The sequence below is a fragment of the Tenrec ecaudatus genome, chromosome 7 (genome assembly GCF_050624435.1).
Source record: "Tenrec ecaudatus isolate mTenEca1 chromosome 7, mTenEca1.hap1, whole genome shotgun sequence".
Lineage (NCBI taxonomy): Eukaryota > Metazoa > Chordata > Mammalia > Afrosoricida > Tenrecidae > Tenrec > Tenrec ecaudatus.
Window position 1 is genome coordinate 102,967,633 of NC_134536.1, and position 288,358 is coordinate 103,255,990.

Genomic DNA, 288,358 nt, shown 5'->3' on the forward strand with positions numbered 1-288,358 from the left:
AAAAAAACTCAAAGTAAAGAAGACCAAAAATCCTCACAACTGGACCAATACATAACTTCATGATAAATGGAGAAAAGGTTGAATTTGTCAATGATTTTGTCTTGCTTGGATCTGCAATCAATGTTCTTGGAAGCAGCAGTCAAGAGATCAAAGGATACATTGCATTAGGTAAATTTGCTGTGCAGGATCTCATTAGAATATTGAAAAGCCCCAAGGATCTACATGTGACCTCCTCCCTGGGGCACGGACAACAGAAAAGGGGGTGAAGGGAGACGCCGGATAGGGCAAGATATGACAAAATAATAATTTATAAATTATCAAGGGCTCATGAGGGAGGGGGGAGTGGGGAGGGAGGGGGAAAAAGGGGACCTGATGCAAAGGGCTTAAGTGGAGAGCAAATGCTTTGAAAATGATTAGGGCAAAGAAGGTACAGATATGCTTTATACAATTGATGTATGTATATGTATGGATTGTGATAAGAGTTGTATGAGCCCCTAATTTAAAAAAGAAAGAAAGAAAACCAAAAAAAAAGAATATTGAAAAGCAAAAATGTAGCTTTGAGGACTAAGTTGTACCTGACCCAACCCATGGTATTGTCCATTGCCACATAAGCATATGAAAGTTGGACATTGAATACGGAAGACTAAAGAAGAATTGATGTGTTTGAATGGTGGTGCTGGTGAAGGATATTGAAAGCACCATGATCTGCTAAAAGGACAAATCCACCTGTCTTGGAAGAAGTATAGTCAGAGTGCTTCTTAGAGGCAAGAATGGCAAGATTTCATCTTACATACTTCAGACATATTGTTAGGAGAGAGAGTCCCTGGAGAAGGACATGATGCTTGGTAAAGTGGAGGGGCAGGAAGAAAGAGGAAGGCCCTCGATGAGGTGTAAGGACACAGTGGCTGCCACTATGGGCGCAAGCATAGGACCAGGTGTGAGGATGGAGCAGAACAGGGCAGCAGTACATTATGTTGTGCGTAGGGTCACCATGGGTTGGAACCAACTCTGTGGCAGCAACAACTAGTTAAATAGCCTCACAAGGCTTCAAGTGTTCTCATCTGTAAAATGAGGATCCCACCTGGTAGTGTTGTGAGAATTCCATGAACTACTATACGAGGGGTACACACCACACACACACACAAATGGAAACAAGCTCCACTGGGCAGACCGTTCATAGTACAAACTTTTCCAGCTAGGCGGGTGTTGAGCAACTCACTCTCAGTTAGTGTCCCCAGTGGCATCGCCTGGGAAAGTTCTCTGATCACAGTGAGTTTCTTCATAAAAGCAGTTTTCGCTCAAACCTCGTTTTTTTAATGGCCAATTTAGGAAAATGTGTGTAGCTATGAAAGTTTGTTTCCTGCTTGGGGAAAATGCCACAGAAATTGTTGTGATGTTGAACAGCTTACAAGGACAGCACAGTGGGAAAAACTAAAGTATATGAGTGGCTTTCTCATTTCTAAAAAGGTGACAAACCTCATTCTGGGCATCCTTCAGCTTCCCAAACAGAGGAACAGGTCAACAAAATTCATGCACGTATGCTCAAAGACCAACGATGGATCATTGAAGAGATGGAGAAGTTATCTGGACTATCTTGGAGCTTTGTTCAGTGAATTTTAATGGAAGATTTGGGAATGAGAAGGATCATTTCGAAATGTGTGCCTCGGGTTCTGACTGACCTGGAAAAAGAATGTCAAGTGGGAACATGCAATGCTTCAAAAGAACAGCTCCAACGTGATCAAGGCTATTTCCCAAGGTCATTACTGGTGAGGAGACATGGTGCTCTGTTTATTGTCCTGAAAGCAAACATCAATCAAGTCAATGGAAGATGCCATCTTCACCTCACCCAAAAGAAGTTCGTCACGTGAAATCAAAGATCAAGAGGATGCTCATTTGTTTTTTTGATGTGAGGGGGATAGTGCATTTGGAGGTCATTCCATCAGGTCAGGCTGTTCATCAAACTTTCTATTTAGAGGTTCTGAAAAGATTGTATAACAGAGTGTGACAAAAAGGCTTGATTTGTGGCAGATGGGACTGGTTTTGACACCACCACAAAGCACCTACTCATGCAGACATCTCAGTGTGCCCATTTTTGACAAAAAATAGCATGCCTCTCTTGCCCACACACCTGACTCACCTGACCTCACTCTGTGCAACTCTTTTTTTTCCCCACTCAATTGCAGAGGGACATGGAAGGACAGAAATTTGACGGCATAGAAGAGGTGAAGGAAAAAAGCTAGGGAGGGGCTGTCAGCCATCCAAACAGATGAATTTGAAAAATGTTTCCAAGAATGGAATCTCAGACTTGACAAATGTATTAAGTGTAATGAAGAGTACTCTGAAAGTAATGTTTTTTATTTTAAAAGATTTAAAATACATATCTTTGGGGGGAAAATTCTGGTTTGGGGGTACCCCCTCATATGTCCAGAGTGTTTAGCATGGTGGCTGATGTAGAGTAACTACTGAATAGATATTAGGTAGGCCTGGTAGAACAAGTTAGCACTGAGCTGCTAACCAAAAGGTTTGTAGTTCATATTCACTCAGCAGCTCTGCGTAAGAAAGGCCTGGCACTCTGCTCCCATCCCATCCTCAACGAGATGACAGGACAGAAACCCTATGGGCAGTTCTACTCACTAGGTGTTGAAATCAATACTGCAGTGCTCCGCAATAAAGTATTGCTAGAAATAGGGGAGAAGGGGGTTAAAATAGTATGCCTGTATCACTAAAACAGTCGTCAATTCTGATTTCTACAACAGACTATCTCTAATGAAACAGGTTAAAAATAAGCAGGGGGAGGGGAATAGGGAAGACATTAAGATGAACAGAGTGAGAAAAAAAGTTTTTAACCCAGCTCCGACAAGCAAGCAAAATGGGACCCTAATACAGTAAGTCCCGAGTTACGGCAAACTACCAACTCAGGGACGACTAGTGCTACAGCGTGCCTTTCACTGTTGGTGAGATGGCTCGCATACTGAAACAGTCGAACCGACCCCTACTCCCAACCCGTTCATCATAATCGCCTGCACTTGGCGCACGTGCGGCGTTGAAAGCATGCGAAACGCTTCTGGCAGTCAAGGACGGCGGCAGCAATAGTTGATGCACCTGCGCCAATTGAACTTAGAGCCACGCGTCAGGACAGGTCTTTCTCGTAGCCTGGGGACTGCCGCTAGTCGGCTGGGGTGTTGGCTCTGTCCCGGCTCACTGCCACCGTCCGCAGCCCCCTTTCTGGCACCCCTTCGGGAGACTGCTAGTATCTCGTTCCGGTGTGCTGTGCTGCATCCCACCGCACGGAAACGTTCGCCGTGGCCTCCACCTGGGGCTCTCTGGTCTCCTTCCGAACTCGAGAGCAGCTGCCGCTCTGATGGACCCATCAGCAGCACAGCTGGGACTGCACGTGACGAGGCTCAGGCAGTCTCCGCCCTTCTCCCTCTGCGTGCTGCCTCCTGCCCCCAGAGAGGCGAACCCTGCCTGGCCTGGTGGGAGCAAGCCCTCTCCTCCTCTCGCGGCCTGGTCCACACTGGTCCTTGGAAGACAGTCTTCTTGCCTGGCCTCTGCCCAGGCGACGTGCTGCGCACAAGGTCAGTAGATGGGCACGGGCGGGGGTGGGTCTCTTGGACGCTGCATTTCGAACTCAGCTCTGGGGTTTGGAACCACCAGTCCCTCCAGGGTGAAAGACGGGCTTTCTTTAAATCCCTTACAGATGTATAGTCGTGCAAACCCACGGGGCAGTTCTACTCTGATCTACAGGGTCGCTGGGAGTCGGAACTGACTCAGTGACAAAGAGAGAGACAGACAGACAGACAAACAGCCGGTCATTCTCCTGATGGGCAGTTGGTGGGTTCAAACAATTAACCCTTTTTTGTTAACAGCCAGACGCTCTTGGGTGTTGATGCAGAAGGTCTTTAATTCTGCAGTGATTTCTCCTATGTGTCATTCGCTTGGGAATCCCAAAGGCAGACCAGAGTCAGGCTTTTCTGGGTTCTCGGCCTTCAAGCAAGGAGACCATTTCAGTTCAGTTTGGATGGTGCTGTCGAATGGCTAGGGAGCCCTAGTGGCCTAATGGTTACACTGCGAGTCTCAGAGACAACCGTTTAAAAAGGACCACTCTGCGAGAGAAAGGCTGGGCTTTCTCCTCCTGTACGGTTAGTCTCAGGAGCTCACGGGAGCCATGCTGCCCTGTCCTATGGAGCGGCTAAGAGTTGGCATCTACCGATGGCAGTGAGTTTGTTTGTTTGTAGAAGCTAACTTCAAGGACCGAGGTCCAAGCCCACCAGCTGCTCAACCAGAGAAAGAGGAGACTGTGCTCCCATAAAGATGTAGACCCTCGAATCCGATGGAAGGCAGTGGATCGTTTTGGGGGGGAAGGGTGGGGTTAAAATTTGACCTCAATATGGATAAACTTTCATCATTCAGTCTCAACAGCAGATTGGCCCTTTGGGGGGGCGGGGGGGGAGGAGGTAGAGCGTTGTAAGGAAAGACAGATTGGTTGACAGATCTCTACTTTTGTGAAGTGTTGACAGCCCAGAGATCAAAGCAGCAAGGTTGGTCAGCCGCAGGTGTGCCTGGGAATTTCATTCACCCACGAAGGCTTGGGCTCCAGACTTCTAGTTTCTTATTGTAAATATGCAACATAAATTTACCAGTTCAACTCTTCCACGTGTACCAATTTAGTGATTGATGTTACAGCAATCATGCTGTGTAACCATTAGCGCTAATTGTTACCAAATGTCTATCACCTGAAGCAAAGCCACTGCTACCTAAGCTATGGGTCTGCCTTCCCCCGTCCTGTCCCTGGCAGTCACTAGCAAACTTTTGCTTGCTAGACCTTTATTTATGCTAGATATTTCCACTAAGCGAGATCAAACAGTATCTGTCCATTGGTGATTGGCATTTTCATTTTGTATAATGTTTCTTCGAGCTTCATCCATGTTATAGCATGCATGAGGATTTTATTTCTCTCTGTCTCAGGATTCCATTGTATGTACGTACCGTATTTTATTCATTCATTTGTTGTTGGGCATGTAGGTTTTCACTTGCATTGGTGTATATGTGTCTGTTTGCCTTTGAGTCCTTCGGGCGTCTATCTCGGAGTGGAATTGCTGGGTCATATGGTGGTTCCATGTTTAACTTTTTGAGGAGCCACCGAACAGTTTCCCATAGTAATGGACCATTTGGAAGTCCCACTGGGAATGTCTCCTCTTCATCCTTTCCTCGATCTTAGCCAGCCTGGTGGGAATTGGGTTGTATCGCACTGCATTTTGATTTGTATCATCCTACTCGCTAATAACCCCGGTGGCTCTGTGGGTTATGTGTTGGCCTGCTAACTGCAAGGTCAATAGTTTGAAACCGCCATCAGTTTCTACGCCCAGAAAGCAGAAATCCACAGGGACAGTTCTAGTGTCCTATGAAGTCAGCGTCAAATTGAAGAGAGTTTTTGTTTTTCCTTGTGAATGAGTCAGATTCTCCTTGATGTGTTTGCTTTTGGTTTTAAAGACTAGTGAAGGAGCCCTTGGGCCCAATAGTTAAGTGTCTGGCTTCTAACTGAAAGGTAAGAGGTTCAAACACGCCAGTCATGGTGCTGGAGACAAGACCTAGTGGTCGCCTGGCCTGTAAAGATGACAGCCTGGCTACTGGAGTTACTAGGAAAATGTCAAATTAAGGGAGATGGTTTCTTACCTTTGAACTTTAAAGAAAACATTTGTAAGCTGCAAAAATAATAATAATAAAATAAAATAAGATGACAGCCTATGAAACCCACTTATGTGGCAGTTCTTCCCTGTACCGATTTCAAGGATCTACATGTGACCTTCTCCCTGGGGGGGGGGACAGACAACAGAAAAGTGGGGGGAGGGAGACGTGGGACAGAGAAAGATATGACAAAATAATAATTTATAAATTATCAAGGGTTCATGAGGGAGGGGGGAATGGGGAGGGAGGGGTAAAAATGAGGACCTGATGCCAGGGGCTTGGGTGGAGAGCAAATGTTTGAGAATGATGAAGGCAATGAATGTACAAATGTGCTTTACACAATTGATGTATGTATGGATTGTGATAGGAGTTGTATGAGCCCCTAATAAAATGATTTTTTAAAGGAATTGTGGGGGTAGCAAGCCCCTCACAACTAATCACTGGTTCAGTAATTGCAATTGTACGGTTTTGATATGTAAAGATTATAGTAAAGTCATAGAAAAATAGAGATAGAGTAAAATGGAGTTAGACTCATTTTGTGGAAGCATGCTCACCTCCTGGATGGCAGTGATCTCACCACCCAGGTCCACACACAGTGCAGGCAGAGAGAGCAAGAGGAGTCTGCTCTGGCAAAGCCCATATCTACTTAGGGGAGCGTGATTACAGGTAACCACACATGTCACAGGAAGGGGCTGTACAGTAGGCATAAGCATGACAGCAAGGGGTGTGCACAAAGTAGGAAGTGGAGGGACTGGGGGTTTACATGTGACAAGATGGGTAGACCTCAGATTCATGATGGCGTCCTAAGCTTGGTCACCCTTGAGTAGGTCTGATCTCCCTGGGCTCTCCTTCAGGGGAACAATCTACTTATGAGAAGGTAGTGGGTCCTACTTAGGGTGGGACAGACTATACAGTCGATTGCTCTAGGTGACTGAAAACATTTAGGGAGAATAACCTCTGACCTACTTTCGTTGACCTCCAAGTGTATAGTAATTTACCATGTGTAGCAAGCAGCTAAGTTGGGTATATATATGGGGGAGACACTTGGGAGAAAGTTTTCTGTATCCCACAATTCCCCCTTTAGTTTTATGTATTAAATCCAATAGAGCAACAGGGGTGATGTGGTTATTTTCTATACATTGAAAGCTGTCGGCAAATGTAAAGACAATATTAAGTAACCAAGCCAGAAATTCAGTTATGGCAAGCATTTTGAATCCAAGGTCGGTGGATAAAGCCCCCTTTGCCCATCTACTATTGGGGGATGGTATGAGAGGGGTTGGATGCTTCGGCGCGAAGAAACAGAGCAAATAGGAAAGTTTGCTTGTATAGTTAAAGTTGCCAGCCACAGAGCAATCAGCTTTGTGCTTGTAGGAGATGACTTCAAGTCAGCACCATATAGGAGGGTAAAGTGGGGAACAATATCATGAGAAAGTGATTGGGATTTACCTCCAACTCACCAGGCTGAAGGCCTCCTCCACCCCCAGAAACCCAGCCTGCCAGGTTCCTTAGCATGAGAATAAAGGACTCATCCTTATACACTCTTCCTGTTCTCTGCTCCCCACAACATTTGCTTTATGCATAAAATTCAAAAGAGCCGTGGAGGCCATATGATTTTCCTACAGATGCCTCAGCTTTCTATAGAAGCAAAATGTGATACCAAGGACAAAAATTATGAGTATGAGCAGCGCTGTTAGGTTGGAACCCAGACTATGAGAAATACTTTGAACCCAAGCTCATTGGTCCAATCCTTCCATGCCATTCACCAAATGTTTAATCACATCAAAGCCAGGGTATGCCTCGAGTCTGTCTTTGAATGTATAGAAAATATCCTTTTTTAGTTGATCAACATCTAACAAAATGTTTCTCTTAAACCCTTGCAAATGTTTTCTAATCAAATCCCAATTATGTAAGGTTACATTATATAGGTAAGGGGTTACACAGAAATCAGTTACATTTCAATCACATTTTAGCATTAACTGACAAGTCCAAAATCTTAATCTTTTAGCAAAGCACAAACTGTTATAATAGTCCAGTCACTATTGTATAAAATGTTCAGTTATGGTAGCGTCAGCAATGGAGGAAATGACTGAGTATCAGAACAGCAACAATTGCAGCAAGGTATTCTTGAGGTTTTGGGTAACTTCACTAACACGACACAGGGATCTCTGGGTGGGCTGTTCTCTAAATTCTCAGACCACAGCATCAGCTTCCTTCCTTTGGGGCCTTGCTGACTAAAGAGAAATCCACCTATCTCCTTTGCCTATGAAAACATAAACAAATAGCCCCTCTCTTTGGGGTGTCAGCAACCTTGGAAACAGAGTCATGGTTAAGACTGGGTGGTCTCTCCATCTCTTCAATACCCTTAATCTTTCTCCACGTGGTTGCGTCCTTCTAAGAGGAGTACACCAGCTTTGTTCTGCAAAAACATATATAGTCCTTTCTCCAGGTGATAACTGAACGTTCCCAAACACAATTCCCATCTTTCTGGGACTTCTTAGGATCACCTTCTTTGTAGAAGTGAAAATGTGTTTACCTGTCCAAATTTTGTTGCAAGCTTTTAGTAAGAAAGTTTTTTTAGTCAAAATGACAAAAGGAAGTTTGTCACACATAGGATTACTCTTCTCCCCCTTCTGTTTTAACAATGGAGACTTTGAAGCATAGCTAGCAATCTGTTACTTGCTTGGGTTGGGACCAGTATAACTAGTTAGAGTTCATTGTCATGTAAATTTCAGCTCTTCCACTCTCAGAGTATCCAGAGAGCTGACTAATTGTGAGAACTTCTTACCGCCACACTCAGGATGATTTAAAAGACTGAAAAAATTCTTAATAAATTTGTCCCGCTGTTTTGAACTAACCTACCAAACAGGCATTTTTTTCTCTAAATTTACCAATAAGGTTACCGGCTCACTTAAGCTGCATTGCCCATCAGGCTTTTCACATTGTAGGATTTTACAATCTTACAACATTCGGTCTTGGTTAACTTCTCTCATTCCTTCCATGCTAGATTTAGAGGTAATTAATGGGCGGGTCTTAGGCCCTCCTGAATGCCCTAAAGAAATGACCCCATATACAGATTTGAAAAACCTTTATTCCCCAATTTCTAATTCCATGCGGGGGCACTGTTGCTTCCCCACTACAGCACTCCAAAAGACCCCTTGATTTAAAGTGTGGTCAGATTTCTGAAGTACTCTATCCTGATAGGTATAAACTTTAACTCTAGAAATTCAAGGATGCAAAAATTGACTTAAGCGATCTTCCTTCTTTGTAAACCATGGCATATCAGATTTTATCACTGCCTTAGTTGCTTCTTTATAATCCTGATCAGTACCTCCAGCAACAATCTGAACACTTTGAGAATTTTAGGTTGGACTTTCCTAATAGATGTCTGTATTAGTCTGGGTACTTTAGAGAAACAAAGCCACAGAAACTCATGTATAAGAGAGAGTTTTATATAAAGTTTAAGTGAGCACCAAGAAAACATCCCAACCCAGTGCTGCCCAAGCCCACAAGTCCAACATTGACCCATATGTCCAACACCAATCCACAAAGTCCTCCTCCATCTCACAAAGCAGACGCAATGAGGCCAACTGCAGGAGGAAAGCCGAGTCAGTGAATGTGTAATCATCTCAGGGCTGGCAGGGTCTCCACACGGGTGCTCCAGCATCCAGGGCTGCATTGGGGCAGGTCCATGTGGTTACTCCTTGGGGGTGTCTTGCAGGAAATCAGCCTTGCCAGCTGAAGCTGGGAACTGCTAAGGCAGCTGCACCCTGGTGCAACCATCACAAAGCAAGAGACCTGAGAACTAGAAAGGTGAGGCTCACCAAGCCATTTATCCCTCTGCCCTTCAATTAACCCCACATGTGTTTACCGGCCAGGTTGGCACAATAAACTAATTCAATGTCCTATGTTTCTTTTAGGTAATAGACCCCAAGTACATACTTAATAATTTCTGATTTAATTACAATTTTTGGCTTTTCTTCATACCTCTGAATAACTCCAGTATCCATTTGAATTCCTTGAGTACTTAGGTTAAATCTTCCTGATAAAAACTGTGTTACTCTTTCAATAAGAGGCTCCCACCTTTTGACAAACCTTCTGCAGCATGAACAGAGGCTGGGCTTTTGCAAGTTTGATTAGGTCTGGTCTCCTGCTGCGAGGGAGGCTGGGGGATACCTATGATTGCCGCCATTCAAAGATTCTTTTGCTGGGTTACTCAGTGGCCTTGCCTTCTGTGCTGTTGGATGGGGCTTGAATCAAGCTCCACATTAGCATTTGCTGAAGGAAAACCCTCATTGCTGAGTCTTGAGCGACATCGACTCGTCCAATGAGTTCCCTTCCTACAGCCAGGAGCAATGTCTGGGTCCTTTTAAACCCAAGCTCAGTGGTCCTGGCCCAGGCTCTGGCTCAGACCTCAGCTTGCTCTTTGCAGCCTGTGTGTCTACCCTCTCTTTGAAGATGATCTATCGCCCCATAACTAAAGCATTTTCCTTTAGCTCTGGTATAATTTGCCAAGGCAGCTAGTAAGTTCGCTGCGTACTCATCTGTTCCTACATACCTGCATCTTCTGAGATAATCTAACAGTGTGCCCTGTTCCCTGTAGAGACGCAAGGCATTGTTACAGTGTTTACTACAGAAATCATATGATAGTGTTAGATCTCTGGTGGGAGAGATATACCTCATTGCGTGAATTGAATTCAGCTGGCCCAGATGAGCCAATACAGGTACAACGCCCACCTAGGTGTACCACCCCTTCCTGGCCAGAAGCTCAAACCCCTGAGCATGTGTAATGGACACTCCAGACCCTATGCTAAGCTACTTAACATTTCCCCTCCTGAAGAGATATGAACCTAAATCTTTGGGGGGGACAGGGCAACAACATCTCTAGCTACTTCTTGCTAACAAAAGGGGCAAAGTGGGGGCTTTGGGTCCACACCTTTCCTACTCTGTTGGAAGGGGTTGTCCATTCAGGGCCCAGGAAAGATAAAGTTGAGGTGGTTCAAGAGCTGGCACATTAATTCAGAGACCTTGGTAACCTGAGAACTTCTGGAAAAACAAAAAAACAGGTGAACAATTTAAGTGAAACAAGGGTAAGATTGTGAGGTGCCAGTGCCTTTGGAGTTAGGTTAGTGTCACAGGAAATAAATAAAAATCTTAAAAATAACAGGCATGAGTGTTTGTTCACTGTAAACACAGGAACGGAGTAAAAGCATTCACTGGTCTACCAGCTGTGAGGGCTCTGAGGTAGAATCGTCTGTGTAGCTCTCATCTGTCCTAGGGTGGTGATGAAATGCCATCCTAAGATGGTTCAGTAGTTCACAGGACTACTTATCTGTGATCTCTGCCTCAGAGGGGCCTGGTTGTGACAATTTCCAGGGTTTCACCCGTGAATGGTAGAGCCAAGCTCTCCGCCCAGGAACGTTGACAGCAGTGGGGGGTAGACAAATAGGTCGTCAGTAATTGACTGTAAGCAATCATTGTGAGATCTCACTACCTTCAGACCAGCTGATAAGACCCATCTTTCTTTTTAACTGGTAATATTGGGGTGTTCCAGGGGGAGTTAACGGGGACCAAAAGTCCATGTTGGAGGAACTTGCTAATAAGGGGTTGTAATCCTTTGACGGCTTCAGGTTTCAAAGAATACTGTCACTGATGGGGAAGCTGGGTAGAATCTTTTAGGAAAACCGTTACCGGAGTAGCATACTTAGCTTTGCCGGGGACTCTTGTGTCCCAAACTTTAGAGGTTATGCTTGTTCCCATGGCTCCTGTGGGGGAATCTGTGGCTTCTCCACTGTGAGGAACAATTGGGAAATTGTAGGGGGGATCAAGGCTGAGACCCAATGACTATGCAGGTCTGTAGCTTAGACAGTATATCCCGGTCTAGGAGAGGAGCTGGACATTCAGGGAGTACTAGGAAGCTGTGAGAAAAATAGATTTCCCATAGGCACCTGAGAGGTTTGGTAAAATGTTTAAGTATAGGTTTTCCTGACACGCCCAGGATGGAGCAGGTGCTAGGTTCCAGGAGTCCTGGAACGGAGGTAAGGACAGAATAGATGGCCCCAGTATCTAAAAGGAAATTTACTGACCTACCTGCCATGTCGATACTCACCCTAGGCTCCAGACCAGTAACAATTATCTCCTGTTGCTGTGCCACCCAGACTGGGAGCCTACAATCCTCCACTAGCAGCTGCACATTGGCCTGTGAGCACCCCTCCTCCAGGTTTTTGGCCTTAGGACAGAGGCCTACCCAGTGGCCCATCTGCTTGCAATGGAAGCATGGTTCTCAAGGAGGATTGTTCTGGTTAGGACAGTTCCAATGACACAGCTGCCGGAAAATGGAGCATTTGGTTCCTGGTTCAAAGGTCTGAGAAACCTGGGAGGCATTCCTTTTGAGGAGCAGTAGAGACCTTTGTTCCTAGTGTACCCAGGACCCCCTATGGGACTCACAGAGATTCACCTGTAGGCATTTTGGAGCAGCTAAAGGAAGCCCTGAGGAATTATACTGCTATAGATATAGAATCCTATGAGGGACAAATGTTACACAGGCACAATTTTCTCATGCTCTCCACTTAAGGCCCTGGCATCAGCTCCTCATTTTTCCCCTCCCTCCTTGCTCCCCCCTCCCTCATGAATGCTTGCTAATTTATAAATTATCATATCTTTTCTCATCTCTTGCCCAGTCCGACGTCTCCCTTCACCCACTTTTATGTTGTCCGTCACCCAGGGAGGAGGTCACATGCAGATCTTTATAATCGGTTCCACCTTTCCAACCCAACCTCCGTCTACCCTCCCAGTATCGCCACTCACACCACTGGTCCTGAAAAGATCATCCGTCCTGAATTCCCTGTGTTTCCAGTTCCTATCTGTACCAGTGTACACCCTCTGGTCTAACCAGACTTGAAATGTAGAATTGGGTTCATGATAGTGGGGAGCGGGGGGAAGCATTTAGGAAGTAGAGAAAAATTGTATTTTTCATCATTGCTACATTGGACACTGACTGGCTCGTCTCCTCCCCGACACCCTTCTGTAAGGGGATATTCCTTGGCTTTGGTTCTCCACTCTACACTCCCCACCTCATTCACTATGATAAGATTTTCTGTTCTTTGATTCCTGATACCTGATCCTGTTGATGCCTCGTGATCACACAGGCTGGTGTGCTTCTTCCATGTGGGCTTTTTTGCTTCTGAGTTAAGTGACCGCTTGTTTACCTTCAAGCCCTTAAGACCCCAGACGCTATATCTTTTGAAAGCTGGGCACCATCAGCTTTCTTTGCCACATTTGGTCATGCACCCACCTGTCTTCAGGTATCATATCATGGAGGTGAGCACACAGCGATATGATTTTTTTGTTCTTTGATACCTGATAACTGATCCCTTCGGCACCTCATGATTTCACAGGCTGGTGTGCTTCTTCTATGTGGGCTTTATTGCTTCTGAGCTAGATGGTCGCTTGTTTACCTTCAAGCCTTTAAGACCCCAGATGCTATATCTTTGATAGCCGGGTACCATCAGTTTCCTTCACCACATTTGCTTATTCACTCGCTTTGTCTTCAGCGGTTGTGTCAGGAAGGTGAGCATGATAGAATGCCAATTTTTTCCCAGATGCCTTGCTCTTCATATATTCTAGTTTCCTGAATTATGTGTTCAGCATAAAGATTGAATGAGTATAATGAAAGTTAATGTCTTGCTGCAACCATTGTTGAATGGTCTTCAGCAAAATTTTACTTGCATGTGTGTGGTAGTTACAGTCTGGTGTCAATTTTGGACTTGAGAGGTGGGGTCTCATCTGTCAATTGGAACATAGCCAATGAGGCCTCTGTGTGGGCATGGCCTTCTGAGAATTCTGGAAACACCTGTATTTTCCTCCTTGGAGATGGGAGGCACTCTCTCTCAGCTTACTCCCTGGGAGATGGTCTACTGACAAGACACACGGAACTACACTGATAGACCCTGTGCCCTGGTAACTGGAGAAGCCACGTGGAGACCCCTCCCAGCTCTGAAATGCTTACAATGTCACTGGATCCAAAGACTTTCTACCCACTGGCCACTGACTTGTGATTGTCTTGCATTCAGCATCATTGCATGTGTTTTGTGAGTCTGAAGAGGACTTTATATATTGATATCAGACATATGGACTAATATCAGATTTATGGACTTAAACTGGACTGGGTTGGGATGCTTACTTTTTTAAAATTATTTTATTAGGGGCTCATACCACTCTTATCACAATCCATAGATTAATCAATTGTGTAAAGCACATTTGTACATTCATTGCCCTCATCATTCTCAAAACATTGGCTCTCCACTTAAGTCCTTAGCATCAGTTCTTCATTTTTTTTCCCTTCTCTCCCTGCTCCCTCCTCCCTCAGGAACCCTTGATAATTTATAAATTATTATTTTGTCATATCTTGCCCTGTCAAGCCCACTTTTCTGTTGTCCATCCCCCAGGGAGGAGGTCACATGTAGATCCTTGTAATCAGGTCCCCCTTTCCAACACACTCTCCCTCCACCCTCCCAGTATTCCTGTGTTTCTGGTTCCTATCTGTACCAGTGTCCATCCTCTGGTCTAGATTCCTTGTGTTTCTGGTTCCTATCTGTACCAGTGTCCATCCTCTGGTCTAGTCAGACTTGCAAAGTATAATTGGGATCATGATAGTGTGTGTGGGGCGGTGGGGGGGGGGAGAGAAGCATTTAGGAACTAGAGGAAAGTTGTATTTTTCATCATTGCTACATCGCACCCTGTCTGGCTTGTCTCCTCCCCAAGACCCCTCTGCAAGGGGATTTCAATTAGCCTACAAATGGGCTTTGGGTCTCCACTCTGCACTCCCCCCTCATTCATTATGGTAAGATTTTTGTTCTGATGATGCCTGATACCTTCAACACCTCGTGATCACACAGGCTGGTGTGCTTCTATGTGGGCTTTGTTGCTTCTGAGCTAGATGGCTGCTTGTTTAACTTCAAACCTTTAAGACCCCAGACGCTATATCTTTTGATAGCCGGGTACCATCACCTTTCTTCGCCATATTGCTTATGCACCCATTTGTCTTCAGCGATCGTATTATTGAGGTGAGCACACAATGATGTGATTTTTGTTCTTTGATGCCTGATAATTGATCCCTTAGGCACCTCGTGGTCACACAGGCTGGTGTGCTTCTTCCATATGGACTTTGTTGCTTCTCAGCTAGATGGCTGCTTGTTTATCTTCAAGCCTGTAAGATCGCAGGCGCTATATGTTTTGATAGCCAGGCACCATCAGCTTTCATCACCACACTTACTTATACACCTACTTTGTTTTCAGTGATCCTGTTGGAAAGGTGAGCGTCACGGAATTCCAGGTCATTAGAACAAAGTGTTCTTGTGTTGAGGGAGTACTTGAGTAGAGGCCCAATGTCTGTCTGCTCCCTTAATACTAAACCTATAAATAGATGTATATAGATCTAGTTCCCTATTGTTATATATAAATATATTTACATATGTACATTCCTGTATGTAGACCTCTATAAATGCCCTTTCCCTCCCAGCTCTTTCCTCTATTTCCTTTGACTTTCCTCCTGTCCCACTATCATGCTCAGTCCCCACCAGGGTTTCAGCAATTCCTCTTGGTTACATTACCCTTGATCATGCCCTACCAGGCCTCCCACACCCTCCTCACCACCAATTTGAATCACTTGTTATTCCCTTGTCCCTGGGTTTGTTAACACCACTTCCTTTCCCCCCACCTCCCCCTCTCCCATGTCCCCCTGGAACTGTTGTTCCCATTGTTTTTTACCTCCAGACTGTTAATCCAGCCTATCTTATTCAGACAGACCAGCAGAGATAATAACATGCACAAAAACAAGACAGAGCAAAACCAAGCAACAATATACAACAAAACAACAACAAACTAATGACAAAAACAAAACACAACAAGAAATAAAAGCTTGTAGTTAGTTCAAGGATTGTTTGTTGGCCTTTAGGAGTGTTTTCTAGTCCAGTCTGTTGGGGCACCATGCCCTGGCCCCAAAGTCCACCTTCAGCATTCCCTGGGGACCTCAACACTTCATTCCCTTGCTGTTCTATTACACCCCCTTAGTGTTTTGCCTTGGTGTGGTAGGATCAGATCAAGTGTAATTCTCACAGTGTGTCTCTGGTGTTGTCCCCTGTAGGGCTATAGGTCAGTGGGTGGCGTCATGTCTCATAGTGGGGCTGGCCATGTGGTCCTCTCTGTGGACTGGCTTCTCTAATTGGGAACATCGTCCTCATAGCCTAGTGGGCAAGGATGTGCTCCACTCTCTCCTCCTCCCCCTTCATCTCCTCCCACGTGCTCTGATCAGAATTGTCACTCTCCTGGAGCTTCAGATTCAATGCAGTCCTTTGAAATAAATTCTTCTGGGCGGGGCGTGGGGGGTGGGGGGAGGCAGCTGTCCACATATTTGGGAATTGAGCCGGCCCCCCAGACATCTCCACTGGTTCCCTACTCCATGCTGGCATGTTGCATTCACATCTTGGATCACTGTGTTTAAGTCTGGTCCCTCTTTCCCTGTGGAGATATAAACAATACCCTCCCCTTGGGCGTGTTAGTGCCCTGTGCCCCTGTTACCCATTTCTTTATTATTATTTTTTTCCCTTTCCTCACCCCCTTCTTAGTTGTCTACCATGATTATCCCTTTGTTTGGTCTGGTCCTTGCCATATTACCTGGTCCTGACCCCAGGAATGTTTGTATACCGTAGCTTTTTCCCTATGCCCCTTTTGCATTTTTATTTTATAAAGCTTAACTCAGCAGATTCATGTTGTACTTGTCCTTTTGTGCTTGGCTTACTTCACTTAGCATGAGTTCCTCCAGTTCTTCCCATGCCACTATGTGCTTCATACATTCATCACTACTTTTAGTGATGTGTAGTACTCCATTGTACGTATGTACCACAGTTTTTTAATCCAATCATCAGTTGACGGAAATTTGGGTTGTTTCCAACTCCTTGAAATTGTGAACTGTTCCGCAATAAACATTGGAGCACAGATGTCTGGTCTTGGTTTGTTTCTTGCCTCTTCTGGGTTTATGCCCAGTAGGTGGATTGCTGGGTCGTATGGTAACTTGATTTCCATCTGTTTTAGATATCTCCAGATAGATTTCCATAGTGGTCCTACATACTTACATGTCCACCAGCAGTGGATGAGAGTTCCTGTCTCCCCACAGCCCCTCCAACACTTGTTGATTTTTGATTTTTTGAATTGGGTTACCTTTGAGGGTATTGGATGGTACCTCATTATTGTTTTAATTTGCATTTCTCTTTTTTTAATGTATTCAGCAAACATTTATTGAACACCTATTCTGTGGCAGGCCCTTCATAGTGAAATTAATCCCGTACATAGTTGAGAGCAAAGCCTATCAACTGGAATAGCAGTATTGTGCTTGGATTGCAACTATTTGGGGAAGGTAATTTTTTTTTTACATTTTATTAGGGGCTGATACAACTCTTACCACAATCCATACATATACATACATCAATTGTGTAAAGCACATCTGTACATTCTTTGCCCTAATCATTTTCAAAACATTTGCTCTCCACTTAAGCCCTTTGCTTCAGGTCCTCTTTTTTTCCCCCCTCCCTCCCCGCTCACCCCTCCCTCACGAGCCCTTGATAATTTATAGATTGTTATTTTGTCATATTTTGCCTATCCGGAGTCTCCCTTCCCCACCTTCTCTGCTGTCCATCTCCCAGGGAGGAGTTTACATGTGGATCCTTGTAATCAGTTCTCCCTTTCCAACCCACTCACCCTCCATTCTCCCAGCATTGTCCCTCACACCCCTGGTCCTGAAGGTATCATCCACCCTGGATTCCCTGTGCCTCCAGCTCCCATATACACCAGTGTACAACCTCTGCCTTTTCCAGTCCTGCAAGGTAGAATTCGGATCATGGTAGTTGGGGGGAGGAAGCATCCAGGATCTGGGGGAAAGCTGTGTTCTTCATCGGTACTACCTCGCACCCTGACTGACTCATCTCCTCTCCTAAACCCCTCTATGAGGGGATCTCCCTTGGCCGACAAATGGGCCTTGGGTCTCCACTTTGCACTTCCCCCTTCATTCACTATGGTGTGTGTGTATATATATATTTTGCATGATGCATTATACCTGGTCCCTTTGGCACCTCGTGATAGCACAGGCTGGTGTGCTTCTTCCATGTGGGCTTTTTTGCTTCTGGGCTAGATGGCCACTTGTTCACCTTCAAGCCTTTAAGACCCCAGACACTATCTCTTTCGATAGCCGGGCACCATCAGCTTTCTTCGCCACATTTACTTATGCACCCATTTGTCTTCGGCGATCATATCATGGAGGTGTGCAGCCAATGATATGATTTTTTGTTCTTTGATGCCTGATAACTGATCCCTTCGGGACCACGCAATCACACAGGCTTGTGTGTTCTTCCATGTGGGCTTTGTTGCTTCTGAGCTAGATGGCCGCTTGTTTATCTTCAAGCCTTTAAGACCCCAGTCACTATCTCTTTTGACAGCCAGGCACCATCAGCTTTCTTCACCACATTTACTTGTCCACCCACTTTGGCTTCAGCAATTGTGTCGGGAGTGTGGTGAGCATCGTAGGGTGGCAATTTAATAAAAGAAAGTATTCATGCATTCAGGGAGTGCTTGAGTAGAGACCCAAGGTCCTTCCGCCACCTTAATACTAAACCTATAAATATAGACACACAGATCTATTTCCCAATCCTCATATATTTGCATGTACATGTCTTTGTCTAGACCTCCATAAATGCCCCTTGACTCCTAACTCTCTCCTCCATCTCCCTTGACTTTCCTCCTGCCCTACTACCATGCTCCGTCCCCACCTGGGCTACAGCTATACCTCTTCTCCACGCAACCTTACCCTTGATCATTCCCCACCAGACTTGCCACTCCCCACTCATTACCATTTTGGGTCCCACGTTGTTCCCTTGTCCCTGTGTTTGTTAACAGCACTAACTTACCCTCCCCACCTCCCCCCACCCCAAGTCCCCCCGGAACTGTCGGTCCCATTGTTTTTCCTCCTGATAGTTCATCAGCCTGTCCTATTCAGACAGACCTGTGGAGACAATAACATGCATGAAAACAAGACAGAGGAAAACAAAGCAACAGTATACAACCAGACAACAAAACAACAAAAACAAACCACTGACAAAGAGCAAAATAAAATACATCACAAAAGAAAAGCTTGTAGTTAGTTCAAGGATCGTTTTTTGGCCCTTAGGAGTGTTTTCCAGTCCAGTCTGTTGGGGCACCACGCCCTGGCCCCAAAGTGCACTTTCAGCATTCCCTGGGGACCTTGCCACTCCATTCCCTTGCTGTTCCACTGCACTCCCCCAGTGCTTTGCCTCGGTGTGGTGGGATCAGGTCAGGTGCGATTCCCACACTGTGTCTCCGGTGCTGTCCCCTGTATCGTCCTTGGTCACTGATTGGCATCATGTCTCATAGTGGGGCCAGCCATGTTGTTCTCTCTGTGGACTGGCTGCTATACTCAGGAACATCATCCTTACGGCCTGGTGGGCCAGGCTGTGTTCCACTCTCTCCTCCTCCCCCTTCATCTGCTCCTGTGTGCTCTGATCAGATATGTCCATCTCCTGGAGCTGCAGAATCAATGTCGTCCTTTGAAACAAATTCTTTTCGGGGGAGGGGCAGGAATCCACTTAATTTTTGGTGCTGGGGCCAGCCTCCCAGACCTCTCTACTGGTTCTCTCCTCCACGCCGGGATATTGCATTCACACCTTGCGACACTGGGTTGAAGTCTGGTCCCACTTTCCCTGTGGAGATATAAACAATACCCTCCCCTTGGGTGGGTTAGTGTCCCATGCCCCCACTTCCCTTTTCTTCCTTATATTTATCCTTTTATTTTCCTTTCTCCACCTCCTCCACCATTGTCTACCATGTGTATCCCTGGTTTTCGTCTGGTCTCTGCCATACTACACAGTCTTCACCCCAAAAATGTTTGTATACAGTAGCTTTTTCTCCTATGTCACTTTTGCTTTTTTTTTTTTTTAATACTTACCTCAGCGGGCTCATGTTGTACTTGTCCTTTTGTTCCTGACTTACTTCACTTATAGCATGATTTCCTCCAGTTCTTCCCATGCCGCTATGTGCCTCATACGTTCATCACTGCTTTTTAGTGATGCGTAATAATCCATTGTATGTATATACCACAGTTTTTTAATCCACTCGCCAGTTGATGGAAATTTGGGTTGCTTCCAGCTCCTTGCGATTGTGAACTGTGCCGCAATGAACATTGGAGCACAGATGTCTGGTCTTGGTTTGTTTCTTGCCTCTTCTGGGTATATGCCCAGTAGAGGGATTCCTGGGTCATATGATAACTCAATTTCCATCTGTTTGAGAAATCGCCAAATCGATTTTCATAGTGGCTGTACATACCTACATGTCCACCAGCAGTGGATGAGAGTTCTTATCTCACCACAGCCCCTCCAACACTTGTTGCTTTCTGATTTTTTGAATTGGGCTATCTTTGAGGGTGTTAGGTGATATCTCATAGTTGTTTTAATTTGCATTTCTCTTATGGCTACCAAACGGGAACATTTTCTCATATGTTTATTGACCTTTCGGATTTCAGACTCTGAAACTTCTGATCAGGTCCTTTGCCCACCTCCTCAGTGGGCAATTAGTTTTTCTCTTATTGAAGGTTTGCAAAGTATTGTAGATTTTAGTAATAAGACCTTTGTCTGAGGTGTCATTGCTAAAGGTGTTTTCCCAGTTGGTGGACTCTCTTATTATTCTCTTGGTGAATTCTTTCAATGTACACAGGTGTCTTATCTTCAGTATGTCCCACTTGTCTGTTTGTGACTCCTCTGTATTTTTATCCTTCCCCATTTCTTGTAGCCTATGTAATCCCTGTGCCAAGGTTCTCAGATTTGTCCCAATTCCCTCATTGATGGCCCTAATTGTTTGGGGTTTTATCTCAAGGTCTGTGATCCACCTTGAGTTCATTGTTGTGTAAGGAGCGAGATAAGGGTCTTGCTTCATTTTTCTGCAGGTAAATAATCAATTTTTCTTGCAACACTTGTTAAAGAGGCATTTGCTTCCCATTGGATATTTTTTGGGCCCTTATCAAAAGACCAGTTGTCTGTATGCTGATGATTTTATTTCTGGGTTTTCAGTTCTATTCCATTGGTCTACTCAGACCAATGTCATTGTACTAATACCATGTGGTTTTGACAACTGTGGTTGTATAGTATGTGCTAAAGTCAGTTAAAGCAAGCCCTCCCACTGTGTCCTTCTTGAGTTCTCTGCTAATTCTGGGCTTCTTCCCTCTCCATGTGAAGTTGGTAATCAGTTTTTCCATTTCTTTGAACAAGATGTGGGTAATTGTATTGGGATTGCATTAAACTTATAAAGTGCCTTTGGCAGAACTGACATCTTGACTATATTGAGTCTTCCAATCCACGAGCATGGGATATACTTCTATGTGTTGAGGTCACTCTATAGTTTCTTGTAATAATGTTCTGTTGTTTTCCCCATATAGATCTTTTGTTCTTTTAGTAGGTATATCCCTGGATACTTCAATTTGTGTCTGGCTATTGTGAAAGGTACCACCTTTTTTATCTCCTCTTCTGTGGTCTTAGTCAATGTGTATAACAGTCCAACGGACTTCTGTTTGTTGATCTTGTATCCTGCCACTCTGCCAAACTCCTCTATTGCTTCCAGTACTCCCCTTGTGGAACTTTTGGGATTTTCCATATATAAAATCGTATCATCTGCAAATAATGACGGTTTCACCTCTTCCTTCCCCAGACGAATGCATTTGATGTCTTTTCTTTGACTTATGCTGTTAACTAAAACCTCCAGCACAATATTAAATAAGAGTGAGGACAAGGGGCATCCTTGTTTGGTCCCTCTTTTCAGTGGGATTATGTTAGTCTTTTCTCCATTGATTACCAGGTTGGCTGTTGGTTTTTCATATATAGCTTATATTGTCTTGTGGAATTTTCCTCCCATTCCTATCTTCTCAGGTGTCTTAAACAGAAATTGGTGTTAGATATTGTCAAATGCTTTTTCTGCATCTATTGATATTATCATGTGGTTCTTATAGTTTTTCATGTAAATGGATGAGTAATACTAATGGTCTTTCGTATGTTGGACCATCCCTGGATCCCTGGTATGAATCCCACTTGGTCATGGTGAATTATTTGTTTTATATACTTTTGTATTCTGTTGGCTAGTATTTTGTTAAGGAATTTGGCATCAATGTTCATTAGGGGTATTGCTCTGTAGTTCTTGATTTCTGGTGGGATCCTTGCCTGGTTTTGTTATCAGAGTTATACTAGTTCATAGAAGGAGTTTGGGAGTTTGCTGTCTTTTTCTATGATCTTATTAGGATTGGTGTTAGTTCTTCCCTAAATGCTTGGTAGAATTCTACAGTGAAGCCATCTGGTCCAGGGTTTTTTTGTTGGTGGTGGTAATCCCTTGCTAACCTTGTCTATTTCTTCTATTGCTATAGGTCTGTTGATATTCTTGACGTCCATTGAGGATAGTCTAGGGAGTAATTGTTTTTCCAAGAATTTGTCCATGTCTTCCAAATTTTTGAATTTATTAGAGTACTATCCTTCATAGTACTGTGTAATTATCCTTTTGATTTCACTAGGGTAATGTCTTAGTGTTGTAATGTCACCTCTTTCATCCCTTATTCTTGCTATTGAAATCTGTTCCCTTCTTTCTTTGGTTAGATTTGCCAGCGGTCTGTCAATTCTGTTTATCCTGTCAAAGAACCAACTTTTAGCAGCATTAATTTTTTCCATAATTTTCTTATTTTCCCTCTCCTGAATCTCAGCCTTGACTTGTCTAATTACTTTTCTTTTACTATTTGTAGTATTTTCTGCTGACTCTGCTCTAGTTTTTGTAAATTTTGTGCCAGCATATCAATCATGAGTCTCTCTTCCTTTCTCAGATGTGCATGTATAGTTATGAAACTTCCGCTGATAACTGCCTTTGCTGTGTCCCATAAAGTTTTGGTACGTCGTGTGCTCATTGTTGGTTTCTAGAAATTTCCCAATTTCATCTCCGATCTGTGCCAGTACACACATCTTTTGCAGTAGAGAGTTATTCATCCTCCAATTATTTGCTCTTTTCTTCATCTTCCTTTTGTTAACTTCCAGCTTATGGCCAGTGGTCAGAGAGAGAGGTCTGTATGGTATCAATGTGCTTAAATTTATGTAGATTTGCCTTATGCCCCAGAATGTGGTCTATCTTCGAATATGTGCCATGTGGGCTTGAGAAGAATGTGAATTTTTAAAATTTGGATGAAAAGCTCTGTAAATATCAGGTCAAATTGTCTAATTGTAGTGTTTAGATTGCTAGCCTTGTTGAGTTTCTTTTCCTGTGATCAGTCTTTCTCAGAACGTGGTGTATTGAAGTCACCCACGATAATTGTTGAGGCTTTGGTTTCTTTTTTCATTTTTGAAGTGTTTGGTTGATGTATTCAGTGGGTCTCTTATTCGGGGAATATATGTTTATAATGTGTAGCGGTTCTTCGTCTACCATTCCCTTGAGCATTATATAGTGTCCCTCCTTATCTCTTTTTATGGTTTGCACTTTGAGATCAGTTTTAGCCAAGATTAGGATTGCAACTCCTTCTTTTTTTGAGTTGTTGTTTGATTGGTATGACTTTCTCCAGCCTTTGATTTTCTGCCTATTTTTGTCTGTAGCCTTGAGATGTGTCTCCTGTAGGCAACAGATTGATGGGTTGTGTTTTCTAATCCAGACTGCTAGTCTCATTCTCTTAATGCCTGAGTTCAGGCCGTTGATATTCAGGGTTATTATCTCCATCTACAGACTCTAATGTCATCTTATACCTTTTGTGTTGGGTGTTTTCCTGTTTTCCTTTCTCATTAGTGTGTGTGTGTGTGTGTGTGTGTGTGTGTGTGTGTGAGAGAGAGAGAGAGAGAGAGAGAGAGAGAGAGAGAGAGAGAGAGAGAGATTCTTGACTTATTTCCATTCTTAAGCCAATGCTATCTTGGGGTCTGTTTTCTCTTTGTTGCCCTCTGAGTGAGGTTATTCTATGTGGTGGTCTCTTGTATTTCCCTTTGGTCTATGGCCTTTATCTCCTCTATCATTTCATCTTTCTTCTGTATTGTTTCCCCCCATATCCTGTTATGACTCCAAGCAACATTCTGAAAATTTCTTTCTGTGGAAGCTCAATGTCTTCTTCTTCTATGCATGTCGTTATGTTTGGGACATCTTCTGCCATTGCCTTTTGTTTCTCCTGTTTTTTCATTGAGGTTGTTGGGGCTGATGGCTGTTTGCGTTACTCCATTTTCCAGGGAGTCGAAGAGCACTGGCTCTCTCTGGGAGACTTGTCGGAATGCTTCTTAGAACTGCCTACAGCTAATTTCTCTATGGAATTAACCTACCACTTTATCCTCCGATGGCTTCCCTCTAAGGGGAGTGTCCCAGAAGGTTGGTGGGTTGCCTGCTTTGGTGTTGTGGAGGTTGGGCACAGGTTCCTACAGCAGCTTGGAATGTTGAAGAGTGTTGGCCGAGCTACCTTAGCCCCCGCAGGCACACAGGTAGGAATTCCCTGGTAAGAAGTGGCTCAGACTATCCCCTGGTGGAGGTCAGCAGGGCTTTCCCTAACCTTTGGTTATCTACATAGGGTTAAGCTCACCTAGCTGGGTGTGGCACAGGCATAAATGCCCTAGGCTAAAGGGAGTGGTCTGGAGGTCAGCAGTGGGGTGTGAGAGAACAGGAAAGAGACAAAGAGGAGAAATAATATTAAAAAGTAAGCCTACTGGGACTGTGCTGGGATATAGTGAAGAGAGGGAAACAAAAGTAACAATGTAGCTGAGTCCTGATCCCTGCATGTGGAGCTGCAAGAGTTTAGTCCCTGCCCTGAGGCCACGGTGGCAGACTGTGGCTGTGTTGAGAAAAAGTCCCTGCACAGCCCTCCAAGACTGGGGGGGTGGGGGGGATGGGGATAGAGAGAAGAGATGGAAACAAAAGCAGCAATGGAACTGACCCCCAAACCCTTCCCATGGAACGGCAAGGGTTTAGACCCCACCCGAGGAGGTGGTGGCAGCAAGCTGTGGCTGTGTTGAGAAAAAGCCCCTGTGCAGCCCTCCAGGATTTCCCACAGAAATGTTATAACTGAATCGGGGTTGTAGAGGAAAGTGTACCATTCTCTGGCCACGATTCTCCTTTTTCTAAAAAAATATTGAGGCCAAATACAGTTGCAAAATGAAATCAACTTCTGTTTGTCCAGTATCTCTGGATTAAATATATCCCAATTATACAGGATACATCTGAGGGGCAATTCCTGGGTATCAAGCTGGTAAGTCCCATCTAGAAAACACAAAACAAGGAGGTTATTGAGAGCTTGAGGTCTCAAGGTCAATAACCACAGCTTCAGTGCACACCTCTAGGGTTCTATGAATCTGAGGCCTCAGTCATGCATGAGGGAGGAGTCAAAGACAAGTCACTTCAGTCAACATATTTCTGACCATTTTCTAGAGCACAAGCTAGGAGGGCCACTGTTTGGTGCTGCCCTATGACCTTTCAAGATGCCTGCTGACAGGAGCAGACTCTTAGATCTCTGATGGGGTGGGACATCTGTCCAGCAGTTCAGGGACCCTTTAGGGAAGTTGGAATTTCTGGCTGAAACATCGTTGCGGTGGAGCTGTAGTGAGAGCTGTCCCAAAAAATGTTGTCAGCAGTATCGCTGAGAGGTGAAAGTTCATAGTCACTTGGGATAGGCTTCTGAATGCCTTTGGCGTAGGCCTGGGCAATGGAAAACTAACTGGTAGGAAAAGAACTAACCCACACTGGCAGAACACTAAAGCAGCTTGCTTGTAGAACCAGGAGAAAGCTAGAGGGAATGGAGGGAAAGGGACACATTAAGCTCCCAGGACTGAGCGGGCGGCTAACTCCCGGGCCCAAGCAACCAGCTACCTAGGCGCCGCCCTCCCCATGTGTCTGGAATGGCAGGTGCCATCTTGGCCTGGGTCGTGCATTCCGCTGTCCCACAGCCAAAATGGCAGACACCAGGTAGCGCCATCTTGCCAGAGATCGGAGAGTCACGTGGTTGGGTAAATGGCAGCTGCAACTTGTGGCCTAGCCGAAAGTCAGCAGGGGGCCAGCCACCAGAGCCAGAGTCCAGTAGAAACCAACTGGGTTTACACAGGCACACCCAGCCATCTAACTGGCTGGAACACAAAGCATACCACTGAGACACAAAAAAAGCTTTGGGAATCAGAATTCTCCAACCCTGCAGGCAATAGTCCCAATCCCATCCTAAAAATCAAGACTGGTGAAGGCGTGCAAGTTCCTGAGATGGCAAACACAGAAAGGCAGATGTAAAGTCCCGTATACTAGTAAGAATAAATGAAATGACAGACACACAAGAATGGGGCTACAGCAATACATTATGATGTCCCTGTTCTGGGGACCATCTGTCTCTGTGGCATTTGGGCTGGAGGAGTTCAGCCCAGCTTCCTTTCCAGCTGTGTGCCCTGTTCCAAGGGTGGTGAGGTGAAAGAGACCAGAAAATGCCCAAAAACCCATGAGACCAGGATGTGAGGGCCCGCTCCAGGAAAATATGTGGAGACGGCTTACCTTATATCTCCAAGTCAAGGCAGCAATTTGTTAGATCTCTGGTGGGAAAGATATACTTCAGTTCTTGGCTCTGCACAAGAAAGAATTCACTCTGAAGCCTTTTCAGTTCTTCCATGGGGAGGGATTGCTTTATGACCCCGCTAGACCCTATTAGCTGAATTGAATTCACCTGGCCCAGATGTGCAAATCCAGGTACAATACCCACCTAGGTATACCACCCCTTCCTGGCCGGAAGCTCCAACCTCTAAGCATGCGCAATGGACGCCCAGGTCGCTAAGCTACCTACAAATAGCTTCTGAACTAGGTCTCTCAATGCCTGCACATTTATTACACATTTGCTCACAGAATTCTCTAATCAGAACACAAAGTCAACGTAGGATTCATCATTCCGCTGTGTTATGGCTGTGTAACTAGTCCTTCTCTCTCCGGATGGTTTTATCTTTTCTTAGGTCCTTAGTCAAACCTTGTGTATCTTTGCTATTGCCTGTTCAGTAAACCGTAGTTGTGACTCAACTGTGATCTACTTCTCATCCCTAGCAACTAATGAATTGCTGTATCTATCCCATTCTCAGTATTTTTACGAGCTTGTCCATGTGCTCTTTCATCCCACCATATCTGATATAATAATTCTGAAGCTTTCAATAATTTTTTTGCCAAAATTTTCCAGTCAGCCGGGATCCAGCTCTCGGATTCATGTTAATTACAAAATGAGAGTCTGGGCCCTAGTCAGTGATCACCTGCTGGAGCCCTTTTAGCACCTCAAAGGGGAAGGCACTTTAAATTCCGTGTGGGTGTTTCCTGGGCTGTCTGCTAATAACTCGGACAGGATAAGATATTCTAATGTCTAAGTCTCCTTCTGCAATCCCTCTTTCTACCTTGAAAGTAAAGATGTTTTTCTATACTTTGCCTTTTTGCTTCTATTTTCTGTGCTGGTCTTTTCAATTGGTCTATCTTAAAACTCCACTTCCCAAACTTCATCTTCTGTGTTAACCCTTTGAGTTTGCATTTCTTTGGAGCTAATCTTCATTTCTACCTCCGGCACTGGCTTGCTTGATTGTTTTACAATTTTTTTTTCTACACTAAATTCCAGCAGGGTAGCAGATGCTTTTAATATCATTTCCCCTTCTGGTTCAGACTTCGTTTTCTCCGTTCTGCTTAAAATCTTCTAATCTGTCTGATATCCATTCTGCCTGCCTCTCACCAGATTTAAGTTTGGGTGTCTCAGAGGCTTCTCACTACTCTGCTGATTTTGTTTCTTTGCTTTCCCTACCTTTGAAAGCAAGGGAGTTTCTTGACATTGTTTAATAGCCTTACTTTGTGTCTTGGAATTGGCTTCCTCTAGTGCTTTATAACCTTTAGCTCTTTGGAGGCTGCAGTCTCCCGAGGGCGTAGAAGCTTTGGCCATGAGGTTTCATTGAGAATCAGAGGCTTTAGGAAACAAATAAGGCCCTGCTTCTTCAGTTCTTTCTAAAGCTTCATCACCTAATTCATGCTCATTCAAAGGGATTTTAGCTTGATTGTCTAGATTTGGATAGCTCCAAGACTTCTCACTAGATTGATAATCTCATTTTCTTCCTCCTGCAACGTTCTAAAACCATCTTAACTTGAGCCCATGGCTCCACGGGGATTTTCTCCCAATCTTTCTATCTTTTCTTTAAGTTTACAGTGGCTTCCTCCGAGGTCTCGAGATCGAAAGTTCCTTCCTCTGGGAACCGTGGATTATACCTTTTTACTACTTTTAGAAAACTTTGCGTTTCTTCTTTGTTACTTTTACACCTTGTCTTTTCAGTAAGTGATGAGCATAGTACCATAAGTTTTAGGTTTACTCCTTACTTTGCCCCATTGTCCTATCTCACATGCTGATTCACTATTTCCACTGCTTATCTGCTAATCCCCCAACCGGATCCTCACTTCAAACAATTTCCCAATTCACTCTACACTCCAGTGAGGCCGTACACCTCTAACACAGGGTATAACTCAAAAGCGTTCTTTTCCTACTGCCATGCGATGGGCACCATTTGTGGGGGAAGCCAGCCCTCACACTGTCACGGGTTCAGTAAGTGCAATTGTATGGCTAAATATATATAAAGATTATAATGACATCATAGAGAAATAGAGACAGTAAAACGAAGAAGTCAGACACATTTCATGGTAGCATGCTCACCTCCTGGATGGCCATGATCTCAACAGCCAGGTACATGCACAGTGTAGGCTGAGAGGGCAGGAGGGGTCTCTATTTCTGGCCAAGCCCCATGTATACTTAGGGGGGGCATGATTACAGGTAACCATACACGTCACAGGAAGGGGTTGCCCAGTAGGCATACACATCACAGGAAGGGGATGTACAATAGGTGTAAGCATGACAGGAAGGGGATCATCTAGGGGTGTACACACAGTAGGAAGGGGAAGGACTAGGGGTTTACATGTGACAAGATGGGCGGACCCTAGATTCTTGATGGTGGCCTAACCTTGGTCACCCTTAAGTGGGTCTGTCCTCCCTGGGCTCTCCTTCAGGGGAACAATCTACTATTATCCTTATCAGAAGGGAGTGGGCCCAACTGAGGGTGGGACAGATTATACAGATGGATTGCTCTTGATCAGGGGTGTCAAACTGGCAGCCCATGGGCCGCAGAGGTAATTTTTTGTGGCTACGATGCTCTGAAACAAAATAAAAATAGAAAAAATTGTTATGAAGAAAATAGTGCTTAAGGGAGATCAAGGCAATACCATGCACACAATTCCTTCATTAATCCTTTATCTATTGAAGACAAGTAAAATTACAAAATCAAAGTTGCTCATTTTAATTGAGTTTGATATTCCTGCTCTAGATGACTTATAACCCTTAGGGAGAATAACCTCTGACCTACATCTGTTGACCTCCAAGTGTATATTCATTTACCATCTGTAGCAAGCAGCTAGGTTTGGCATGTATTTGGGGGAGGCAACTTGGGAGAAATCTTTCTGTATCCCACAATAAATCTTTTAAAAATTTATTTTCCTTTTTTTAATTAAAAGACCATTTTATTGGAGGCTCTTATAGTAATCCATACATCAATTGTATCAAGTATATTTGTACATATGTTGCCATCATTATTTCTAAACGCATACTTTCTAATGAGCCCTTAGTATCAGTTCCTCTTTTGTCCCCTCCCTCCCCCCACCCTCTCGACCCCTTAATAAATTATAAATTATTATTGTTATATCTTACACCGACCACTGTCTCCCTTCCACTGTGGTTTCTGTGTTTGGTGGGGGTTGGGGGGGATGGTTATGTGTCAATCATTGTGACCAGTTCCCTCTTCCTCCCCTTCTCTTCCTCCCCTCCCTCTCCCCTTCTCGTATCACTACTCCCATTCCTGTTCCTGGATTCCGGGTGTCATGATATCGTATCTCTTATCTGTACTTGTGTGCATGCTCCAGTCTAGCTTGAAGTGAAAGGCAGGACTGGGGTCCTGATCGTAGGAGTTGAGGAAGCAGAGGAGTATTGTGTGTTTCACCAGTGTATTACTGTGCCTTGATTGACTCATCCCTTCCTTGTGACCCTTCTGTGAGGGATGTCCCATTGGCTACAGATGAGTTTGGGGTCTCTATTCCACCCCACCCCTCATTCGCATTGATACGATTTTTTTTGTTCTGGTTCTTGCTCATGATCACATAGGTACCGAAACCTCATGATCACATAGACTGGTGCAGCACCCTTTATTTAAAAGACTATTCTTTGCCATCCTTGTCAATATGCAACTGTCACATGGACTCAGCCCTATACATTTGAGGACTGGTTTTTCCATTTTTGCAAAGAAGGCTTTTGAAATTTTGATCTGAGTTGTGTTGAAGGTGTATAGCATTTCAGATAATATTGACAACTTAACGATGTTTAGTCTCCCTGTTGGCTCTTATTTGTAACACTTACAGGCTATATCTATGCAGCAATTAGGAGTTAATTATTGAAATGTTTCCAAGAAAGTCAATTCAGAAGACACGGATGGAGTCCTTGGGTGGTGCAAACAGTTAGCACCTTGGCTGGTAACTGAAAGGTTACAGACTAGAGTCCGCCCAGAGATGCCATGGAAGAAAGGCCTGACAAACTACATCAGAAAACCCAGCCATTGACAAGGCTTGGAGCAGATCTGCTCAGGCACAAATGATTGGCCGTGCCTCGGGATCAACTCAAGGGCAGTTAGTATCTAGAGGCGCATAGTGTGCACCAACATGGTATCCTGATGCTGGTGTTAGGGGCAAACCGGGATAGAGGACCTTTACCTCAAAATGTCTATTTTGTGTAGATACAGCTTACTTTACGATGGCCTTCTCGATCGAGGGGGGCGGGCTGTGAGGCTCATGCAGAGTTTTGTTCTGTTTTGCGGAGCGTCGCTATGGGCCAGGACTGGCTTGAGAGCACCTAACAAACAATCAATACATCAAGTCTAAAATAGGAACCAGGAAGTTGTGCCTTATGAGTCAGCTGTGACTAACTTCTCGGTTCATGTTGCCCTGCTCCTGGCCGACGGGGCAAACAGGGTGGCGCTGTACTCGTTTGTTGGGTACTGCCAAGTCCGCTCTGATTCAGGGTGACCCGGCGTACCACAGAATGAAACACTGCCCAGTCCTTGGCCATCTTCAAAACCGTCGTCTCGTTAGAGCCCCCTGCTACAGCCGCTGTTAGTCCATCTTGATCGAGTCTTCTTTATTCACAGACCCTTGCCTCTTCCGAGCATGGCAGTGTTCCTATGGAGGCCTGCAGTGTCGGTCTACAAAGAAGCACCGCCACAAAGCCCCCCGCCCCTGTCTGGGTCAGTGTCCTGTGACTCTACTTAGATGCATAACGTGTTGACACTGCTCTTTCTCCCCTAGGCCTTTACTGTCCCCTCCTGCTTCCCCTCCGTCTTCTACCCCAGTGCTGTCCAATAAAAAGTTTGCATGGGCCACATATGACCTTTACATTTTCTGGTAGCTCTATTAAGGAAGTGGAAAAGAAATCCATAAACCCAGTTTTAATGCTACATTAAACCCAATCCCTCCAAAGTATTATTTGTTCAACATGTCAGAAATATAAAAACAATAAGATGTGTATATATATCTAACCAATGCCTTACAATTCCCTGTATTTTACACTTATAGTTCAACTTAGTAATTCCAGGTAGCCCCATCTCAAGTACTCAGCAGCAAAATATGACTGTTGGGTCCCACTTTGGGTGCATAGAAAGGAGCCCTGCTCTCATTGGTTTGCCCTTTCCCTCCACCTCCATCTGCCTCTCGACTCTTCCACATCCTTCTGTATAACTTACATATCTCTGTTCCTAACTGTTCAAAACATAGAAAAAGGGATCATTTTAATATTGTCTCAGAAATGTGCCATTGTATGTGACCCCACTACCATGTGGATAGTGTGTGTGGCAACAAGCATGACCCTCATCACCACCCTCTGCGGCAGGCAGGACTGCATGGGAGCAGTTGCGTTTCCTGGTCAATTTTTATAAGCATGGGAATCGCAGCAACAATAATAATAGCCGCTGGCACAGATAGCACTTACCAAGTATGAGCAGTCTGAAGAGCCTCACATATGTTAATAAGCAATACACTAAATGCAATTATTACTGAACATTAGATTCACCCTTCTCTCCCAGTAGTCAATGCCCTTGTTAAAAAGGAAGGGCACAGAAAGATCATTCCTTTGGACCCACTGTTTGTATGCTATATCACGTCAGTTACAGACCAGCCAGCAAATACTCCTTTCTCGCTCAAATTACCCTGGGTTTGAAGCTGGCAACAACAAAGAGGAAACACAGCCTATCAATAAATCTCTAGGCCCAAACAAGATTACCTTCTCTAAATGTTGACTAGCAATACTTATAGTGCTGTGCCAATTACAAACAGAATTCCACACACGCTGTTGGAGTTTGTCCTCATTAAAGTCCCGAGGTAGGTCAGAATGTTATAGGTGACAAAATGGCAGGGGCCAGAACTGGGGTCCTGATCTTCTGGTCCCAAATCCAGACTTTTTTCTACCACCAATTTTAGCTTTCTCATGACAATCACAATTTGATTACTCATCTTTACAGGTGCTATCAATCAGTTTTATTCTAATTATCATTGATTCCCTGCATATTCAGAAGCCCAATGTGCAATGACAATATTACCAATACACATAATAGCAGCAGCCAGCGCTTACTGAACAGGTCCTGTGCTATTGTTCCAATCACTTGATATGCACCAACCAATTAATTTGATCCTAAGGACTTAAAGTGCTGAAAAGAACTTACATTTACAGAATTCCAATCACTCACTCTAGTAAAATATTTGCTTTTGAATAAAGAAGAGTTGTATTCAGGCCCCCATACTCATTGGCTATGCGAACTTGGAAACGTTTCTTACACTCTACGTCTACAAGATTACTCTACAGGGTGTTGTCATTAGGTGCCACCAAGTCAGCTCTGACTCAGAGTTACCCTATGTGCCATAGAGAGAGACTCTGCCTGGTCCTGCACTGCCCTTGCAATGATTATGTTTGAGTCCATTGCTACATCCGCTCTGTCAATCCATCTCCTTGAGGGGCATCTTCTTTTTCTCTGACCCTCCACCTTACCAAGCATGATATTCTCCTCCAGGGACCGGTGGCTCCTGATCACATGTCCAAAGTACATGAGATGAGGTCTCGCCATCCTCACTTCTGAATTCTGTTCTGGCTATACTTCTTCCAAGACAGATTTGGTTGTTCCTCTGGCAGCCTACCGTACTTTCAATATTCTTGACTGTGTTAGGGTGGGTAGAGTAGAGAAGCAAATTCATAGAGACTCATGTGAATAAGAAAGAGCTTTACATACAAGAGTAATTGATTATTAAGAAAACATCCCAGCTCAGTGCCGATCAAATCCATAAGTCTGATAATAGCCTCCATGTCTGATACCAATCTATAAATTCCTCTTCGGACTCACAAAACACATGCAAGTAATGTAGGAAGATCGCAGGCCAGTGGGTTGGAGGGCTTCTGGATCCAGTGGCGTTGTAAGCATCTCAGTGCTGGCAGGGGTCTCTGTGGCTTCTCCTGCTCCAGAGGTCTGGTTGCATCTGGGTAGGTCCATGTAGTTTCTCCAGCTCCCAGGCTTGGCGCTAATGTGCCTTTCCAGTAGAGAATCTCTCAGGGAGTAAGTCTTGTCAATAGAGAGCCTTGAGAGAGTCTCCCACCTCCAAGGAGGAAATGCAGGAATTCCCAGAATCCTCAGGGGAAGGCCATGCCCACACAGATGCTTCATTGGCTATGACAGACTAGACTCTACCCCTTCACTCTTAATCCTCTCAAGTCCCAAACTGACACCAGATGATGTCATTACTACATTCACCAACACTGTAATTCAAATGCAGCGACTCTTCTTCAGTTTTCCTTATCCGTTGTTTTTATCTGTTGTATGAAAATGGACGCTCATAATTTTAAGAGCAGTGAAGGGGGTGATATAGTTAACATTTATTGTACCAACATGGCTGAGGTAGTTAGTTTATTGTGCAAACCTGACCAATAAACACATGTGGGGTTAATTGACGGTCAGAGAGATAAATGGCTCCGTGAGCCTCGCCTTTCTAGTTCTCAGGTCTCTTGCTTTCTGATCATTGGACCAGGGTGCAGCTGCCTTAGGCAGTTCCCGGCTTCAGCTGGCAAGGCTCATTTCCTGCAAGACATCCCCAAGGAGAAGCCACATGGACCTACCTCGATGCAGTCCTAGGTGCTGGAGAGCACCCGTGTGGAGACCCCTGCCAGCACTGAGATGCTTACACGGTTCACTGATTTGGCTTTCCTCCTGCAGTTGGTATCAGTGTGTGTTTTATGAGATGGAGGAGGACTTTATGGATTGGTGTCAGACATATGCGTTAATGTTGGACTTGTGGGCTTAGGCAGCACTGGGTTGGGATGTTTTCTTGATGTGCACTTAACCTTTATATAAAACTCTCTATACATGAGTTTCTGTGGACTTATTTCTCTAAAGTACCAAGACTAATACAATGGCCAATGAATACATGTGGAATTAATTGAAGGGCAGAGAGATAAATGGCTCAGCGAGCCTCATCTCTCTTGTCTTTTGTTCTTTGATCATCAGACCAGTGTGCAGCTGCCTTGCTTGTTCTTTGCCTCAATTTGCAAGCTACACTACCTGTGGGAACACCTAACCCGTGGACTGTGTCGCTGTAATTTGAGGTCCCTTCAAGACCTGCTTCGCCACAGTATTGGAGTTTACATTTCTTGAGCTGGGGCCCGTTGGACCATGTCACATGGCTGACTGTTGGTGACCTGCCTTGCTGTTTGCTGCCTGTGCCGGGATAGCCTAAATTGCTCTACAGAGGACTACCTGGCAGCCCGCAAGACTTGAAGGACTGCCAGTGTCTCACAACTGTCTCACAGGAGTGAGTTGCAGTATTTGTAGTGCTTTATACTTTAATTTGATTAACCATTTATTTTTATGTTACATATCTACCTACCTGTATAAATATATATAAAATTATTAGCGTTCTGGTTTTGTTTCTCTAGAGAACCCTGTCTAACACAGGGGGCAACTAATATCAAATTGATCCAATAAGGGAGGAGACAATTTCAGATAGGTGACCAGTGAGTGAATATGAAGAAAATATACTCAGGTTTCTTTATTTCAAAGCCATTTTCCATCTCTGGGTGCCATATTGCCCTCTTTTTACAAGGTTGACCTAAGTCTGGGGTGACTTCTGAGCACTGCAGTTACTGTACTAGACGTGCAGTGCACATACACCTGGGTTTCTGTGTCTCACTGCTCCCAATACTGTTGCCTTCAAATGGATTCTGACTCAGAAGACCTCAAGTGTGTCTGAATAGAATTATGTTCCATAGTATTTTCAAAAGTTTTTTTCAGAAATGGGTCACTTCCTGGGGGATGAGCTTCTAGGTGAACTGAATTTTAGTTAATAGCCAAGCTTCTCAGTTAAGTTTGCACTATCCAAGGTTCCCCATTTATTACTGCCACCTTCCACGTCACAAAATGCTTCTACCCTGGTGGAGAGACAGTAGCTTGACGATGACACTACAGCCTCTATTAGTACATGAGTTTTATATGAAATTTTCGGGCTTTCCTGTTGGGTTAAAGTCTGACTCTTAATAATTATAGTACCACTTGGGATTAGTTTGGTTGATTTAATTGAATTCTACTTAAATAGAATTTCAAGCATTTCCCTTAAAAAATAATGGCTTGTTTTTGTAGGCCTGATATGAGGTTTAGGAAGCCCTGGTAATTCAATGGTTAAGCATTCAACTGCCAACTGCAAGACAAACACTTTGAACATAGCAGCTTCATGGGAGAGAGTTGTGGCAGTTGGCTTATGTAAAGATGACAGGAAAACGTGGGAGGTAGTTCTACAAATTTTGTCCTATAGGGTCATCCTGTGCGTTGGAATTGACTCAGCAGCAATGCATTTGGTGGGCTTGGTTGATGTGACCTTTCATTCCTATGTTTATTTCAGAAACCAGCCCTCCTAAAGAGCTCTTTTTCTGGATCAACCTGTGACTAAACTCTTAGGTTGAAGCTATAGAGAGCTGATGGGAGACACATGAAGAAACAAACCTCTTAGTCACTTGTTCTGTGGCATTTCTGTTTCACTTAGGACACTGAAGACTCACCCAAGGCGAGTCACACTCCATTCAGCCCCAGACCGAGTCAGGGGATTGCTGCTAGATTGCATCACACGCAGACACAGGGTTATCTCAAACAGCAGGTGTTTGGCCGCATCTCTGCCATCAGTGGGTGGCTGCAGGCAAGGTCAAGTAGTACACTGGTCCTGGTCTTGTTAGGATGTCTTCCCAAACTAAAAGGTCCAATCCAAACAAGGTTATGGTGACTGTTTTAGGGAGACTTCAAAGGGATTTTCTTGATGGACGCAGTATAATCATGAGGGCTTATTATGAAGATATTTCAGGAAAATCGAAAACTGCGTTGGTGAAAAAGGACCAGGAAAGTTATATAGGCACTTTGGTTGCCCAGCTGCAGGCTTGTGCGTTGAACTGTTATGAACGTACTAAAACCGAATTCAAGCCAATGATGTTGCTGACTCAGTTCCAACTCCTGTGCCGCACAACAATCCCCTGTCCTGTGTGCCGCACTCTCAGTCAGTCCCAGCGTGAGCCCTTTGTTGCGGCCACAAAGTGGATCCCTCTGACTGCCTCTTTCACAATGACCTTTACTTTACCAAGCATGGTCATTGTGCAAGGATTGGTCTCTCCTGATAATGTGTCCAAAGCACGTCGGACAGAGCCTTGCCCTCCTTGCTTCTAAGGAGCGTTCTGGCTGTACTTCCTCCAAGACCGATATGCCGGTTCATCTCACAGGCTATGGTATTTTCAACACCCTTCTCCAACGCTAGTGTTCTGCCACGTCTATTCTTCCTCAGTCTCCCTTTATCATTGTGCAGCTTTCCCAAGCATATGAAGTGACTTAAATGCCGTGGCTTGACTCAGCTGCCTCTTCATGCTGAAGGGGACATCTTTGCTCTTTGGCATTGCAAAAAGATCTCGTGCAATGAATTCGTCCAATGCAATCAGTCGTTTGATTGCTTGACGGCTGCATTTATGGGCATTGATTGTGGATCTAAGTAAAATGCAATCTTTGACGACTTCAGTCTTTTCTCCGCGTATCATAATGTTGGTTATTGGTTCCGTATGGGGATTTTAATTTTCTTTCTGTTGAGGTGTAGTCCATAATAGCAGCTGTACACTTTGATCTTTATCAGTACTATTTCGAGTCTTCTTTGTTTTCAGCAAGCAAAGTTGTGTCATCTGCAGATTGCAGGTTGTTCATGAATGTTCCTCTACTCCCGATACTGCTTTCTTCTTCTTCTAGTCCAGCTTCTCAAGATTAGTTTTCAACACACACATTGATTATGTATGGCGAACGGCTGCAACCCTGATGCAGACCTTTCCTGATTTGAAAAACAGGTCATTTCCCGTCTGTTTTCAAAGGACTGGTCCGTGTATAGGCTCCACATGAGCAATAGTAAGTGTTCTGGGATTGCCATTCTTAGCAATGTCTTCCATAGTTTGTGTGATCTACCCAGATGAATGCCTTTGCAGAGCCACCGAAACACAGGTGAACATCTTTTTGGCATTCTCTGTTTTCAGTCGAGATACCGTCTGATTTCAGAGACAGCCCTGTTCACATCCTTTTCTGAATCTGGCTGGAAGTTCTTTTTTTGTTTTCCTCCCCCATTAAGGAATTTTTTTTTATCATTTTAGTGAGGGCTCGTGCAGCTCTTATCACAATCCACACATCCATCCATGTGTCGAGCACATTTGTACATTTGTTCCATCATCATTCTCAAGGCATTTGCTTTCTTTCTACTTGAGCCCTTGGTATCAGCTCCTCCTTTTTCCCCTCCCTTTCCCACCCTCCCTCCCTCATGAACCCTCTCTAATTTGTAAATTGTTATTATGTTTTCATGTCTTACACTGACCAATGTCTCCCTTCACCCACTTTTCTGTTGTCTGTCCCCCAGGGAGGGGATTATATGTAGATCATTGTGATCGGTTCCCCACCACCACCCACACTCCCCTCACCTTCCCCTTCCCCTCCTGGTGTGGCTACTCTCAATATTGGGCCTGAGGGATTTATCTGTCCTGGATTCCCTGTGTTTCCAGCTCTTATATGTACCCGTGTACATGCTCTGGTCCAGCCAGATTTATAAGGTAAAATTGAAGTCGTGATAGAGAGGGGGAGGAAGCACTAAATAGAGGAAAGTTGTATGTTTCAACAGTGTCATACTGCACCCTGACTGGCTCATCTCTTCCTTGTGATCCTTCTGTAAGGGGATGTCCAATTGTCTACAGATGGGCTTTTGGTCTCCATGATGCACTTCCCCTCATTCACAATATGATTTTTTGTTCTGGGTCTTTGATGTTTGATACCTGATCTCACAAACACTTCATGATCACACAAGCTGGAGTGCTTTTCCCATGTGGACTTTCTTGCTTCTCAGCTAGATGGCCGGTTGTTTATCTTCAAGCCTTAAGACCACAGATGCTATATCGTTTGATAGCCGGGTACCATCATTTGCTGTGCATCCATTTTGTCTTCAGCAATCATGTCTGGAAGGTGGTCTGGCTTGAATTTCTGACAGCTCTTTTGTTCATGTGCTTCTGCAATTGTTTTGAATTATCAGCAAAATTTAACTTGAGTGTGAAATGATTTATACTGTCTGATAGTGTCTGCATCCTAGTGAATCACTTTTTTTGGGAATGATTATAAATATGGGTCTCTTCCAGAGAGTTGATCAGGTAGCTGTCTTTCAAATCTCTTGGTACAGATGAGTGAGCACCTCCTGTGTCGCATGTATTGTGGATACATTTCAAAAATTGGTATTCTGTCAGTTCCCGGAGCATCTGCTTGCCATAAATTACCTGTGGTGATGCTTGGACTTTTTTCTTTAATGCCATTGGTTCTTGATCACATACTACCTGTTGAAGTGGTTAAGCTTTAATGAATTCTTTTTGCTCCAATTGTTCTACCTTCCATCATCTTTCTATTGTAATAATTTGTCTTCTCATGCTGCCCTTTGAAATCTTTTGTTCAGCTCATTTATTTCACCATTTTTTCTTTTACTTTTGCAATTCTAAGTTCAATAACGTGTTTCAGAGTCTTTTCTGATATCTATTTTGATCTTTCCTCTCTTTTTGATGATCCTTAGATTTTTCATGCTAATATATTTAGTATCATCCCACCACTTAGCTGGTCATTAGTGTTCCGTGTGTCAGATCTATTCCAAATTTAATTCAAGTCAATAGTACAACCGTGTTTAGAAGAATTTATACTTAAAGCACTGATTGGAAATGTTGTATTTTAATTCTTTTACTTAGAGGTAGAGAGTCCAAAATCAAACTCACTGCCATCAAGTGAATTCTGATTCGTATCAAGCAAAGGGTGGAGTCGAACTGTTGCTGTGAATTTCCAGGACTGTCGGTCCTTCCCGAAAGGGGACGCCTCATCTCCTCCCACAGAGCGCAGATGGTTTCAAATGGCTGAAAGGGTAGTTTCAGTCCAACACGTAACCCCTGTCTCACCAGGACTCCCTGTGGAGAGGTCTATTTAGTGTTACATTTTTTCCCAAAGTATTTTTTTAACAATTCATTAGGGGCTCATACAACTCTTATCACAGTCCATACATATACATACATCAATTGTATAAAGCACATTTGTACATTCTTTGCCCTAATCATATTTTTCTCCTCTTTTCTTTTTTTTACATTTTATTAGGGACTCATACAACTCTTATCACAATCCATACATATACATACATCAATTGTATAAAGCACATCCATACATTCCCTGCCCCAACCATTCTCAAAGCATTTGCTCTCCACTTAAGCCCTTTGCATCAGGTCCTCTTTTTTTTTCCCCTCCCTCCCCGCTTCCCCCTCCCTCATGTGCCCTTGGTAATTTATACATCGTTATTTTGTCATATCTTGCCCTATCCGGAGTCTCCCCTCCCCCTCTTCTCTGCTGTCCCTCTCCCAGGGAGGAGGTCACATGAGGATCCTTGTAATCAGTTCCCCCTTTCCAACCCACTCACCCTCCACTCTCCCAGCATCGCCCCTCACACCCTTGGTCCTGAAGGTATCATCCACCCTGGATTCCCTGTGCCTCCAGCCCTCATATGTACCAGTGTACAGCCTCTGCCCTATCCAGCCCTGCAAGGTAGACTTCGGATCATGGTAGTTGGGGGGAGGAAGCATCCAGGATCTGAGGGAAAGCTGTGTTCTTCATCGGTACTACCTCGCACCCTAATCCATCTCCTCTCCTAAACACCTCTATGAGGAGATCTCCATTAGCCGACACTTGGGCCTTGGGTCTCCACTCTGCACTTCCCCCTTCATTTAATATGGTATATATATATATATATATATACACACATATAAACATGCATACACACACATATATCTTTTTTTTTTTTGCATGATGCCTTATACCTGGTCCCTTGGCACCTCGTGATCGCACTGGCTGGTGTGCTTCTTCCATGTGGGCTTTTTTGCTTCTGAGCTAGATGGCCGCTTGTTCACCTTCAAGCCTTTAAGACCCCAGACACTATCTCTTTTGATAGCCGGGCACCATCAGCTTTCTTCACCACATTTGCTTATGCACCCATTTGTCTTCAGCGATCCTATCATGGAGGTGTGCAGTCAATGATATGATTTTTTGTTCTTTGATGCCTGGTAACTGATCCCTTCGGGACCACTCGATCACACAGGCTGGTGTGTTCTTCCATGTGGACTTTGTTGCTTCTGAGCTAGATGGCCGCTTGTTTATCTTCAAGCCTTTAAGACCCCAGTCACTATCTCTTTTGATAGCCGGCCACCATCAGCTTTCTTCACCACATTTACTTGTTCACCCCCTTTGGCTCCAGCGGTTGTGTCGGGAGAGTGAGCATCATAGAGTTCCAATTTAATAAAAGAAAGTATTCATGCATTGAGGGAGTGTTTGAGTAGAGGCCCAAGGTCCTTCCGCCACCTAAATACTTAACCTATAAATATAGACACATAGATCTATTTCCCCATCCTCATATATATATTTGCATGTGCATGTCTTTGTCTAGACCTCCATAAATGCCCTTTGACTCCTAGCTCTTTCCTCCATCTCCCTTGACTTTCCTCCTGCCCTATTACCATGCTTCGTCGCCACCTGGGCTAGAGTATACCTCTTCTCTAAGCAACCTTACCCTTGATCATTCCCCACCAGGCCTGCCACTCCCCCCTCTCTACCATTTTGGGTCCCATGTTTTACCCTTGTCCCTGTGTTTGTTAACACCACTTCCTTACCCCCCTACCCCCCCAACCCCAAGTCCCCCTAGAACTGTCGGTCCCGTTGTTTTTCCTCCATATAGTTCATCCAGCCTGTCCTATTCAGACAGACCTGTGGAGACACTAACATGCACAAAAACAAGACAGAGGAAAACAAAGCAACAGTATACAACCAGACAACAAAACAACAAAAACAAACCACTGACAAAGAACAGAACAAAACAGTTCACAAGAAAAAAGCTTGTAGTTAGTTCAGGGATCGTTTGCTGGCCCTTAGGAGCGTTTTCCAGCCCAGTCTGTTGGGGCACCACGCCCTGGCCCCAAAGTCCTCTTTCAGCATTCCCTGGGGACCTTGCCACTCCATTCCCTTGCTGTTCCGCTGCACTCCCCCAGTGATTTGCCTAGGTGTGGTGGGATCAGGTCAGGTGCATTTCCCAAAGTATTTTTAAAACCACTTTGTATATGCACTTCTCTGTAATTGAATTGGGAAGGCAATGTATTAATACTTCAGTGAAAATCCACCAATAGAACTGAAAAACTATTGAAAGTTCATTTGCTCTGAAGTGTTGAGAGCGATTATCTAAGTGCATTCCCAGAGACACATGAGGAGACTTGTCCCTCAGCTAGTCAGTGGCTGGATCTTCTTCTGGCATTTTTTAAGAACCTAGTCTCCAAAGTGACAGTTTTGAGTCCTAAATTTTGTCCTCAAATCAAAGTATCTAAGAAAGGTGTCCTACAAATAAATAGCCAACTGTTTATTTAAATAGTTTAGAAGTAGCTCTTGTTTTTGCTAAAATTTATTTTTAGAATTTTTCTCTCTCCCTACCACCCCCTTAAAAAATTGTCATATAGACATAGAGTTCACATTAGAACTTGCATTCTTGAGCAAAGGAGCCTGGCGACACAGTGGGTAAAGCCCTAAGCTGCTAACCAATGCCACCATCCCCCACCCCACCCCCAACTCCCCCACTCCTCTGTGGGGGGCCGGTGTGGCTATCTGCTTTGGCAAAGCGCCATGGTCTCCGGACAGCTCTGGCAAAGTCCCACACGGCCCTCTTCTGTCGCTAGGAGTCAGTCAAACACAACTTGGGTTTATCGAGTTTTGGTTTTCATCCAGACGTGTGTATAACTGATCTATAGAAAGATGTGATGGAAGAATACATGGGTTTAAACTTCTCAGAGACGGTAAAATGTCCTCATGATCAAGTGACCATGAACGCACTCTAACGTCATTTTGGTGGGAAAGGCACCATGACAATAGCGTTTGATCCAGTTGCAGTGATGTCTGACCGCCACAGCCACCTGGAAGCCACACTTTGGCCAGCACTGATATTCCTATTGGGCATCTGAGCCTATTGGACAATGGGACCACATTGGCTTTGGCAGACACGTGATACATTTGAGGAGTGCAAAAAAAGCCGGCATGAAGCACGGCCGTCCTGACCTCCTGTGGCTTCTTTCTTGCCTTAAAGCAGAGGTCAGCGTGCCTTACACTCCATCCTGTTTTCCCTGTTCTGAGACCAACCATTCCTCCCATGCCACTCTACATCTGTGCTGACTTCAGAACTCATTGCAAGGACCACACAGAACCCACTGACCACATGCTCCTAATTGAGGGGGAATTATTAGTGCAGCTGACAGGTTACCACAAATCAGGATCAATTACAGTTTCGATACAGTCATTGTTCCAAGGTCATATTTCTCCTTGGCCAGTGGCCAAGTCTCTCTCTGGTCCTCACCCTCTCAGTCACATGGACCCTTCCTCTGCCCCGTGGACCAGGGAGGCTGCCTGCTCCTCTGTTCTGTTTCGTGATTTCCTTGTCTCTGCCTCTGATCTTGACCTGAGTCCTTTGCTCTGCGGCATAGCCTCTGCACCACAGTCTCTGGTGCCTCTAGTCTTGGCCTCCATCACTTCATACAGAGACCTTGGACTGAGCTTCCTCTGATGGTCCTGGCACTTCACTTTGTGTCTGAGATGGCTCTTAGACACAGACAAATGGTTTAAATGGAGTGTGTGTGTGTGTGTGTGTGTAGACCATATACCAGAAGGAAACACAGGGTAAGACTTAGTTCACAAGCTCTACTACCATCAAGACTTAGCCTCATCTTAATCCTATCCATGGGCATAGTAGAGAACGCCCTCCAAATGGGATCGAGGCCATAGATAGCATCCAGGCTGATAATAGCCACATAGGGAATTATGGCCAGCAGGGCCTTGGTAATTGATGACATCTCAGCGAGCACTTAGGGACGACTTACTGAGGCACAGAAGGCTGTCTCAGTTATGGAAGATAATCTCTTACCAACCCAGTCCTACTCAGTCAGGCTTTTGCCTCAGCTATGCTTATCATCAATCACACCATAAGGCCTTGATTTTAAATCTGTGTCCATCAATGTTTGACTTTGCTGACCTGTGGAAGGTGATAAATTTTGTACTCCAGGCTCTTGACCTCTTTATTCTCTCTCTCTCTCTCTCTCTCTCTCTCTCTCTCTCTCTCTCTCTCTCTCTCTCACACACACACACACACACACACCACAAGTATACCTGTTTGTTTTTATTTCATTATGCACAAAGCTTGTCAGATTGTCATTTCACTATTAAATTCTAGCATAATGCTTTGCATAAGTGAGACATTTGCTACAAGTACATAATAATGTATTTTATGTATTTTTACTTTTATTATGACAATTTTGAAATGATGCAAAAATAGGCTCAATATTTAAGCAGCCTGTTTACTTTCATCTCTCAGCTCTTCCAATTATCAACTCATGGCTGTCTTGTTTCAACACCCTCCTCCCTTTTACGTGTGTAAGCCACTTTATAGTATTTACAATACTCTCATTTACATGATCTCAAGTCTCATAACTGTGAAAGGTAGGTTGTGCAGTTTTACAGTAAAATCGCATTTCTAACAAATTACTATTTTAATGTAAATGCCAATTTTCAAGATTGGAAAAAAGAAGCTTTTATGTGTTTTTATGTATCCAAATTCCTTAAAAGAAAAGAAGGAGTACTGGCATGCTTTATTCTCAACTATTACTCAAAGTGAAAGAAGTTATTTTTCAATAAAATTGTTAGGGTAGATTGCCAATTTCTCTTTTTCTCAAAAACCATTTGTATTGAGTAACCTTAGTCTCAACCAACCCATTCTTTTAAAAATGATTGTTTACTGAACAAATGAAAAAAGCTCTAGGCTCCAATGTTGTACTTAATAGCTGAAATGTCTACAATAATGAAGCATTATCATTTAAAACAATTTTGGAACAAAAGTGGTATATGTATCCAGATTCATGAAAATAAAACAAATGAGCCATTTCATATGTGGTTCAGATGTCCTTGTTCTGACAGATAAACTGCCGTGTATCCCTAGAATTCGGGATTATTAAAATTATTCCCTCTGACATCATTCTATCACAACAGTGTCTGATACTCTAACAGGAGTCATCGGTGTTTTCCTCCATTTGTATCGTCTGATTGCCAATCTAGAGTGAAATCGTGTCATTGGTATTGGCACTTTCCCATGACAGCACGATCCACTTCGGAGTCTCTGTAAGCCTAATTTGCATGTTGTGTTCGTCTGGGTTGACTAGGGACACTCATATGAGTGTACCAGAGAAATGTATATCAAAGAGCATTAAAAAAAAACACCCCAGCTCAGTGCAGACCAAGTCTGAGTTAACCCCATATGTCGATACTAGTCCGTAAGTCCCTCTTCAGACTCACACAGCCATGCAATGATGCCGAACACAGGAATCTCACAGGCCAGTGGGTGGAGAGTCTTGTGGATCCAGTGGTGGTGAAACCATCTTAGCGCTGGCGTGGGTCTCCATGTGGCTCCTCCAGTTCCAGGGCTTTGGCTGCATCAATGTAGATGTCAACAGGAGTGCCTCACAGGGAGAGAGAGTGTATCTGGCCTCCAGTGAGCTATTTCCATTGCGCCTCCAAATGAGCACATGAATCTGTGACCTGATTGATAGGCTAGACACCACCCCTTCACGAGTTGACAGAAGATTATGTAACTGCCACACATACCTACAATATTCTTTAATACTTGATATTTGCTAATACTTCATATTGTGCATAGATTTTTATCTTGATCACTTTCTTATTTGACTAAGAACATCAAGGCTGGTCCCGAGTGCTCCCTTGAAGGTTGACTGGGTCACAGGAGTAGAACCCCAGGCTCAAGGGTCAAGTGAGATCCGATTTACCCAATGCACTATGCAGACTGCAATCTTCTTGCTGCAGAAATGGGTCTAACATTACTCAGCAAATCAAAACGTAACTGTTTAGTGATTATACGGTATGTGTTTATCAACTCCCCAGATGGGATTTTTTTTACCTTTGTTTATTTGAGAACAACAACGGGATGCTGAAGTGGAATGGCTGATGCCAGCAATCCAAGGCTTTAATAGCACAGATGAAGCAGTGCTCACTTTGTTACGCAAATAATTAGAGAGATTAAATGAAAATAAACAGAGGATGTGCAGAAGCTCTGAAGTTAGGTAATTATTTTAATTACTCCAGTGACTTCAAACAACCTTCATTATCAGCCACAGATAAAGTTTAAATTGTTTTATGGAGGAATATCATAAACTATATGGAAAAATACTATAGCAGAATGGTGATTATGCTGTACAAAAATTACATTTGCTTCAAGTTCCCATTTAAAGGCCTGGTTTCCATTTCAGTGCCTGACAAACTCTCTAAATATTTGAAAAGCATGATGAATTTTTTGCATGATAAAGTTCTGCCCGGATTGTGGGCTTCAAATCAACATCCTTGATGATTTTGTAGCTTCATCTTTTACTCAGACTTAATCATAAAAGATGTGGGTCCACATTATTGAGTCACTGAGCATGAAACAATATGGCATATCCAGTCATTTGAGATAAATGTCACTTGTAATCATGTCATCCTTATTGCAGGATTAGCTGCACCCTGAATTTGAGGTGAATGGAGTTCCTTACATTCCCAGCCTAGCACAATTTGGAGTCACCTTCTCTACAAGTGGTGGAGGTTGGGGGTCGGGGGAAGCGCTATTTAAAGAGTTCCTTATTCCTGTTCCGAATGGATTTTATTTTGTATATCTGGGCACTAACGATGCTCCTGGGTTCAGCTATCCCTTGAGGAAATAATGTCTGTGTTTTAAGACCAAGAAAACATATTTGCCTGCCTGGTTAATGCAAGGTGCTGTGAAAACAGGTGACCGGCCTAATTGGCCTAATTTAATCATTATAAACTCTCCAGGGAGTATAGATTACGAACCCCATTTTCCAGCTGAGGAAAGCTGGGGTGTTAACAGGCTCATTGACTCTCTGAGTTTGCCAAACAGAAGCAGCTCCCCTGGGATTCAAACTCAGGTCTGCCTGACTCCAGGAATCCCATGGTGCCCAACAGAGCTGAAGGAGGTTCAGATCTGGATGCAGGTGCTGGTGCAGAAAAACATCCAGCGACCGTCCTGGGGGTTCTAGGTGTTGCAAGTCGTGGCGGGTTGAGTTCCAGCTAAAGCCGGAAATTCCCAGTTTGATTGGTTTCACGAGTATTTCATCTCTGAAAAGTCCTGGTGAGGGGAGAAGGAGCGATTAAAATAGGCTGCATGGTCTAGTGAGGCTAACACATTACCAACCAAGAGTTGAGTGAGGCTTTTAATACAATTAGTACCCATTTGAGCTTTACTCTAGCTTTCAGTTATGCAGGCATTCTCCTCCGAATTAAAAAAGTCCAACATGATAGAGCCCTCCCTGAGCTTTGGGGAGCCGGCAGCTGGAGGGAGAAGGTGGGGAAGGAGTGAAGTAGGGGGGTGGGGGGACCTGCTGCTCTGACCATTTAAGAAGAGCCTTACGATTTCCTTCCTCCCCACGCCCACCCTTTCTGTTTTTGATCTCCAGGGGCTGGTGCACCAGGAGGCCTGGCCAGAACCCATTTCTGCTGGGTTGCGTTAGCCTCTTGAAGCCAACCAAGCCTTCAAGGAGGGGAACCAAGTCTTAACAGATTCGTCCTCTTGTATAATCTGGGAGCACTAATAAGCGAGGCTTAGAGCGTTGGTTGTGGGCAATTGAGGGAAACCCAGAGAGAAGGCTAGTTCCTGAGAGTGCTGCTGCCCGGGGTATTGAATCTGCACGTTTCACTCTCCCAGGTTCCAGACCCGGAGCTGGAGGTTAGAGCAATCCACAGGCGCGCCCTGGTGCTGGATTCTAGGCGGGAGCTGCAAGGGGCGGGTTAATAGAAAAGCAAGCATTAGGGAGGCTGCCGTGAGCATCCTCTCCAAGCTCTGGGTCCGCCCGCAGAACGCCAGTCCTAGGTATTTATTTGAGAACCAGCCTGGGGCCGGCCGCCAACCGAGGGAAGACGGATTCCGAAATTATTTATAATGCACTGGGGATGCGTCTGCAACGCATGGTCCCTCTTCTTTCTTCAGCTCGTTAGACCACGGAGGACTGGGTGACCAGTCCTCTTGGAAAGCAGGCAAATCCAGGTCCAGGGTTTCCGCTGAGACTTGCAGGCGCGCTTTAGTTCAGCCTGACATCGCACAGTGTGGCTGGGACGGAACCCCTGCCGGGCCGGCTGTGTCCAGAGTGATCTCGGCAGGCCTCCAGGGGAGCAGCCCGCCGGCTGGCCACTGACCTCCGGGGAATCGCCTTAAACTGGGAGCCTCAGCTTCATGACCAGAAAATGAAGGTGGTTCTACGCCTCAGGCCGCCATGGAAGGGTCGTTGTGAGGTCCCACGGAACAATTCCAGGAACCGCCAACAGCAAGGGGCCTGTGCCCCCAATCACTGCAGGCAAACAAGTAAAACATCGCAGAAGGAGAGTTTTCGGCATTTCCCCCTGGACGATCCAACTACAGCCAGACAGCCACCAATCGGATTTGCATCTTTCTCGTGGGTCGCCCCACCTGGGTGGCACCTTGCGGGCTCCGAGGGCTATTGATTTACGCCCGCGCCGACCCCCCCCCGGAAGTCGCGGTTTGCTGCTGCTCTTCGCTGCACCCCCCGCACCCCAGCCCCGCAGCCAGGAGCCCGGGAGCGATCCCTCCGCCCCCTGCCCCCTCCCGCCGCCCCCTCCCTCTCCGCCGGGGGCCACGGAGTCGCCCGCACGGGAACCGGCCTGGCTGGCAGGCGCCCAAAGACCTTGCGGGCTTTCGCCAAGCGGAGAGAGCGCGGGAGCCCAGCGAACGCGCGTCCACCCCCTCCGGGGGCGTGCAGCCGGGAGACCCTCCTCCCGCGGTGCGGCCGCCGCCTCCCCAGCGAGCTGGCGGGCCGTCCGCGCCACCCGAGCCGGCGGAGGGCTGGTCCCCTTCCCCGCCAGTAGCAGCGCTGCTGTCTCCCCGCGGGAGGACGCTGGAGGCTGCGGCGCCCCCGCCCCCTCGCTTTCTCTCCCTCTCTCTTTCTCTCTTTCCTTGCTCTGGGATCTTGCCGCCAGAGCCGGGAGAGGTGCTGAGCAGAGCCAAGACCCAGGGACCGGGGCGCAGGCTTCCGAGGCGGCGCGCAGACACAACTGTAGGGGCACACCACCCCCGGGGTCCCCTCGGGGGTGCTCCCCGGCCGGCACGTAAGGAAGGAGAGCCCTCACTCAGCGCCTGCAGAGCCCGAAACCCGCCTTCGAAGGTGCCCCCGAGAGCGCACTGGGGGTCCCCGCTGCTGGAGCGTCGGTCCCCCGCAGCGCCTCTAGACAGAGCGGCCAAGCGCTCGGGGTGCGGACTCCCTTCGGAACCTTCAGCGCCGTGGGGACCACCGCCCTCCCGGGGCTCCGCACAACTCCGGGGCTAGCAGTGCGCGGCTGCCCGCCCGCCCGCAGTAGGGCGCAGCCTCTGCCCACCTGCGCCCCGGGGCGCCCTAGCTTCTCTGGCACCTGCTCGAGCTGCCCCCAATCCCGGCCCGAGGCTCCGGGCTCCAAGTGCCCCGCTCCCGCCTCTTCACGCAGCTTGCCAGGCCCGATGGAGAGCGCGCCGACCGCGACTCCGTGAGTGTGGGTGCCGCAGCCGTCCAAGCTGCGCGCTGGGGTACACCGGTTCGCCCCCGCCCTCCCTACGCCAGGAGCCGAAGGGGCGTCGGGCTGTCCGAGAGGCCGGGGAAGGTCCGCCATGAAGTCCGTGCTCTTCAGCCGCTTCTTCATCCTCCTGCCCTGGATCCTCATCGTCATCCTCATGCTCGACGTGGACACGCGCAGGCCCGCGGCCCCGCTCACCCCGCGCCCCTACTCTCGCTACGCGGCCCGCGGAGGCACCCGACTCCCGCTCCGCCGGGGAGGCCCCGAGAGCGGCCCGGGGCGCGGCGCCGAGAAGCGCAACCAGTCTGGGCCGCAGCCGCAGCCGAAGCCGCAGCCGCAGCCTGAGCCGCCGCTGCCCACCATCTATGCCATCACGCCCACCTACAGCCGCCCGGTGCAGAAAGCCGAGCTGACCCGCCTGGCCAACACGTTCCGCCAGGTGGCGCAGCTGCACTGGATCCTGGTGGAGGACGCGGCGGCGCGCAGCGAGCTGGTGAGCCGCTTCCTGGCGCGGGCCGGGCTGCCCAGCACACACCTGCACGTGCCCACGCCGCGCCGTTACAAGCGCCCGGGGCTGCCGCGCGCCACCGAGCAGCGCAACGCCGGCCTCGCCTGGCTGCGCCAGAGGCACCAGCACCAGCGCGCGCAACCCGGCGTGCTCTTCTTCGCCGACGACGACAACACCTACAGCCTGGAGCTCTTCGAGGAGGTAGCGGTCGGGCCGCCGCCGCCCCGGGCGCGGGGCCCGGGAGCGGGAAGGGGCCTCCAGGTCCCGCCGGGCAGGCGCGGCTCCGCCGTCTCGCGCTCCGGCTGCACTTTGGACTTCTTAGTTGGCCGGGCGCGCGTTGGGGACTGGTGGCGGAGCCGCACCTTGTCGACCCAGGCGTGTGCGCGCTGGCGGGCGGATGGAGGGTGAGGAGAGGAGCGCTGTAGCAAAGGCAAAGTCTGTCTGGGGCTTTGCCACACACCTGGCCTCGAGATTGGCCGAGGGAGGAAGTAGCACAGGTGAGACGGGATCTCCCAGAACTGGGCTCTGGTTCCGAGGATGTAGCCCAGTACTGGGAGACCGGCCCGGGGAAGCGCAGCGTCCTGCAGCTAGGGAGAGACCCAGAGTGGGGTGACTGCCCTGCGATGGCCTTTACAGCGCATCCAGGTGTGATTCTGAGTCTGCACCAGGATACTGAGGAAGATGGAGAAGGGGACCGAAAATCAGGCTAGTCAGATGGCACAAAAAACGGTGAAAGACATTTCTCCGTCGGGGTGAAGGTGGGGCGGGGGGGGGGAGGGGTGTCTCCCTCCATTCCTTTCTTGTGTTTTACCAAGGCCGTTTCTGACCCTGACCTTAAGGGAACAGTTTAGCCGCTGGTCCCGTCGCCGACCTTTGTCTGCAGCCCCCCTTAGGCTCGGTGTTCAGGTGGCTCTGGCTACTGGGCTTTAGCAGAGAGCACTGGGCTGTGCAGCCCAAGCCCTGCTGCTCAGGGCTGTCTTGAGGAGTGCGCTGAACCGGCGGACACAGGGGTAGCGCAGGTGTTATTTCTTATGGCTAGCATTTTCCCGTAGGGGTATGCGTGTGTTCTGCAGTGGAAACTGAGTTGCGTGGTGTTTTTGTCCGTTTTCTCTACCCCCTTGCAAAATTATTGCTGAAAGAACTCTTTTTTTGAGCCATTTGATATTCTGCCAGCCAGCTGCCTTCCTTCACCCCCAATTGACATTCTGCTTCCATGGAATCCACACACCCCTCTCCACAACCTGACCTAGAGCCCATAACTGCTCCCCACTCCCCTGCCAACTTACCTTCTACTCTTAGTTTTGCTTCTTAGCCTCCAGTTTAGCGACTCTGCTCCCTTCCGGTTTAATTTTTCTGCTGATGTGGCTTTCCAATTCCATTTCTTAGAGCCTTCATTTTTATGCATCTTTTTTCCATGATGAATAAAAAGCAGTAATTGTTCTTCCTCTTTTATTCCCAACCTTTCACTATGGGGCTTTCCATGTTTCTACAGAGAAATAACTGAGCTTGGCATTCTGTATTATAACCTCTAATAACAATACCATCTGGGTTTAAGTGGGCTCATGTAAATCCTGCTTGGGTGCTACCCCTTTCCCCCCACCAAATAAGTGAATTGCATGCGAAGCAAAGAACTTTATATCTTCATGCAGAAAAATTTTACCCTAAAGTGTTTTTCTTCCCCTTCCACAACTTGAAAGCTGCCTTACCTGTGAAGGTGGGGGTCCTTTGTACATAAGTGAAGCAGTGCATGGAACTGTCCGTGAGCCTCTTGGGGGCCTGGGTTGTAAAGAGGGAATGATTCGGGGTTTCTTCTCACCCTTTGGTGAGAGGCCAGCTGAGTGGAAGAGCTGCCCCACACAGGCAGTGGACCAAGTCAGAACACTATCTTCCTTTGATGCCTCCCACACTCAAAGGAGGGCTTGGTGGTGGTGGGTTTTAAGCAACTGAAGAATCCAGTGGGTTTTTCTTTGGCTCATAAAGGAGGGGGCATTTTACAAGAAGATAAAAGGAAGTGTATAGAGGGAAAAAAAATCACATTGGCAACGAAGAAAACTTTCAAGACACTAAAATGTGCTCAGTGGGAAGTAATGAAAACATGCACAGCTCTTATTTTTTAGGGGAACCAAGTATACAAAATACAAAGTGAGCGTTTTTAAAGAGTAATATTCATGACCCACTTCAAATTTATATTTCTATAGTTCCTGGAGATCACTCCTAGACAGGAAGTTTCGAAATAGTCCTCCTCCTGCTGCCTCTCTCCTGGCTACAGTGTTTGGAACAGAGCAAGCCGCTGTTAACCATGTATATTAGTGGGTACCTAAGGGGCTCTGGTGGTGTAGTGGGCTATCTGTTGGACTGTGAACCACCAGGTTGGAGGACCAAACCCAGGAGCTGTTCTGAGGGAGAAAAAAGAGGCTTTCTCCTCCTGTGCAGATTTACAACCTTAGGCTCTGCTAGGGGCCATGTTACCGCGCCCTGGAGCATCGCGAACCATCCAAAGCACTCTGGCAGCAAGTTGGGCTGCTTTGTTTCTAAGTTGATACACTCCGTTTTCCTTTTCACAATAGATTCCTTTTCCTTGTAAGGCAAGCAATATCGAGCCATGGAAAAAAACTAGTGGATGTTACACCTCCTTTGTCTAGTGCATTTTCCAGGATTTGATGCTTACTTTCCTTTAAGCCTTGGGTTTATTAATGGCATGGTCTCTACCTTACATTCCTTGTAGCAGGCGTCCTCAAGCTACGGCCACATGCGGCCCGCCGGGTGTTTTTGCCCCGTGTGTTTTTTTACTTCAAAATAAGATATGTGCAGTGTGCATAGGAATTTGTTCATAGTTGGTTTTTTTTTTAAAACTATAGTCTGGCCCTCCAACGGGTCTGGGGGACAGTGAACTGGCCCCCTGTTTAAAAAGTTTGAGGACCCCTGCCTTGTAGAATAAGTGATTCTCAGCAAGGGGGCGTGGCTCTCTTGGAGAAAAACATAGGACCAGATAAACATGCAAGTGCTACGGGTCCTTGGGGGAAGGGAAGATGCCGTCAGGGATTCTGTAGGGCTGTGGTGTGCATAGTGCGCGCGCGCACACACGCACGCGCGCGCGCGCACACACACACTTCACAGTACTTAAGGAAAGAATGTCCCAAGCCACACTTCATCTTTTATTCGTCGTGCCACTAATTGCCACGGCTAAAGTTAAAGGAGATAAGATAAAAGGAAGAAAATGAACCAGGTACAAATGAGCCTACCAAGTATTTGGCTGCAAATGAAGGAAAGTGAAGGATGAAAGGTCTCCAAATCAAATTAAAGGCGCAACAGGCGATCTGTGTTCAATCATTCCTCCCTGATAACTGGGAGGGCGCTTTCTTCTCTACGCACAGCTAACTAATTTTCAGCCTCGTCTTTCAACTGAGCTGTGGGAAAGAAATATTTGCATTGAGAGCCTGCGCTAGCAGCCAAATCCACTTGCAAATAAAGCTCAGTGTGAGTCATCACTAGAGAACCAGATTGTCCACTGGAGACGGAGGTGGGCGGTAAGGAGCTGTCCAGCTTCAAGGGTCTCAACGTGCTGACTGCCAGCTCTTCCTCTGGTGTTGATGATGGCAGGTAATCCTGCCTGCCTGGGCACCCTATCGATCCAGCTCTGGGGCAAAGCTTATTTGCAAAGGATTTAAGCTGCTTTGATACAAGCCACAACTACTGATAAATGTGTCTTTATACCTCGTTATATTTTCGATAGCACTATTGACCAGATTTCTGTTCTTTGCTAGAAAACCTTCAAAGCTTTTTCCTTCATTTAAAGCTGATGCTTCTCAGGTGAAGCTGGTTTCACCTTGGGAAATCTATGGAAAGGTTAAAAAACAACATTTTCCAGGCCAGACATTGGTATCATCTTAACTTTGATGCGCTAAGACGGTAGACAGACGGCGTCTGAGACACTCTGGGAACCCCGTGAGGCTGCATCTTGAAAACAATCCTGAAGAGGGCACAAAGGAAGTCCCTTGTTGGGTGTTAAGGTATCTGGGTCCTGGGCAGAGGAAGGAGTAGAGGCTTCATTGTGTCCACCTGGCCAAGAGCAGTGATACTGGGGGCTTCATTTGGTGCTGCCAACATATCTGTGGGGGAGAAATGGAATTACAGAGAAGGAAATGTACACAGCAACATCTGGAGGTTCCCCTGTCCTGATACATGGTGAGCTACACATTGAGCTGCTGACCGGAAAGTCAGTAGTTCAAACCCACCAGTTGCTCCACGGGAGAAAGAGGAGGCTGTCACTTCTGTACAGATTTAACAGCCCCAGAAATCCAAGGGGGCAGTTCTGCTCTGTCCTAGGGTCCACGTGAGTCAGAAGCAACTCGATGGCAGTGCGTTGAGTTTCGGAATGCATTTCCCCTCATGGGTGCAGCTTGGTATTAGAACTGCCACCCAAAGGAGACCTGTGTTTACAGGTGTGTGCTTTTCCCTAATTAGTAATGTTTCTGTTTTCCCGAAAAACGGCATGAAAACTACCAATATGACATAGCTGTCCTTGCTCAGTGAACAAACCTAGAAGCTTCATTTTTGTTGTAGGAAAGAGTTGTTTAGTTTTGTTTTACTTGATATGATATGCGAACCTTTTTGTTCAATTTCTTTCTGTCTGGGAGGAATGTTAATAATCGTGTCATAGACCGAATAAAATGTGAGCATTTTATTAAAATGTTCGTACAAAACTACAGCCAGTTTGCTTAGGCTAAAACCCCCAATAAACACTCAATGTCACCCGTGTAGGACAAGGCAGAACTGCCGCATATTGCCCATCTTTTTGGCAAGTACTTCAGGCCCCAGGGTGCCGCCAGCACTCCTTTGCTTAAACAACCCCCACCCCCTTCAACACACACACCACCACCACCACCCCGACTTCCCTCACTTTCCCCGAATGACAGGACTTGAATTAGGGCTCATAGCTGACAGCATTTTCTTTGGAGAACAACAGTTTTCATTTGGATTCCCATATTTTAATGGACCGGAAATAACAATTTGGGTGCACAGTATTTTTTTCCCTCCCGCCCCTTCTGTTACCTTTCCCATCATTCTTCATCCCCGCCAAATTTCTTCTCGCTGATTCCCACTTCTCATGAATAGACATGAAGACAGTCCAGATTCTTGTTTGGTGAGGTGACTGCTGTGTCTTTTAGACTTTTAGGCTGTTGGCTGCTGCTTCTTGAAACCTGAGTGTGCGACTCCGTTTTCTTCTGCCTGCTTCACTTGCCTCTAAATTACAAGCTAGTAGACTTTCTCTTGTGTGAAAAGTAATGGAATAGTAATTGCTCTTACGCCTTGCTAAAAAAGCAACACAGAAGAAGCAAAGTCAAAAGTCTTGTTTATTAACAAATCCAGGTGTATTCCAGTCATGTCTTTCTTTTGTACAGGTTTCAACGCTGCCCAGGTATGTCTATTCAAACCTTTCAGATTTTGCTAGCATGTCTATGTGTTCTGTATACGTATATTATACACATTAATGTATATTTGATTTGCATTGCTATTGAAGCATGAAACACATTACCATGAAGCATAAATTTTATATGATTCTCAGATTCTTTCTTATAGAATGCAAAATTGTTATTCTTATCCATGTTAGACTCACTGTCATTGAGTCAATTTCAACTCATCGCAACCCTATAGGGCAGGGTAGAACCGTGGACTCGAACTGCCCTGTGGTGTTCCCTGAGTACAGGGGTTTAAACCAGTGCCACCTGTGTGATTGACTTAAATCCGTAGACTCAAAATCCCCATTTTACCAGGGAGCAGAAGCGCTGGGATGTAACTTGCAACGGGCATGTGGCTGCTGTGTGGCAAAGATGGGGTTCTGAACCCAAGTTCCCAGTCAATCCAAATGATCCATACACGCAATTGCTAACCAAGGGTTGGCTGTCCTAACCTGCCCAGAAGCACTCGGCTCCCTGGAAAACTCTGGGAAGAGCAGATCTACACCATCCCTTGAGGTCGCCACCGTGGGTTGCAATTGACTTAAAAGCAGTGGTTTGGTTTGGAGCGTAGTGCCTGCGATCGATCGTTACTATTCTAAAGCACACCTCATTTAACATACGCAGTCAAGCGGAAACAACCAAGACGGAAACGAAACCTCCAGCTACTGAGTCCGTTCCAACTCAGTAGGACCCTACACAGACAGGGTGTCCCAAACATCCATCTTCAACCCTGCTGGCTTCCTCTCACTCCTGCCGGCAGCTGGCAGGTTAGTCAGGAGCCCAGCACCTGCGCCACAGTGCCACCTGGCCTCCTTCCTGAGAAGACATCATTCTCGTCTGCCCACCGCGTGATCCCTAGCCATGGCCCGATACCATTGGTAGTTGTGTCACGCTGGGCCAAGGTCATTCTTCTTGGCTCTATCCCCTCCTAAGCTTTTCTCTGACCTTCTTTTCTCTCATGGCATTTCATCTTAAGAGCATTTTATCTCCTTTCTCAATATCTCTTTTAGACCATTTAATCATTATGTTTGGTCAAGCAAAAATAGCTCCAAGCTTCCTGTATGCAAGCTGTTCTCTTGGTCTCGTTTAGGCTGTATTCTCATAAGAATGGCTCATTTCTGTAAGGAGGGAAAACATTTAAAATGTACTTTTTCTTCGATTGATATGTGCGCATCAGCAACCGTTCCTGTAGCAGCCGGGTCTCTGTTGTGTCAGGGCGTGCAGATGAATGAAGTCATGATTGCCAGAAAGAGTGGGGGAGGGGAACGGGGCTGCTGATTCCTTCCACGTGGGTTGCCGCGGGAAGGAGGGGCTTGGGGGGGCTGTTGGTGAGCCAGTTTAAGCTGATGCTAATCGGAATGGTAGGCAATAACCGCCTGCTGGCCGTTCCATTGCATGGAGGCTGAAGCAGCAGCACCTGAGCCGCACCCGGGCGGGGCCTACTCCCAGGGACCGCCCTGCTAGGGGCACCTCACTGCTCACCTGTTGGTAGGGGTATGTTGGTGTCCTAATGGGATTGTTGCAGAATTCAGGCTTCCCTTGGATTAAAGGCCGAATGGAGAGAGTCTTGGTCGACTCTCCCTGTGTTCCAGGAGAACTCTCCAGACCCTGGTTTACTGAGAAGGGTGATCACGTCCTCTGTCGTAAGTCAGCTGAGTTAGTCATCTTCAGATAACTGAAAACTCAGTAGCAGGCTTTAAAATCAATTTTCTGGATCAATGGAAAGAGGAATTGAAACAGGATTTATTTTACATGCTGAATCTAAGACTCTTCCTCCATCCTGAACATGAAGGTATTTCTAAGTTGTACTTGAATATACTGAATGTAACCATTACCCTTTAACGGATATTTTTAATGTTCTAAGATAGTTATGTGTTAGTAATACTAGTGTGTCACTTTGCAAGATTACGTCTACCATCTGAATTCCAAAATTGTACTCAAATATTTACTAAGTAGGGTAATCAGTGTGTCTTCTCCACTTAGCAAACACTGGCATCAGTGTGCCAGGCATAGTACTTAATTAAGGCAGAAGTGTCATCGCTATTGGCCAGTTATCTGTCAGTTTGCCATTCTGTGGTGGCTTTTGTGTTCCTGTCATTGATAAGCTGCCTCACCAGTACTTTGATGCCATTGGGTCACCCATAGTAGACAGAGCTCAGTGGAGCTTCCAGACTAAAACAGATGAGGACAGAAGTCTTGGCAATCGTTTCCCAAAAGTTAGCCAATGAAAAGCGTTTTGGATACCAAAAGGGCATCATGTTCGATGGAGCAGCCAGGAAATGAAGGAGCCCTGGATGACAATGATTGACACAAGCGCCACAACAATAAACTCAAAACTCGCCTCTGAGCCAGTACTGACTCAGCGACACCCTGCGGGTTTCCCAGAGCAGAAAGCCCCAACTTTCTCCCTCCGAGCACCTGGTGGTTTCAAACTGCCTACCTTGCAGATAGCAGCCCTACATGCAGCCACTATTCCTTGCACATGTCAGTGGTCATGAAGATGACCAGGTCCTACATAGCAGCCACTGACAGCACTACATCTGTGGACAGAGCATCACAGCCCTCACAGACTGAGAGTCTTGACTAGATGCCTGTGTTAGGCAGGGATCTCTAGAGGTACAAAACCAGGACACTTATGATTATATACACATACACACACATATATTTACATAGCGAGAAGGAATGTAATGCTAATTAGCCCTCAGATCAATATTTAATGAACTGAAAGAGGCCCTTCATGGCAGCCGGCTGTGAGGAACAGAAGTTGAATGGGTGCCCCTCCGTCCCCTGCATACCAACATGCGCATCTTTGCTCTAGAAGAGAAATTAGCAACTGCTCTGTCCCTCCCCAGAAACATTCCATTTCTTTGATTTGGAAGTGGTCTTTAAGTCATGCCTGGTAGCATTTCTTTGGGAAGATTTGCACACCCTTAGCAAATCTTCAGGTCTGGAGAGGGTGGGTGTTGGGTGGGTGGGTGGGGGTTTCAAAAGCTCCTGGGAAAACTCCATTATCTTTCCGTTCCATTTTCCCAGGGTTTGTCTGATGAGCCTCTCCAGTGTGTGTCAGCAAGAGCGATATGTGAGCATTGGTTTCCTGCTGGTCTATGCAAATTTTTGACCTTTAACTTTTGAATTACACACTGGGTGAGCTGGCTCTTAGATGGATAGAGAAATGATAGTTTGTTGCTAAGTGCCACAGAGTTGGTTTTGACGCTTAGTGCCCTGCCCACCCCACTATCTCTAGTGTTTCTTTTAGTCCGATGTACCCAAGGAGTGGCAGTGTGGGTTCCTTAGAGCACCTACATCGCATTATGTTAGAGTGTATCTATTTCACTTGTCTGAACACAAACGCCACAAGAACGTTTGACCACTATTGTGTCTCTGGTCCCCAGGGCAGTGGCTGGCATGTCCTGGGTATTGCTAAGCACTTGTTCAGTGACTGCGGATTAGGGGACACTGGAAAGCAGAGGGACCCTATCACAGGGACCAGCTGGTCCCAGAAAGGACTCCTGCACTGGGACTATCCAGCAAGTAACAGTTTAGAAGCTTGTGCTATGTGTAAAGGATTCTAGAAGTTGACCTAAAGAGAAGCTTATTGGCCCTGTGGTGGCTCCAGCAGCTTTCAGGCTAAACAGATGACAGAAAACACACGAGGTCGTAATATATTAGCAAAGCATCACCCTTAATAGAGGGATATGTCAAGGCACTTGTGAGTGAGTGGAGTGTGAGGCCACTTCCCACCTGTGGAAAACTGGCAGCTGGTGGGCTGCTCCTCTACAGGACCTTAAGAGTTAAAAAGAACAAAGCCAACCACCCCGTGTTCAAACCCAGGTTCATCACTTAATGAACACATGACACCTCCCAAGGGCTGCTTGCCTCATGATAGCTACAAGTATTAAGCTATAAGCACACTATAAATCAGTCTTCAACCTGTGGGTGTCGGCCCCTTTTGGGATCGAATGACCCTTTCACAGGGGTCACCTAAGACCATCAGAAAACACATTTTTCTGATCGTCTTAGGAACTGAGACACCGCTCCTCTGTTTGTCTCTAGGCGGGTCCACACACATGTAGATACACCCACCTCCGAGTACCCGGTGTGAAGACTGTTACCCATGCTACACCAAGCTTCCAGACAAAATTTCATTTATTTGTAATTAGAAATAGATATTTCACAATATAGCATTACATATTGGTTTGTGGTTCATCACTATGCTTTAATTATGCTCAATTTGTCACAATGAAAATACATCCTGCATATCAGGTATTTACATGACGATTCATAACAGTAGCAAAATGACAGTTATGAAGTACAACGAAAATAATGTTATGGTTGGGGGTCCCCACAGCATGAGGACCCGTCTTAAAGGGCTGCAGCGTGAGGAAGGTGGAGAACCACTGCTGTAAATGTTAGTGCTTTCGGCCTGCGGGGGACTGCCCGATGGAGGAGTACCCCGGGAAGTTGCATTGCCTTGGTCGGTTTGCTGCTTCTAAGTACTCTACAACTGACATCTGGACTGGGTTTCCCGGGGCCTGAAGGGAAGAGGAGGAGGAGGAGGAGGTGCCCGACTTTCCCAGATTAGTCTGTATCCAAGTGGAACTACATAAATCGAGTATTTTAATTACACCACTGGGTGTTACGACAGTGACTGGAGGGACGGGAGTTAAATAGGGCTTGTCTAGAAAGAGTCTCAGGAGGAGATGAGACCGAGCAAAGAGCATCTAAAGGCTGTTTCAGGTTGACAGGAGGGTTAGGCGGTCGGAAGCGGATTCATGAGCGTGTGGAAGTGGGAAATTGGCTTGCATAAAGCTCGGAGCAGGATGCTAAACTTCCTGAAGGCAAGTCCTGGATGTGATGTTTAGTGACTCGTTACTAGCTCTGGTACTTAATGGGCCTCTGGTGTCGCTCAGGATCATTGGGTGAATTCTGGCATGGGTGATTGAATCAAACAGATAGTAGCTTCAAAACTCAGGCAGTGTGATGGGAATTAATTGACGTGGCTCTTGAAGTGCACGATTAAGAGCAATAGCTTCGTGTGCTTTTCTTGTGAACACGGGAAGGTTCACAGAGCAGGTCGTCTGTTTCACCGTCAACCGTTGATGCGCATTTTGTTTCCACCTGTCCACTGCCGTGCCCTCGGGGTGCCATCGGGCCTCCCCGTGCTGAGGGTTTCCTTCCTGCCTCTGCCTGGTCCCTGTGAGTGCTGTCCAGCATCAATGCTGCCCTTGTGATCTTCAGTGGTTGCCTGTTCTACCACAGGGGTGCGTTCAGTTCCAGACTTGAACAGGAACGAAGGACCCTAGTTTGGGGTCCTATTTGCCCCCATCGAGCAGCAAGCCCTGTCTCTTTTTCATGATTGAGTTTTGTTCCCTCGTTTTCCCCCACTCAATCCACGTCCTACTGTGGTCCTTCTCAGAGCAGGTGGTACAGGTAGCCAGGCACCCTTGAGTTCTTCATGTCTCTACCATGGGGCGAGAGGAGCAGGGTGACTGCAGGTGGGAAAGGCAGATGGAGGTTGCTGGTCAGCTGGGAGTTGATTTCCGTAAAGCTGCCTGTGTCCATGTCCACGTATTCGCCGGAGGGTCTTTTTGTGCATTCAGGGGCCAACTGGGCACTGTCTAGAAATTTTGATGAAAGCAAACCAAACCCAAACTCACTGTGGTCGAGGCGATGCTGACTCATAGCAACTATAGAACAGAGTAGAACTGGCCCTATGCGTTTCCACGACGGTAACTGTTTGCAGGATGAGAAAGCCCTGTCTTTCTCCTGCGGAGCGGGAGGTTTCAAACCACTGACCTGGCAGGTAGCAGCCCAACGCATAACCTGCCATTCCACCAGGGCTGCCTGCCTGGAAGATAAGGCTGTTTATCTGAGCCTGGCTGAGCCAGGCCACCTCCGTAGTCACAGGGAAACCAAGGAATACGTATTAATTTCTGTGTGCCAGTCTCAGCGCAGGCATTTAGATGTATAAAACCCCAAACCAAACCTGTTGCCGTTACGTGGATTCTAACCAAGGGCAGAGGAGAACTGCCCCACAGAGTTTCCCAGACTGTAAAAATTTATGGAAGCCTCCGCTTTATCTTTCTCCCCCACAGCGGGGAGGGCAGGTTCAAACCACTGACCTTGCCGTCACCAGCCAAGTGCTCTAACCACCAGAGCGCCTTTTAGAGAGATCCTGCTAGCTAATGTTCCACTCCTTGAAAGGAAGGCAAGCCTTCCATATTCAGCTTTCCCAAAGGGCCTCATACAAAGGTCTTGGGTGGCTGAAGGATTAAAACTGGGTGGTGAGTTTGTTTGAAGTGGCCATGGAGTTGACTCCACTTCGTGGTCACCTCTGTGCGTTGTCAGAGCAGCACTGGGATCCGTTGGGTTTTCAATGGCTGATTTTTCAGAAACAGATCTCTAGGGCTATGACCTCAACATAATCTACTGTCAACTTGAGTAAAGGGGTGGAGTTTAGCCTGTCAATCAGGTCACAGCCAATGAGGCCTCTGTGGGTATCGACTTCCCCTGAGGATTCTGGGAACTCCTCTCTTCCTCCCTGGAGGTGGGACACACACTGTCTCTGCTTCACATTCTGTTGACAAGCCACATGGAGCCATGCTGATGGCAGCCAGAGCCCTGGAGCTGGAGGAGCCACGTGGAGAGCCATGCCAGCACTGAGATGCTTCCACAAGACTTTTCACCCACTGGCCTGTGATCTTCCTGTATTTGGCATCATTGCATATGTTGCGTGAGTTTGAAGGGGGAATTTATAGACTGGTATCAGACATATGGGCTAATATCAGACTTATGGATTTGAGCTGGACTGGGATTGGCTGTTTTCTTAATGCATAATTACTCATACACACATGAGTGTCTCTGGATTTGTTTCTCTAGTCAACCTGGTCTAACACAGGGCCTTTCTTCCCAGGCGCCTATGTAGCTTGACTCTCCAGCCGTCCGCTGAACCGTGAAGCATGTTAACCATCTCACCCACCTGGGGACTCCCTGGTGCATAGGTACAGGAACTTCTCACTATGGGGCTCGGCCCCACCAGGGATCCTGATGCATGTGCAATATCGGCCCCACCGGGGATCCTGATCATGCGCAATATCTGCCTCAGGGATCCTGATACATGTGCAATATCGGCCCCACCGGGGATCCTGATCATGCGCAATATCGGCCTCAGGGATTCGAGTGCTGTGACCACGGTGCCACGGTGGGTGGCTTTAACACAGAGAAGCTGAATCTCCTAACCGGGGAGAGATGAAGTCCGAATTCAAAGCCCAAGCCCACGGGAAGGCTTTTTCTCTGTGTCAGCTCTGCAGGAAGGTCCCTGTCTCCTTTCAGCAGCTGTTGGTCCAGTGTTTCCGGGAATTCTCCATGTTCTCTGACATCCGTCTTCCCCTGGGACTAGGATGTTCCCAATGCAGGGCCGCTGGTCCAAGATGCGCTCCACTCCCAGCCCTTCTTTCTTAATTGTAGCAGGTCCTGCTACAATTTATATCTCTTTATATCTCAAGAGAGCTTGCCTCAAAATTCAGCTTCATCCTATAGATTGTACCCTGCTTTCTCCATAGAACTGTCACTTCCTGCCTCGATGGTATCAGAGCAGAGATATACAGCATGTAGGATAATTACATCGGATCACAAAATGGAGGCTTGTTGCCTCATACTGAGAATCATAACCTGCCAAGGGGACACCCGCCGTTCGATCCATCTTCATGGGTAAATAGGTTAACTCCTCATCCAAGCGTCTGCTTCTCTCAGAAGTCAGTCGTGGGGTCACGAATGGGGAGCTGTGGAGAGGTGCCAGAAGCAAAATGACAGAGAACTGTAGTCACACCAACCCTGACAGCGTTAGAGGGCCCGAGACAATAGTCTGTCAGCCAATGGGCATGAGAATTGAAGAATGACCCATATGTGAACCCGTTATCTAAATAAACCTGGCATTGCAAGATTAAAATGTCAGTCTCATTTTGAAAGGTCAAATGACAGTCGGAGGATATTTGTATAATTTTGTGAAGTTCCTCGGCAACATCTGTTCACACTGGTGGGAATGCTAGCATTTCTGTCGAGGGAGCCAGGCCTTGCTTTGTAGACACACAGCCAGGAGGGTTGGTGTTTAGGGCTCAGCCTGGAATTGTTAACGGCTTGCATTTTTCTCCAGCGATCCTCTTGCCTGGTGGCTTTGTTTCCTGCTGTGTAGACTGAAGAGACTGGCCTGGTAGCTTTTGCCTTTCTGGTCTTGCTTTCCTCCCCTGTTTCAGAATTAAAACAAACAAAACAAAAAACCACAGCGGGCAGGTGATACAGCTTGTGGCTTCGGTGGTCAGTGACTTGGGGACAGGGAGCACCCCTGAAAATAAGTTAATTTTTCTACAGATTAAAACCGAGGTGTTCATTTAGTTAACTCTGACAAATTCAGTGACATTTAAAAGTAAAGGCCTGTTCTCAGCTTGTTTCTTGTTATCTGTGTCCTTTCCCGAAATGTGAGGCGCAGAGGGAGAAACGAACAGTTCACATCCCGCTCGGCGGAGATGAGCTGATTTTTGCTCAGTCCCATAGCTGAAAAATGTCAGTGCTACGAATAGCCAGTTGCTAGTGCGTTTGTTGCAACTCACAGAACCCCATGGTGTCGGTAGACCTGTGCTCCTTAGCTTTTTCAGTGGCTGGTATTTTGGAAGTTGGTGACCAGGGCCTGCCTCCGAGGCACCTCTGGGTAGACGTGGGCCTTCACCCTCTGCATTTTCAGCAGTGTGTTAGCTGTCTGCACCAGCGGGGGTCGTACTATGAGTAAGACTAAGAAAGTTCATGGCTGACAAAAGTTTAGGCACACATACCAACATTATGGAATTTTTACAACATGATGGTGCATAGAAGACTAGTGTGTTAGTCTGGGTACTTTAGAGAAGCGAATCCACAGAAACTCATGTGTAAGAGAGAGTTTTATATAAAGGTTAAGTGAGCACCAAGAAAACATCCCAACCCAGTGCTGCCCAAGCCCACAAGTCCAACATTAACCCATATGTCCAACACCAGGCCACAAAGTCCTCCTCCATCTCACAAAACACACATAGTGATGCCGACTGCAGGAGGAAAGCCGAGTCAGTGAATGTGTAAGCCTCTCAGCACTGGCAGGGGTCTCCACACAGGTACTCCAGCACCCAGGGCTGCATCAGGGTAGGTCCATGTGGCTTCTCCTTGAGGATATCTTGCAGGAAGTGAGCCTTGCCAGCTAAAGCAGGGAACTGGCTAATGCAGCAGCACCCTGGTCCAACCATCAGAAAGCAAGAGACCCAAGATCTAGAAAGGCGAGGCTCACCCAGCCATTTATCCCTCTGCCCTTCAATTCACCCAACATGAATTTATTGGCCAGGTTGGCACAATAAACTAACTACCTCAACTAGGAAACATGTATTTCCCAGGCCCAATTGTGTACATTTAAAAGAGTGCACACACAGCATGACACTTGTAGCTAAGGGAAGAAATAGGAGGTTCCTGGATGTGTGCTCCATAGATGGCCGTGATTAGTGGGACATCTGAGTATGGTTTTAAAATTACTTAATTATTGTTTATGTTCATTTCCAGTCTGACCCCAAATGGACATCAGAAATTAGACTTCTATATCCTAAAACTTCAAAGAGGGAACCTGTGTTAGACTAGAGAAGTAAAACCAGTGTCGCTTATATGTACACAGAAAGAGACTTGTATCAAGAAATGGCTCGTCACTCTGCTGTAGAAACCGGTAGGTCCAGCCCAGTTCAAGTCCATGGGTCAGAGAGAATGCTGGAAGCCTCTCGCAACTCATGTAGCTACAGGGGCCAATGAACCAGGAAACAGGATGATGATGTGGGAACACCACAGGCTGATTGATGGGTATAAGCCAAATGAATCCAAGGTTGGTCAAGTAAATCTAGGACCAGCAGTTCAATGATGGCTCCTGCGTTTGGCAGGTGATATTAGCAGAGAAGTTGATGAACTAGATTTACAGGATCCAAATCTAACAGAAGAAGCGAGCCGGCTTTCCCATGATGTCACTCTATACTTAGAGTAGGTCACACCCTGAAATAACCTCCCCTCAATTGTGTCAAGACTGTGACCAGATTAAGGAGGTACGACTCCACCCTCTTGGTTACTTCATGGACAATCTCATTATGGAGTTGACCACATATGTTAGATCACATCATGGGAGAATCCTGGCCCAGGCGAGTTGACATAAGACCTAACTACCACAGCAGGCCACATTCCAGACCTAGTGTGGTGTGGCAGTTACACAGTTTCATGTCAACTTGATAAAAGAATGAACCTGTAGAGTCTAGCCTGTCAGTCAGGTCACAGTCTGATGATCCCTCCTTGTGGGCGTGGCCTTCTCAAGAGGATTCTGGGAACTTCATCTTCCTTGATTTTGCCATCAGAAGAAGTGGGCCTCCTCCTCCTCTTCCCCCGTCTTTCTCTATCTAGCTAGTTATCTTTCTCTCCCCCACCTCCCTCCCTCCTCTCCTCTCCTCCACCTTCCTGGTGAGGAGCCACATTCAGAGAGCTGGAGGAGCCACATGGAGCCCCACACCAGGGCTAAGGTTCTTCCACCAACACTGGATCCACAAAAATGTTCACCCACTGGTCCGTGATCTTCCTGGATTTGGCATCATTGCATGCTCTGCATGAGTCTGAGAGGAATGTATGGACTAGTATGGGACTCATGGACTAATATTGGACTTGTGATCTTGGTCTGGACTGGCCTGGGATGTTTTCTTAAGATGCAACTACTCTTAGAAAGCCCTCTCTTATACATGCGTCTCTGTGGATTTGTTTCTCTGGACAACCCAGTCTAACACAGATGGCAGAATTGATCTGGTGTATTGTGTCTTGAAATGGTATTTCTTTGTCATTTAAAAAAAAATGTTTTCCACTATTTCCTTAAAGTCAGGTTCCAGTGTCTCAGTCAAGTAGGGAGAATTTTTGCCCTAATGCCCCATGGACGATGACGGCGGTGAGTGTGATGGTGACAGTGAGGACACAAGATCCTTCTCGAAACGCACAGCCATGGAGGCAATTTGGCCTCATAGTAACCCTATAGGATGGGGTCGAACTGTCCCTGTGGGTTTCCCAGACTAACACTTCATGAGAGTAGAAAGCCATGTCTTTCTCCCAAGGAGAAACTGAGGGGTTCCAACTGGTGACTTCCTGGTTAGCAGTCCCCGAGAAACCACGACACCACCAGAGCCTGCGCTTGCAACTCATTTCTGACCGTTTGTGAGCAGGAACATCCTAAGCACGTTACATGGTTTAACTCAGCCCTTCTTCAAAACAACCCAGTGAAGTGGTAACAGCTCTCCCAAAAGCTCACCCAAGCCACCAAGACCAACGCCAAGTGACCATATAGGACAGAGTACAATTCCCAGTCAGGTTTCCAAGATGGAGATCTTTATGGGGGCAGACTGCCGTGTCTTCCTCCTATGGCAGGAGTGGCTGGTGGATTTGAAGAGGGTAGCCTCTTGACGAGCAGCTGAGCACCAGGGATCATTTGTGAAATGATACTGTAAATTATAGCCATTGATATACGGCCATTATTACGTAATCACAGTGTGGTATCCATAATTGTCGAGAACTTGCCTGGAGCCACCGGCTAATTAATAGTAGCAGAGATTGTGATGCAAGGGGTCAGGTTCATAAATCCAAGTTTTCACTTTGATTTCCTCTCATCTCTAATTCACTAATTTATTGCTCCTTCCTTCTCCTCCGTTAGCTTTGATTAGCTCTTTTGTAGCTTCTTGGGAAGAAAACTTAGATTGTTGATTTTCTACTGTTTATCTGTGCTTCGAATCGTCATCGCCATTGAGTCCGGTCCAACGGAGAGCGTGCCTGTAAGACGGGATGGAGCTGCCCACCAGGGTTTCCACCACGGCCCACCTGTATGAACCCAGACTTCCCCCTGGTGTGGCCAGTGGGTTCAAACCAGCGACCGTATGTTTAGTAGCCAGGTGCTTAACCACTGTTCCCCAGCCCCGCCGCCCTTCAGTACATGCTTAAAACATGCTTAAAACTGTACAATTTCCTCTCTGTTCTAGCTGCATCTTATGCATTTTATTTTACAACAGAATTTAAAATGTATGTTCATATTGTTCACTTCAAAGTATTTGCTTATTACCATTGTTTTATTTTTGTATCTTAAAAAATTAATCTTACTAAATCTTTCATAGGTACATTGGAAGTGTGTTCTTTTATCTTTGGTTCAAAATTCTAGTTTGATTCTGTTGTGGTCAGAAGCATATTCTAGTGTCAGTAAGAATTTATTGGGCTTTCTTTTATATCCCAGCATATGATTGATTTTTGGTGAAATCTTCCATGTGTCCCTAAAAAGAATTCTTATTCCGTAGTTATGGGGTGCATGGTCCTATAAATTTCAGGTAGGTAAAAACCAAACTCACCGCCATCGTGTCAATTCCAACTCATAGTGACTCTGTATAACAGGGTAGAACTGCCCCTGTCAGGTTTTCAGTCTGTAACTCTTTGGGGGAATATAAAGCCTCATCTTTCTCCTGTGGAGAAGCTGGTGGTTTCAAACTGCTGACCGTGCGGTTAGCAGCCCAACAAGCTACTGTTGTGCCACTAGGGCAGCTCAGATCTCCTGGGTCTAACATTTAGTTTGCTGCTTCTACCAAAAATGAAAGGAACTATGATAACTATTTTAGATTGTGGATATGAGTTTTTTTCTTGTTTTATCTTTTTGGGTTTTTTTTTTTTTTGCTTCAGGTTTATTTTTGAAGATATGCTATTTGGTGCATCCATATTTACATTTCTTGTATTTTCTTAAAAGTGTCCTCTTCTATCATTATGAAATATTCCTCTAGATCACTGGTAGGTAATCTGATTTACAGATGACTCTGTATGCTGTTGAGACTGCCACAGTGACTTTCTAAAGTTTAGTCTTTGCATGGTGTACCCTTTCCCTTTCTGGGCTCCTGTAGTTAATGTGTGTCCCTAGTAAATAACAGATAGTTGGCTCCGATAGTGTTGTTTTTCTGATCTTCTTCTCCTAAATTAAAAAGTGCAGTAATCTGTAAACAAAGCAGTATTTAAGTAAAGGCTGCTGTGGACCTTATCCTGAGTAAATAGCTCCTGCATCATTTTTGTGAATCGCTTTTTTCAGAATTAGGTGTTCTTTCAAGAGCCAGAGTCTCTTTCCTTTGGCAGGAGTGAAGGCTGCAGCAGTGATAGAAAGTTTGTTCATAAAGCCTTGCTGACCCCCTCACAGAGGGGTCTAGGGGAGGAGATGAGTCAGCCAGGGTGCGATGTAGCACCGATGAAGAACACAGCTTTCCTCCAGTTCCTAAATGCTTCCTCCCCCCCCACTACCATGATCCGAATTCTACCTTGCAAGTCTGGTTAGAGCAGAGGTTGTACACTGGCGCATATAGGAGCTGGAGGCACAGGGAATCCAGGGCAGATGATACCTTCAGAACCAGGGGGCGAGGGGCGATACTGGGAGAATAGAGGGTAAGTGAGTTGGAAAGGGGGAACTGATTACAAGGATCCACATGTGACTTCCTCCCTGGGGGAAGGACAACAGAAAAGGGGGTGAAGGGAGACGCCGGGTAAGGCAAGATATGACAAAATAATAATTTTTAAATTATCAAGGACCCATGAAGGAGGGGGAAGCAGGGAGGGAGGGGAAAAAGAGGTCCAAAGGGCTTAAGTGGAGAGCAAATGCTTTGAAAATGATTAGGGCAAAGAATGTACAGATGTGCTTTATACAATTGATGTATGTATATGTTTGGATTGTGATAAGAGTTGTATGAGCCCCTAATGTTTTTTTTTAAAAAAAGAAACCTTAAGCAAAAAAAAAAAAAAAAAAAAAACCTTGCTGAAAATAGCCTTTGCTGAGACCACAGAGAGTCTGCTTCCTGCTGCAGGCCAAGGCCCGTCACATTCAGAGATTTCTGTCATCTCTGTGCTCTGGAAGTATGCGTTAGATACAACGGTACTTTCAGATGCTTTCCTTGCTTCTCCCGCCCGTGTCCTATATGCACAGTATATTCTCACACAGGGGCAACGAGAGCCCCAGCCTTTCCCCGCTCTCTTTTGGACGGCCTGTTCAGAGGTAGGAAGACCTGTCACCCAGCCCAGGCGGGGCCTGCTGTCCCCATTGGCCTGTGCGTTTCCCCTTGTTCTGTTCATCCCCTTTCTCCTTCTCCTCTGGCGTCTGCTCTGAGGCGGATGCTGTGGGTCCTTCGTGGTGTCCTCGTGAAACCTGTAATGCTTTGGGTACAGTACTTTAAATGCACATCAGTGACATTCTGGAAGACATCTTTTCCTGTTTCTTCCCTTTTTTCCCAAACCATATTTTCAAGCTCTATTTCTGTTCGACTGTGCACTGCTTGTCCATTGCTTCTAACTGTGCACTTTTTCTTCACTGGGAATGCCCCTGAGTGTACATTTTCTTTGGCAAATTAGAACTTGCACTGAGGGCCTGCTCTGCATAGCAACACCGTAACCCTCTAGTGACTTAGTTATTGGTGAAAACGGCAAACTCTAGTCCTGCTCTTCAAAGAGCCCATTGTGTCCAAGACTCGACCAGTAATGAAAGTGCCCACATTCTGCTGAACCGAACTCACATCATTGTGACTGACTTACTCAGAGAAGACTGGGACCCAGAGCTCCTAAGAGCCACACCTGGGAAGATGCCAGGGGTACTCCTGGCCCTCTTCTCTATTCAAGTGCCTATTCTTGTGAAGGAACTGGAAAACATACCAGCCCTCCGTGGCGCCATGTTTAAAGCTTTTATGTTCCTGTGCTAACAACCCAGACACAGATTAGCTGTGTGCTCAGGAGCTATTGTGAGGGAGCTCCACCCTGGGCATGCATGTGGATAATCCTGTCCATTTTTGAGACCTCTGGTCCCAAACCACACATAGCAAGTGTAACAAACAGGGAGCCTTTGACCAAAATTACAACCCCCCAATTTAAACTATCTGAAAGAACACGCATCTTAACCATCATACTGCAGGATGCATGATACTCCATTAGTAGAATGACTAATACTGGCTGTTGCGACAAGCAAACCCTGACATCTTTAGGGCTTAAACATAAAAAGTTATCTGCCAGGGGCTGGCAGCTCTTCTGGGAAGAGCTCCTCCATTAGTGACTCAGAAATCCCCGGGTTTCCAATTTGTCACTATGCCATCTGGAACACATGCCATCCAAGGTCCCTGCAGCAAGAGAAGAGCGAGCTCTGGCGGATCACAGAGCTTCTATGTAAAGGCCGGGCCTTGAAGTGGCGTCTATTGCTCTGTTACTTGACCAATACATCAACCACATGAGCCCATCCGAACTATACAGGGGTTCTGAGACCCAGTGTTTTCCTATGACCGTAGGAAGAATGGAACCGCCCCATAGCGTTTCCAAGGCTGCACGTAGTTATGGAAGCAAATTGCCCCATCTTTCTCCCACAGAGCAGTTGGAGGGTGGACGTGAACCACAGACCTTTCAATCAGCAGCCAAGTACTTAATCCTTGTCCCACTAAGGCCCCTCTGATTGAGGGATCACGTATTGTTAGTTGCTGTCAAGTCAGTTCTAACCCACAGTGACCTGATGCACAATTGAACAAAACACTGCTTGGCCCACCATCGTCACCATCACTGCGTGTTCCGCTCCTCGGTGCAGCCACTGTGTCGATCCATCTTGTTGAGGGCCTTCCTCTTTCTCGCTGATCCTCCACTGTACCAAGCATGATGTCCTTCTCCAGGGGCTGGCCTCTCCTGATAACATGTCCCAAGTATGGGAACGCGGTCTTGCCATCTTCTAAAGGGAAATTCTTGGATACTTCTTCCCAAAAGCAAGCACTTCTTCCAGGTGAGATTTGTTTGTTCTTTCGGCAGTTGTTTTCAGCTTTCTTCTCGAGCACCACAATTCAAATGCATCGATTCCTCTGAGGTCTTCCTTCTTCACTGTCCAGCCTTCACATGCTGTGAGGTGCTTGAAGACAGTGTGGCTTGGGTCCAGCACCCCAAGGTCCTTAAACTGACCTCCTCGCTCTTCAGCGTGTTAAAGGGGTCTTGTGCAGCACATTTGCCCACTGCAATCCATCATTGATTTCTCGGTTGCCATTGATTGTGGATCTAAGTAAAATGCATCATTTACCTAAGCAAAAGTACCCATTGTATAAGTGGGTAAAATTTGCTGCATTTTGACAAATACCACTGCTCTTATAACTCAGAGTCATGCCCCTTTCCGCAGACCTGGCATGGTGGCCCACACGGCCCCTTTTCCGCAGACCTGGCATGGTGGCCCACACCGCCCCATCACCTCATTCCAAGGTACTCACGTCACAGAAAATCAAGTGCAACAGTGGGCTCATGCTCACGGTCCTACCCATTGGTCTTCGCCTGCTCACCTGCGACGGAGTGACCTTCTAAACACACACTTGGACTTAGGGCACCACCTGGATGGCAGTCTTTTGCAAGGTTGGGGCAGTGTTCTCCAGGAAGCTGTACGTAGTGTGAGTCAGCACCCGATGTGCAGTGCTGTTTCTCCAATAGCCACAATTCGTGGGGGCAGGAACCAAGGGGTAGAAATGGGAATGGCACCACTCGGTGTTACTCCTAGTGATCCACTGGCCACATTTTTGCTCTGTCCCAGTGACCCTATGCCCTTCATTTCTGAAGTCTTCGCTACCAAGGGAGGAGCCCTACCACCCAGAGACACAGCATTGATTCCATTAACTTGGAAGTTCAGAATGCCTCTGGCCATCTGGGGCTCCTTGTGCCTTTCAATCAGGGGCTAGCAACCTTGTGAGATGGAAGAGCCAATCCTAACCCTTACAACACGTTAAAATTTGAGAGTCACAAATGTGTTTTTTACCAGTGAACTCACCATTACCTGACTAGTATCCTTTAACAGTTTCCAGTTTTACTTCGGAGCCACACGTACATACTGAAAGAGCCGCTTGCGCGTACACCCCCTGCTCTGGATCAGCAGGCAGGAGGGCGGTGCACTGTGTTGAGTGGTGTGATTGATCCTGATGATGGGGGAGTGAGATTGGAGGGAAAGGATCCTGTCCTTACTCTGTGAACACCCAATCTATAAGGGCTGTGGAGGATGGGGGAACCCAAAGTCCATCTGCAGAGTGGTCAGACTGGGCCGCTGGCAGACCCACTCTATCATTGAGCGACTGGGACGGCTTTTCTTTCAGACAGAGAGGTTATACACTTGATGATGGTAAGTCAAAACAACCTGAATTTTGAATTTGTTCCATGCGCAAATGTTTCTCGGTTGCTCCAAGAAAGACAGAAGGTTCACCATGAATCAGAATCAATTTGGCGGCCTCGAGTTTGTCTTTTGGGTTTTGGAAACTGCTTTGCTTTTTTTGCTGGGTCTGCGTCCTGCACCTGGTTTGGTGGATTTCGGTCAATGACCTGGCATATGCCTTCAGATTCTGGGAGCCCAGTGGCCTACCACTTGACCTCACATCCATTCACCTCTCCAAGCACAAGCCTGACCGGCTGCCCTTAGATTCTCCCCCTCTGCAGCCTGTGGTGCTTCTGCCGAATCTGGCCTCAGGATCCCCAAAGCTACCAGAGTAAGAGGCCTTCTTCGGCTTACCAGACTTGAAACCGGAATTTTCCTGATACAAACTTCTCTCTTTATATAAGCTTTCTGGGTTTGCAGTTGTTCTCAACCTTCCCAATGCCGCCACCCTTTCATACAGTTCCTTTTATTTTAAATCATTTTATTGGGGGTTCGTACAATTCTTACACAATCCACATACATCCATTGTGTCAAGAACATATGGACATTTGTTGCCATCATCATTCTCAAAACATTTGCTTTCTACTTGAGCCCTTAATATCTGCTGCTTCATATAGCTCTTGTGGGGACCCCAACCATAAAATTATTTTCGTTGCTACTTCATAACTGTGATTTTGTACTGTTATGAACCAGGCAACCCCGGTGAAAGGGTCGTTCAATGCCCACAGGGGTCGCGACCCCCAAGTTGAGAACCGCTGTTCTATAGGATCCAGCCGAACACAAGGTAGTAGCATTGTTTTAATATGATGTGTTTTTTTTGTTTGTTTATTTTAATGACCCTCCTTTCACCATTGTCATCTTGGTAAACAGTCCGTGGGCCGTCTGTGAGAACGACTACTTCAGGGCGCCCTGGTCTCATCCGTTTTTCGGAATGTCTGTCTTCACACCAAAACCACGCTGCCTTGGATCCGGTAGCTTTCTCATAAGCGCAATCCAAGCGAGCCCTTCCCAGAGAACCTGTCGCAGGATGCACCGAGGTCTGTAATCTGCAGACAGGTGATCTGCGCGAGTGGGAGCAGCCACGGCTAAGCAGCTCTGCTTTGTTTGTATTGAAACCCAAAGAGCAGAGATGCCCACTTTTTCATTTGCGAAGGTGGGAAGGTGGTGGTAAAAGCGCGTTCCCTCCCCACGGAGCCCCGGAGGCTCTGATTGTGGAGTTTCTCGTGGAGAGAAACATGGCTTGTCAACGCGACTCTGTGCGTGTTAGCTGCGCAGGGACACTTCTCATTTCCGCGCACAGCAAAGTTTCCTTCTAGCTTTCTGAAATGCCGGGCCCATTGGTCTCTCTGATTTTCTCGCTCTGGAGCGAGGGCTGTTTCCGCTGGCAGCAGCAGCTGGAGCGAATGGTGACAGCGGCGTTGGGCTGGGCGGAGGCTGTGGCCCACAGGGCAGAGATGGGGCTGTGAGAGGGAGCTGCCGTAATAGAAGGCTGACATACAGCCGTCTGCCACGGTTGCAGAGGGCCGGAGATCTGGACTTGTATGTGAAATCTGGATTTTTACACGTCTCAAGTTTCAACAACAAATCGGTGCAGGACAAACCAGACTGTCCGGTGGGGGCACATCCCCAGCGTGTGACCTCTGGTAAATGAGACCTTAAAACAGGCGTGCCCGTCAGACGCCCCCGGTAGGCAATATGACTGCATCTCAGTGCTCGCGGCGGGAGAGCTGAAACGGTCGCCCTCAGCACTGTTGAAATGGGCCTCTCTTTTCAATGGCTGACTTTATTTTTAGAACAGGTTTGGGGTTACAAAATAATAAAAAAAAGGAAAGCTAGCAGAGAATTGTAATCTAGAGCTAGTGTAGATAATGCCCCTGCCCAGTCTCTGTGCTCTTAACATTTTAGACGCGTGTGATAGCGTGTTTTACAGTGAATGAGCCAGTATTGTTCAGGGGAGTCTAGGTGTCATTCAGATTTCTTTAATTTTCCGAATGCCCTTTTCCTGTCACGGGATTCTGTCCCGAACACCACGTTACAGTCAGTCCTCCTGTTTCCATGGGCTGCCTGTGGCTTTCAGTGGCTCCGACTTTCCTTGGTTCTGACGACCTTGACAGGTGTGAGGCTGTTGTGCCCGGTGAATTGTGGGCTGCCACTCCCATAGAACTTGTCTGGTGTAGACGGTCTCGTGATTGGATGGTAGCCATGGGCTTTGGGAAGGAAGGCCCCAGAGGCACCGTGCCATTTCCATCACGTTGCGTCAAGGGTAGGTGCTATCAACAGTCTTTATTTGGCTGCTAAAGTGGTTTCTGCTCTGGCCATTGGGAGTTCTTTTGATTGTTTGGTTTTGCTTTGATACATAGGTTTGTTTTGTTGTTGTTGTTTTTCCTCCTTTGATTTTTAATTTTAAAAATTCCTTACTTTCCAATACTACAAGATACAATTCTCCGAGGAGTCCTGGCCCCTTGACCAGAGAAAGTGCCGAGAAGCCCACTGAGGCCAAGGGCGCTCTCCCCACATTGGAGGATGGGGAGGTACTGTCGGCTGCTAATGTGCACCAGGATCCCCTGGTGGGAGGCGGTGTGCATTGGAAATCTCCCCTAGTCCCTCATTCCCCCTTTCACACTCTTGAAAAGGAAATTATGGTGTGTGAGGTTTGAGGAGTTGAGCTCCTCTCCTTGAGATGAAGATGAATTTACATAAATTATTTGGGAGATTTGTCTACTCTTCCCATTTGTTTAATCACTTACTCTCTGTCAATAAGGATTCATGTGTAATTATTTTATACGTGTGCTATAATTCAGTACTACTGAGCTTTATTACTGTGGTTGCTCTATGTTCCAACACTGTCCACTGGCGGCTCCTTGAATGATTTCTTTGCCCTGCAGACTGGTGTGGCATTGCTCCTAGAAGCCCTTGCCTGACCAAACAAGGAAATATATGTATGCATGCAAACCTGTACATCCACAGATCTAGAGAGCTACGAATAGACACATAGTATGTACATGGCTCTATATAATCTCCCACATAAAGCCATCTGTACTTAGATTGAGGAGCCCTGGTGACATCGTGGTTGTGCATTGGGCTACAATCCTAACGGTCAGCTGTTTGAAACCACCAGCCCCTGACTGGCTTTCTCTTCCTGTAGGTGGAATCTCAGCATCTCCCTGGGCCAGCTCCACCCCATTCCGCCCTATCCTACAGGGTCATTGTGAGTGGGCATCAAGCGGATGGCAGCGAGTTTGCTTTTCTTGTTTGGTGCCCTTACATCAAGCTACATGAAAGTTCAGTCTGTTGTTTTCAACTAATCCATGCATTACCACACGGATCCGTCCAGCCTCCTCTGGCTTGTCCGTAAAGTTCCACCCCAGAACTGAGATGCCAGGTAGCCTCCTACCATCAGAAATGGATCTCCTCACTTAAGGATGCAGAGGGAATGCCAGCGACTGTTTCCGTGGAGGCCTGTAGCCCTTCTTTTCTTCCCGGAAGCTTTTTGATCTTCTGTAGGTCACAGTCCTGAGGTCAGGCCAGAGTGTCCATCACATGCTCTCCCGCAGCGTTGTCTACTTCCGCTCAGGATTGTCACCAGCCCGGAAACGCAGTAGGTTAGCAGCAATCAGCCGGGTCGCTGTCAGAAAGCTAGAAAAGCCCTGGCTTGGTGAGGTTGGCTTTGTTCAGGTTCCAGACCTAGCTAGGGGCTTCCCAGACGATGGAAAATGTTCATGATCTTATCAGTCCACCTTTCCATGACCTCTTTGAAACCCCTGTGGACATTAAGCCAAACCAGTTATCCTTGGGGCAGTGCCCCTTCATGGCACCCTGAGGGTCACAGTGGAATCGCCCTCCTGGGGGGTTTCAGGCCGTTTTTCTGAGGGGCCTCTGGGTGGATTTGAACTGCCAGCTTCTCTTTCAAGACCACGCACTTACTGATTTGCCCCAGCCACGGCCTCCGTTAACTCTGATGAATACAGGCAGGGCGGAAGTAATGGTAGTACGGCTTTTCTCGCCAATGGGATAGATGCACCTCAAATATAAAGGGAAGAATATCATGTTTTCTAGAATGTTCAGCTTAGTAAAAGAACTACTGCCTGCACTTCAAAAGATCTGGACGTGGAAGTGGTAACTTTTGGAAATCAATGAGACGAAAACAGCCAACCTTGTGAATCTAAAGCAGTGTGCCATGGGAACGAGTGACCGTGGAAGCACGTAGATGGTTAAGTCAGTAAGCAGCAGGTGCAGGAGAAAGGGAACGATTAATTTTCCAGTTTCTCCCAAAGAGAAGGCACAGGGGGGCGGGTAGGGGGATAGGGTCTATGAACGTAGCTCCTGTGCTAGGAAATATCGGATCGTGTTTATCAACAGTGAATTTGGAAGGAAGAACGCTCAACTCTAGACCACTGCTCCCTCTGTGTCCTTGTGTCATTTGCATTACGCATTTCTTTATTGTCCAATTATTTTTAAAGTTTTATTTGCATATACTTCAGATATCATACAATGTAATCGTTTAATCACATCATTTGTGCAGTCATCACCACGATCAATTTCAGAATCCTTTCTCTGTGCGTATCCTGGGTCTTAGTGGATTTTAGGTATGTTGTTGTTGTTTATTGCTGGTGTTAATTTTCCCAATTGTTTAATGAAACTGTTCATACATAAAATGTTCTAAAGGCTGTGGAGTATCGCATTCTTCATTGTGGCTCCATTTCTTGAAGTTACCAATAGCACTTTAAGTTTCAGAAGATTAAGAACGCGATTCCTTTCTTTGGGGAAAAACGAAACAAGATTTCAACTAGCGGCGTGTCCTCAAGGAAGCAAAAGGCGCTTGTGTAACTTCTGTTTCCCTCTGAGGGCATGATGACAATCCACCCAGAGGTGAAGTGCTGAAGCATGCTTGTCCTGGTAGCTGGCTGCTAGCTCTCTCCCTAGGAGGCCCAAAGGACACAGCTACACAAGAAGTTGGCGAAGGAAATGGAGCGGCTGCTGCTGAGGGTCAGCAAGCCCGGGCTGCGCAGTAGCTGCCCGCCTTCCCTTGTAGGTTGAAGAAGCCTGAAGGTGAGATACCCGGCACCACCTACACTAGGATACCTGAAAGGGCGCAGGGCTGCGGACATGTGCCAAGTGCATCCAGCAGGGTTTTAGTAGCCACTCCAAACCAAATTCACTGCCGTCGAGTCAATGCCAACACACAGAGACTCGATAGCGCAGGGTAGAACGGCCCCCGTGGGGTCTGAGACTGTCACTGTTTACGGGAGTAGAAAGCCTCTTCTTTCTCCCGAGGAGCAGTTGGTGGTTTCTAACTGCTGACCTTGTGGTTTGCAGCCCAATGTACAGCCAGTCGGCCACCAGGACTCTGGGAGCCACTGGGTCTGGGGAGATGACTCTGGTGGTGAGTTTGGACGGGACCTCAGCCCTGTTGGTTTCTTTGGAGGTGTCCTTGATGGAGCAGGAGGAATAAAAGAATCTGAACTTGGCATTGACTAAATAGGAAGAGTGGCAGCAGACCTGTGTGCAATATTGTAATTGTTAAGCGCATGTGAATGGCTCCCGGTTTTATGTTACTATCTGGAGCCTAATCCCGCTGTTTTGCATTAGAACTCTCACCAGGCTCCAGAGGCTAAGCCTGCTCTGTAACTGCAACTTGGAGCTTCGGTGTTCTTAAATACACCCAGTCCCTGACTTACCACAGACTCCACTCTGACAAGTCTGAAGCAGATCGGTTCCCAAATAAGTCGAATATTAAAAAAAAAAAAACTTTTCAATTTATTATTGCCTCTTCTCGTCCAGATCTTTACAGATCTGATCCTCATTTGTCTGATGGTTGCTGTAAGGAGGAGAACATTGGCAAAATGCATGCTGCAACACTTCACACATTACACGCTGCTCATGGTACGATGCACCAAAAAGGACTCAAAACTGGATCATTGAGTGCAGTTCATGCTACTCAGCTATGCCTAAGTTGGGGACTACCTGTCCCGGGCGTATTTTTATCTGCGTGAAAGTGCTCTTACTTTTAATAGCTACTGTCGTCCTTAGGCTTTCTCCCCTGCTCAGAAAAGCAGGTAGCTGCCAAGAAACCCTTAAAGAGCAGAGATTGAGTGGAAAGGACACAGAACAAAGCCTAGCTCCCAGGAGCGAGATGAAGAGGTTCTGTAAATAGCTGTGCTATTTCCCTTTGAAATGTCTGACATGCCCTGTGTAGCATAGCGCGTGTTCCGAGGGGCGGTGGGTCCAATTCTGTGATGAATCAGTCCAAGTGGGACCTCAGCCCACGTGTGGCAAGAGCAGCTGTCTCTTTGAGAATCGTTACAGTATGTAATTGAGAGGCTTTTTGTATAGCATACTTGGACATAGAATCCTTCCCATATCTCCTGATTCAAAGACTCAGCACCTCACCTTTGAGCACCCAGCTCCCAGGGGGGGAAGAAATCTAATACGAGTAAATACTTGCTCTGTGCTGGTCTCAGAAACCTGGAGTATGAGATGCCAAGTGAAACCTGCAGACAGAAGTGTTGGTGGCTCTGTGGTTGGATTCCTCCTTTCTTTTTTTTTTACATTTTATTAGGGGCTCATACAACTCTTATCATAATCCATACATATACATACATCGATTGTATAAAGCACATCCGTACATTCTTTGCCCTAATCATTCTCAAAGCATTTGCTCTCTACTTAAGCCCTTTGCACCAGGTCCTCTTTTTTCCCCTCCCTTCCCGCTCCCCCCTCCCTCATGAGTCCTTTTAAATTTAGAGATTGTTATTTTGTCTTATCTTGCCCTATCCGGAGTCTCCCTCCCCCCCCCTCCTTTGCATGCAGCCAGGCGCCCGTGCTCAGTCACCACCTGTCTGGTCAGTGGAGGCTTGCACGGGGCTTCCAGAGCAGTGGTCCTCAACCTTCCTCATGCCGCCATCCTTTCATACTGTTTCCTCATGTTGTGGGGAACCCCCAACCATCAAATTATTTTCACTGCTACTTCATCACTAAGTTTGCTACTGTTATGAATCAGGTGACCTCGGTGAAAGGGTCTTTCAGCTCCCACAGGGTCTCAACCCACAAGTTGAGAACTGCTGTTCTAGACTGGGAGGAACTAGTAAGAAAGGCCTGGAGGTCTTCTTCTGAAAAACCAGTCCACGAAAGCCTGTGATCACAACCGTCTGGGCCTGCGTGCACGGGGTGGCCATGAGGCAGGAGGTGGCTTGATGGCAGCGAGTGCGACAGGGACGATGAGAAACCCGCCTTTGCTAGCATGGAAAATGCTCCGAAATGTGCAGGTTTTCCACACTGATCCCACTACTGACTTCATCTTGCGGCCAGTTTGCAGCTTCGGTGGAAAATCAACCTCAAACGTGCTTTGTTGTTAGTTGCCTTTCAGCCAGCCCCAGCACCTCTACAGCTCCGTGCCCAGTGGGACAAAACGGGCCTTCCTGGTCCATCCATCCCCCGGACCAGCTGTACATCAGACCATCATGGTCTCTGTGGCTTTTACTGGCTGTTCCAAAAGTAGGGTGCCAGGCCTTTCTCCAAGTCACCTTAATCTGGAAGATCTAAACCCGATTATTCTAAATTAGAACAACATACCAGCCAACACTGATGTTTGAGAATTCTACCAGGGAATCACCAATGGCCAGTATTAGGTGCATTATCCAGAACTGACTCAATGGCCCTGAGTTTGCTTGCTTTTTTTTTTTTGTCTGCCAATTTAATTTTTCCACTCCTTGTCTCATAGTTTAGGTCTTTTTTATTCTCTCTAGAGTTTTCTCTCTTCTGTCCTTAAAATCTTTTTGCCTTTTTGATCGACTGACGTCCCCTTGACTGTGCGCTCTGAGTGAGCACCTGGCCATGCCCCTTTGCTCAGAAAATGCATACTGGTGGCTCATCGCACTTGGCCCCCGGTTCCATTAGGACCTGGAGGGTAAATGCCTTGCAAGAATGATATAATGCCTGCCAAATGCAGGGCAACCCCAGCTGATAGGCTGCTGCTGGTGGTCATTGCCACTGAATTGGTTCTGACTTGTGGCCGGCGATGCCTGCCTGCGCTTTGTGAGCCAGCCGGTGATGGCCCAGTGGGGCATGCATCTGCCCCGAGAAGGGCGCCTTTCCCTGGTGCACACAGGTGCCTTGTGAGCTGACTATCTGTGTGGCGAACACGCGGTCTGAAAGAAGGGCACAGGGTAGTGGCTGCCCCTAAAAAATGCTGCTTGATAGTAATAAGCTTTCTTGTAACCTGTCTTTCTTCTTAAAGTCAGCAGAGGGTTGTGCTTCCCCCAGGGTGGGCTGTAAGAGGACCCACTCTGAATGCCCAGGTGAGGCGCTTTCCTCTCCAGCATGGCCCCGTTGCCCTTGACAAGCAGGCGAATTGCACGTGCATTTGTCTTTTTGTCTCTCGGAAGATGCCGGGCCTGTGCGGTAGCTGGACCCCGTGATTATTGTCCCCAGGCAAGAGCTGTGTGTCCCTTGGACAATGGACGAGTCAGGAGACTCCCCTGGCCTCTCGGAGGGGCGGTTTCATCCCAAGTAATAAAGTTTCCTAAGGTGGGGGAACGCCTTGCTCCAGAAGCTGCACAGCACTGTTGGGGAGACCCAGCTTTGAGACAGACAGAACTGATCGATGCAGATTAGCTTCACATCCGTGCTACTCACACACGGGCACTCCTTGATGCCTCTGAAGCCCCCGGCTGAACTTGGACGCGGTCCCCAGCAGCCAACCGGCCGAGTGGGGCAGTGACCTGCCAGTATTCGTGTGCCACGGTGGGAAATGAATGACACCGCCCAGACGCCTACGTGGCTCACCTTCCTTTGCACCCCCTCGGGGAACCTAACACCTGTCTCCTTCCCCTTGTTACAGATGCGAACCACGCGCAAAGTGTCTGTCTGGCCCGTGGGCCTGGTTGGCGGGCGCCGCTATGAACGTCCGCTGGTGGAAGACGGCAGAGTTGTGGGCTGGTACACTGGCTGGAGAGCAGACCGGCCGTTCGCCATTGACATGGCAGGTGAGTGCGGACAGTGACCCTGGTCGCTGCCACAATGTCTTTTACTGGTGCTTTGTCATCACACACTATGAGGAGGCTTTAGAAACTTCCAGAGGACACCCGTCAGCCGATGACAGATTTCACTAACTCGTCACAACACTCTCAGGTTAACCCAAAGTGGAAACTGATCTCGAGGGCGATTAGAAAATGCTTCTCCTGTGCATGTTTGCCACCGATCCAGCCAGCCAGCCCACTTACCTAATCAATGGCATACGGGCCAGGTACTGAGTTGGGCATTTAGGGATTCAGAGTGAAACATATGCCTGTCCCCTGCCCCACCATTGACTGGTACCTCTCTCTAGAAGATCAGTATGTTAAAATATGCCACGTTTATTGATAACCCACCATTTATCAATAAGGTTTAATACGTAAAAAAGGCTCATGGTGTTAATGCATATTGATACATTTAACCACTTATTGACACAATGAACTGTTAAAATGTACAGTGGGGTTACTGGCATTTCAAGCATTCGCCAGCTTGAATATGATGGCTTTCAAAGCTTCTATTCGCTCCCCGTGCCACTGGCTTGCATGAGCCCTGCAGTAGACCTCCAGTTCTCAACCGCTCCTTCCTCAGAAAGTGGCTCATTTTCTGCGGGGATAGAAAAGGATGACTCTGACAACTGGAAGGGTGTCGCTGGAAACATGAGGGGTAGAGGGGGGAAATCACGACATCCAAAACCTCGAAGATGAAGGCATAAAGGCTTTAAAATGGATCTCATCCATCTTCACCGGGGAAGCCCAGCTCTGTCCGTCTGTCTGTCAGCCTAGGCTGGGCCAATCTTTAGTGTGTATTTCCTGACGTCAGAATTCTATGGGGGAAGGCTGTTTCCTGAACTGAGTTCAGCACTTTCTCTCTCGCAGTCCAATACATTCAAGCGAGCAAGATGAAGCCTGCTCGGACTCAGCGCTCTTGGGGGGAGCCCGTGTCGGTGGTGCAGTGGCAGGCCTGTCGCTCGGCGTCCGGGGGGAAGGCAAAGCCAGGGAATCTTACCCAACATCGAATAGTGGGTCCCCACGGCCAGCTCTGTGACCCTGGGGACACTCTCCATCTCTTATTCGCCTCCTCGTGGCTCCCGGACGCCCTGCCCTCCTCCTACCGCAGCCTTTTGGCATTCATTTCTTACAGCCCCAAAATGAGACGGTGTAGCTAGCAAGGCTGCCCAGGGTGTGAGTTGGGGTAAAAAGGTCAGAGGACCTTCGGGCAAGTCCTTCCACGTCTCTGTGACTTCGTTTCCTCCTGTAAAATGAGGCCACTGCATGAGATGACACACGGTCGTGAGTGGATAGTCGTGCTTTTCCTAGCGCCTCACCTCTCGGGAAGCTCCAAGGAAAGCCCGGTGTCCGTCCAACTAGCATGTGGGGAAGGCAGACTGCTCAAGCAGCCAGACACTGGCTAACTGTCCTCCTGCCTAGTTTCACTGCAGCGAGGGAGGCGTGAGTTTGACCCGTGGGGACTGGGAGGGTCTCTTCTGGCAGGACAGGGAGTATAGTTGGTGTGGACATGAGTGCCTGAGTGGGCTGGTCATGGAGCCATGGGTTAGGATGGGATGGGTGGAATGACTTCTCGGGCCCCTTCCAATGCTAAAGTTGTATGGTTTTTGAAAAGCTCGGATTTTAAGGATCAAAGTTGTAGGCGGTCCACCCATTTGTAATCCTGCTTCTGTTGACTTTTAGCTTCTCTGTTGTGAGGTCTGGTGGCACAGTGGTTGGGCTGCTAACTGCAAAGTCAGTAGTTCAAAACCTCCAAGGCACTCACTCGGTGGGAGAAAGACAAGGCTTTCTACTCTGTAAAGAGCTAGTCTCAGAAACTCAGAGGTGTAGTTCTCCTCTGTCCTATAGGATCACTATGAGCCGGCATCAACTTGATGGCAGTGAGTTTGGGATGTGTGTGTGTGTGTGTCTAGTGGCTTATCACTGTACTATCAGCCAGTTGTAATTTCTACTCTCTGGAGGTTTAAGGCCCCTTTAGGAGAATGAAACAGATCCCTCTATGTTCTGGAAGAGAACGTTGGGGGAAGCAGGGTGGCCCGAGGGTGTGCAGCAGGAAGGCCAGGAGACAGCTCGGTTGCAGCTGCCCTCCATGAGATGGAGATATAGATTGGAGATTCCCCCCCCCCTCCACTTCAAGGTCAGAATAGAAGGTGAAATTTGGAGAGGGGAGCTGAGGGCTGCAAGGAGAGGAAATGAGGGGCAATCAGGACTTCAGATGCTCACTTCAGGCAGGTAGCCTCACTGCCACCCCAGATGCAGTGGAACGAAGTAAAGTAACCAAGATGTGGAAACCAGTGTGCATCGTTGGAGGGCATGCCCTCTACCAAATGTCAGTCGAGAGGGAGGCGAGGGGAGTGACAGGTGACGCAATTCCTCTGGGCAGAGGGCTGCATGGAACTTGGAGGGCCTGGGCAGATCCTGGCCCCATTCCGCATGTACCTGACAGTGAAGAATGGGCACAGGAAGCACAGAACGGGCAACAGTGGAGGTACAGATGGAATGTCTGCATTTTCATTCAAGAGAAAATACAGCTGCTGTGGGGACAGGTCTGGGAATGGAGAGGCACCTAAATTTGAGGCCAAGGTCAGAGTGAGGGAGTGAGGTTCAGGGTAGGGTATGTTCTGGAACAACAAAGTGTGTGTGTATGTATGTACACACGTATGTGTACTGATTGCCGGGTGGGAAATTTCCACTTTGAAATGTCTCCAGTATGGATGTGATGGGATCAGTGTGACAGGAAGATGAAGTGGCGGCAGGTGCAGAGGAACGTGAGCAGGAGAGGCTGAGGCGTGGGCAGCCACCTGGGCGCTGGGTCATGAGGCCTGTGGAGGGAAGGGTAGGTTTGAAAGGAGGCTTTAAATACAACCGCCATTAGGGGTTTATAAAATGTGAACAAATCAGCAGAAATTTGAGATCATTTTCACACCTTCTGTTGCTCTGTGGTCTGCTGACGACGGATTTTAATTGGTGGAACTGGTTGCCTTGCCTATTGAGCTGTCATTTGTGCGCAGAAAATAAGGTCATTTTTGGTAATTGTAATATTCTTTTAGCTAGAACATCAGTTGTGTAGAAACAGGAATGTGCAAATGAGGAAAAACTTCTGGCCTGAGATGGAGCTTGTGGCTTTTGGAGGGACATGAGCCTGGGCTTCTGCATCTACCCCTGCCCGCTCCAAGGCCTAGGGATTCTTTCAAGAACACAACCTGGCTTCTTGCCAGCCCCTTGCTCACAGCCCTCCCTCCGGGGCTCCCTTGTGCTTGGGTTAACAACTCCTCCCTGTCTAATAACTCTATCCTCAACTCCTAGTCCCACCAGCCCCAACCTGGAGGTGAAGCTGAGTAACTAACTCTCTCTCCAGGGTTTCTGTCCCCTCTGTTGGCTCCACCGGCACATCTTTATCAGCTCCCACCATCATCGCCCTCACGCCCAAGGATGACACTAGCACAGGCAGGCCAGTCAGTGCTGCTCTCTTCCGGTGGCTTCTCTGCAGGGGCATGGGCATCAAGCAGGGCCTTCCTTCTCCGTCATATTGGTCAACAAGGAATCTGCCCAGGCAGACTGACCTGGTAACCCCCTTCTTGGTAGATAGTGTTGGCATAAACTCGGTCAGATTGCTGCCAGTGGCAATGAACAGTCAAACTTAATGAGGTTTTACTCTGCTTAATGAACACAAACCCTATAGGAAAGTGGGAAAAATGACCTCTTTGCCATTTGGAGCCGTTTAAAATGTAAGTATGCCATTTGCAGTGCGTGCCTGCTTTGCACGCAAGTTACTGATTGTCCTGAGCAGGGTGGCTTGATGTGTCCCACAGTCCCTGTTAGGGCAGGGTCTGGAGACCCCAGTGGGACCATCCTTAGGTGGGGCAGTGGCCTCCCCTGGAGTGATGTGTCTTCTGGAAGGACTCGGTAGCTGCAAGGGAAGTCCCATCTTAACTGCTTGCGGAACTGTCTGGGTGGTTGTGGGCCGTAGGGTAGGCACAAGCCTGCTGTTCACTGCTGCCCTGTTTCCAGGGTGAGGTGCATACTGAGAGCTTACCGGCATTCCTGGCTTTGAATGGGGGCCACACAGACTATGGCAGTGGCTCCCTCTGAGGGAGGTGGGTGCTGGGGTGAGACATAGGTGGTGGGCAGCTGGGGCAGCTAGTGGTAGTGAGGATGGAGCCCATTGGTAGTGGGAGGAGTCCACAGATGATGGGAGCAGCAGGCTCTATCCCCACTGCAGCTCTGCATTTGCCTATCGTAATTCTCAGGACCCCAGGGAATCACAATGCAGTCCTTGAGCTCTCTCTGCCTCCTGACTCCTGACTTCCTCACTGGGTTGAGTCGCTGGTGGGCTGACCCGATTCTGCTTCAACAGAGGGCACTGAGGTTCGAGTGTCTCCACTGATGGCCCTGCCATTGTCATCTAGTGCTGCTCACAGAAATACCACAGGGAGATGCTTTTCCCCTCACAGTTAAGAGAAAGGCCAAGTTCAGGGGCCAGCACTAGGAAACTTTCCCTGTGTCTCTTTTGAGCCTGTCTCCTGGGTGATCGCCAAGTGGTTTCCCATGTCTCTTTCCCCACCTCTCTACGACACACCCTGCACTGATATGGTCTCATTAATAAGAGTCATCGTGATCCTGCAGGGCAGAGTACAACTGCCTCCATGGGGTTCCGAGACAGTAACTACAGTAGGAAGCTCCATCTTTCTCCAGCAGAGTGGTTTGTGGTTTTGAACTGCTGACCGCGCGAGTACAGCCCAACGTGTAACCGCTACAGGACCAGGGCTCCTAACAGGGCCCCTCATTAATACAATCAAGAAAATGGATTCCCCTAAGGGATTATTATAAGCACAGGTATCCCACTACCACTGAGATGACGCCGACTCCGAGAGACCCTGTGTAGTGTTTAAACACGGCCAGTTTTGTATGGGAGCAGATGGCTTCTTTCTCCCTTGGAGCCACTGGTGGATTTGAACCAGACCTTGCGGTAAGCAAGCCAATGCTTTTGCAACTCTCCCGGATTACATCAGTGTCCTCCCGGCCAAAGAGCAGTATCTCCCACTCTGGGAAACGCTGGTTTAAGACAGGTGAGGCTGTGTGTTGTTTGACTGATGGCTGTGCTGCGCTGGTCAGATTGGTTGGTGCAGGCAGTTGTGGGGTAAATGGGCCTCTGGTCCCCAGGCCCCACTCAGGCAGATGCAGGTTGTGCCACCTGAAGGTAGCATGCTGGCGAGAGTGCGACGAGGGCTCCGTGCTAGGCTGCTAACAATAGCTGCGGTAAAGTTGATCGCAACTCATGCCAACTGCATGGGTGTCAGAGCAGAACTGGGCTCCCTAGGCTTTTAATGGCCGAATTCGGAGGATGTCGATTGCCAGGGGTTTCTCCTGAGGTACTTCTGGACACAAGATGGATTTTCTCTCCTGGCTGGTGGACCTGTGCACAATCACTCAGTTTAACTGGCGTAGTGCGCAGGGTGGCATGTTGAGACACACTGGACTTTGCTTTCGATAAAATACCCCAAACGAGGGTGATTGACAAAATGAAAAAAAAAATTACAATAATTACTTAAACCGCTATGTGCTTAATTTTGTGATTTTCTAGCTTCGTGTAAACGAACCGACCACGACAAAAAGGCACGTGTGTTTTCACGAGAAGATAGCACAGGTAGCATCAGACAGGAGGGGATTGGTGAGGGGCAAGTTTCGGCTTTCCCTGGAGGCAGGCAGGCAGGCAGTCTGCAGTGCTCTGTGCGCACGGCTGCAGACAAGCAGGGGCGTTTGTGCTCCTCTCTGCTTACTAGGATGGACAAACACTCATCCATTTACCTAACTTTTTCAAAGGACTGGCTAAATTTTAATTGTGCAGTTACTTGGGATCTCTATACCAGTGACTTCTGTGCTCCCAGGGTTACCCCTCCCATTAACTTCAGGTTCCATTTAGCCTTTTTCTAGTTGGTAAAGGTGAGAACTTAATTCAATGACTTAAGACTGCTCTCCTTTTCAAATAAAAGTATTTACTCCTTTAAAATTTTTTTCTCCATCTAAGCACTAGTTTTTCTCTCCCCTTTGTCAGTTTCAAGCTTCAGAAGAATAAATGTGGTAAATTCACCCCAAAACTCATTTTAAAGTCTGATCATGTAAATTTCTTTGTACAGTTACTTGGGTTTTGTGAATTTGAGAAAATACATTTTTAAGCATTTTACTGTGATTTGGGTGAGAGCTTACAGTGCAAAGTGGTGTCCCATTCAGCAGTTGATACACATGTTGTTGCATTAGTTGCAAATCTCTACCGTGTAGTTGGTTCTTTTCTCCCTTTCCTGAGCACCCCATTTCCTTTCCCGCCATCTGGACTTGGTTTCTGGGTGAATGGCGCCCTGTGGGCGCGTCCTGCCCAGCGCGCATGTTCTCAAGGGCTTGGTACAACTGTGGGTACAGCTCACATATTTCGAGGTCTTTTCATTTTCCTTCAGGAAAATGCCTTTCTCGTTTCCCTTTGCTCCCCCTGCTTTGATCCATGGTTTATTTAGATAAATTTGGTTTAGGCTCCAAAAACTTGGGGATTTCCCACATTTCATTGTATTATTGATTCCTGTTTAATACCATTGGGGCCAGAGAACATATTTTGTACAATCTGAATCCTTTGTAATTTGTAGATACTTGTTTCATGTCCCCCTCTACGCTCTGTCCACATAAATGTTTCCTGTGTGCGCCTTTTGGAAATGTCAAGTTACATTGGATAACAGTGTGGCTCGAGGTTTTCCATTTTGCAACGTTTTCAACCATGTTTCTTCAAGTCTTGTTATTCCACGTTGCTCTCTCTCTTTTGTGACCATTTCTTGAGCCTCTCTATTGTCATGTCCTGAGTTTCCTGGAGCTGTGTGATGGCTGAACTGCTGCTGCCTAGCCCTGGTGGCCTACGTATGAGTTGAGTCAGGCTGCTCACTGCAAGCTCATTAGTCTGAAGTGACCAGTCGCTCTGCGGGAGGAAGGGGGAACTTTCTCCTCCCGTAGATCTCACTCAGAGGCTGAGTTCTACCCTGGCGGACAGGGTGGCTGGGAGTCCAAATGGACTCAATGGCAGTGAGTAATCCCCTGCTAATTCTATCCATGTAGTTTTCATCTCAAACATATGCTTACCATGGAGTCATGTCATTGAGATTTTTTTATATCTTCCATAGCTTTACTCTGTATGCTTATGAAGTTTTAATATACTTAATCATCAGTGTCTGCGATTGTTCCCAGTTGAATTTCACGTCACATGGTGTATCTTATTTTCCTGCGTTGTGTGTGCCTGGTAGTGCCCGGCATTTGGAATTTTAGGTTGCTAAGCAAAGGAGCTGGTGGTGCTGTGGTGAGAGCATCTGGCTGCTTCCTCGAGGTTGACAGATGGGACAGTTGGTATCCATGGATTACAGCCTTGGAAATGATAGGGGGGGGGGGGGTCAATTCTACCCTGTCCTGTCATGTGTTGGAATTACTCCTTGGCACCTGAGTTTTAGGGACTGGATGGATTCTTTATTAAGAATTTTGGAGCTTTTTTCCTGGGAGTTAAATTCCTTGGAAATATTTTTATCCTTCCCAGGCCAGAAAGAACCAGGTGATGGAGTTGGGGCTAAGTTAACCGTAGTTCTGTGGCAATAGCCTTTCAAGCATTTTCAAGCACTCCATGTAGGAGTAGGTAACACCACTCTGACAGCGGGACATGTGAACTGTGCCCAGCCCTGTTATTGACCCACCTGGTTCTTTGCAGTGAAGCTTCACCTACCCTTGGGTAGGTCCACAAGCGCTCACTGGTCACACTTGAGTCTTAACACTTGATGAAATCCTTCTACAAACTGAGCGTCGTTCCTGGTAGGGGGAGGTGCATGTGACAGTGGGTTGTAGTGGAGATCACAGGCTCACGGTGGGTAGTTTCCCTCCCTTACCAGGGTGCTGCCTTGTCCTCCCAGAATGTGGTCTCCTCCGTTCCAGGCCTGTCTGGCTATTGGGGACAGCTCCCCTCCATGCAGTAAGCTGTGGGCAAATGCAGGGCACACTTCATCTGTTTCCCCTTTCCCAAAGGTCTCTGACCTATCTGCTTTTTACCCCACAACATCCAAAACCTGTTCCCCAAATATTTTGTCTGGTTTCTGGTTATTGAAGACAGTCAATAACCAAAGGGGAAAGGCCAGTCCCTACTGCTCCTCCTCAAAGAAAACAAAAAACAACAACAAAAAACCACCCCGGACTCAGAGCAACCCTACAGGGCAGGGTAGAACTGCCTCTGTGGGTTTCCAAGACCAGGTGTGTGCAGGAATAGAAAGCCCCATCCTTCTGCAGCGCACCTGCTGGCTTTGAACTGCAGGCGTTGGGGATTGCAGCCCAACGCATAACCACTGCGTCTCCAGGGCTCCGCCTCCTTCTCCAGAAGTGGAAATTGTTTATATTGCACTTTTAGTATCTTACACACTTTCCTTTCTAAGGAGCCATCACCAAGTGTGTATTGATCAGTGCCGCCCCTTGGCCGAGGGAGAATCTGGTTACTCCACTTTGCCAGTCACATCCTGCCACGGCGGTCAAGCCCCGGCTTTGGCTTCCATTTGCATTGATTTCCACTCAGCTGACTGGGGCCAAGGTCCTGACTCCCATGTGCTTTGTAGGCTCCCTGTCTTTTAAAAGCTACTGAAAGCTTTGTTCAAGCTAAGTTAATTTCATGGAAGAGTGGGGTGAATGAGTGAAGAAACTCCAAGGCATCTTAGGCTAGAAATCCATGTTTCAGAAAACAAACCTCTGCCTTGGCTTTGGAGGGAGGGATGACTCTCTCACTGTCCCCAAGCAGCCCAAGGTTTGCCTTTGTTAGCCAGGGGTCCCGCAGCTGAATGTCTCTGGTTTCTCAGAGCACACCTGTGAGGTAGGCTGCCCCACTACAATCGCTGTCCAGGGTCCTGGCCTTCAGGCGCGCTTCATTCTCCAGTGAGCCCAGGAGAGAGCCTTTCAGCAGTGATTCTAGCTTCACAACTGGCGCTGCGCTTTGCTTAACTGGCAAGTTTTACCATATGATGCCGCCTGAAGCACTACAAAGATCTTCCTGAGCCAGAGGAAGGAAATACCCCGAATGGTCTACCGGTCGTGACGATGCATGCATTAGTCTTAGAGGAAAATTATGGAAATCAAAGTGGCTTCTTAGTGTTTTCAGAATGACTTCGGTAGGTTATTTAATGAGAATGGGGAAATGCAATCAGTACTAGAGCCTTGTGGAAAATGTACCAGGTGCTGAGTGTGCTTTAGGACGGGCAGGTGCTCCCCTCGGTAAGAAAGGATGAAGCACACGGAGACAGTCAAACCCGAGGTGACTTCTTAGGTCACTAAGGTAAGCCTGTGTGTGTGACTGGGCTTTGGTTAGAATGATGGGACAGGTCCGTTGGGACCGTGGGTGGTTGGTGCAGTGGTGTGAACTGCAGGGGGGTCTGGCTCCTGCCACCTGCCCAGTTCCCTGACAGCACTGTTTTTCCACCTGCAAATGAAGGCTGACCACTCATTACATGGAAAGATCTTAAGAGTTTTAAAATTCTAGATTGTAGTTTACCAGTTCAATGGCATCTTCCCATACCTTAGCTAATTTGACATCCACACCGAGGTCAACATTCTCATTCGGATGAGGACTGGAGCGATTGCAGGGTCGAGAGGGGTAAACAACATGGCCGGTGTTCCAGGTGAAGGAGCTGGGGAGACACTTCGGCCAGTTCCAAGGCTGATGCTTTGGTGGTTTCTTGGCTCAGCTGCACTCAGCCCGAGGTAGCAAGCAGCGTGTTCACGTGCGGCTCCCTGAAAAGTTTTCTCATGGAAGCAGCAGGGTCTGAAAGAGGTCATGGGACTGAGGTTTGGGTTTACCTGGGGTTCCTGCCTAGGGTTTGGCAGTCACTGTGTTGTGACACAAAGAACACACACCAATGCACTCAAGGCGGAGAGGAGCACAGCGGTACTAAGGAACTTACTCCCTGGGCTTGGCCCTTGTCTGACCTTTTCGTGCACTTAGGCCATCCGAAATCATGCTTGCTGAGATGGCTTGTGCTTTAGCGGTGGGGTTTTCTCGGATTCCAACAGGAAATGGTGAGAACATTTTCTTCGGAGCTCCAACAAAACAGCAGAATCTGACCCGATGCATATGATTTTTATAAACAAAAACAGTTTGTGTTTCAGTCGCTCGCCGTTAATTGGCGTCATTAGTATGAGTTGTTTAAACCTTTTGTGGCTGTGTTCCAAGCGTTTTACTATAATTTCCTTAGTTTTTGTGGCTTTGTGTACTGTTTTTAACTAAAAACATGAGTCCTAAGAAAGTTTGGTTAACTGTGTTAGCGATATTGTTAATTGAGTACACCCTTTTAGAAAACAGTTCAGGAAATGCCAACAGCAGACCACATTAGATAAAAAAAAAAAAAAAAAAAAATTCTAAGAGAAAGCCAGCCAGGTCCTAGGGAAAAAAGGCAAAGAGGAAAAAAAAACTCCTGAAAAGCAGTGACCAGTTGATTTTCTGAGATTGCCCTTCCAAACAATGACTTTCTCCATGCCTCCTCTCCACATCTGTGTCCACAGATCTTCCTCAATCTCAAGGTATGGGCCATGTTGTAGTTGTTAAAAACTTTAATGTTGTTATTTAAATTATATTATTTAACTCTGAACTTATTTACATGGAAACTTCTGTGTAATATTTGGTATAAAAAAGCAAGGGTAGGGTAAAAACTTGGTCGAGAATGGATCAATCTGCTTTCAATTATTTCTTATGGGAAAAATGGATTCAGAACTCGACTCATCACATCTCGACACTCCTCCTAGAAAGGATGAGGTCCGGGTTCTACTGTAATGCTTACAGACAATCAGGCCCCATATCAAGGCAGTTGGATCAGAGCAGTGGTTCTCAACCTGTGGGTCATGACCCCTTTGGGGGTTGAATGACCAATTCATAACAGTAGCAAAATTAGTTGTAAAATAGCAACTAAAATAATTTCATGCTTGGCAGTGTCACAACACGAGGAACTGTATTAAAGGGTTACGGCATTAGGAAGGTTGGGAACCACTGGCTTTTAGAGGGTTATGGCTATAGATTCAAGAGATCCCCAAGGGGCAATCTCGCTAGATTTTTTATAAAGCCCCTGGCTGATTACAGGCTTTATCAGGAAGAAGTCTGAAAACTGCACTAGTGGGGAAAAGCCAGTGCAGTTGCACCTGGGAATGTTTTTCCATCAAGACACTGCAGCCAGCTCAGTGTTGGGAGGGTAGCGAGGCCTATCCCAGGGGAATTTTGTTGGGAAAATTTAGCCCACTCACTCTACAGCCCTGGTCTTGCCCCTCAAACCTTTTTGTTCCCCAAATGTGAAGAACACAATTTGAGTCCCACAAGTGCGTGCCAACTGCCACAGGGGCAGAGATGGCAGCTCTCTCTGCCTTCAGAAGTGCATAGACCTCGATAGGAAGGGCATGTCGAGAAACATGTTTTGTTCAGCAAAGGTTTCGATTATTTTGGTAATCATACTTGTCACACCTCTCTCCTGTTCAGGTGGAAGTAAATTATATTAGGTATTCACCTTCGAGCTAGCTGATTTATTAGTATCCTGAACAATGCATAAAACGGAGCAAAGCTGATGATCCTGAAGTTAAAAACACGGGAAAGAGATAAAGGGCAGGAGAATGGGTGAGTTCTAACCCCAGGGCTGTGCTGGGCAGGCAGTTTTTGTGCTGCTCAGTCACTTCCATCAGTGGCTTTTGAGCCGACTCCAACTCACGATGCCCCACCCCTTGGTTCACCTGAGCAGAACCGCCTTCAGAGGGCGGTCAATGTCAGGCCTGCCTCCTGAGGCTCCTCTGGAGGGGTCTAGAACCGCTCACCTCTGTATCGGCGGTTGTAGGCACCACTCATGGATTCTCAGCCATATTCTACTTCCCCAGGGTCATCATATTTACTCTATTAGCAGATAGCACTGAAGTTCCGCATGAGGTCTGTTGGTTAGATGTTCATAACCCAGGGTTGCTTTTCCTATTGAGATGGAGTTTTTAAGTACAGGCAATGCTCCTATTCAGTGTTGTAAACCAAGACCTAGGACATAGTAAGCACAATTTAAAAGAAGTACACCAATATTTTACTTTAATATTTTCTCTTCAACTTTTCACAAAGGATTTGCTGTAAGCCTTCAAGTCATCTTGTCCAATCCAAAAGCTGTATTTAAGCGCCATGGGTCCCAGCCAGGGATGCAAGAGTCTGACTTTCTAAAACAGATAACAACCGTTGAAGAACTGGAGCCAAAAGCAAACAACTGCACCAAGGTATTCCCTTCACGCGTGCTGCTTGGCTGGCTGCGCCGTGAACGTGGATGTGGCTACCCTGCGTGTTTCCCCTGCAGGTTCTCGTGTGGCACACTCGGACAGAGAAGGCTAATCTGGCCAACGAGCCAAAGTACCACCTGGACACAGTGAAAATTGAGGTATAAAGGACAGCAGCGACTGGTGCAGTCTGCCCGGCAATGGAGGTGTGGAAGGAGGAGCATGTTGGGAGTTGAGGCTGTAGAGCGTTCAGGTACTGTTCATTTTACTTCTGTTTAACAGCCTTTGTCATCTGATGGACATCTGTACAAATAGAGCCTGCTGGTTAACATGAGCTAACTGAATGATAAACGCTGTATTTTTATGTGTTCATTTGTTATGCATGTGTTCCCCACAAGCAAACATCTTTGTATAATATAGCTAAGATGACCTGCAGGATACCATTCTAATCTCTTACATTCGCCACATTTGGCCTTGTAGAACCGAAAAGGTTTGGGAGACAGATGCCAACTAAATGTTCCCGGTTCCTGACTTTCCAACATTAAGTAGTTTTTGGAAGGTTGGTGGCAGTATCTATCACAGAAATAAAATCCACAAAAAAAGGGGTGGTGGTATCTATGGATCCATCTGTTTAATATAGGGAAATAACATCTTGTCAATACTAGGCACCATAAATTGTAAACACAATTACTGTCATAACCTGGACATGCCTTCAGGAGTTGAAAGTGGCTTTGTTGTAGTTACCCTGTTTGCACATAGTGCGGAGGAAATCTTCATATTAGCACTATGTTTTTAAGGAGAGAGATCCAGATAAAAACGTGAGTGTTTAAACATCCATTAAACGAATTAGAGTAACATCCAGGTTTATCTCCCTTTCACTAACCATGTTTCCCTGTTACACACGTCATCATAACAACAGCACAGTGAAGGGAACGAGGCGATCAAAGACTCTTGATACACTAGAAAACAGTGTTCAGTGATACATTTACATTCTATTTATAGGATTAAACATTCGATCATACAGTATCTGCCTACAGGATTACTGGCTAAGGTGGGGCAGGGTTTATACTGTTAGAGGTATTACTAACATGATAACTACTTCCCTTATATGCAAACATTAGAGCTATAATTTTACTGAGTAAACTGATTACGCAAGTTGACCGAGAGCAGCTTCTCAAAGAAAATGGTTTATGAAATCATGGGTAAGAAGAAAAGCTGCCTTTGACATAAGTGGTTATTCAACCTGCTTTTCACCACATCAAATTTAATCAGTACAGACCAACACACGGTCAATCAGATAATTCTTCATAGGAATGAATGAGGGGAAAAGAAAATATGTACATGAATAAACAGGAACTAGATGTCTTTCAGCAGGAATGTCAGGTGGTCGTTCTGGATGAGACTTGTGTTGCATTTTCATTTCCAAAGCTGTGTGCTCAGAGTGTGACCCGATGAGCTGCCAGACCATCCTGCCGTTGTGCTGGGGGGCTGGCCAAAGCCCACTGTGGGGCTTGCACCGGTGATACCCAGGCCAGCCATTTGCTGGTTCATCTGTGAAACGCAAAAGGCTTAGATTAGTCTCAGCAGCTACCTTTAATGAGTTCACTTATTTTTCCCCAATGTGACAGTCAAAGCACTAGGTAAAAACCAGACTACCATACCATTATTTCTCTACAGGCAGTAAACAGCTACTCTGTTCCTTTCTTCCTCTTTCCAGTACTGCAATAGAGTGCTCTGTCATGATAGCTCTGGTACCTTTCCTTCAGTTGGCTTAAATCTTTGGAGGCAAGAAATTACACAGCTATCTTTTTACTCTTAATTTTTAACTACCCTAGGATATTCTAGAAAACAAATGCTTTGAAAGTGATTCCTATGATATAATAGCTATTGCTGGTAGATACCAGGGAGACAAGGCCTGGTTCTTCACCATCCTCACGATAATCGCTATTCTACCTTACTCAAGTTTAAAAAGTTTTAACGAAGAATACGCTTTTCAGTTATCTGACACGTCAAATTTGTAGTGTATGCCAAGGTGAGAGTCATGTGTCAACTTGGCTGGGCCATGATCCTCAGGGGTTAGTTATGCAAAAATGGAGGAGGATGGCCTAATCTTTGGAACCCAAACATGCTAGTGATATGTATTTTTAAACAGCCATAAAGCCTTTTTTCTTCACCAGAAGCAAATTATATGCTATGTAATATTTGCACGTCTTCATGTCCCGACCCCCACTGGTATACATATAAGCTATGTAATTCTCTAAAAGGAAAGGCAAGAAGGTTTACCATAAAGCATAGATTGAGTTTGAAGATACTAACTACCTACATCACAGTCAGGCACATTTAAGTTTCTTGTCTAGCACCTTAATGTGCCCTAGGTGTGCTTCAGCATACTGACCACACACCAAAGCTGTTACTGGTAATTTGCTATTTAAGAGGACTCTCTAGCCACCTTCCTTGAAAACAAAGAAGCCCCCTACTGTCAACTGCAACTCTGAGCAGAACTCTCTGCCCCAGAGGATTTCCAAGGCAGTGATCTTTCAGAAAGCAGACTGTCATGTTCAGGCCACCAGGGCTGCGTTTTAAACAAGGAAGAGTGAAAATACCTTAAGAAGGTGTGGGGATAAAAAGAACTTACACAGCTCCAGGGGCAGTAGCCACAGGACATGGGAGAGCCTGGATTCTTTCCCTCACACTTTATCACCCAGGATGACTTGAGAGAGGGGTTTGAGCTTCTAATCAATTGCTATCTTTACTGGTTTGTTTTTTCCTGCTAGAAATATTAAGTTAATAAAACCATTTAGACAAATCTGGCGAGCAACGTATTCCTACCTGTGAGAGGCTCCACTGGGGCTGCTGAGCTTGCGGCACACCGAACTTACTCTGGGATGCAGCCATTTGTCCCACCATTCCGCCTTGGGGCCCACCAACACTTTGAGGAAGTGACATCACACCAGTTTGTGCACTCCCCATGAACCCATTAGGCATGGGCACGCCCACCATCATGTTTGTGCTCTGTCCCATTACATTTCCCATAAGGCCAGGAGCCGCGGGCACAGGTACTCCCATTGCTGGAAAACCTTGAAATGCAGATGGTGCTTGTGAGGTAAATGGCATATTTGTGGGCCCCATAAACACACCTGCAATGCAACCATGAAAAGGAAACGGGGTTATTGCAAACAGCTGTGCTGTTTATAATCACAGCAGAATGATTATTGCCTTTCTGTACTCACAGTGAAAAAAATCCTCGTCTGGTTGTTCCCTCCATTCCTCAAACTGGCTATATTCTCACAGCCCTATGTCAAAGCTGCTGTTACGTGAAAGCTCACTCCTTTGAAGGCAGCGGTCTGCACACGGACTTCGGTTTGGGCATTTCAAACCATGCAGAGCTAAGGAGACCTGCTTGGAGTTCTTGCTCTCCAGAGAAATGCCCACCGACTGAGGGCCTCTGCATGCTGGCCCCTAGCAAACATCTGTGGGGTCTGTGGAGAGGTGGCTAGGGTGCTGCCCCTTCTCAGACTCTTGTCTCCAAACCTCAGCTCTGCTACCAGCATAGGGCCCTTTGGAAAATTCTCGTAATCAAGACTGATGCGATGAATTTGGAGCTCAGGAGCAGCGCTATCGCTCAAAACAGGTTTTTATGGTATTTTAGACTTTGTGAAAAAGTCAACGAGAGGAGTAGGTGCATTAGCAAGAAGACCGAAGTAGGCAGCATGGGTTTATATGCTGTTTCTGCAAACTATCCAGTGGTCTCCCACAGGTCAGAAGCGAGCCACTCTGGGTTCCCTGAAGCAGCTGGGTTGCCATACCATTTCGGCTGACAAGCAGTTCTAGAGCAAATGTCTTGACAGGTATTAAAAGTGAGCAAATCATATTGCTATGTCATTAGAAGTATACATTTTAAAGCTTTTTGGAATCCATGTGATAAATCATATTGCATATTGTGTACCTGCAGAGAAAATGTCAATGTACCCAAACTTCAAACCATAGTAAGTTATGTGAATAGCTTGTTATAATTCTAAATAAAGCTCTCTGAGTCCTGTGTCTCTTCATTCTAAAGTTTGTTTCTTAGCCATATAAATGGCAATAGTATAAACACTCATTGCACAGAAAATACAGGGAACACAATTCATACTTCTAGACTATACTTCCAAGAATGATTCTGTATGTAGCTCTGCAGAAGAATTACCAGGCGTAGTCTGCTGCTGGATGGTCCCGGTACCATACAGAGATAAGATGGAATCTTTGGAGAGCTGTTTCTTTGTGGATTCTTCTGATCTTGTGGTTTGTTCAGTGAATAGATCCAGATCACCAGATGTTACTGTAGACATGGGGGCAGCTGCTGGTCCAGTGGACGTCCCCTGGGACAAACACCAGCACCGGTGAATTCTCCAGAGTAAAGCATAGTTCATCTCTTAGATCCAAATCAAATTATGAAACTGGGCAAATGAAGCAATTGAATTAAGCTTTAAACAGGATTATGCACCAACTCACACAAAAACATGTAGGTGAAATTGTCCAATGTCCCTCATTTTGAGCTTGCTACTATAAAGGAAGTAGAGCAACGCTCCATCGTAATAGGTTGTGTGTTCCCTGCAAGGCTGAGAGTGAACTTTTGCTCATCATGTCCTGACCCAGTAGGTCTGAGGACCTGACATGCCCGAGCCGTCTCTCTCCTTCAGCAACTCCTGCTCAAGGAACTGCAAACTCCTTAGAATAAAGAGAACATTTCTACAACTACACACAGACAAAGAAGGTCCTGCTGATGCTCACGAAAAAGCTTAATCAGGAGAAATGTATTTGAAAATAAGAATGCATCTAAACTACCCAACAAGTACAGCAAAAATCTCAACCACTAATACTATCAGCCATAACTAGAATCTACTTTTGGGAAATGGAGCACAGGAATACACATGCAGGTATTTCATATAAACCACAAATTTTAGCTTAATTTTCTATATTATACACACATGTGATTGTATAATACTGACAATGATCTCTAGTAGTTAATAATTCATACTTAAGACATGGAAAGAGTTATAGCAAATTCTATGAAGATAAATAAAGTGCACGCTAGCTGAAACTTCTCAAACCCAGAGTAAGATGATAAAAGATCATATACCCGAGGCCCAAGTGTCGACCACTGGAGATCTCCTCATAGAGGGGTTTAGGAGAGGAGATGGGTCAGTTTGGGTGCGATGTAGCACCGATGAAGAACACAGCTTTCCCCCAGATCCTGGATGCTTCCTCCCACCAACTACCATGATCCGAATTCTACCTTGCAGGACTGGATAGGGCAGAGGTTGTACACTGGTGCATATGTGGCCTGGAGGCACAGGGAATCCAGGGTGGACGATACCTTCAGGACCAGGGGTGTGAGGGGCGATGCTGGGAGAGTGGGTTGGAAAGGGGGAACTGATTACAAGGATCCACATGAGACCTCCTCCCTGGGAGATGGACGGCAGAGAAGGGGGGGAAGGGAGACTCTGGATAGGGCAAGATATGACAAAACAGCAATCTGTGGATTATCAAGGGCTCATGAGTGAGAGGGGAGCGGGAAGGGAGGGGAAAAAAAAGAGGACCTGATGCAGAGGACTTAAGTGGAGAGCAAATGCTTTGAGAGTGATTAGGGCAAAGAATGTACGGATGTGCTTTATACAATTGATGTGTGTATATGTGTGGATTGTGATAAGAGTTGTATGAGCCCCTAATAAAATGTTAAAAAAAAGATCATATACATAATTTGCCACTAGAAAACAAAGAAAAAAACCCAATGTCATGACTAGCACCCATTTAATCATTCTACTAATTTAAGTAAAATACAATTTTGAATACATTATGCTTAAGCAAATATTTGAGATATAAAGACCTAGTTATTCTTTTCTGAAATTGTGTATGAGGAAATACCCAATACAAGAGGCAGAAAAGAGATCACAAAGACTCAGGCGCATGGGCACCGAGATCCCATCTGGGCAAGAATCCTTGCCCCGCCAACCCTCACACACCACCAACTTCTCTACTCAGTGTCTCTCTTCTATCAAATTGTGATATTTTTACAATTATCTAAATATTTTTTATAACTAAAACTCTAGTATTGCCATGAAGGAAATTGCATGCTCATTAAAGGTCTGTTGCTATAAATAAGGAAAAAAAAATTTTTTACCTTATAAGAGTTACCTGATGACCACAAAAGGGAGCCCCAGTAGGACATGTTAACTCAGTTTACTATTATGTTGCTTGGAGAACTATAGTATCATGCCATGGTCTAGTCATCTTATTAGCACTTAAGTATCCAACATAGAACCTCAAGATAAAAAGCAGACCACTTATTATCTGTCATTTTATACTGCAGGAGGTTGCAGGCCCTTCAACTAAAGGGGTTTTCTGGCCTTCTAGAATCCCAGGACTGAAAGTGGAACAGGCCCAGCAGCTGTGCAGGTCTGGATATTGATGGTGAATGCCTATTACACACAGGACAGGCAAGGGGCTTCTGTCACCAACAGCAACCCCTTTGGGTTTCCTGATTCATAACAGTAGCAAAATTACAGTTATGAAGTAGCAAAGAAAATAATGTGATGGTTGAGGGTCACACAACATGAGGAACTGCATTGAAGGTTGGCGGCATGAGGAAGGCTGAGAACCACTGCTCTAGAAGGAGTCCCCACCCAAAAACCGCATGTGCCTTCTTGTCAGCTAAAAAGCCCCCTTAGCGGACAGTACTCTCCCTCCCTCTCTCTCTCTCTCTCTCTCTCTCTCACATGAGCGGGGAAATGCTTTACTAGAATTTACACTATGCTCCATAAAATAAAATAGAAGGGAAAGAAATATGTGGTTCAGAGTAACTCAATCTTAGGAAACAAACTCTTTGAATTCAATTTCACATAATAAAAATCTACCAAAGTTAGTAAATTACATTATATCATAAAATTTGATATTTTTCACTCCTTGCACAGATTGCGTTTGGAAGGTACAGTGGGACAGATCCTATTTACATGGCTTTTCTATTCAGGGTCTTGTATCTCCCACCAAATGGTTGGCTAGGACCTTGTGCAGGTGTACCGCCCTTTACAACAAGGGGGTAGCGTTTTGCCATTCCACTGGGTTTAAAATGGACCATCCAGAGGCAAAAAGATGGGACCTCACTATCACCAACCTGGGGACACAGAAACAGATGTGTCCTTCAGACCCTGCACTGGGAATATCCTCATCCCAGGAGTCAGTGGTAACAACAGAGACTGTGCAAGATGGAGAGAAGTGAAAACAACAGAACCAGCAAGCGATCGTAAAATGGTACAATGGACATTCTGGCCCAAGAACAAGCCCTGAGCAACTTTGGGCCAAGGCTTACTGATGGAATGAGGTTCCCCTGGGTACTTACTGACAGAACTAAAGGGCTTTGTAAGCAAGCAGAGCTATGGTGTACACTAGGGGGCAAAAGGCCAGTCTGCAGCCAGCAGATGAGAAGAGGTTGTCCTGATAAAAGAACTGGATCCTGTACACCATTTCTTCTTAATAAAGGCCATAACTGTAGGTATGGTCTGTGAATTGGGTGTGGCCCCTGCAATGAATTATTGGATGCAACAGAGAAGTGGGGACTGCTATGGGAGGGGTGGCTCACGTCAGAATTAGTGAAAAGGCTGGAGGGTAGAGACATGTCTGACCTCCACCTCACAGTAATCAACACTGGGCTGATAATGACCCTCCTTCCCACTTGTGAAGTTAGATGAGTAGGTCTGACACATGCCCCTTTCACAGATGCATGCACATCCTCTATCTTCAACGTATCATTACAGAGGGAAAAAAAAAGTCTGGATTTTAACCTTTATATTTAGTTCACATAAGAGCTAATTCTGCTCAAGGGTCAACACATCTGTCACTCACAAGTCATCTAAAAACAATGTTCCACAATTAGATGTGAATTAAAATTTTCAGTTATTCTATCAATTACTGGTCAGGAAATACAACATATGGTAGCTAGGTAAGTCCCCACATACAGCCAGGAAACATGCATACACCCCCCCAGCCAACCTCCTTGTCACGGTGCTACTTACACTGAAGAGTTAAATGAAGTACACACTGCTCTATTTGCTGCTTTGTTCCTGCACGCAATCTGAACTCCAATGGAGCCTCCGATGTGATGTCTAATTCTCCAAACAGTTAAAAGCAACTCCCATACCCAATGGTATCTAAAGATGTCTAGCAGATACAACAGCCTCACTGGAATGCCAAACCCAAATGAACTGCTTTTCATGCTCAGACTGTCAAATACTCTAAATTCTTATTTCTATGGCTCCAATAATAGGGGCTCAGCACCTTTGTTTGCTGTGAGATGCACACAGATTTACAAGGTAGTTAATATTAATTGAAATAGTAACATTATTTCAATTAATCTTTTTATGTATTGGGGAAAGGGCAAAACCTTAAGACCACTATTGTTTGTAATGCTGGAGACCACTCTGACAAAGATCTGTTTAATCTCATTCTTAAGAAATCTATTTTTCAATTCTAGTGGTAATATAACTATACAATTAACTGTAATTAATATTTAATGCCTAAAAATATTAAAGCATTCTAACCTGACATTCTGGTTCTAGGGAAATATTTGACCAAAAAAAAAATCATGCTGTACTGAAACTGCTTATATTTGAAAAGTAAAAATTAAAACAGAATTTTAAAGATGCATGTATTATTTAAGTTCTTAAAGAGTATAACCTAGTCTGATAGGTCATATACTTTCTAGATATTCTTTGTAATATTGAGAGGGAAATTCAAAAGTTCCTCACTGTTAATATTTTTGAATCATTAAATTACTATTCTAAATAGTTAAAATAATTACTTTGGGTGGGGCTGGTTTCCAGGCTAATAAAGCCACTTATTTAAAAAAAGTAACATTTTAATTAAAAACAAAACTATGAAGTAGTAAAAGAAAATGAGCACTGACTGTGCTATAATTAATTTTTAATTTTCCTACAAGCAGAAACCACCACCACTATGGTAATGGGGCAGAAAGAACTACTGACTTCCAGCCAATAGTTAGAAACAAAAGCTACACTTTGAAAACCTCTGAAGGAAGTGACCTTGTTGATCTCACACAAGGTTGAAGTACTAGGAGATTTTCCACAGGTTTCATTCTAAACACAGTTGTTAACTCCTTGGGGGGGGGGGGGAGAAAAGGTTAGCAGACTTTTGTTGTAAAGAGTCAGAAGAGACTATTTCAGTCTCCATAAAAAAACTCAATTCTGCTTTTGTTGTGTAAAAGCAGCCACAAACTCTAGGCAAAAAATGGGAATAACTGTGTTCCAATAAAACTTTATTTACAAAAATCAAGCTGCAGGCTCAGTTTACTGACTTCTGGCCTAAAGAGGTGGGGGGCTTTCTCAGAAACAATTTCCAAAAGTGAAAGTTCTTCAAAAAGGAAACAAGCAGGTACAGCCTCATTTGTATCACCTACCTGACCTGGAGGCAAGGGATTCGAGATCATTGGTCCAAAGATGTCCAGGTCATCACTCAGGGCTGGCATCGTGGGTGGGTTCCCATTGGTTACTGGTGCTTCAGCAGGGCCATCTGGACAGAAAACCAATGGCATTTTACAGCAGACTCTCTTCCATTATTAAAACATTAACTATTATGGTTAAAAAAAGGAAATCGTGGACACAATGCTTCCCTCCTATCCCAGAGAAACCATTTCCAGTTTAGTTTTACAGAAATACTCATACTAACTTATTTATAAGAATATTGTATATCCAAATATCCTCCTTTGACACAAATGGTATAGTACTAGTCACTGTGCTTTTCAAAAATGATATCCAAAACTTAAGCATCTCTGTACTGGTGGCAGCCACTCCAGGGGAGAGACTGTGTGCTCCCCCAACGACTTACAGCCCCAGAGACCCTATCCACGGCCACTAGGAGCAGGAATCGACTCCGTGGCAGTGGGTAAGCGGCTCTCAGTACTTTCCATACAAGAAGTCAGTCTCTATACGCTTATAAAACAAATACTACTTTCAGATGGCTACGTGACTGACTTGACAGAGATCATGATCTTACCTCTTACTACACATCCACCTCTGTATTCTAAAGGTCCTGTCTGCTCATGCATATCTACCTTTTAAACAAAACGTGGTGATCTACAATGTTGCACAGTGGGGAAACACGGTGGTCCCACACTAGGCATGGGGAGCATGGGTTCAGCACAAGGTCTGTGCAAACCCAGTGGTCACTTGGTGAGAGAAAGAGGTGGTAGCTGGCCTTCTTAAAGGTTCTTTGTTGTTAGGTGCCGCAAGTTGGCTCCAACTCATAGCAACCCTGTTTACAATGGAAGAAACGATGCCAGTCTTGTGTCATCCTCACCTTGTTATGCATGGTGCCTGGTCACACAGTACATCTAAACGACTACATTAATCCATCTTGTTGAGGTTTTTTGTTGTTGTTGTTGTTTGTTTGTTTTTTTGGGGTGGGGAGTGGCTGGCCTATTTTTCCAAGTATAATGTCCTTTTCCAGGGACTTGATCTCTCATATGTCCAAAGTCCATTAATTAGTCTCAACATCCTCGTTTCTGTGGAACCTTCTGGCTATACTTTTCCCATGACTGATTTGTTAGCTATTCTGGCAGTCCAGGGTACTTTCAATATATTCTTAGCCAACACCATGATTTAAATGCATCGGTTATTCCCCAGCCTTTATTTATTGTCCAGCTTTGATGTGGCACATGAGGTAACTGAAAATTCCATAGCTAGGAGCAAGCACACCTTCCTCTTCAAAGTGACAGCCTTGCTCTTCCACACTCTGAGGAGGCTGTATGCATATTTGCCCAATGCAATACATAGTTTTGAAACCAAGCAAAATGGAAATCCTTGACAACTTTGGATTTTTTACCATTTATCATGTATTTTCTGTTGGTTCAGTTGTCAAGATTTTGGTTTTCTTTACATTGAGTTGCAATCTATCCTGAAAGTTGCCACCCTTGACCTTTATCAGCAAGCAGGGTTGTGTCATCTGCATAATGCAGGTTATGAATAAACCTGCCAATCCTGATGGCAATCCAGCTTCCTGAACTATTTTCTCAACACACAGGCTGGGTACATGTGGTGAAAGGATACAACCCTGACACACACCCTTCCTGATTTTAAGCCACACAGCATTCCCTAGTTCTGTTTGAATCACTGTCTCCTGGTCTATGTACAGGTTTCACATATGCACAAGTCAAACGTTCTGGAGTTCCCATTCTGTTTACCAGAGTTTGGGATGATCCACACAATCAAATGCTTTTGCATAGTCAATGAAGTAAACTTTTTTTTGGGGGGGGTATTCTCTCGCAGCCAAGATCCATCTGACATCAGCAATCTCCCTTGTTCCATGGCCTCTTCTAAGCTCACCTTGAATTTCCTGGCCGTTTCCTGTTGATATACTGCTGCAGTTTTTAAATTAGCTCCAGCAAAATTTTAGCTGCACATGAAATTAATGCCTGCATTGTGCTGGGTCACCTTCTTTTGGAATGGGTACAAATATGGATCTCTTCAGTCTGTTAGATAAATTGCTGGGCATAGGTGAATGCTCCCAATGCTACATTAGTTTGCTGAATCATTTCAAATGGTATTCGGTTAATTCCTAGAGTCATGTTTTTTTTTTTCCTAATACCTTCAGTACAGCTTAACCTTCTTCCAATAGCATCAATGATTCTTAATCTTAAAATAGGTGAGTGCAGGGAAATTAATTTTTATTAATAACCATATATTTCCTCTCGATTACCTTTTCTACCATCGAATTTTTTTGTCCATGAAATTCTTCATTAGCACAACTCAAGAATTGAATTTTTTCTTCTAATTTTTTCAGCTTGAGTGTATTCTCCCATCTGTAAAAATTAGAGCCTTAGAACCCTGTGGAGCAGCTCTACTTTGTCCTACAAGGTAGCAAAAACTCGGAAACAAGGTGGTGACCATAGATTGGGCTTGGGGTGTTTCTACAGCAAGTATCTAGAAAGCCCAAGCCCTTCTTTACACAAGCAAAGGGACTGCCTTGAACGATGGCAGGGCCAAGCCACTGAACTCCAGGGAAAGTGACTCTGACAGATTTGTTTGGTTATATACAACAAAGGTTTCTGGTTTCTATTTCCTTTTGACATTAAATTTATAAGGAGGGAGGGGTGGGGGAGGTGCACGGTGTAGTGGAGACAATGTTCAGGAGTCCAGGAAGATGGAACACTTCACACAGCTCAGTCCAGTGGCTACAACCACGCACTAAGGGGCACAACATACTGCATCTCTTGGTATCTGTATATTCTAACAGGTCTTGTGTTTTAGCGATTACAATCCTGCAGTCCTCCCTCAGGCAGTATAGACATTCCTCAAGGTAAACTAGTCACCTGTAACACCTCCTCAGTATCAGTGGAATGTCTTGGCACAGCATAGGTACTCATATACAACAAATTTAATGAAAGGCTTACCACCCGCTTCATGCTTCTACCGTAACGCACACAGAAACCCTATATCTTCTCTTTATCAAAGTATAACTATACCAATTGCCATCCTTCGAGGTCAATTTAAGCTTCAGTGAACCACAGAAATATTATCAACAAAAAAGGTCACAAAACAATTTTTGACTTTGTAGTTTGTGAAATAGTGTGTGAAACCTAGACTAGGTTAATTTGGAGGATACCAGTGGTAACTGTAGTTAAAACACTTTTCATTGACAGCACATTTTAAAAGCCATAAAAAACAAATAAATTTACTATATATATCTTTATATATCGTACCCTACATATATTAGCTCTATATCTAGCACTGTGGGCACTTTTAAGGTAAAAACAAATCATTATTGAAAATGTATATATTTTCAGCATACAATTATGAATTTAGAATTCTATTAACTAAACGCAATAAAATAACACACATGAATTTTTTTTCATTTCTAACCCTTTCAAATGGAAATAGTTATGTAAAGTTGGACTCATTAAGATATGGCTGAAGTTTTCTATGTGTGTATATGCACGTGCGCACACACACACACAATTTAAATACCTGAGCAAAAGCCCTTTTCTTCCCAAACACAATTGCTCCAGAAGAAACACAGGGACGTGCTGACCATTTCTGGTGTTTACCTGGAATAATGTGTTTTTTTTCCCAAGCAATAATAGACATGAAAATCAGGGACAAATTTATGGAAAAGCCATACACATGATAAAATACTATCGTTAATTTTTCAGGGGGGTGTACATTAAGAAACCTATTAGTTGAATTTTACCATGGAACTCATCAATCTGGTTTATAGAATGTGTTGTACCCAGGAAACACTGTAGGAACAAGGTTCAAATCTTACAAATGATGCTTCCATTGTAATTCATAAATTGTACACAACCTGGATATTTAAAATGGAATGCAAGATTTTTACCAATGAACTACCACTGCCTCGTTAACAAAAAGTCTAACACTTAATACAGTGCTTGCCAGGCGTCCCAACTCTCTCCTCCCCTGCCCCCAACTCCCGCCTCTATTTTAATTTAATTTTTGTAAGAATGCTAAGAGTTATTGTTGCTTTTCTTAGCTACCACCAACTCTGTCCACAGCTCATGGTAAACAACAGAAAGAAACGCTCCTGGTGCATGCTGGTGACTGGCTGCAGATTGGATGGCTGTGTGACCAACAGGGTTTCACTGGCTGATTTAGGAGAGCACATTGTCAGGCCTTTCTGCTTGGTCTATGTCTTAGTCTAGAAGCTCCACTGAAACCTGTTTGTATCAGAACAATACACACACTTCCACTGAAAGTTGGTAGTGGCCATTTATAAGTTTTGGTTGGGAATAATACCTCCATTGCACCATCATGGTATCACAAAAACCTCTCTCCAAATTCACTGCCAACAATGAATGCTGACTCCTAGTGACTCCATAGCCCCTGTGAGTTTCTGAGACTGTAAGCCTAACAGGAGTAAAAAGATCCGTCTTTCGCCTGTGCAGCAAATTATAGTTTTGATCTCCTGACCTTTCTGACCCCAGTGCTCAACTCATAACCCCTGTGCCACCAAGGCTCCTTGGTGTGACTAAGAACTAACTAATGCTCCCCCTTATACAGATGTGCAGAAAATTAGCAACTGTAACCTTATTAATTTTTTATAAAGTAATACATTCTGGTCATTCAAACCATGCAAAAATGAATTACAAGTTCCCTAAATTTTCTATGCTTCACAACCCCTATACAGGACCACACATGGACAGTAGAGCAGGGGAGGGTGTTACCGGAGTTGCTCTGAAGGAGCTGCCAATGCCAAGTGGGTTCTAACAAAAGAACTTTACTGTGGTGACACGTGGCTCAGTGGATTCATATCCAGAGCCTGAGCCCCCACATCTCCGGTCTTAAGGACTTTTATAGGGAAGGGATTGCTTACTCGGGGCTGTTGGGGACTGGCTGTCCAACAGCTAGCCAGCAGACATAGGCAGCCGGGTTACAGGGAGCGAGAGGGGTGGATGGGGGGCAGGGTATGCTAAGGGCCTCTGGGAGCTTTTCACATTCCTCTGAGGCTCTATGTCTCCAGAGTGGCCAGTGTCCCTGCCTCCTTTGCAGTCTGTGCTGCTGCATGGACATGTAACAATTTATATACTCAGCCCTTCGTTAATGAGCAGTTTACTTCCAGATTTTCTCCAAGATAATAACAGAGCAATTCACATGCAAGTTCCTTAATATAAAGTTCATACAACTCTCTGCAAGACACCTACCCGACTTAACTCTATACTTGCTCTTTTTTTTTTTAAACTGACCTCTTAAAATGTCAAGCAGCAGCAAAACCAAAATAGGACAAACTTATGGCTGGTGGGGGGAGGTTGTTTGACAGACGTACAGCCTCACACCAGGCTGTAGCAACTCCTGGGCCCTCTGTGCGGATTTTCCCTCTAACCCAGTCTTCTACCCCCAGGACCTACTAACAATGGGTTCTGGATTTTAGTCCCCACGCCCCCATTCCAAATCAATTTTTCTTGGTACTACAAAAGCTAAGCCTCCCCACAATATTTTAAAACCCAAAATTGTAAGTCCCCCAAATTTATGTATTATCCAGTAAATGTCAATGCTTGCTACTTTTACTTATGATCACTGGCTGGTTAAGAACATTCTTAAAAATCTTTTCCCCATTCACTCGAAAAGTTTTTATTTTCAGAGTTTAAAGTGAATAGTGAATTTAAATCAAAGGCTCATTCCTGTCACCTTCATCATAAGCATATATGTATACTGACGATCTTCAAAGCATGTTTGACATGTCATCAGTTTGGTCTCAATGAGAAATTACCTCTAGGCACTGAGAGGCAGATAACTTGCTTATTGTCACTCCCCTTGTTAACTTGCAAGTATGCACTACAACAGTTTCCTGACTCCCTACATTAGTGCTCTTTAAACCACAATTCATCAAGAGCCTTCATTTAATTATAATTTAAATATCACCTCAAATTGTGAAAATAAAAACCCAGCTTTTAAATGGTTCCTAATTTTCTTGCATTGAGTTAGCTAAGCAGTCACCCAACAGTTCAAATTCATTCAGCATCACACAATATTCCTTCATCTCTCCAAGCCACTTTTCTTAATTTAGAGTGAGAAATACAGGCAGACATGGCCACCAATGAACACAACATACTGGCCAAGAAGCAATGTGGAAGATAATTAACTGCTCAGTAAAAAGGCCCACCCGTCACTACGAGCATCCTTTTAATCAAGGGCTCACTAACAGCACTGCCTCGAGAAGACCAAGATGGTGAAAACTGTTTTCCAGATAAATAGATACATAATAATTTAAAAACACCTATTCAAATGGTTCAAATAATATAAATCACAATTTTAGAATATTCAAATTAGCATGAGTATGCTATACAAACTCACTCCATTTTTAATTTGCTTACTCTCTCTCCCACTCTCCCACCTTCCCTCTTTCTCTCCCTCCCAATAATATGAGCAGACATATGGGAGGGAGCACCTTTCTTCCAGGATGGAGGGACAGTCACACCCACAGACACAGTGCAGTCTAGGAGATGAATGGGCATCTGAATTCTCCAAAGGTATGTACTTTGGTGTGGGGGTTCCTTGCTCAGCCACAGAACAGAGGTGGGAGCAGCCAGCACCAAGAAACAGTGACCCCTTTAATCAGTATGCAGGAACAGTAGTTGTGGACAATAAAAATAATGGGAGATTCAGAGTACAAGAAAAGCCTGAGGCAAATGGAAGAAACTTAACTGGGGACAACATCATAAAGAACCAGATGAAGCACAAAGGACCCCTTGAAAAGGCAGTGAGCAAACAAAAGAAATCAGGACAATGCAGTAAAATGAAAATGCAGTTTAAGATAACGGTTTCCTTTCTACAAGTTGCCTTAGGATTTCAGACTAGCATTTTACTTGGAAAATCAGTTGGGATATCCAGGTTTTTAAATGCAAATACATCAGAAATGGCACCATTTACCAGAAAAGGATAAAATGTTTTGATTTTGAGCTAAAGGAAATAAAGGGGGAAAAAAACATTAAAATCGGTGCATATCTCACACGAACATAAGGCACGCCAGCATGCATTTACTGGCCTGATTCACATCATGACACTGATAGATATTTAGAAGGAAGGTAACATTTCACATATGGAAAACCCTTAAAAGCCAGCCTCTCTCAGAAATCCTCACCACGGGGCCATCTGTGAGAGTGCTGGTCCTCCTGGTCAGTGCCCCTGCTGCAGCTCTGCCTTTTCACACCGCCGCCAGAATTGCTTCCCACCAGATGCAGTCTGAAAGTCAACTTCTTGAAATCACTTCTCATGGTTCCCACAGGCCTACAGGGTCACTGTCCTGGAGGAGCACAGGAATCTCTTCCTTCTGCCTCCCAAGCTACCGTCTGGAAACCTACAGCCAATTCTGTTGATATCCTCTTCTGGATTCACTTTTCCATTTTCATGGCCACACGTTTCCTATTGCTCCTTGCCTAGGTTATTACAACTGCATCTTGACCAATATGCCTACATGAAGTTTCCTTGCTCTAGTGCACCAGCTACGATGAGATGTACATACCGTATATACTCGTGTATACGTCAAGTTTTTCAGCACATTTTAAATGCAGTTCTTGTGGTAAAAATTAGGTGCCTCGGCTGATATTCAGGCTGGCTTACACTTGAGCATATACAGTTTTTATGTGTTGATCTGTAACAGTAAGGTCTGCAATTCCAAACCACCAGCCACTCCACTGTTTCTACTCCTGAAAATAGGCACAGTCTTGGAGACACCCAGGAGGAGCAGGTCTACCCTGTCCTATAGGGTCACAATGAGTCAGCATCGACTTGATGGCAAGTGAGCTTGGTTTTTCGTCTATTCCAGAAACATGTGCTCCAGCAAGGGTCCCATCCCAGCACAGTGCATCACTGCTTAAACAGTAACACACATGACTAGCCACACTCCAGTCAGTCACCTCCACGAACCCGGATAACCACCTCCTGGGCTCAAACCACATCTTTCTCTCCCCTCCTGCTCTGTCCCCACTGTGCTATCCTTGCACTGACAGGTATTCAAAAGCTGCTTTCTAAGTGATAAGATACAGATGGGATTTAAATCATAAAATGTTTTACAAAGGCAATAAAATTTGCATTTACATGCCTCTTTCCAAATGTTATTTACTCTACAAAAGATCTCTATATCTCACTAGATTTTATTTGAAATAAGTTTGCAGTACTTATTTAAATATAAATGAAATTATATTTGCTTCTCCTATGACTACCACAGAAAGAAAATTAACCTCTAAATTGAGGAAAATACTATTTAAATGAAGAATTTTATTATTCAAAATTTCGAACTAAATTCTTACAACCTGGTCTCTTATGTAATCCCATCTCTTTCCTCAGCAGCATTCTGGCTCCCAGGTTCCTATCTGACCACCACTTGCACCAGAGTCCACTCTAAGACCTGTATTTCCTGGGGTTTACTAGAGTGCCGGGAACTCTGCTGATGCTCAACAGACATTAATTGAATTCATCCTTTACCTGAATGTCAGAGGCATTAGCTAGTCATAATCTATTTGCACAAATCATAAAAAAAATGCCAAAGAGCAACACGAGATGTTATGCATTACTAATCTGGTTTAAGGCAGGTAAGAATGTGATAAGTAAATGGTTGTTATGTTTTTCATTACCGTTTTTGACTGAGCGTGAACATTCAGTTCTGAGTATACCCTTGCCACAATGAAAACTGCCAAGTCTAATTCTTCACCGGTAACTACTGAGGCATCAGCCTAAGAAGGAATGAATTTAAGTGGAAATGAGGATGGATTAAAAGAGGCTGTTTCCATAAAATGCTGCAATGCTGTCCTCAATGACTGAAGTTCTTCTTAAAGCTTTACAAATTCCCATTTATCCTTTTTCTTTTCTATTCAAGAAGCCACTTAAAGCTTTTTCTTTAATAAGCAATACTCACAATTTCTTTGTATGAAAACATACGATTTGCATTATTAAATGAAATAAACTGTCTTATTTTGTATATTAAAATCTCAATGTCCACATGAAGCATATAAAAATCCCAAGTCTCAAATTGTTTTCACATGTATTTTTCAAAAATAGGTACCCAAGAGCGAAGTGGTATCCCTGGTGGCATAGCGGTTCTCCGTGGAGCTGCAACCCACAAGGTCAGCAGTTCAAAACCAGCAGCCACTCCACAGGAGGAAGATGAGGCATTTTACTCCTGTAAAGAGTTACAGTTTTGGAAATCCATAGGGACAGCTTTACCCTGGCCTATAGAGTCACTATGAGTTAAAATCAACTCAATAGCAGCAAGTTTGTTTTTTTAAAGAGGTAAATGGAGAAATTTTTCTATCTTATTGCTAGTATTTTGTTAAAATGACACAAGGACCTTAAATGACACTCCTAATCTCCTTGTTTTTCCCTCCCTTTCGAACCCCTGCACCATGACAGCCTGCTGTGTCAGAGGATGAGAATCTACCTCTGCACATTCTAGAATCTGCCCTGGTTTTGCACACACGATTCCATGCCAACAGAGTATTAGTGTTGTGTGGAGGGAAGTCTAAATATTGAAAAATGGGGATGAACTATTTCTTTGAGGCCTTTCAGTTTCCTTTGGAAGCTCAGTTCTTTAGACAGTTGAAAGTCCTTCAAAGCTCCTCAAAGACCATACTTGGCAACCAGTGTTTCTATGTGTTCTCCTTAGTCTCTCAACGGTAGTGGCTATCCATGGTATAACCCACAGAAGTCCTATTCTCAATTCCCAACACAGTTTGAGTTACTCCTCACTCTATCCCTGCAAAAGCGCATGCTAACTTCCAATGAACTCCTCTGACCTGGTGCACAAGTTAGTCGTCTGAGCAAAGCTAACTGTGTGCAAGTTACCATGCTACATGCTTCACAAATGTAGACCACCTATTTGGGCCATCAACCACACAAGGGATCTTATTTCCATTTCCCAGATGAAGACCCTAAAGCCCAGATAAAAGGAGATTTTAAAAAGTATTGCTGTTGAATTCATTCCAATTTAAAGTGACCCTATATTGCATAAGAGGCTAGATCTGCTCCCTCAGGTTTCCAAGGCGGTAAACGTTAGCAAGCAGACTCTCTTATCTGTCTCCTACGAAGGAGCTGGTGGGTGCTGTTGGCAGTAAATGCTAAATCACCATGCCAGCAGGACTCCCCGGCCAGAGACCAGCCTGTTCTGCAGTGGGCAGGCAGTGCACACGGGGTCACACAACAGAAACCCTGCAGGAGGGCTTCCCAACTTTTGTGGGAGAATGAATTGAAACCCGTAAGGTCACGTTTAAGCCCAGCAATTTATGATTCAGCTCAGTCCCTAGGGCTAGAGCACGTGCTCACCCCCTTGGAGATTTCATTTTCAGACAGGGATCGTCTACAGGCAGGCAAGGCAGGGAGGGAGGAAAGAAGGATAGGAGTGAACCTACTAAATGAAAATATGAAGCCTTGTACACTGTAAACTCTGCTTTCTTCAGCAGTCTCGCAGTCTATATCAAGTAAAAACCAATAATCATTAACAACAAAATTCAATCCTTCTAGCACACTGCATACTCATCATAAGAGTAGTTCCGCTTCTAGAGTAACCACACAGGAAAAGGACGTAGAGGGCACCACATCCCTGGTATGTCTGAGAAGCCAGTTCCACTCTGGCCCTTGGTTGACAGAAGTCTCTAGACCTTACTTAACTTCCAAGACTAGAGAAGATAGTCAACTCACTGACTTCTGGTTTTTAGAGAGTACAGAAATGAGTACATAGTATTTCTATAGGCTTCATATGCAAGCTAGCACCCAATTATGAAGCAGTCGTTATCAGTACCACAAGAACATAAAGTAGGGGTCAGCAAACTACAGCCTGAAGTCTATTTTTGTAATGAAATTATGTTGGGACACAGTCATGGTTATTTGCTTACATGTTTGCCTATGGCTGTTTTCACACGACACGAAAGGGGAATAGTAGCCAAAAGAGCCAACATGGACAGCAAGCCAAAATCATGTATCACACCTAACCCTCTCCAGGAGTGAGAGGAGGGAGGACACGGGGCAGGAGTGGAGGTACTGTGAAGGGTCACATAAAATGGCAATATTAATGGACTGTACGTCCTAGTTACATCCAACTCAACCCTGGTCTCCAACTTGTGTTTGTGTGTAGTCGAATGTGACCGAGAAAACACACAGATACGGGGACCAATATCACTTTGCACTCACAACAATAAATATCAAGGGAGTTTTGACAATGTCCAACAAGTCCAAATAGCAATCAACAATCCACTCACTTACTCCCCTAGATATCTATAATTTTTCCATCTTTAGCTACATTTCAACACCTCCTTTCCTATCTTCTATTCAAGATTATTGCCTCACTTCCTATTTTACTGCGGAGAGGAAAAAAACAACTTTCACAACCATTTGGGGGTTCTAATACTATTTGCTTTCCCCTTCCATTTCTGTCCTGATGTCACTGTCAGGTAAGTACTGGACTGCTAACTACAAGGTTAGTGGTTCAAACCCACCAGCCACTCCTTCCTTGGAAGAAATATGAGGCTATCTGCTCCCACAAATATTTACAGCCGCGCAAACTCCTAGAGTATCACTGAGTCAGAATTCACTCAAGGGCAACAGGTTTGCGTTTTTCGGTGGGTTATGGCTATAGCAGACTGGGATCACTGCTTCAAATCTTTCATGTCCTTTGCACCATATGATTCTGCAGCGCCTCCATGATGATTGAAGGTCAGAGTGTGCCAATTCTGAACCAAAATTTTCAAAGCCATCACCTCAGCAAGGTCAGTGGAAAATGCCTGTGCGTGGACCCTCTTTCTGCTGAATCTTGGTCATGTGACGTATGACTGTCTGCTGTCTGGGTACTGAAGGAGAGCAGTGCGAGCTCAGCAGGACCCAAACCAAACCCGAGCCCCTGCAGGTGTGCCCATTCCTATTTCTCCCTTCCACTCATAGCTCACATTCAAATGGATGTTCCTGGAAATCCTACTGCCTCTATCTTCATAATAAATGGAGAAAGTGACGACTTCTCATAACCCCAGCAGCCCTCACCAATGTCGTAACTCAGGTGCATTTCAGTAAGTTTCCTTACTGGTCTCCCTGCTTCAACTCTCTGCCTTGTCTTTTCTCAACACAAATCACCGTCACTGTTTTCAAACTAAATTCAGATTATGTACTCCTTTGTTCAAACCCCTCTAATGTTTTACGCTGAGTAAAAGTCCAAATATAATCTAACTGACCCTTACTGCGGAGTTTCCTCTGTCATTACTCCCACAGGTCACACTCCACACTCTAACTACACGGGACCCTCCGTGCTGGTCACTGAACTCCATCAAGGATGCTGCAGTGCCTTTGCACTGTGGTTTCTGCTGGGAATGCCCGTGCCACAGACACCAACTCCACAGTCGAGTCAGGTCTCTGCTCCAATGGCACCTCAGTGAGCCCTTCCCCGCCCACCACTTTAAAAATAGCAACTCCCTATTGCTCTTTTCTCGAGAGGATTTGCCACATGACCTATAAAAGATCTACCTGTTTATTCACTATCTCCCTCATCATAATGAAAGAGCTCTTGGAGGCCATGAATGTTTACAGGTCTCTTTGTATAGCTATATGCTTAGTGCCTACAGGAGTGCCTGGTTACATGGTTCAAACCAAACCCACTGCCAGTGTGCCAATTCCAAATCAAAGCTACCCTCCAGATGACAAAGTAGAACTTGCCCCTTTGGGTTTCTGAGTCTGTAAATCTTTATAGGAGCAGACAGATTCATCATTCTCCTCCAAGGACTGGTGTATACTCAAGAAGTACTTGTTGAATAAATGAATGAATCTGTGACATAGAATCATGACTAGTTTTTATTTTACATTACTAAATATTCACTAAGAAACCAGCATGGATTGGAAAGGAAATGCTCCAATAAAGAAAAAATGGATGTTGTTTTCACAATACTCTTACTTTGAAAAGGAAGTATTTTTCCCCTATCATTACAGCAAAGAAAATAAAATACAGGAATCAAATTCAATATAATTTTTAAAATCTTGAAGAATGTCAAAGTTACTTAAAAAAATCTAATATACTACCTGTTTTACCACCACAAAAGAATTTTACCTCTAGGAAGTATACTTGCAAGACCCATCAGCTCTTAAATGAAAAACCATTGAGCACTAGCTCTTAAAACGAAATGTCTTTGGTAAGAACTACTATGGCTCTTAGCCATTTGAAAATCAGTGTGTAGAGTCGCACTCTACCCTGCCTTCACTCACCTTTCACCATTTTCCTTTGTGAATCTTTCTCCACACTTAAAAAAAGAGAAAGAAATCCTGCTCTAAGGCTCGGATATTATAAAATTAGATGTTATTCAAGTCAATTGGTTTTTTTTAAAGTGGGTTTTTTAAAATGATAATATTAGTAGATAAAATACTGCATTGTACAAGCCAGTCTATTTATTTACGAGGCTGACAAAATATAGGAGGGGACTTCAAAAAGTTGGTGGGAGAATTCCATTATCTTTTAATTCCATTTCACTATGAACTTTTTCATTCCCCTTGTATCTGCCAGCCATGAGATCAGATAAACTCAAATAAGCATTTCTTATTGTCATCAGATATAGGGAAAACATCTAGTCACTAGGTTTAGGTGTAAAATGTTTTGCTTCAGATTTACTTTGTCATATATTTACAAGGTTACCCCAGAATTTATTTACTATGGGGAAGAAAAATCCCTCGAAATAAAAAATTTTGCAAAAATAGTTTTCCTTAAACAAAAATTTAAATGGGGGAGAGGGAGAGACAGAGAGAAACACTAAATGTTGAGATGTCATGCTCTACCCAAGCCTTTCAAGAAGATCACTCTGATCAGCTTCTCTTGCCCCAGGGAACTCATTACTCGGCTTTAGTGAAGACCCACCAGCTCCCTTATTAAAGAGCAGCCTTTCTTGTGGGAAACCAGCAAACTAATCACACCATTTTCAAATTCAGTTAACAGGTACCTTTTGACATACTGATGGAAAAGCATTGCATTTATTTCAAGTAAAGGTCTCAGTGGCTCTGTGGCACTACAGGTGGCTTTTGTTTTGTATTACTTACCAAGTCCTAAAAGATCCACAGTGGGCTCTGTGCTTTTCTTAGGGCTAGTACTTTTTTTAAGTTCCAATTGATCTTCCTTCTTCTGCAGCTTTAAAGTAAACAAATACATTTATTAACTTTTCTTTAATTAGGAAACAAATAAGCCTTTTAAATCCCCAATTACACATTTCGATAGCTACTGTAATTAAGCATTTGAAACCACAAAGTTTACCATACCAAAAAACCCAACCTTTGGACCAGTAATAATCCTTATATTTAAGACCCCAAAATAATGACTACAAATACGTAGCATTTAAGATAATTGTTCTTAACCATTATTTCCTTTATGTATAATTTACTTTCTTAAATAGGACTTAAATAGACAAACTGCATTTCACATTATTTACTAGTCCCTTTCTTTAATTTTATTCCTGTTAGCCAAGGTCAGGAAAGGCAGGCCACACTGGGACCTTCAGAAGGCCTTCTACCATCCCCATGGCTGATATGTTGAATGTCACTGTACCAACAACAGCTTAACAAAATATTGTTTGATGTTTCCCTTCGTAGTTCACACCATCAGTATTTTTTTAAATAGTATCTTTATAGCTCTAAAAGCCCAAGTCATGGATACACAGTTCAAACTTGCTTTCTTCCCTTACAAAGACCTACAAATACTGGACTCTCAACTGTAAAGGTTGCCTCTCTCTAAAAAAAAATAAACCATTCATTTACCGGACTCTATTCCTACAAGAGCATTTCTTCACAAAAAGGAAGCCATTAACTTAACCCATTATTTGGTTTGTTAACTACTACACATAGATAATTTCTCAGAACTTATCTAACCTTACTTGTTTCTTGGCAAAATTGCTGCCCTCAGAATTATTTTTTAACCAACTAGTCTAATCAACACATCACACATAGAAATTCTTTAATAACATTCTCAAATACAAAATTGTGACAATAGCCAAGTTTCTAAAGTTTATTGTAAACCACTTCTCCATTTTTTCTACAACACAGGTAATTTTTGCCCAGGATTTCAAAATCATTCCAAAGAAAGCAGGTTTTCAACTGCACACTCCATGATCCATGTGTATAGACACTTCAATCCACAAGGTTTTGGGATGCCACAGGCATACAAACTTTAATAGCTCTAGGAGAGGAGACGCAGTTTCCAGGACACGCTGCCAGGAATACATTGGACAGTACCTGATGCTTCGCTGTCATCTTTAGTTATCATTGATCAAACTCAAGGTGATCTGGTAATCAGACTGAAGCAAGGTTTCACCCTGCACTGTTTTTTTCCCCCCACTGTAGTTTTTTTAAATCATTTTATTGGGGACCCGTACAATCCTTATGACTATCCATACATACATCCATTGTGTCAAGCACATGTGTACATTTGTTGCCATCATCATTCTCAAAACATTTGCCTTCTACTTGAGCCCTTAATATCTGCTGCTAATTTTCCCCCTCTGTCCCCACTTCCCCATCCCGTGAACCCTTCATAATTAATATATTATTATTTTGTTATATATTACACTGTCTGACGTCTCCCCCTGCCCTCTTCTGCGACTGCAATTCTTTGCAGGAGTAGAAAACCTCATTTTTCTTCCTTGGAGAGTGTGGTGGTTTTGAACTGCGGACCTTTGGTTAGCAGCCCAATGCATAAGGAGATATGATGGAGTATTTTTAAAATGTCATCATAGTTATTATATTATGTTGAGACCTACTCATGCATATAACACAAAATTACAAGCATCAATGGCCTTATTTTATAAAATTATATTTGCAAATGTTTATATTTAAATATCTAATATCTGAATTTGTTTTATAATGGAATTAGAATATTTTATAGTTGAAAAAAATTTAGCTCATTTTACAAATTAAACTGAAACACAGATATTCTGTGACAAACAAGGATAATTGAGTTTCTTGTCCCCAATATTTTAAATGTATGCAAAACAAGAAGGGGCTTTGAAGAATTTTTGGGAAAAATGGAATTAAAAAATAATGTAATTTTTCCAGAGACTTTTTGAAACTCCCTGGTATTTTATGGAACTAGCTTCTGTCACCGAAAGAAATCAAACTTCTACAAACTTCCTGCTATGAATCCTAAACCTCTTTTCAAGCTAATTATTCAAATGAGAGCCCGCATTCTGGTTTATAAGACATTTTTCTCACCAAAGTAGTGAGCACGTAACTATGCACCTGTTTGAAAGAGTGGGGCAAACATAAGTGAAACCATGCAGGGTTCTCCAATGATCTCCAGCCTCATACCCAAACCACTGCTATTCAGAAAATGTTTCCTTCTGTACATTCACCCACACCTCTGTGACCAGTCTCTGTCCTAAGTTAGATTTCAGTTGTTTAATGGTTTAAATATGGCACTAGATTAGGAAAAGACCATCAAAATAATCAACCTCCTTTCTTTACCCAATGTGGCACTCAGGATTGCAAAATGGAAAGATTTAAAATTAAATTTCAAGTAATGGGATAGGAAGCCCAGAGTACTTTTTCCTTGTTTCTCATTCTTGTATCTAAAACAGCGGTTCTCAACTTGTGGATCGCGACCCCTTTGGAGTTGAACGACCCTTTCACAGGGATTGCCGATTCATAACAGTAGCAAAATTAAAGTTATGAAGTAGCAACGAAAATAATCTGATGGTTGGGGGGGTCGCCAGAACATGAGGAACTGTAGTAAAGGGTTGCAGCACTAGGAAGGTTCAGAGTCACTGGCCTCTAGCAACGAGGCAATGTGATGGCCTTTCAGCATCCCGGCACTCTTAAGAAACTGGCACCCGGCATTCACCTTGAACACAGGTGTCTGATGAGCATTCCCGAAGTCCATTTGTTTTCTACAACAAAATGTATTTGTGCTCAATTTACTAGTAACATATTATCAGTATTGTGTTCAGAGAAGAACTATAAGCAAATTCTCAAAATGCTTTCCAGGTAAACGCACTGGTTAACAAAACAAATTGAAGTGTAACGCCCCCAAATCCGCCTTTCTGACAATCTCCCCTCATCACTTCCCCCCTCCCCCAACCAAATTTAACTCGCTGCCACAGAGTAGATTCTGACTTACAGTGACCCTGTGCGACAGGGAGAATTAACTGCCTCTGTGGGTTTCCAAGAGTTTAACTCTTGATGAAAGTAGAAAGTCTTTTTCCCACCTTCCTGGCCAGTCCCTTCTAAAATGTTAAAATTTCCAAAGCATGTATGATTTCTACCACAGTCGTCTAAAACACAAGCAGCCACATTTATCAAATATGTTCCGGATATGAAGGAGAAAATCCTAAACAAGCCATGAACTCCCTAAAACAATGTGTGCTTCTGTTCTATCGTATACCAATTACTGTTTTACCTGGGAGTACAAAAAGGAGATAAAATTATTGAACTTGTATGAATTACAGCTACCATTAAAGCACGAAGTATCTTAAAGCCAAATTTTAGGAGACATGAAAATAAAAATGTTATTATCTTGTTAGGATTTATATGCAGGTACTAATAAGGTGCAATCATCGTAAATCAAGATCTTGACAATGACATCTCACATAACTGTCACTCGATAGTTCACATTCAGCTCAAGCACAGCACAGAATATTTATGGAATGATTCCACTTTACATTCTGCTGGTACTAAAAACATCACACATGGTGCTTTCCTTTAATAAGTGAAGAAGCCAGTCAACTGTGAGTGGATAAAATCAGGCAATTTATAATTTATTAAACAAAATACCCTAACAACCAAGAACATATGGCTGGTCATCTAGAGCAATTTTATAAAACATAATTTCCTTAGATTCATAGTGAACATATGTCTCATTCCAATTACTAAGGCCTTTATTAGCAGCAGCTTCACCAGTCAATCTTTTGGTAAAGCTGTACTACAAAATATAATGGTATCAAGATCGACTTCATTTCCAACTCCCAGTTACCATTCTCTTTGACTTGAAATAAACCACACAGTAGCTGGGCCTTTAAAATGTTATGTGCTATCTTTAGTTGGCCAGCTAATTCTGATAATAGCATCAATATAGCCTGTAAGAATCAAGTTCTAAAACTTTCTAAGTTTTGCAGAAAAGCCATCAAAATGATTATATCTTAGATTATACTTTTACTTTATAACCAGTTTCCTTTAACATTCACAAAATCATACAAGTACAAGAGACCTAAGCTCCATAATATTCCACTCTGACTTTCAAGTGAAGGAAATTACAGTGATGTGATTTGCACAATGGCTGTGAATGAATGGCTACAGCAACCGGCGAATCCGACAAGGCTCCCTTTCTCTACTCGAGTTTGTGACTTACTTTCTAATGACCACAAATCACATTGACCCAATAGTTACTCTCAATGGACTGTTTCTCTAACGACCCAAAGACATGGGAACCATAACCTATCAGACAGAAGGGACAGGGCAAATATGCACATGGTATTAACTAACAAAAGGTAACCGCTACAGATCATGTGACAGGTATGAGACATTCTGGAGTCCCAAGGCGATGGTGGTGGTGGTGGTGGTGGTGGGCGATTAGGAGTCTATAAAGGCAATAGTATTTGCTTTGAAATTTAAGAAATACAGGAAAGACTCTGACAGGTAGTTTTCCCTGTGAAGAAAACTGACCATAGGATAGTGGGAAAGGGAACAACATCAAGAGCACACCCACTAAACCCACCGACTTCAAGTTGACTCTGACTCAGTTTCCAAGACTGTAAAGCTTTGAAGAGACAGCCTTCATCTTCGGAATGGCTGTGGGTGTAAAGTACTGACCGTGCAATGGGCAATGCAATCCTAACTTGACTGGACCACAGGGCTCCTTTTGAAGTCTAAAGAAGTAATACAAGACAAACCTGAGAGTAAGTTAGGGTCCTACACTACTGAAGGATTTAGTAGTTGACTGGAGCTAGCAACCAAGCCACTGATTTCAAAGGGGTAGTAAAAAGATGACGCATGGGAAAGTGTGTTCTGTTTGTGAAATAATTGCCATTTTAGGCAATAAAAGGTGCACTGGTAGCAGAGTGCATCGAGTGTTGGGCTGCTAACTGGAAGATTGATGGGAGAAAGATGAGGGTCTCTGCTCCCGTTCAGTTCCTCAGACTTGAAAACTGCAGAGCAGTTCTAGTCTGTCCTGCAGGGTTCCTATGTATCAGGATTGACTCAAAAGCAGTGAGGTTGGTTTGGTTTTGTAGGCTCGGGATGTGTGGCTGTGACATTATAAAAACAAGACTTTGCGAAGATTAACATTAATCTACTGCCTCATTAGATCTTTAAATCAGGAATGCTGTCAAACAAATTATTCAAAAGCATAGAATTTTCAGTATACCTACAATATGTGGGTGCTTACTAGAATCTTCATTGTGCAATTTAACCTTTAAGATTTTTTTAATCGTTTTTATTAGGGGCCAATACAACTCTTATCACAATCCATACATACACTAATTGTGTAAAGCACCTATGTACATTCATTGCCCTCATCATTCTCAAAATATTTGCTCTCCACTAAGCCCCTGGCATCAGCTCATTTTTACTCCTCGCTCCCAGCTTCCCCCTCCCTCATGAACCCTTGATAATTTGTAAATTATTTTGTCATATCTTGCACTGTCCCACAGCTCCCTTCACCCACTTTTCTGTTGTCCGTCCCCCAGGGAGGAGGTTATATATAGATCCTTGTAATCAGTTTCCCCTTCCCAACCCACCCTTCCTCCACCCTCCCAGTATTGCCACTCTCACCACTGGTCCTGAAGGGATCATCTGCCCTGGATTCCCTGTGTTTCCAGTTCCTATCTGTACCAGTGTACATCCTCTGGTCTAGCCAGACTTGCAAGGTAGAATTGGGATCATGATAGTGGGAGGAAGGGGGGAAGCATTTAGGAACTAGAGGAAAGTTGTGTTTCATCGTTGCCACATTGCACCCTGACTGGCTTGTCTCCTCTCCGAGACCTTTCTGTAAGGGATATCCAGTGGTCTACAAATGTGCTTTGAGTCTCCACTCCGCACTCCCCCCTGTGGGGGATTAAACCAGCTATCCCGCATGAAGCTGGGCTCGAAATGAGGCGTGCAGCTGAAAGGAAAATAAAGAGATATGTACAAAGCATGGGATCCGGAGGACGACAGTCTGATGGATTCAAGTACTGAGTATATTGGAAGCTTGGTTTTTATACTCTTCTTACAAGGGATTGGTTACAAAACAAACATCAAAGAACTTAAAAAACATTCCTAAACTCTTATCTATGCAAATGTTACTTAACTAGTCACACTTTCTCAACATTTGAATAATAAAAGCACTATGTTCTAAGACAATCACATGAATATGCAAGATTCAAAAGAATCTTAAAAGAGATCATAAATAAATGAGTTCTCTCTCAATGTTTTTAGCAGCAAGGTCACAAGCAACAGTTATTTTGCAATGCTTTTGTCTGTAAAGACAGAGACACAAGGGGCTAAATGGTCACCCATTAGCAAACACCTTGATCAGTGGATGCCTCCTACATCCCCCTCATGCACAATATGATTTTTGTTCTGAGCTAGATGGCCGGTTGTTTATCTTCAAGCCTTTAAGACCCCAGGTGCTCTATCTTTTGATAGCCGGGCACCATCAGCTTTCTTTGCCACATTTGCTTATGCACCCATTTGTCTAGAGCGATCTTTTCAGGCAGGTGAGCACACAATGATATGATTTTTTGTTCTCTGATGCCTGATAACCGATTCCTTCGGCACCTCGTGATCACACAGGCTGGTGTGTTCTTCCAATATGGGCTTTGTTGCTTTTGAGCTAGATGGCCGCTTGTTGACCCTTGAGCTTTTAAGACCCCAGACACTATATCTTTTGATAGCCGGGCACCATCAGCTTTCTTCACATTTGCTTATTCACCCACTTTGTCTTGTTTACAATTATTTTATGAGATGAAATCTTGTACCAATTTGTATTCCAACTCTATTTGTTTTACTTATTCAGAACCTTAGTAAAGTTTCTACTCTTCTTCAACATCCTTTATTTCTTCACATTAAAATGTACTAATAATTCTGCTACTGAATAGTTTCTTTAAGCTGTGTATTTAGGGTTCAATCTAGAACTGCAATCTTCATTTTATTTTCCCAATCACCAGGACATTTCTCAGTAAAAAGCTCTGTGAATATCCTAGAGATATCAGTGTCCTAAGCAATCAAATAACTGGAGAGGCTGGATTTATACAAATTTTAGAACTTGAAGGAGACTTAGAAGGCATTTACTCAATTCAGGGCATGATATAGTTTATGCCACTATAACACCTCTCTTAGTCAAGTTTCTCTATGAGAGAGTTGCCAGAACAGGGGAAGTCACTGGAGACAATTATGTCGAACTCTAATGTACTCAGAGTCCATTTAGGCTTTCCTTTTTAAAATCAGGACATTTGCTCATCTCTAATATTCTGGTTTCCACGTTAGTTGGCACAACGGTTAAATGGCTTACAATGCTTCATCAATTGGACTGGATCTGCAGTTTCTCAGTATTCATCATAAACACCAAACAGCTAAATTGGCAAGTTTCCTACCAATACAAAACAAAACTTTACAGAATTTTTGTGAGAACTAAGTAAAATCACAAACAGGGAGATACTTTCACAATGGTTGGCAAAGAGGTACTTCAAAAATAGCAGCTGATGGTGGCTGTAGTGGTACCAAGAACTACAAGCTTGAGGGGCAAAGAGATTATTAAGATATGGTTCTTATTCATAAGCTTATATTAAAAAATGGAAACACACACAAAGATAATGCTGGTTCATTGTGAGTTAGTAAAATGGTGAGTGTGTGTGTTCCAGAAGCTCACAGGAGTCACATGCTTTGGGCTCAGCATGTATCTGAATAATGTATTATGAGATGGTTGACCATATGTCCTGGTTTGCTCAGGGAAATTCCAGCTAACTCCTGTTCTCCCTGCTATTAACAGTGCCTCTTCTTTTACATTTTAAAGTATAGTTTGTAATACCCATACCAATTTTACTTAGAACCTTTACCTTGAGATAAGAATTGTCTGCAGTACTACTGAAGAAAAGTCCTCTCTCAGTAACTTGTAAGCTCCCCAAGGGTAAAATGATCTTTTCAGAGTCCTTTAAGTCTTAGAAGCAGCACAGCTGGAACACTCTAGCTAGACTAGTCTAGTACTCTTGTGAGGATGGCTAGATTTCATCTCCTACACTCTGAACACGTTAACAGTAGGGGCCACTAACTAGAGGAGGACACCGTGCTTGATAGGAAGACCTGTTAGGTAGCTTAGCCTAGGGAATTGGGAAGTCCATTTACGCATGCCCAGGAGAGCCAGCATAGGAAAGCTGGATTTTCCCGTCGGTGGGCTCCAATGGGCATTACACCTGGAGCAGCCCACCTGGGCCAGGTGACTGCAATTCAACCAATGGGATCAACCTGGGGTTGTTCACCACGCCTCCCCCGGGAACCCTTGAAAAGGCAGGGACTGAGAGGGAGAGGGTCTTGTCTTGTCTTGCTTAGCTGGTCTGGTCGTCTTCGTGGGAGGAGAGAGATCCTTGCGTGACCTGGGACAGTCTCTGCCAGGCCACATGGTCAAAGGAATCCCTAATGGGTGCCGTGTAAAACTTGAAACTTCTTTTAACTCTCATTAAATTCACTTGGATCACGAGCCCGGCTTCGGCGTGAAATCTTTCTCGTGTGGAGCCAAGGACCGAGGCTGAAATCTAGCCAGGAGAGAGAAACCTTACAGACCCTCAACAAGATGTAATGACACGGTGGTTGCAACAAGGGATTCAAACCGTCACAACTGTATTGATGCCACAGAACTGAGCAGAGATCCCAGTCAGAACCAACTCAACAGCACCTACCAAAAATATCAGGAGACTTAGACCCCATGTTCACCTTGAAATCCTTAAACCTCATTTGTGAACTTGTATATTTTAGACATTCAACAATGTAGCATGCACATAAGCACAATTAATACACGCAGTAAGTGTATCCCCCATTGTTCCTCCCCTTCTGGTCCAAGTTACAGCGCTCAGAATGAGACTCCAAACCACTAACAGGTGCGCATGCTACCACCGAGTCAATAAGGGCGCTGGTAGCGCTGATGCTTTCTGTCCCGTCTAAGCTTGAAACCAGAAAGATGCCATTAGTAGTCTATGAAACACAAAAGGCCAAGGAACACTCATTCTTCCCTAGTCATGTTGTTTTCCTTTAATGGTCAACCATTTACTGGTGACAGAGGAAGAAAGTGAAAAACAGCAACATACAGTTCTTTTTCCTTTCAGTTTTTCCTTATCCCTTAGTAAGGTGAATGTAGAACGTATAGAATATATGCATATCAGAAATTCAAATGATAGGTCAGGAAGATTCTGGGAAAATATAAACCACACAACACAGATGTTGGCTTTGAGAGACTGGAGAGGAAAGCAGGAGAGAACCACAGGCAAGAAAGAGTTACATTTGGCAGATAGAAACGCACTTCTCTCACCATCTCTCAGCTACACAGGGCATGAGCTCCTGTCAACTGGGTAAGTAGCTCCAGAAGTTTGCTCTCCCAACCACCACCCACTCTACATGTACAGTGCTGAGACTGGACCCCACATGTCTTCCCTGAAGCCAGCTTGGCAGTCCAGTCTGGGAGTCTGCTTCCAGTGTGCAAGCACCTCCCCTACCCAGACAATGCCGGCTGCAAGAATACTGTCAACTGCTGTAGAAGATACAACTGCAGCCTTTGCAAGGAGACCAAAAGAACTGGCTATAATTACTGAACAATTTGATAAGGCAAAACAAAGTATCAAATTCTCCTGGTCACTAGACTTTCTGGAGCCAGAGGTGGGATTAAATTCCTGAAACTACTACTTCCCTCAGATAAACTTTAAGCCTTAAATCAAAGCAACTCCTTGAAGACATCTTAAAACCCAATAGTAAAGCCGTTTATACTCAGTTGTATGACCAGGAATAGATGACCAAGCCATGTCTCTGTTCCTCATCAGTAATTGAGTACCATGGTAGGATCAACATCACAGACCTGTGAGGACTAAGAAAATATACACATAGAGGGCTTAGAACAATCTCTGGTAAAGATTAGGCACATAGGGTTTGCTATTTAGAGAAGCCTTGTTGGTGTAGTGGTTATGTGTTAGGCTGCGAACTGCAAGGTCACCAGTTCAACCATCAGCCTCTCCTTGGGAGAAAGATGGGGCTTTCTACTCCTGTGAAGAACTACAGTTTTCGGGAGGGTGGAGGGAAGGTGAGGGATAAAGGGAGAACCGCTTACAAGGATCTACATATAACCTCCTCCCTGGGGGACGGACAGCGGAGAACTGGGCGAAAGGAGATGTCGGACGGTCTAAGATATGACAACAAAATAATAATTTAGAAATTATCAAGGGTTCATGGGGGAGGGGGAAGCGGGGAGGGAGGGAAAAATGAGCTGATACCAAGGGCTCAAGTAGAAAGCGTATGTTTTGAGAATGATGGTCACAAATGTACAAATGTGCTTGACACAATGGATGTATGTGTAGATTGTGATGAGTTGTACAAGCCCCCAATAAAATGATTTAACTAAAAGAACAAGAATGACAGCTTTGGAACCTGCCAGGAGCTCTGCCCTGTCCTATTAGGTCACCGGGAGTCGGCATCAACGCGATGACAGTGAGCTTGGTTTGGGTTTGCTCTTTTAATTACCTCACTCTCATCGAACCTAAGTGTTAAGCCTTCCACGTTGGCTGTAACATTTTTCCAACACAAGCTTTAACTTAGTACAACGACCCACTGTCAATGCATTTCTTAAAGACGTGTTTTTTCTTATTTTCTATTTAAGGAAATTTCTAATTTACTAAGAGGAACTGTAAAGCTTGCATGCTTACTGAACAAAAGTATTCCTTTCTTTCATTAAATAGGAAATGAAAGCTCTGCATATAAATTAAGTGGATTTCTTTCCTCTTTATTGTCTCACTTGCAATAAACCTTTAAATTATTACAAAAGCATTTAGAATTTCCATGAGGGAAAAAGAATGTTTCTAATTTACTACAACCTTGTAATAGAACTTTCTGCCACAATCTATACACATTTTATCATCACAACTGCCTTAATAATGAGCAAGTATTAAAAAGCTATTGAACTTCAGCTGGGTCAGTATTTCCCCCCACCTTCTGGCTAGATCCAAGCAGGGAAAGGTTGTTTGGTGCGCGTTAGAGACTTTGGCTAGAAGATCCCCATTTAACAATTCACTGCCTCTGCTTATACCTCTATACCTCTCTCAGGTTGTAAGTTACAGCTGCTTCCTTCTCTTGCCACTGACAATATTCACACGGGTACTCCGTAACACTTTGACAACTGAGAATTTTGTTGATGGAGAAGATGACTATTTCTTTGCCCCATAATTGCACAAGTTGCAACAACAAAATAACAACAAATGAAATGCTGTCACGTGCTAGGTGAATTTTGAAAATATGCTGACTGAAAACAGTGGGTCACAAAAGAGTATATCAAATATGATACACCAATTTAGGAACCATGTCCAGAACAAGCAAAACTGAACACAAAGATGAGTGGCTGCAGAGAATGACAGGAGGGAGAGTGAGGAGTGAGGACTAATGGGAGATTCCTTTGGGGGTGATAAAAATGTTCTAAAGTTAGACACGGGTGATGAGTGCACAACTCTGTGAGTGAACTAAAACCACAGAACTGTTCACTCTTTAAATGGGGAGTTTTACAACAGTATATGAATTATATCTCCATAGTTATTTTAAAAGTATAGAAAAACTTAAAATTGAGAAAATGTTATTAATAGAACTTCCCCACAAACTGGGTGGGGAGAGTCTGAGAGAGTTCAGCAGTAGGCATTAGTAGTAAAAGCTCAGTACAGTGGAAGGCCAGCATTGCAGAGGACACACTTCCAGAGCCACATTATCTAAGTGTCCCACAGCCCCGCCCTTTTGTGATATGGGGCCCACTCCTCTGCCTCTGCTCTAAGAAAAAGGAATACGAAGCCAGGGAGTTAGCAAGCCTCTCCACACACTTCCAAAGCCAAGAGTACATCCTGGGTACCAATTCCTGAAATCATTCCATATTAGAACCTGCCTCTACTTCCTGTTGCATATAGCATATAGCAAATATTATTGCAAATAGCAAATAGGGTAATATTAAAACTGCTCAGTACACAGTCACCAACTGAACAGGTGAATGAATTTGATACAACAGTCCTTGGAACTGGGCAAAACTGTTAGTTACAAAGTAAAATACATTCCCTCCCCTCAGCCACCCCCTCCCCCCACCAAAAAAGGGGCCTTTCAATCGTTTTTCTATGAGAAGCAGATGCTGGCTAATCGACTTTCATAGACAGCTCTCTACATCAAACCTCAATTACCTTGGCCTCTTAGCGAGTTCTCTTCCTCTAGCATCGTCTCCCTTCAAGCTTACATATATTGCAGCTAGGCTGTCATCTCTCTCTCACTAAAGCATCGCTCAAACCAATATATCCGCTATTCAAAACCAGCAGCTGAGTCACGGTTTATTCCAAAACTCAAAGTTCTCTCAACACTATCTTTATATACTCCAATTAAGTTGATTGTTCTTTATTGCTCAAATATGCTGTATAATTTCCTTTCCTGTTACTCTTTCTTCCCATCACCCTCTCATCTTCCTTCCAAGTCCCTCGCAAACGGCACTTCATCTCGTTCAAACTTCCACAGCACTCTGCACCACTCCTGCGCAACCACCCGTCTTTGACTATAAAGGTTTACTCTTATCAAGCTTCAAATAGTGGAAGGCTTGGAGAATACTGGGGGGGAGGGCGGGGGGGTGTCACACTACACAGTGATTTCTGTAAGGCCATTAATATCAACTGCCATAAATTTCCTCATATTTCAAAGATGCTCATACTAGGAAAAAAACTATAACGTGCTAATCCTGGATTTCATAAGCCAGACACAAAAAATCATTTGGGATACTTCTGGAGAAACACCTGGAGATTACTAAGTCTGCCATCAAAAAGGAGACCATGTCTCTCTGGAGACTGACAGCCAAGAATGTCACCTGCTGTCACAATGCTGAAGCCAGCACGGTGGTGGAAGTCGCCAGGCTAACCAAGGGGAAAGGCATCTAGAGCAGCTGACTTTGGCAGGTGGCACATCAAGGGCACAAGGAGCTTCCAAAGAAAGACGTTCCTATGGGCAGATAATGTTTACAAAGAAAACAAGATGCCTCTTGGGCAAATGCATAAAAACCTTGTCTTCTCATCCTTGCAAACTGTAATCTTCAGTGGTATTGTATTACTTTGTTAACTGCAACCAGAAGATGTAAGGAACAAGAACAATTATTTTAAAGATTGTTGGGGGGGGGGGACAACACACATTTGGAATTTTTAATTTTTATGTTCGTGTGCGTGTAGAACTTCATTTCTAAAAAGAAAATGACCCAACAGAGCACTTATTAGTACATTTCAGATAGCACAATGACCCTTTGTGGAATAGTGGGTTATACACTAGGCTGCTACCACAAAGTTAGAAATTCAAAACAGCCAGGTACTCAGAGGGGAAAAGATGAGGCATTCTGTTCCCCTTTGGATTTAAAGCCTCAAACGCACAAGAGCAGTTCTGCACTGCCCTGTAGTCGTTAAGAGTCACAACTCATTCGATGTCAGTTACATTTGAATGTAAGGCAAGTTCAGAATTCAAAGACTATGTCTGTAACGGGTGAAAGGAAAGGTAGGAAGGGAAGGTAAAAATGAACTTTTCATATTTTTGAAATTTTTATCATTACAGACCCCTAACATTACCCTTTGTAAACGTTTAATAGAAAGAAGCATCTATGAGATCAGATTTGTTGTGTTTTTAAAAGGTATGTATAAGATTTAGGTCTATTTTATATTTTCAATTCATTAATTATTCTCACTTATAAAATGGTATAATAAAATATTCTTACTCTATTTCTTCACTGATGATCCTTACTCAAAGGATAAGCCAACCTTTGTGGTTACTAAGAGCCTACGACTTACCCCTCACCACCCATTCTCATGTGGTTAGAGGTATAATAAATTACTGCCTGTTTTGAAAGTTTAAATGTCATATTGCAGGATGACTTTTGAAACTGCATGACTGACTACAAGAAAAACGCTGCAATTCAAAGAAACAGAACATTCAGCTAAATGGTAGCCAAAATATATGCCATAATTCACATTATTTTCAAATGATCGTTACAGAGAATAGATAGTACTAAAAAGTGTTTCACTATAAACTTCAGTATAAGAAAACACTCATTATATGTTACCAGAGTAGGGGAAAAACACACAAAGCAAACCGATACAGTCTGCAAAGAACCAAATGACGGCAAAGTAAAAAAGACAATATTTGAAGTGGTGGGATTCTGAGCAGTAAGTTGGCAGGTTATGTAAATTAGAATTCGTCTATATTTCTCCCTTTCACTTTTCTTGGCTTATTTTTAAAATGGCTTTGAAAAGAAATGAGGTTACTATTGTTTAGGAGAACTGTAGACATGTGTTTAGAATCAAGTCAAGGCTACTGATAAAAGAATAAGAATACTGTGTTCAGGAAACAATCATTTCTCCTGTTTAGCTGGAACTTGTCAGGGTTTGGGAAAGAATCAACCATGAGAAAAGCTAAAAACAGGTAAACAGCTTGATAAGTTTACAGCATGTGTCTTGGGTAAGGACTCACACTCCAGTGTCTTTTAGTTTTTCTCACTAATTTTGTATGTTGTTGTATTCTTCCTATGCCGTCCCCAGCTTGTCTGGCACTGCAATCTACGTTCAGTAACCTAGACAAATAAAACGCATAGAGGAAACATTCCAGAAGAGGAGTAGCAACACCTGTGGCTGACAAGTAAATGTTTTCTGTAGTTCAAGGGCATGGTATCTCATCACATTTTTATGCCAACATACAAATTAAGAAGAAGATTCACTTTCTTGGGTCTAGATTTGGAGCCAGCAGTTATCAAACGGGTACGACCTTGCCTCCAGGAAACATGGTGATGTCTGAAGAGATTTTGGATGGTCAGGACCAATGGATGGTCTTACAATGCAGAAAACAATGCTTCCTAACCTCACCCCCTTTAAAATAACAGAATTTTGAGAAGTCAGTTGGGTAGAAAATATATTTGAGTCCCTGTGTTAAATAATGAGAACAAATTTACCAGAGAGAAAATTAATTTCCACTATTTAGCAATATCAATGTAATCTTTTCTATTTCAAAAAGAAAAGATTTCTTATAGAACACTCAATAGTTAGTGAAAGAAGTGTCAACAATGGCTAGCAATCTATTCCCCAGTAAAACACGGGCACCACAGAGCAGCACTAAGCTCTTCTCTAGGCTTAATGTATATAGGGATATTAAACCTATCATGTTTAAGATCGAAACACAAAAGATCATTGTCAAACAAATTTCTAAACTCCAGCTTTAAGATGAAAGTGAAATGCTTTCAGGAAAAATACTCTTCCAAACCCACTTATTAACGATGTTCTATGACACACACATATCCGTTGTACTTGCTCAACTATGCTGTATGTTTCCATGATTTCTCTGACAGCATTAACTATTAGAAATACCTTATTCTCAAATACACTCAGGCCTCATGCCAACAATTTATTTAAAAGCCTAAATTACATTCAGAGTTCAGTGGCTATATAAATGTCTATCACATTACAAGTAACATAACCTATTAATATAGTATATCTATATTAATAAATAAAACAATAAATAAATTTTAATTGATTACAGGTAAGTTGACTTAATTTACAACAGGTTGTTTATTTTTACATGGCTTGATTGGAATTTGGTATTTAAATGGTTGACAATTTTATCAAATACTTTAAAATGTTTATTAACATAAAGGGTTCAAAAGACCAAGCTTGTGTGTAATTTCTGTTTTCCTCTCAACTAATTAAAAAATTATCTTCTTAAAGTTTCAAATACTTGTCATTATCATTGATTTTCTACTGATCTTGCTATAATCCTCCCTCCCCCACACACATTATGAACCATTTTCTGTCATATATCTCCGAAAGACAGTGAGCCTGTGGTTGGTTTGCTAACCACAAGATCAGCAGTTTGAAACCCCCAGCCACTCCTCAGGAGCAAAGGGGCTTCTAGACCCTTACTACATCACAGTCTCAGAAACCCACCCTCACACACCTCACTGTTCAATGGCTTAGCTCTGGCTTGAGGTCCAGGAACTCTGCGGAAGACCACTGTCACAGCAGGCAACAGAAGGCAGGTACTGACACGCAAGGCTACAAAACACACAATGTCACAACACCAAGTCCTGACTGGATTTTAACGGGGGGGGGGGGGGGGAGTTTTGAACGTGGTTAAAAGTTTCCTATTTTGCCAAGCGTAACAATAAAGCATTACCATAAACATAATTTTTGAAATTTCCAATTTGGGAAATCAAAAGGTAAAAGTCACAGAAAAGAGAAAATTTTCAAAGGGTAATTAAAAGCTATCTTTGTCACCTGTTTAACTACTTCTTCTAAAAACTATTAAAATACCGACCATCTAAACTCAAATTAAAAGAAACCCTGGTAGCATGTGGGTTGTGAACTGGGCTGCTAAGCAAGGTAAAATATTTGAAATTTACATTGACATGAGTTAAGGATTTAATTTAGTAACCTATCACTAAAACAATGGCAAATAGAAATGATATTCAAAGAAACTAATCTGAACCGGAGACTTTTAAAAAATTCTACACAGTAAGATAATAAAACCAAAGTCACTGCCATGGAACCAATCCTGCCTCACAGTGACCCTATGGGAGGTGGGAGACCTGCCCCTGTGGGCTTCTGCCCGTCAATCCCGGCAGGAGTAGAAAGCTTCATATGTCACTAGCTGCGCAGCCATGGGGTGCCGGCTGCTGACTGTGCAGTTAGCAGCCCAAGGCAGAACTCGCCGAACCACCGGGGTGCCCTCCCCCAGTAAGATAGTCTTATAGTCTTTGATAGCCTATTAACAAGTGATAGTTTATTCCTATTTTTGCATGACTTTAGAATCAACCAGGTATTAGCAGCACCATGAGATGGAAAACATCAAATTGACCAATCTACATTTATCTTAAGCATGTAATACACACACACACACAGAAAATTGTTTAAAAGGCTAAAAATACAAATAAGTGGAAAACTTAACCCCCACATTATTGGTGTAAATAGTTTTAGGAAATAAAACATTGATGTGTAATTTTGCATATCATTAATATGTAAAGATATATTCTATTAATAACAATCTTTATAGTTTTTTTTTTAAGGAGCGAACTTTACCTTTTCAGTTGTAAGAGGTTTTGAAGGTTTCTCTGGCTCCTTTTCTTTCTTTTTCTCTTCCTTTTTTTTTTCCTTTTCTTTCTAAAACATAATATAACATTTTGATAATAAGCCTTGTTTTTTTAAAATATCAAACTTCTAAGATGTTTCCAAAATTATATTAGTATTAATCATTATTTAAGAGGGAATAGTCAAAGACAATATCCAGATGATACTGAAATACAAAAATGAACATGCTCTTTTAAGATTACATGATGATGACAATAAAGAATATATTTTTTTAAAAACTAGGCGGTGAGACAATTTAGAACTTGAATTTAGTGTTTGCTTTTTTTAAACAAAATAAGACCTTCACTCAATAAATTCTTACTGTATCCTTGCATAAGTTGGGCTCCTAAAGCTGCTGCTGCTAGGGGTCATAAAGTTAGATCTGACTCACTGACCACCATATGAAACAGTGAAACACTGCTCTGTCCTGTGCCAGCCATGCAGTTATGCTTATTGCAACCACTGTATCAATACATCTTATTGAGGACTTACTGCAGCATCCGTAAAGTTAGATTTTTAAATAAGGAGGAAAAGTAAATTAACTGATGAAACAAAATTCTCATGTGGAAGAAAAAGAGATCACAAAAGGTAAATAAATATATGGGGGAAAGTACAAAAATTAATTTTAATTTTCAAATGCATCACCAAGTAATTTTTCAGTCTATTATCATGGACTGGAAAAATACTGCAGTAGTTGCACAATTTCATGTCAACCTGATAAAAGAATGAGGGGGGTGGAATCTAGCCAGTCAATCATCAGGTCACAGCCTGGTAATCCCTCCTAGTGGGTGTTGCCTTGTCATGACGATTCTGGGAACTAACACACAGACTCTTCCTCTCTCTCTTCTCTGCTACACATTCCTGCTGACAAGTCACATGGAGCTATACTGATGGCAGCCAGAGCCCTGGACATGAGTCCACCGCCATTGGATCCATAGGACTCTCCACCCGTGATCTTCCTGCATTCGGCATCAATGTATGTGCTGCATGACTCTGAAGAGGAATTTATGGGCTAGTATCAGACATATGGGTTAATACAACTTATGGACTTGATCTGGGCTGGGGTGTTTTTTTGATATATAATTGTTCTTTCATACAAAGCTCTCTCATAAGAGTATCTCTGGATTTGTTTCTCTAGTATACCCGCACTAACACAAATACATTAATTTTCTCAAGGGAAAAATAGTAAGAATTGTTGTTGAGAAACAGAACCAGCTAACTAGGTATTTAGGACCCAGCAGTCAAAATAACGATTGTGGTTATTATGATGTTCACAATTATCTTTTAAAGATCACAAAAAGAAATAATTAGAAATGAACAAACAATATTCATAAGTCATTGAGAAGGTCTAGAAACCTACATTAGATGATGAACAGAATGGAGCACTACCTCAGTGCTTAGTTTCTTACTAGCAAACACTAAAACTTAAACTAGTAATAAGTCGAGGAAAGGCAGCATTATAAACGTACAGAAAATTATCTGAAGGTTGTTTATACCTGTGTCATTATAATAGTATTGGGCATAATTTCTGAGAAGCATTTTTGTTATCTGTAAACCAGGAAAGATAACACCTATAATCTATAGGCCATAATGTGAAAGAAACAATAGAAGCGCAAAGGGTTTACCATCATTCACATAAAGTTCAAAAACAGACAAAACTATCTGGTTAGTGGTATATAATATCACTGTATAGCTATGAGGTTAAAAAGTGATCATAAAAATCAGGCTGTTGAGGAGAAAAAAAAGAAAATGATTAGGGCAAAGAATGTACAGATGTGCTTTATACAATTGATGTATGTATATGTATGGACTGTGACAAGAGTTGTATGAGCCCCTAATAAATTGTTTTAAAAAAAATTATCAAGGATTCATGAGGCAGGGAGGAGTGGGGAGGGAGGGGGAAAGTGAGGAGCTTATGCCAGGGACTTAAGTGGAGAGTAAATGTTTTGAGAATGATGAGGCAATATACAAATGTGCTTTACACAATTGATGTATGTATGGATTGTGATGAGAGTTGTATGAGTACCTAATAAAATTATTTTTTAAAAAAGCTAAAAATAAAATCAGGCTATTGATTGAAGAATGTTTTTTATAAACAGGATGAGTCATATGGGGAACATCTGACCATGTTCAATTTGAATACTGGTAATAAGGTATGTATTTTATAATTTGTCATTACTAAGCATATTTTATGGGCATTTTATTATCAAAAAGAAAATGTGACAGTGGAGAGCAAATGCCTTGAGAATGATTGGGGCAGGGAATGTATGGATGTGCTTTATACAATTGATGTATGTATATGTATGGATTGTGGTAAGAGTTGTTTGAGTCCCTAATAAAATGTAAAAGAAGAAAAGAGAAAAAAATGATTAGGGCAAAGACTGTACAGATGTGCTTTATACAATTGATGTATGTATATGTATGAACTGTGAAAAGAATTGTATCAGCCCCAATAAATTGTTTAAAAAAAAAAAAAGAAAATGTGACATTAAAATTTTCAAAAAACTCTGCAAACTGTAAACATTATTCAAATATATGACACTATCACTTTATTATGTGCTGTCTACTCCAAAAAAAAGAGAGAAAAACCTTGGTCCCAATTCCAAATTCTAAAAGCAAGTTGTAGATCTTTATATTGAGAGCGTGTGTTAGACAGGGTTCTCAAAAGAGACAAAACCAGATTGCTGATAATTATATATATATAAAGATAGATATATAACACAAGAAATGAACAGTTAAATTATAAAGCAGTACAAATGGCTCAGTGCAACTCACTCCTGTGAGAGTTGTGAGACACTGGCAGTCCTTCAAGTCTTGAGGGCCACCAGATAGTCCTCTGTAGAGAGAGCTAGGCTATCCCAGCACAGGCAGCAAACAGCAAGGCAGGTCACCAACCTTCAGTCCCCAGCTCCAGAGATGTACATTCCAATTCTCTGGCAAGGCAGGTCTTAAAGGGAGATGAAATTACAGCGACACAGTCCATAGGTTAGGCGTCCCACAGGTAGTGTAGCTTGCAAATTTAGGCAGAGAACAAGCAAGGGAGCCACATACTGGTCCGTGGATCAAAGAGTGAGAGGCAAGAAAGGCGAGGCTCACCCAGCCATTTATCTCTCTGTCCTTCAACTAATTCCATCTGTTTATCCGCCAGGCTGGCACAATTAACTGTCTCAGAGCCCAAATAAACAATGTCTTTAACGGTAATTTTAGGAACAAGACACATTTTAAAGTACTTCTCTTAATAACCTTTTCTTTTCCTAACCTTACAACAAAAGAGTGCAATAGTAGCCCATAAATCAGGGGGTGCATTTGTAATGGGGCTACTAAGCCTACAGTGGCACTGTTCGGTGATAACGAAGGATACAAGAACAAAACTTGCAGAAGTTAGCCTCCCTGAGACTAAGCTTCTCTAAAACAACCTGTTTCAACAGTGCTTAAAAAGAATAGGATAAAAGTTGATGCAAACTTGAACTTTCTGAATGTCTGAAGTGCTAAAAACTAAAGAATGATCTCTATATCTTCACCACCAGATGAGGTGTCAGAACTGCCTATGAAATAAAGTGCACTAATAATATTAATACAGAGAAAAAAACCATCTAAATTGTTGGTTTATTTCTCAAATCGATTTTTTTAAAACTGCTCAAGTGCCTGGTGTGGGCCTTGCTGAGAGTTTTAAAGATGGCTAGACATTATGTAGTGTGACTCAACCGATTATTTTCCAAATAAAAATTGTCATTTCCGTAACACTCACTCTTACAGCCAGAGTTGAATCCAACTCATAGCAACCCTATAGGTCAGAGTACAACTGGCCTGGAGGGTTCCAAGACTAAAAAAATAGAAAGCCTCATTTTTCTGCCTCAGAGCAGCTAGTGGTTTCAAACTGCAGACCTTGCAGTCAGTCGCCCAACATGTATCATACCCATTATACCACCAAAGTGCATTTTCTAAATACGGTTACCACTTCTTACATGCTTCCTAAGGGCCTAAAATTACCAACATCTCAGCATCTCACTGTGTAATTTAATCTGTATAATCATGCTCTGAAATTAAAGTAATTACTGCTATTATACAAATGAAGAGATGGAATCTTAGGAAAGGAGTAACCAAAGCAACCCTAGTAATCAATGGTGGATCTGAGGGACTACACAGTCCAGACGACCAATCAGTGTGACTCAAAGGAACTGTACTATTACTATTATTTTTGCTCTTCCTTATAACAGCAGCTATTATTTGTAGAAACCTTACTACACGCAGGAACTGTTCATAGAGTCGCTGAATTTCTAAAAACAAATTTAGGAGATAAGTATTATCCCCTGCTTTGTAAGTGTCGAGTAAATGTGATGTGCAAAAGTCCTCTACAAATTCTAAAATGTTTCCTAAATATTACTAATAAAGTTTGGTGAGGACAACAAGGTAATTCAACATTTTTCACTAATAGGTGGAATGAGCTGCCCCATAGCCTCCCAAAACAATGAAGCCATTGTCATGCAGGGAAAGAAACGCATCTTCCTAATCACTATGCCTACTGAGCACACATTAAATCACAAGAACACAAATGAATTATTTTTAGAAGAGGGAGAACATGATTGAGCACCCTTTAACACTGGAATTTCAGCTGCCCAAATGTGGGTGTCATTAGCTGATTCCGGCAGTGATATTTATGACACAGACTCTAAAGATAACATGAATAGGATGGGATTAAAACTCACATCATGCAGCTTGATCCACAGCTCCCTCCCACCCACAGAATCAAAAGCCGCAGGAAGATCAGAGTACTGTGAGAACTTATCAGCACACCATTTAACCAAGAGCAAGGAATGCCCTTTAAGTTCATTGTAACAAAAGGGGAAAAAGCCACACTCAAAGGAAACGAAAACCTTCAACTATATGTAGAGCTAATTTTAAAAAACATAATATAGCCTCATGAACTTTAACGGAACACATTCAAACAACTATCATTTGATTATGTGAAATTCATGATTCCACATGACAGGTAAACTTACCTCAAGGATACTGCGGATTGGGTTCCAGACTACAATAAAATGAGCTGGTGAAATATTTTTGGTTCCCAGTGCATATAAAAATTTTAAATATTGTAAGAATTTCCAAAATTCTACACCAATACATGCTGTTGGAAAAACAGCACCAACGGACTTACACCGTAAGGTTGCTACAAACTTCTTTTTTTTTCTAATGCAGTATCTGCAAAGTGCAGACTCTTCATACTGCAATAAAAGGTTTACTATACATCTCATCTGTACAGTGATTATTAATGCTTAAAAAAGACAGCAATAATTTTAAGGGCTTCTAATTATAACCACAAAGAAAACAAATTTAATCAAAGATTTCCTTAATCAAAGAATTCAACTAAGGACTGTCTATAAATATAAGTTAGTAATGGAAATATTACTTTAGAAGAATGCCAAAACTTCATCTCACATATTTTGGACATGTTATCAGGACAGACCAGCCCCTGGAAAAGGAAAACATGCATGAGAAAGTAGAGGGGTAGCAGTAAGAGAGGAAGATCCTCAATGCAAAGGGAGTGACACAACAGCCGCAACAAGGGACTGAAGCATAACAGCGGCGCAGGACCAGGAGGTGCTGTTTCTTGTTGTACATGGGGATGCTATGAGTGGGAACCAACTTGGGGGTACCTAACAACAACAAAACTAATTGGTTGGGTTTTTTGGTTTTTTTTTCTTTTAACTTTTTAGATATACCTATCCTACCAATGTGTCCTGAAATTAAATATAAAGCCTTTAATCCTACCCATGGCATAGGAAAATTTTCTAGACAACGTCTTTAATGTATTTTATACTGGGGACCACTGAAAGTAGGAGCATTACATATGGCTGGCTAAAACACTTGCATACCTCTAATTTGTTTTTCTCAGCAGCAGCTTGCAGAGAAGGAGAGGGTACCAAAGGCTGAAGAGGAGCCTCCGAGGAGGAAATCTGTAGAAAGCAGATGAAAAAGACAGGAGGGGGCACACACATACACACACACATAAACACAAGAATGTAATCAAAAGTGATAGGCACAGGAAAGACACAAAAAATTATTTAATTCTGAGATACCGAAGCACTTAGAACCCTGTTAACAAAGAAAGATAATGCATCAACACAGTATAGCGCTACAGAAAGTCATGTGAAATTTTCAAAAGTAAAAGGTTTTATTACACAGAATAATGCAGATTTAGGATGGCTTTCACTAAGGTATAAAATTTTAAATGGACCCCAAAATGTAGCAGATATATTTGAAAAGTGTTTCTCTCACTGTTTACTTTTAGCCAATGTTACTACTGAAATATTAATGCCACAATAAGGACATGCTCCAAATAGCAAAAGATGAAGTGTGTTTTTATTTAAAAATGTTTTACAAATGAGAAATAAAACTGAAGTTGTAAGAGTTAATTAAAATTCCAATCAACTATCTAAGAAAACAGAAATTCCGGGAGAAAAATGAGTGTATTAATGTAAAGTACCAGCTGAGCAGAAGGCAGACTTATTACAAAGCAATTTATACAGTCACTTAAATATCAGCACACAAACCCACCATTTCCAATGATGTACGTGCTGAATTACTCCAAAGTATTATAAGACATTTATATATGCAGCAGATGCAATTTACACATGAAAATAGGTTTCATCTAAAAGCTTTTTCACACATCTTCATACCCAATTTCTACAAGCATAGCTGATCACTTTAATGGAAGCATTATCTTCCTGCTCTCTTTACTACCAAAGTATTACTGAAATACACTTACAAAATGTGTAGTAGATCTTTGGAGCCTTAAAAGTGGCATCTCTATATTGCCCTATCATAACAATAGTGCTATGAGAAATTTTCTTAAAAATAAAAGCCATTACACAGATTAGGTCATTATGTAATGTTAAAATAACATTGGAAGATGACAAATTCTCATTCAACCTGCTTGTTCCTAAGGTATAGTTATGGCATTTTTTTTTTAATCACAACCAAAAATTACAGACCAAGTGCCCCACCCCCTCTACTGTTGGCTCTGTGATAACTATGCACACTGACCATTTACTATTAGAAATAATGCTTAGAAGAAAGTACACAAGGAAATCTAGACTGTTGACATTGAAATGTTAAAATGATGCCATAGGGCCTTAGTTCAAAGACGGTTTGTTATTAAGATATTTACTTGCTAGAGATCTTCAAATATCACCTTGTATAGAAAGAGCACATGACACAATCACTTAAAAAAATAACACCCTATATAACAACTTCCTTGCCCAATACGTACATGCTGAGCTGTTATAATCCTAATGATTGGGGGGGTGACAAGGGTTGGTAAACCTTAGAATCGGAAAGATAATTCATCACAGAAGTATTTACGCTCCTCTTGAGAAAAAATGCCGGCACTGAAAATTCAGAACCAGGGATATAAAACTCTATTCCTTAGATTTGACACCCAAAGCATTAAGAGTTTTAATACTCAGAATACATAAAGAACTCATAAAACTCAACAAAAAGACTAACTCAATTTTTAAATGGGCAATTCAAGCTGCCACACTTTTGCTGAACAGCACTGAAAGAGCTCCATTCTTTACCCATTACTCCAAACCTGCTACATGTAATTCTGACTCACAGCCGCCCAACAGACCAAGTAGAACTGTCCCAAGAAATTGCTAAGAGCAGAAATCTTACAAAGGCAGAGCTGCATCTTTTTCCTCCAAGAGTGGCTAAGGGTTTGAACTGCCAATTTTGGGGTAAGCAGTCGAACACTTTAACTATTTCATGATCTCGTTAATCACTGGAGACCTACACACCAACATGACAATGAGCTGCCCACTAGGATGTCCATCATCAAAAGCAAAATAAGAAAGCAAGTGTTGGCATGGATGTGGGGTGGGGTGGGGTAAGAAGAGAACCTATCTCCATAGCTGCAGTGGAAAACAGTTGAGGAGTTCCTTAAAAAGTTACACACAGGCTGTCACTATGCCCCACTAATCCCACTCCTACATGTACAGCGAAGGAAGGGAAAAGCAGTGAGACGTGCACACACACGCTCATCAGTGGTCCCAGCAGCACTGTTCACCGCAGTCATGGAGACAAACCACACGGCTGACAGGGGAATGGCTACCTCAACTGGAACCTGATGCAGCTATAAAAAGGCATGCGGTTCTAATAGACCCACGGTTTACTTTGAAAGATCATGAAGTTCCAAAGACCACATTGATATTCAAAAGTTAGCATTTTGAAAAAAATGGAGGATAACCATATCTGACTATAAAACAGAAGGTAACTATGTATCATCATAAAACTGTCAAACCAGAGAATTGTAATCCATCTAAGACAGCGGTTCTCAACCTATGGGTCGTGACCCCTTTGGGGGGGGGTGGAACGACCCTTTCACAGGGTTGCCTAAGCCGATCGGAAAACACATTACAATTTGTAATAGAAGCAAAGTTACAGTTAAGAAGTAGCAACGAAATAACTATGGTTGGAGTCACAACATGAGGAACTGTATGAAAGGGTCAAAGCATTAGGAAGGTTGAGAACACTGATCTAAGCTAACAACTAATTGCATGAAACGATTATCACAGGCAATACTCTGATCTTGCACCTCATCATTTGTTACTACCAGGTATATGTTGTTAATGTGCAAAATATTTTTCACTATAGTAGTGACTTATAATTGTAACATGTTAGCTAGCTATCGAGACAGAGGACAAATGAGTAGAGGTGTACATGCTATATATAACATAAGTACACCTTAAAACTTTATACTGAATGAAATAAGACAACACAAAGGAATAAATATTGTGCAATCTTATAAATCTGAAAAGGTCAGAACAGGCTGATGTAGACACTAGAGTTTAAAAACGATTAGCAGAAGTGGGAGGGTGGTGAGAGAAGGTAAGTCACTCTTTTGGAATATTCAGTGTCTGTTCACGGTGATGGAAACTTGGCCATGGGTACTGGTGATGGCTCCACAACTGGTGAAATTGTCTTGAAAGAATGTTAACCCCACCCCCCCCCCCCAAAAAAGGTCGCCTGGTTCAAAAAACAAAAATGAAACCCACTGCGGTCCAGCTGATTATGGCTCACAGCGACCGCACAGGCAGCAAGAACTGCTCCCTGCAGTTTCCAAGGCGGCAAACCTTTTTAGACTGCCATGTTTTGTTCCCGCAGAGTCACTAGTGAGTCCAGTGAGCAGTGCAATGTGTAACCCACTGAGTCACCAGGATGCCTTCCTAGACCACAGGTGAGGATTGATTAGGAAGAGATACACTTTTTTCAGTGATGGAAAAGGCCCCCTGTATTGATTATGGAGGTACAGAGGTAAATATGTTTGCCAAAACTCGATGAACTCTACCTCAAAATGCCCACATTTTGTGTTGTATAAAGTATACCTTATTAAAGTTGTTTTTGTAAATAAATAAGCTAAGTTACGTATATAAGCAGGTATATAAGAGACTAACAATGACAATAGGAAATGAGGGAGCTATAGAATATATAAGTACATTGGGGGATTAGCAATGCATATGAAGGAGAAACACAACCTTTCAAAATCTTGTTTTTCCTCGAATAATATTTCTATCAACATATCTTACTTATTCCAACATACCCCTTCCCTTCCCGTACAGTTCTGTTGTTCAGTCACATTGGGTGGGGCTAACAATCGTTAATGCTAACAACCCCTTTCCCCCCACTCTTCCTGTACCTTCAGGAAACCCTTACTCCTGTCAGTGTCTCTGAGGGGCCATCTATCTTTGAATGCCATGTACCGAGAGCTCTTAAATGTACAAATGAGCATATGCAAGTCTAACATGACTGATGAAGTATATCACGGATGGAGCAGTAGGGAAGGAAATCTTAAAGAACCAGAGGGTAGTGATTCAAAGTCTCTTAACACCATCTCCTTCTTACCACCTCCTGTCTCACAGCGAAACAAAAGCCAGCCTCAGCTGTCAGCCACACACAACTCCTTTGAGTCAACTTCCTACGTTGTTTCTCTTGCCAGTAGGCCATGAGCAAAATACACTCATATTATTCTGAAGCTTCATTTAGTTGAAATTTTTAAAATCTTTACTACTACCCTTTTAAATAGAATGCTACGATATAATTGTGTGCTCTATAACACTGCAAAATATATGCCCGCAGAAAAGCACCTAATGGGTTAACTGCTAATACCTCAGATCCATTTTAGATATTCTTGGTTTTCTAAATGAAGATTTAATCTAAAAGGGTTACCCCAAGTTTCTCATGCTGCCTTGGGACTGACGCTCACAGGCCCTGAAGCCTAAACCTGAGTTCATCTGCTTGTACCAAAAGGCCTGCCCAGCCAGCAGGAAAGGCCCCCTTTAATCAATCCCTATCAGCCAGACCACCTGACCCAACCTAGTCCTCCACTCTCACATTCTGCCAGTCAAGCACTCTCTCCCACAGGAATCGTGCACGCTCCCCTGTTAGCGTAAAGCCCGCCTCTACCATCACCTCTGTGGCTCACTCTGCTCCAAGTGCTAATCCCATGTGCCCTTGCATGGTGTGCTCTGTGCTCTGCCAGGTTCTACGTACAGGAATTCAGAGTTGCCAGTTCTTTCTGCTCAGTGTCACAAGTCATGCATTTGGCTGCCTCTCAAATCCTAGGACACAGTGCCTTCCTCCACCAAGGAGGGAAAGCATGGTTAACAAAACGCTATTCCACAACTTTAAACGTATCATGCAGTTCAACCTTTTCAGCATCTAAGCATCATTTTATAAATATAAGAGGCCTACATCTTGATATGTTAACTTCAAATCTTTGGCTAAGAAATGCACAGCATTCTGGAAAACTTTTGAAATGTGCCTTCTTAATTGCCACCGCAAGTCATCTTGTAGCTCATAATTCAGAAGAGACTATAGAGGGATTAAAGAAAACTCAAGACAAAATATTGCTTATTATCTATCTATAATGTTATAGTTAGGGTTGGCAATTTAACTCTTCCTAATAATCCACCTGTCTAGCATTCTATTATACCTACAAAATTCCTAAGGTGAAATACTGGTTTAACTTTTAATACTAAATTTTAACATATGGCAAAACACTTGAAGATGTTATTGTTTTTAAAACATAAGCACACACATATATATACAGTTATGATGAATCTTCAAAAAATTTAAAAATATGAATTATGAAGATTATGTATGGATTCTGTTTTGGGCACCAAGATAAACTCACACTAACTTGCTATGTATCTGGGCAGGATCTAATCGGAGGCACTCGGGAGAAGACAGAGCAGCATGGATTCTGATAAAATTGAAGTAAGAATAAACATCACAGTTATAGTGAAACTTAGGTGGAAAAACAGTAAGGTCATTGATGCTTTACAAAAAGTTGGTGGGGACAAATGTCCCGAAGAAAGCAGCAGTGTACAAAAAGAGTAACTCCTTTTGAGACATACCAAATGCTGTGGAAGGTGAAGCCTGCAGCAACAGCCACCTACATCCATTGACAAGGAAAATACTATCTCATTTAGGCCCTATTTGAAGAGGGCCAACGATTCACAGCAAAACAATAATCTCAATTGGCTCAGCTTAAATTCTAACTGAAAAAATTATAGTGCAAATATTCTACTTGACAGTTGTCTAAATTATTGAAACTAGATCAGGTACAGACAAGAACAGAATTTTAATGGATATTTTTAACAAGTGGAATCAAGATCCCGGGGCATTAAATAAAAAGTAACCAGAGACAAAGCATAGCTCTATCAGTAGGATCTTGAGACAAAAAGCACCATTAAACCAATGGCCACCAGGAGGTAGAAGGGATCCAGTCAAAGCAAAAGCAGGTAGACCAAAAGCAAAGGTCATGGCAACAGTTTTTTGGAGGATATTCAAGGCATTTTGTTTGTAGACTTTGGGGAGAGAGGGGGGTTGATGAAGAATAATTACACTTTGCTTATTAGAACAGTGTTCTGATAAGTTTAAGCAAAACTAGCAGAAAAAATGTTGGAGAGGTTTTCTTTGTTTTGTTTTTAATCATGGCAATGCTCTCTTGCTCCTGTGTCTCAAAGAGTAAGGCAATATTGGGAAAGTTTAAGAAACTAAGAGAAGGGTCCAAAAGGTTCATGAAAATGAAATTAAAAGATGGCTATTTCCCTGTGAACTTTTTGCTTCCTGCATGTACTAAAGTTTAAAGAATTGGAATGAGTTGCTCATTTTAAAGCCACAACTCCTCATGTATTAGCTATCCTCCCAAAAAAGAATTGAGTAAATTAGGTAGTTATGATTAAATATGTATTAGAGTGTGAGCGATTTCTCTGCTGGTTTTAAGAAGTTGCAATGAGAGAAGCCTCCAGGAACTGAGAATGAATGGTATCCACCTGTCTTAGTTACCTAGTGCTGCTACAGCAGTATATAGTTTTAATAACAGAACTATCATCGCACTGCAAGCTACAAATCCAAATTTCTTGGGGGAAAGGCTCTCGCCTCTGTTGGACCTAGAGATAAAGTCCTTTCTTTTTCCAACAACTGTGGGCTTCGTGTTCCTTGAAGATCTCCATGTATCTTGGTACCAATCTTCCCCAGACTCTACAAAGTTCTCTCAATGCAGGGATCCTGGGTTCAAAAGATACTATCTACTCTTCACTCTTCTTTCTTGGTGGTGGTAAGTCCCTCACTTCTCTGCCTACTTAATCCTTTTTATTAGCTCAAGAGATTGACTCAATAGGAAACGTACCCTGCTATAAACTTTCATGGAAGCAGACAGCCACATCTTTTCCCCACAGAGTTGCTAGTAGATTTGAACAGGCAGCCTTGTGGTTAGTACTCCAACATTTACCAGGCAGCACTACCAGGGCTCTGATTAACATCATAAAGGTAAGGATTTACAACAAAAAGAATAACATCAGATGATAAAATGGAGGATAATTACATCATAATGTTGAGAATCATGACCCAGTCAAATTGGGAGAGGGACACACACACACACACAATACAAGTCAATATATAACACCAACCAACAGCTAGCAAGTACACAAGACCTCAATCATACAATCACAAAGAAATGAATTCTGCCAACAACCTGTAAGCCCGGAATAGGATCCCAAATTCAGATGTGATCTTATGCCTTCATTTCAACTTAATCAGATTCTGATCAGAGGACCCAGGTAACTTCATACCCCTATTTTTAATCCACAGAAACTATGAAATAGTTAACCCACTCAATGTGTAGTACATAGTGATAGACCACCATGTTGGTGTCTAGCACTACGCAGTTACTGTAAAAGATGTAAAAGAAAACTTAAAAATCTCCTGTTTAAAGAGGCTGTCAACCACTAAAACATCTAATATAAAAACATTCCTACCTGGAACAAATTTTCCTTTTTGTTTGTTTTCAATCCTTAATCTGAACGTTGCACTTTCCCACTTGCCCTTAAATTCATACTTACGATGTGACAGCATCAAAATATGTTCTGTTAAACTGGGACATGTAACCTGCACCTCCTACTTCCTCAAAAGTTTGTTTATATGACCAGGCTCCTACTTGTATTTATTAACAGAATGCAAGACACACTCGTCACAATTACAAATAAATTTCTAGAAGTGATGAAGTGCCACACTACCTAATCCCTCTCATATGCTTCATGGTGGATGTGGGTGGAGCTTCGTTTGCAGGCACTTAATGAAATGCTGAGCAGTTCAGAGGGGTGGCAGCTAATATTAAGTACATCTCTACTACCATTTTGTTGTTGCCTTTTGCTTCGTATTTTGAAATGTAAAGACTACAAATGGTCAATAAATTTGCTTTTTTAAATTTAGTTAGTACTGCTTTAAAGCAGAGGAATGGGATTTAACTTCCAGTCTTTACTGCAAGAGCCTTGTTTAAAATAAAATTTTTAAAAAAAGAACAGCAGCAGCACTAGAAAATGAAAATTAAAACTGGAGGTGGCAAACTAAAATATCAAATACAAAAATAATCTGGAGCCATCTAATATAGGGGTAAAGCCAAGTCAAGTTTAACAATCATTTAAACAGGGGCAGACCCCAATCTCAAAAACATGGACAGTCCTGCGTCCCCCCAAGGATGATATTCCTGCTCAGAGGAGTCAATGCATAGAAAGGACCATACGGATGGCCCCACGACGAGACACGACGTCCCTCACTGACCCACAGTGCTATAGGGGACAATACTGGAGACACAGTGAGGGAATTGTGCCCCATTTGACCCCATCACACTGGGGTGAAACACTAAGGGCATGCAACAGAGCAGCAAGGGGAACAAAGCAATGAAGCTCCCCAAGTTAGACTGTGGGGCCAGGGCATGACACCCCATCAGATTCAACCAGAAAACACTCCTAAAATTCCACAGAGACCCTGAACTTTTTATAGGCATGTCTTTTCTTGTTGTTTTGTTTGCTGTCTTAATTTTGTGCTTATTATTGTCTCTACATATCTATCTAGATTAAGATAGGCAGGATAAACAATCTGGAGGAGAAAACGAGACTGACAGTTGGAGGGTCGGGGGAAACAGGAGAGGGGGAGGCAAGGGAAAGGAAGTGGGTGCTAAAAAACCCAGGGACAAGGGAACAAGAAGTGAATCAAAGTCAATGGCAAGGAAGGTATAGGAGGCCTGGTAGGACTTGCTCAAGGGCAACGTAACCGAGAGGAATTACCAAAACCCGAATGAAGACCGAACATGATAGTGGGACAGGAGGAAAGTAAAAGGAAATAGAGGAAAAAGCAGGGAGGGAAAGGGCATTTATAGAGGTCTACATACAGGAATGTACATATGTAAATATATTTATATATAACAATAGGGAACTAGATCTATATACATCTATTTATAGGTTTAGTATTAAGGGAGCAGACAGACATTGGGCCTCTACTCAAGTATTCCCTCAACACAAGAACACTTTGTTCTAATGACCTGGAATTCCGTGACGCTCACCTTTCCGACAGGATCACTGAAAACAAAGTAGGTGTATAAGTAAGTGTGGTGAGGAAAGCTGATGGTGCCTGGCTATCAAAACATATAGTGCCTGCGATCTTACAGGCTTGAAGATAAACAAGCAGCCATCTAGTGAGAAGCAACAAAGTCCATATGGAAGAAGCACACCAGCCTGTGTGATAATGAGGTGTAGGCGGGAGCAGGTATCATACATCAAAGGCCCAGAACAAAGAATCATATTGATGCAAATCAGGGGGAGGGCGAAGTAGAGATCCAAAGCCCCTCTGTAGACAATTGGACATCCTCTTACAGAGGGTCACAAGGAAGAAACGAGCCTGTCAGGGTGCAGTATAGCACCAACGAAACATACAACTTTCCTCTAGCTCTTTAATGCTTCCTCACCCACCCGTCCCTGCTATCAAGACCACAATTCTACCTTAAAAATCTGGCTAGACCAGAGTATGTGCACTGGTCTAGATAAGAGCTCACAACACAGAAAATACAGGACAGATAAACCTCTCAGGACTTATAATGAGAGTAGTGATACTAGGAGGGTACAGGGAAGGTGGGGGGAAGAAAGGGGAAGCTGATCACAATGAAGGACATATAACCCCCCTCCTCCAACGGGGATGGACAACAGAAAAGTGAGTGATAGGAGACATTGATCAGTGTAAGACATTAAAAAAATAATAATCATTTATAAATTATCAAGAGTTCATGAGGGAGAGATGGGGAAAATGAGTTGATCTCAAGAACAAAACAAAATGCTTTGAAAATGATGGCAACAAATGTACAAATATGCTGGACACAATAGATGTATGTATGAATTGTGGAAGAGTTGTACGAGCCCCCAATAAAATGACTTTAAATAAAAATCATTTAGACATTCTGTTTATTATATCAAAGTACAGCTAGTATTTAAACTGTCTCTCTTAAATAATCCCCACATATTTAGTTTATATCCTGTTTAAGGTACTTACGTTCTGTGTGGTTTAGTCTATCTTATCCCCACTAAAATATTTTTGCTCTGTACAAACCAAGTGCAATGGCCTTTTTATTTTGGTATTTAAGAAGCTAGTGACTGTAATAAGTTATGGTAATTATTAGACTAAACTTAAACCTATTGCTGAAGATGCCACAAAGGATATAAATATATAACCTAACTCTTAAATATGGAAGGTTAGTGTCCTTGTATTTTGATCACTGAGTTCTTAGAATGCAAACTTATTTTCAAATCATTACTTTGCCAATAAATTAATACAAAAACTATATCTTCCTATGGGTTAAATTTAATTTGTGTAATAGTATTAATGAAATGAAAATGAAAAACTATCATCTTGAGTAAATAAATTTTCGTTTAAAAAATGTTCAAGCATACCAAAATGCAAAATTATGGAATGAATAAGGTTAAAAAAACTTCGTTCAAAAATGAAACATAGCTAACATACCTAACCCCCAAACGTTTAATTCCAGCACACTAATAATATCTCCTAGAAGAGTGGGTCTCAAGTTCCTAATGCTGTAACCCTTTCATACATTTTCTCACGTTGCGGTGAACCCCCAACCATAATATTATTTTCATTGCTACTTCATAATTGTAATTTTGCTGCTCTTATAAATAAGGCAAACTCTGTGAAAGTCATTCAACACCCCCTCCCCAAAGAGGTCATGACCCACAGGTTGAGAATCCCTGTCCTAGAAAGAAATTCTAGGACACATACCATTATATCTGAGGAAAAAATACACTAAAGCAAATTTCTTAAAAGGTATTTATGTTTTAAAGTTAGTCCCTTTATAATATTAAACTCAAGCTTAATTTTACGGGTATTGTAAATACAATTGTTCAAAAAAATAAAATTGTTTTATTTCCATTGTAAATGCAGTCCAAATTCTATACACAGGGACATCTTTGCTCCAGAATACACACTAACGATTTTTTAAAAATTAAAAAATCTTTCGTGGTAAAAGAAAATGTAGATAGCTGAAGACAAATGTGTGCACTAACAAATGTGGTGAAGAAAGCTGATGATGCCCGGTTATCAAAAGATATAGCATCTGGGTCTTAAAGGCTTGAAGGTAAATAAGCGGCCATCTACCTCAGAAGCAACAAAGCCCACATGGAAGAAGCATGCCAGTCTGTGTCATCATGAGGTGTCAAAGGGATCAGGTATCAGGCATCATCAGAACAAAACATGGTATCACTGTGAATGAGGGGGAGATTGGGAACCCAAAGCCCATCTACAGGCAACTGGACATCCCCTTACAGGAGGGTCACAAGGAGGAGACCAGCCAGTCAGGGTACAGGGTAGCACCGATGAAACATACAACTTTCCTCTATTTCTTAAATGCTTACTTCCCAACATCATTATCCCAATTCTACCTTACAAATCTGGCTAGACCAGAGGATGTACACTGGTACAGATAGGAACTGGAAACACAGGGATTCCAGGACAGATGACCCCTTCAGGACCCGTGGTGAGAGTAGCAATACTGGGAGGGTACGGAGGGAGTGTGGGGTGGAACCGATTACAAGGATCTACATATAACCTCCTCCCTGAGGGATGGACAACAGAAAAGTTGGTGAAGGGAGACATCGGCCAGTGTAAGATATGGCAAAGTAACAATAATTTATAAACTATCAAAGGTTCATGAGGGAGATGGGAGCAGAGAGGGAGGAGGAAAATGAGGAACTGACGCCAAGGGCTCAAGCAGAAAGCTTGTTTTGAGAATGATGATGGCAACAAACGTACAAATGTGCTTGACACACTATGTATGTATGTATGTATTGTGATAGTTATACAAGCCCCCAATAAAATGATTTTTTTTTAAAAAAGGAAAATGAATTAAATATCCTTAGTTTGTTGTGATTTGATTGAATTTTCTGCTGCTCCATTGGTCCAGAAAAGAAAATTTAGTGTCCACACAGAATCAAATGAAACTATTTCATCTAAAACATTCGACAAATGACTTAAGCACAAGATTAAACCGTTTACTGCTTGCATATTAATCTAGGAATCAAAGGCCAAAAAACGATGTCAACAATAAAGACAAAAAGCCTTTAAATGATAATTAACCCTGACGAGAAAATAACCAGAAAAAGAACTCAAAATAAGCAGTTGTTTTTACATAAGCAATCACTAAATTTCACTTATAAAGTATTGGGAAAAAAACCCACAAAATTAAAAAGGAAATTTGTGCTACTTGCTTCATGTCTGAAAAGAAGTTCTGTAAATGAAATCAAACAGATTTAGACCAACTCACCAAAGCCCTCGCAAAAAGGTAAGTTTACCTTTGTTGTACCTTTTTACAGTCTTTCCAAAAAATGTCATAACTCCTTTTTCCCCAATCAGTGGCTTACTCTTTTCCTAAACCTCATAAAATTAAAATCACTAAAAAGTCATTCATTTTTATAATATGCTTATTTCTAAAACCAAGTTCTGTTTTACAAGAGTGCATTAAAATTGAATAACAAAAATTTGCAATTTAAACACATGCATCCTTACACTTAAAATTTAAGATTTGAACCACATATATTTTTACCCTTTAATCAAGTTGTGCTGTATGTTTAAAGCTTAAGATGTACACAAAACATAACAACTGGCAAGAGAGATTCGGGTTTTACTTACATTTGTAATAGCTATAGCATTTTTATCGTAGTATTTCTTCTTTTCATATTTATCTCTGATGAAAAATTCCACCGCTCTGAAAACAAATAACTTAAGGAAAAACTTGAGTTCGCTGTCATACATATTCACCTTTACACATTCCCCATCACTAAACCTAGATTCTAAATGTAATTTTTCCCACTCCAAATCTATGTTCTCTAACCTACTTTTCTCTTCCAAAGTCTACCTATTTATTACATGAAGTTTTCTCAACTCACCAAAAGCCACCCAATTATACAAGGAAATTGACTTACCACAATTCGCAACACCCAACCACCTTCATCCCTCACTGACAACCGAATTCTCATTGGATATTCACAATATAAGCAGGAATACACAGACCCATAAATTATAAACAATGTTGTACATCTTGTTTCCCTTAATCATCCCACAATCCAATATAGGGTTTATGATTTCCCAACATACATGAAGAATGAGAAACTAGGAAAAGTTCAGCAGTTGGCTCCAGTAATACAGGGGGCTTCAAAATGTGTGGGGGAAATTCTCTTATCTTCTAATTCCATTTTCCCACAACCTTTTTGAAACATTTATGTGATTCCAAAGCTCAAATTCCTTTCCACTGCATATACTGTTCTCTGGAGTTTCACTTAGGATTTCTTTGTATATTAGTAAAACAATGGTCAATTTTTTCCTTACTAAACTAAGAAATAGTGAAGGCAAGAAATCAAAGTCATTACTGCTTAATTTTTTTGAAGGTGGTCAGACTAGCCTAAACTATTAACAGGGTGAGCCTGTTATACTGGGATTTCAGTGTTTACACACTTGTTTGGCCTACTGCTCCTTTTAAGGACAAAGAAAAAAATTTCAGTGCTTCTCAGCCAATTAAAATCTTTTTTACTATAGCCTATAATCCATGATAAAATGTAGGTATACCTGCTTTGGCAATGACCCTGGATTGTCCCCCCAGTGCCCACCAGAGGGAGGTGTTGTGCACTGTAGGAAACACTGGTTAGAGCAACAAACATAAATGTGTTGGACTGCTAACCAGAAGATTTCTGGCTTAAACCTACCAGCGATTTAGTGAGAGCCAAGATGTAGCAGTCTGTTCCCCCAAAGAATGACAACCTTGGACCCTTCTGGGGAATTTCTACTCTGTCCTATTTCCCACTGCTATAGAATCAATTCTGGATTACTGAATCTGTATCTGAGGGGAGCCTGGCTGAGGCTAGCAGTCCAACCCTTCCTTCAACAGTGATAAGGTCTGTTAGAAGTGAATTAGCTCAGCAGCAGTGCACTGGACAGCAACGTAAGTGACTTTCTCCACATCACCAGTAATCATGGATCACTAAAATAAGAAAATTTTTGTTAAGAGTTTCTTTACCTCTCTCATGGTCATGAACCCCTGCCAGCCAGGTAAAATTTGTAGCCTCCTTTTCCAACGTATAAAATACCCAGAAATACAAAGGAAATTATACCAAATCACAAATATCTTTGTGGATCCCAGGTTAAGGAATACTTTTTAGATAAGTGGACCAAATTGAAAAAGCAATACACTTCTAGTTAATCACACCTTTTATGTTAGTTAATAAGAGCTTTTTAAATTAACAGTCAAGGCACAGGTAGTAGGACTGGAAGTTGATAGTACAACGTTGAGCATTATGAAATTATTTGAAAAGAGTCCAAGAATGGGGCAGAGGCAAGGATGAGAAATCTAGATATTGTTTATTAGATAAGCTGAATTACAAGATATTTTAAAAGCTTAAGGGACTTTCCCCTACCGCCCTCCCTTCCTTATACACTATGAAGCACATCCCACTTCACAATTAAAATTGGAGGAAAGAAAGCTTAAGAATGTGCTCTTTTTCTACAGTAGAAGGGAGTTTTCATCTTATCATACATTAATCTGTGATTCAGTCAGCTAATCTCTACTATAAAATCGAAAGAAGAATATCAAACACAATTTGCTTTCAAGGGCATCTTCATGTTTCAAGTTAGTATTGAAAAACCTTTCAAGTAACAGCTCCAGAGCAATCTTAAAGGTTACTTATTTAGATGTGCTAAAATCCTTGAAACTAACTCAATACCACATCCTTACCATTTGACTAAATTTTCGCAAGATGTAATGTTGCATGCCAAATTGTTCTAAAAAATATACGTAAACCAGCTGAATGTTGTTTGTGAATGTAAAAGTTCAGCTACATTTTTCTATTTTTTTAACAGGAAAAAAATTTTTAAGCTAGTCTTTTTGGGTGGGATATCTAAATTTGAACATACTAAGCAATTATTATTGTAGAAACTGTTTTTTTTCCAAAGGTGGTGGGGAAAACTTGATTAGATCAGTAACTGTTCTTATTTCAAATTATATAAAATACACTTCTGGCTAAAAAAATTAAATAGATATAAAAAACAGTGATTATGCTTACTAGTATGTATGACACAATATATAACAATATGACACATGGATAACTATAAAGTACTGTACTGCTACTACGGTTCTTGCTGATACGTGAGCAGGGCTTATCCAAAACAAAACTGTTTACGCAAGTATCTGCGATGAGAGGATGGCTCCAAATGAGTTCTCTCAATGGCACATTTGTCTTAGTGCCCCCTTAGTGTGTCTTAAAAAGCAGATCCAACCTGAAAGAGGGGACATTACAACAGACCCTAATGAAATCAAAAGGCTAAGATTACACAGTACTACGAAGGGCTGTGTTCCAATGAATTCAACTTGGAAGACATGGACAAATTCTTGGAGAAACAATCCCTCCCCCTAGACTATCCCGATGGATGTCAAGAATCTCAACAGACCCATCGCAAAAGATGAAACAGACAAGGTTATCAAAGAATTAACAACAATAAAAATCTCCTGGGCCAGATGGCTTCACAGGAGAATTCTATCAAGCAATCAGGGAAGAACTGACACCAATCCTACACAAACTCTTCCAGAACATAGAAAAAGAAGGCAAACTCCCAAACTCCTTCTATGAAGTTAGTATCACTCTGACACTGAAACCGGGCAGGGATCCCACAAGAATCAAGAACTGCAGACCAATATCCTTAATGAACATCGTTGCAAAAAAAAAACAAACTTAGAAAAATACTGCCCAATAGAATTCAAAAGTATATAAAACAAATAATTAACCATGACTAAGTGGATTCATACCAGGGATCCAGGGATAGTTCAACATACAAAAAAAATATCATTAGTATCATTCATCACATTGACATGAAAAACTGTAAGAACCACATTAAAGTATGAACAGATGCAAAAAAAAAAAACAACACCATCAATATCCAACACCAATTCCTGTTTAAGACACTCAAAATTCAGGAATGGAAGGAAAATTCCTCAAGGTCATACAAGCGATATATAAATAACCAACCACCAACGTGGTAGTCAATGGAGAAAAGACTAACACAATCTCACTGAAAAAGGGGTCCAGACAAGATGCCGCTTGTCCCCACCCTTATTTAATATTCATACTGGAGGTTTTAGCTAACAGGTAAGGCAAACTCCAGAGATTTTGCATCAAATGACGATTGGATTAAAAAACTGGTATATACATACAATGGAACACTACACATGACTAAAAACCAGGATGTATGAAGCATATCGCTGCATGAGAAGAACTGGGAGGAAATCAAGCTAAGTGAAGTAAGTCAGACACAAAAGGACAAGTACAACATGAATCCCCTGAGGTAAGCATTTAAAAAAAAATGCAAAAGGGCATAGGGAAAAGGCTACTACTGTATACAAACATTCTTGGGTGAGGACCGTGTAGTATGGCAGGGACCAGATAAAATCCAGGGATGCACATGGTAGACAACTGGGGAGGTGGGGAAAGGAAAAAAAATGATGAAAATAAGAAATGGGTAGAGGGGGCATGAGGCGCTAACACACCCAAGGGGAGGGTATTGTTTATATCTCCACAGGTAAACAGGGACCAGACTTCAACCCAGTGCCCCAAGGTGTAGTGCAACATTCAGGTGTGGAGTAGGGAACCAGTGAGAGGTCTGTGGGGCTGGCCCCAGTACCAAATATTAAGTGGACACCTGCCACTCCCCACAGAAGAATTTATTTCAAAGGAGGGCATTGGATCTGAAGCTCTGGGAGAGGGACAATTCTGATCTGAGCACCCGGGAGCAAATGAAGAGGGAGTAGGAGAGAGTGCAGCACATCCTGGCCCACCAGGCCTTGAGGAGGATGACCCCAATTAGAGCAGCCAGTCCACAGAGAGGAGCATATGGCCAACCTATGAGACATGACGCCCCTCACTGACCCATGGCCCTGTGGGGGACAGCACCAGAGAAACACTGTGGGAATTACGCCCGACCTGATCCCGCCACACCGAGGCAAAGCACTGGGGAAATGCAGCAGAACAGTAAGGGAATGAAATGGCAAGGTCCCCAGGGAATGCTGACTGTGGACTTTGGAGCCAGGGTGTGGTGCCCCAACAGACTGGACTGGAAAACAGACCTAAAGGCCAACAAACGATCCTTGAACTAACAAAAAGCCTTTTTCTTGTTGTCTTGTTTTGTTCTGGTTGTTTTGTTGTATATTGCTGCTTGGTTTTGCTCTGTCCTGTTTATGTGCATATCATTATTTCCACAGGTTTGTCGATAAAAGATAGGTTGGATGAACAATCTGGAGAAAAAAACGGGACCGACAGTTCCGGGGGGGCGTGGGAGAGGGAAGTGGGGGAAAGGAAGTGGTGTTAATAAACACAGGGACAAGGGAACAACAAGTGATCCAAATCAGTGGTGAGGAGGGTATAGGAGGCCTGATAGGGCGTGATCAAGGGTAATGTAACAAAGAGAAATTATTGAAACCCAATGAAGGCTGAGCATAATAGTGGGACAAAAGGAAATAGAGGAAAGAGCTAGGAGGCAAAGGGCATTTATAGAGGTCTAGATAAAGACATGTACATATGCAAATATATTTATATGTGAGGATGGGGAAATAGATCTATGTGCCTATATTTAGAGGTTTAGTATTAAGGTAGCAGAAGGACATTGGGCTTCCCTCCACTCAAGAACCCCCGCAATGCAAGAATACGTCCTTCTATTAAATTGGCATTTGATGATGCTCACCCTCCAGACACAACCACTGAAGACAAAGCGCGTGAATAAGCAAATGTGGTGAAGAAAACTGATGGTGCCCGGCTATCAAAAGATACAGTGTCTGGGTCTTAAAGACTTGAAGATAAACAAGCAGCCATAGCTCAGACGCAACAAAGCCCACATGGAAGAACACACCAGCCTCTGTGATCACGAGGTGCCGAAGGGGTCAGTTACCAGGCATCAAAGAACAAAAAATTATATCACTGGGTATACGATCGCTGAGGACAAATGGGTGCATAAGCAAATGTGGCGAAGAAAGCTGATGGTGCCAGGCTAACAATAGGAAAAGCATCTGGGGTCTTAAAAATGCTTGAAGGTAAACAAGCAACCATCTAGCTCAGAAGCAACAACGCCTACATGGAAGAAGCACACCAGCCAGTGTGATCACGAGGTGTCAAAGAGATCAGGTATAAGGCATCATCAGAACAAAAAAATCTTACCATAGTGAATGAAGGGGGAGTGCAAAGTAGAGACCCAAAGCCCATTTGTCTGCCACTGGAGATCCCCTTGCAGAAGGGTTTAGGGGAGGAGACAAGCCAGTCAAGGTGCGATGTAGCACCGATGAAAAATACAACTTTCCTCTAGTTCCTAAATGCTTCTCCCCTTCCTCCCCCGGCCCACTATCATGATCTAAATTCTACCTTGCAAGTCTGGCTAGACCAGAGGATGGATGCTTGTACAGATAGGAACTGGAAACACAGGGACTCCAGGGCAGATGATACCTTCAGGACCAGCAGTGTGAGTGGCGATACTGGGTAGATTTTGGCCTCAGTAGAGGGTAGAGGGCGAGTAGGTTGGAAAGAGGGAACCGATTTCAAGGATCTACATGTGACCTCCTCCCTGGGGGAAGGACAACAGAAAAGAGGATGAAGGGAGACATCGGACAGGGCAAGATATGACAAAATAATAATTTATAAATTATCAAGGGTTCATGAGGGAGGGGGGAGTTGGGAGGGAGGGGAAATAATTGAGGACCTGATGCCAAGGGCTTAAGCGAAAAGCAAATGTTTTGAGAATGATGAGGACAATGAATGTACAGATGTGCTTTACACAATTGATGTATGTATGGATTGTGATAAGAGTTGTATGAGCGCCTAATAAAACGATTTAAAAAAAAAGTGGTACCCTTCACAACAGCCAAGCACAAATTGAATTACCTAGGGATAAACCTGACTAAAAGAACAAAAGATTTATACGGGGAAAACTACAGAACACCATTACAAGAAACCAAGAGTGACCTTAACAAATGGAAGAATATCCCATGCTCGTGGATTGGAAGACTCAATATGTTAGTTCTGTCTGTATATAAGTTTAACACAATCACCCACATCTTTCTTCAAAGAAACAGAAAAACTGAGTACCAACTTCATATGGAGAGGGAAGAAGCCCAGAATTAGCAGAGAACTCCTCAAGAAGAAGGACACTGTGGGAGGGCCTGCTTTACCTGACTTTAACACATATTATGCAGCCACAGTGGTCAAAACCACATGGTATTGATATAATAACAAATACTCAGATCAGTGGAAAAGAGCTAAAAACCCAGAAATAAAAACATCAGCATACAGACAACTGACCTTTGATAAGGGCCCAAAAATTATCCACTAGGGAGGGGGGAAATGAGCAGCAGATATTAAGGGCTCAAGTAGAGGGCAAATGTTTTGAGAATGATGATGGCAACAAATGTACATATGTTCTTGACACAATGGATGGATGTATTGAGATAAGAATTGTACGAGGCCCCAATAAAATGATTAAAAAAATTTTTTTTAAAAGGACAGAGGAAAGAACTAGGAGGCAAAGGGCATTATAGAGGTCTAAATACAGGCATGTACATATATTTGTATGTGATGATGGGGAAATAGATCTATGTGCATATATTTATAGGTTTTATTATTAAGGTAACAGATGGACATTGGGCCTTCACTCGAGTACTCCCTCAATGCAAGAACATTTTGTTCTATTGAACTGGTATTCCATGATGCTCACCTTCCCCACAATATCACTGAAGATAAAGGGTGTACATAAGCAACTGTGGTGAAGAAAGCTGATGGTGTCCGCTATCAAAACAGATAAGTTTCTGGGGTCCTAAAGGCTTGAAGGTAAACAAGCGACCATCTGGCTCAAAAGCAACAAAGCCCACATGGAAGAAGCACACCAGCCTGTGTGATCACGAGGTATTGAAGGTATCAGGCACAAAAGTGGGGGGGGGAATCCTATCATTGAGAATGAGGGGCAGTGAGGAGTGGGGATCCAAAGCCAATCTGGAGACAATTGGACATCCCCTTACAGAAGGGTCGCAGGGAGGAGACGAGCCAGTCAGGGTGCAGGGTAGCAATGATGAAACATACAACTTTCCTCTAGTTCTTAAATGCTTCTTTCCCCACTATAATGGTCCCAATTCTACCTTACAAATCTGGCTATACCAGAGGATGTACACTGGTAAAGACAGGAACTGGAAACGGAATCCAGGACAGATGATCCCTTCAGGACCACTGCTGAGAGTGGCGATACCAGGAGGGTAGAGGGAAGGTGGGGGAGAAAGGGGAAACCGATATTACAAGGGTCTACATATGGCCTCCTCCCTGGGGGAAAGACAACAGAAAAGTGGGTGAAGGGCAACGTCGGACAGTGTCGACATGACAAAATAATCATTTATAAATTATCAAGCGTTCATGAGGTAGGGCAGGGAAGGTGGGGGAAAATGAGAAGCTGATGCCAGGGGCTCAGACAGAAAGCAAATGTTTTGAGAATGTCTATGATGCTCACTCTCCTGACACAACGGCTGGAGCCAAAGTGGGTGAACAAGTAAATGTGGTGAAGAAAGCTGATGGTGGCCGGCTATCAAAAGAGATAGTGACTGGGGTCTTAAAGGCTTGAAGATAAACAAGCGGCCATCTAGCTCAGAAGCAACAAAGTCCACATGGAAGAACACACCAGCCTGTGTGATCGAGTGGTCCCAAAGGGATCAGTTACCAGGCATCAAAGAACAAAAAATCATATCATTGACTGCACACCTCCATGATAGGATCGCTGAAGACAAATGGGTACATAAGCAAATGTGGTGAAGAAAGCTGATGGTGCCCGGCTATCAAGAGAGATAGTGTCTGGGGTCTTAAAGGCTTGAAGGTGAACAAGCGGCCATCTAGCTCAGAAGCAAATAAGCCCACATGGAAGAAGCACACCGGCCAGTGCGATCACGAGGTGCCCAAGGGACCAGGTACAAGGCATCATGCAAAAAAAAAAAAAGATATAAGTGTGTGTATGTACGTGTATATATGTGTATATGTATATATGTATGTGTATATATATGTATATATATCATATTAAATGAAGGGGGAAGTGCAGAGTGGAGACCCAAGGCCCAAGTGTCGACCAATGGAGATCCCCTCATAGAGGGGTTTAGGAGAGGAGATGGGTTAATTAGGGTGTGAGGTAGTATCGATGAAGAACACAGCTTTCCCCCAGATCCTGGATGCTTCCTCCCCCCAACTACCATGATCCGAATTCTACCTTGCAGGGCTGGATAGGACAGAGGCTGTACACTGGTGCATATGAGGGTTGGAGGTACAGGGAATCCAGGGTGGATGATACCTTCAGGACCAAGGGTGTGAGGGACGATGCTGGGAGAGTGGAGGGTGAGTGGGTTGGAAAGGGGGAACTGATTACAAGGATCCACATGTGACCTCTTCCCTGGGAGAGGGACAGCAGAGAAGGGGGGGAGACTCCGGATAGGGCAAGATATGACAAAACAACGATGTATAAATTACCAAGGGCATATGAGGGAGGGGGGAATGGGGAGGGAGGGGGAAAAAAAAAGAGGACCTGATGCAAGGGGCTTAAGTGGAGAGCAAATACCTTGAGAATGATTGGGGCAGAGAATGTATGGATGTGCTTTATACAATTGATGTATGTATATGTATGGATTGTGGTAAGAGTTGTATGAGTCCCTAATAAAATGTAAAAGAAGAAAAGAGAAAAAAATGATTAGGGCAAAGATTGTACAGATGTGCTTTATACAATTGATGTATGTATATGTATATGTATGAACTGTGAAAAGAATTGTATGAGCCCCAATAAATTGTTAAAAAAAATGTTTTGAGAATGATGATGGCAATAAATGTACAGATGTGTTTGACACAATGGATGGATGTATGGATTGTGATAAGAGTTGTACGAGCCCCCAATAAAGTGATTTAAAATATAAAAAATAAAAGCAGATCCAATCAAAACCATGGTTTCTGGGGATCTGGTAGGCCAGTTAAAGTCAAGGCATAAAGGTCAAGTAAGAAGGTTATACTGACTGTTTCTAGAGATTCTTGAACATAGAATCATCATGGAGGTTTATTAAGAAGTTAAAGTACAATGCTGAGAGAGAGGTGAAATTGTGCAAGATTTTTTTCCATCATGAAATCTACCTACTCATTCAAAGGTAGCAAGGGCTGTCCTATGGGATTCTGTTGGTCAATTTTACCCCATTCAAACCTACAGCCCTAATCTTGCCCCTTCAGACTTTTTGTTGCCCAAATTCAAATAGTATTTCAAAGAAACACGATTTGAGTCTCTCCAAGAATGCCAAAACTGCAATTGTGACGTGGTGCTGGCTCTTGTTAGGGCTCAGACTCACAGTGCCCGCGCATACAACACAACACTGCCCGGTCCCAAGTCATCTTTACCACTGTTATTGGGGCCACTGTGTCATTGATGTTCCTCTTGTTCATCTACCCTGATAACATGTCGAAAGTACATGAGAAGGATCACCATCCTCAATTTTAAGGAACATTCTGGCTATAATTCCTCAAAGACTGTTCTCCTGGGAGCTCATGGTACTTTCAATATTCTTTGCCAACACCATAGCTCAAATGCATGAGTTCCTTTGTGGTCTAATTTACTGTACAGCTTTCAAATGCATGTGAGGTAATCAAAAATAGCTTGCCTTTTGAGTCAGGTCCACCCACCTTAGTCCCAAGTGCTATCTTTACTCTTTCTACACTTTATAGGTCTTGTGCAGATCTATTGAATAATACTCCATATTAAAAGTTAATTATTTCATTATTATTTTTATCCAAAAATTATAACAAAAAAGACTAATGCTAGAGCAAAAATTCACTGTGGTTGAAAATATAGATACAATTTAACAATCAGGAAAACTGAAACAGAAAATATGATCATTTTCTACTAAATAAAGAATTTTGAAAGGGCAAATATTTTACGTATATAATCTTTTGGAGTAAAACAAGACTGCAAGTCTATGGCAAAAATTGTGTTAAATTATGCTATGAATTTTCAAAGCTATCATCAGTAAAATATTAATTTATAGCTAGTATATTTTACATAAATAACCTGCATATAGTTGGGAGTGGTCTATAAGAAATCACTTCGGAAATTACCTAGGGACATTTTTTAATTACATAAGAATAAAAATGATCTGTTTGATATATTTTTGAAGGATATAAACATAAAATAAAGCACTATTGAAGAACTTATTAGGACCTTCCTCATTATTAACATTTAAAACAAGAAAATGCAAACAAAGCATAGTAAGTATTTAAATTTCCATTTGATTTACTCAAGTTGTGACTTAATATGTTACGTCTTTTGTTGTTATCTGTTCCAACCAACACGGCCTGAATAGGAATATCTCCGTCTTCGTGTATTTTTTTCTAAGGTCCCAAATGACAAGCTAATTCTTCATTGTAACTTCAATGAAATAAACATAGTTAATTTCAGAGGTTAACAGGACCTTTCTGTAATAATCTGTGCTACAGCAGCAAACACAACGTAGCCTTTTGTCAAGACCCAGATAGGCATTTTAGGCTTTGAGAAGACAGTTGTGTTTGGGGCAATTTACATTGCAACTACTCAACTTTTTCTGCCTTTGTAAGCAACAAAACCAGCTATGTATAATTCATAATTAAGAGGGCATAGCAGTGATCCAGTAAACATTATGTACAAAAGCAGACAGGTAGTAACAATGTCATTGAATTGTACACAAAAATCGTTGGAAGTGGCTAATTTTGTTATAGTTTCCCACTTTTTAAAAAAACAGGAATTACTGGAAGTGAAAAATAAGGGTCATGTATATCTCATTTGTTGGTTTAAGAGTGACAGCTAATATAATTTAATTCAAAAGGAAATAAATTACTTTCAGGTTAAGCCTCCAAAAGTACACATAGATGTAACTATCCTAGAATTTCTGACATAGTACTGTACTGATCCTCTGTCAAACAATTTGGAAATAATTAAAAGCAAACATACAGAAACCAGGCAGATGGAACCATAGTCCCGTGATTTGCTGAATCTTGAATTCTATTCCAATAGAAGAAATAGCAAAGTTCAAATTATGAAGAGATTCTGTATATACATATCATTATAAACAATTTAGGACATTTTTTACAGGAAATGTTTACCAAACCCTGTATTACATGCTGACTTTAAAACTTAATTACTCAAGAAAGATGATCATAAGATAAACAAGCGGCCACCTAGCTCAGAAGCAACAAAGTCCACATGGAAGAACACACCAGCCTGAGTGAGCGAGTGGTCCCAAAGGCATCAGTTACCAGGCATCAAAGAACAAAAAATCATATCATTGACTGCACACCTCCATGATAGGATCGCTGAAGACAAATGGGTGCATAAGCAAATGTGGTGAAGAAAGCTGATGGTGCCCGGCTATCAAAAGAGATAGTGACTGGGGTCTTAAAGGCTTGAAGATAAACAAGCGGCCACCTAGCTCAGAAGCAACAAAGTCCACATAGAAGAACACACCAGCCTAAGTGAGCGAGTGGTCCCAAAGGCATCAGTTACCAGGCATCAAAGAACAAAAAATCATATCATTGACTGCACACCTCCATGATAGGATCGCTGAAGACAAATGGGTGCATAAGCAAATGTGGTGAAGAAAGCTGATGGTGCCCGGCTATCAAAAGAGATAGTGTCTGGGGTCTTAAAGGCTTGAAGGTGAACAAGCGGCCATCTAGCTCAGAAGCAAATAAGCCCACATGGAAGAAGCACACCGGCCAGTGCGATCACGAGGTGCCCAAGGGACCAGGTATAAGGCATCATGCAAAAAAAAAAAAAAGATATAAGTGTGTGTATGTACGTGTATATATGTGTATATGTATATATGTATGTATATATGTATATAGATCATATTAAATGAAGGGGGAAGTGCAGAGTGGAGACCCAAGGCCCAAGTGTCGACCAATGGAGATCCCCTCATAGAGGGGTTTAGGAGAGGAGATGGGTTAATTAGGGTGTGAGGTAGTATCGATGAAGAACACAGCTTTCCCCCGGATCCTGGATGCTTCCTCCCCCCAACTACCATGATCCGAATTCTACCTTGCAGGGCTGGATAGGACAGAGGCTGTACACTGGTGCATGAGGGTTGGAGGTACAGGGAATCCAGGGTGGATGATACCTTCAGGACCAAGGGTGTGAGGGACGATGCTGGGAGAGTGGAGGGTGAGTGGGTTGGAAAGGGGGAACTGATTACAAGGATCCACATGTGACCTCTTCCCTGGGAGAGGGACAGCAGAGAAGGGGGGAAGGGAGACTCCGGATAGGGCAAGATATGACAAAACAACGATGTATAAATTACCAAGGGCATATGAGGGAGGGGGGAAGGGGGAGGGAGGAGGGGAAAAAAAAGAGGACCTGATGCAAGGGGCTTAAGTGGAGAGCAAATGCCTTGAGAATGATTGGGGCAGGGAATGTATGGATGTGCTTTATACAATTGATGTATGTATATGTATGGATTGTGGTAAGAGTTGTATGAGTCCCTAATAAAATGTTAAAGAAGAAAAGAGAAAAAAATGATTAGGGCAAAGACTGTACAGATGTGCTTTATACAATTGATGTATGTATATATATGAACTGTGAAAAGAATTGTATGAGCCCCAATAAATTGTTAAAATTTAAAAAAAAGAAAAAAGAAAGATGATCACTACTATCTAGCCTCAATTCTAGAACCAATAGGCCCTTACTAGACAACTGGCCATTATTACAACCTTTCTAGGTAAGTGGCAGTTACTACAGCCTTTCCATTTCCCTGGCAGAGCTTCAATGACAGCTGTAAAAGATGTGAAGTTATTAGCTAATCTACTGAGCCCATGCCTAAAACGTCTAAAATTCCATTCTTTTTCGATTTCATTTTTTCACAAACCTTTTGAAGCCTATCGTTTACAGTAAAATCTCAAGAAATGGAGTTAGCTTGTTTGTTTTTGTCTTAATGGGTGTCTATTTGCTTACTTGTGAAACATAGCCAACACCATTATTTCACAGAATTGCTAAAAGAATGAAATATGCTAGCGCACCATATTGTTACACAAAGAACACACTTTTGGGTGGCATCCTGGCCTACGAACTGGACCACTAAGCCATTACTCTCCGCAACCCTGGGGGGCAATCCTAGTCCTTCCTCTAAGGTCAGCTGAATGGGAGCCAACTAGGCTGAAGTGGCAGTGGGTCCCCAAGTTTGTTTTAACATGCCACCCGACTCCACCCCACCTACCTCTCCTCCCAAGGCACTTTTGTAAATGCACTTTTCTAGCTGTTTGTTTGTCTACAGTAACATTAAAGGGGGGGAAAGGCTGTAAATCTATGTACTTTAAGGTTTTCTTGATTTTGGTTAACAGTGCTTTTAGAAAATGAGGTGGAGGTGGGGAGGCGGGGCAACTGTCAAATGTAGAAGGCACAGGAGGTATTGTGTTATTTTAGGGAAAAAATTAGCCGTGGAGATTATGTGGCACACATATTTGAGATATATAGATTCATTATATCACTGTAGTTCAGTAATAAAACAAAAAAGGAGAAATAAAATAAAACTTGAGAAAGTGAAATAAATTCATTGCAACTCAAATGTGAACCGATGTGGGATTTAGTACATAAAACAAAAAACAAGTATCCCATAACCTTCCCCATGCCTACAATTACTTATAAAGCTTTTGTCATCGATTCCTTAATTTGCCCCATCCCCAAAGCTAGTAAATGCTACATGAGCCCACAACAATTTTAGCACTGTGTCACTCTTTTAATATGTAATTGTATTTTAAGATTCCCCTCCCCCATTCCTTAAAGACACCGTTTGAAAGACAATTAAATTAATATCTACTCCCAGAACAAAATCTTCCAGTTCCATACTACTGACAGCAATAAAACTTTGAAAAGCTCAAATAACCTCAAAGGAGAAAAACTACTGATTAGCTTTGGTGCACAATAGATCTCATGGAACTGAAGTAATTAAAGTTTTTAGATAAGAAGAAATATCCTAATAATGTAAAGCTTTATCATTTGTCATGCACTAGAACATGCAGCCTATAATTAACCACATCCCACATGAGAAATTATACTTTCACAGCAGCTTTTGCATAACTTTTGTAAATTGTAAAGCTTTTAAAAAGTGACAAATCTTGTTAAAAATGCAGTGAGGTTCCATATTAGGCAAGTTTAACTCACTTCGGTTCCATTTGCCTCTGGGGATGAGAAAACTGAATTTAAATCCTTTAAGTACAGGGATGCTAGATTTTTTCAGAGACCACTGAGATTTGGAGTGATACAATTAATAAAGATATGGGACGAGCTTCTTTCTAGAGTTCATAAGGAAAAAATACCAAAATCAGTTCTCATCCAGTAGATTCTGACTGACAGTGAGTGACCTTACTTAAGGAAACAGCCCCACAGGGTTTCCAAGGAGGTGAATCACAGGCTACATCTTTCTCACATAAAACAGCCAGTGGATTCAAACTGCACACCTTTCTGTTAGCATGTAAGTGCCTAAGCCACTTCAACACCAGGGGCTCCTTTATGGAGCTTCCAAATCAGTGTTTCACAATTAAGAAATGAAAAAATATGCTGTTAGTTTTTGGAGAATAAATGTAGGGCCATTCAACATGACTACAGACACAGGGGCAGCTATCCTAGGACAAGAGAGGTCGTCTTACAATCCATCATTAGTAATGGCACATTCTTAGTGAAATTCCACAGTGAAGTAGTTACTGAACATCAATAGACTTCTTTATAAGTATGAGGTTAACACGTCACAAAAATATGACCATAATTTTTAAACATTTTGGAAAAAGTTAAAACATTTAATTTGATAAATAAGCCTGTTTCTGGTAGCAATAGTAAGCATAACCTTAATCCAAAAGCCTCACATGAATTAAACTAGGGACTTGAAAGTTTTAACTCTTTAGTTACGTCACAGTTGCAATCTCAAAATAAAAAAATCCACCAAAACTCAGATGTAGCAATATTGATTTTACTCAGACCGTCACCATTAAGCAGTATTCAAGCGCCGTTGTGGAAGGCTGCAGGGCGACGCAAGTGTTTGCCAGGGACTGCTGACATAAAAGTCACTGGTGACTACTCAACTCTGCTACAAAAGAAAAGCTAGATGATTTGCTTCTGGAGAGATTACAGCCAAGAGAAATCCATGGAGCTCACCTGTACTCTCATATGTGTACATACACACACACACGCACACACACACACACACACAAAATGCCAAACTCAGTAAGGGGTTGTCTGTAACACAGCAAACCCTTACTGAGCAGTAAAGCTACTGGTTTTCATTCTTTGCCATCACTGCATCAAGGATCAAAGATATTTTTATTAGTAATGATGCCAGCCAATTCACTAACAAAATCAATCTTTACTGGGATTTGTAGATAAAGTTGATCAGCAAAGATAACAAATAACTATGTAATTCACTTTCCCATCATCTCAGTATTTCTCTAAGGTCATCTTAAAACTGACTGTAGTTAATTTGAAACAGTATTATATTTTTACCAGTATGTACAAAATAGGGCTTAGAATGGTTCAATACAAAGATAAAAAGAAGTTACAGTTTATATCATCGATCCCTGATTATGAGTTTCATTTTAAAACAATGTAAAGTCAAGATGATGCATTAAATAACAGAAATTGCTTTCACCCATAAGGTATCACATAGAAGACACTATTTAAAATGATCAAGAATGTCATGTAATACATACAATGGAGTACTACACATCGCTAAAAAGCATTGATGAATGCATGATACACATCGTCGCATGGGAAGAACTGGAGAAAATTATGCTAAGTGAAGTAAGCCAAGCACAAAAGGGGGAGAACTTAAGTCCACTGTGGTAAGAACTTTAAAAAATAGAAAAGGGGCATAGGGGAAAAACTACTGTATACAAACATTCCTGGGGTGATGACGAGGTAGTATGACAGGGGATAAACCAAATCCAGGGATACATATAGCAGCCAACTAAAAAGGGGGGGGGGTGGAAAGGGGGAAAAAAGAAATGAGTAGCAGGGACATAGGGCTAACCCACCCAAGGGGAGGGTATTGTTTAAATCTCCACAGGAAAAGTGGGGCCCAACTTCAACCCAGTGCTCCACAATGTGAATGCAACATACAGGCATGGAGTAGGGAAACAGTGGAAAGATATGAGAGGCCGGCCACAATCCAAACTACGTGGACAGCTGCCCCTCCCCCAAGAAGAATTAACTTCAGAGGACAGCACTGACGCTGCAGCTCAAGGAGAGGTCCATGTCTGATCAGAGCTCATGGGAGCAAATGAAGGGGGAGAAAGAGAGTAGAGCACATCCTGGCCCACCAAGCCTTGAGACCAATATTCCCACTCAGAGCAGCCAATCCACAGTGAGACATGACACATCCTTCACTGACCATAGCCCTACAGGGACAACACTGGAGACACAGCATGGGAATTACGCCCGATCTGATCCCACCACACCAAGGCAAAATACTAAGGACATGCAACAGAACAGCAAGGGGAACAGAGCAACAAAGTTCCCAGGGAATACCGAAAATAGGCTTGGCACCCCATCAGAATCGACTGGAGAACATTCCTAAAGGCCAACAGTCCTTGAACTTACTACAGGTTTTTCTTAGTTGTTGTTTCTCATTGGCTTTTAGTGGTGGTGGTTGTTGATGTTTTTTTCTTTTGTTGCTTGGTTTTGCTCTGTCTTGTTTTTTGTGCATGTTATTATCTCTACAGGTTTGTCTAAATAAGATACGCAGGATGAACAATCTGGAGAAGAAAACAACAGAACTGCCTATTCCAGGGGAACATGGAAGAGGGGGATGTGGGGGTAAGGATGTGGTGCTAACAAACTCAGGGACAAGGGAACAACAAGTGATGCAAATCAGTGGTGAGGAGGGTATAGGAGGCCTGGTAAGATGTGATCAAGGGGCCCCAGCACCATAAATTAAGTGGATTCCTGCCCCTCCCCCAAAAAGAATTTGTTCCAAAGGACATTAACTCTGCAGCTCCAGGAGATGGACATATCTGATCAGAGCACACGGGAGCAGATGAAGGGGCAGGAGGAGAGAGTGGAACACAGTCTGGCCCACCAGGCCGTGAGGATGATGTTCCTGAGTAGAGCAGCCAGTCCACAGAGAGAACAACATGGCTGGCCCCACTATGAGAAATGATGCCCCTCAGTGACTAAGGGCGATACAGGGGACTGCACTGGAGACGCAGTGTGGGAATTGCACCTGACCTGATCCCACCACACCGAGGCAAAGCACTGGGGGAGTGCAGCGGAACAGGAAGGGAATGGATTGGCAAGGTCCCCAGGGAAAGCTGAAAGTGGACTTTGGGGCCAGGGCGTGGTGTCCCAACAGACTGGACTGGAAAATGCTCCTAAGGGCCAGCAAACGATCACTGAACTACAAGCTTTTCTTCTGTGAAGTGTTTTGTTTTGTTCTTTGTCAGTGGTTTCTTTTTGTTGTTTTGTTGTCTGGTTGTATACTGTTGCTTTGTTTTCCTCTGTCTTGTTTTCGTGCATGTTAGTGTCTCCACAGGTCTGTCTGAATAGGACAGGCTGGATGAACTATCTGGAGGAAAAACAACGGGACCGACAGTTCCGGGGGGACTTGGGGTGAGGGGGGGTAAGAGGGGTAAGGAAGTGGTGTTAACAAACACAGGGACAAGGGAACATGGGACCCAAAATGGTAGAGAGGGGGGAGTGGCAGGCCTGGTGGGGAATGATCAAGGGTAAGGTTGTGTAGAGAAGAGGTATAGCTGTAGCCCACGTGGTGACGAAGCATGGTAGTAGGGCAGGAGGAAAGTCAAGGGAGATGGAGGAAAGAGCTAGGAGTCAAAGGGCATTTATGGAGGTCTAGACAACGACATGTACATGCAAATATACATAGAAGGATGGGGAAATAAATCTATGTGTCTATATTTATAGGTTAAGTATTAAGGTGGCGGGAGGACCTTGGGCCTCTACTCAAACACTCCTTCAATGCATGAATACTTTCTTTTATTAAACTGGAACTCTATGATGCTCACTCTCCCGACACAACTGCTAAAGCCAAAGGGGGTGAACAAGTAAATGTGGTGAAGAAGGCTGATGGTGCCCGGCTATCAAGAGATAGTGACTGGGGTCTTAAAGGCTTGAAGATAAACAAGTGGCCATCTAGCTCAGAAGCAACAAGGTCCACATGGAAGAACACACCAGCCTGTGTGATCGAGTGGTCCCGAAGGGATCAGTTATCAGGCATCAAAGATTTTATGTGTGTGTGTGTGTGTGTGTGTGTGTACACCATATTGAATGAAGGGGGAAGTGCAGAGTGGAGACCCAAGGCCCAAGTGTCGGCCAATGGAGATCCCCTCATAGAGGGGTTTAGGAGAGGAGATGGGTCAGTCTGGGTGCGAGGTAGTACCAATGAAGAACACAGCTTTCCCCCAGATCCTGGATGCTTCCTCCCCCCAACTACCATGATCCGAAGTGTACCTTGCAGGGCTGGATAGGGCAGAGGCTGTACACTGGTACATATGAGGGCTGGAGACACAGGGAATCCAGGGTGGATGATACCTTCAGGACCAAGGGTGTGAGGGGCGATGCTGGGAGAGTGGAGGGTGAGTGGGTTGGAAAGGGGGAACTGATTACAAGGATCCACATGTGACCTCTTCCCTGGGAGAGGGACAGCACAGAAGGGGGGAAGGGAGACTCCGGATAGGGCAAGATATGACAAAATAACGAGGTATAAATTACCAAGGGCACATGAGGGAGGGGGGAAAGGGGAGGGAGGGGAAAAAAAAGAGGACCTGATGCAAAGGGCTTAAGTGGAGAGCAAATGTTTTGAGAATGATGATGGCAACATATGTACAATGTGCTTGACACAATGGATGTGTATGGCTTGTGATAAGAGTGGTACAAGCTCCCAATAAAATGATTTTTTAAAATGTCATGTAAATTTACAATAATCAAAAAAGGACCAAAAAAGCCCCTATTGAAACCAAACCCATAACCGCTCTTCCATAAAACAGCTATTCTTCAACTTGGACTGTCTCATATGTCAATTTGGGCTTGGAGGGATAGCAGAAAGGAAGAAAAGTTTAATTCACCCTCCAAGCATTTGGCAAAATACACTTAAGAAGCTAATTTGTTTGGCTGTACTTTCTTCTACAATGCCTCCAAGCTCTACTCTAGGCTTTCTCTTGTAAGATTTTCATTTCCCAAGAGTCTTATTCCCGTGATTCTCAGTAGACTCAAAAAGGAGTAAAGGACCAATGCATTTTATATCACCTGCACGCCAAGTCAGTCCTCAGCATGAATTTCTGGCTCTCTGCTGGAGTTCACATTCATGTTTCCACCCACCAAAATGATTATCTTTACATACCTAGCCACAAGCAGCCAACTGTTTTAAGTAACGAAGCATGGCTCATCATCTTCAGTTCCAGCCCTGCCATCTTTCAGGGAAGGGACCTTGCAATCAGCCACCCATGCTAGAAGCCCCGAGAGGGCATTGTAGTGTCTTCCTCAAAACCAAAGCCCATCTTCACCTCGTCCAACTCCCTCCAATCCAAGCTCTGTGTCACAATCTAATACTTAATGTTCATCACTGTTCATTTCAGGGCAGGGCTGTATTAGGTTTCCCTGCTGCCAGGATCTCCGCCTAACTCCAAGGTGAAATAAGTTAATATTTCTGTTTCTCCCAGTTCAAAACCATTCATGGTTTCCCAGTGGGCCAATTAAATAAGGCAAAGTATTTTATTACACCCTTCAATAAACCACACCAAAAAATTCCTTCATAAACCATACAAAAATACTTTCTCTGTCACTTGCCTTACAAAACTCAAATTCTGTGAACATTACATTTTAAAAATATTTCCTCATGTCTTATTTTCAATTACACAATTCCTTGTGCCTGAAATATACATCCCACTCCGTTATTTGTAACAAAAATAACTTTGGATAGCAAATTGCTAAATTTGTGGGAGGAGATGAGGGTGGGAGGAACACGCAAATGTAAAGTTCTTATTTACTTCTCAAAATTTTTGTTCTAGTATAAAAAACAAGGATAAGTCAAAATGCATTGCCACTAGGATCTAGTTCTTACATCCATGGGCTCATTCCAACAAAACACGTTTGAATAGCTCTGCATGATCAGTGAATGGCGGCACACAAGGCCTCTCAGTAACATACCTGTCTCAGTCTCACAGAGGAGCCCTGGTGATACAGAGGTTACATGTGGGGCTGCAATCCACAAGGTCAGTTCGAAACTACCAGCGGTTCCACAGGAGCAAAGAATTACAGTCTCAGGAACCCACAGGAACAGTTCTACCTTTGCCTACAAGGTCACTATGATCTGGCAGCGACTCAATGGCAGCGAATTTGGGGTTTTTTGGTTGTTGTTTAGTCTCATTTAGGGTGGCTGCCAAGGGAACTGCTGGGTGCCAGTTCCTCAAAGCAGAGGCCAGATCCCAAGGCTATGGTGCTTACGTGAGGGTTTCTAGAGAGCCGCAGGACACAGGGTGATCACAGGGTTTATAGGGAGAAGTTTTAGGGAAACTAAACTATATCCATGAGAAAAGGGTTAAGAAACTGGAACCAAGGAAAGCTTTCCCATCTTGACAAGGCAGCTGCTCATTCTTTTTGAGGGTAGCCAGGGGTGTCCTATGAGAATCTCCTTAGAAAGTCTTAACACATCTATCCTAAAAGCCCCGATTCCTGTCCCATATAACATCATTGTTACTCAAACTCAAGGAACACTGCAAAGGAGTAAGATATGAATTTCATGAGGATGACAAAACTGTTTTTATACAATGTAAATAAAAGATCAGACTCTTTGGGGTAGAGTTAAAGTGTATAAAACAATTACAGTCAAGAAACAATAGCTTCACATTGTACAATTTCTGTTTAATAAGGGTTTCTAGGATTTGAGAACAATACCTTTAGACTTACCCCCATGAATATAATGGCAAGACTCTTTCTCTGTGGGGAAAGGTCACATATCTTGAAAACCTAGTATGATCAAGATTGAACTATATAAATATGCAATATACATATAATTGATTCTTTTAAAACCTAATCTGTCAAAATTGTAATACTTCACCCTACTCTGTACTTGTCTTCATGTTAACCAATTTTAAAGATCTAGAGATGGTGACTGGATTAACAATCACCTAGGGGAAAGGCAGGGAGGCTAGGGAGGAGATGACGAGATAACAATGAGTACAAGAAGAAAATGCTCCAAAACTAATTGTGGTGACGACTGCACGAATCTTTTAATGCGACTGAATGACTAAAGTGTATCTTATGTGCCAATAAAATGACGTACGTCAAATAGTTATCTTTAACAAATGGGGGAATGCCTGGAAAATGCCTAAGAAAACGCTATTCATTCTTTAGATGAAATTCATAAGGTAACACATTTGTACACCGAGACAAAGAAGGGCTGTCAGTACTAAATATTTGCAAACATCTTAGCAATTCCACATACTAAATGTATAATTTGGCTTTTAAAGGCATTAACTAACATTCCAACTTGCTTCATGTAATAATTAAAATTATTACATAAAACTAACCAAACCAAGTCCCTTGGGAAATGAAAAAACATAGTTCGAAGGATGTTTACAAATGAAGTTTTGGGAAAATCTATATTATTAGTGAAGAACAGTATGGTACACCTCTCTCAAGACCCAAAGATAAATATGAACAAGACAAACAGGTTAATTTTTTTAAATCTGCAACAAACACTATTTTAAAGGATACTGATCTGTCTGTGGCCTTCGAAAGTTCTCTGGAAGATTGGCTTCATAGAGTAGTCTTGCTTTAGTATTTCCCATCTCTTGCATGCACTGTAAGAAAAATGTTTTCCATTACCCACATGTAGACTAGAGTGCAATTCCTACACACACATATACAAATTACCACATAACAATTACAGTAATCTTCCATCTTGAAAAAACAGTCATATCATAACTACCATTACACCCTTGATTACAAATTCGAAATATTTTCATCATTCCTTTTTCTAAAATCATTTCATTGGGGGCTCGTACAACTCTTATCACAATCCATCCATTGTGTCAAACACATTTGTACATATTTTGCCATTCATTCTCAGAACATTTCCTTTCTATTTGAGCCCTCGGTATCAGCTCACTTCTTCCCCGCTCCTCCGTCCCCCATGAACCCTTGATAATTTATAAATTCTTTTGTCTTATCTTACATCATCCGATGTCTCCCTTCACTCACTTCTCTGCTGTCCATCTCTGAAGGAGGAGGTTACATGTAGAGCCTTGTAATGTTCCCCCATTTTCCCTTTCCCTCCACCCTCCCAGTATTGCCACTCTCATCACTGGTCCTGAGGGGTTCATCTGTCCTGGATTCCCTGTGTTTCCAGTTCCTATCTGTACCAGTGTACACCCTCCGGTCCAGGGGATTTGTAAGGTAGAACTGGGATCATGATAGTGGTGGGAAGCATTCAAGAACTAGAGGAAAGTTGTATGTTTCATCATTGCTACACTGCACCAACTGGCTCATCTCCTCCCCGCAGCCCTTCTACAAAGAGATGTCTAATTTCCCACAGATGGGCCCTGGGTCCCAACTCCACACTCCCCCTCATTCACAATGCTATGATTTCTTTCTTTCTTTTTTTTTTTTTGGGGGGGGGGTGTCTTTGATGCCTGATCCCTTTGACACCTTGTGATCTCACAGGCTGGCATGCTTCTTTCACGTAGGCTTTGTTATTTCTTAACTAGATGGCCGTCTGTTGATCTTCAAGTCTTTAAGACCCCAGATGCTTTATCGTTTGATAGCCGGACACGATCAGCTTTCTTCACTTTTGCTTATGCACCCACTTTGTCCTCAGTGATCGTGTCGAGACAGGCTGGTGTACTTCTTCCATGTGGGTTTTGTTTCTCAGTTAGATGGCCGCTTGTTTATCTTCAGGTCTTTAAGATTTCAGGTGCTATATCTTTTAATAGAGGGGCACCAGCAGCTTTCTTCACACTTGCTTGTGCAACCATTGTCTTCAGCAACCGTGCCAGGAAGGTGAGCATCTCAGATTGCCCAATTGTTAGAACAAAGTGTTCTTGTGTTGAGGGAGTACTTGAGTAGGGGCCCACTGTCCATCTGTTTCCTTAATACTAAACCTATAAATATATGTACATAGATCTATTTTCCACTTGTATATAAATATATTTACATCTGTATATGCCTGTATTTAGGTCTCTATAACTACCTGTTGCCTCCTTTCCATTTGTTTAACATCAATAAATTCAAATTTTCTAAATATCTTCCTATAAAAATAACACCATGAAAAGAATTGTAGGAGCCTCCAATAAAATTATTCTTAAAAATACCATCTTTATACTTATTAACTTTCTAAAAGTGAATTTCCTGGTAGCTTGTAGGCAGTATTATTATTTTAAATATACCATTTAAAAAGCACTCTTCCCATAGTTAAGAGCTCAAAATCAAGTTTTCTAGTATTTTAGCTTCAGGATATTTTTGGATCCTCAGAATTTTTTTAAAAGATCACATTGGAGGTCAGATAACCCATTAATTCCAAGGATAAAAATCATAGTTTAGTTGGCATATAACAATTTGATCACCATTTCAACCAATTTAAGTTTCAGCATAACTTATAAGTGACAGGTAAACAGTACACCCTAAAGTGCTTGACATGAGCCATGGTAGTTTCAACCGCCCCATCGGCATGTGAAAGTTGGATATTGCATAAAGAAAACTCAAGAAGAATCTATGCATTTCAATCACAGTGCTGGAGAAAAATATTCAAAGTATCACTGACTGCCAAAAGAATAAACAAATCCATTTTGAAGTACAGTCAGAATGTACCTTAGAGGCAATGATGGCCAGACTTTGTCTTACATACTTTGGATATACTGTCAGGAGAGACTAGTCCCTGGAGAACAACATCGTGCTCGCTAAAGTAGAAAGGCTACAAACAAAAGGCAGACTCTCAACAAGATGGAAGAACACAGTGGCTGCAACAATGGCCTTAAGCACAGGCACAATTGTGAGGATTGTACAGGACCAGGCAGTGTTTCATTTGTTGTCCATGGGTTGCCATGGACTGGAACTCGATGGCACCTAACAAAAACAACCAAGATATTCTAATAATTTAAACTAAACATTCTTTTTTATATATCCTTTATATAAATTCTCAAAATGTTTTAATTGGCACATATCTGTTCTTATTAATACCCCTGTTTTCTAGATTTCTCAGACTCCCCTCAAACAAACAATGCAGGTTAGCAAAATACCTGATGCCCACCTTCATGTGCATTCTCTAGAGTGTACACAACCATCTTCCTTAATAGCAAACTCTCTCTCTCAACCAGATCTGTCATTGTTTTCTCTAAAGACAACGAGAAACTTAAGTAACAAGAAGGTAAGATGTCAAAGAGTTGAGTAAAGGATATTTAGCCCTGGAGAAAGAAAAACAGTCATCAGAGGGCTCTACTATGTGACGGGTATACTAGCACATACGAATGCAGGTAACATTAGAACAACTATGTAATTCTGTGTGTGGAGAGAATAGGCTGGGAAACTTTCAATATATCTTACCCTTCCAGAATAACGATCACCTTCTAATTTCTCTAGCTTGGGTATTCAAATAATGCTGCATCACTGCATCATGGTTGGAATTTGAAGGTCAAAATGATATGAAATCATGCAGGCATTAAAACTTTGGCTAAGGTGAACCAGAGACATATATAAACCAGATGCATGAATTGATTTTGGTTTTATACTTAGTTCTAGCCCCATTCTAAGAACAATTCGTTCTGATGGCATGGCCCTGTTTGATCCTTGAATTCTTGACCTCATAAAGAAATCACTGAACATACAGACGCTATAGCAAAGTATGGTGCCTGGCCATCAGAAAGATAGTGTCTACAGTCTTAAAGCCATGTTTTCCAATAAGCAGCCATCTAAGTGTGGTGTCATAAATCCACAGGGAGGAAGCAAACCTAAAGGAGGGAATAGCATCAGAGCTTAACCTGTGAATACCTAGTTTGCAGAAGGCTATGAATGACAGTGACGGCCAAAAATCCATTTGCAGTGTCCACACATGGGTTCAGCCTCTAGTGAATCCCCTCCGACCATAGTTGAGGGATGTGAATATCCCTGTTAACAGGCGGGAAACATCAGATAGTCAATCGTGGTAGACGTAGTTAAGTCAAAATGTACTATCATATGATCTCTCTTTTAACTCGTTTTAAAGCCGTTTCTTTAAAATTTAAAAAAGTGAAGGGTCCCTGGGGAATCCCCTGTGACCATGGACCAGGGATGCAAATAGTCTGGCTAATATGCAGACTGCATTAGAAAGTGGACTGTTACAGATGCGGTCAGATTAAAATTCAGTTACTATCATTTGATCTTCCTTATGATCCACTTAAATTTGATCTATTTTTATTAATATTTTGGTTTTACTTTGTGCTTGTTTTTTAATATTTTTGTGCATATGAAATCCAAGATAGGCAGATCTAGAGAGACAGAAACTGGATTAACGGCTCCTTGAGGGGCAGGGAGATTGTGGAGAAGCAGGAGTTAAATAACGATGGAGAAGCAGGAGTTAAATAACGACAAGTACAAGACTAAAGAATATGTTCCAAAATTGATTGTGGTAATGACAGTTTAATCACCTCAAAAAGTTATAAATTATGTGCCAATAATTTTTTTAAAAACAGGAAGAATTTAGTTGCTTATTCTTGAACAATGATTCCGTTTTCCAAAGCTGTTAAGCAGGCTGACTACAAAAGTGTGGGGGGAAAATGACAATATACTGATTTCATATGACAAAGTATGCTATCTTATTTTTAACCAGTAGACGTTAGGGTAATGAACTGGCTACCCTAAGGTCTGCCCTCTCCAGTAAGCCCGGTGCTTTTGAGTCAATCTCGCCTCCCTGCATTCCTGTGCCCACGGGGTTTTCAACAGCTGTCCTCTCAAAGCCGGTAGCCAGACCTTTCTTCAAGCGCAGCCTTCTCTAGGTGGACTCCCAGCCTTCAGTTAGCACTCATTCCACTCAGGGACACCTCATCAGCCAGTTCCTAGGAACTGAGTCTAACCTAACAACTCTGGAAAGTTAACATTTTCCTAACCCTATTTTTACTTCTCAAATAGGAAAGACATTAATGCACAGATTAGCAGTACTTTTGTAAAAGTAACCAAAATTTCAGGGCTTTTAGGTGGAACTTTAAATTTTTCTTGTGACTTTATAAAAGTCATTATTTAATATTTTGTCTCTATCTCATTTCATGTATGAAAAAGAGAAGGTATTTTTAATGCAAAGATTATATTAAGTTGTTGCAAAAATGTTAGTGACTATTTCACTTTTAAAATTAGTACATTCTATTTTAAAATTAGTTTTAAAAACTAATGTGCCATGCTAATAAAATTTGAAAAACAAATGTTAAACGTTACATATCCATGAGCAGAAAATTTACTGATATTCTTGATAATTAGTAAGAATATACTATTCTTCAAATAAATCGCAATTATAAACCAAAAAAAAGAATATACTAAATACAAAGATTTTTTTCCTTAAAGAAAAAATATACCAAAATACTTGAAGAGTAAGTTAACTTTATACTTCATAATAAAGATGCCACTTAGACATTTTTTTAAAGCACACTGTACTCTTTATGTGACACTCAGTGGGAAACATCTGCAAACCTGCTTCCTGCAGCATTGACAGCTGCCACACATGCTAAGACGGCACTTCCAGTACATAAAAGGGGGCTCTGGAGGTTCCCAGTAAACAAAACATTTTAAAATGAATTTCATTTACTTGTTTCATTAAACTTGGTCTGGCTTTATTTTATACTTTTTATTTTCTTAAATTGTTTGTACTGTATTCTTCTGATTGAAGCATTATCATCCTAAATCACCACCATTATAGCTGTAAATGCAAGTACTACCTGGAGGTGGTGTAATAATGGGAGAAAGATGAGGTTTCCTACTCATGTAAAGAGTTACCGTCTCAGAGGCCCACAGAGGCAGTTCTACACTGTCCTGTAGCGTTTGGTATGGGTTGGAAGAGACTCAATGGTGATGAATTTGCTTTATGGTCTAATAAACCAGATGGAAATTTAATAAATCTGAAACAAATTTATTATGTTTGTCCTCATCTATGATTTGTTTTCAGTTTCTCCATATAGTGAACAAAGCATTCCCCCAAATTCACACATTATTTGAAATTGACATTTCAAAGCACTACATGAACTCAAGTGGTGAAAAGCATCTAGTCCGATTTACTGCCATTACAATCTGATACAAGTTTCTAAAAGTATCTGGAATCGGAATGCTTCCCCCCAGCAGAAAACATTTCATCCAATTCTAGTTTTATGCCTAAAAACATTAATGCACATAATGTAAAACAGCTTTAAAGTTTTGAGTTTTTACAGAGATAGAAAAGCACTGGGCTTATCCTTTTTTAAGTTTCAGCTGGCAATAGTTATTGAGCCAATTATTTTAATAACCAAAATCATAAAACAAAAAAACAAATGTAATAAAAGGGGAATAAATGAAAACTGTATAGGCAGAATCAGGTAAATTTCATTTGTTTTTAAATAACATTTTATGTGCATGTTAAAAAATAAAGCCCCTGTTCTATGTCACTGGGGCTACTCCAGTAACAAAACAGGAAAATTAAAAAGCACACATGAACACTTTTACTGAACACAAAGACTTGAAATAAATGTGTGAAGACAGAACAAGAAGATAGAAAACAAATGTACCCAGGTTAAATCATTGACAATATCATGAAATAAGTAAACATAATAAAAGGCAACCTTGTGAAACCATATGTTTGTTTAAATTCTTGGAAAGCAAAACTGTGTATGCCAAATAAGTGATGAACTGTATGACTTGTACTGGTTCTAGCCCAACTCAATTCACACAGATTCCATCTTCTAAGAGGCACGGCTCCTTGGATTTCCTGTCTCCCTGATCTTTGTGCATCTTCCCTTTTCCCCCAGCACCTTCCTCTCATCTATTCCTGTACTGTTTCCTGCACTTTCCCTATCAAGACACTGAGTATACCTGGCCAACAATTATTGAGAGTAAACTAAAATTCACACTAATTTTTATTTTGGTAAGCTACATATTTTTCATAAATAATTATTTTCATGTGTACTGATCTTCCCTTTGGAGCTCAATGTTTGTTTTTAAAATGGAGTAAATATGAAAACATAAGAGATGTTAAAAAAGAACAGCTTGCTATTGCAATGTTTCAAGTGATTAGCAGATACTGTAGCAATTAGATTCACTAAATATCGATGTTAATGTTAAATTTTAATCAATGTAATCTTAAACAGTATTAAAAGAAGATTCTTACATGCATCTATGTTAAACATGGAGGAAAATGGATAAAAGTATTTAAAACTCTTCCGCCAATTTACTTAGAAAGGGACAGGGGAAATAATCTTACCTCCAGATTAAAAGACTTTTGGTACAGGATATTTAAACACCTATATATATTTATGCACAAGCATTAATATTTCAGGATGACCCCCCAAGAAATTGATAAGATATGGCTGCTTCTACAAAAACAAAACAAAAAAACACTGGATGGCTGAAATGGGAGACTTTGCACTTGACACATTTTAGGTACTTTGCTGTTTCATAATGTATATACATTTCCTATTCGCTCAAATTTAATAATATCGAGGGGCTCTATGAATCACGTATTGTTTAGAAACTAAGCGCCCTGCGCAGGAAGCTCAGCTAAAGTGTGCAAGCAGCATCTGGATCAGATCAAGAGGACTTCCTGCTAACAAGTGTCTTCAGACCGAGCTGAGTCATCGTAGGATCAAAAAGATCACAAAGCGAATCTAATATTTTGAAACTCTCATCCAAGCAGACTATATACACATAGATTCCAAACAATGATAGCATTCATGTATCAAATATTTTCCCAGCAGTCTTCTTGAAGATGACGTCTTTGAAAGCTTCTTCACATGTTTTGTATGGAAAGGAAGGAATGCTACTTGCTCTCTCTACTTCAGTCTATTCAGTAAACTCTCTGACCAACAAACACTAAGATTTTCACCTCCCTTGGTGATTCTGAGTATCAGGGGGAGAACAAACTCTTAATAAGAGAAAAAGGCTATTTGTAGTCCTTGGACAAATGCTTCATGTCAGTGACTCACCTCTACTACCACTGACATTTTCCAGGATAGTTCTCTATCTTCCTCTCAAAAGCCACCAGGACACTTCTTGCAAAGGAGCAAGCCTTTCAGGACTGGTTTTAAGATCTTTTGCATTCCAGCTGCTGGAAAAGAAGGTCCACCAGTTTTGTCTCAGGAACTCTGTGGAAATATTTAATGCAGAGTCCCTTCCCTCAGCTCTATGAAATGGTTTTTATTGGAGGAAGTTATGCCTTGTAGTTGTTGTGTTTAAGGATGAAGAAAGAATAAAACCAGACTTTTGAGCATTTCTAACTGCGATGTGGTATTAGAGCTCCTTTTTCACAATTCCTGGATCCCGAGGTAGCTATCGCAACATGTACTGGGTTCGATAACTAGAACAGTGCCTTTCAGTACAGTTCCCCCACAGCACCCCCTTTTTGAAGCCATGAACTCAGACACTTGTGACACAATTGGGAAAGCTTCGCATCACACTTTATTATCTATGGAACAGTACCATTTGATATACAAAAAGAAACTACCACCATGTGCACCCTTCTTGGATTTCCCCACCTCTGCCAGAAGTCTTAATTATTTCTTGTAGGTTTCCTCACTTAAGCCTATTGCCACTACCTTAAATTAAATCTAGCCATTGTCCTAGACTATTGTAAGAACAAACCCATCTAAATATTCTTCTTAAAAGGCAGATCATATGCCACTCATCTACTTGTAATATGTTATTACCCCCAGTCTTATCCCCTCATTCTTCCTATCAACACAGGAGCCAGTCCAAACTTGCCTCTGGATACACTTTGACCTTTACTGCCCATGACATTCATACATAAGGGATACCGCACCCCCCAAAACAACAACAACACAGGAATTGCACTGGGCAGAGCAAAACTTTCCTAGTACTTATGTTTCCCCACTAGGTGAGCCTCTAGCAACTTGCTCTGAGTTAGTGTGCCCACTAAGCCCACGTAGGGTTATTTTGTTACGGCAGCCGTAGAAAACTAAGAGCACTCATAATCATTGACAGATGTTACCGAGTCAGGTCAGTTCTGACGCATAGCAACCTCATCTTGCAATTGTTACGATGTTCGAGCCCATCATTAAATGGGGCTCATGAATCAGTACAACATAAAAAATGAAGCTGTACTCTTTAAAAAGTATTTAAATTTGGGTCCTTTCCAAAATGTGCAAAGTAAATGACAAACCAGTATCAAAGATGTTACAAAGTGACCATTAACCACTTTTATAAGTGTTCTTTTTATAGGTCAATTACTACCATATTTCAATGCTAATAATCAAACTAGATTTGGAGAGCCAAATTATTCTCTTCTTAAAATAAGTACACCGATTCTAATGTAGTAGATACAAAAAAAATCAGACATACACAATACATACATATAGAACAGTATTTCCTAGAGTGTGAAATACTACCCCACCCTCCCCCTTGGGCTCACTGGAATAACCCATGCGGGCTACAAGAACCGGTGGCTATACTTTACCATGGATTATGAGCTACAGTGAAAAAGTTTCTAAATGCCAGGGGGTGCTGAGAAATTTTTTTTCTGAAAAAGGTATCTCCTTTTGGGTAGTAGCTTAAATAAATTTGGGGGCCTATGCTACAGACTTAGAAAAAGATGTTTCATTAGATTAACAGCTTGCTTGGATACAATGATTAAGTCACATTTCTTCATTTACTAATGCAAGATCTAATTAATAGGTCAAACCAAAACTAAGTATCACTTTTGAAAATTGGAAATATAATTAACATGAAATCTTGGGGGTGATCATGGGAAAAGATGTGGAGTAGAACTTAATGTAGTAAACTATTTCATTAATTCTATGCATCCCTCCCAGGCATCCTCTTATATCAAATAAATTCTTTATAAAATACACAACAGCGTAATAAACACACTGTGATCACATTTGCTGATCTAAATTAAAAATCAGTCTCAGTAAAATGAATTTCAAAAGAGAAATGGCACATTTACCAAGACCAATCTCAGGGGACAGAAAACAGCATAGGGGACTGCCACCAGAGCAGCTGAAAGTCCTTGTTGTTAATTGTTAGGTGCCATGGCATCAGTCTGACTCATAGCAACCCTACATAAAACAGTATGGAACACTGCCCAGCCCTGCACCATCCTCACAATTGCTATGTTTGAGCCCCTACTGCAGCCACTACGCCAGTCCATGTCATCAAGGGTCTTCCTTTTTTCCCACAGATCTCCGATCATACATGACCTCATTTGAGGAACTGGCTGCCCCTGATAACATGTCCAAAGTATAGGAGACAAAGTCTGACCATACTCACTTTGGGCTATACTTCTTTCAAGAACGCTTTGTTCTTCTGACGGGGCATGGAACTTTCAAGATTCCTCAACAGCACCGTAACACAAACTGATTCTTCTCTGGTCTTCCTTATTCATTTTTTAGCTTCTATAAGCATATGAAGCCATGATAAACTCCATGGCTTAAGTCAGGTGCCCCTTAGTGCACAAATAGGTATCCTTGCTCTTCAACACTTTAAAAGAGATTTCGTGCAGATTTTCCCAATGCAACACACCAATTTATTTGGCCGCTGCTTCCATTAAGTATTGATTGTGGATCTAAGCACAATGAAATCTCTGACAAGTACCATCTTTTCTGTTTATCGTGATGCTATTGGTTCAGTTGTGCGGATTGTTGTTTTCTTTACATTGAGCTGTAGTCTATACCTTGATCTCTACCTGTACGTGCTTCAAGTCCTCTTCAGTCTCTCTGAGGTGGTGAAATGCCCTGCGGTTTCACTGAAGCTCTTAGTCGGCACAGACATTTACTAACATCCAAACAACTCACTTAGATCTGTATTATGTTATATTCTCATTATATTCCCTAGAATACTTGCACTAATTTTAATGTAAAAAGCACATCCAAATAAAATGTCATGGTATAAACAGTTGATTGCTGAAACAGACCTACAACCACAGGAAATAGGATGTTTCTCAAAATTTTTAAAGATTTTTCTCATTGAGGGGCACCCTTACTGGGTAACTGCGATGACTGACTACCCATTTACCTCAGGGGTCTGAATGTCTACAGCTACTAACATTAAACTGTATTAACAAAGAGTCTCAAACCATAATTTATATTGAATATTACGACACAATGAATCTGTCTGTTTACTCAGTAGTACACTTAGCACTCGTATCATCACGGTGGAGTAACTTACTCAAAAACTCACTGCCCTTGTGGGTTTCCAAGAATATAACTCTTTACAGCAATAGTAAGCATCATTCTTTCTCCCTTGGGGTGGCTGGTGGTTTCACACTGCTGACTTTGATGTTAGCAGCCCCAGTGTGTAATCCACTACTCCACCAGGGCTCCTAAGACGATCAAGCAGATATCCACAACAGTTCTATAGTGGATTTTCTATAGTGAAAAAAATGCATTAAGACCACTGGTAACTAATAAACTAACATTAACTGCTTGCACAGTGCCAGATGTTGTTCTAAATGCTCCATTCATATTAACTTATTTGATTCTCAAAGCAACCCAAAGAGGTAGGTGCTATTACCGTTGCCTTCATTTTACAAATGAAGAAACTGAGGCACTCGGCTGTGAAGCATCTTACCAAGATCCCATTCCAAGTTTAACTCCAGCTCCTAGTCACTTTACTCTATGCTTTCTGAAATCACTCACCTTCAAAGTCTAGGCTAAAGTAAAAAGTGTGTTGTACAGTATCCTGTACCATGCTAAGTCTGTGAATCAAGTGCTTTGATTAGCAAGTTCTGCTCTAACTTCAGAACAGCTGCACGTCAGCCCCACAGAACACTCACCTCAAACATCCTTCTGATCATACCTCTCAAAAACTTACTTGAAGAAAATATCACCTGATTTCCCCAAGGACTCCATGGTTTCTCTTTATTTAAAATGAACCATTAAAATGCTTAGGATCTTCAAGATCGATAGGCAACATCGAATTATAATGTCAGATGTCACCTCAGATTTTGACTTAAATCATGAAATTAGTTACATTTACTACAGAGATTTTAAGACCCGTCTTATATGAAAAGTACATATATTTTAAGTTTTGCTTCCTAGATGTAACTAATTTTTTTTTCAGTTTCTTGAACACATATACAGTATTTTATTTCCTTTTATGGTTTTTTTTCCTTTTATGTTTTACCCAGCAAAAAGTTCAGAAATTTGAACCTTTAAAAATTATGTTTAACTTTATAAACTGCAGATATTTATTCTATCTATTCACCCCTACATTCATCCACAACATCCACTTTGGTTGTTTCTGATTCCGAGTATGCATGTATATAATATGCATAATACATACCCTATGTATTTAGTCTTCATATTGAAAACTTCAAAAGGGCACTATTTTTCACTGAATTACATTAGAATACCATCAGAAAGAATCATTTTATTTTATACAAGTAGCCAACCTTGAAGATTGTAAAGTACAAAATAAAGAATTTAAGACTGAAGTATTATAAACTCAGCAATCCTTATGATTCTACATTCATCCCTGACAAAGTGACATCACTCTAAACAAACCACCACCAATCACTAGAATTATTTTCTCACTAAGCTCTCTTCTAGCAAGTAGGTTCTGGCTTTTCAGACAAAACCTTTTTAAAATGAAAATCCTTCAAGTCCATTCAGACTTGAAGTATTTTTCTTTTATCTTTACCTAGGCTCCCTCTACTGACAAGAAAAAATATATACATTGGCAAATTCCACCAATACAAAAACAAGAAATTCATTCTTTAATATTTCAAAACCAACATTTTCAGTCAAAAATAGATTAAAAACTGACTTTATTATAGACCCAAGAAGAAATAATCATCCAAGCTGGCAATTCAAATATATGACGGGGTACAAAAAACAAGCAAACAGGAATTGTGTAGCGGAGCTTTCGTAGTATGCATTTTTCCTGCTAGGCGAGCAGCAAGCAACTCTTTTCCTGCACCCAGTGCTGTCTCCTGAAAAGGTTCTCTGGTCACAGTGAATGTTTTTATAAAAGCAGTTCACTCAAATCGCAGTTGTTGCAAAGGTCGATTTAAGAGAACAGCATGTGGCTGTGAAATTTTGTTCCCTGCTCAGGAAAAATGCTGCAGAAACAGTTGTGATGTTGAACACAACATACAAGGACAGCGCTATGGGAAAAACTCAAGTGTATGAGTGGTTCTCTCATTGCATAAAAGGTCAAATGTCAATTGATGATAAACCTCATTCTGGTTGTTCGTCAACTTCCCAGATGGACAAAAATTTTGACCTGTCATGTATTTAGAGTTTGTTCTACCAGGTCAGAATGTTAACCAAGCTTTCTATTTAGAGGTTCTGAAAATATAATTTAACAGTGTGCGACAAAAAAGCCAGATTTGTGGCAGACGGGGGACTGGTTTTGTCACAACAACAATGCACCTGCTCACACGGCCATCTGTGTGTGCAAGTTTTTGGCAAAAACAAAACAAAAAAAACCCAGCATACTTCACTTGCTCCGTGCAATTGACTCACCTGATCCCACTCCATGCAACTTGTTTTTGTTTTCTGCGAATGAAGAGGGACATGAAAGGACAGTGATTTGATAACATAAAAGAGGTGAAGAAAAAAACATGGAAGTGCTGTCAACCATCCAAACAGGTGAGTTTGAGAAATGTTTCCAAAAATGGAATCACAGATTTAACAAATGTAGTAAGTGTAATGAAGAGTACTTTGAAGGTGATACAGTTGTTCTGTAAAACCTTTACATACACAGTGTTTTGTTTTGGTGGGGCGGGGGGTGGAAATCAGGTTTTTTCTGTGTATCCCTCATATGTGGCACATGCCCTGCCCTTTCAGCATACTTCTCTTCAATGTTAACTTTCCAATGCAAAAAAAAAAAAACAGGTGAAAGATTGGTAAATTGTTTTAAAATATTAAATAAAAAAGTTTTTTCCTAAGAAAAGGCTTACCTGTATCTGTTCTGGTGTCCATTGGTCTAGATTGACTGATTTGACCCTGGATATATGAACCCCAAGATTTCGATGGATTCCAGCACATCTGATGCAAATAAACACACCAATATTCCAGGCAGCCCATCGGGGGCCTGCGTGAGAAAAGACACAAAGGAAAGCAGAGATTAAAGACAAAAATGATGGCACAGCACAAGTTTCTCGAGATTTTATATCATGTCATGGAAATTCATAGAAATCACATTCAAATTTTCAAACAAATATGACAAGCATGCTAACGAGAGATGTGTCTTGGCTGCACTGAAAGATTATAAAACAACCTTCAAGAAGTTTAATGATTATATTCATTTTGCATCCCTGGAAATTTTCCCAAAATATCTGTCTAAAATTAATAATACTTTCTGTAAATACCTTTTTACTCTGCAAATTTCCCTGCTGGAGAAAGGCAAGCTTTACACTCCCATTAAGAGTTACAGTCTCAGTTACAGGAAATTCTACATCTTTGTACAGTTATCATCAATGGCCGTGAGTGTTCTTTGGCTTTGTCCTGGTTAAAGAACCTCATCCTGGTTAAAAAAAACTTGCTCTTTATCGTAGAGTACTACAATAAATGGAAGGACGAAGTCAACGAGCTAGACAAAATATTTCAAAAAGCAGCTCAAGTAGACAAAGTAAAATATTATAATGAAATGTGTGAAGACCCAGAATTAGAAAACCAAAAAAAGAAGAACATGCACAGCATATCTTAAACTGAAAGAACTCAAAATATTCAAACCTCAAGTTGTAACCTTAAAAGATTCAAAATATGGAACGACCCAGCATGCAGCAAAGGAAGATGGAAAGCACACACAGTCCCTATACCCTACACCAAAAAGAACTGGTCAACATTCAACCGTTTTAGGAGGTAGCATGTGAGTAAGAACCAATGGTACTGAAGGAAGAATAGCACTTAACACAGTCCAAAAACTGGACTCCAGAAACTGATGGAATACCAATTGAAATATTTCAACAAGCTGATGAAGCACTGAAAACACTCACTCGTCTATGACAGGAAATTTTGAAGACAGCTACTTGGCCAGCTGACTGGAAGATAGATACATAGCTTTACTCAATCCAAAGAATGGTGTCCCAGTAGAATGTTCAATTTATAAAACAGTATCACTGATGCAAGTAAAATTTTGCTGAAGATCATCCAACAGAGTTCCAACAATGAGGCTCAGATTGATTCTGAAGAGAATTTGGAGCATGGGATATCATTGCTGATTTAAGATGGATTTTGGCTTGTCCTCCCCTCAGCGCAAGAACACTTTGATCTACAACACAGCGCTCAGTGATGCTCACCTTCCCTAATGTAATCACTGAAAACAAAATGGGTGCAAAAGCAAATGTGGTGAAGAATGTGATGGTGCCCAGTTATAAAAGGATATAGCATTTGGGATCTTAAAGCCTTCCAGATAAAACAAGCAGCCATCTAGTTGAGAAGCAACAAAGCCCATATAACACACCAGCCTGTGTGATCATGAGGCGTCGATGGGATTAGCTATCAAAAACCCAAAACAAACAAATCAATGGGAATGAGGGGGGCGGCAGAGTAGAGATAGATCCAAAGCCCCTCAGCAGTCATTGGACACCCCGTCAGAAGGACCACAAAGAAAAGAGGAGTCAGTCAGGGTGCAGTACAGCACTGACGAAACACACAGTCTTCCTCGAGTTCTTTAATGATTCCCAACACCCACCCACTATCATGACTGCAATTCGATCTTACAAATCTGGCTAGTCCGGAACATATATATACTGGTGTAGATAAGAGCTCACAACAGGGAATCCAGAACTGATAAACCCCTCAAGACCAATAAGGGGAGCAGCAATACTAGAAGGGTAAGGGAATGGGGACGGGGAGTAATGGGGAACTGATAACAATAATTGGTGTATGCTGCCCCCCACCCCCCAGGGGAATAGACAGCAGAAATGTAGGTGAAGGGTGACAGTGGTCAGTGTAAGACATAAAAGAAATAATTTATAAATTATCAAGGGGGCATGGGGAAGGGGGGGAATGAGAAGCTGATACCAAGGGTTCAAGCAGAAAGAAAATTTTATGAAAAAGGTGACGACATATGTACAGATGTGTTTTGACACAATGGATATATGTATGGATTGTGATAAGAGCTGTAAGAGACCCCACCCCACCCCCCAAAAAAAGATGGATCTTGGCTGAAAGCAAATACCAGAAAAATGTTTATATATATTTTACTGACTATGCTAAGGCATTCAACTGTGGGGACTATAACAAATTATGGCTAGCCTTGAGTAGAGTAGGAATTCCAGAACACTCGACTGTGTTTATGCAGCACTTACACGTGCATCAAGAGGCAGTTGTGGGAACAAAACAAGAGAACACCACATGGTTTAAAAAGGAGGAAAGGTGTGCACCAAGGTTGTAACCTCTCACTATAGTTATTCAATCTGTGTGCTGAGGAAAGAACCAGATGCTGGATTACATAAAGACTGTGACATGAGGGTTGGTGGAAGGCTTAACAACCTGTGATATGATGACAACGAGGACTTGAAGCCCTCACTGATAAGGTCAAAGATTGCAGCATTCAGTGTGGATTACAACTCTATGTAAAGAGAACCAAAATCCTCACCACTGAATCAATAAGAAACATGATAAATGGAGAAAGGATTGAAGTTGTCAAGAATTCTGTTGTGCTTGGATCCACAACCAATGCACACGGAAGCAGGAGTCAAAAAATCAAATGATGCACTGCGTTGGTGCGGTATTTTATTGTGCCAGCCTGGCCGATAAATGCGAATGGGATTAACTGAAGGGCAGAGAGATAAATGGCTCGGTGAGCCTCGTCTTTCTTGTCTCTCACTCTTTAATCATCGGACCAGTGTGCGGCTGCCTTGCTTGTTCTGCCTGGGTATATATAGCCCAGTTCTCTCTACAGAGGAGGAACTGGCAGCCCTCAAGCCTTAAAGGACTGCTAGTGTCTCACGGCTTTATAATTTATAATTTAACTGTTCATTTCTTGTATTATATATCTATCTGTATATAATTTAATGGTTCATTTCTTGTATTATATATATATAGATAGATGTATATAATTACTAGCAATCTAGTTTTGTCTCTCTAGAAAACCGTAACACAGTTGGGTAAATCTGCTAAACAAGACCTCTTCAGGGTACTGAAAAGCAAGGATGTTATTTTGAAGACTTAGGGACACTTGACCCAAGCCATAGTGTTTTTGACTGCCTCATAAGCATATGAAACTTAGATTCTGAATAAACAGCAATGAAGAAAAATCAATTTGTTTGAATTACAGTGCTGGTAAAGAATGTTCAAAGTACCATGCATGGACTGCCAAAACAAATCTGTCTTGGAACAAATATAGCCAGAATGTTCCTTGGAGAAGCGTGTCCTTTGGACATGTGGAGAGACCAGTCCCAGTCCCTGGAGAATGACTTTATGCTTGACAGAGAGGCAGCAAAAAAGAAGATCTTCAACCAAACAGACACAGTGGATACAACAATGGGCTCAAACATAAGAACAATTGTGCACATGACTTAAGCCCCCCGCACTGTGTTTCCTTCTGTTTTACGTAGGATCACTACCTAAGGGCAATAAATTAGGCACTAACAACAAGAACATAGATTCTGGATATTCAACTATTACACTGGATATTAAACTCACTGCCATTCAATTAATCCTGACTCAATTACCCTCTGAGACATAGAACTGCCCTTTGGTTTTCCAAGGTTATAAATCTCTAGGGGAGCAGAAAACCTCTTATCCCATGATTCAGCTAGTAGGTTCAAATGGTTGACCTTGAGGTTAACATCCCAACATATAACCCATCACACCACCGAGACTCCTGAGCTACCGTTTCCAAATATTATCTCCAAGTGCCTGTCATTTTTTAGATAATGTCCCTTAACATACAAAATATTTCAATTTAATAAATTCCAGTCTCCTCTTTTGTTGCTCATTCCTCTAGGGAGGGGGAGGGGGTCATACCTCAAAATCCATTACCTACTAAAAGAGCCTGAAGCTGTCTTTCTGTGTTTTCTTCTAAGAGCTTTTGTATGATTTTAGTTCTTACATTTAGGTCACCAATTCATTTTAACTTTCATCTATGAGGGTTGCATACAGCTTCTTCATCAATTAATGAAGACATTATTCCTTGATACGCTGAATTGATTTGGAACCCCATGGAAAATCAATTTGCCATAGATGTTTAAGTTTCTCAATTCTATTCCATTGGTCCATGGCTAACCTTAAGTATTATCACATTGGCACGGTTACTCTAGCTTTGTAGAGTACATTTAGTTCACGGCACCAGTATTTTCAAGCAAGCAGACCCTCTTTACAAATGCTCTGGTTCCAATCCATGGGTTTGCTGATTTACGCGACACGGAACCACATTGGCGCTTTCGAGTAAGTGCTGGCCTACTAAACACAACGTGGGTGGTGCGATGGGCTATCTGTGCCTATGAAGATTTTTTAAATCTCAGACACCCCATATGGCTGCTATGAGTCTGAATTAACTTGATGACAATGGGTTTGGTTTGGTTTTGGCCTTTTAGTATTTAAGTCTGACGTGACACCTCCCCCCGCAAAAAAAGTATCCTTGACATTATTGAAACAATTGGTGACATCTGATTAAAGTGTATATATTATATGCACTGCACTGAGTATAAATAATTTACAGATTTTTTTATAGCTATACTGTGATCAACAAGGATTGACACCGTGGAAACAATAATTGGCTCAAACACAGCAACGATTGGGAGTACAAGACAGAACCTGGAGGTGTTTCTTTATATTACATGTGGAATCTTTGAGTTGAATCTGACTATACGGAACCAAACAACAATTTTGATTAGTCAAGAAAATGCCCTTGTTTTAAGAGACTAAGCAACTAAGTTCATATGACACAGGGCAATTTGGTCTATAAGTGTGGTAGTTACATAATCGGTTGCCAACTTGAAACTACCAAGAGTGATAGGGTGGAGTTTAGCCTGTCAATAAGGTCATAGCTTGATGACCTATTTGGGTGTGGGGGGAGGTCAGATGCTTACAGACATCCCTGCCAGACTGTCTCACCCCACCACAGGGGTGGGGGCTGCTCCCTGCTGCTGGGGACAATGGACTATTTCTCCCCGAAGCTTGCAACCATTAGCTTGGTTCCTGTAGGTGGGGTTTACATCCTACTGATAATGGTTCCTATGGAGATCCAGAGAACAGGTCAAAGCTAAACTGCCATCCTAATCTAGTATCCGCCAATCTTGGCACATGTATACCCTAAATCCCTCCTCTTCCTATTGCTTGCAAGTCCCTAGACCACCTTCTTTCACTGCTGTATAACATAGTGTGACCCATTCCTATGACGTATGTCTTTACCTATAATTAGTGGGCTTGCACGCCCCCAAAGGTATATAAGCCTGGGTTAGCAATAGAGCCCTTTCTCGTTGGTCTATCCCCCCACCCCACCCCCTTTTCCCTTCCCTCTCTCACCACGTGGACCACCAACTGGGGCTGAGGTGAGCATGCTACCATGAAATGTGTCTACCTTCATTATTGCAATATATTTTATCTCTCATGCTCTCGATGACTTTAATATTTATATATCTCAACCATACAATTGTGCATACTGAACCCGTGATTAGCAGTGGGGAGCTGACTACCCCCAACTCAAACCACATTTGGGGGCACTAAGGAGATAAATAGCTTGCTGGAGACAAGAGACATACACACTCTCTGCTTGACATTCCTGTTGACAAGCCACATGGAGGCACACTGATGAAGCTAGAGTCCTGGAGCTGGAGGAGTCACGTGGAGGCCCACGTCAGAGCTGAGATGCTTCCACCACCACTGGATCTATAACACTTTCCACCCACTGGCCTGTGATCTTTCTGCATTCAGTATTATTGCATGTTTGTGCAAGACTAAAAAAGGAATTTATGAACTAGTACTGGACATATGGGATAATACTAGATTTACAGACTTGATTTGGACTGGGCTGGAATGCTTCTCAATATACAATTGCTCTGTGATATAAAGCTCTTTTTAAAACATACAAGTGTCGTGAATTTTTTTCTTTAGACTAATAGGTTATTCTAAAATATAGGCTCCCAAACTTTTGACCCTACTGCCCCCTTTTCAGAAAAAAAAAATAAAGCTAACATTTTAATTTGCTCTAATTCACAAGTTTAAAAAAAAAAAAAGGTATACAACTCTTCCTGATGTGACTGAACTACTGAATTGTATGATATGTGGATTATACACCACCCAAACTAGAAGGGGTGGGGGGGAGACAAACACTATTTGCAAGACCAAAAGAAAATCTCAGACAATGGAAACACATTTGACAATACAGAAAACAGCTATCCAGCATCAAAATTTTGAGTAGTATTCTCTGTATTCATTAAATTTCAAAACCTAAAAAACAAAACAATGCCACTGAATTGATTCTGACTCACAGCGTTCAGAGTATGTAAATCTTGACAGTCACATCTTTCTCCTGCAGAGCTGCTGATAGGTTTGAACTAACAACTTTGAGATTAACAAGAAACCCACTGTGGGTTATTCCAAAATGTAGGATATATACACACCAGCAACTCTTCAATTAAAATACAGAAACAAAGTTTTCTACTTGTGTGTTAGTCTGGGTAGAGAAACAAATTCATAAACACACATGTGTAAGAAAACTTATATACAAAAGAAGTTGAATATTGAGAAAACACCCCAGCCCAGTCCAGATCAAGTTCATAAATTCGTTATTAGCCCATATATCCGATACCAATCTATAAAGTCCTCTTCAGACTCAGGAAAAACATGCAATAACGCCAAATGCAGTGGGTGGGGAGTCTTGTGGATCCAGTGGCATTATAAGCATCTCAGCACTGGCACAGGTCTCCATGTGGCTTCTCTGGCTCCAGAAGTCTGGAGCTCCATCAGCCTCTCTCCGTGTGTCTTCTCCATAGGGATGTTTCCCAGGGAGTGAGCTGAGAGAGGGATTCTCCCTCAGCCAAGGAAGAATACCAGAGTTCACAGAATGCTCAGGAAAAGATCATACCCACTGAGGCCTCATTGGCTATGATCTGATTGACAGTCTAGACTCCACCCCTTCACTCGGAATCTTCAAACTGACAGCAGATTATGTAACTACCACAACTGGTTTATACAAAGAGCTCTGGTGACCCAGTGGTTTCACCACTTAGCTGCTAACCAAAAGATTGAAAGTTATAACCATTAGTCTCATTGCCCAGGAGACAGATGTTGTAGTCTGCTTTTGTACAGATTATAGCCTTTGGGCATTTCTACTCTTACATGGTCAGAAATTACTTGATGGCAATGGGTTTGGTTAAGGCTTATTTATTAGCAAGTATCTCCTTTTCTTTCATTCCTGAATTCTAGATCTTATGTGATTATATGTCGATATCAAAATTTTGACAGTACTCGTTGAAGTATGAGCATATCTCAAAGATAGTGAACTCAGTTCCAGACCACCACGATATCAGAATAAAGCCAATGACACAAACTGTTAGCTTCCCCAGTACATAGGAAGTGAAAATAAAATCTGGTCTATTATATGTGCAAAGCATTATGAAAAAGTTTGAAATCTTAGAATTACTAAAATGTGAAAAAGATACAAAGCAAGCACATGCTGTTGGGAAAATGGCACCCATCAACTTGCTCAATGTAGGGTTGTCACAAACCTTCAACTTGCTAAAAATAATAAAGTAATATGGAACACAATAAAAAGGAAGTGTGTCTGTAAATTAGAGCCTGTAATTTACAAACTGATGGTGGGTTCAAACCACTGACTTATCAGTTGGCAGCCAGGCACTTAACCTGATGCACCACCGGAGCCCCTAAGAAATTTGTGTGGACATTTTGTTTGGCCGCGAGCGCCATCTAGTGGCACAAAAATTAATTTACTTCATTGTCTGGACTAAACCAGTGGTTCTTGACCTAATGCCGTCACCCTTTAATACAGTCCTCATGTTGTGGAGACCCCAACCGTAAAATTAATTTCTTTGCTACTTCATAGCTATAAAATTTCTACTGTTCTGAACCATAATGTAAATATCTGATATGCAGGATGTATTTTCATTTTTACAAATGGAACAAAATTAAAGAACAGTGATTAATCACAAAAATATATAATTATATATAGTAAAATAAGTATTTCTAATTACAAATAAAGACCCCTGTTAAAGGGTCGTCTGACCCCCCCCCAAATAGGTCGCAACCCACAGATTGAGAACCACTGATCTAGATGCTTATGAAATATATTCTTCGTTGTCATCAGAAGACAGGTGTCCCCATCTTAGTCCACCACGCCTTGAGGACTATACCTCTGCTCAGAGCAGAGCAGGCTATGCACAGAGAGGACCATATGGCCGGCCCCACTAGGAAACACAACATCCCTCAATGACCCATAGCCCTACATGCAACAACACTGGAGACACAGTGCGGGAATCGCACCCGATCTGATCCCACCACACCAAGGCAAAATACTAAGGGTGTGCAACAGAACAGCAAGGGGAACAGAGCAAGGAAGTCCCGAGGGAGTGCCAAAAACAGACTTTGGGGCCAGGATATGGCACTCCATCAGATTCGACCAGAAAACACTCCTAAAGGTCAACAAACAGACCCTGAACGATTTACAGGCGTTTCTTGTTTGTTTCATTGTTTTTGTTGTTGCTGTTTTCCTTTTGTTGCTTTGTTTTGCTCTGCCTTCTATCTAGACAAGTTAAATTGGATAAACAATCAGGAGGAGAAAACAAAGGGACCATTCCCGAGGGACATGGGAGAGGGGAAGGTGGGGGAAAGGAAGTGGTGTTAAACCCAGGGACAAGGGAACAAGTGATCCAAAATCAGTAGTGAGGAGGTTGTAAGAGGCCAGGTAGGGCTGATCAAGGGCAATGTAACCGAGAGGAATTACTGAAACCCAAATGAAGGCATAGTGGGACAAGAGGAAAGTAAAAGGAATTAGAGGAAAGAAGTAGGAGGAAAATGGGCATTTACAGAGGTCTAAATAGAGGCAATGTACATATGCAAACATATTTATATATGATGGGGAAATATATCTATGTGCATATTTATAGGTTTAGTAATAAGGTAGCAAATGGACAGTGGGCCTCCAATCAAGTACTCCCTCAATGCAAGAACACGTCTTTGTTCTACTAAACTGGCATTCCATGACGCTCACCTTCCCGACACAATTGCTGAAGACAAAGTGGGTGCATAAGCAAATGTGGTGAAGAAAGCTAGCTGATGGTGCCCAACTACCAAAAGATATAGCGTATGAGATCTTAAAGGCTTGAAGGTAAACAAGCAGCCATCTAGCTCAGAAGCAACAAAGCCCACATGGAAGAAGCACACCAGCCTGTGTGATCATGAGGTGTCAATAGGATCAGGTAACAGACATTCAAGAACAATCATATCATTGTGCATGAGGGGGGAGTGCGGAGTAGAGACGCAAAGTCCATCTGTAGGCAACTAGACATCCTCTTACAGATGGGTCGGGGTAGGAGATGAGCCAGTCTGGGTACAGCGTAGCAACAATGAAACATACAACCTTCCTCTAATTCTTAAATGCTTCCTTCCTTCACTAACATGATCTCAATTCTACCTTACAAATCCGGCTACACCAGAAGATGTACACTGGCACAGACAGGAAATGGAAACACAGGGAATCCAGGACAGATGATTCCTTCAGGGCCAATGAGGACCAGTGGTGAGAGTGGCGATCCCCTGAGGGTGGAGGGAAGGTGGGGTAAAAAGGGGGAACCGATTACAAGGATCTACATATAAGGCCCTCCCTGGGGGACAGACAAAAGAAAAGTGGGTGAAAGAAGATGTCAGACAGTGTAAGACATGACAAAATAATTTATAAATTATCAAGAGTTCATGAGGGAGGTGGGAGCGGGGAGGGGGAAATGAGGAGCTGATATCAAGGGCTCAAGTAGAAAGCAAATGTTTTGAGAAGGATGATGGAAACAAATGTACAAATGTGCTTGACCTAATGGATATACGTATGAATTGTGATAATTGTGATAAGAGTTGTATTTGCCCCCAATGAAATCATTTAAAAAATAAAATAAAATGCTTTTTAAAAAAAACCTTGAGTGGCCCACTACAAAGCTTCTCAAAATCAAAACCAGCAGACGTACTGAGCCGTGTCTCAATGTGGCAGGAAGGGAAGTTCATCTGCAGATAAAACTAGTTGTGGTCGAGTCGATTCAGTGGGATCCCATGTGTGTCAGAATGGAACTGTGCTTCAGTATCTCAATGACTGGTGTTTTGAAAATGCATTGGCAGGCCTTTCTTTCAAAGTGTCTCCTGGTGACTCCAACTTACATTACAACCTTTTGGCTAGCAGCCAATCAGGTTAGCTATTGGTATCACCCTGGGACTTCCCAAGTGTAGGTACATGTAGAAATTAAAGAAAGAACTTCTGCCCATTTCAGTAAGAGTTTCATTCCCAATAAAATTGGACTTTTTAATGCTTAAAAGTTATAAAAAGCTGTGACATATTTATGATTCAAATCAATTGAATACTTCTATAGGTGGCAACAATACTTTTGACTCAGAAGGGTAGTTTTTAACATTTGAAGACTATGGCCATAAAAAATTAAATAGCCATTTGTTATTTTTGTTGCCAAGGGCAGTGTTAAAACACTGCCATTCAGTGCAAAAAAGAAAAAAGGAAGGGTTCTCTACTTGCTTAAACTTAGTCTGGGGGGGGACGGGGACAAAACAACAACGTAGTCTTGGAAACTCACTCTGCCTACAGGATTCACTGAGTTGGCATCAACTCAATGGCAATGAGTTTAGTTTCTGGTTTACTTGTCTTCAAGAAGATTCTAACTAGTAACCTCATATGTGCTATACCGTTTTCCCATCTATGAATGGGAGAGCCAATATGCACTTCTGTTTTCTGACGTTTCCTTGGATGAACTCGCCAACCTTTCAGCACTATTTAATAGGGACACCTAATAAATACAAACAGCAACACAATCTTCTGAAATATCTGGTATACATAAAAGTAGAGTTAACAGCCATTACAATTTAACTAATACAGTGACACCTCCATTGTCAAAAGGCTCCAAGCTCACACTTTCCATTACTCAAAGAACAAAGGTCAAAAAAATAAACTTGCTCAATGTTTCTAACATTGCTAAATAGCCTAACTAAAAATCTGACTTGGTGTGGGCTTTGTTGCTTCTGAGCTAGATGGCCGCTTGTTTATCTTCAAGCCTTGAGGATCCCAGACGCTGTATCTTTTGATAGCTAGGCACCATCAGCTTTCTTCACCACATTTGCTTATGCACCCTCTTTGTCTTCAGTGATCATGTCGGGAAGGCGAGCATCATGGAATGCCAGTTTAATAGAACAAAGTGCTCTTGCATTGAGGGAGTACTTGAGTGAAGGCCCAATGTCCATCTGCTACCTTAATACTAAACCTATACATATAGGCACATAGATCTATTTCCCCATCGTCATATATAATCATATCATTGTGAATGAAGAGGAGTGCAGAGTGGAAACCCAAAGCCCATCTGTAGGTAACTGGACATCCCCTTACAGAAGGGTTGTGGGGAGATGAGCCATCAGGGTGCAGTATAGCACCGATGAAACATACAACTTTCCTCTAGTTCTTAAAAGCTTCCTGCCTCCCACTATCATGATCCCAATTCTACCTTACAAATCCGGCTAGAACAGAGGATGGACAGTGGTACAGATAAGAGTTGGAAGCACAGGGAATCCAGGACAGATAAACCACTCAGGACCAATAATGTGAGTAGCGATACCAGGAGGATCAGGGTAAGGTGGGGTAAAATGGGGAACTGCTCACAATGATCTACATATAACCCCCTTCCCTGGGGGATGGACAACAGAAAAGTGGGTGAAGGGAGACATAGGACAGTGTAAGGCATGAAAAATAATTTATAAATGATCAAGGGTTCATGAGGGAGGGGGCAGAGCAACACTGAGGAGCTGATGCCAGGGGCTTAAGTGGAGAGCAAATGTTTTGAGAATGATGAGGGCAATGAATGTACAAATGTGCTTTACACAATGGCTGTAAGTAAGGATTATGATAAGAACTGTAAGCACACCCAATAAAATGATTTTATAAAAAACCCACACCAGCCAAGAGTGAGTCATGCACCTCATCTAGCCATGGACAAAGGGGCTAACGCTTCGGTCTAAGTCTAAGTGCTGCCTTCGTTCAGACAATACAGCATTTGTGTTAAAGCTTTAAAATAGTTGTGCTTTTTACGTGTGATTTGTGTAAAATATTGCAGCCCTGGCTCCAAAGAAAGGCAAGTGATAGCAGTAAAGGTAAGGAAAACTGAAAATCATAATAGAGTTAAGGAAATTGTTGCAAGATTAGATTCAGGTCACCACTTGTCTGATATGGTGGCTGTATACAACATGCCTAAGCAGACATTATCAATGTTTTTCAGAAAAAAATTATTAAAGTGGTTAATTGAGCGAAAAGGTATGAAATCATTAACCACGAAACAACCCAGACCACCAGAGGTTGAAAAGTTGCTGTTAATTCGGATAAATAATAAACAACTCAATGGCAATAGCATAGCTGGGACCATGATACATGAGAATCCATAGTGATTTAGGCCTGGAAAAATGAGTTTATAAGTTTAATTGTGGTGCCTCAGAACCAATTATTTGGTCTTCTATTATTTCTTATGGGAAAAATATGTTCCATTCTCAAACTTTTTGGTGTTTGAGCACAAATTTGGAGTGAACTGAGTTTGACAACTGAAGCATCACTCTTATGAAATTACTACAAGGTCAATTGGCATAACAGTCTACAATGACAAGGCTCTCTCTATATCTTACATTGGTAACAACTGGAGTGTTAAAAAGCTTGAGAGTGGCCAGCCACGGTGCAACTGTTTTGTCTCTCCCAAAGACAGGTGGGAGACTGGTCTACTGGACAATGAGGCACATGAACCTCAGGACCACAGAACTACATGGCACATAGCTACTACTGCTGACTACTCTGAAAGGAATCACAGTAGAAGATCCTGGACAGGGTAGGAGAAAATGTTGAACAATCTAAAAACCCCAAGACCAAGATTAACTGGTTTTAGGAAGACAAGTGGAGCCCCGAAGACCATGGCCCTTTGTCATTCCTCAGGTCTGGAGCTCACCTTCAGCTAAACCAGCCTGTAATATCAAGGAGGTACATAGCCCATAAATCAACCAATCTATCATGACATTAAGGGGATTGTACTTGCCCCGGGATAAAGTTCATAAGAATGAATGGAAATGAAAGGAAATAGTAACAGTGCTGATGACTGGGGAACAAGGTCATCAAACAAATTGTGTGTGAACTGATGAATTAGAAACCAATTTATAAATTTGAATGATCACAATACAACGTTTAGAAAAAAAGTGTGTGTTTTTTAAGCTAACAGTAGAACATCAAAAGACCAGCAGGAAAAACTGGGGAAAGTTTCTTTAGGAAATTATGTATTATTACGCGGATGCATACTGAAAGATTTAGTAGATCTATCCTTACGCCTTAGAAATGGCCATAACTGTTCACCTCCAGCTGATCTTTTGACGCAAAGCAAGAAGGGAAGGTCACTAATGCCGAGCACCAATGGCCTGGCTAGGCACTAAGGGAGCACACCAAGGCAGGGCCAATCTGCAAACACTGGGATAACGATGGGCTTTCTTGCTTTTTGTTATGTCTTTTCTTTTTTTTTTCCCTCTTTCTCTTTTTGTTTCCTGGTGTTTAAGGATATCTGTCAAAACACCAGCTGAACTAAAAACAAAAAGAAATGTGACTGCAGAGACAGCACATGACAATGTAAAATTTTAAAGTTTAGAAAATCCATTTAAAAAAAACCTCCAAATACTATACATTTGAACCTATAATTATTTGGTTTGTACCTTAGTCTTGATTAAGAATATGAATGTCAGTTGTATTAAGAGTTGCTTAAAATGATGAGACTTACCCTATGCTTTAAAAATAAGCATTCGTTCTACTTAGGACCTGACGCCCCTGAGTGGCACAGTTAAGCCTGTGATTACTCAGGGAAAGGTCTAAAGCTACCTAGAGGCTCCTTGGAGGACAAGCCTGGCTATCTGCTTCGTCAAGGTAAAAGACCCTTGAAAATCCTATAAAGTAGTTCTACTCTGTGAACACAGGGTCACCAGGAGCTGGAATGTGCTCCACAGCAACTACCAAGGCCTTGCACACACTGCAGCATTAGCTTCAAAATTAAAAGATACCCTCATTTGGGTGTTTAGTTCTCCATTTATTATATACTATATCCCCTCCCTCTGATAGACTTCTCCACCTTCCAGTCCCAACCTGTGCTTCTCCTTATGAGGCAAGAAGCCGAAAAAGCAACTTTGTTAAAAATACATTAAAAAAAATAATTTGAGTACATTTCAGAATTTAAGGCTCAATCAATTAAGACTCATTTCTACAAAGGCATTGTGGACAACACAGATGTTTCTAAGAACAGCAAGAAATGATTGTGCTCCACGGATGTTAAGAGTACAGTAGATCTGTCAAGGTCTGTGGTTCACAGGTGTCTTCCTTTATGATTTCACTTGAATCAAGCCAGGAAGCCAGCATGGCAGGTGCCCTGGAGTGCAGTAAATCAATATGGCACAGCTAGCAAAAGGCTTCTAACTGCCACCAAACAGACATCCCCCAGGTCTGCTTAAGAGAAGTAAGGGGAAGATACTGTTAGGATTACATGATTCAGTTGTCACTGATTGTTAACAGGATTAATTTGGCTGTAAAATGTAGAACCCTAATGAGGGCGTTGGCTGGTTTGCCATCTCACTGGATTTAAAATGAGACTCCTCAGAAAGGGGTGGGGTGTGTATGGGAGCCTCACTACCACCAAGAAAAAGGAGTATGTCCTTTGACCCTGAGACCTCTAGGCACCAAACCTCCTCAATCCACACACAGAAAATTGACACCAGTGAAGTGGCAGAGCCAAGAGCCACACCATGAGACAGCAGCGGGTTTGTCAGCTCATGGAGCAAGTAAACACGAGCCCTTTGGGCAAGACTCTGCTTACAGAGTGGAGTCCCTCCAGGTGGAGGTACTAACTTGGTTTGCGATCCAAGGAGCTACAGTCAAGTGCCTTCAGGTTGCGGCTAATGGCAGAGTGGAATACCTTTTGGGCATTTATTGTCAGCATTAAGACAGAACTGTTAACAGTACCCAAGCAGGGCCAATCCAAGAATCCAAGAAGCATGCCTCCTGGCAAAGTCAGAAAACTGTCCTAAGTGTCCGCACAGTGACCCGAGCATTTCTGATCCTACGTTACTTACATAGTGTAACATCTCTAGGAAAGCTCATAATGTGGGGTGAGGTTTGTGAGTTCTAGGAGGTCACTGAATGAATTACTGAACCCAACTGAGAAGCAGAAAACACTGTGGAAGGGACCACTGCTGTCAGAATTGGTAAAAAGGTTGGCAGATGGAGGCATGTCTTTCTTCAGTCTCACAGGAGTAAGCCTTGTGAAGTTGGCAGCAGTCAGGCACTGCCACCCTTATGCCCTCCTTTGTAAAACAGGTATTATCTATTTTTCAGAGTGGCACAACAGCTTGTTAATATCTCATGGGTCATAAATGGATGGGCCAAAATGCAGGCCATAGATCATGTTAATACAGTTTTACTCTTTCTATCAGAGCTTACAGTCTGCGTCTTGACGCTTCTTTCAGTTTATGGAAGAAGCAGGTGCAGAATCGAGGCCTCAGTCACATTCCTCACTCATGGAGGTAGACTCTACATACACTATATTACACTTACATATTACACTTCAAATGCTGCCCGATCACTTCAAGTTAGAAACAAAGTTATTGACTGAAAAGCAGTTAACTAGACAAATAGGAGATCCTATTTAGCAAAGAAATCATATCCCTTTTAAATGATTATGGAATTTATTTTGCAAATTTGATTTTATAGCCACCCTTGAAATTGCAGATTTTATTCAAAGAAATGACTGAAGCATTGGCTTTTTAGGAGCAATAATACATCTTCACCAGTAGAGGGCATATATGTTATAAGCACCACTTCCATTCCTTTGTCAAAGTCCAACTATACTGAAAAAAACCACTTGTACATTAAAACACACACACTGTAATTCTTGAAAATATAAAAGAAACACATTATATTTTTTCCCCAAATTGACAAATTTCCCCAAAACAGAACAACTGCTGTAAAAGTGATCTTGGTTACGACAGTATAAAAGTGCCCCCACAGGTTTCCAAAGCAGTAAATCTTTTAAGCATCCATTTTTCCCCCGTCTAAGCATCTGTTGGGTGCAAGCCACTGGCTTTTCAGTTAGCAACTGAGTACTTAAACCTCTTCACCACGAGGGCTCCAGACAAGAGACCCTGGCAACCAGTTTCTCCCAGCCTTATCCATTTGTTCAAAAGTCAATCTCTCAAAATAAAAGCCCACACAAATTATCAAACAACCTTATTTGCAAGCCCATTTATATGTGTACTAACAACATTATTTGGTCTATAAAACAGATTTCCTAATTCCAGAACAATGTTTCCTTCCAGAGTAAGGCAATAGTGGGATTCGGAAATGGAAAAAATAAGTATTTGTTTCTAAAGTGAGCTAAGCAAAATACAAATCAAATAATTTGGCAAAAAAATACTGCAAAAGACAACCGAAGAAAAACTTAAGTGGTGACAATCTGTTGAAGATTCACTTTCGTGGATCTCATTACTGTAGCAGGTAAAATTCCAGTGGTATGGATTTAGCTTACCGTAGAGCCTTCCTCCATAAGGTCTACTCTTTTTAAGAAAAAAGGTTTAATGTCTACCCAAAAGTGCAAAATCACACACACACACACACACACACACACACACAAAATCAAATGGCTTTTCCCCTTTTAACTCCCTACTGCTTTCCATTTCCCAAGTCCGACCCTTCCCTACAGTCCTCTTATGAGGCTACTTGGTTCTGGTTTTCCTGTAGTTTCCCAGGTCTCAATTTTCATCTTGGTCATTTGTCCTAGCGTTTGCAACTATTTAATCAGGAGACACTTTCATAGAGGTAATTCCCAGGTCAGCAATCACCCTGTATCATTTATCCCTTCTCCTAAATTTCTTCCTAGTGCCACACCTGTGTCCATGTACAAACCTGCTAATCAAGTTCGACCTGCCCAGAATATCTTTGCCACTGTTCTCTAAATTTGGATCTACACTTCAAAAAAACCAAAAACCTAGACTCACTGCCTGTGTTAGACAGGGCTCTCTAGAGAAACAAAGTCAGGACACTTATGATATAGATAAGAGGATAGATACATACAGCACAAAGGAATATAACAGCTAATTAGTCCACACAGCAGTACCCAGGGCTCAGTTCAACTGACTTCCGTGGAACAGTTAATATACCAGAAGTCCTTCAACTCATGAGGGCTGCTGGGTCCAAGGTCAAGAAAGCAGACAGCTGCAGGCAGTCTGCCCACAGGCAGCAAACAGCAGGGTGGGTCGCCAACAGGCAGAGGACAGGATCCAACAGCCCCAAACTCATTAGATATACACACCAGAAGCACGGTAAAGCAGGTCTCGAAGGAACCTCAAGTCTAGCAACACGATCCAAGGGTTTGATGTCCCACTGGTAGTATAGCTCACAAGTTGAGGCAGAGAACTAGCTAAGACAGCTGCAGGCTGGACGATCATCAGAGAGCAAGAGAGAGAGTGCGCGAGGGAGGCGGAGCTTGCTTGAGTCATCTCTTTGTCCTCCAGTCAAACTACGACTTTATTAATCCCACATGTTCCTATTGGCCAGGTTTGCACAACAAACCTACCTATCACACTGCCATAGACTGGATTCCAACTGATAGGGACCCTCCAAAGCAGTGGTTCTCAACCTTCCTAATGCAGCAACCCTTTCATACAGTTCCTCATGTTGTGGTGGCCCCCAACCATAAAATTATTTTCTTTGCTACTTCATAACTGTAATTTTGCTACTATTATGAATCGTAATGTAACTATCTGATATGAAGGATATATTTTAATTGTTACAAATTGAACATTAATTAATCACAAAAACAATATGTATTTATAAATTGTGAAATATTTATTTCTAATTACAAATAAATGAAATTTTGTCTTGAAGCGTGGTGCAGCATGGGTAACAGTGTTCATGCTGGGTACACTCGAATGTGGGCGTATCTCCATGTGGACAGACCCGCCTGGAAACAATAGAGGTGCGGTGTCTCGGTTCCTAAGACCATCGGATACATATAGTTTCCAATGATCTTGGGCGACTGCTGTAAAAGGGTCGTTTAACCCCCAAAAGGGTGGTGACCCACAGGTTGAGAACCACTGCTCTATAGTTTCCAAGACTAAATCTTTCTTTTGTGAAACAACTGGTCTTTCTGGCTACTGAATTTCCAGGTTTTTTTTTTTTTGGGGGGGGGGTTGTTGTTGGTATATAATTCATATATCACAATTCATTATTTCAACCATATTATGCAATGATCATAATTGTAGAAATTTTCTTCTTCGTTGTGCTGATTGTTTTAGCCCCCTATTTCTCTCCAATCTTCTCTGCCAAAAAAACACCAATGCAGTTGTTTTCTCTCTACATTTTCCTATTTTGAATTTCATATGCAGGAAAAACAAAAAATCCCACTAACAGTAACAAAGAAAAACAGAAAAATATCAATCGAAAGCAGAAAATATTAAAAACTAGACCAAATTTAAAATGGATCAAAATGGAGATCAAGTAAGGTGTTACATTTTAACATAACTGCATCTACAATAATATACTTTCCAATGCTAGCAAAGTTATTCGTGTCTCTGGTCTAGGATCACAGGAGATTCACCTGGGGCTTAAATTAACCCAGGTGTATTTCCCTGTGACTTTTTATTTTTAAACACGAACAACTTTAAAATGCTTCAAACGGGAGATCAAATGATACTACATTTTAACTGATATGCCATCATCTCCTTTACAACACTGTTTGCTAACAAGGCTATTCATATTCTTGGGTTATGGTCAGAGGGGATTTACCTGAGTCTTAATCCATGGGTAGCCCCCCTGCAAATGGATTTTGGGCTTCATGGCTTCCATAGCCTTTTGCAAACCAGGTGGTTCACAATTTAAGCTCTGCTATCTTTCCCTCCTTGAGTCTGGATTTCATTATTTACAATCTTTGGTTCATACAAGCTGGTGTGCTTCTTCCATGGAGATTTAGTTGCTGCCTCACTTAAGATAGCTGCTTGTTTACAGTCAAGCCTCTCAGACCCTAGTGGACTATTCTGATAGCCAAACACTTTATAGTTCCTTTGCCACACTTTGCTATAGCACCCCTATCTTCAGTGATCTCTTCATGGGGCAAGTATTGAGTAGGTCCAGGTAACAAGAACTAATTGTTCTTAGACTGGGGCTAGAATTAAGTGAAAGCCCAAAATGCATTCATATATCTAAGGTTTCTATGTCTCTAGTCCATTTTAGAGACGTCATTATCATTTTATGTTAAGAACATTATCAATCATTGCCCCCCCCGACATACAATAATTTCTACAGATAAAGTCATTGATTTAGCCAATGGGGTAGAATTGAGAACTGTTAAGACAAGGAAACTATTACCAGTTTAGGCCAGCTATTAATCACAATATATGAACTGTTATGAGTTGTACAGATTAATCGCTTAAGTGACTGGACACTACAAATAATGGGGGTTGGTGACAGGACAAAACTTTCAGTAATAGTTTATTCCCTAAAGAACCACACCTACTTACTGCTTGTAATACTCTTTACTATACATGCTTATGACCTGCTTGCCCCCTTAAAACATGCTCCTGCAAAAAGTAAAAATAAAAAACAACACATCTTTCCTGAGTTTTCCTTAAAATAACCTGCTAGTCTAAAGAAGCTACTAAAAAATACTGTGTACCAAACAAAATATAATTCACAATTGCTTTCTGCAGAGTAATAAAATAACTAAGTGTTCACTAGACAAGACCTGATGTAAGTAAAGACTTACACCTGTGATCTCCACCCACTGTAACACAGGCAGCTTCGTTTTAGCTGTAAAGGCACAGGCTTAGAAAATCTAAGAGAAAGACAGGGAAGGAAGAAGGAAACAAGAACAAACAAGGAATCATGGAGCCAGAACATTCCGTCACTGCCATTGATTGCAACTCACAGCAACCCTATGGAAAAGCCAAAATTCTACTCCAGAGCAGTCTGATTTTAATAGCCATGTTATTACCTCGTGAACAATTTTCTTTCAAGCTTAACAGGCAAGTTTAGATGAACAAATCTACCAGGCCGCAGTCAATTGGGGGAAGAATACTGTAGAGGAAAATGTACTATAAATTATTATTATTATTAAATGTCCCCGTAACTTAAGACAAAAGATCAAACCCAAACCCAGTGTACTCAAGTTGATTCAGATTCAAAGCAACCTTATAGAGGGTGTTTCTGAGACTGTAAATTTTTACACAAGCAGATAGTCTCATCTTTCTCCCTTAGAACTAACTGAACTTGCCATAGCCCCCCCCCCCAATACTCACATATAAATAAATTCAAAATATCATGAAGACACTGAAAACTTTAGAACGTTTGTATGTTGCCCTTCTTTGAATTTTAGGATACTAATAAAATCTACAAATAACACCACATTCCTCTGCCATTAAAAATCAAATGTTAAACTGTGGCACACACACACACACACACACACACACACACACACAAAATTGGTAAACATTTAAGAATTCAACAGTTATCAAGTTGGTGCAAGACGAAAGGAAAATGAAATGAAGCGTCACTTAAAGAAATCTTGTTTCATGTTAATTATAGTTAAGCATTTGAAAAGTCAATTTAAAAGTTTCAAATTTTAAACATATTTAGAGCCTTTTTTATACCTTCAAAAATGTTCTAATGACTTCCATTTGCAAAAGTACTCTTTCATAACCAATATTTACAAACGTCTCTAATCTCTATTTACAGATTCCATAAAACAACATTTGCTCTTTAGGATTCAAGCAGCATCCCACATTTTCAAACATTTACCTAATTGCCAAATCTGTGTTTGAATAAACAATAAAATACTTAACACATAATTGTTGCTCTCTCTGATTCAAGTGTTTCCTAATATGTTACACCTTATATATAGGTGTACTTTGGTTCAGCATAGAAACCTAGAATTAATCTTTCTATGTACAATAAAGATTTCAAGCAAATAAAAAGTCTAAAAGATGAAGTTACACCTTTTGCGGAGGTCAAGAGTAGCACATTCACTGTGGACTGACAAGAGCAAAAGACATAATTCCACAAGAAACTTGTTTTATCACAGTTAAAATTACTTGCTCAAAGCTATGTTGTTTGTTTTGGACCTGTTTTCCCTTTTGAATGAGATTAGACCAGATACCATTCTAAATTTTCTGTAACCCTATTTAAAATGTAGTTTAAACACTGGCAATCTTGCTAAATTCCTCATCAGCCAACATTGATTTACAATCTAATGGAATCACAGTGCCTACCACCAGACTCAGGAATAAATGTCTTAATTTTGTACTTTCGAAGTCCGAAGGCAGTATTAGTCAACCAAAAATGTGGAAAGGATAAGTAAGCCCTTTCCCTCAAGACCCAAAGAGCAAATCATAAAATATAAATGACCAGTATACATATAAAAATGTTTGGTCTTCCTAATATCAAGAATATAAGAGTATATTTCTATTAACCATATTAGAGAAGTTTTACAAATACATATCAATACCCAGTGACAGCTTGGGTGTAGAGGGGATCAAGAAGTCTTTAAACACTACTGGCGGGAAGGCAAACTAGAAAAACCACCTTCGCAACACAGGCCAAACAGGCAGATGAGATTTTATACTGAGGAAACTAGTATATGAGGAAACAGCCTGGGGCAATACCCAACCTCTTCTGGTTCCCAAAACTGACTGCCACAGGCAGAGGTCAGACATGCCTTTCTACCCTCTATCCCTCTTACCCTACTCTGACACCAACTGTTCTTCAGCACTATGCTTTTCTGCTGGGAACGGTAATTCATTGCAGTGTCCACACAGAACTCACAGACAACACTCATGGCTATGAGGTTTATTGGGGAAGTTAACAAGCAACAGATGCAAAGGAAAAAGTTCTTCAATCAGGACAGTTATTTTCTGCCACACCTAGGGGCCCTCAGCCTCTTTTCAGGTCTCTGCCCTGCTCCACCCATGTTACAGAGCTCTTTCAAAGCTGCCAATAAATGCACTACAAAGTTATAAACCTAAGTGTAAAGGCACTCAGCTCTGCCCCAAATGCAGCAAACAGCTTCCCCACATGTGCCTAAGGCACCCCACTCCACAAGCCAACCTCTTGTCCAAAAGCACTCAGCTTTGCTTGCTCTGTGGGTTGAGAAGTTCGCCACTCTGCCTCATGCTCTGCTCCTGGTTCAGCTGCTGCTGGTTCTCTGCCATTCCTCTGGAGTCAAAGCTGTCTCCTGGATCAAAAAGGCTCAACATTGCGGTCCAAAGGATGTACTTCCCTCCTGGCACTTCTCTCTTCTAGATAGTGAGATCACACCTGGCACTTCTGGGATTACGGATTTTATACCCAGCACAATGGCAATCACAATTAACCACGCAATCACTTACAGCTGGATTATAAACCCTCCCTACTCTTAACCCCTGACCCATCAGGAAAAAGTCAGAAGGTGGGAGCTACAGAGACTAGAGGAGCCACAATAAATAATGCACTGCTGCACTGCAGTGTATAGACAAAGATTTAGCTCTAAGAGCTTTGACTACAGAGGAGTTTGTAACTACATAAGTTAGAAATATCCTTCAAGAAGAGGAAAGATTATTTTTACATACCTTCAAATTATTTTAACATTAAAACTTAATTAATAAATTAGTAATTACACCACATAGAGAATAAACTTACTTGTGCAACTATCTCCCATTATCCTTATTTCTAGCAAATAATTTCATTAACTAACTGTACCTTCACACTTCAGACCCCTCTCTTTCCCACAAACTGATCCAGGTTCTTCCATATAATTTTATACAGTGAGAAACTAACTCTTACATCACGTTTTCAAGCAAATCCTCCCCTAAGCTTTGTGTTGACATATTGAGTAGATATTGGCAGTCCCTAGGTTACAAACAAGATTTTTTTCTCAAGTCGATCTTTAAGAAGAATTTATAGGTAAGTTGGAACAGGTACATACGATTATTATTTATTATCAGTCAAATGTTTGTCTTGGTATATAGTAGTATATTGTGCATATAAAACACTTTCAAATACACTAAAACATCTTAACCATTATACAATACACGTATGCAACTTTTAAATCATTGAAAAGATTTCAAGTCTCTTTTTACACTAAAGTATGGCAAAGAGGCATAGTACATTGATTTTGATTGTTTAAATTATAAACAGTTTTTCCATTTCAACATTTAAACCACAGTGTAACTTAGTAATGCACGTTGTTCTCATAGGGGAGTCATTCGCATACTCCTTTATTCTCACTCTATCCGTTAAAATTGTTCCAATCATTGTCTGTAGTCTGATGCTTTTACAGTAAGATGACATTTCCAATCACTTTATGCTTTCCACCTGAGTTTCAAAAGTGACGGTTTCCCTTTTGATGCATCACCAGCACTGTGCTTGGATCTATGCTTTGAATGCAAGACTGATTACAAGGTTAAATGTCAGCCAAATCAAAAGTTGCACACTTCATACATACAGTATTAATGGCTAAAGAAAATGTGATCCAACTTTAAATGGCTACCATCGGACCCTGAAGGTAAGCAAAATTTTCAGTATTTTACACAATTTTTTAGGTAAAATAGGCATTCTGGAAGTGCATTCAATTGTCCACTATGTCCACTGACTCTAGTAGCCCAGGGGCTTATTTTAGCCCACACTTCAGTCTTATAAAACCCACCTCCTCTGCCCTAGACATGGATTCGGCCTCCAACATGACCAATGGTAGACATATGGCCCAGGCTAGGTCATCTCTCCCAGGAATATGAAGAAAGAGATAACTATCTATAGAAGGCCAAGCAGCAGGCAACATACATTTAGACACTAATGAGCTGGTGTAGTGGATTTGGCATAGGGCTGCTAACCACAAAGTCAGCACTTTGAACCCACCAGCTGTTCTGCAGGAGAGAGAGAAGGCTTTCTACTCCTAAAAAGACTAACAGCCTTGGAAACCCAAGCGGAAATTCCACTGAGACCTACAGGGTCTCTACGAGTAGAAATCAACTCGATGGCAGTGAGTGCGGACAGGCAAAGAATATATAAAGAACCTTGTGCCATCAAGTAGAACTGCTCATTTGGGTTGTCCAGGCTGTAAATGTTTATGGAAGCAAAAAGCCTCACCACTCTCCTTCAGAGCAGCTGGTGGGTCAGATTGCTGACCTTGTGATTAGAAACCCACCACGTAAGCCACTATACCAGCAGGGCTCCACGAAGTAAGGAAAACCAACAAAAACATAACTACCATCAAGGCGATGCCAGCTCATAGCGACCCTATAGGGCAGGGCAGAACTGCTCCTGTGAGTTTCTGAGACTGAATCTGTTTATGGGAGTAGAAAGCCCCTAAGTAAATAAAGCGAGTGGTCAGTAACAAATAAAGCAGGCAAGAAAGGAGAAGAGCGGCCATGTCTAACAGAATCAAAACAATAGGAAGAGCCTGAGAACCCTGTCTAACAGAGCCAAAGACAGAGATTTTAAAAAGGGGGGTGGGGACTACTCAGGGACTTTCTAGTTTTTACCAGGACAAGTTGGGACAGTTCCACTCATCCTATGCAACCTGCAAGGGTAGAAGCCGTGACAGTAATGCTGATTTGCTCACAACCTCTAGTGCACCCCATTCCTGGTGTGCTTCCCTATACTCAGAGGATAGAAAGTTAAAAATCTTTTATTTCTTGTGGGGAGAAGAGAGTCCCCAACCAATCATCACAGGCCCGGTAGGCGCAATTATACAGCGATAAGAAGCAAAAATTATAGTAAAATTATGGCGAGCATGAGATAGTTGAGAGTCAAATAATGGAGTCAGACACATTTCATGGTAGGATGCTCACCTCAGCCCCGCTTGGTGGTCCAAGTGAAGAGAGTGAGTCTTTAATGCTAACCAAGGTTTTTATATTCTCTGGGGACATGCAAGCCCCATTACAGGGGAAGACATACATCACAGGGAGGGGTTGTGCTATAGGTAATACAGTAGTGGAAGGGGGTGTTCTAGGGGTATCCATGCAATAGGAAGAGGACGGATTGGGGGTATACATGTGGCAAAATGGGCGGAACCTAGATTCAGGATGGCAGCTTAACTTTGGATGTCCTGGAGCTGGTTTGATCTGTTCTCAGGATCTTGTAAGAACCATTTTCAGTAGGGTGTAAACCCCACCTACAGGAACCAAGCTAATGGTCACAAGCCTCAGGGAAAAATAGTCCATTGTCCCCAGCAGCAGGGAGCAGGCCCACCCCTGGAGACAGCAGTCTGGCAGTGATTGCCATGAGGGAAATAATGTTTATCATTAATTACAAGCAGTGTCCTAAATCTAACATATTTGGGGGAGAAGACTTGGGAGAAATCTTTCTGTTTCCCACGATTTCTCAGATTCTTTTGTAGCCTAAACAAACAATTCCTACCGATTAGATGAGATGTACTTTTATTCAATATTTGAAAAGAAAAGTGAGGCAGAGACCATCTTCCTGTCCTTTTTGGCTGTTACCTATAGAAAGCCGAGATGATGACATGCCCAGTGTCTCCAGCTTCCCCGGAAATTGAGAAGTGGTTGTAAAAGAGATGATAATCAGAGAACCTGCATTGCAGAATTATCCAATCACCAAAGACTAGGTGTTGAAAAGTAGTTCCAGCATTTGATCCGCAGATACTGCTAATGTGATGTGTGACAGATCCGGTCATGTCCTCAGGCATAGGGACTCCCTGGCACATCAGGCAGTCTTTCATAGAGATAGGCTGAAGCCTACTCTTCAGCCCCTCCAGGGATCTCATAAGCACTTCATTTTCTATATTGCAGCATTGCTCTGTGCTTGACATACTAATAAACAGTTTTACCTTTCCTATGCTCAATCCCTACTAAAATCACATCAACCTAAACATACAAAAAGAGCATTTATTTAGAGTATTAGAAGTCTGAGGAGCCCCACTGGCTCAGTAGTTTAGGTGCTTAATGATTCCAAGTTAGCAACCACTCTATAAGAGAAAGATATAGCAATCTGCTTCAAGATGACAACCTGAGAAACCCTACAGTCTAGGGGGCATTTCTACTCTGTCCTCACACCAGCTGAAATTTACTCAGTGGCAACAGTAAAGGTATCCAATACTGGTGGTAGCCTTTACAAATCTGGTATAAGTTGGCATTGGGAAAAAAAATGTTTAAAAGACTGAAGTATGTCTTATTCTCCAGAAAGAGAATCACCAAAACCATTGTCACCCTCATCAGACAATGCATGAAATATTTCAAAGGTCACCGAGATAATTTAACTTTCCATACACTGTATTGCAGCTACTCAACTTTTCCAGATATTATCTTAAACTCCTTACTAAGAGTTTTATGCCCGACATGCTCCTTCTCCTACTTATTCACCAAAAAAATACTTACTGTATCTAGTATCTATATGCCAAGAAGCCCTGCTGGTGCTGTCAGGTAAGTGTTGGGACTGCTAACCACAGGCTGATAGTTCAAAGCCATGAGTTCCTCATCCGGAGAAAGATGAGACTGAATGTTCCTGTAAGAACAGTCTCAGAGGGGGAGGGAGGAAAAAAAAAGAACAGTCTCAGAAACCCTATATACAGGGCTGCTCTGAATTAGAACAGATGGTCAGTGGGTGAGTGGAATAGGTCAGCCACTGAAAAAAAAGCCAAAAATTTCCGACTGCTATCACTCCAGAAAGGGATATAGTATATTCAGATCATTAGAAATAGTATAAAGGAAGCAACAAGACATGAAGACAAAGTGGGGGGGGGGGGTGTTAAATAGGTAGTGGGTAAAGACTCACTAATGAAGTCACATTTGAATGACACTATGAGAAGACCCCTGAACGTGTAGTGGTTCCATATTCAGTTGCTAATGACAAGGTCAGCAGTTCAAAACTACCATGAGAGAAAGATAAGGCTTTCCACTCCTGTAAAGAGTAAGTCTCAGAAAACAGGGGCAGTATTACTAATACCAACAGGGTCCCTGTGACTTAGAACTGACTTGACAGCAGAGTTTGTTTGATGTGGTTCTAAGGATGTGCAGAAGCCAAGCATACCTAACTCAATTCTGAGCATAGGGAACCACAGCGTGAAGGTCATGAGGCAGAAGCATGATTGGTATGTTCAAGAGCAAAGAGGGCAGTGTGGGCCATTGTAAAGGCTTTAGCTACTATGAGGAGGGTGGGGAGGGATGGATGCAGAATTCCAGGCATAGCAATGACATGATCTGAATGATCTGACTTGATTTCTATTTTTAAAGATCACTCTGGCTGCTGTGGTAGAACAGGTACGAATTAAGGTTAGGAGACAAATGGAATCAATATAAGACAACAGCCAAAATTTTGAACCTGCACAAAAGACCAGAGTAAAATAAGAAAAGTTGTCCCTGAGGATCAGGCTTACAAAAGATCAAGAATCCAGTTAAGATCTGTTCATTTGTGCAGCTGGACATTCCAATATGCAGCTTCGGTCTTCCGGCCTAGAAATATGTATATGGGAATCATCAACTTACCAATAACCATCAAAACAAGAGACTGGCAAGGAAAAGGAAACCTTATGTCAGTGGTTGTCAACCTTCCTAATGCAGCAACCCTGTAATACAGTTCCTCATGTTGTGGTGACCCTCAACCATAACATTTTCGTTGCTACTTTATAATTATAATTTTGCTACTGTTATGAACTGGGTAACCCCTGTGAAAGGGTCGTTCGACCCCCTACAGGTTGAGAACCCCTGCCTTATGAGGTTAAAGTATATCAAATGCTAGAACAAAATGTATCTGTTTAAACTTAACCCTCAAGATATAATCAATTTTATTTAAAATTTATGCAAAAGTTTTTTTAGAATTTAAAATACAGAGTTTCACAACAACAAAATTTAAGAAAAATGGACATTTTTCTTACATCTGAAACCTTGAACAATCCTCTGAAAAATTTAGAGGAGGGGGATGAGAAAATTATCTAGAGGCAAAACAAAAACAAAGGCATTATTTTCTTTGCTTTTTAAATTCAGCCATGCAGAACACATTAAAGATGTGCCTTATATGATATCTTTCAGCAGCTGCTGCAACTTACTGGCAATGTCTGCCGCTTCTTTTAAATATGTACTTCAAAAATGTCTCCCTCTGGCATCCAAGCTTCATTACCACACAGCGGACTTTCTCTGAAATGCATGCATGTAGGCACAGAGCATCAGTATACTTTACTTACTGAACACTAAAATAAAACAAAATTTAAAAGATAATATTTTAGATGAAACTTAAAATAGAACCACTATGTGTTTTCAATCATCCTACCACTAATTACTAACCCCCAATTCCTTTACCTCAAAAGTAGGGAGGCCCACAAACTTCACTTCAAGTACCTTCTCAGAGGTTCAGCACACTTTCTTCCTTCTGTAAGTCACAAGAAGAAACTAGCACAGCGGTTCTGAACCTGTGAATCGAGACCCCGGGACCCTTTCACAGGGACTGCCCGATTACGGCAAAATTACAGATAGGAAGTAGCAATGAAAATAATTTAATGGTGGGGGGGGGGTGTCACCACAACATGAGGAACTGTATTAAAGTCTCACAGAATTAGGAAGATCTAACAGGAGCTGGGAGAACCACAGGGAAGTGAGCATAGAAAGGGGTTCAAGCCAGGAGGCACAAAAGTGGCAAAATGGTTTCTTCAAGTTCCTATATCAACTCCTGCACACCACCTGACAAACACCTGACCTTAGAACAATACATTGAGAAAAAGCATGGCCTTTGGAGCTTAGAAGCCTGACTGTGGTATTTTTGGCCAAATTAGTAGTCTTTCTAAATTCCGGAGTCCCCACTATAATATGGGAACCTTTAAGCCCCTCTAATTGTTGTGGGATTGCATAAAGTACCTATACAAAGGCAGGATACACACAGGACTATCAATACAATGAAAGAACTAATACTCAGTAAGTACTATGTCCAAGCACAGTAAGTACTATGTCCAAGCACAGTTTTTTTCTCATTCATTTTTAAAAACCTAGACAAATGGGTACAGCTGAAATGTTGAGTACATTAAGGTTTTCCATGGCACTGTATCTGCTGTATCTTCAGAAATACACTGTGGTAAAGAACGTAACACGAATTCAGTGCTTTCCAGAAACTAACTGTAATACCACACATTTTAGCTCACCTTCCACCTGTGCTTCTCTAGGGCGCCTCGTCGCTGGAAGCACCTTGATTGCAGTGAGCTGACTGAGTTCTCTTCAGCTGTTCAGAGTAGTGGTGTGAATCTAATCAAATGCATAAGGGGTACCCAAAAAACCCCAAAGTGCGCTGGGCAGAGCGGATTGTTTTGTAGTATGCATTTTTCCCACTAGGCAAGCACAAGGAGCTCGCTCTGAGTTAGCGCACCCAGGGGCATCAGATGGGAGGGTTCTCTGGTCACAGTGAGTTCTTTTGTCAAAACAGTCTTGCTCTAACCTCATTTTTTGTGATGGCCGATTGAAGAGAACAGCATGAGAACGTGAAATTTTGTTTCCTGCTCAGGAAAAGTGCTTCAGAAACGGTTGTGATGTTGAACACAGCTTACAAGGACAGCGCTGTGGGAAACCTCAAGTGTATGATTGGGTCTGTCGTTTCAAAAAAGGTGCAACTTCACGAACAGACGAAAATGTTGAGTCCATTCCACCCAAACTGTTAATCAAGCTTTTTATTTAGAAGTTCTGGAAAGATTTCATAACAGTGTCTGATTAAAAAAATGGCCTGAATTGTGGCAGACTGGGACAGGCTTTGCAACCACGACAATGCACCCGCTCACACAGTCATATCAGCACAACTGTTTTGGGCTAAAAACAATATTCCTCTCCCAAGCATCTTACTCACCTGACCTCACTCTGTGCGACACCTTTTCGTTTCCTCGAATGCAGAGGGACATGAAAGGACAGCAATTGGACAGCATAGAAGAGGTGAAGAAAAAAACGAGGGAGGGGTTTCAGCCATCCAAATAGATGAGTTTGAAAAATGTTTCCATGAATGGAATCGCAGATTTGACAAATGTATTACTGTATATACTCATGTATAAGCCGAGTTTTTCAGCTCATTTTAACACAGCTTTTGTGGTAAAATTAGGTGCCTCAGCTGATATTCGGGGCGGCTAATACTCAAGCATATACGTTAAGTGTAATGGAGAGTACTTTGAAGGTGATGAGATTGTTTTGTAAAAAAATTAAATACCTGCCTTTGGGTGACAAAAAGTTCCGGGGTTTTCTGGTACCCCCTCATATGTTGACTACCTACTATTTACCAGACGACAGAGAGTGCGCCATGGATTATGCAGTGGTACCACAGGCAATTCTGCTAACATGTCCATATATTTTAAGATTATACAAAATTACTTTTAAAGCCAATAAAAGAAGCCACACAATTAAGGAGAAATAGATAAATATCTACCTAGACCCCATTTCACAATTAGCTACATGATATTTCCTTTAAAATGCACAAATTTCCCATTGCTTTTTTACTTTAATGAAGTCTAATTACTCTGAGGTTCTCTAATTTTTGTTTGCATAAAAGTTAATGTAAAGTTGTAGAAATAAAATTGAGATACTGTTCTTTAAGGGGACTTTAGGAGTTGTAAAGCCCATCCAGAGATAATTTTTAAATTTATTTATATACAGTGTTATTTGACAGTCTATGACTAGCAAGGCAGTAAACTAATGGAGGTCCTTGTTCTCTCCGGGCTCAAATTCAAACTCCATTGTCCACTATTAAATATAATCTATAATTCTACCCTGTTTTACTTATTCAAATACATGTTCTATTATCATTAACCCAAATTGGGGCAATTTAATATTTAAAAAAAAACAACCTGGGCTCTATTGAGATCTACATTTCAAAATCAGAATATTACCCATCAAGAAATAATTACTAAGGTATTAATTTGAGAAAACTCCTCTTTGGTTATCTTATCTAATTGGCAAAGAGCACATAAATACAAACTAGAACGCCATTAAACTCAGGAAATTGTTCTAAATCTATCTAAGAGAAATGACTCATAGATACAAATACTTCATAGCAAATGAATTTTAATTTGTTTGACATAGATTTTTTGAGTACTTTAGTGTGTTCAAGGAGCCCTCGTGGCACAGTGGATTAAATGTGGGATGCTAGGTGCAAGGTTAGCCATTCAAACTCACTAGCTGCTCTGTGGTAGAAAAATGAGGGAGAAAGACTTGCTCCCATCCAAATTTAGTCATGGTAACACTAGGGAGGTTCTACTCTCTCCTATCGGTTGACCAAGTCAGAATGAGCTCAATGGTAGTGGGTTTGTTTGTGGTTTGGTTGAGTATGTTCAAGAAGTTGCAGTAGACACACAATTAATACAGATATGGTACACCTTAATTACTTCCTGGGAAAAAATTATACATATACATAGACCTGCCCTCCAGCTGTTTACTAAGCTAAAGAGAAGCTTAGAAACAGGACTCTGAAAAAAAGTGTCAAGTGTACAGATGTACAGATATCAGGTGTACAGATCCTCAAGGTTAAAAGTATCTCAGTAGTATTCTTCTGGTGACCGTATATACTCAAGTATAAACCGAGTTTTTCAGCACATTTTTAATGCCGTTTTTGTGGTAAAATTCGGTGCCTCGGCTGACATTCGGGTCAGTTTATACTGGAGTATATACAGTAATACTATGGGGCAGGCACAGTTAAGCATTCAGCTACTAGTCACAGGTTACAGTTTAAATTCACCCAGAGGTACCTAGGAAAACAGGCCTAGTAATTTGCTTCAAAATTGGCAGTCTTAAAAAACCTTAGAGTAGGTCTCCTTTACACACATAATAAGGTCAATGTGAGTCACTATCAACCTGACAGCAACTTTAAAAAATATATGCATGTTTGTGGAGGAACGCAAGTGGCACGGTAGAGTTAAGTAAGCTATTCACTCTTAATTTTGAAACACACTATTCTAGAGAAACGTGGAATAAAATGGACAAAAATGCCAAAACAGACCTCAAAAGAGCTCCTTCAATGGAATTACATCTTAGGTCAAAAAATAAACTAACATTGTGTGCTCACCTCCATGATACAATCGCTGAAGACAAATGGGTGCATAGCAAATGTAGCAAAGAAAGCTGATGGTGTCCGGCTATCAAAAGATATAGCGTCTGGGGTCTTAAAGACTTGAAGGTAAACAAGTGACCACCTAGCTCCGAAGCAACATAGCCCACATGGAAGAAGCATACCAGCCTGTGCGATCACGAAGTGTTGAAGGGATCAGGTATCAGGCATCATCAGAACAAAAAAATCTTATGAATGAGGGGGCGGAGTGCGAGTGGAGACCCAAAGACATTTGCAGGCCACTGGACATCCCCTACAGAAGGGTCTTGAGGAGGAGACCAGCTAGTCGGTGTAATGCAGCAATGATGAAACATACAACTTTCCTCGATTTCCTAAATGCTTCCTCCTCCCCCACTATCAAGATCCCCATTCTACCTTACAAATCTGGCTAGACCACAGGATATACACTGGTACAGATAGGAACTGGAAACACAGGGAATCCAGGGCAGATGATCCCTTCAGAACCAGTGTGTGAGTGGCGATACTGGGAGGGTAGAGGGAGGGTGGGTTGGAATGGGGGAACTGATTACAAGGATCTACATGTGACCTCTTCTCTGGGTGATGAGCAACTGAAAAGTGGGTGAAGGGAGACGTCGGACAGGGCAAGATATGACAAAGCAATAATTTATAAATTATCAAGGGTTCATGATGGATGGGGAGGGGAAAAATGAGGAGCTGATGCCAGGGGCTTAGGTGGAAAGCAGATGTTTTGAGAATGATGAGGGCAAAGAATGTACAAATGTGCTTCACACAATCGAAGTATGTATGAATTGTAATAAGAGTTGCATGAGCCCCTAATAAAACTATTAAAAATAAATAAAGATGCTATAAGCTACTCTAAGAATTATGTCTGAATAACAATACTCAAGGAAATGAAAGATGAAACTAGTGATTTTGACAAGGGAATAGTATTCCAAAAGACTTGGTATAAAAGGGTGAGGTGGTGGGGGAGTGACAATTAAGGATCTTCATTCTTAAGACAGGATCAAGAAGAGTATTTCTAGAGTTTTTACCAAATCCTTCAGCTAACATCATACGCAATGGTGAAAGAATAAAAATGTTACCCCCAAGACCTGGTTTATGATAAGTGTATCTGTTTCGTCACTGCTAGTCAACAAAGAACTGAAAGTCCAGCCAGAACTAAACAAGGAAAAGAAATCAAAGACATCAGAGCAGAAAAAAGATCGAGTTAGGAAATTCATCCTTAACTCTTTAAGAATCGGTCAAGGTTTTAAACCTATTCTGTCTGGGTTCCCTCATGGCCTAGGAAGTGCCAAGACCTGAATTTTGAATTGATGATGAACAGGAAAGATTCAGAATAGGAAAATTACTGAACCAAGCCTTGCTAGATAAATCAAAGGGCAGCACTTATTGAACTGCAACTAAATCTCTTCACCTCAAAGGTTGAGCAGAGTCCAACGTACCACTGCCCTGCTCTCATCACTTACATGGCAGCACCCCACTCAATTACAGTAGCCAACCTCCACACCTTGACAGTCCTACAGATGACTCACTATGCATCTTCTGAATCTACTGGTCCAAGGCTTCACCCATAATATATCCCTTTCTGGGCACTGTGCTGAATCCACTGAACTTCTGTTTCTGTTTTACTCTGACTAATTTAAAGGGCAATGAAGAGTTGTCCGTATAATTCATAAGCTGGGGACTGCCTCTAATGATATCTCTATTTACAAATGACATGATGCTTCTCATATAGACTATCCCATAGAATTCACACACACACACACACACACACACAAATTCTGAGAAATTATGGCTACAAAAATCAATGCAGAAATGTCAATTACATTTATAAACACTAGGAATGAACAACCCAAAAAGGAATAAAATTCCAATTATAGTGGACTCAAAAATGATTAAATACCCAGGAATAAATTTAACCAAGAAAATAAAAGACGTGTACACTGAAAACTATAAAACTTTTTAAAGGCTTAAATAAATAGAAAGATATCTCAAAATACAAAGGCCTGTTTTATAGAAAGAAAAAGGCTGATCCTCAAGTTCATTAGGAACTACAGGGAACCCTGAACAAGCAAAACAACATTGGGGGTGGGAGGAGTACAAGGACTCGCACCGCATGGTTTCATACAAGGATGAATTAAAACAGTATGGTGTTGGCATAAAGACAGTCATATTGACCATGACTGAGTCCAGAAATAAACCCAAATAGTTAAGGCCAAGCTGTTTTCAACAATGGTACCAAGAACATTCAGTGGGAAAAGACTCTCCAGCAAGTGGTGTTGAGATATTTTTAAAAACACATATAAAATAAAAAATTTGGACCCACTCTATGATATAAAATTTAATCACGAATCTAAATACAAGAACTAAAATTATAAAAACTCTTAGAAGGAAAAAGCGTAAATTTTCATGTTCTCGGATTTGGCAATGGTGTCTTAAATTTTGAAAAGCATGAACTCAAAAAAGATGTGGGCTTCATCAAAATTCAAAGCTTTTCTTCTTCAAAGGATACTATCCAAAAAAATGAAAGACCAACCCACTAACTGGGAGAAATTATTTGCAAAACATTTAAGAAACTACAGTGTATTATGTAAAAAATATATTTACAAAATTCACAAAAAGGACAAGTGGGTAAAATGAGACAGCAGTGAGTCTAAGACATGAAAAAATAATAATTTTTAAATTATCAAGGTGGCATGGAGGAGGGAGGTTGGTTGGGGGAGGAAATGGGAAAAATAAGGAGCTGATACCAGGGGCTCAAGGAGAAAGAAGTGTTTTGAAAAAGATGACAACATATGTAAAGATGTGTTTGACAAAATGGATATATGTATGGATTGTGATTAAAAAAAGACACCCCCAAACAAGTTACTTGAACAACTTCCCCTCATCCCAGAAGAATTTACTTGAGAGAACGGCACTGAAGCTGCAGCTAGGGTAAAGGGGCATGTCAAATCAGCACAAATGGGAGCGGAAGAGGAAGAGAGTGGAGTACATCCTGGCCCAGTAAGCCTGGAGGACAATATTCCCGCTCTGAACAGCCAATGAACAGAGTGGACAACATGGCTGTTCCCACTAGGAGACACATGGTCCCTTGATGGCCCAGGGCCCTAAGGGGGACAACACTGGAGACTCAGGGCCGGGACTGGCCCAGACTGACCCTGTGACACCAAGGCAACGCACTAAAAGCCTGCGACACAGCAAACGTGGGAGCAGAACAGGGAGCCACCGAGGGAGTACAAAGGACAGACTCTAGGGCCAGAGCATGGTACCCCATTGGACCTGATTGAAGGACATGCCTAGAGATCAAAAATCAGACTTTTATCTATTTACAGGTTTTTCTTTCTTTTAAAATTTTTTTTTAATTACTTTCTTCTTCTACGGGTAATTGGTTTCCCTTTTTATTGTCATAGCTGTGTTCTCACTCACTGCCTATCTTGTAATGACTTGATTTTTGGTGCATATTATTATCTCTAAAGATCTATCTAGATAAGATGGACTGGATGAATAGTCTGGAGGAGAAAACAATGGGACCAATGGTTCCGGGGGGACATGGGAGAGGGGGATGAGGGGGCAGGGAGGTGGTGCTGACCAACCAAGGGACAGGGGAGCAATAAGTGATCCAAAATCAGTAGCAAGGAGGGTCTAAGTGGCCTGGTAGGGAGTCAGCAAGGGCAAGGTAAGTACTGAAACCCAAATGAAGGCTAAGCATGATAATGGGACAAGAGGAAAGTAAAAGGAAATAGAGGAAAGAACTAGGTGACAAAGGGTATTTATAGAGGTCCAAAGACTGGAATGTACATATGTAAATATATTTATGAGTGTGGGGAAACAGATCTATGCACATATATTTAGAGGTTTGGTATTAAGGCAGCAGATGGACATTGGGCCTCCACTCAAGCACTTACTCAATGCAAGAACACTTTGTTCTAATAAATTGGCAATTCCAGGATGTATAACTTCCCGACATGATTGCTGAAGAAAGATGTGTGCATAAGCAAATGTGGTGAAGAAAGCTGACAGTGTCCAGTTACCAAAAGATATAGCATCTGAGGTCTTAAAGGCTTGAAGATAAACAAGAGGCCATCTAGCTGAGAAGCATCAAAGTCCACATGGAAGAAGCACAGCAGCTTGGCTGACCATGAGGTCTAGAAGAGACCAGTTGTCAGACATCAAAGAGCTAAAAACCCTATCAGTGGGTGCCTACCTTCCTGACACAACCACTGAAGACAAAAGTGTGCATAAGCAAATGTGGTGAAGAAAGCTGACAGTGTCCAGCTACCAAAAGATATAGCACCTGGGGTCCTAAAAGCTTGAAGATAAACAAGTGGTCATCTAGCTGAGAAGCATCAAAGCCCAAGTGGAACAAGCAAATCAGCCTGTCTGACCACAGGGTGCAGAAGTGACCAGTTATCAGACATCAAAGAGCTAAAAACAATATTAGTGTATGCCCACCTCCCTGATAGGATCAGTGAAACCAAACGTGTACATAAGCAAATGTGGAGAAAGCAAATGGTGCCCAGCTATCAAAAGATATAGCATCTGGGGTCTTAAAGGCTCGAAGATAAACAAGTGGCCATGTATCTCTGAAGCAACAAAGCCCACATGGAAGAAACACACCAGCCTGTATGACCACGAGCTGTCGAAGGGATCAGGTATCAAGCATCAAGGAACAAAAAATTGTATCATTGAAAAGGTGGGTGAGTGCAGAGTGGAGACTCAAAGCCCAATGGTAGCCAACCGGACACCCCTTGCTGAGGGGTTGTGGGGAGGAGATGAACCAGGCAGGATGCAGGGTAGCAACAATGAAACATAACTTTCCTCTAGTTCTTAAATACTTCTTCCTCCCCACTATCATGATCCCAATTCTACCTTGAAAATCTGGCTAGACCAGAGGATGCAATTCGGCACAGATAGTAACTGGAAACACAGGGAATCCAGGACAGATGACTCCTCTAGAACCAGTGATGAGAGTGGCAGTGCCTGGAAGGTGGAGAGAATGTGGGGTAGAAAGGGGGAACTGATTACAGGAATCTACGTATAGCCTCCTCCCTGGGGGAGGGACAGCAGAGAAGAGGGCAGGGGGAGATGTCAGACAGTAATATATGACAAAATAATAATAATCTATGAATGATGAAGGGTTCATGAGGTAGGGGGAGTGGGGAGGGAGAGGGAAAATGAGCAGCAGATATTAAGGGCTCAAGTAGAAGGCAAATGTTTTGAGAATGACGATGGCAACAAATGTGTATGGATTGTGGTAAGATTGTACGAGCCCCAAATAAAATTATTTTTAAAAAAGACAAAGCATCAGATTAAGAAATGGGCAAGCACTTTGAAGAAACATTCCTCCAAAGAGATACAAATGGTCAATAGGCACAAAAAATAAAAGGGTGCCCAACTTCCTTTGTTCTTGTTATCTGACAAGACACAGCATCCAGACCCAGCAAAAACCAAAGCAAGTTTGCCAGTGTCGGGAGATGATTCACCCTCAAGGAAATTCTCTTTCAACAAACTGCTCAGAGAAGATCTCATCATTGGGAAGAACCATACCTTATAATTGCCAAAACACTGAAAACTCTTGGCTCAGACACACTGATATACAACCTCAACTATCATAACAAGCAAGCATGATGCTTTGTGTTACTTTGAAGACTAAGATGTGCTAGGACAAAGACTAGGACTTGGTCCGTCTGATAATGTATCCAAAGTGCCCTAGATGAAGCCTTGCCACCCTTACTTCTAAGGAACATACCTAGTTGTACTTCTTCCCAAAGAGATTTGTTCATTCTTCTGGCAGTCTGTGGTGTATTAAACATTCTTTACTAATACCTTACCTCAAAGGCACCATTTCTTCTTTGGTCTTCAGTTTTCTCAAGCATATGAGACAGTCAAAAATGTTATGGTTTGGGTGTCTTCTTTGTTCTTATAACACTTTGTTCTTTTAACACTTTAAAGAGGTCTTTTGCAGATCTGCCCAATGCACTATGTCACTTGCTATCTTGCTGCTACATCCATGATGAGCACTGACTATGAAATCTTTGACTGTCAGGGGAGGCCAGCCCCTCACACATCATTACGGGTCCGGTAGGCATAATTGTACAACGATAATAAGTAAAGATCATAGTAAAGTCATAGAGAGCATGAGAGATATAAGAGAAGTATTGAAATAAATGGGAGTCAGACAAGCTTCATGGTAGCATGCTCACCTCAGCCCCACTCGATGGTCCACGTGGAGGGAGAGAGAGAGAGTTTAATGGTAGCCCCGGCCCCTTTTATATTCTCTGGGGACATGCAAGCCCCCTAATTACAGGTGAGGACATACGTGACAGGAAGGGGCTGTCCTATGGGTAATACAGTAATGAGAAGGGGTGGTCTAGGAAAATACGTGCAATAGGAAGGGGAGGGATTGGGGTTATACATGTGACAAGATGGGTGGACCCTAGATTCAAGATGGCGACCTAACCTTGATCATCCTTGGGTGGGTCTGACCTCTGGGGTCTCCTACAAGGAAACAGACAACTATATCCTTATCAGAAGGGAGTGGGCCCTATTTGTTGTGGGATAAAGTGATAACTACTTGCTCTAGATGGCTGATAGCTCTCAGGGAGAATAACCCCTGACCTATTTCTGATGACCTCCAAGTAGTCATTCCCAAGCAGCTGCCTGGCATATATTTGGGGGAGACAGCTTGGGAGAAATCCTTCAGTATCCCACATTTGACAACTTCAATCTTTATCATGACGTTGCCTATTGTTGATTTGTGAGGATTTGTTTCCCTTATGTTGAGGTATAATCCTTATTGATGGCTATAGGGTTTGATCTTCATCAGTAAGTGCTTCAAAGGTCTTTTTGTTTTCACCAAAAAGAGTGTTTCACCCACATATCTGATGGGTGTCACTTTCAATACTGAGTTCTTCATAACGTCCAGTTTCTCAGATTACTTGCTTCGCATACAGATAATTTAAGTATAGTGGAAAAGATACAACTTTGATGTGCATATTTCTTGATTTTAAACCATGCAATATCCCCTGGAACAACTGCCTCTTGGTATGATACAGGTCCTCCCACATAATCACAATTAAGTGTTCCGTAATTCCCATTCTTCAGAATGCTATCCACGATTTGCTATGATCCACACAACTGAATGCCTGTGAGTAGTCAATAGATTACAGGTAAACAACTTTGTGGTATTCTCTGCTTCCATCCAAGATCCACCTTACATCAGCAATGATATCCCGCTAGCTGTCCTCTTCTGAATCTGACTTTGATTTCTGGCAGTTAACTAGTGATGTAATGCTGAAACATTTTTTAATCTATTTTCAACTAAATTTTACTTGTGTTTGATATGAATTATACTGTTTAATAATTTGCACATTCTGAAAAATCACCTTTCTTTGGAATGGACACAAGATAGATCTCTTCCAGTCAGTTGACAAAGAAGCAGTCTTAATATTTCAAGCAACTGCATCTATTTGTTGAGATATTTCAGTTCGTATTCTGTCAATTCCTCAAAAACTCACTGCCATTGCATCAATTCCGACTCAGATGGAGCCTGTGCTTTCCCAAGATCGACTCTTCATGTGAGTAGAGCTTCACCTTTCACTCACGGAGCAGCTGGTGGTTTGCGGCCAACATGTAACCACTGTGCCACCTTGGTTTTCACCAATGCCTTCCGGGGGTGGCTTGGACTCTTCCTACAATACCAGCATTTCTTTGTCATATGCTATTTCACTAAATGTTCAAGAATGCAGACTTCTTTTTGATGCAGTGACTGTGTATTCCTTCCACCTTCTTTTCATGTTACCTGTGTCATTATTTTGCACACAGAATCGTTCAACATTGAAACTCGAGGCTTGGACTTCTCCCTCAGTTCTTTCAGCTCACAAAATACAGAGCATATGTCTTCCCTTCTTATTTTATCATTACAGGTCTTTACACAGTAATTTTAATACTTTGTGTGATAGTGAGGTATTGTGTCAACTTGGCTGGACCAGTATTCTCCGTTTGGTAGTTGGAGCCTCCCCCTGATGTGATCTAACATAATATAATCAACTCCCTGATGGGCTCTGCTATGAGAATCCAAGCAGTTGTAGAAAGATTACTATGGAATGCTACCTTCTTAATCAGGTCATATCCCTGAAGAAATGAGAATGAAGTTTCAGCAAGGTGTGGCCTCGTCCAATAGTGATGCTGTGCAAAAGCTATTCCACCCTTGTGGCTGGTCCAGATCCTGCATCTGGCTCACAGACCAAAGCCATTGCCTAACAAGTCTGGGGGCTATCAGAGGTCTGCCGCATTGCCTGCTGACCTTGATTTATTTGACTCTGCAGCCACAAACCTGACTTGTAGCCTTGTTCACCTTCCTCATTGTTGGCTCATTAGCCTGCGTGAGTCAGAAAGTCTCCAGTTTATTATCTAACCCACATACTTGAACTGACTGGACTTACCTGTTTCCACAACTGTGGGCCACTTTCTGGACATAAAAATCTTTATATGTGTCAATGATGTGTGCACATACATGTCACTGAAGATGCTTCTATTGAAAACCCAGCCTAGCATACTGTATTCTGGATCTAGCCTATGAAATCCTCTCTTCAGCTGTTTGTTTTTTCATTTTTCCTTTCACTTTAGCTACACTACATCTGCATTTTCTTCAGCACCAACATCATTAGGAAATTGTATATCAAAACCACAAAATTTTCATGTTTTATGCTATTGTAAGTGATAATATTATTTCAACTTCTAATTATTTGTTGCCAATGTACAGAATTAGCTAATTTTTAATATTCACATCATTTTCAGCATCCTGGCTACACTCAGTTATTTGATTATTTTTTGAAGATTGCTTGGGATTTTCTCAAAACATCATGCTGCAAATAGTTTGTTAAATGACTTGCATGTGCATGATATTCTTTTAATATATCTTAATATTCTTTTAAATGGCTAATATTTATAAAATCTAAGCTAAAGATACATTTTTATCACAAATTGAATTTAATAAGCAGAAATAGCAGCTCTGGACATACGCAAATACTGATTTTTAGAACCTGCGAATATATTGCCTTCCATGGCAAAATAGATTTTGCAAATGTGATTAAGGGCCTATTCTGAAAACCAAAGCTAGATCATCACTCACAAGTTAACTGTACACCATCCTTCAGCGTGCCAGATACAGATCCACATGACACCCCAATTTTCTGACCTGATGGCTAGAAATTTGGGATTGATTTCCCATTACCCTTTCAAAATGCCATCTGCAAGCTGATGAGGCCACACAGCACCCTTACTTTCTGACATCTGACTCCTGCCCCCACAGCCCCTGGGGAGTCAATGACTTGCTAGAATGACTTACAGAACTCAAGGGAGTACTTACAACTACAGATTAACTATGGAGCCATTCCAAGTTTTACTGTGCTTCAGACACTGTTTATTACAAATTGAAAGTTCATGGCAACCATGCATCTAGCAAATCAATTGGTACCTTCCTCAAACAGCTATGCTTACTATGTGTCTCTGTCACATTTTGGTAATAGCTCACACTATTTCAAATGTTTCATACAGCTACTACATACGCAATAGACTAACATAGTGTGAATAAAAATTTCATATGCATTTGAAAACCAAAACAAATCATGTGACTCATTTTACTGAGATATCCAATTTATTATAGTTGTCTGGAACCAATCCCCACAACTTCTGGGGGAATGCCTCTAACCACAAAGAGTACAAATGAAGAGATCAGATCCACTGGGTGAAACCTGGAATGGTTTCCAATGTAGAGCTTCCATGTACCAAGGAAGCTGACACTATCCTAAGAGCAGATGTTCTTATCAACCAGGAAATCTCTCAAAGCCCAAAGCTTTTATCAGCCATTCCTAAAGGATAAACTAGATCGCACTGCCTGATACTGTTATCTGCCTGATAGGTGAGTTTGTTCTGTTCTGGCCAGCCCTTATCTGCCCATAAACATCTTCAAGTGTGGCCTTTACCTCCCAGACCAAGGCACCCAAATTACCCCAAAGGTTTTTCTCCAGAGCTAAAGTCAAAGACCTTACTTTAGCCTCACTTAGGATAGAGCTAAGTGCTTTACCGTACAGAGCGTCTCATGTCTCTCTCTCACACACACACACACACACACACACACCTCACTGCTGTCTAATCAATTCCGACTTACAGTGACCCTACAAAGCAAAACAAAATGCCTCCAGATTTCTGTAAACCTTTATGGGAGCAGAAAGTCCCATCTTTCTTCCATGGAGCAGTTAGTGGTTTCACACTGCTGCCTTGTTAGCACCCCAACATGTAATCACTGTGCCACCAGGGTGTATGACACAAGGTTCCTTAAGGGATCACTGTAGCAAAGTGTAGATGGTGTCTGGCTATCAGAAAGCTTAGCATCTGCAGTCTTTGAGGCTTGTCTTCAAGCAAACAACCACCTAAGTGAAGCATCAACTAAGTCCACATGGAAGAAGCACACCAGCCTGTATGAATCAAGGATTGTAAACAAAAAAATCCAAAGGAGAATGTTACTTTGAGGACTAAGGTGTATCTTACCCAAGCCATAGTATTCTCCATTGCCTCATATGCATATTAAAGTTGGACAGAGAACAAAGAAGACAGAAGAATGGATGTATTTGAATTGTGGTGCTGGACAAGAAGATTATTTAAGGTACCATGGACTGCAAAAGGACAAACCAATCTGTGTTGGAAGACGTATGGTCAAAGTGCTTCTTAGAGCCAAGAGACAAGGATGGCAAGACTTTGTCTTACATACTTTGGACATATTGTCAGGGGAGACTAGTCCCTGGAGAAGGACAACATGCTTGTTAATGTGGAGAATCAGCAAAACAGAGGAAGGCTCTCAACGAGATGGACTGACACAGTGGCTGCATCGGTGGGCTCGGGCGTAGGAACAATTTTAAGAACAGAACCATGCAGTGTTTTGTTCTGTTGTACATAAGATCACTATGGGTCAGAGCCGACTGAATGGCACCTAACAACTTCGGAGGGAATGGTATCAGAGCTTAAACTGTGGATGGCTGGTTTGCAGAAGGCTATGGATAAGAATGGAAACCTAAAATCCATTTGCAGGCCCCACACATGGGTTCAGTCTCGATGAGGGATTTGAACAGCCTTGCTTTCATACTAAGAGCATTGTAAAGTCCATTATGGTAGATGTAGTTAGGTTAAAGTGTAATATCATTTGATTTTCCTTTCAACCTGTTGTTAAGTTGTTTCAGTGTTTTTAATTTTTTGCTTTCATTCTGAGGTTTTTCTGTTTTGTCTAGTCATTACTGTTAGGCTTTCTGTTTGTTTGTATGATTTTGCATGACTGTGTTTTGCATAGTTTCCTGTGTATGAAATCCAGGATAAGTAGCTCTATAGAGATAGTAACTGGACAGGGACCTGACACGGGACAACAGAGGGAAAGCAGAGAGCTAACAGTGAGTATGAGAAGAAAATGCTCTGAAACTGTGGTGATAACAGCACAAATCTTAATATTGTTAAATGATTGAATTGTATGCCATGGGGGAGGATTGGAGAAGAGATGTGACAAAAAAGGGTGACAGAAACAGATTTAAAGATGCCACATGACTGGCTTTAAAGATGAAAGAGCCATGAGTGGATATCATGCAGGCCACTTCTAGAAGGTAACAAACTCCTAGCGTCTCACAAAGAAGCACTGGTGTACTCACAGCTGGATTTTTGCTCACTTATATTCATTTTGGACTTTCTCGCCTCCAGAACTCTGAAATAATTTTTTGCTTTTTAAGGCAACAAAGTTTGCAGTGATTGGTTACAACAGCAACAGGACACTAATACACCAGTGGTTTTCATTTCCTCTCAATAAAAGTTTGCTAGTTTTTTGGCACCATGGACCATCATCATTTTCTACAGAAAAAATTAAATTTTTTAAACAAATCTCAAACAAGCAGTAAATTTTCAGGAATGTTCCCACATTGAAGACAAAGCAAAAAAATCTCCAGCACGCATGAAATTTCCAGGCAACGTTCCTACACTGACGATAAAGCTATTCTAATCTGCTTTCCCACAAAAGCCTTTAAATTCCCTGCAAGTCTCTGAGCTGCTCATTCAAAGTCAATGATCTTTGAAAGCACACACTTTTAAAACGATCAATGACAGACATCTGGAAGTCTATCAATAACAGTAATCACGTGGTTCCCTCATGAAATGGGAGACTAAAATTGAGGGAGGGAAGGGAGAAAATGGAGGATTACTAGAAAGTTCCTAGTGCTCTATTTTGACTTTCAAAATCCTCGCATTTACAAAAATATGTGAACATGAAGTCAGTATTGCACCTTATCTAAATTGTTTAAGAAATATCCATGTGGAACAAGGCGCATGGGTGCCACAATGGGTAAGAGCTGGGCTGCTGACAAGCAAGGTCAGACCCGCCGTCCACTCCACGGGACAAAGGTGTGGCAGCATTCTTCCACGAACTGAGTCAACTCAGCAGTGGTTTGGTTTTTGTTCTACATAGAAGTGTCGTTAAATGCTAGTTAGAATTAAAATTAAAACACAGCTCTAGCTGACATCTTGGGTAGAAAACACTGACATTCAAAAATGCATAGGTGGATGAAAATGTAACAGACTTGCAGGTGATTTCTTTAAAATGGCGAATAAAGGAAGGTTCCAGTTGTAACAGCTGATTGAAAGTGGTAGTGGTTTCTCTTCTTTTACTCTAATTATTCCAAGAAAGCGTTGCAATGGAAGTTTCCAACAAAAGCACTCCTCAAACAGCAAGAAGTCCTTTTGAGTAATAGGATAAGGTCTGAGATCAAACTAAAGGGACTACCAGGTAAATTTGTTCGGCAAGATCTAAGTCATCAAAGAAAGATATGATGGACGGTGGACCTGACCTTTCTTGTCAGCAGCCGAGCTCTTACCCAGTGTGGCACCGATGCGCCTTGTTCCGCATGGAAGACTTGGTCCCCTCTCGTGGTAACCCCATGTGTCGGAGTACAACGGTGCTCCATGTAGTTTTCACTGGCTGATTTCTTCACAAGTAGTTTTCCACAACGTTCTTTCAAGGTATCTCTGAGGAGACTTGAACCACCAACCATTTGGTTATCAGCTTATTTTGTTAACCATCGGCATCATCCAAAGAAAATGAGTAATATAATCAAGGAAAATATGAGGGGCCTGCAAAAAGGTCAAGTATAATGCCTGATCAGAGTGTGCAGACTGCAGGCACAAACTGAGCAGTGGAGGCTGTGGTCCATGTGGTCCATTCGCTGTCTCCTTGAGTCTGGTTTTCATCACTCTTCTTTGCTCCAGGCAAAGACACCAATAGTTGCACCTTAGAAGGTGGCTACCATCAGCAATGATTATTAAATCTTTGGAAACTCATTTAAAAGATACCGAGGCCAATTCCCCAGAATAATACACACCTCAATACATAGAGTTTTTTATCTATTTTCAGACACATACTATATTATTAGTGCACACATTTTTAGGCACATGGGCTCATTCTATGCTGTGCTCCTTTTTAATACTACACACTCTTTGACCTGAAGCATAGTAAATCTCTACAGGGAGGGGACAGGGGTAAGCCTGCAAAATGACTTAGAATGTTTCCACACAGGTCCTTGCAATCTACTAACAAAGCTTTCAATCCTCTCCACGCATCCTCATTCCACACACCCTTCACCACCCCACCACCTCCCGCAAATAGGGACCCACATTCACACACACACACACACACACGTACACACAGTAGAAATGATGACATTTCTTTTGGCTCAGCACACCCATACAGGCGCTACTCGTCTCCTGACACGTAAGAAGGGAATTTCTACCTTGTTCAATTGTTAAATTTTACTTTTGTTTGTGTTTGTAAAATAAAGGTATTAAGTCATGGTCAGGAAGTCATAGATGCAAAAAAGTTTAGTAAATACCCCCATAATTGGAAAATGAACATCTGAAAGCGTGTTTGTTCCGGGGCAGTCCTCAGCCAGGCCTGTGTAGTGGAGCTGCGTATAAGCAATCAGCATCCGGATATGTCTCGCCAGAGACGGGCAAAGGGCTGCAAGCAGAGTGGCCACCGCAGGCTGGGGCCACAGCCCACGTGCACTCCGGTTCTGCAGTGCCAGCTACAGATGTGGGTACACATTGCCCTCCAAGGTCCCTCAGCAGCCACCCTCTCACATCCACCTTGTCTGAGAGAAGAACATGTGACATATCTGTAACTGAGTCTCTCCCATTAGCCCCCAGCATTAGCATGGACACAAGATACAAACGGCCTGAGTCTCTCCCATTAGCCCCCAGCATTAGCATGGGCACAAGATACAAACGGCCTGAGTCTCTCCCACTAGCCCCCAGCATTAGCATGGGCACAAGATACAAACGGCCTGAGTCTCTCCCACTAGCCCCCAGCATTAGCATGGGCACAAGATACAAACGGCCTGAGTCTCTCCCATTAGCCCCCAACATTAGCATGGGCACAAGATACAAACGGCCTGAGTCTCTCCCATTAGCCCCACAGCATTAGCATGGGCACAAGATACAAACGGCCTGAGTATGTGGTGGCCACACACCTCTCCAGCTCAGGTGTGTATACATGTTCCTCCAGGACTAGGGCTGGCCACTCTGGCAAAGGCTTTATCTGGAGTGGAAAGCGGGATTTTTTTTTTCCTGCACTGGAGGACGTGTGTTGAAAAGGGATGGGATCCTGTCAAAAGGCTGCATTAAAAACCCAAAGGCTTGTAAGCGTCTGCTGCTCAGAACCAAATTCCCATTAACAGGGACCAAGACGAAAACCGAATATGAAATACCCTGGCAGTGGGGTCAAAGTGAAGTTATCTACGTGTACAAAATATCAGTATAGGCCACAAAAGATGGCACAATATGCTAAAACATTTAACACATTCTTTATGCATGAATATTGTAGTTTAAATATACACCTTTCAACAGAAATAAATGCTGTTATGTGCATAATCCTGCAATAGTGTTGATCTACAAGTAGATGCTTGGATAGAAATGCAGAGTGAACAGGTATGGAAGAAAAAGTAGGAATACGCCCACAAATATAGAGATTTGACAAAGAACATTTGTGTATCTGTATTGAATTCTGATGCAAATATATCCATGAATGTGGTAGAACATACAGAAGGCAGAGTTAGAAAAACTTCTTAGATATAACCAAACATTTGGATGGACCAAGTCGCTAGGCCTGGGGCATCAGGACCACTGTCTCAGTGGACACCAAGGTCAACGGCATAATAATTCACAAAGACAATGTTCTACAGTCCACTTTGGTAAGCAGTTGACCAGTATCTTGAAAGTCTGAAAAAAGGTTATCAGTAATGGCTGCACAACAAGAAGGGTGTACTCAACGGAACTATATTATCATGTAGAAGCTGTTGCATTGAAGAACGTTCTGTTGTGCATATTCTTGCCACAATTAAAAAAATAATTAGAGAAATAACAAAAGGAAGGAAGTCCTCTAAAACTGATTGTGATAATGACTGTACAACTCTTCTTGATATGACGAACTAATGAATTTTATGATATGTTGATAAAGTGCCAATAAAACTGTTTAGGAAAACAAATAAAACTTGTAACCAGTCATCCGTGGTGCAACTATTGCTCTTTCCCCATCTGGGGAAAAGATGAAGAAAACTTAAAGATATATGGAAACAATTAGACTAATGGACCACATAAACATCAGTGTCCACAACCCTGAGACCAGAAGAACTAGATGGTTCCCGCCTACCACAACCAACTACTCTCTGAAAAGGCCAAACAGAAGGTTGTGTGTGCGTGTGTGTTGGTGGGGGGGGAGGGGGAGAGGAACGGACAACGACTAAACCCCAAACTATAAAAGAAACCAACTGGCTGGACTGAGAACTGATGGAACTCCCAAGACTGCGGTCCCTAGTCACCCTTTAGGTCTGAAACTGAACTTACCCGTGTTAGAACACCGACACGGGTAACACTTCCTCAAGGAAAAGTAGAGAGTATTAAGAAAGGAGGGATGGACACAGAAACACAAGGAAGTGAGTAAGTGATGGTACATTTAGGGTACTGCAGTGGATGAGTTGCAACAAAAGGTATATGAACTGTTAAATGTAATGCTGATTATCTGCTTTAATTCACAATTAAAAGTTTAAAGGTAAATAAATAAATATAAGCCTCTTATTAAAAGACAGAGTAAAAAGATCAACATTGTTACCAACAGACCACTGCTTTCACACATATTTACTGCCCAACTACTCATCGAACTAAACACACTACTATCTAATACCAACTCTCAGGGTTTCTCAGTCTGTAAATCTTATGGGAGTAGATAGCCTCATCTGTCTCCTGCAAGGCAACTGGTGGATTTGAACTGCCAGCCTGCAGTTAGCATCCTATGCTTACCCAACAATGCCACATGGGCTCCTTGCTAAAAATATCAAAATCATTGACATCTACAAACCCTAATGTCACAAAAGTAAAGGCCCGAGTCTGACAAACTTTAATAAAATCACAGCTGGCACCATCTGTGCGAACATAAGCAGCACCCCCTTACAGGACACCCATTTTCTCAAAAGGAACAGAGATGGTGACGAGCACGGGGATTCCCATTAAATAACATATCCACTCCACTTCTCCATCTCCACTGCCTATGTTGGGCACTTGAACTGGCTCTCACAACTTCCACTCCCAGCTTCTATGTCTTGAAATGGCCAGATGGCCAAGAATCTCTTGCAGACAAAGTGCCGGACATAAATTATGTTCTGCTAATGTGTGCACCTGAAGGAGACTTGAAAGGCAGGCATTCTCTTCCTAAGGTAGGGGCAACTGACAAGTGTGTAACAACGTGGAGCAACCAGAGTTCTTTGTTCCCTCTTCAGTCTAATAGTTTTTCAGGTGAAAAGTAGCCACAGCAGTTAAGGCAGTACTGTGATCTTGAAACATGAAGTCCAACAGTGGATCCCTGCCTCTGCTCTTCCAGCCCTTTCAATGTTTTTGTAAGTACCTGATTCCTTATGTTCTTTCAACTAAAAACAGTTACAATGGTTCTGTTTCCTGCCTTGAATCCTGTCTTTAATTGCATTAAATTACTTCAGATCTTCTTACTCCCTTGCAAGGGCTCCTGGGTGGTGGTGCAAATGATCTGTGCTTGAGTTGGCATGTGTTTGCTTTAGTTTTCTTGTTTGGACCACTGGTAAACTACTTCTAAGTTATTTGCCTCAAGTCCCATGCCATTCCAGCTCTTCACCTGCTCTGGCACCCGAATCTGACGATGCTGAAAGAAAACTTAAAAGACAAAAGGGGGCATATGAAAATAGTGCCTCCTCTTCTACACACCTGTGTCTGTGTATTCAGTCTGCAACTGAATGTGTCCTTTAATTCTTTCTCCATCTGGTGAAATCCCATTCTACCTTCAGAACCTACCTAAATCCAAATGACACTCCTATGAATTTTTCTGAGCAGGGTCACTCCACACTCCCTCCCCATATGTGCAGTTTTACACACCCTGCTCCCAACTGTGCTCATTCATTCATTCAAGACATATGCTGGGTTACATCTACCTCCCCTATGCCACATATGTACTACAGATACAGCTCTAAGCATGAAAGGTATAGCTTCTTCTCTCTTGCAGCTATAATCCAACAGGAAGATAGGCCATCCAGTAATTATTTAAGCGAGGTTTAATTAGAATTATGGTAAGTACAATAGAAGATTCAAGGCAAAGGGCCCTCAAGCTCCCATGAAGTGCTACCGATAACCAACAGAGCTGCTTGAAAACTCCCCCAGAGTCACGAAGGCAGCCAGAGGAAATGCAGCTCCATCTGGCTGTTCTTAATCTACAATTGCTCAACGAATTTAGAATGTGTAGGCACCTATTTATCCTTTTGTCCTTCTTTTACTTCCTAAGTACTGTCCATTTAGGAGACACGCACTGATGACTCAGCAAGAAAATGCTAAAGCCCAGCTGCCATACCTCTGCCAACAAAACGGCAATCTCCAGCCCACACTGGCCTTCGGCTTTTGTACAAGCCCTTAAAGGCCAGAGGAAATGGCATTCCTAGACAGAAAACTAAAGCAGCAAAAAAAAAAAAAACACAACTAAAGCAGCATCCCTTAAATGAAAAAAAAGGTAACCAGAAGAGTAACTTCAAAGTACATGAAGGGCTATGTAGTTCATTAGACCCAGAGGAAACATCAATACATGTATGTAGAATGGAACCTCTTTATATTAACTGCGCTGCAGAATACAGCCCTGCATGCCTTTTAGCTGTACACTGAATCAGAATTACTAACCACATGTACTCTAACACTTAGTTTATAAGTATGTCAGTATGTCAGTAGTAATGGGTCCAAAATTCATGTAATAAGCCAAGAACTGTACAATAAGAGGGTTCCAGCCCAAATCTACAATATATATTTAAATTTACAAAGAGTTCAATTCCTATCCAGTCCATCAATTATTACAACTACAAAAGCCTAATTAAACCAGTAAGCAGCCCTGTGATATTTTTTCCTGAAAGAATATAAAATCGTGGGAAAAAATGTGTATGTTCATACTAACATTACTCTAGATTTAGCAGCAACCCAGGAACCAATCTTTGCGACCTGGAACTGTGGTGTCTTCATGCCCTTCAAGTTGTACCCTTGAGCTTTTAACACTATTCTCTCCTCACCCACTTCCTCCACTTCTCAAAAACCACATAAACATCAAAAAAAAACCTGTTTTCTTAATTCATTCAGTGTCTAGCTACTGGCTGCAGTGCTAAGGTATATACCCTGGAGGTACTAATGCAAATCATGGTAAAACTAATGCTTCTTATTTCTCAATGTCAGAAGAGGTACACTTTTATCCCTAGTTTTCAAAGTAAATAATTCTCCTTTTTCCCCCAAAAGAAAAGTGCTAGCATGTGATAAGTAATGGCTTTTAAATAAAAACTGATAAATGATTTTGGGAAGTATTAGTGAAACCTAATTTAATAAAGTACTTTTTGAGGGTAATTTAAACACAAATTGTCAAATTATCTCTATACATAAAATGTAATTCCTGAAACTGACACTATTCAGTTCTCAAATAGGTTGCATGTTCACTAGCATTTCTAGTTAACTTACTATAGCTCCCAAAATGAGAAAACTGCATACTATATGAGCTCGGCTCCTTTCTTTTTTCTGGCCTTCAAAGGCCCTCTTCAGGGTTTCACAGATGCGGGATGAGTACATGACTCTCAATACCGAACAGTATTTCCAAATAACCACACACAAAATCAACAATCGAGTATCACAAATATTACTACAAGAATCAAGCAGACTGTTATCTTAACTCATCATACCAAAAAAAGGCACCCAGAACAAATAAAAATTGATTCAAGTTATTATGCCATCAAAAACTGCTTCTGCATATGGTCTGGTGCCAGTATCCCCGCATGATCCAATAACCTAGTATCTGCTGTGATCGTGAAGTCACTGGCTGATGTTGTGTGGCAACTGAAATGTGAATCATTTATACAGTACTAAGAATACAGCTTCAGGAAAAGTCTCAATCAAACAATGCTGGAGTCGTAAATGGCATTCCCAAGCATTGACTCTCCTGCTCGGAAGAACGACCTATTGTCACAGAATGAAGAAATAAAACCATTTACAAGCTTTTTTCCTAACCACGGGAGATGTTCGTTTTTAAAATCTCCGAAACATTTTTCCCTTGAGGTTACTTAGAAGGCATTAAATATAAATCAGATCTTCAAACCCAAAACATATAGGCTAAAAATAGTGTGTTATCTATTTCAAAGGATGAGGCAGCAGCCCTTCCAACTGAATAAACTAAAATTGGGTTGTTGTTTTTTTTCCCATCTCTGGACCTTTAGAATGAACCTTCAACGTTACTGTGGCACACAAATTGATACCCATATAGTCTCCTCCAAAGCCAGCGGGTCAGAGAGCATCTCCGAAATCTCTGGGTGCCTAAGCCTCGAGCTCGTGCAAGGGAATTCCTCCTCGCTCTGGCTCATATCCAGACTTAGAAACAGCACCTCAACAACGAACAACGATCAACGCGGGTCATTTTCTTAGGGAACACTGCACCCCCCGCCTCATAGAACCTCTATCCTCCTTTGGAAGCCAAGGAAAAGGCCCTGTACAAAAACTAGGCAGGTGGACAGCAGGTAGGCTCCACCTAAGAACGCGAGCATCTGAGCCCCGAGAGGAAGGACGCGGTGGTAGGGAAAGGCGGCGGCGGGGACCTACACCTAAGGGGAGCCCCACCCATGGAGGTGAGTGCACAGCAACCCTTTAACCCTGAGCCCTCCCCAGGCCGCTGCCCGCAACCTCGCGTCGGGCCCGGCCCGGGGGAGGGTCCGAGGGTGGCAAGCCAGGAGCGGGGGAGAGGCGGCGCCCCGGAGGCTGACCTCGCAGTCTCCCACGGCACTGGTGGGGTCGACTGAAGCCCCGGGCCCGCCCTCACTCCCTCCCTCCCCAGGGTCGCGGCCCGGCGGGCGCAGTCGCGGCGTCCGGGCGGCCCGGGAGGGGCACCGGCGCCGAGACGGCGAGAAGGTCACGGGCCAAGGGGGCCCGGCCGGGGGCGGCGACGGTCGCCCTACCTTTGGCTTCGCAGTCGGCGCAGTATTTGTTGTCCTCCTCCCTCAGCAGCTTGGACAAGATGAGCTGGTGCTGTTCGTTCAGCTTCTGAGCCTTCTCCCGGCAAGAGCGCGTCGCCATCTCGGCAACGGGGCGGGGAGCCCGGGACAGCTACGGTGGCGGCAGCGGCGGCGGCGGCCGGGACCGGGCGGGTTGAACGCACCTGGCGCCGCCGGGTCCGCGGGTGGGCTCACCCAGAGAGCGGCGGCCGGGCGACAGCTGGAAGTGGCAGAGGGGCGGCGGCGGTGGCAGCGCCGACGAGTCCCGCCTCCTCGCCCAGCCGGCCCCGCGCGCAGAGCTGGATCCCGCGAGGGGAGGAAGACGACAGCAGCTTCCGGGTAGCGCGGCAGGAAGGAACCCAGGAGGCGGGCGCTGGGCGCCTGCGCGGAACTTCCCGGGCGCGCGGCCGGCCTTGCCTTTGCGCATGTGCAGTGGGGCTTTCCCGCTAGGCGTTTTGAGCACGCCGCCTGGCGCTGCCTGCTGTGGGCTTCCCCAGTATTACAATGTAGTTGTCGCAGAGAACCTAGGGCGGGAGCGAGGAGCCCTTTTTTCTGCCAAGGGCCATTTGGGTGTGTATATACATAACATTCATTCCGGGAGCGTACTGGTCCAACATTTAACAAACTCACCCCCAATGTGATGGCTGAAACATGATTTTGAGAGTCTTGCAAATCCCTAGGACTGAATGTGTGTCCTCATTGCCCCCCCACCCCCCATGGTTAATCCAGCAGCAAAGTGGCAATTTACAAGAGCACACGCTGGAACTGTAGAAATATTAGTGATTGGGTGGATGCATTTATTCATTTAATGTTTATTCACTCTTAATTTTGAAACATACACTATTCTATATTCTAGAGACGTGGAATAAAATGGGCAAAAAATGCCAAAACAGACTTCAAAGAGGAGCTCTCTTTGATGAAGTTATATTTTAGGTGAAAAAATAAACTATCATTGTGTGCTCACCTCCCTGATACAATTGCTGAAGACAAATGGGTGCATAAGCAAATGTGGTGAAGAAAGCTGTTGGTGCCCAGCTATTAAAAGGTAGAGCACCTGGGGTCTTAAAGGCTTGAAAGTAAACAAGCAGCCATCTAGCACAGAAGTATCAAAGCCCACATGGAAGAAGCACACCAGCCTGTGTGATCACGAAGTGTCGAAGGGATGAGGTATTAGGCATCAAAGAACAAAAAAATCATATGATGGTGAATGAGGGGGAGTGTGGAGTGGAAACCCAAATCCCATCTGTAGGCAACTGGACATCCCCTTATGGAAGGGCCTCAGGGAGGAGACAGCCAGTCAGGGTGCGATGTAGCAACGATGAAAAATACAACTTTCAGGGGAAAATGAGCAGCAGATATTAAGGGCTCTAGAAGGCAAATGTTTTTAGAATGATGATGGCAACAAATGTACAAATGTTTTTGACACAATGGATGTATGTATGGATTGTGTTAAGAATTGCACGAGCCCCCAATAAAATGATTTTTTTAAAGAAAAATACAACTTTCCTCCAGTTCCTAAATGCTTCCTTCCAACACCCACCCATCCCACCCCATTATGATGACCACAATTTTACCTTACAAATCTGGCTAGACCAGAGTATGCACACTGGTACAGATAGGAGCAGGAAACATAGGGAATCCAGAGCTGATGATCCCTTCAGGACCAGTGGTAAGAGTGGTGATACAGGGAGGGTGGGGTAGAATGGGGTAACCGATTACAGGTATCTACATATAGCCTCCTCCCTGGGGGAAGGACAACAGAAAAGTGGATGAAGGGAGATGTCAGACAGTGTAAGACATGACAAAATAATAATTTATAAATCATCAAGGGTTCATGAGGGAAGGGGAGCAGGGAAGAGGGGGGAAAATGAGCTGATGCCAGGGGGTTACATGGAGAGCAAATGTTTTGAGAATGATGAGGGTAACAAATGTACAAATGTGCTTTATTCAATTGACGTATGTATGGATGGTGATAAGAGTTGTATGAGCCTCCTATAAAATGATTTTTTAAAGCAATATGATAGTAGCATAAATTGTAAGCTAACATTTATTATTAACTCATTCAACTCTTACCATAAATCCATAGCCTTGTTACACTGGTGAGAAATGTGAAGCATGAGGAGTTAAGAGATTTGCCCAGAATACAGACCTACTAAGCAGAAGAATTCAAATTAAAATCCAAAGCAGTCTAGCTCCAGAATCTTAAACTCCTAACAATAAGTTACATAGGGAGGGGAAAGCGTGGCCTGATGGTTGGTGTCACTTTAGCAAAGAGTTCATGCAAAAGTTCCAATATCTTTCTTTCCATTTTTCCACAAATGTTTTTGAAGCGCCCTCATCCGCAAATAGCTGTACCCAGAAATGTGAGGTAGAGAAAGAAACCCCTCTCTGTTAGACGTTAACTAAACCAAGCCAACCACTGTAGCTTTTATTTCGGTCCATAGTGAGCTTATAGGAGAGAACAGAAGTACCCTATGTGGTTTCCAACGCTGTAAATCATTAAGGGAAGCAGACTAACACATCTTTCTTCCATGGAGTGGCTAAGGGATTCAAACCACCAATGTTTTGCCTAGCTGCCATGCACTTAACCCCTGCATCACCAGGGCTCCTTTTGAGGCTCCACACGCTCACACACACCCCACCTAAGTCACTGCCATCACACCCATTCTGACTCGCAGAGAGCCTCTACAGGGTTCCTGGGGCTATAAATCTTAATGAGAGCAGATAACCTCCTCTTTCTCCAATGGAGGGGCTCCTCCAGACCTGCTCTTAGACGATGCCCCCCCCCCTGCCCCATTCTGACTCACCGTTAATGAATCAGTACATATGTCAGTCAAGCATATGGCAACAGCACCAAGGACAAAAGTCCCAAACCCAAATTCATTGACATCAAGTTGATTCTGACTCACAGTGACTCCATAGGGCAGAGTAGAACAGCCTCTGTAGGTTTCTGCATCTATAGTTCTTTACAGGAGTGGAGTGTCTCCTTTTTCTTCCACAGAACAACTGGTGGTGTCAAATTGCTGACCTTGTTACCAGCCCATCGTGTAATCTACAGTGCCACCAGGTCTCCTGGTTAGACACCACCCCCACCCCACCCCCATCTCCCTAACTCAGGATCATGGGGTAGGAAGCCTAGCTGTGGCCATTTAGATGATTCAGCATATTGTAGCATATTAATCACTTCTGATATGGCTTTATGTAATAGAATAGGCCTTTGCCCATTAGTGGGCAGGTGCAGAAAGGCAGAAGGAGTCTTTTATTGCTTTGTAGGACCAGTCCTAGCCTGTTGTTTTCAAGTATCCACAGAGTAGATTTTCATCTCATAGCAACCCCAGGTGACAAAGTGGAAGGGCCCCAGGAAGTTTTGTACTCTGTCATCTTTATGGGGTAAAATCTCCCATGGAGAAGCTGGGTGTGTTTAAACTGCCAACCTTTAGGATCGCAGCCTCATGGGTTAACCATTGTGTGACCAGGATGCCTTGTTCCTATCCTTGGGGTGAGAAGAGGCCCATAACTGAACAAGTTACACCTTAAATTGAGGTTACGGCATAAAATTGATTACTTGGGAGATATACGTGGAGCTCTAGTGGTATAGTGGTTACATGTTGGACTGCGATCCACAAAGTCAAGCAATTCAAAACCACCGAGTGCTCAGCGGGAGAAAGACCAGGCTTTCCCCTATGCTAACCAGTTCCAGTATCAAAAACTCAGAGGGGCAGCTCTACTCTGTTCTTTCTGGTCACTGGAAGGTCCTTCCCTGCCTTAGAGGGTCGTAATGAGTTGGCTTCAACTCAGTGGTAGTGAATTGGGTGTTCTGTTTTGTTGGGGGGTGGGTTGAGAGAGATATATGGGTAAATATAACCAGTAAAAAGGGGGGAACTCACTCATGAGTGAGAACGCTTATGAGCCAGGTCGATAGGGCTGTCGCCGGGGAGAAAGATAATGAGGGGGAAAAGTATGCACAAATTACAACGATATCAAGTAGCTTGGAAAACATCTTTGAGCGCAGGGTCCTCTAGGGAAAGAATGAGAAGTAACTGGATAATGTGAGAGTTACGGAAGGTTTGCAGGGCCGGAAACAGCGGTCTGGCGTTGGTGCAGCTGAGAGGAGAAAACTTGCAGCTTAGCATCCCCCAATGATGCAAATATTAAGTGGTCGGCTACTCGCCAAAAGGTGGACCTTTCAATCCTAACCAGAAGCACTTCGGAAGACAGGCCTGATGGTCTGCTTGTGACCGGTCACAGTCTTAACCCCTGTGAAGCAGTTCTAATCTGCCCACGTGGTCACCACCAGTCAGGTTGACTCCACAGCAATGAACAGCAGTAAAGCTCTTGAGCCAGGATAAAGCCAGACCAAGTGCACAGCAGTGAGTCACTGCTGCCGGACAGAGACCCCACAGTGTGGGCAGAGCAGCCCCTGTGAGTTTCCCAGATGGTAACTTTTTACAGTAGGAGAAAGTGCCATCTTCCTCCCACACCTGTGTCACCACCTACCCACCAGCACTCCTTAAGCAGGACAGCAGCATGATAAGAAGGTCACATGGGGAAATGATCTAACAAACATCACATAGTCGGTGCTATTTATTTATTTTTGCCTCCAGATAACACTTGGACAGGGAGAATTAAAAAAAAAGCCAGAAGATGAACAGCATCAAGATACTCAACACAGGCTGTATTAAAGCGTTTGGCAATATCTAATAAAAATGCAATGCATAATGCATTGTAAATTTCCTAAGAGCCATGTTTCAAAAAGGGTAAAAGAAACATGTGAAATTCATTTCAATAGTTTATTTAACCTGGTGTATCCAATGTAGTGTCACTTCCACATACAATCACTATAAAAATTATTAATGAGATATTTCACATGATCGTTTTCATACTAAGTTTGCAAAAAGTCATTGTGTATTCTACACTTACCGCTTATTTTAATTTGCGGTAGCCACATTCAAGTGTGCAATCACCATAAGCAGCTAGTGGTTACATTATTGAATAGTCTTGTTCTAGAGCAGCGGTTCGCAACCTGTGGGTCGCGATCCCTTTGGGGGAGGTTGAATGGCCCTCTCATAGGGTCACCCGATTCATAACAGTAGCAAAAGTATAGTTATGAAGTAGCAACAAAAATAATGTTATGGTTGAGGGTCACCACAGCATGAGGAACTGTATGAAAGGGTTGCGGCATTGGGAAGGTTGACAACCACCGATTTAGAGGCTAGTATCCTAATTTAAGCTGATTGTACATTAGGAATATATAAAGCGAAAAGAAAGGACTAATACCAAAAACACTGGGGAAGGGATGAACATCACATTCATTCCGTCAATATTTATTAAACAATTCTATCCACGAATTGGAACCAAGTCTATGGCAACTAACAATAGCCTCCTGTTTCTTGATATTCAAATTTTACAGTGTCGTATGAGACACAAGCCTGTAAGTAGAAACATTAAAGAACCACACGGTAAAGTTGGTAGCAAATATAAAGCATTCTGGGAGCAAAATAAACAGTGTGTAGTTCCCTGGGAGAATTTGGAGAGCTTCATTAAGGAGGTGAAACTTAAACCTGGTTTTAGCAGCGTAAGACATTTGCAAGCGAGCAGACGGGGAGAGAAGAAACGGGAAAAGCTTGAAAGGAAGTAAGTATGAACTTCTCAAAAACTGGGGCAATCTGTTAGAATGAACCACAGACAGAGGCGGGGACCCTGGAAACGATGAAGGCAGGAGGAAGCCAGGCGGAGAGGCAGGGCAGCTGCGCAGTCTGACTGCAGGCTGTAGTTCACTGTGTGCGAAGAGAGCACCAACAGACGCTTAGGAGCACAAATGAATTGGGAACTTTGATTTCAGGAAAACAGCCGTACCTACTCCTCACTCATGCGAAAACCACGCTTATTAAAAAATGGAGAGTTGACACATCCAATTACAAAATGGAGGACGATCCCATCATTACATAACTGCCCGACCACTGAGAATCACGGCCCAGCGAGGCTCACACATCACCGTAACCATCACAGCCAGGAATGCTCTCGCCTCACCCCTTAGCATTCATTACTGCTAACCGTCCATTGTTAATGTGCACGCTGCACAGTGGGCTGGTTCTACTCTTCTCCTGGGTCGTCACCAAGCTGAAATGTCAGACATCGAGGTCGTTGGTAAGTGAGGAGTATGTGCAGAGTGGCAGCCTGGCGGACATCCTGAAGTAGACTATGGGGCTGCTGCAGGGACGGTTCACGGGCAATACGATGAAGGCCCATTTTAAGCCAGTTGCACAGAATTTGGAAGAGACAGAAGGAAAAAGATTTTAAAATTAGAAGCAACAAGATTGGGCAGCTGACTGTAGGGGGCGGGGGTTAAGAGAAGGGAGGTGAGAATAACACCAAGGTTTCTAACTTGAGAGGCAGGTAAGTGGCACAGTCATTAGCCCAGATATACACAGGAGGGCTGCTGCAGCGTTGGGGTCAAGAGAGAAGAGGTTTGGCCTGTAGGATAGGTGTCCGCGTGCTGTCACCACGTAGGACACTGCAAATCCACTTCCAGACCTCCAGAGAACAGTTGCTGCTGGAAAAACCATTTGAAAGTCAACAGCATTTAAAGGGCCCTGGATGTCACACAACCAGCACCACACTGCCCTTTAGCCCCGTGGGACTCCTAGGAGCCCCATGGGAGAGAGTAGAATCCTCCATCAAGTTTCTACAGACGTAAACGGCCACACCTGTCTTCCACGGGCATCTGGCGAATTCACGTACGTGACCTGTCACCAGGCTCCTCAGAAGCTACGTGGGGGGCGGGGGTGATATTTGCTCACAGAAAGCATGCAGACACAGGAAGAGGCCCCTGGACAGAACTCTGGGGATTACTACTGCAATCCTTTCCAGCTGCAGGACAGAGTGGGAAGAACTCACTCTTCAGGTTTTCATGGCTGTACGTCTTCATGGAAGCAAGGAACCACTTTACCCTGGCACACACCGCGGACTGTGCGCTCAGTCTCAGATCCTTTGCTGCTCCTCCAGGACCTCACCAGAATATGCGTTCGTGGCGTCGCTGCTTGTCTAGGTTGGAGAAGCCAGACCCACGTGCATCGCCTGCGACGTCCAGCTGGGGCTTCCGTGAGCGGAGTAAGAATCCTAAGACACTTGGGAAGCTACCTGGTGGTAGATCTCCTCCACATGCTTTTGGGTTTTGTTTTTAGTAACTCAGCTTTATCCCCTTTCCAAAGCACTCAACTTAAACTTAATAGCAACTGAAGCTTCCTTTTTAAAACACATATTTCACCTGCTAATGAAATATTTTATTAAATAGAAGAGATACAAGCAAAAACTGGAGCAAATGAAATGGAAAGTAGTTTCCAAGTGTTAAAACAAAAATCACATTAAGACAATAGAAAATGATTGAAGTGTATTTAACATTGGATCATAAACAAGATCCATTTCTGAGTTTGTAGCTGAGCGGGAACAGGGGTGCATTGATTTTATTTGGCCTTGTTTAGTTTCCGGAAAAGGTTGGAAGTCTTTTCAGTGAGCTCAAGGTTTCAAGTGATTTGATGGAGAGTTTGTTGCAAGTAAGGGTTAGGGTAAGCTTATATCACCTCAAAGGACAAGTTTTAAAAATATATTTTCTGAAACACACTGCCACCTCTTTCTTCCATGAAGTAGTCCCCGGTGGGTTTGAACTACCAAGCTTTAGATCAGGGGTGGCCAACTGGCAGCCTGTGGGCCCCATGCAGCCCCAGAGGTAATTTTGGGGGGCCTGTGATACTCTGAAATAAAATGAAAATAGAAAAAAAAGTTATGAAGAAAATAGTACTTAGGAGCTCGAGGCAATACTGTCCACACAATTCCTGTGTTAGCCCTCTACCTACTGAGGACGAGTAGACACATGGCCCAGTGCCTTTCCTGGGGCCTGTGGACGTGTCTCAACCCGCTGACTCAGTTCCGGCAACATTTGGAAGTGATATGTCTGCCATTCTCAGTGTCACGTAAAATAAACAGATCCCAGTAGCGAAAAGTTAAAAAGAGCACTCTGGGTTGTGCTGTTAGGATCATTCCTAGCAGCATCGCGAGTTATCATTTTTAGAGGGAAGCCATGATGATTGTGCATCACGTTTGTCAGCTGTCCAACACTTCGTCTTTTTGATTAGTTATTATATTTTCCGGTCACACCATAAGAGGTGAGTGAAAACTAGTAGGAGGAAAGCACTGACAAGTTTAGGGTAAAAAAGAATAATTTTAGTTTTAGAAATACATTAAATAAAATAAATGTTTAAATAAGAGCGGCACAGGCTAGTTTGCTTCTTCCATGTGGGCTTGTTGCTTTTCTGCTAGATGGCTACTTGTTTAACTTCAAACCTTTAAGACCACAGACACTATATCTTTGGAATACTGGACACTGTCTACTTTCTTCACCTCATTTGCTTATCTACCTATTTTGTCTTCAGTGATCATATTGGGAGGGTGAGCATCACAAAATGCCAGGTTGTTAGTACAAAGTGTTCTTGCATTGAGAGAGGGCTTGAGCAGAGGCCCAAAGTCCATTCGTAAGCTACCTCAGTGTATTGCTATATAAATATGTGTACATAGGCTAATACCTCTGTTTATATTAATTGATGTATTTACACACCTATGTTTATACCTCTATCCATAGCTTCGCTTCCTAGCTCTTTCCTGTTTCCTTTTACCTTCCTTCTGCTCCACCATCACACTCGCTCTTCTGCCTCTTAGTAATTCCTCTCAGCTAGATTGCTGTTGCTCCAACACCCCCAGAATTTCTTTGTCCCCGTTGTTGATTTTAATTCCCTAGTTGCTCTCCTGTCTGTGATATTGTTTGCTCACCACTTCCTTCTCCTGTCTCTTCCTCCTGCAAAGTCCAGAACCATCTGTCCTGTTGCAATTTCCTCAAGCTTGCTTCCCTTGCATATCTTATATAGGTAAGCAAAGTCAACAATAACAGAGACAAAACAAAATGAAAACAAAAGATTGAATAAAAAGAGAAAAAAGATAGTAATTAGGAAAAAAGAAAAGCATACATAGTTCTAGGTCTGTCCGCTGACCTTTATGACTACTTCCCCACTGGTCCTGGGGGAATTCCGGAACTGCCATTCTGATCTTGAAGTCTATTTTGGGAGCTCCTCAGGCATTTTGTGGCTTTGCTTCTGTTGCTGATCTGTTATGTTCCTTTCTTGGTTCTCACCCCTGTAGGGGTTCAGACCTGATAATACTGGGGGCCCCACCGTGTGTCCCTAGTATTGGCCTCTATTGCTGTATGCTCCAGTGAGGGGATATGTCTCGAGCTGTTTGGGCCCTACAGTCCTCCCTGTTCAGTTTAGTGCAGGGACGTATTCCTCTGGGTTTGATGTGCTGATTTGGGATCTATACCCTTACTCCTTCTTTTTCCTTCTTGGTTTGCTTCCAAGAGGGCACGGCATGCCGGCCCCTCTCCCCAACCTGTAGGTGTAGTGCTGTCCTCTGTAGCACATCCTTCTAAGGCGGGGTCAGTTTGGCTCTGACTGGGGCCGTCCCTGTCGCCACTCTCTTCATTAGTTGCTCCATGCGGTTACATTGCCCCTGAGGTTTGGTGTGCCGTGGTGGGGTCTGCATGCACACTTCCATTTCTGTGCAGGCATAACCAATACTCTCCCCCTGGATGGGTTAGTGTCCTGCTCCCCAAGTGCCATTGTCTCCCACCTTTTTCTCCTTCTTTTCTCCCTCCACCTACGCTCCCCCCTTCTCCTTCTATGTGTTGGAGTAACATGTACATCCTTGGGATAAAAAAAATAAATAAGAGCAATTATATAACATTTTAATGATCCTATCCATATTCCTGAATCCTCACTTCAAAATATAAATTTTTTAAATATGTAAATGTGATGTGGCCCAAGTGAATCTTGCCTGTTGCACCGAATGGCCCACGTTTTGAGTTTGACACCCCTGCTTTACATCAACAATTTCCTGCTTAACCGCACACCTCCCCCCCCCCCGCCCCAGGGCTCCTTACATATGTACAAGGGGGCTATACAAAGTTCATAGGGAAATTCCATTTTTTTCCACAAATGTTTTCCTATGGTTAGGAAATGAATACAGACAGCTAATATGGGAAGTGCCTAGTGGTAGCTCTCAGAGTAACTTGTACTAAAGATACAACTTGAACTTGTAGCATAGATATTAGGGAGACCTACGGATTCTTGGTGGCTCCATGGTTAAACACTAGGTTGCTAACGGAAAGGTCAGAGGTTTGAACCCATTGGTGCGCCTCTGCTGGAAGAAACAGCCTATGATCTGCTTCCATAAAGATGGTAGCCCAGGAAACCCCATGGGCTTGTTGTCCTGACCTAAAGAGGTGCTATGAGTTGGGATTGACTAGAAGGAACATTACAACAACAATATCTGTATTAGAGAGGTGTGTGGATAGTGTAATGGTTAATGCACACTCGACAACTACCTGAATAGTGAACAGTTCAAGTTTACCCAAAAATACCTTGGAGGGGAAATCTGGTGACCTAAATCCCAATTGGTCAGCCATCAATACCCTGTGGAGCACAGTGCTCCTCTGATACACGAAGGCTGCCATGATCCAGAATTTTCTCTAGGGCAACTGCTTACTTGTTTATAGTTGAATGAATGCTTGATGAGTGGAGAGGAATTTGCAGGTCTATTTCTGCAGCTTCCTGGAGAGATAAGGTCCTTTTTCAACTCTGAAATTCTGTTTCCACTTGAAATGGAGCTGGTATTCAGCAATGACATTGCAAATGAGGGCAAGTGAGGGATTGGGAAAATAAGGGACAACATCATGGGTGGAGTGAACTGGCATGAGTAAGCCTGGGAGGAGGGTCAGCAGGAGGTAGTGAGAAGATCAGAAAGCATCCACAGCAGCGATAACAGGGGTAGTAATAATAATAACATTTTTTAATCTTCTGTTTCAGGGCAATGATTCCTACAACAATTTTTTGAGGTAAATATTTTATGAGAAAACAATCAGACAGTATGGACTAGATCATATTGCACTAACAAATAGCTCTCAAATTTTAATGGCTTCAAACAATGAACTTGTATTGCTTCATTTGGCTGCACGTCCATTGGGTTGGAAGGGATTCACTGACTTGTTTCGCTCACTCGGTTACCAGGCTGACAGAGTCTCTATCACTTGTCACAGGAAAGAAAAGGTGGCTCTCTGAAAGGCATCTACCTAAAAATGACACCTATCCAATTGTACTTTTAAACTGTTGGCCCAAGTCAATCCTTGTCTCTTCCTAACTTCCAGGGGACTGCATACCTTGAAGGAAGTGAAAGGAAAACATTACTGAACAGCACAGACACCAAGTATAGTGGGTCAAGAGAACCACAAACATGAAGATATATGAACAACAGCAACAAACATACTCACAGAGGAAACGCAGGAAAAATTCTTGTTTTGATTTTAAAAGGACAACCAGGAAATACTATCGCGTCTGTGGTTTTTAAAATCTATCTAACTGCTAGGTGGAGCACTTTCAGTGTGTGGGATCTGAATGATGTCTCTGTTGAAGATGCATGGCTCCCACATATTTCTTCCCCACCCTCTTTTCCAAGTATTCATTGAGTACAATACCTGTTACACATGCTCATTTCAAAATACACATTATTGAGTAAAGTCCCTATTTTATAAGAAAGGACAACACCACACTGTTCAATACAGAAAAATATAATTCCCCCAAATCTCAGGTGTTCTCTCTCTCTCTCTCTCTCTCTCTGTCTCTCTCTCTTTCCTCTCTCTCACGCACGCACACACACACACCCACACACCACATATGGACACACTAAAATTATCTTGGGGTTTTTAGGCAACCAGTATCCTATGTTACAAAAAGACCCAACCAAAGAGCCAGGAGAGCTGGTTCAATTCACACAAACCTAGGTTGACGACAAGAAAACCCACCTCCATGTGCATCTGAAGACAGATGCCTAGTGGAGCCTCATAAGGCACCAGTCAGTCCTCACGTCTGGACTTCGAGAACGCTAATGTTCATTCTTTCATGTATTTTCTCTAAGCAGACCAGAACAACAATAAGAAAATATACTACCCTTGCCTTTTTCCATCACCTCTAAAACCCTACTAGTTTCGGGCAGAAGCGAGTGCTTCAACCACTCATTTACTCAGCCATCAACAATATATGGTTTTGTTCCTTCTGCATTTCAGTCATTAAGGATGGAAAAAAGTATACCAAAACAGTTAGACTTTGTTCCTCACTCCTGTTGTTTACATATATGTATGTCAAGTTCCCTTACTGTTTCCTTGTTATAGACCTAGAGCTCCTTCCACCAGTACAAAACAAGCCCTTAAGTGTGATTGGAGGGGATGCCAGCCCCCCACACCTAATCACAGGTTCAATAGGCACAATTGTACGGCTGAGATATACAAATATTATATTAAAGTCATAGTGAGCATGAGAGATAGAACAGAGATTGAAATAATGGAGTCAGACACATTTCATAGTAGCATGCTCACCGCAGAGTGGCTTGGTGGTCCATGTGAAGAGAGGGGGAAGGGAAGGAGGACAAGGGGAACAGGGGAGTTAGGACAGGAGAGGAGAGGGGGGAGCAGAAAGAGAGAGAGAGAGAGAGATAGATATCAAGGGAGGAGCCGAAAGAAAGCTCTTTATTGCTAACCCAGGCCTACACATCTTTGGCTGGGAGTGCCAGCCCACCAATTTCAGGTAAAGACATAGTCACAGGAAGGGGTTGCACTATAGGTTATACAGCAGTGAGGGGGGATAATCTAGGGATATACATGCAATAGGAAAAGGAGGGGCTGGGGGTACACATGTGACAAGATGGGCGGATCCTAGATTCAGGATGGCAGCCTAACTTTGGAGGTCACTGAGCCAGTTTGATCTGTTCTCTGGATCTCCATAGAAACCATTATCAGTAGGGTGTGAACCCCACCTACAGAACCAAGCTAATGGTTGCAAGCCTTTAGGGAGTAGTAGCCCATTGTCCTTAACAGCAGAGAGCAGGGCCTACCTGTCTGGCAATTGACTGCCTTCAGGGAGGATGTCTGTAAGCATCTGACCTCCCACCATATGCTGGCAAAAAGGCCCTAATGTTTGGCATGTCTTTGGGGGAGACAAAGCTGGGGAAGAGTATCTTTATAATCCTACACTTAAGAAATATTTATTGAATGAATGGGGAATAAACTTGAAGGTAGGTGCTTGTATGTGAAAATATATTATTTCTAGAAGCAACATCAAGAAACAAAATATTACACAACTTTTAAAAAGGGTAACAATGCATGAAAACTCCATTAAACCACTTCTAGTTCACTTCCAATCTTGATCAATTTATATATTAGTGTTTCCCCCCCTTTATTTCCCCCTTTTTTTTGCATCCCAGTATAGAAAACTAAATTCTAAGTAATTGTATGATCAATGTTAAATTTAAAACAATAACAACAAAATTGACCTAGGAAGAGGTCTAATCAGATATACTGTGTTCTCGCAAATTTGATCTGGGCAGTAATTGAATCTAATTCAAACACGCTCCTTTATTCGAGGGAACGTTGTGGATAATGAATCAGTGAGAGGCAATTTCATTCTGCTTTAGGTAGGGACATAAGCACAAGCTGAAAGATGTTCTTCCTTTGTGCTCATGGAGTGGACATCTGTTGGCTTTGCCTACCCAAAACCCAGACCCCCTTTTCCCAGCAGCTCTATGCCAATTTCCCTTTGAGGAGCTACCCACCTCGCCTACTGAGTGAGGATTGGAAGGGGGGATTGTCCATCAAGGTCCATCTACCTTGCCTGGCCTGTGACCAAACCATTTGACTGGGACACCTCCTCTAGGAAATTAAGCTGGAGGGGAGAACTCACACAAAGACGGTGATAGCTGGAGGTCATTCATCCCTTTGGGCAGTTACTCATCTTTTTGTTCCTGCTATTTTTTGATCCCCACAGCTATCCCAGCTCCTGCCCTTGGGGTGGGGGTGGGGACAATGGAGGCGCTTTGGCTTTCCTTCAGATTCTTTTACTATCCCTCCTTTTGCTTGTTAGAGGCAAAAGTCAAGCTAAAACATATTTGTGTCAAGTCTTCAATTACTATTTTACTTTTAAATATTTTATTTTGTTGCTGTTGAGACTACATACAGTACATGCAAGACCTACAGCAATTCAAACACATCCCTAAGTAAAATTCAATGATATTGATTGCATTCTTCAAGTTGTACATTCTCATCCTCCTGTTCAGAATTGTTCCTCTCTCATTAACAGACTCATTGCTCCCTACCCTTCTGAATCATTATTGTTAATTTGATCTCATTGGGCAGGGTGAAGGGGGAGAAACATTGCCATTAAATCACTTTCTGTTCATAGCAACCCTAAAAGACATAGTTGAACAGCCTCCGGGGAGTTTCCAAGGCTGTAAAACTGTTCAGAAGCACCAGCTTCATCTTTCTGCCACAGAGCAGCTGGAGGCTGGCAGTCAACCCCTGTACCATGCACCACCACACCAAACCCACACGTAGCTGGCGGGCCGGTGCTGACTCAGTGACGCTCTGTGGTTTCCACACGGAGCTGCTGGTGGTTTCGAACTGCTGACCCAGAGGATCGCAGGCCAACTCATAGTCCTGCAAGAGTACAATAGCACGCCACGATGACTGAGAGGGAGCCACACGCCATTTGGCAGAGGTAGAGAAACACGTTCTCGAGGAAAACCGGAGTTATTTTCCTATTCTGTAAAAGGACCCAATCCTTTCCATCTTGAACTTTGAGATTTGGTAACTGCTGGCATGACACATTTCATACACGAAATCTGCTATTTCCATTCGTGACTTTTTAAAGCAAAATTGTTCATCTCATCCCTGTAATTTTAAACTACAGCCTCATTTCCAGTGGAAGGGGGAAAAGAAAGAGACATAGGTTTATTTTAAGTGCTCAAAGATGTTATTTATTCTTTGTTATCTTATGATAGACATGATTTTTAAGGACACGGATAAACTGAAAAGTCTAATTTCATAAAAAGTTTAAAAGTATTGCATGATTAAGACATCATTAACAATGAATAGTCATAGATTTTGAGTTATATAATTATCTGAATATTTCATTTATAGAATTATATGTAATGACAAGATAGACAACCTATTAAAATGAAAAAATAGAGACATTTCATAAAAGAAAATATATGAATCACCAATGATCACATGAAATACTAAATAATGAACAGCCTGTCAAATAACTGGTACTCTGATTCCTTCAGGACTGTGAAACGTTATGATCATTTTGGGTAAAGTATTTGGCTGTTAAGGTTAGCATGTACCTATTCTATGACCCAGCAAGAGAAATGAAAACACATTCTACAAAAGACATATATTAAAATATTCATAATAACTTGGTTCATAGTAGCCAAAGTCTACACGACTATAATGGAATATCACCCAGCAATTAAGAAATAAACTTCTGATACACAAAACAACGTAGATAAATCTCAAAATATTACACAAAGTCTCAAAAGCATCCACAGAAAGTACACACCATATAATCCCATTTATATGAAGTTCTAGAGCAGGCAAACTAATATATACCCCTATAAATGTTCCTGTAATAGGAGAAATATGGGGATAATTTGAAAAGTACAAGGGAGGATTTTCCTGGGTTGATATAACTATTTTATTTCATAACTGGGGTTGTGATTACATAATTTTCAAACCTTCTTGGCACTGTATCCCTAAGATATGTATATTTTATTATAAATGACTTATATCACACACACACAAAGAGTATCAGCAGTGGTTGCAGGGGTTGGAGAGAGAGATGAATGGGTGGGACCCAGAAAAGTTTTACATAAGTAAATATTTTCCACATGACACTATGATGATATCATATACGTTTGAACCCTCAGAAAACTGAGAGTAATAAGAGAATCCATGGACTGGGAAAACATCTTTAGCAATGATACATCAGACAAAGGCCTTATTACCAAAATGTACAATACACTGCTAGCTTCCAAAAAGAAAAAAATAATTGCCCACTGAGGAGGTGGGCAAAGAACCTGAACAAAAGTTTCACAAGGACAGAAATCCGAATGGCTAATAAACATATGAGAAAATGTTCCCAATCTTTAGCTAGAAGAGAAATGCAAATCAAAACAACAATGAAGTACCACCCAACACCTTCAAAGATAGCCCAAATAAAAAAATCAGAAAGCAACAAGTGTTGGAGGGGCTGTGGGAGACAGGAACTCTCATCCACTGCTGGTGGGCCTGTAAGTATGTACAGCCACTATGGAAATCAATCTGGCGATACTTAAAACAGATGGAAATAGAGTTACCATATGACCCAGCAATTCCCCTACCGGGCATATACCCAGAAGAGGCAAGAAACAAACCAAGGCCAGACATCTGTGCTCCAATGTTCATTGTGGCACAGTTCACAATTGCAAGGAGCTGGAAGCAACCCAAATTTCCATCAACTGACTATTGGATTAAAAAACTGTGGTATATACATACAATGGAGTACTACACATCACTAAAAAGCAGTGATGAACGTATGAGGCACATAGCGGCATGGGAAGAACTGGAGGAAATCATGCTAAGCGGAGTAAGTCAGGCACAAAAGGACAAGTACAACATGAGCCCATTGAGGTAAGTATTTAAAAAAATGCAAAAGGAGCATAGGGAAAAAGCTACTGTATACAAACATTTTTGAGGTGAGGACTGTGTAGTATGGCAGAGACCATATCAAATCCAGGGATGCACATGGTAGACAACAGGGGAGGAGGGGGGGAAAGGAATAAACAAGGATGAATATAAGGAAGAAAAGGGGAGCGGGGGCATGGGGCACTAACCCACCCAAGGGGAGGGTATTGCTTATATCTCCACAGGGAAAGAGGGACCAGACTTCAACCAAGAGCCTCAAGGTGTGAATGCAACATTCCGGCGTGGAGTAGAGCACCAGTGGAGAGGTCTGGGAGGCTGGCCCCAGTACCAAATATTAAGTGGATGCCTGCCCCTCCCCCCAGAAGAATTTGTTTCAAAGGATGACATTGATTCTGCAGCTCTGGGAGAGAGACATGTCTGATCAGAGCACACGGTAGCAGATGAAGGGGGAGGAGGAGAGAGTGGAGCACAGCCTGACCCACCAGCCCCTGAGGATGATGGTCCTGATTAAAGCAGCCAGTCCACAGAGAGGACAACATGGCTGGCCCCCCTATGAGACATGATGGCCCTCACTGACCCATGGTGCTACAGGGGACAGCACCGGAGACGCAGTGTGGGAATTGCGCTGGAGACACAGTGTGGGAGACACAGTGTGTGATCCCACACCGAGGCAAAGCACTGGGGGAGTGCAGCGGAACAGCAAGGGAATGGATTGGCAAGGTCCCCAGGGAATGCTAAAAGTGGACTTTGGGGCCAGGGCGTGGTGCCCCAACTGACTGGACTGGAAAACACTCCTAAAGGCCAACAAATGATCCTTAAACTAACTACAAACTTTTCTTTCTTGATGTGTTTTGTATTGTTCTTTGTCAGTGGTTTGTTGTTGTTTTGTTGTATACTGTTGCTTTTTTTCCCTCTGTCTTGTTTTTGTGCATGTTATTATCTCCACAGGTCTGTCTAAATAAGATAGGTTGGATGAACTATCTGGAGGAAAAACAACGGGACCGACAGTTCCAGGGGGACTTGGGATAGGGGGAGGTAAGGGGTAAGGAAGTGGTGTTAACAAACCCAGGGACAAGGGAACAACATGGGATCCAAGTTGGTGGTGAGGGGGGAGTGGCAGGCCTGGTAGGGAATGATCAAGGGTAAGGTAATGTAATGAAGAGGTATAGCTGTAACCCAGGTGGGGGCAGAGCATGATGGTGGGGCAGGAGGAAAGTCAAGGGAAATGGAGGATAGAGCTGGGAGGCATAGGGCATTTATAGAGGTCTAGCCAAAGACATGTACATGCAAATATATATATGAGCATGGGGAAATAGATCCATGTGCTTATATTTATAGGTTTAGTATTAAGGTGGCGAACCTTGGGCCTCTACTCAAGCACCCCCTCAATGCATGAATACTTTCTTCTATTAAATTGGCATTCTATGATGGTAACCCTCCCAACACAGCAGCTGAAGCCAAAGCGGGTGAACAAGCAAATGTGGTGAAGAAAGCTGATGGTGCCAGGCTATCAAAAGAGATAGTGTCTGGGGTCTTAAAGGCTTGAAGATAAACAAGCGGCCATGTAGCTCAGAAGCAACAAAGCCCACATGGAAGAAGCACACCAGTCTGTATGATCATGAGATGTCGAAGGGATCAGGTATAAGGCATCATCAAAAAACCCCAAAAATCTTACTATAGTGAATGAAGGGGGAAATGCAGAGTGGAGACCCAAAGCCCATTTGTCGGCCACTGGAGATCCCCTCACAGAGGGATCTAGAGGAGGAGATGAGTCAATCAGGGTGCGATGTATCACCGATGAAGAATACAGTTTTTTCCCAGATCCTCAATGCTTCCTCCCCCCCAGCTACCATGATCCGAAGTCTACCTTGCAGGACTGGACAGAGCAGAGGTTGTACACTGGTGCTTATAGGAGCTGGAGGCACAGAGAATCCAGGGTGGATGATATCTTCAGGACCAGGGGTGTGAGGGCTGATACTGGGAGGGTAGAGGGTGAGTGGGTTGGAAAGAGGGAACCAATTTCAAGGATCTACATTTGACCTCCTCCCTGGGGGAAGGACAACAGAAAAGGGGGTGAAGGGAGACGCCGGATAGGGCAAGATATGACAAAATAATAATTTATAAATTATCTAGGGTTCATGAGGGAGGGGGATCGGGGAGGGAGGGGAAATAAGAGGACTTGAGGCAAAGGGCTTAAGTGGAGAGCAAATGCTTTGAAAATGATTAGGGAAAAGCACGTACAGATGAACTTTATACACTTGATGTATATATGTGTATGGATTGTGATAAGAGTTGTATGAGCCCCTAACAAAAATTTTTTAAAAAAAACAAAACTTTGGTACATACATACAGTGGAGTACTACATATCACTAAAAAGCAGTGATGAACATATGAACCACATTGCCGCATGGGAGGAACTGGAGGAAATCATGCTAAGCAAAATAAGCCAAGCACAAAAGGGCAAGTACAACTTGAGTTCACTGAGGTAAGCTTAAAAAAATACAAAGGGGCATAGGGAAGAAGGTACTGTACACAAACATTCCTGGGGCGAGGACCAGGTAGTATGGTAGGAGCCAGACCAAATCCAGGGATATATATGGTAGCCAACTAAAAAGAAGGAGGGAAAAGGAAAAAAAACAAAAAAGAAATAAAGTAGCAGGGCAACAGGGCACTAACCCACCGAAAGGGAGGGTATTGTTTATATCTCCATAGGGAAAGAGGGACCAGATTGCTACCCAGTGCTCCAAGATGTGAATACAACATGCTGGCATAAAGTAGGGAACCAGTGGAGAGGTCTGAGGGGCCGGCCCCACTCCCAACTATGTGGACAGACCCCCTTCCCTGCAGAAGGGAGCAAATGAAGGGGGAAGAAGAGGGAGTAGAGCACAAGCTGGCCCACCAAACTTTGAACTATGAGACCACATGGCCGGCCCCACTATGAGACACAAAATCTCTCACTGACCCATAGCCCTACAGGAGACAACCCTGGAGACAGAACGTAGAAATTGCGCCCTATCTGTTCCCACCACACAAAGTCAAAATACTAAGAGCATGCAACAGAACAGCAAGGGGAACAGAGCAACGAAGTTCCTAGGGAATACCAAATATAGACTTTGGGGCCAGGGCTTGGCACCCCATCAGAATCAACCGGAAAACACTCCTAAAAGCCAACAAACAGTCCTTGAACTAACTATAAGCTTTTCTTTGTTGTTGTTGTGTGTGTTTTGTCTTGTGTTGTTTTTGCAGCTGCTGTTTTATTTTCTTTTGTTGCTTGGTTTTGCTCTGATCTGTTTTTGTGCATGTTATTATTTCCACAGGTCTGTCTAAATAAGATAGGCTGGATGAACAATCTGGAGGAGAAAACAACGGGACCAACAGTTCCAGGAGGACATGGGAGAGGGAAGTGGGGGAAAGGAAGTGGTGTTAACAAACCCAGGGACAAGGGAAAAACAAGTGATCCAAAACAGTGGTGAGGAGGGTGTAGGAGGCCTGATAGGTCATGATCAATGGTAATGTAACAAAGAGGAATTATTGAAACCCAATGAAGGCTGAGCATAATAGTGGGACAAAAGGAAATAGAGGAAAGAGCTAGGAGGCAAAGAGCATTTACAGAAGTCTAAATAAAGGCATGTACATATGCAAATATATTTATATATGAGGATAGGGAAATAGATTTATGTGCATATATTTATAGGTTTAGTATTAAGGTAGCAGATGGACATTGGGCCTCCACTCAAGAACTCCCTCAATGCAAGAATACTTTGTTCTATCAAACTGGCATTCCATGATGCTCACCTTCCTGACACAATCGCTGAAGACAAAGCGAGTGCATAAGCAAATGTGGTGAAGAAAGCTGATGGTGCCAGGCTATCAAAAGATATACTGCCTCGGGTCTTAAAGGTTTGAAGGTAAACAAGTGGCGATCTAGCTCAGAAGCAACAAAGCCCACATGGAAAAACACACCAGCCTGTGTGATCAAGAGGTGTCAAAGGGATCAGGTATCAGGCATCAAAGAACAAAACATCATATCATTTTGAATGGTGGGGAATGAGGTGTGGGGACCCAAAGCCCATCTTTAGGCAACTGGACATCCCTTATAGAAGAGATTCAGGGAGGAGATGAGCCAATCAGGGTACAGTGTAGCAACGATGAAACATACAACCTTCCTCTAGTTCTCCCTCCCATCACCCCAACTATCATGAGCCCAATTGCTTTCTCCCTCCCATCACCACAGCTATCATGATCCCAATTCTGCCTTACAAATCTGACTAGACCAGAGGATGTACACTGGTACAGAGAGGAACTGGAAACACAGGGAATCCAGGACAAATGATCTCTTCAGGACCAGTGGTGAGAGTGGTGATACTGGGAGGGTGGAGGGAGGGTGGGGTAGAAAGCGGTAACCAATTACAGGGATCTACATATAACCTCCTCCCTGGGAGGATGGACAACAGAAAAGTGGGTTAAGGGAAATGTTGGATAATGAAAGATATGACAAAATAATAATTTATAAATCATCAAGGGTTCATGGGGGAAGGGAGACCAGGGAGGGAGGGGGAAATGAGGAGCTGATGCCAGGGGCTTATGTGGAGAGCAAATGTTTTGAGAATGATGAGGGTAATGAATGTACAAATGTGCTTTACACAATTGATGTATGTATGGATAGTGATAAGAATTGTACGAGCCCCTAATAAAATGATTTTTAAAAAAGAAAGAAAACCCATAGAACTATACATCACAAAGACTGAATGGGCCCTAATAAAAATTGTTGGTTTTAGTTGCTAATAATGTATAACAATACTCATTCAATAGCTGTAACAAATGTATCACACAATGGAAACAGTTGGCATACCTATTCCTTAATAATTGACAGCTCATGCAATATTTATCATTTATGATGACAGTAAGAAGACTATTATCAGACAATTTTGCCCATTAATTTCACACAACTGGCTGCAACAAACACTGAGAGTTAAGATTGTGTGCTAACTTCACTGGTCATGGAAGTTACGTAATGACATAATTGGAGAGTTATATAATGGAGCAATTTGGCAGTCATCTTTCATTTTGTGACCTGTTACACTCATCTTCCATTTTGGTAGTGTTGATCTTCACATAATGAGCTAGTCTTTGGAACCTAATGGTGTCAGTAAGTGAAGAGTGGGTGTGACAGGAGACACTGCCTGCAGTAAGAGACGTGTGAGAGCTTAGTATGCACTGCTCAGTTTTTCTGTAAATGGTAAACTATTCTAAAAATTAGTCTATTAATTTTTTCCCCAGTTTTGAAGGAAAGGTACGGGAGAAGACCATATCACCTAGGTTCACCTACAAATTGAGCATAATATGATTTTGTTCCCCCAATTGTTCTGAACTTTGTATTAAGCATTTCTGTAAGTCCCCCCTTAAAGCTCTACATTGGTGATTTTGGATGACGGCCCTAATGCATCCCCACTCTCTCTCAGCGCCTTATAAAAATCCCTCTATGCTCACAAGTGATCCAAATCGGGGGGGGGGGGGGGGGAAGGAGGGCATAGGGGGCCTGGTAGGGCAAAACCAAGGGTAATGTAACCGAGAGGAATTACTGAAACCCAAATGAAGGCTGAATATGATAGTGGGACAAGAGGAAAGTAAAAGGAAATAGAGGAAAGGGCATTCACAGAGGTCTAAATAAAGGCATGTACATATCAAATAGATTTATATATGAGGATGTAGAAATAGATCTATGTGCATACATGTAGAGGTTTAGTATTAAGGTAGCACATGAACATTGGGCCTCTACTCAAGTTCTCCCTCAATGCAAGAATACTTTGTTCTATTAAACTGGCATTCCATGATGCTCACCTTCCCAACACAATCGCTGAAGATAAGCAAATGTGGTGAAGAAAGCTGATGGTGCCCGGCTATCAAAAGATATAGCATCTGGGGTCTTAGAGGCTGGAAGGTAAAGAAGCGGCCATCTAGCTCAGAAGCCTCAAAGCCCACATGGAAGAAGCACACCAGCCTGTGCAATACTGGGAGGGTGGAGGGAGAGTGAGGTAGAAAGGAGGAACTGATTACAAGGATCTACATATAACCCCGTCCCTGGGGGAATGACAACAGAAAAGTGGGTGAAGGAAGATGTCGGACAGTATAAGATATGACAAAATAATAATTTATAAATTTTCAAGGGTTAATGAGGGAGGGGGGAAATGGGGAGCTGATGCCAGGGGCTTAAATGGAGAGCAAATGTTTTGAGAATGATGAGGGCAACGAATGTACAAATGTGCTTTACACAATTGATGTATGTATGGATTGTGATAAGAGTTGTATGAGCCCCCAATGAATTGATTAAAAAGTACATATAAATTTTTTTAAATTCCTCTATGTTCCATTTCTTCCTTACCAGTGTTGAATCTTCAGCCCCTTTCTCCTTTCGACGAAAGAAGCGGTGCTTTCTCAGGAACTATGCATTCCACACACCAACATGCATTCTCATGGCTCAGACACCATCACTTCTACTCTGCAAACTTGCATTGAAGTTTCTATCCTTCCGCATTGTCAAAGCTACAGGCTTTGACAACCTTAAAAGTCACTCTCCTGGAGGCTCAGGGAATCTTTTCCAGGGTTTCCTATACATCATCATCTCCAAACTTTCTCTTCTGGGCCTATTTCCAATTCAGTCAGTTCTCACCAGATTCCACATAAATGCCCTGACCATCTTACTTGGCTTCTTGGATACCAAATCAATACTAGTTTTCCCCATGTTACTGCTTCCATATTATGCCTATGCCCCATTCTCACCCCCAGTGTAGATTGAGGACAAGCTATTTGTACCTCCTCACCCAACTCAGATGCCCCAAATCCTGCAACTTGGCTTTCATAGTAGGCTTCCTGGAGAGGAGGCACTGACAATGAGTTTTAAACCTCACAGACCAGCTTCATTTCTGCATCTTCAACTGCCTTGTTAACTCACTAGGAGCACCTTGGTACTTTCAGGAATCTGTGTCTTCAAAACCAAACTCATCTTCCTCCTCACTCAGGTTCCACCTTCTGCCGTCCTTGCCTCTGACATAGGCAGGTCTATGATCTCACTTGCCTGGCTTAAAAAATTGGAGCGATGTTTGATTCATTTCAAATAGGTCTAGATATCCAAGTGATTGAAATACTCATTTTCTTTAAAATGTCTCCTATAATTTAACTCTTCAGCTCCTCATACCCAGTTGGACAACATAGTTTCCAGCTTCTCTCTGGTCCGGATTCATCCAATGCTATTTTTCTAGTCTACAGAGATCAGGAAAGTGTAGGCTTATCAACTTTTCAACCAGAAGATAAAGCAGATGAAAAGAACAAAGTGTCCAAAATACCAGCAGAACAGGAACCTGAGTCTTTCTGACATCATTTCGTCATTCATCAGAAATATCTTTCTTTCTAAATCATCTTATTGGGAGCTCATACAACTCTTATCACAGTCCATTCATCCATCCATTATGTCAAGCACATTTGTACATATGTTGCCATCATCATTCTCAAAATATTTACTTTCTACTTGAGCCCTTGGTATCAGCTTCTAATTTTCCCCCTCCCTCTCTCATGAACCCTTGATAATTTAGAAATTATTATTATTTTTTCGTATATTACACTTTCCAAAGTCTCCCTTCACCTGCTTTTCTGTTGTCTGTCCCCCAGGGAGGAGCTTATATGTAGATCATTGTGATTTCCCTCTCTCTCCCCCACCTGACCCTCCTAGTAGCACTACTCTCATTATTGGTCCTGAGGGGTTTATCTATCCTGGGTTCCCTGTGTTTCTAGCTCTTATCTGTACCAGTGTACATCCTCTGGTCTAGCCAGATTTGTAAGGTAGAATTCGGGTCATGATAATTGGAGTGAGGAAGCATGAAAGAACTTTACAAATATCGGTGGCTCTCTGCTTTCCCCTTTCTGCTTGCTGGCCAAGCTAAGAGCTGCCAGAACCCTGCCTGCCATGTTTCTACCAACCTTGAAGCCACAAAACTTTGCAATCACCAGCCTGTCATATTCCTGTATTCTGCATCATTGCATGAGTATGAAAAGGGACTTGTTTGGGACTGGACTGGGATGTGTTCTTGATATATAATTACTCATTGATATAAAGATCTTTCTTGCATAGTAAAAAAGAAAGAACAAACATGTTGTGTATGTACTATGTTCTTGTTATTCACTGGGTTTGAGGACTTCACGTCAAATACAAAGCTAGAGGCCCCAACCCCCAAGACCACCCTCATTTCTAATACCAACTTCAAGTTTAGGAGGCTTCCCAAATCTTCCTCGGATACAATAATGCACAGAAGGACTCACAGAACTCACTTAAGGTGACTATACTCACAATTATGATTTTTAAAATAGTTTTATTGGTTTACAGTATGTATTGGGATTTTATTGGTATTGGTATGTAGTTCACATATTCAATAGTTCAATCATATTAACGACTGTTTTAAAAAGTAAAATTGAAATGAACTTAGAGTCTTTAGTGACAAACAAGTTTATCTCAAACAAAAATTAATTGCATAATATGTAAATTATATGCCACCATTAAAGATCAAGGATCCAGGATGGATGTAGCCTTCAGTTTGAATTACATCTCAATGTAAAGAAAACCAAATCCTCACACCTGGGCCAATATGTAACATTATGATAAATGTGGAAAAGATTGAAGTTGTCAAGGATTTTGTTTTGCTTTAATCCACCATCAATGCTCATGGAAGCAGCAGTTGAGAGATGAAACGATGTGTTGCCTTGGGTAAATCTGCTCCACAAGACCTCTTTATAATATTGAAAAACAAAGATGTTACTTTGAGGTCTAAGGCGCACCTGACCCAAACCCCAATATTGTCCATTGCCTCATATATACATGTGGAAGTTGGGCATTGAGTAAAGACTGAAGTAAGCTGGCATGGGTGCATTTGAATTGTGGTGCTGAAGAAGAACATTCAAAACACCATGAACTTCTGAAAGGACAGACCCATCTGTCTTGGAAGCAGTAATGCCAGCGTGCTCCTTAGAGGTAAGGATGGTGAGACTCCATCTTACTATACATCCTTTGGACATGTTGTCAGGAGAGACCAGTCCCTAGAGAAGGTCATCGTGTTAGGTAAAGCAGAGGGCATTGAAAAAGAGGAGACCCTCAAGGATATAGATTGACACATGATGTCAAGCCATGCAATGAACCCAAGCATCGGAACAATTATGAGGCTGGCACCAGGCCAGGCAGTATTTTGTTACATTGTGCTCTGGGTTGGAACTGACTTGACGGCCCCTAACAACATCAGTAATCATCACCACCCTCAGTTTCAGAACATTTTCTTAGGTCTTGTATTTGTTGTTATTAGTGCCCCACTCTCCCCCAACCTCCCGTAATGCTGTTTGCTAGTTATTAACCCAGGTACTCTCTCTAGAGATTTACCCATTCTGGATTTTATGCACAAAAAAGCATACAAAACAAAAAAATAGCAACAACAATGACATGAAACTTAAATCAATAAGAAAAGTAGAAAATATTTAATACTGGAACAAATTTTGAATGGGTCAAAAAAGAGATCAAATGATGTTATGTTTTATCCTAACTACTTTGGTCATAATCCACTTTGCAAGACTATTCACGTCCCATGGACTGCAGTCAGAAGGGATTCTCTGGAAGCTCAATTTACATGGGGACCCTGCAAATGGATGTTGAGCTTCCCCTGGCATCTCTAGCCATCCACAAACAGGGTGTTCAGAATTTAAGCCTCAATACCATTCCCTCTTCTTGATTTGAATTTTGCTATTTGCAATCCTTGCATCACACAGACTGGTGTGCTTCTTCCATGTCGACTTAGCTGATGCATCACTTAGATAGCTGCTTGTTTTAAGACAAACCTTTTTATGACCTCAGACACTATTTTTTCTGATAGCTAGCCACCATATGGCTTCTTTGCCCATGTGTTATAGCATTCGTATCTCAGTGACTATAAAGGGTGAGTATCGAGTGGGGTCAGGTCATAAAAACAGCACAATTATAATTCATTGCAGGAAAGGTATAAAGATTAAAAGTGGCCAAAAGAAAAAAGCACATAAGGCAGAGTCCAGAAGTACCACACTGAGTTTCTGTGGTTTCTGAGTTTCCCCATGGAATCAGTATACTCTCCCAACATTAATGTGATATAATATGAGGAGACTTCAAAGAGTCCATGGAAAAATTCCATTCTCTTTCAGTTTTATTTTCCCACGAACTTTCTGAAGACTCCTCATCTGTGAACATATGACAGTCAGGGAGTTGACTAGTTTTAGTGTTCAGAGCGGTTGGTAGGGTTCCCGTACGTAGGCATAATTGATGGGCCATTAGACTGACTTCCGTCTCCAGGCTCCAGCTTTCCAGGAATAACTCAAGGCGCCCGCCCTACATCACCTAGTTGGTTTTACTGCCATGGCTAGCTCCCATCCTAAGGCAGGTCACTAGCCCCGGCCCTACATCATATTATTAGACTATATGCCTTAATTCAAGGACCCTTGAAAAATTAAGATACTCCTGTCGGACATGACATCTTCAAATTACCTCTCAGAATTCAAAAACAAATCCAAATCTCTTCTTGGGCACAATTAAATTTTTTTACTACATATTAGAGATACATCCTGAAGTACGAAAGGGGGGCATTTCATTTTTAGGACCTTGGAATCTACAATAGAAGTCAGACACTTATCACAAATCCATAAATAATGAGATGAAGGAAAGGTGTGCTGTGCTTGCGATGAGGTCAAGTATGAAGGAGACTAGGCCTTAGTCACAGACATCTTCTCTAAGCAGAGACAACGGGGCTCAGAATGTAAACGCTGATAGGAAAAAATTGGTGATTTTGTTGGCAAAGAAGTTGGGCACATGTAACATTCATGCCCAAGGATAGTGCGAGACCACAAGGGGCAGCATGGAACAGGTGAGGCTAAGGAATCCAGCAGGGGCCAAACTCTCACAGGGCTTTGTGTAAACCCTAGAAAACACACCACTCAGCTCCTGCAGCAGGAGAGCGTAGTTGACGAACAAGCTGAGCCAGTGCCTTCCTGGATCCACCACGGTGTTCGCACCTGTGATCCGTCCTACTTCCCATGTCTTGTCTGGCAGCTCGCTCCTGTTCTCCAGCTTCTTTCCCTTCATTTCTCACAGGTGTCTCCTTCCTAAGGCAGTTTTCATGTCTAATCATGCCTAATCATCTGACACTGACCAATAGCCAAGAGTAACACTAAGCTGTCCATGTGTTTTACACTCTGAACTGACACATCGGGCTAATGTTTTGGGGAGAAAACAATTCTGGCTGCAGTGTAGACAGAGAACCTAATGGAAATGGGCAAAAGTAGCTGCAGAGGGCAGGTCGGCACCTTGGCAGCAACCCGGATGAGGTGATGATGGTTGGGTCCGGGTGGTAGCTACGGGGATGATGTGGATTGGACGGGCTTGGGGACTAGAAGTTGGGAAGCTAAAATCACTAAGAACTAGGAATGAACTGGCAAGCAGTGAGGGAAAAAGTCTAAGAATGAATCTGAGTTCTCTGCCTTTTGCAGGTGGGTGGGTGGGGATATCTGGGGCTGAATAAGGCAATGCAAGAGGGACACGTTTGTACAGTAGGGAGATCTTCAGTCTGAGGTTTCTCAGGGATTTCCAAGCGAATCTTCTAGGCAGGCAGGTAACTATCTTAGTCTGAAGCTCATAGAAGAGGTCTGGAGGTATACATTAGTGGTTGAAAGTATGTAACGGAAGATACAACAGTACATTGAAGAAGTTACATAAGTGGATGCTGAATCATACGAGGGAGAACTGAGTGAAAAGAGAAGGAAGTCTTGGTTTGAGCCTTGAGGAACATCGATATTTGCTAAATATCTGGATAAACCAAATGTATTGAACCTGCATGAGTAAGGAGAGATCAGAAACCTAATGCACATCTTTCATATTAGTACTACTTATTTACTTATTGCTGTGTAACAACCCACCTCGAAATTCAGTGGCTTAAAACAACCATGTTATTGCTGACAATTCCACAAGTGAGGAATTCAGGCTAGTCTCCCCTCGGGGTCCCTTTTCGTACCTGAGACTATGCATTGAACTGTAATCATCCGGTGTCCAGTGGGGCTGGACGGTGTATGAGAGTCTCACCGTGCCATGACTGCAGTGACGAGGGCAGCTGGACACCTGGACTCCTCTCGCCACATGTCTTCTTCAGGACTTCAAGCCAGTTTATTCCTGTTTGATGCCCTGCTGTGAACTTGACTTCCTGCCCTAGGTAGACCAAATCAGAATGTACATTTCCTCCAGATCCCCAAGTGCTTTCTATATATGAGATCTTGCTGAAAGGTCGATTCTGATGCAGTGTCTCTGGGGTGGATTTTCAGTGGCAGGTAGAACTAGAATGTGTAGTTTTGTTGTTCGGTGGGGGAAACACGGTCAGGAAACCATCCTCCACATGGACATGCCCGCAAAGACGAGCGGGGGTGGAAAAAGAGCCGAGGCTGAGATTTGGGCACAAATGTAGATTAAGGGAAAAGGGAGAGTCTCGTTCTTCTGGAACTGATCTAGCCAGAGGGTAGTGAGAGAGGAGCGGTTGTAAGACAAGCCCTGGAAAAGCCATCTCCGTGTCCTTTGGTGTAATCGAGGTGCTCTCTGGGGGTAAAGACCTTGTCCAGTCTTGTTAGTGCATTGAAGGTCAGACAGGTCAGGATGGAGGCATGAAGGCTGCAAGGGTCCCTCCTGGTCACTGTTCCTGAACTAGAAGACTCACGAGCCACGTCCTGTTATCTCTGTTGTACTCTAAAGAAAGGCCCGGGAAGCCATGTTTTAGCATCAAGAAAATTAATGAACTTGTAAAACTATTGAGAAACAGAGTTTGAATTGGGGAAGGCCCATGCATTAGGGTGTCAGCTCAGGTCGTTGCCTTGCCACCTTTTGAACTTTGAGAAAATGGGCTCCCGAAAGCCCCCTTTCAGTCACGGAATCATAGCCTTGTAAGTGAGACCATTTGCCTTCAGTGTCCTGTTCTTTGAAAGACCCACATATGCGCATTCAGTTTAGAGAAACAAGCTGCAGGGTCAGACTGCAAACTACGGTTTAGGGTACTTGGCTACTATGCAGACATTGCGCTGGCCCTGTTGCCACGGCAACGTTGATAAATGGGGGTAGACGAATCTTTGAGACGTCTCTCATCTAGGGCACACGTTTCACTCTCTAGCCAATAGTGTTACCGGTTGGCAAATTCTATTGTCAATAAACTTCAGTCCATTCCTATGATTGGCCTAATGTGATTTTTTGTTTTAACACTGGGTAAAAATCATGTCTTTGAGTGACGATTATTAATGGCAGGTCCAATTGCAAGCAACGGTAAGGAACCGTGGGCTCTTTTTCCTGATCATCACATGATTACCCTATGGCTACACTCAAGTCACCAAACAAATTCTTCTCTTTAAGGGCTTTTTAAGTAAAAATAGCTACATTCCCCAATCAATCTACACTACTAATTAGTCCTTTCTCTGAGATAATGGTTAGTCAACCAGCTGTTTTGTGGCAACTCATGGGAAGAAAAGGACAAAAATATGTTTACTCCACCAAACTGCTTTCATGTGGGCTCCCAGTGAGACAGCAAGTGCTACATGATGCATCTACCCTAGGATTTTCTTTAGGCAAAACTGAAGCTCTAATAAGCCAGATCCCGCTGTGGGAGTAAATTATTCCCCAATACAAGTAAGGGTTTTGCAAAATGTGTTAACTCTTTCCTGTGACAGCCCTTAACGGTTCGATCAGGAGGAATGAGGGTGCTTGAAGCATCCCCAGGTAGACTGGTCATTGGGAAATGGCTCAATGTGTCCTCCCATGACCTCTTTACATTGTAAATATGTCCAGGCTTGTCCTAGTTGTCAGGGATCCTCAGCCTTGTTCCCAGCCCGGTTCCTTCTCCGATGATTAATGCAACAAATCATCTAAACCTTTGCCTTTCCTCTCTGCCAAGGCATGCTTATGCATTTTCAATTGCCAGGCCTTTAACAACCCGAAACTTCATAAAGGTGATTTCCTCTGAGGCTAGCTTTAGTGATTATTTACCTTCCCAAAATAATTCTGCTTATGCACTATGGTCTTCGTTATTAAGACTCAAATCGGTCAATGACTCACAGTTTTCTGTGTTCCCAAGAAAAGAGAGAGAAGGGCAGGCAGATGATTCAATTTAGTTCAATTTAGTTCAATTTCAGGGACATCTCAACTGGAAAGGGATACAGCTAGAAATCTTCATGTACTTATATAAAATTATGAAAAGTTAGAGACAACCCAAGTGCCTAACAACAGATTTGTTAAAATCCTGTCTAACAGAGCCCTACATGTGGACTACATACATTCCAACGTAAGTGACGTTTATGAAGATTTGTTTTTATGAAGAACTGTTATGGCACGCAATGAGAGGGTCACACAGAGTAACACGTAGAGGAGAACATCCGGATGAAAACATAACCACAACGGTCACATTGGCCAACTCTCAGAAAGGACCTGCAAGTGATAGTTGTTTTTTCAAGAGTAAAAAAAATCCAAAATTTCCATTCTTTCTTTCTAGGTACAAATTTTTTATTTGCTAATATTTGATTGTTTAACACACATTTTAAATGGTTTCAATGGAGGTGGGGGGAGAGGGGAAAGAATCCGCAAGAATGCAGGCTGTCAAGGCAATGTCAGAACGGCACCCGTGTATTGGCCAGCACTATTCTCTTGTTTGGGGTTCACTAAGTGAACAGCGCTTTGCTGAATCAAGCATTTGATCACAGGTTCTGCAAGCTGAAAACATTTCGAGATTTCTGTTTGAAGTCACCCTGAAATCTTAAAGAGTAGCAGCAAACCCAACCACACTTCTCCTATCTACCACGTTTAGAGGCAGAATTAGTTATTTTTCCTTTTTTCATGGCTAGGTGTTTGTGGAGAATCTAAGGAATGCTTGCCTCATTCACTGAAAAAAATCCCAAATTTTCAATGAAGGACATACATTAATCTTATCACCTAAAAGGATACTACTTCACAAAACAAATAAAATACATTATTTAATTCCTATTTTACAGATCATTTTAAAAACTAAACTGGATGACTATGGTACTTACAGTCCTTTACAATTTCCCTGGCACTGATGCATTTAGCCTTTCTCATCTGTAGCACATGACACCTTAGCACAACATTTATTTCATGTTAAGTCACTCTAATTGTGTTCTGCTTTATCACATGATACTAAACACTGAAAACATTTTGGTAACCATAAGGTAGTCCCCGAGTGTAATTTTCTTTATGGTTGGTCATAAAATGTGTATTATGCACGTCATAACCTTAAAAGGCATAGAAAAAAGCATACGGAAAGTGTTTAAAGCCTCCAGATGAAAGTGCTGCATTCCATCATCAATTGCTTCAACTAATATTTTGAACTTCTAGAACCTTTGTAAATCTGTATGACACTCCCTCAACCCAACACTCAGACCCACTCTAACTCCATTTTTACCTTTCCAGGAAGGAAAGTGTGGGATACAGAAAGGTTTTTCCCTTGGGTTGTCACCTGCTTGCTAGCTATTCCCCTTGAGGGCACTCAGCCATATAGAGCAATCAGATTGTTTCCTTGAAGGAGAGCCCAGAGACAAGGTCAAGCCCACTCAAGGACAAATAAGGTTAGGCTGCCATCTTGAGTCTAAGGATCCGACCATCTTGTCACATGTGTACTCCTCGCCCCTCCCCTTCCTATTGCATGTACACCCCTAAATCATCCCCCTCCCATTGCTTGTATGGCCTCTGGTTTGACCCCTTCCTGTGAGGTATGTGTTTACCTGTAATCAGGGAGACTTGCACGCCCCCAAGGATATGTAAGCCTTGGTGAGAAATATATTCCCTCTCTCCTCCTCTCATCCAAGAGGGGTTGAGATGAGCATACTACTATATAATGTGTCTGACTCCTTTATTTGATCTTCTCTCCTATCATCTATGACTTTACTATGATCTTTATATATGATCGCCTTACAATTACACCTATGGACCCCACGATTGTTAGAGGCTGGATTACTCTAACAGACAAGAAAGAAAGAATGTCAAAGACATGTATGTACATATATATATATATATATATATATATATATGATGGGGAAATAGATCTATGTGCCTATATTTATAGGCTTAATATTAAGGTGGCAGAAGGACCTTGGGCCTCTACTCAAGCACTCCCTCAATGCATGAATACTTTCTTCTATTAAATTGGCACTCTATGATTATCACCCTCCTGACACAACCGCTGAAGCCAAAGCAGTGAACAAGCAAATGTGGTGAAGAAAGCTGATGGTGCCCGGCTATCAAAAGAGATAGTGACTGGGGTCTTAAAAGCTTGAAGATAAACAAGCAGCCATCTAGCTCAGAAGCAACAAAGCCCACATGGAAGAACACACCAGCCTATGTGATCACATGGTTCCGAAGGGATCAGTTATCAGGCATCAAAGAACAAAAAATCATTATCATTGAGTGCACACCTCCATGACACGATCGCCGAGGACAAATGGGTGCATAAGCAAATGTGGCAAAGAAAGCTGATGGTGCCCAGCTATCAAAAGAGATAGTGTCTGGGGTCTTAAAGGCTTAAAGGTAAACAGGTAAACAAGCGGCCATCTAGCTCAGAAGCAACAAAGCCCACATGGAAGAAGCACATCAGCCTGTGTGATCACGAGGTGTCGAAGGGATCAGGTATCAGGTATCAGGCATCATCAGGAAAAAAAAAAAACTTACCATAGTGAATGAAGGGAAGGGGGAAGTGCAGAGTGGAGACCCAAAGCCCATTTGTCGGCTGCTGGAGATCACTTCGCAGAGGGGTCTAGGGGAGGAGATGAGTCAGTCAGGGTGCGGTATAGCACCGATGAAGAATACAGCTTTCCTCCAGTTCCTAAATGCTTCTTCACCCCCCAACTATCATGATCTGAATTCTACCTTGCAACTCTGGATAGAGCAGAGGATGTACACTGGTGCAGATCGGAGCTGGAGGCACAGGGAATCCAGGGCAGATGATACCTCCAGTACCAGGGGTGTGAGAGGTGATACTGGGAGGGTAGAGGGTGTGTCGGTTGGAAAGAGGGAACCAATTACAAGGATCTACATGTGACCTCCTCCCTGGGGGAAGGACAACGGGAAAGGGGGTGAAGGGAGATGCCGGACAGGGCAAGATATGACAAAATAATAATTTATAAATTATCAAGGGCTCATGAGGGCAGGGGGAGCAGGGAGGGAGGGGGGAGTGGGGAGGGAGGAGGGAAAATGAGGACCTGATGCCAAGGACTTAGGTGGAGAGCAAGTGCTTTGAAAATGATGAGGGCAAAGAATGTACAGATGTGCTTTATACAATTGATGTATGTATATGTATGAATTGTGATAAGCATTGTATGACCCCCTAATAAAATGTAAACATAAAGATTTACACAAAAAAAATGATGAGGGCAAAGAATGTACAGATATGCTTTATACAATTGATGTATGTATGGATTGTGATAAGAGTTGTATGAGTCCCTAATAAAATGTTTTAAAAAAAAAAAGAAAGAATGAAACTGAACATACCAGACCTGGATTCTCTTAACATCACTCCCTCACACTTAGGACCAACTACCTAATGTGCAAACCTCAATGAAAATTAAAATGCAAGAGCACTTGTTGAAAACTCACTGCCATCACAAGTCTGACCTGCCCACTTGGGGGCAGACCAAGAGGGGAGTGCAACAGACCAGAGATGGGAGCTAAGCCACACAGCCCTGAGGAATCCCGATTGTAGACTTTTGACTTGCAGGGCAGCACTTGGCACCCCATCTAAACTGGTTGGGGGTTACAAGGGGACCACACTGAAAGTCTAAAGGTATAACATGCGGGGTGGGAGGTGGCACTGAACTGCTCCATCCTGACTGCAGGTATAGCAACGGGGACTTTTAGGATATGTGCCTTTAGGATACACCAATGCTGAAGACCAAAAGGGTGTGTGCTAGGTAAGCTGGACCCAGGATATGGAACCCCGGAAGGAAAGGGGACTGGACTGATGGATCTTAGCATGTCCTTCTGGCTATAAACAGACAGTGAAGCAGCTGCACTGTGTCAGGACCCTGATAGACTTGTGACTACTTGTACGCTCTGTTTCCCCCTCTCTTTGTATTTTTTGTTTTTTTGTGTGTTTATGTATACAAGATAGGCAAGATAGGCAATCCTATGGAGACAGAGACAGGACCGACAGTTCCTGGGGGACAGGGCAGGGGAGAAGGGGGTGAAGAAGAGAGGTGAGCCAATAAAGACAGATGCCGGGGAATGGTTCTAAAATGGATGGTAAGGAGGCAGTAGCTTTTCTGGTCGTGTCGGATCAATAGTATCTGGGCAGCATTACTGAGAGGTGAATAATGAGGAAACACGATAGTGGGGCAGGAGGAAAGAAAAATACATTTATACATATATATGTAAATATATAAGCATTTAAATATAGATATATTTGTTTATATATGTATATCAATATAAATGCAACAAGAAAGCAGATGGACTTTGGGCCTCTACTTAAATCTGACCTCAGTTTAAGAACAGTCTGTTCTAATAATGTGGCAATGTATGATGCTCACCTTCCTGACACGCTGAAAGCAAAATGGGTGCACAAGCAAACATGGTGAGGAAAGCTGATGGTGCCCAGCTATTTAAAGATATGATCTCTGGGGTCTTAAAGGCTTGTAGTCAAAGAAGCAGCCATTTAGCAGGGAAGCAACAAAGTCCACATGGAAGAAGCATACCAACCTGTGTGATCATGAGATGTCGACAGGAAAAGGATCAGAAGTTCAAAACTAAGCCGCCAAATTGATGTGACGGGGCATGGATGTAGTGGAGACCCAAAAGCCTCCACAAGTTAATTGGACAGTCCCTCACTGAAGAGCCATGGAAGGGTTGATAAATCCAGGGTGCAGTATGGCACTGATGAACCGCATAACTATCCTCTAGTTCTTTAATATTTCCTCCCCTTACTATTATTGTTTTTATTTGTTTTACCTCATTAATCATGTTAGGCTCTCATGTGTTCATTTGTTTAATTAAGATCATTCAATAATGAAAGCCAAGATAGAAAACCCTTCTGACACAGTAACAGGAGTAATGGTTCTCTGAGGGAACAGGAAGTGAGGGGAAGGGGGGAAGGGAGAGCATCTGATAGCACTGATAACTATATAACCCCACTCAAGGGGAGCAAACCATTGAACTGTACATAAATGGATATATTGGATGGTGTAAGATGTGGCTAAATAAATAAGGGAAAGGGAGTCTGGGGAGGGAGGAGATGAGGGGAGCTGATATCAAGGAGTTCAAGAAGAAAAAAATGTTTTGAAATGGACTATAGTAGCAATTGTACAATACTGCTTGATGTGATTGAATGTTATGATATCTCTAAGAGCTCCCAATAAAATGATACAATAAAAAAATCAAAACCCACTGCCATCAAGTCAATTCTGACTCACAGTCACCATATAGGGCAGGGTAGAACTGCCCCTGTGGGTTTCCAAGAGTCCAACTTTTTATGGAAGTAGAAAGCCTCATATTTCTCCCTGAAGTGGCTGACGGTTTCAATCTGCTGACCTCACGGTGAGCAGCTCAATGGGTAACCACAAAAGCAAGGAAAAAAGTATAACTGTTATGGTTGCTAGCTGCCATTGAATCAATGTCAGCTCATGGCTAAAAGTACTAAAATAATAGTAGTTTACTTTAGAATTATTTTATTACTTAGGAAAATATTTTCTTAATATGGTATATTAAGTATTCATAAGAATTTCTTGGCTCATTTTCAGCAAATTTATCTATTATAGCCTCAGAATTTATACTTTAAATGACTTCATTGCAAGTGAGTTTTTAAATCATTTTTAATTCTAAGAAGGCTCATTTTTTATTCTTTTTAATTTTTTAAGTGATTTTTAAAATCACTTTAATTCTGAGAAGGCTCTAATACAACATTACTGGAGGAGCTGAGAGCATTTTATATGTCGTGACAACATTGAGACACATTTTTTTAAAAATCATTTTATTGTGGGCTCATACAACTCTTATCACAATCCATACATCCATCCATTGTGTCAAGCACATTTGTACATGTGTTGCAATCATCATTCTTAAAACATTTGTTTTCTACTTGAGCCCTTGAGATCAGCTCCTTAATTTTCCCCCTCCTTCCCCGCTTGCCCCTCCCTCATGAATCCTTGATAATTTATAAATTACTGTTTTTTATATTTTACACTGCCCAATGTCTCCTTTCACCGACTTTTCTGTTGTCCATCCCCCAAAGAGTAGGTTATATGTATATCCTTGTAATTGTGTATATCCTTGTAATTGATTCCCCCTTTCTACCCCACGTTCCCTCCACCCTCCAGGTATCACCACTCTCACCACTGGTCCTGAAAGGGTTATCCACCCTAGTTTCCCTGTGCTTCCAGTTCCTTTGTGTACCAGTGTACATCCTCTGATCTAGCCAGATTTGTAAGGTCGAATTGGGATCATACTAGTGGGGGGATGGGAGCGGGAGGAAGCATTTAAGAACTAGAGGAAAGTTGTATTTTTCATTGTTGCTACATCGCACCCTGACTGGCTCGTCTCCTCTCCAAGACCCTTCTGTAAGGGGATGTCCAGTGGCCTACAAATGGGCTTTGGCTCTGCACTCTGCACTCCCCCTTTCTTTCACTATGGTAAGATTTTTTGTTCTGATGATGCCTGATAACTGATCCCTTCGACACCTCATGATCACAGAGGTTGGTGTGCTTCTTCCATGTGGGCTTTGTTGCTTCTGAGCTAGATGGCCGCTTGTTTACCTTCAAGCTTTTAAGACCCCAGATGCTATCTCTTTTGATAGCCGGGCACCATCAGCTTTCCTCACCACATTTGCTTATTCATCCACTTTGTCTTCAGCGATTGTGTTGGGAAGGTGAGCATCATAGAATGCCAGTTTAATAGAACAAAGTATTCTTGCATTGAGGGAGTATTTGAGTGGAGGTCCAATGTCCATCGGCCACCTTAATGCTAAACCTATAAATATATGCACATAGATCTATTTCCAGATCCTCATGTATAAATATATTTGCATATGTACATGTCTTTGTCTAGACCTCTATAAATGCCCTTTGCCTCCCAGGTCTTTCCTCTATTTCCCTTGACATTCCTCCTGTCTCACTATCACGTTCAGTCCCCACCAGGGTTTCAGCAATTCCTCTTGCTTACATTACCCTTGATCATGCCCTACCAATCCTCCCACACCCTCTTCATCACTGATTTGGATCACTTCTTGTTCCCTTGTCCCTGGGTTTGTCACTACCTTTCCCCCCACCTCCCCATCTCCCATGTCCCCCTGGAACTGTCAGTCCCTTTGTTTTCTCTTCCAGATTGTTAATCCAGCCTGTCTTACTTAGACAGACCTACGGAGATAGTAACATGAACAAAAACGAGACAGAGCAAAAACAAGCAACAATATACAACAAAACAACAACAACAAACCAATGACACATACACACAAAAAAAAACACAACAGGAAAGAAAAGCTTGTAGTTAGTTCAAGGATTGTTTGTTGGCCTTTAGGAGTGTTTTCCATTCCAGTCTGTTGGGACACCACACCCTAGCCCCAAAGTCCACTTTCAGCATTCCCTGGGGACCTTGCCGCTCCATTCCCTTGCTGTTCTGTTGTACCCCCTTAGTTTTTTGCCTCAGTGTGGCAGGATCAGATCAGGTGCAATTCCCACACTGTGTCTCTGGTGTTGTCCTCTATAGGGCTATGGGTCAGTGAGGGACATCATGTCTCATAGTGGGGCTGGCCATGTGGTCCTCTCTGTGGACTGGCTGCTCTAATTGGGAACATCATCCTCACGGCCTGGTGGGCCAGGCTGTGCTCCACTCTCTCCTGCTCCCCCTTCATCTGCTCCCGTGTGCTCTGATCAGATATGTCCCTTTCTGGGAGCTGCCGATTCAATGCCATCTTTTGAAATACATTCTTCTGGGGGGAGGGGCATTTTCAATAATTTTCTTTACCTCTTGGATTCTTTGATATCAGCTCCCTTTATCTCCTCCCTCCCTCACCCTACCACCCTCTGAACCCTTAATATATTATATTACTATTATTATTTTCTTTGCCATAGCTTCTACCATCCCATGTATCCAATCACCTAAAATCCTGATGTTCCTTCCCTTTGAGTGGGGTTATACAGTCACCATTGCTATCAGTTCTGCAACCCCCCAGCCCCCACTACTTCCTGTACCTCCAGGGAGTTAGTACTCCCCTTACTGCTTCCAAGGAGCCTTCAATAGCTCCTCCATGCCAAGCTAAAAATAAGGGAAGGCATTTCATAATCTGATCCTGTGTATTTCTCTTATCTGTCTCTTGTTCCTTGCTTTAGCTATGTTGAATTCTTCTGTGCTTTTACATTGTTGATCAGAAAACTTCTCCTTAGTCTATTTACAATCTCTATTCTCATTTATATGCTTAGAATTTCCAAATTGCCACAGTTTGCTAGTGTGCACTAGTGTTTGAGCAGTGAAGGAAAACTTGAAGTGGTGAGAAATGGGTAATTTTCCTGAAAGACTGGCTGGAAGAGGAAAGAAAGACACCGAAGCTTTTGCCCTGGGCAACTAAACAGGTGGACGTGCAAGCCACACTTGATGGGGAAGATGGGTGGATACGTTTGCAAGGGAAGATAAAGTACCACTTTAGGACATGCTAGATTTAAGATACCAATTAGCCATTCCAGTGGGGACTTTAAAAAAGAAGCCTAGAGTGCAGGGAATGGGTCAAGGCCAGGAACAAAACATGGGAATCAAAAACATAATTGTTGTATTTCATGCCAGGGGTCAAATCAAATCATGAACAGGTTTATACAGGTAGTAAAAAGAAGCCCATGGTCATAGGAATCCTGGAAGCCAAGTGAAGAAAGAGAAATCCCTAACAGAGGAAGTAAAATGAGGGCTGAGAATGAAATGAGGGCATTAGATTGTGAAATCCCAGATTTAGTAGAGTGGTGCTAATCAAAGACTAAGGTGGTTCATGAAATAATGGAAGGAAAGGGCTTGGAAATGATGAATACTGATCATTGTATAGATATATTTCTATAAATGAAAAGCAAAATAATGTAAATGGGGGTAGTACACATGAAGCGATCACTGAAGGTATGGCTGCGATAGCAAAGTGTGGTGAAGAAACCAGATGGCGCCTAGCTATCATAAAGACCATTGTTTGGGGTCTTAAAGGCTCGTCTTAAAACAAGCAGCCATGTAAGTGAGGCATCAGCTAGGTCCATGTGGAAGAAGTACACCAATCTGTGTAATCCAAGGATTGCAAATAATAAAATCCAAATCCAGAGGAGAGAACTGTAATTGGGCTTACATTCCGAACATTGCAGAAGGCTACGTAGGGATGCCAGTGGAAGCCCAAAATCCATTTGCAGAGTCCCCACTGGGAATGAGCCTCCATTGAATTCCCTTGGACTATTAACTGGGCATGTGAATAGACTTGCCCTCGGAGTGTATTGGAAAGGGAATCACTGCAGATATAATTAGATTAAAGTTGAACACATTATCATGTGTTCTCCTTTTTGATCCACTTTTAATTTGTTCTAGTTTCTATTATCTTCGTTTTTTTCCTGGATTGTGATTTTCTGTGTTTTATTTTTTTGTCAGTGTTGGGGATTTTTTTTGGGGGGAGGGTATGATTTTCCTTATATGAAATCTAGAACAGGTAAATCTATAGAGATAATAAATAGATTAATAATTTCTTAGAGTTATGGCAGGGAAGGTTGGGGGGTAATGAGCTAATAATAATGGATACAAGAATGAAGAAAATGTTCTAAAATTGATTGTGATGATTATTTCCCAACTCTTTTAAATATAATTATGCCACTGAATTGTATGGTATGTAAATTACATGTCAATACAACTGTTAAAAAATAAAGGAAAATGAATTCCTTGACACCCAAATAATGTTGGAGTTTTTTCTTTGTAAGATGTGGGAAATGGCAGTATAAGAGAGCTTCAAAATATGTGGGGAAATGGAATTAAAAGATAATTAAATAGTTTTCCATGAACTTTTTGAAACCCCCTCATCCAATGAAAGAAAGATTAAAAAAGAAAAAGACACGAGAGAGACATGCAGAACAGCTGGAGTATTGTCCAGGTGCCCGGGGAAGAGACAGGAGTGGTACACACGTATAGGACCGAGGAGTGAAGAGAGGATGTGCACAGACAGGGTCAGTACACAAGAGTGCAGATGCTAATGGCAGGCAGACGGGTAGGGGTTATGGAAGCTCTCTTCTGTTCACAGTCAACATGACACCAAGGCATTGATATGGGAATGACATCAAGAAGGAGTTGCCGATTAAGCAGCAATGAAAAAGTCTCAGTAGTCATGAGGAGAGTGACTAACAAGGGAAGTACAGTCTGGCTGCTGTTGAAATTAGGGGCACCTTGAGGCTGGTGGGGAACTCTGGTGGTACAGTGGCATACACATCAGGCTGATCACTGCAAGGTCAACAGTTCGAAACCACTAGCAGCTCCATGGGGAAAAGGTGAGGTTTCCTGATCCCATAAAGGTGTACAGTCTTGGAAACTCACAGGGGCAGTTCAACTCTGTCCTAGAGAGTTCCTATGAATTGGAATCAGCTCAATGGCAGAGAGAGAGAGAGAGAGAGAGAGAGAGAGAGAGAGAGAGAGAGAGAGAGAGAGAGAGAGAAGAAGAAGAAGAAGAAGAAGAAGAAGAAGAAGAAGAAGAAGAAGAAGAAGAAGAAGAAGAAGAAGAAGAAGAACGAAAGAAAGAAAGAAGAAGAAGAAACGAGAAGAGAAGAGAATTGAGGCTAGTGATCTTGAATTTAAACTCAAACCAGTTTGTTTGTTTGTTTCTCGGCAGCCACGTGTGGGGGGAGGAAACATGTGTGGAGAGTCCTATTTAAACACTGTGGGAGTTTACCAAGCATATCTGAAAAAGAGAAGGGATAAGGAAGTGGGGGCTATCAGGTAGGAAAAGACTTACATCTGCTCCAGGCATCTAAGCTAGAGGCTGAAAGGCAGCGGTGGAATCAAAGACAGTGAGAAAGAGGTGAGGGTGGAATGAAGGATTGTTGGATTGGTGACATTAGATGGTAGGAACTAGGAAGTCTGAAGGTGGTAGTCCGAAAGTGAAGCTTGAAATCAAAACGAGTGCCAGTCCTATGTGAATGATAGAGTATATAAAAGGAAATACGGAGGATGGAGGAAAGGATCCTTTGAAAAGAGCAAGCAACCAAGAGGTCCGGCTACTGAAAAGATTACGTCCATATGTGAACACTCAGATGACTACATTTTATGAAAGCGTGAATTTTGGAGAGAATGGCAGTGAACTAGGAGCTAAAATCTTCCCTAACAAGAGCACTCCCCCACTCTGCAAGGTGCCACATTTCCCTCTCTCCTCACGATTTCAACACCGTCTCCCCCTCCTCGCTCTCAGCAGATGGTGTTGCTTCTTCTTTCACGAAGGGAACTAAAGCAATCTAAAGAGCATTTCCAACCGCACTCACCGCCCCCACATCTCTAGTCACCTGCCCCCTTGGCACGTTTTCTGCCTTCCCTCCTGTCCGAATGGAAGGGCTCTCATTAAAAACAGCCTCTGTGCTAATCATCGGATCCCATTCCTCCACCTCTGGATGCCACGCTGCCCTCCAATGACCCCTCCTTTCTCTGCTCCCTTTTCCAAGAAGAACCAAGAAAATCTTGTCATCGGTCTCTTCGCCCTCAACTCCCATTCTTTCAAGAGCTTGCTCATGTCAGGATTTGATCTCCACCACACCACTGAAAATGCTCTAATCCTGATCTCCAGTGACCTGCACATTCCCAAACCCAGTTGTTCATTCTCCCAGTGGAGCTCATTCAACTGCACTTGATAGAATGCCCACACTTTTTGGCTGACCATTAGCAGATCATTGGCACAAAGCCTACAGTCCATATTTTCTAAGCCTCCCTTATTTACAGACCCTCATGATTCTCTTTGATGTGCGTTCTCCCTCACTGTACATAACTCTCCCAACTGGTTCAACTACAGGTTGGTTCCTGATCATTTCTGACAAAGGGCATCGACTGCATGAATATATCTATACATTAAATTAAAGAGGATCTCTATTTTCTTTGCACTTTTTCAATTTTCTGTACTATCTAACCTGTTTATAAAAGCATTATCTTTGATTAAGAAACATGTCAACAGATTTAATTTTAAAATAACAACTAGTCTGAAGTACACATTTTAATAAATAATGCCAACTATAACACTTTGAATCTGTGTAAACTTGGGCAATATATTCTGCCTTTTAGGCTCTCACTGTTGCTCGAAGGCAGAGGGGTCTCTTGAGATCCTTTGGATCTCTAAGAGCCTTCATTAAAATGCACCCTAAGTAATTGTTCTTAACCGAACAAAATGATGCTCAGGGATGCGGAAGTGAGGTGGTTGCCAAAATATTATATGTCTTTTTTGGTGGGCTTTGTCACAGGACAATGAGTGCATTCTTTTAAAACTATGACTAATTTATCTTTTCTGGGATAGAAATTTCTTGGGAATTATTTCATAAATTCACTGTGTCTGTGAGGCCCATGCATCTTGTGTCTCTTCTCCATGGACACGCCTGTGGAAACCAGTGATTATGTTCATGGCTGCAGGGATAAAACTGCTCTCTCTTTAAAAAATCCACAGGCATAGGGTAAGAGATATAAACAGAGGACTAGAATATTGTATACACATCTAATAAGAGACAGGCATGCAAGATACAGAAGAGGAAACTGCTGGGAGCGGGGTCAGCAAAGGCCTCCCTGAGGATGGTGACTCTGAATACGTGAGGAAGGGTGAGAAAAAGTGGAACCCGCTGGAGGCAGTCATCCATGCAGAGTGAACCTTTATAAACACGTGATATTCAAGAAGAAGACAAGCCACCCAGTCTTGTGAGAGTGTGCAGGAGAAGGAGGCTGGGTTGGGAAGAGGTAGCATTGAAGGACATTACTGGCCCCCCCTGCCCCCCGCCCCCCAAACAATGCTGTCGGATCTGCACCATCTGCTGGGGATCAGTGGTGCGACCCATCAGGGTTTCCTGGGCTGAGATTCAGGCGCATGTCAGCAGGCCTTTCGCCTCAATTGTTCTCAGACTGCAAGGACCACTGAAACCTGCTCAGCCTCATGCACGCCTCCACTGAGGGCAGTGCTGCGGCTCCACACAAAGTGATTAGCTGAGACGCAGTCTCGATTTCACACAAGGAAGGTAAACTCTACCTCTCCCCACAGAAGGACTCTTAGACAAAACACTGCCATCAAGTCAGTTCTGGCTCGTAGTGGCCCTATAGGCCAGAGAAAAACTGTTTCTAGGGATTCCAAGGCTGTAAATCTTCATGGGAGCAGACAGCCTCAATTTTTCCTTGTGGAGCAGTTAGTTCATTTGAACAGTTGGCCTTGGGGTCAGCAGCCCCACACAGAACCCATGACATGAGGTGGTTGTTAAAATATTCCATTCCCTTTGGGGCTGACTTTTTCACCTACTAATGGAAACACTCTTCCCTAACTAACTGATTGCCACCTAGCCAATTCAGATTCATCTCTCACTGCCATCGAGGTAACACTGATCCATCGAGACCCTATAGGACCAGGTAGTTCTGCCCTGTGGGTTTCCAAGACTGTAACTGTTTTCAGGTATAAAAGCCCCCTCTTGTTTCTGATTCAGACGCATAGCACTATAAAGGGTCTCTGGAGCGTACATCTCTGTGGGAACACTTAGCCTCACCTTTCTTCCTCTGAGCTCCTGGTGGGCTTTGTACTTAGCAGTCTAACGCTTACCAGAAAGTGGCAGCAAGGCTCCTTAGACGTTTATTCTAAACTGCAACCTAGTATAGAGATTTATTGTCGACTCCACAGATGCATACTCCAATACCATTGCCACTATCTTCATATGACAGTTTAAACTGTAATAAAATAAGATAAAACAATCTGGTTCTTGGGTCACACTGGGCATATTTTAAGGGCTCTTTGCTACATGTGACTAGTGGCTACTGAATTGATACCCCTGCTCACCTGCTCAAGGACAAAAAGCCCAAGCCCACAGCCATCGCCGCTGACTCATAGTCATCCTTTAAGACAAAGTCGAACTGCTGGCCAGGATGCCATGGCTGTAACTCTTTCCAGAACAGGCTGCCTTGTGTTTGGTGGGTGTGAACCATAAACCTTTAGGGTAGCAGGTCAGTGCCTAACCCCACAGCCTTCCAAGGGCTCCTTACTATACTGATGAGACAGAATATTTCCAACATCGCTGAATGTTCTATTGGACAGCAGTGCTCCAATGGACAGCCTGATGGACAGCCATTTGCCATATATACTCGCGTATAAGCCAACCCGAATATCAACCGAGGCACCGAATTTTACCATAACCACTCGGCTTCTACATGCATATATACAGTATATTCTTCTTGAAAGGTGGAGAAAGTGCCACTTTCTAAGACAGCACATTTTATCTTTAGGCAGATCTACCTTCTGGGATATAATTTTGAATAATTTAGCCCATGATAAAGAAAACATAAAACGACACTGTCTTTTACCGGTGACTCTTGGGCCATGTTCAGACTACTGTCTTATCGCCCTGCTGTCTTCTTCTGGGGCCGCCCGTCACCTTCCTCGGGGGCTTCCTCCCACGCCCATTTGCAAGTCCTCTCAGTTGGGGTGGCTGTTCTCTAGGCTTTTCTTCAATTCTGTTTCCCCAAACGGAAACTCGATCTCAGTTGTGATCAGCAGAAACAGGACTACGACTGTCCTGAGCTCTAAGACATTCTCTCCATAATCAGAAGCTACACTTACTTTGCCTTTCTGCTTTCTAAGTCGCTATCACTCTGCGGTGCGTGTTAAGCTCATTAGTCAGTCACCCATCTCCACTATGGACTTATTCAACAATTGCTACACATAGTGTTCCGTGACACTGGTTACACTCTTCTAGCTGTTCCATCAGCTGCTCTTTGGAGAAGTCAACTCCGGTCAACTTTTACCAGTGGAAGATGGGCTGACAATAAAGTACTCTCTCCAATAAATGACGTTTTAAACTTGTTGTACATTAATGCATGTGCTGAATTATTAAACGATACAACTTTGCCATACTAATTCTTCTTTAATGCATAGAAGCTGTAGCTCACCTTTAAAGATATGTGTGGGCTTGCAAATTATATGGAAATGCATGCACTTTCTATCCTACACCTGAATGAGGCTCCCAGGACATCCGAGGTCTAATTCTTCTCCACCTGCAGTCTTTACTTTATTAAGGAAAAACTTCCTCCATCGCTTTCCTTTAATCCGGCCACCTCTCTCTCTCTTCTTTGGAACATCACCTGCCTTTTGAAATGACAATTTTGCCACAGCAACCGGAAATCATTGAGGCCCCAGAATTGTAAGTCCCTCAGTTTTTATCTTGAGAACTTCTGTGCCACTCCATGGTCCCCAGATTGGGCATCTGATGGACAAGGTGATCATAAGAGGTTTCATTAAGGAATCTGTTCACTCAGTGTAGTAAGGAATACATCTCCCATCTGATCTGAGTCAGTGGGGCATGGTGGTCCTGCCTTCTTAGAATACTCTACCAAGCTGATAAATGAATATCCAGCCATAATGTTTAAAGTCATTTTTCAACAGGTGATCTGTGTGTGCAGTGAAAGTTTAGTAATACCTTAGACTTGGTAAACCCCCAGATCTACGATCTCATTAGATCCCCAGTGTCTCTCTAGAGACAGATGGGGCAGAAATAATGGAGGAATTATTTACATAACAGGAATCTTATACGGCAAGACACACAGTGGTTTATTTAAGGTCATACAGGAAATGAGTGGTGAGCCAGGAGTCAAAAACCAGCCTGATCGCATGGCAGTACGGGACCCACTTTCTTTTGATGTCTCATCTACATTAGGGAAGTTGGTAATCACTGAAAGCTGGCTTATTTCAAGAAACTGCCCTTTGTAGACTACTCATTTAACCTTAGAAAGAAACCACCTAATTTACTTTATGGTATATTCTATGATATTCAACCCTATGGTGACAACATCAAACTTATAGTTTTAAAAAAACATTCAGGAACCCTCAACATTTAAAACAGACGAGCAACCATCTTCTACTGTGGCATGCCTGGGAGGGTATCTTTTGCATTTATTGTACTTGGAGTTTCTTGGATGTGTGTGTTCATATTTTTAAACAAAATACACACATTTTCAAGGTGCAGTATAACACTGATGAAATACACAACTTTCCTCTAGTTCTTTAATGCTTTCTCCCCACCCACCCGCACTATCATGATCCCAATTCTATCTTACAAATCTGGCTAGACTAGAGCATGTACACTGGTACAGATAAGAGCTGGAAACACAGAGAATCCAGGACAGATAACCCCCACAGAACCAATAATGAGAGTAACGATACCAGGAGGGTAAGGGAAAGGTGGGGGGGAG

The 288,358-nt window shown here is 42.8% G+C and overlaps 2 protein-coding genes across 4 annotated transcripts; one reads left to right on the top strand and one right to left on the bottom strand.

The window, feature by feature from the left end:
• The first annotated feature begins 49,140 nt into the window (after nucleotides 1-49,140).
• On the top strand, nucleotides 49,141-93,706 carry B3GAT2 (beta-1,3-glucuronyltransferase 2). Its single transcript, XM_075554918.1, has 4 exons — nucleotides 49,141-49,755; nucleotides 81,086-81,230; nucleotides 93,394-93,542; nucleotides 93,620-93,706. Exons 1-4 carry the CDS (start codon nucleotides 49,141-49,143, stop codon nucleotides 93,704-93,706), a joined length of 996 nt encoding a protein of 331 aa, XP_075411033.1.
• A 439-nt stretch (nucleotides 93,707-94,145) lies between these two features.
• SMAP1 (small ArfGAP 1) lies at nucleotides 94,146-241,578 on the bottom strand. Of its 3 annotated transcripts, XM_075554915.1 has the most exons (11): nucleotides 241,239-241,578; nucleotides 188,375-188,508; nucleotides 175,030-175,115; nucleotides 152,896-152,971; nucleotides 140,241-140,321; nucleotides 134,320-134,400; nucleotides 117,095-117,182; nucleotides 102,988-103,100; nucleotides 97,726-97,897; nucleotides 96,369-96,676; nucleotides 94,146-95,090 (listed from the first exon to the last, which is right to left on the bottom strand). In XM_075554915.1, the coding sequence occupies exons 1-11, from the start codon at nucleotides 241,354-241,356 to the stop codon at nucleotides 94,956-94,958; spliced, it is 1,392 nt and encodes a 463-aa protein (XP_075411030.1). In that variant the 5' UTR covers nucleotides 241,357-241,578; the 3' UTR covers nucleotides 94,146-94,955. The 3 variants fall into 3 exon arrangements, with proteins under 3 accessions (XP_075411030.1, XP_075411031.1, XP_075411032.1); XM_075554916.1 differs by lacking the exon at nucleotides 140,241-140,321 and having other exon boundaries at nucleotides 241,239-241,577; XM_075554917.1 differs by lacking the exons at nucleotides 134,320-134,400; nucleotides 140,241-140,321 and having other exon boundaries at nucleotides 241,239-241,577.
• Nucleotides 241,579-288,358: the final 46,780 nt, after the last annotated feature.

Bases quoted from the DNA above. Each gene is read 5' to 3' on its own strand.
- SMAP1 (XM_075554915.1), bottom strand. From the start codon at position 241,356: ATGGCGACGCGCTCTTGCCGGGAGAAGGCTCAGAAGCTGAACGAACAG. The intron at 175,116-188,374 runs GTAAGCCTTTTC...TTTTTCTTACAG, and splicing joins GGACACCAGAACAGATACAG to TGCATGCAAGAGATGGGAAA. The intron at 96,677-97,725 runs GTAATTCTTCTG...GTTGCATTGCAG, and splicing joins CCAGCAGCAGACTACGCCTG to GTGTGTTTATGGGGCCCACA.
- B3GAT2 (XM_075554918.1), top strand. From the start codon at position 49,141: ATGAAGTCCGTGCTCTTCAGCCGCTTCTTCATCCTCCTGCCCTGGATC. The intron at 81,231-93,393 runs GTGAGTGCGGAC...CTTTTCACAAAG, and splicing joins GTTCGCCATTGACATGGCAG to GATTTGCTGTAAGCCTTCAA. The intron at 93,543-93,619 runs GTATTCCCTTCA...TTTCCCCTGCAG, and splicing joins AAGCAAACAACTGCACCAAG to GTTCTCGTGTGGCACACTCG.